This window comes from Bactrocera oleae, chromosome Y (genome assembly GCF_042242935.1).
Source record: "Bactrocera oleae isolate idBacOlea1 chromosome Y, idBacOlea1, whole genome shotgun sequence".
NCBI lineage: Eukaryota > Metazoa > Arthropoda > Insecta > Diptera > Tephritidae > Bactrocera > Bactrocera oleae.
This window is the reverse complement of record NC_091542.1, coordinates 4,340,149-4,579,228: the sequence shown is the minus strand read 5'-3', so window position 1 is coordinate 4,579,228 and position 239,080 is coordinate 4,340,149. Positions and strand designations below refer to the sequence as shown.

Sequence of the window (239,080 nt, the reverse complement as noted above, 5' to 3'; positions counted from 1 at the left end):
AGTAAAAATTGAGATATCGTAATGAAGCTCGGTACATATATTTCTTGGCAAGAAACTGAGGACGTGTTCGTAGATGGACGCAACCGATCCACTGCCCACAAATCGCCATTATTCGAAAATTTGTAAAATTCTATCACTGTAATTTGCTACAGGGGATTGCAGTAGCAAGCGGCACTTGTAATAAAACTCTAATAGGTTAAGATACTTCATAAGCCACTGTATGAACTTATACCACACATAAATATCGGACGATATTCTGGTTATTTTAATGAAATTTAGAAGGCAATTTTTTCTAATGACAGTATATTTTTGTGCCTTAATCGGATTAAATAAGCAGAAAACTTGCCTTAATTCCCATATAACTAATATCCAAGATTTTGAAACATCCAGCTGACTTTTCTCATTATATACGTATATTATATTTAAATATTTATAAAATTGCATCATCAAATCCGGGGATACATTGATTTAATAAGTATATAACTCAACACTGACCGACATATTGATTAAACCAAACCATGTCTCCCTAACAGTAAAGCATAGCGGGTCAATCATTGTTTGGGGTGTATCACCAAAACTGGTGTTAGGCGTCTTGTACGCATTGATAGAATCATGCGTAAGAGTAGTTCATTTTACAACGAAATTTGCCGACAGTCATCGAAGATTTGGGTCTTGCCGCTGAAAAAGTTATCTTTCAGCAAGACAATGACACGAAACACTTGACCCTCCTTGTAGAATATTAGATAAAACGTCAAAAATGTTTGACCCTTACATAGCGCCCTGGATCACCGTATATAAATCCAATCGAAAATTTGTAGAATCATGTTAAGACGCAGCTAGCGAAGTACCTTAATCCTCTAAAGGAGGTAAATTAGTTTTGTAGGCGGATTCAAGAAGTTTAGAATTCAATATCCTCCGATTTTGTATCGAAATATACAAAGAGTTAACCAGTGGAACGCTTAATTTCATGTTTTTAATAGTACTAGTTTAGTTTAAAGTTTAGCTTTGCAACTATTTTCTGTGTGTGCTTCTTTTAGATTAGCTTTGCATCCAACGTCGTGCCGAGATATTTATTCCGAGGTGGATACTCCAATATTTCGTGTACATAAGGGATTAAGTCTACTTTTGTTAGTGCAGTTTACGTGTGTTGACTTTATCTCGTTAAAGGTTACGCACCATCTCTCTGTTCATATCAATATTTGGTTGATTGAAGTTATAATTCTGTTAGATGATTCACTTCATTTTTGCCGGTCGTAGTAATGCAGGTATCATTGGCTATAGTGACAATTGTGCTGTTTGTCAGCGCAGGAATATCGCTAGGGAACAAGATATATGGGAGTGGTCCTAGGAGATTTCCTTGAGTTCAGTGGCGGATTTACAGATTTGGCGGCTGTAGGTTTTTTATTTTTGCCGCCCCTACTACCTCTAAAATTTGATAGCTTTGTTTAAGTTTTCATAAATTATACTTTCTATCTTTAAAAATATATATTCTATATTAAAAATATGTTTAAATTATAAAAGCATTACGATAACTTTCTGCGGGAGTTTGAATTCGCAAAATCATTGATTAGGTCGTAAAGTGTTTAGATTTTCTTGACTTAAGGTCGATCGTAGATAGTTCTTTACTCTCTTCAAGCAAGAAAAACATCTCTCACCAGAACAAATTTTTGCTGGTGTACATAAAGCAATACGAAGTGCTATATCCAAGTTTAGATAAATAAAGATGTTGTCGCATGAAAGAAGACAGACTTTTCAATGAACCTTATTAAAATTTTTTTCGAGGACAGGTAGGCTTGAAAGTGTACGCATTCCTGAACTAAGTCTGTTTTTAAATCATTAGGATACGTTTCTTCCAAAAAACTGGCTTTTTCTTGATGTCACTTGATGGTGACAACTCATACATTTAAGTAATAATGAAAATTTCCTGTTAAATCTGTTATAAGCCTCTAGCCGCTTTGCTAATTCGGATATGAGTCTATCTATGAGAACGAGAAACCCTGAAGTAATCTCTTGCAGCCATTCGAATATCTTATTCGGGAGTTTCATCAAATCTTTTTTTTCTTTTTGGTTGTCGTTTTCCCATCTCTTTTGTATGTTGTTTTGATACAATCGCTTCACGACAGCAACAACTCTCATCAGAACGTTTCTCCAGTAAGTTATTTCTTCATCAATCTGGACCTGCAATAAGTTATAAAGTCGGTTATCAATCTGATTTCTATCTTTCAAATTCAGAATACGAGATTTATGATGCGCAGAGTTTCATGCTGATCTACTCGATAATCTGCATTTTTCTAGTCATTGAAACCTCCAATCTTAAATTGAGTTCTACACTCCAATGGACCAAATGGACCATGTTTGGCACAATATACAGATCTATTACTTTCAGAATAAACTAACCAATTTCGATCTTTCACTTTATTACTTTTCATTTTTCTTTGGAAGATATTAGCAGAAAACGACGCTGATCAGTATATATTCTTTCACTTTTAGAAGACACAAGATTTGTTTTGATCAAGACCGTACCTTGCGATCATTTCCCTCAAGTTATTGTCAATTATCCATAGTGTGGGAACTTTATTTAGACTGTTGATTGTTTATACTATTTCGACATCGTTAGGACTCGACGTTTGATTCTGAGACGAATCTTCAATTGTTGGATTTACAGATGATTCCGCTTCTGCCACACTGTTACAAACAACAGAGTATGTATCGGTCTCATCTTCTTCAGATTGAATTGAATTAGGATTTACGTTTGCAGTTTCTGCACTCAAAATACTGCTTTTACTTTCATTTTTTAAAAAATGGTTAATTTTTACTGTTTGTCGGATTACTTCTTTCTGTTCTCCTTTTTTTAATTTCTGCCCTTTTTCTGTACTCGGTTCCACTAAGTCGCTTTCTCCCATCACTCATTCTGACAATTTCAATAACTGAAACAATTAAATAGTAAATTAAAAGTATCGTTTTCTGTACGAAATTACCAGTATTCTTTGTTCAGATTTCTAACTTTGAATACTTCATAATAAAATAAGTTAATTAAGTAAAATTTACTGTTTCGCTACGGGTGATTTATCGTAAACATGAGAATTATTTGATTTACTTACATTGAATTCCTATCGTACCAACCAGTGATGTCATTTTATAAAATTATTCACGAATCCACTGAAAAATTATATCGCAGTTAACAACTAGAATGATTAGCTTCTGGAATATTAATATCAATACGGAATATTAAAAACTGTAAGACACGTGTGAATAGTGTGTGGCCAATTCTTAGGCGAGTGAAGATGGCAGCTTGTGGGCGAGATATTTTCTTAGGATATACACTTTTGTCTTTGTAGGGTTGAAGGTTGAGTATCGATGGTCAAAATGTTTCCATTCCGTGTGTCTAATTTCGTGTACGTAGCGATCAAGCATATTACAGAGAAGGTTTCTGTCATGTGGCTCATTTAGAAAGGTTGCTGCTGATTCAGAGAACTAACCTGCATGGTGTGCATGTTCATTTCCCATAATACCAACACTTCTGGTACCCAGAGTACTGAAATAAGTGTAGTAGTGTTGTAGATGTTACAAACAGCATATAAGCAAGAAAAGCTGTCCGGAGAAATAACAAACTTGCCTTTGTTATGTATCGAATATTCTAGGCTTTGAAACGGCCACATACCGACAAGTAACACGAAAGAATCCCGCCTGTTATAAATTCTCCGTTTGGTTTTGTGAGAGTAAAAGCTGTGTTTGTCGCATTGGACCCGTCTGTATAAATTGCAATCCAATTGTTTTCTTCATAGGTTTTCATTAACTCTAAAAAAAATTTCTGAAATACTACCTTCCATTTGTGAATTTTTTATAAAGCCGTGAAGAGTCATGTTGATAGTTTTTTTTTTGAATAACCCTCCGGCTGTTTGTTGACCTCTTTGCACTTTTGGGGCGGATGTATGTTTAAGTCTTTTCCGTATTTGATACAGCGGCGTAAAGTGGATGTTAGCCTGAAATTCCGTTTATGTCGTGACGCGTAAGTTACCGTTTTCTGTAAGTTGGTATTTGGAGAGTATATCAGTTTTGGAATTAGTTGCAGGGTTGCTTCGTATACCCTTTCCTTTATTGTTGGTAGGCCACATTCCGCCAAGATACACTTAATAGATGACGTAGGAAAAGCGTTTATACTCTGACGGCTCGCTGCATGCTAAGGAGGTTTTAACAGCTTCAGGTTCGAATTTGCACACCATCCGAAAATGGGTAAGCTCTAGTCGATTTAAGTGAGTATTATGGCTCTTTTAGCATTCATTAGGGAGTTGAGATAAATAAAAGATCGCTTGCTAGTTAAATACTTAATTATGTGTAATCTTTTTGGTAACTTATATTTAAGTTAAGACATTGATACAGAAAATTAAACCTTTTATCAAAATATACTCCTAAAAATTTTAATTGGCTTACTGATTATATTACAATATTTTCAAAAATTAATTGTGGATATTCACATTTTCTTTTTTTTTTGCAAATATGTAATAATTTGTATTTTGGAATGGAAATTGTTGCACCAGATTTCATGCCCCATTTCTTAAATTTAGTTAGTATTTTTTTAAAAATATTGTTAGCAGTATGGGTATCTTTTATATTACAATAAATAATAACACCGTCTGCGTACATTGTTAATTTAATGTCTTTAATATTAAGGCATACTTGTATATCAGTTAGCTTATCAAAAACGATAATAAATAGCACCACCGATAGCAGTTAGCCCTGCGGTATACCATTTTTAAGAGGATACAAACTAGATAAAACATTGTTTATGCGAACGCAACGCACGGCACAGGGCACCACATATACCTATATATATAGAAAAATTAAACCCGTTTCCCGTTGTCACGCCATAACTTGAGACTTTTTAGCTAGTTTTCTAATACTCTGTAGAAAGTTCTTACGGAAAAAAATATTAAGAAAATGTATCAGAAAGACATTTAATTTTGCATATATTAAAAAAAGGGCGTAACGAATGTCATCGGCAATCACAGCCATAGTCTATATGGAAAGAGCATCTAGCATTTAGTAATCTGTGGTAATCTGACACACATAACCTTACATAGCGCTAACAATAATTTTATTAAGTTTTTGATAAAGTTTGTTTTGTTTTAAAGACAAAGAAATTTGCTGTTTCCTAATAAGTGTTTGTTAACCACAGTAAGTTCACAGCTTAATATCGATTTTTAGTAACTTTTGATGACTACACAATATTAAAATTTCGTATACCTAGTTAAACAGAAAATATATGGGAGTCATTTTTTTATTTTCAGGTGGATTTTCGTTTTTAAAAATGCCACCAAGCAGACGTACAAACTTACACCGCAGAAATCGAAGTACTGCAAGTCAAAGATATATAAGAGCAAATCAAACATATTTACTGTATTGAATAGTATGTAATTAATGTATACCTTAGCCACAGCAACGCGTGGACGGGGTCCTCTAGTAAATAAATAAATAAATAAAAACATTCGGTTAATACTTCTTATAGCCCTCATACACCTAATATAAAGATTTTTGAACTTTCGGGTGACTTTATACCGCATATATTTCCCAATATGTGAGTTATCTCAATAAAAATGAGAGAGCGTGGTTTACTCATAACAAGGTATTTTTGTGCTTAAAATGGATGAAATCGAGTGAAAATTTTACCTGGCCCTCATGTAACTTATATTTGGATTTTCGAACATTTGTCTGACTTTACTTCATATGATTAATGGTGGTATGTGAGGTACCTTACTGAAAAAGTGGAAGCATTTATTAGTCTGCGTCATGTTAGTTGTATTGGCAAAAATTGATAAAATCGGTTTAATACTACCCTATACTTCCATATACTACTTATAATACTTCTCGTATGTCGGTCAGTGAGTTTTAAAATTATCTTGTATATAAAAATTGTGAAATTTTTGTATGGTCATATAAGTTCTTATTACTCTAAAAACTTTTGGAACAATCTTCCAAACTGCTAATTGGCTTAGCACTGCATGGATTCCTACGCGATCAAAAGCTCTCTCAAAATCAGTGAGCAGGATAGTGGCTGATTTTTAGTGGAGAGAGCGTCAGATACATAGTGTTGGAGTTAAATAAGTGAATCCATTGTACTGTACTATTTGAAAGTCGCTTGGTTGTGATTTATAAAATTATTTTTTGAAGCATGAAAGTCGGCTTGCAATAATTTAGCAAGCAAGGAAATGGATCTATAAGAACTCAGAAGTCAGAATCATTGGTTTATTTGGTTTAATAATTGGGAAAATGGTAGCTATTCGCCAGTTATGTGGGTATGATCCTTGGTGGAAAATTGTGTTGTACAGTACATGTACATGTACAATATTTTATTAATTATTAAGCATTAGTTGTCGAAGCGCGCTGTACCGCTGAGAAGTCTAGTTATCGCGTAGGATCGCAATTATATAGGTATAAGAGAATGTTGATGTGACGCTCAGGCCCGTAGATAATATAGATAATAAGAGAATGAAGTGTGGGCGATGATCCCCTCCTTTTTGTTAGCTATACAGGTGTCGTGTTATGGTATGTTGTGTTGTCCTATGAGGTGGGATTTCATCGGGTGGTGAAAACCTGTGAATGGTGCGTCAGTTGTTACCGGAGGAAGTGGTGGTACTGAGGCTTAGCTCATTTAAACACTTTTTTTTAAACATATTGCTGAAGTTAAAGATGGTTCTTACGCAGAGAAAAATTTAAAAAAAATTAAAATATGCTTAAAAACAACACTTTTCTATACTCCCATACTCGTAATCATATACAAGTATATGTTTGTAAACGAGAGTCATGTTAATTACAATATTTAGATCTCAAGAACGGTTCAAACAATTTGACTGAAAAGTGACTGGGAGATTACTTATAACCAGGGGACGGATATAGGATACTTTCTATATCTTTATGTTAAAAGTCAATACACTTCTTAATACAAAAATTATATTTTAAATTATAAGCATGGGTTAAAAATTTATTTAAAGATTTTATTAGTTAAAAAAAGGAATAAGAATAACAACACATAGCTATTGCAAGCATACAATAGTTTTGTATACATATGTACTTGTATATAGATTATACTGATTATTGCTACTGAATATTGCGGTTTTTATTTAGGACGCACCATGTGGTACCGGTAATATATTTTTAATATTACATCAGAAACTTGGATAGATATTGCATCGTCAAGACAAAGCGACTAACGTGATATATTATGGGCGAACGACACACAGGCATACCTCACAAATATTCTCGAAGTATTATAAAAAACAATGCAATATTTAAACGGCAACGATGAAGTTAACGGTGGTGGTGGTGGTCTTACCATGTCAATGAGATTAACGAATGTTTAAGTAATCGTTCTTATGCAATTGCAAACTGATCCAAGCTCAGAAATAATACAATTTCTAGATATTGGGAATAGTAGAATAGCACTGCAACCGAATACGCAGTACATCACGAAAAAGATTACTTGAGAGTAATTCCTGAAAGTAATAATTAATTGTTTGGATCATAACTAGCTTAGTAATCGGTCTACACTAGTGGCCAAATCTATAAAAGTTGATGAAATTAGTTTCCAGTTACAACAGTTGTTACTAGGCTTTCAGATGTATTTTAAATCAGTCGCTACTATTGTTGTTGATGAAAAAGGAAGCGAAAATTATCTAGATATACTCAGAATGACATCACATAATTTTCGGTTGAAAATTGTTCAACTATATTATTCAGAGCAATTTCAATTCCCCTCAAGTATACAAAGGCAGACGTTTGGTAATCAAAAAGATTACAGGAAATATCATATTATTGTAGCAACAATTTTGACTGAAAAAGTTAATGGGTCCTATTGCCAAGTTTTTCAATGATACTGTCAGAATATAGGATAAAAATAGAGCTGAATTAAATTGAATTTTAAAAGGTTTATAATTAAAAACTGAAAAAATTTGTATTCATCATTTCTAAGTGATTTTACATTCGGAAATATCGCTTTTGTTTTTACTCAAAAGTACAATTTGGCTGTATTGAATAGTTTGAAATTAATGTATACCTTAGCGATACCAACGCGTGAACGAGGTCCACATATGTATATGTATAAATAATTAGGATGACGAAACGAATGGAGTTCCGGATTACTCCTTGTCAATCCGTCTGCCCGCGCAAGCTATTAGTTGGACACAACTTGATTGGTGTACGCCTTCCTTGGCATCCAAGGGAGGTTGATATTATAGGCGGGCGTAATCGGACCACTGCCGCGCCCACAAAACGCCATTTACCGAAAATATTTAAAGTGCCATACCTCAGCCGCAAATTAAAATATAAAGCTCAAATCTGGTACTGAAGATTGCAGTAGTCCGGGCGACCAGTGCGCTGAGACTTTTTAAAAGTGAGCATAGCCCCTCCCATAAATGGTTTAATGTATATATATTGCAACCCGCTTAAGATATATCAACCAAACTTGCTTTTATCGCTTCTTCAAACTTTGTGAAGATGGGTGAAATCGGATAATAACTTCGCCCACTTTCCATTTAACGGTTATGTTGAAAACTACTAAAAGTACGATAACTCACTCAATAAATAAGCCACAACAAGCATTATATTTCACAACCTGGATAGCAAAAAACCTATATATGGGCTGGTGTAAAAATTGTACAATGGGCCTGACACCGCCCAACTTTGGGTGAAACCCTATATCTCAAGAACTACTTGACTGATTTCAATTAAATTTGGTTATAAGATTACTCAAATTCTTATTATACACTGCAACACTGGGCAAAATCGGATAACAGCCAGGCCTTCCCATATAACACATGTTTAAATTCCCTCTGAATTTTTCACTATTAAGTATACAAATCAAACATCAATAAAGTTATCTGAACATAAGTTTGCACAACTAGTGCCTTCAAAGTATTTTAGGTTACGTTCAAAAACTATCGAAATCGAACGAAATTTTTTGGTAAAGATGGGTCAACATTGTCGTTAGCCCCCATATATTTTAAACATTTTCGAACTTCCGGTTCTCTTTATACCGCATCTGTCGGTATATATATAAGAAATCGTAATGAAATTCACAAAAAATCTCTTTCGGATATAGGTGTATCAACTTTTCTCAGTATGATATAAAGTTTCGCCAAACCCTGGGAGGGTTCCTCTGCCCCCGTAAGTTACAAGGGTATGAATTGTTTGGGTACACAGCACTTTAGCGCTTCCTTACTTGTTTTTATTTACTGTTGCTTATTAATATGTTATAAGCACAGTGGTAACAATTATAGAAATAAAACTTTATATTTTCTTGCTCAGTTTTACGATTATTTAAATCGGATTGTAACCACATAACGATTTTGCCAAAACTCTCTCTCTGACTTTCAAGAGGGTACCTCATAGATTAACAGATATTTTTGGATAAGCACCGACTTCAGGTATTCGGTATCTGGGAACTTAGCAAGTTATGATCCTACCAGCTTTGCACGTAAGATCGCAACTCTCAAATACACTGGTGTATGGGAAGTAGGCGTGGTTGTAGACCGACTTCGCTCATTTTCACAAGGTAACATAAGAGGTTATATCGCTTACAAAATTGGGATCAGTTAAGCAGTTTCTGAGGTATGGGATTTTACAACAGAAGGCCAGTGTCACGCTCATTATATAATTTTGACACCTCGCCTTTCGTAAAACCTCAAATTTTATTTAAGGTAAAGTAAAAAGTTCGTTCGGCTTTTTATTGATTTTTCAAAAGATGATAACTTTTTGTAAACTTGTTGCTAACGAGATGCCAACTTCATTATACCCCTCTCGTAGAAGACTGCGCCCCTATTGCCAAAAAACTCGTAGAGCCAATTTTCACAGGCCTCTCTTAAGGCCAACTTCTCACCATTAAGCGCGTTCGCCATGGACAGGAAAAGATTGTAATCACTTGGTGCCAGGTCCGAACTATAAGGTGGGTGTATTAGAACCTCCCATGCGAGCTCCAGGAGCTTCTGGCGAGCCACCAAAGACGTGTGTGGCCTGGCGTTGTCCTGATGGAACACTATTCGGCCTCTGTTGATCAAAGATGGCCTCTTCTGGATGAGTGCTGCCTTCAAGCGGTCCAATTGTTGGCAGTAGAGGGCCGAATTGAGCATTTGGCCATAGGGGAGCAGCTCGTAGTAGATGATTCCTTGCCAATCCCACCAAACACACAGCAAAACCCTCCTAGCCGTCAATCAGGTCTTGGCCCCCATCTGGGTCGCTTTCCCGAGCTTTGACCACGACCGTTTGCGCTCGATGTGGTCGTAAGTGACCCATTTTTTATCGCCAGACACAATCCGCTTCAGAAACGGGTCGATTTTGTTGCGATTCTGCAGCGATTTGCAGATGGAAATTCGATCCATCATGTTTTTTGCGTTAGTTCGTGTGACACCCAAACATCGAGCTCCTTTTTGAATCCAAGGTTATTCAAATGGTTCCAAACGATTTTCAGGCTTATTTTTAGTTCCTCAGCAATTAAATAAGTGCTCACGTGACGGTCTGTTTCCTCTATTTCCATGATTTTATCGTAATTTTCGACGACAGGCCTCCCGACGCGTGGTGCATATTTGACATTACATTACAATTACCGGAACGGAACCTAGTAAATCACTTTTGTGCTACACGTTCGTTTACCGTATCGGGCCCATAAACTAAGTTAATGTTTTCAGCCGCTTTTCTCTTTGTTGGTGTCCATCTTTGACGAGCGCTCACAACGAACTGAGTGAATCAATCGAAAAACCGTCAAAGACAAACTTTTAGCGCGAGTAAATACGTTCTGAGCGCCGTATAGTATGACATGATGCGACACGTAACACTAGTACTATGGACAATAACGCCATCTATTAGATAAAAACCGAACGAACTTTTTACTTGGCCTAATATTAACAACATATAATAGTTACTTTTTGTAATATTTAACAAAACCATTAAGAATTTTCAATTCACAGATTCGTCTTTCCACCATGATACCTCGTACCAAATAAACGTTTTGTATCTAATTTTGGAAGCTTATGATAGCCCTTGATATCTTTTAACTTAATGGTACTTTGTAGGCGGGACAAGGAATACGTGTACTAAGTTTCAGCAAGCTATCTTAATTTTTTCTCAAGTCCCCGCTTGCACGGGCAGACGGACGGACGACAGTCACTCGGAATTCAGCGCATCTTTTCAACCTGTACATTTATATATGTATATATTAAACTATATGTCTATATGGATTAGTGTAGGTGCTACAAACAACTGCTACAACAACAAAACTATAATACTTGCTACCGAGGATCTTGTAATAGTACAAATATTTCTGAATAATAATGGAAAAGGAAATTATTGTAATAAAATGAAAGAAAGAAGTGGTGACTCAATCCATTTTGCTAATTTGATGTGTTAAATGTTAACGTTTTTTGGTGTTGTAAAATGTTGAGTGTGCTGGTGTTGTGTGTGGCGCGTTCCGTGAGTATTCTCGGGTATGGCGTGTCATATTAACGTGTGCCAGTAATAATCAAGTTTTAGTGGTATATATGTACGAGGGGAAGTCTCAGTTCATTTAAAAATAAGAAATTGCTCTATATCTATGTCGATTAGCTTAAGTATTACAAACAACAACTAGAGTATAAAACATACTCTTAAATATGTAATTTCCACAATTATATCATTAAGATAATATTATATTATAACAATAGACTAAAGTAATGTCGAAAAATATAATTTTTAGCTGATATTCTACTTCCATATCTACATGTGTCGGTTCATTTCAGTGTTACAAATAACCATAAGAGTATAAAATCATCTTTTAATAAATAATTTCCTTAATTACCGCTCTGGCATTATATCAAATAATATTAAAAAGTATATATTTAATTTCTGTTTCAATTTGGTTCAAACAAGGACGGAGACAAGTCAAGAATGGAAACGAAAAAAGTTTTTACAAATTAAGATTTGTGCTTGCAAATGCAGATTCAAATTATTGAGACCAACAAATGACTTCTATATCTACATTAATTAGTTTAAGTGTTACTATCATATCGTAACATTAGTTTAACATAATACTAATAAATATAGAGTATTGTTTAAATGAGGTTAAACTCCCTCCTCCAAGTGCACCACTCTACTCGGGAAAAACTGACACACCCTAATGAAACACACTATACCTACGAACACTCAAGGAATTTCACCCCACACAACGACACCACCGCAATCTGCCTCTGAGAACAACATGCACGAAGATACCTAACAAAAAGGACGGGATCATTACTAAATTTACATTCGTTAGCACACTGCGCCGCGTAAACAACACATCAATACGAAATCGATCAAGTGCGCTATAATTCGCTTCGAACCTGTAACCGTCAACTGCCATCATTTCGGTCGATAAATAAATTACTTAAATATAAATATAAATATAATATAATGTATTAATTAATAAATTAATAATAAATTAATTAACTATCGTTAACAATAAATAAATTACCACTTATTTCGGATCAGAAAGAAATCTGCTTTTCATTTGTCACATTAACCGCTAGTGTAAGTGCCACATCAAGACTTTACAGTGGTATGCGCTTACCTTTTTAAACATGGTCCTTCGAGTCCTAGTGTAAGGCACTAGGTGCACTATGGGATTTTAACAAACCAACCAAAAAAACAAAAAGTTGACAGTACAAAAAAGTTCGGTATCTTAAATTATCATATAACCTATATAACGAAAGGACAAAGTGCAGTGACACCAAAAAAATATATAAATAAAACAAAAAAAAAGGTGCAGTGGCACATATTCACATATGAAAAAGGGGGATGACAGAGCAAACGGGTACAGTGACATAAAAATATATGCATATGTACACCCACATATACATACATGTGTACCAAAAAACATTTGAAACAAGCAAAATTGTTGAAAAAGCCAAAACCACAATTCGGATGCGAAATATTAATACACCTAATAACCAAACATACATAAATACCAACAACTTAAACGGGCGCGAATGTAAAACAAGAAATAATAAGCAAGAACAACACTCAGTAAAATCAGGCACAACTGGAAGCAGAGGAAAAGGAACACACACTCTTACATACATATATTTTCCCCTTAAGAAACCCTTGAGGGAGAATAAAGTGAGTCGTGTCGTTTCCTATTTTATTCCATCATGCATTTATATGTGTTAAAAGTTACAGTTGATTAGTAAAAATAAACTGTAAGAATAAAAAACACACAAAAAATTAAATAAATAAAAACCAAACTGTTTTAAGTTACGGTTTTATTTTACGGGAAAAGCCAAAAACAGTTTGGTAACATATATATGTATATAATTAATAAATAAACTTCTTGTCTGCTTACCTTTGTGTATTCTAACACACTAATTAAACAAATACAAAATCCTATGAAACTAAATTCAAGCAATTACTTGCACAGATTTCCGGCAATACCCCTTATGCTTAATAAAGCAGTAAGCAGAATTGCTATAAATAAGTAAGCAAAGGCAAAATTAAAATTATAACATAAACAAGCAAGGAAGGGCTAAGTTCGGATGTAACCGAACATTTTATACTCTCGCAAAGTCAAATGGTATACTCGTTTGAGATTTCTTTGTGGATTCGCTGATATTTTCGGTACAAGGGCAACCATAGACACTGGGGTCCACATATTTAGTACTTAGGGACTTGAACAGTTTTGGTTCGATTTAGACAATTTTTGGTCACAAGGTGGCAAACTTTAAACGTATTATTCACGCAAAATTTTACCCCGATATAATCTTTGTTGCGTGATATGCATAGTGGAAAGTGAAAGAATCAGATGGAATTTAAAATGGTGTTATATGGGAGTAGGCGTGGTTGAAGTCCGATTTCGCCCATTTTCGCACTATAACATAGAAATATGAAAATAATGTTACGCACCGAATTTGGTTAAAATCGGTTAAGCAGATCTCAAGATATGGGTTTTCACCTAAAAGATGGCTGTGCCACGCCCACTGTCTAATTTTGAACGCGGTTCCTATAAAGCCATCTCATACCATCCCAGAGATAAAATTTAATGTCTCTGGCGTGTTTAGTGCTTGATTTCTCGCGCTTTTAGTAGTTTTTAACAGTACCGTTATATGGGGAGTTGGCGGAGTTGCCACCCGATTTCAACTATTTTCACACTGTGGGTAGAGGTTCTAAAAAAATTTGCTTCCAGTGAATTTTGTTATTATAACATTAGCGGTTTAGGAGATATGCACATTAAACCTATTACAGGCGGGACCACACTTACTTTTTAAAAAAAAATTTAACTAAGATGCCCCTCCTTAATGTGATCCTGTGTATTAAATAACAGTCTTATATCTTATTGCGGAGCTTAGTTATGGTAGTTTATTTGTTTTTGATTAATGGCGTTTTGTGGGCGTGGCAGTGGTCCGATTACGCCCATCTGCAATACCAACCGTCTCACGGTACCCAGAAACATGTCTACCAAGTTTCATGAAGATATCTCAATTTTTACTCAAGTTACAGCTTGCACAGGCGGACAGACAGTCACCCGGATTTCAACTCGTCTCTTTATCCTGATAATATGTAAGTATAACTATATATCTAACTCGATTAGTTTTAGGTGATACAAACCACCGTTAGATAAACAAAACTATTATACTCTGTAGCAACAGGTTGCGAGAGTATAAAAACAAGAGAGAAAATAGCCAAAATAAAAACAAACCAAAAACATACATACATGCATATCCCCTTTGTTCTAATATATACATACAAGTATATGTCAATAATCCTGTAAACACATATTTACAAATGAAATATAATTGCCAAGCCCAAAACATATACATACATACATCATCAACAAATATTATATCGATATATGTATTCTTAATATACGTATACTTGTAGGTACATACATATTATATTTACAAAGTGCACAATAAGCATAAATATAAAACTAGCGTACAAACATACATTTATAATTAAAATAATTTCTAAAAGTATACACTTTAAATTCGCAAGTAATTTAACAGCGGTAAAGTTGAATTAAAACAATCAAAAACAAAATACACAAAAAATATAACCAAGAAGATAATTACATACATACATATGTATACATAAATTGGTATATACAATTTTATATAATACTTTCAAAGCCTTCAGAGGCAATTATCCGGCAATACCCCTTGTAACAAACAAGCAGGAGTGCGTACACAAAAAAAAAAAATAAAAGCACATTGATCTCTTCAACAAGCTCTCAATTGCATTAGAAAATAAACATACATACGCACAAACAAATCGTTCCTACTTATGTGCAAAGTGTATTGATCTCTTCAACGAGTTCTCAATTGCCCAAGCACATAAATATGATATATTCATACAAGTCCGTATATTAGGGTGTACCAAAATACCTCAACATAAGGACATAAAAAGTATTGTTCAATTAAATGTGCGGTTCTTAATAATTAAATTAAGAAATTATAATTTATCACTGGGATAAATAACAAAAATATACGCAAGTACATACAAAACTGTGTTACAAGTGTTAACACTAAATACACGTTTTTAAACTATAATCCAAAATCTCAAACTCTTATTCACTTCAAAGAGTATTCGGTAAAAATTATCATTTATCGCTTCATATATTGTACATAAATCAGTATACACTGGGAAAAATTTAAATCGTTTTGGCAAATATTTTAACGTAATAAAAAAATGATGAATGTGGATAAAAATCAAATTACACCTGCAGAAGCTACACGCGCAAAACAGGTTACCACAAAGCAAATAAAAGACAAAGATATTTGTGCCACCAAATCCATTTCTGAGAGTGACAGATTAACACGATACTGCACTCGATTTTCATCTTCACCGATTCAAGACTTCTCTGAATCGTTATTGGAAATAAAAAAACAAAATATTGACAATTTTTGGACTCGTCGGCACCCGGCTCATGACGCCATAGTAGATTATGATGATTCACATCTACCACACAATTTTAAATCATCGGCTTACGCAATATACGAAAACTGCTTCGACCAGTACGAAGAAACAAAAGCTATGATTTCTGATCAATTAAAGCAAATAAAAGCGATTGCACCTACTCCACATCCGAGAGTAGAGCTGCCATAAAATTCAAAGTCAAGAGGCAAGTTCAGGCGTCCATCTCGGGGTGCCCGCATGTGACACAGAAATATTTTTCGAGGTTATGAAGAATGGCCGTCCTTCCGGGACATGTTCACTGCCGTATATAGCAACCAGCCAAAATTATCAAAAGCACAAAAATTGTATCACTTCCGATACAAGACAAAAGGTCAAACATATGATGAATATTGGTCGATAAACAAGTAACGACACTAATAAACTTGCCTAAGATTCAAAAAGAAACCAGTGAAGAATTTAAAAGACTACAATCCACTGTTTCAACCTGTTTGTCGGTTTTATCGACACAAAATATTCCCACAGACAGCTGGGAGTCTATACTGGTAAACATATGCACCGCCGCAGTCGTTACTTTTTACTTTTTTTTTTTCTAACTACCCAGCACGAAATTGCTGAAAGGGTAGACAAAAAACTAATTAAAACAAAAATTGCACAACTAGACCTAAAAAGAAGCTTCAATGAACCCCTAGCTAGTAGCAAAAATAAATTAAACAGAAGCTTGTACAAAACGCAATCGTTCACATCCGAACAGAATAAACATACTATTAACAAGAGGGCATAAACTACAATCTTGTGAGAAATTCAAAAAATTAAAAATTAAAGATAGAAACTATTTTGTGAGATCAAAAAAATTATGTATAAATTGCTTGTCACATGCGCATACATATAAAAACTGCAAACGCAAATTCATTTGCTTATATTGTCACAAAAGACACCACTCAATGCTCCATTACAACAAATTTCCCAGCTCACCCCAAAAGAGCGCATATATTAGTATAAAGAGAACCACTGGTTTAGTTTCAACTACAAATCCCAAAAACCACAATACCGAAAATTGCCAAATGACACCATGTTGCTCAAAGGCACAAAATACTCAAACGCTACACAGCGAAATACAAAATAGGGCATTACTACCCACAGCAGTCATCTCCATCGAACATCGAGGAGAACCATAAAAACTTAGAGCCTTAATAGATCAAGGACACAACGATCCTTCATTGCGTCTAGTCCACAAAATAGGCTAAAACTGCCATCAAACCAATCCAATTTTAAAATTACGGCAATGGGCGGAAGAGTAGTCCAAAACTCAAATAAAATCTGCCCCATTACCCTAATTTCCCCAAAGCGGATAGGCGAATTGTAGCAGAAGCTATAGTCCTACCGCAACTTACTAACATGCTTCCAAGCTATCACATAAATAGCAAGCATTGGCAAAAGGTTTCAGATCTAAAGCTACCAGATCCCAACTGCACCGCCCCCGCTCAAATAGATATTCTAATAGGAAGCGATCTCATACCACACATAATACTCGAAGGTATTGAGAAAATTTCAAATACACTATTGGCACAAAATACCATTTTTGGTTGGATCCTAAGTGGACTAGTTATGGAAACAGTTACCACCATGAGCCCTCAAGTTGAGGAAATCTCAACCGAATACCTCAATTCACAATTAAAATAAATTTTGGGAGTTAGAAGAACTCCCTCCATTTCAATTACAACCCCAGAAGATTGTATTGTGAAGACTTTTACAAAGCCACAACAACTAGATCAGATAATGGTCGGTACATCGTACGACTACCACTAAAACAACAATTTCCCAACACAATCGCCTTAGGTCACTCTCGCACCTTTACAATACAGCAGTTTCAAAGTATGGAAAAAAACCCACTTAAAAAAGGCGAACTCAAACCAGAATATGATAGCGTGTTGGAAGAATACCTCCATTTGACCACATGGAGGAAATAAGCCCATGCGAAAAAATCATCAACGGCAAATACTACTCATTTTATTTGCCGCATCATGCTAAATTAAGCATTTAATGCATCAAGATCCACCAGCTCGGGGAATTCCCTAAATGATATCTTATTTACGGGACCCATGCTCCAACCAGATTTAATGCTCCTCATATTAAATTGGCGTTTATCCAAATACGTATTTAACGGTGGCGTCGAAAAAATTTATAGACAAATAGTCGTACATAAAGATGATCAAAAGGTTTTCAGCGAATTATTTTCCGGAAATCTCCCAGTAGTCCACTCCGCGACTATTAATTGAAAACAATTCCCTTTGGCATCAACTGTATAACATATTAAACCATTCGAACACTGCCCAAATTGGCTGAATATACCAAGTCAGAATTTCCTCTGGTAACCCAGGTGTTAAAAACACAAACATATGTAGACGACATCCTGTCTGGAAGTCACAGTCTTCCACAAGCATACGAATAACTACAGAGTCAATATCTGCATTATCCGCTATAACGAAGCGACAAATTCTATCCTCTGTGGCGAAACTTTTCGACCCCCCAGGATGGCTTTCGCCAGTTATGATACAAGCCAAAATCCTAATACAAGAGCTATGTCTAGATGGAACCGACTGGGACGAATAAGTAAAACCAATTTGTTTAGAAAAGTGGTCCCAGTTTGCGAAGAATCTAAACGATATCTCACAGATACAAATCCCTTTGGGGAAACCATGCCCCAGAGCACAAAGTCGAACAATACGGCTTTTGCGACGCCTCTGAAAAGGCATATTGCGCCACTTTTTACGTTCGCATACAAAACGACACTGCGACCACAAGCCCCTTTCTAGTAGCAAAAGCAACAGTGGCTCTCTTAAAAACAATAAGTGGAGCGCTATTACTAGCCAAACTAGTATCCATGGTGCGAATGCATTTAAACATGGCAAAATACAAATTATATCTGAGGTCCGATTCTGAAATCGTACTAGCCTGGTTAGAAAAACCACCACATGTATGGAAGACGTTTATTTCCAATCGAACGTCTCAAATCCTTGACCTACTAGGATCAGGCACCTGGCGACATGTAGCCAGTGCTGACAATCCAGCTGATCTAGGTACAAGAGGGTGCAAACCTCTGCACCTTGCCACCACCACCCTCTGGAGGAATGGCGTCCGGTGGTTGATAGAATCACCTATCACACAATATTGCAGGATAATGACATCCTCGAGCGATTTTTCTCGTTCCCCCGAGAACTCAGGGAAATCGCTTACATGCTCAAATTCATAGAGCGACTCAAAATTAAACTTAAGGGAGTAACCTCATTTTATGCTCAATGCCATACATTGACGCACCTAGACTTACAAAAAGCAAAACAAAATATCCCCTTGACACAATATCCCCGACAATTAATACTACAATAAAAATTTTTGATAACAAACTATCAGTTATAATAATGAATTAACAATTACTTACAAATGTAAGATTGAATTTATTAATAAAATTTTATTACAAGAGTTATCAATATAATTATGTGTCGCCATTTGGCGCAATTCAATAATAAAAATTTTAATTTATCAGAGTAACGAATACAAAATTAATTAACACATAAAAACATAATTCACAGATTAACCATTGTACAACAAAAACATTAATAAATACGTAAATGTATTATCAAGTAATAGAAATTAATCTTTAATAAATGTTTTTTTACAAAATTATCAACAAAAGTTTAATTTTTTAATAATTAGTATTACTATAAGAACGATTGAAATACTATGCATAATTAATCTATAACCCTGGTCGGTCCAACACCGGGGTGCTCATAATTTAATCGCGGCAAACTTCTTTCCGCACTGTGGGGATATTCTGCCGGGGATATTTTGTCCGAGGATCAAAACGCCTGATACCATTCATAGACACGAAAGGTCTGCTTCGTGTGAATGGTCGGCTTGCCACTACAAGCCTAACGTTTAACGAACGCCATAATTATATCAGAGAAGTTTCAACTTGCCACATTACTCCTAAGTTATATCCACATATTAATTCTTCATGCCGAACATCGATCGCCTTATGCAGCATATGCTCTCTTCAACAAGCTCTCAATTGCATTAGAAAATAAACATACATACGCACAAACAAATCGTTCCTACTTATGTGCAAAGTGTATTGATCTCTTCAACGAGTTCTCAATTGCCCAAGCACATAAATATGATATATTCATACAAGTCCGTATATTAGGGTGTACCAAAATACCTCAACATAAGGACATAAAAAGTATTGTTCAATTAAATGTGCGGTTCTTAATAATTAAATTAAGAAATTATAATTTATCACTGGGATAAATAACAAAAATATACGCAAGTACATACAAAACTGTGTTACAAGTGTTAACACTAAATACACGTTTTTAAACTATAATCCAAAATCTCAAACTCTTATTCACTTCAAAGAGTATTCGGTAAAAATTATCATTTATCGCTTCATATATTGTACATAAATCAGTATACACTGGGAAAAATTTAAATCGTTTTGGCAAATATTTTAACGTAATAAAAAAATGATGAATGTGGATAAAAATCAAATTACACCTGCAGAAGCTACACGCGCAAAACAGGTTACCACAAAGCAAATAAAAGACAAAGATATTTGTGCCACCAAATCCATTTCTGAGAGTGACAGATTAACACGATACTGCACTCGATTTTCATCTTCACCGATTCAAGACTTCTCTGAATCGTTATTGGAAATAAAAAAACAAAATATTGACAATTTTTGGACTCGTCGGCACCCGGCTCATGACGCCATAGTAGATTATGATGATTCACATCTACCACACAATTTTAAATCATCGGCTTACGCAATATACGAAAACTGCTTCGACCAGTACGAAGAAACAAAAGCTATGATTTCTGATCAATTAAAGCAAATAAAAGCGATTGCACCTACTCCACATCCGAGAGTAGAGCTGCCATAAAATTCAAAGTCAAGAGGCAAGTTCAGGCGTCCATCTCGGGGTGCCCGCATGTGACACAGAAATATTTTTCGAGGTTATGAAGAATGGCCGTCCTTCCGGGACATGTTCACTGCCGTATATAGCAACCAGCCAAAATTATCAAAAGCACAAAAATTGTATCACTTCCGATACAAGACAAAAGGTCAAACATATGATGAATATTGGTCGATAAACAAGTAACGACACTAATAAACTTGCCTAAGATTCAAAAAGAAACCAGTGAAGAATTTAAAAGACTACAATCCACTGTTTCAACCTGTTTGTCGGTTTTATCGACACAAAATATTCCCACAGACAGCTGGGAGTCTATACTGGTAAACATATGCACCGCCGCAGTCGTTACTTTTTACTTTTTTTTTTTCTAACTACCCAGTACGAAATTGCTGAAAGGGTAGACAAAAAACTAATTAAAACAAAAATTGCACAACTAGACCTAAAAAGAAGCTTCAATGAACCCCTAGCTAATAGCAAAAATAAATTAAACAGAAGCTTGTACAAAACGCAATCGTTCACATCCGAACAGAATAAACATACTATTAACAAGAGGGCATAAACTACAATCTTGTGAGAAATTCAAAAAATTAAAAATTAAAGATAGAAACTATTTTGTGAGATCAAAAAAATTATGTATAAATTGCTTGTCACATGCGCATACATATAAAAACTGCAAACGCAAATTCATTTGCTTATATTGTCACAAAAGACACCACTCAATGCTCCATTACAACAAATTTCCCAGCTCACCCCAAAAGAGCGCATATATTAGTATAAAGAGAACCACTGGTTTAGTTTCAACTACAAATCCCAAAAACCACAATACCGAAAATTGCCAAATGACACCATGTTGCTCAAAGGCACAAAATACTCAAACGCTACACAGCGAAATACAAAATAGGGCATTACTACCCACAGCAGTCATCTCCATCGAACATCGAGGAGAACCATAAAAACTTAGAGCCTTAATAGATCAAGGACACAACGATCCTTCATTGCGTCTAGTCCACAAAATAGGCTAAAACTGCCATCAAACCAATCCAATTTTAAAATTACGGCAATGGGCGGAAGAGTAGTCCAAAACTCAAATAAAATCTGCCCCATTACCCTAATTTCCCCAAAGCGGATAGGCGAATTGTAGCAGAAGCTATAGTCCTACCGCAACTTACTAACATGCTTCCAAGCTATCACATAAATAGCAAGCATTGGCAAAAGGTTTCAGATCTAAAGCTACCAGATCCCAACTGCACCGCCCCCGCTCAAATAGATATTCTAATAGGAAGCGATCTCATACCACACATAATACTCGAAGGTATTGAGAAAATTTCAAATACACTATTGGCACAAAATACCATTTTTGGTTGGATCCTAAGTGGACTAGTTATGGAAACAGTTACCACCATGAGCACTCAAGTTGAGGAAATCTCAACCGAATACCTCAATTCACAATTAAAATAAATTTTGGGAGTTAGAAGAACTCCCTCCATTTCAATTACAACCCCAGAAGATTGTATTGTGAAGACTTTTACAAAGCCACAACAACTAGATCAGATAATGGTCGGTACATCGTACGACTACCACTAAAACAACAATTTCCCAACACAATCGCCTTAGGTCACTCTCGCACCTTTACAATACAGCAGTTTCAAAGTATGGAAAAAAACCCACTTAAAAAAGGCGAACTCAAACCAGAATATGATAGCGTGTTGGAAGAATACCTCCATTTGACCACATGGAGGAAATAAGCCCATGCGAAAAAATCATCAACGGCAAATACTACTCATTTTATTTGCCGCATCATGCTAAATTAAGCATTTAATGCATCAAGATCCACCAGCTCGGGGAATTCCCTAAATGATATCTTATTTACGGGACCCATGCTCCAACCAGATTTAATGCTCCTCATATTAAATTGGCGTTTATCCAAATACGTATTTAACGGTGGCGTCGAAAAAATTTATAGACAAATAGTCGTACATAAAGATGATCAAAAGGTTTTCAGCGAATTATTTTCCGGAAATCTCCCAGTAGTCCACTCCGCGACTATTAATTGAAAACAATTCCCTTTGGCATCAACTGTATAACATATTAAACCATTCGAACACTGCCCAAATTGGCTGAATATACCAAGTCAGAATTTCCTCTGGTAACCCAGGTGTTAAAAACACAAACATATGTAGACGACATCCTGTCTGGAAGTCACAGTCTTCCACAAGCATACGAATAACTACAGAGTCAATATCTGCATTATCCGCTATAACGAAGCGACAAATTCTATCCTCTGTGGCGAAACTTTTCGACCCCCCAGGATGGCTTTCGCCAGTTATGATACAAGCCAAAATCCTAATACAAGAGCTATGTCTAGATGGAACCGACTGGGACGAATAAGTAAAACCAATTTGTTTAGAAAAGTGGTCCCAGTTTGCGAAGAATCTAAACGATATCTCACAGATACAAATCCCTTTGGGGAAACCATGCCCCAGAGCACAAAGTCGAACAATACGGCTTTTGCGACGCCTCTGAAAAGGCATATTGCGCCACTTTTTACGTTCGCATACAAAACGACACTGCGACCACAAGCCCCTTTCTAGTAGCAAAAGCAACAGTGGCTCTCTTAAAAACAATAAGTGGAGCGCTATTACTAGCCAAACTAGTATCCATGGTGCGAATGCATTTAAACATGGCAAAATACAAATTATATCTGAGGTCCGATTCTGAAATCGTACTAGCCTGGTTAGAAAAACCACCACATGTATGGAAGACGTTTATTTCCAATCGAACGTCTCAAATCCTTGACCTACTAGGATCAGGCACCTGGCGACATGTAGCCAGTGCTGACAATCCAGCTGATCTAGGTACAAGAGGGTGCAAACCTCTGCACCTTGCCACCACCACCCTCTGGAGGAATGGCGTCCGGTGGTTGATAGCATCACCTATCACACAATATTGCAGGATAATGACATCCTCGAGCGATTTTTCTCGTTCCCCCGAGAACTCAGGGAAATCGCTTACATGCTCAAGTTCATAGAGCGACTCAAAATTAAACTTAAGGGAGTAACCTCATTTTATGCTCAATGCCATACATTGACGCACCTAGACTTACAAAAAGCAAAGGTCGCTGTTATCGCATCTACTCAAGCGCGATACTTCAGCCGAGAAATATTATTACTAAGAGTATCGAAGCCGATTGATAAAAAGTGCTTACTCTCAGTACTGAATCTATTCATAGGGTTCCATGATTCTTGATCCCCGGACAAAATATCCCCTTGACACAATATCCCCGACAATTAATACTACAATAAAAATTTTTGATAACAAACTATCAGTTATAATAATGAATTAACAATTACTTACAAATGTAAGATTGAATTTATTAATAAAATTTTATTACAATAGTTATCAATATAATTATGTGTCGCCATTTGGCGCAATTCAATAATAAAAATTTTAATTTATCAGAGTAACGAATACAAAATTAATTAACACATAAAAACATAATTCACAGATTAAGCATTGTACAACAAAAACATTAATAAGTACGTAAATGTATTATCAAGTAATAGAAATTAATCTTTAATAAATGTTTTTTCACAAAATTATCAACAAAAGTTTAATTTTTTAATAATTAGTATTACTATAAGAACGATTGAAATACTATGCATAATTAATGTATAACCCTGGTCGGTCCAACACCGGGGTGCTCATAATTTAATCGCGGCAAACTTCTTTCCGCACTGTGGGGATATTCTGCCGGGGATATTTTGTCCGAGGATCAAAACGCCTGATACCATTCATAGACACGAAAGGTCTGCTTCGTGTGAATGGTCGGCTTGCCACTTCAAGCCTAACGTTTAACGAACGCCATAATTATATCAGAGAAGTTTCAACTTGCCACATTACTCCTAAGTTATATCCACATATTAATTCTTCATGCCGAACATCGATCGCCTCATGCAGCATAAATTCCGATTATGATTTATCAAACAAGTTTCACCTGAGACGCAAAAGTACGAGCCCCAAGGCATTAATTGACAATTTATCCACCCAAGCGCTCCTCATATGGATGGTTTATGGGAATCAGCTGAGAACAAAAGCTCAGAACCAATTTAATTATGAAGAATTTACAACATTACTAACTCGTATTGAAGCCGTTCTCAATTCACGGCCACTAACGATACTCTCGCAAGATCCCTCAGATTTGACAGCCCTAACTCGAGGGCATTTTCTCAAAGGAACACCCATTCTGGACATACCTGAGCCAGGCGTGGAGTCGCTAACCTTAATAAAGCAATGGTAAAGAAATTTTAAGAAATAATAAAATTATAAAAGAAATAACCGCAAATACAAGTATGGCAAGTACGAAAAGCAACAACAACCTCATATACCCGCAATAAAGTTGCTTACCTTAAATAACTTACATTCACATCGAAATGTGTACAAAATATATTCTTAAAACCAAAGCCGTTTATAAATAAAGTACTTAAATATATATATAAATATAATATATACATTTAATTAATAAATTAATTATTAATAAAAATTAATTAAATATCTTTAACAATAACTAAATTACCACCTTTTTCGGATCAGAAAGAAATCTGCTTTTCATTTGTCACATTAACCGCGAGTGTGAGTGCCACATCAAAACTTTACAGTGGTAGCGCTTACCTTTTAAAACAAGTATAACAGTTTTGTTCACCAACCCCGTTTTTTTTTAGCACTGTGGACCTCAGTTCGTATGACTGAGTTTGTGCCGAAAATATCCGTAGTCAATATATACCAAATATAATGATTTTCGAAGAACCACTTGGCTTTATGCCACATATGAATATCGGCCAATATGCTAGTTGATAAGGCTTATTTTTCTAATAATAGTGTACCTTTGTAGCTAAAATGGATTACATCGGAAGAAAACTTACCTTAGTACATATTGATTAAAAAATGTTCCCAAAGTGTAAAGCATGGTGGGAGGTTAACCATGGTTTGGTATGTATAGTACCTGACCATTTTACAAAAAAATTTGCTGAGAGACATCGAAGATTTGGGTCTTGCTGCTGAAAAAGTTACTTTTCAGCAAGACAATGACACGAAATACACCACTCCCTTTGTTCAATATTGGATAAAACGTCAAAAATCGAAAATTTGTGGAATCATGTTAAGGCGCATCTAGGGAAGTACCTTAACCCTCTGTAGGGGACAAATGAGTTTTGGAAGCCGATTAAAGAAGGTTGGAATGCAATATCCTCCGATTTCGTACAAAGAGTTTGCCTAACCAGTTGAATGCTAAAAGCTAAGGGGTTTGAACCAATTATTAATTTTATGTTGTTTTTTATAGTATTATGTTTTAGTATTACAATACATATACCTGTAATATCAAAACATGAGAGAATGTAATATTGAGTTTATTCTGCGGTATCACTTTTAATCATAATAAATTGTTATGGAATTATCTTGTTCATTTACATTAATAAGCGGAGTCTACAATTATCCACAATATTATTATGTTTACGGCGCCATTTTAGAATTGATCACTGCGGGGTGTTACAGTATTGCTCGTCACGTACATCGGAGCAGTGTATGTCCAAATTGGTCTTAAGGTTTGGTTATATATTAAGATTTTATTTTGTGTTGTTAAGGGTGATTTGTTCCCAATTAACCAATTTATTTTGTTGTATTTCAAGTTTAGCTTTGCAACGTTTTTCTGTGTGTGCCTTTCATCTTTGCCACCAACGTCGAGCCGAGATATTTTGCCAAGGTGGACACTTCAATGTTTCGTTTATATAAGAGATTATGTCTAACAGTTTTGTTAGTGTAGTTTACGTGTATTGCCTTTATCTCGTTTAATGCTATGCACCATCTCTGTGACAATTCCACTATTCGGTTAGTTGAAGTTAGCATTCTGTTAGCCGATTCTACTTAATTTTTTTTCGGTCGTAATTGTGCAGGTATCATCGCTAATGTGGCGATTGTGCTCTTTGTCGGCGTAGGAATATCGCTAGTTAACAAGATATATGGAAATGGTCCTAGCACGCTTTCTTGAGGTACACCTTCTTCTTTAATTGGTTGTGTAGTGGAATATTCTTGTCCCTACCGTGTGTTAGAGGCAAGTAGATCGGATAGATTCTGTTGATGGAGGAACCATAATCTATGTAATAATCCATGGTGCCGCACTCTATCGTACGTCCGCGATACCTCTAGATAAACTGCAGATGTTTTTATTTTTCTTGCAAATTCTATTATTATGCTTTATGCGATGTACTTGGTCGATTGCTACAGGAGATTGCAGTGGTCAGGGACACCTGTGTGCTAAAATCCGTTAGAAGTGGACATGGCCTTGCCCCTAAATGGTTTAATGTATATATCTTCCAACCCGCTTAAGATATAATAATCAAATAAGAAAAAATTTTAACACTTCTTCAAACCTTGTGAAAATGAGTAAAATCGGATAATAACTACCCCCACTTCCTATAAAGCGGTTATGTTGAAAACTATTAAAAATATTCTCACTGAATAAATGAGCCGCAAACACCCACCCAACTTTAGGTAAAATCCTACATCTCAGGAACTACTTGACTGATTTGAACCAAACTTGGTTGTGAGATTACTCCAATTCTTATTATACACTGCAACACTGGGCGAAATCGGACAACAACCAGGCCTTTCAATATAACACATGTTTAAATTCCGCCCGAATTTTTCACTATATAGTATACAACTCAAATGTTAACATTTTGTTTTATTTTATTTCTGAAAATAACTGAATAAATTGATACTAATTTGCACAATCCATCCACCACCTTCACTTTACACCTGCCTTTAACACTTATTTCCGAATTAAGCAAAGAAAATGTGATGAAAAAAGTTTACAAATTTAAAATTTATTAAGATCTTTTAACACTAATGATATCTGATTTGCATTGTACTCTATCGTGGTAGATTTTCAGCAGGTATAAGAACGACGTCACCACGCTTTACATTGGGTTCCGCTCTAGTCCATTTATATCGAGTTTGAAGAGTTTGTAGGTATTCGGATTGCCAGCGACGCCAAAAGTGCTCGAGCATTTTCAAGAGTTGTTGTCAATATCAAAGACGATTTTCTGAAGCTTCAGGTAATGAAGGATCTGGGCGACAATTAAGTGGACATCCGATCAGAAAGTACCCAGAGTTAGAGCTATCCACCTTCAGGATCATCATAGAGAGCTATTTAGTGGTCTCGAATTCAGACACGCCTCAATGCGAGTCAAGAGAGCGGACAACCCAGTGTAACGCAACGTCTGATTGCCCATGACCCGTAGCGGATGCTTTCTAGCCGAACGAACTGCCGCCTCTCATAGACCACCATGATGAGATGTGTAGGGTTTATGAACTTCCAACAGGTACCTTCAGCTGCCAAATATTGTTGAGGACCCAACTACCAAATTTCTTAAGTCTTCCTGCATTTGACATGAATGAAAATATCGTAAACATCTATAAATGCCTGTATACTCAAGTCCTCTGCCAGCTCAATATGTACAGCTCGTGAAGCCATACAAACAAATATGCCAGCATATGTTTTTGTAGTCGGGGTAGCGCGATGCATTCCTACACGGACATGGAATGGACCGCAGTAATCTAATCCGCTACGAGAGAATGGTGGTGCCACTAGTACTCGTTTTTTGGAATGCGATATCTGACCAGTTTTCATACACTACAGTGGCAATATCTGCATTATCCGCTATAACGAAGCGACAAATTCTATCCTCTGTGGCAAAACTTTTCGACCCCCGAGGATGGCTTTCGCCAGTTATGATACAAACCAAAATCCTAATACAAGAATTATGTCTAGATGGAACCGACTGGGACGAATAACCACTTCGTTTAGAAAAGTGGTCCCAGTTTGCGAACAATCTAAACGATATCTCACAGATACAAATCCCTTTGGGTAAACTATGCCCCAGAGCACAAAGTCGAACAATACGGCTTTTGTGACGCCTCTGAAAAGGCATATTGCGCCACTTTTTACGTTCGCATACAAAGCGACACTGCGATCACAAGCCACTTACTAGTAGCAAAAGCAAAAGTGGCTCCCTTAAAAACAATAAGTCTACCAAGACTTGAAATGTGTGGATCGCTATTACTAGCCAAACTAGTATCCATGGTGCGAATGCATTTAAACATGGCAAAATACAAATTATATCTGTGGGGCGATTCTGAAATCGTACTAGCCTGGTTAGAAAAACCACCACATGCATGGAAAACGTTTATTTCCAATCGAACGTCTCAAATACTTGACCTAATAGGATCAGCCACCTGGCGACATGTAGCCAGTGCTGACAATCCAGCTAATCTAGGTACAAGAGGGTGCAAACCCCTGCACCTTGCCAACACCACCCTCTGGTGGAATGGCCGCCGATGGTTGATAGAATCTCCCGATTCTTGGCCACAATCACCCATTCGTAACATAATTGCCCCAGAGAGTCGAAAAATTTACTCCTTTCAGACAACATTGCAGGATAATGACATCCTCGAGCGATTTTCCTCGTTCCCCCGAGAACTCAGGGAAATCGCTTACATGCTCAAGTTTATAGAGCGACTCAAAATTAAACTTAAGGGAGTAACCTCATTTTATTCTCAATGCGATACATTGACGCACCTAGACTTACAAAAAAGCAAAGGTCGCTGTCATCGCATCTACTCAAGCGCGTTACTTCAGCCTATTATTAGTAAGAGTATCGAAGCCGTTTGATAAAAGGAGCTTACTCTTGGTACTAAATCTATTCATAGGGTTCCATGATTCTTGATCCCCGGTCAAAATATGACACAATATCCCCGACAATTAATACTACAATAAAAATTTTTGATAACAAACTATCAGTTATAATAATGAATTAACAATTACTTACAAATGTAAGATTGAATTTATTAATAAAATTTTATTACAATAGTTATCAATATAATTATGTGTCGCCATTTGGCGCAATTAAGTAAAAAAATTTTAATTTATCAGCGTAACGAATACAAAATTAAATAACACATAAAAACATAATTCACAGATTAAGCATTGTACAACAAAAACATAAATAAACACGTAAATGTATTATCAAGTAATAGAAATTAATCTTTAATAAATGCTTTTTCACAAAATTATCAACAAAAGTTTAATTTTTTAATAATTAGTATTACTATAAGAACGATTGAAATACTATGCATAATTAATGTATAACCCTGGTCGGTCCAACACCGAGGTGCTCATAATTTAATCGCGTCAAACTTCTTTCCGCACTGTGTGTGTGGGACATTTTGTCAAGGGGATATTTTGTCGGGGATATTTTTTCCGAGGATCAAAACGCCTGATACCATTCATAGACACGAAAGGTCTGCTTCGGGTGAATGGTCGGCTTGCCAATTTAAGCCTAACGTTTAACGAACGCCATCCCATAATTATACCAGAGAAGTTTCAACTTGCCACATTACTCCTAATTTATATCCACATATTTATTCTTCATGCCGAACATCGATCGCCTCATGCAGCATATGGTCCGCCAGGAATTTTACATTCCCCGACTTAAGTCCCAAATAAAGAAGTGCATTTTCTTGTGCAAAATCTGTACCACGCATAAGCAAAAGATGCGAACACAGATTATGGCAGCACTTCCGCCGGAACGCCGCAACTTTGCTCTGCCTTTCTCCATCAGAGGTGTCGATTTTGTTGGGTCTTTCCAAATAAAGGCGTCCATGTTAAGGTCTCCCACTCTGACGAAAGGCTATGTGGCTGTCTTTGTCTGTTTTACGACAAAAGCAGTACACCTTGAGCTTTGTACTAATCTGACAAAGGAGGCTTTCCTTGCGGCATTTGCTCGCTTCGTCGGACGGCGCGGCTTTCCATCGAAGATAATGGGCGACAATGGTAAAACCTTTATCGGCGCTCAAAGAGCCACCGAAAAACAGTTTGTGGACTTTATCAAACAAGTCTCACCTGAGATTGTACAAAAGTACGAGCCCCAAGGCATTAAGTGACAATTTATCCACCCAAGCGCTCCTCATATGGGTGGTTTATGGGAATCAGCTGTAAAAAGCTTCAAATCCCACTTTAAAAAATTAGCTGGAAACTACAAATTTAATTATGAAGAATTTACAACATTACTAACTTGTATTGAAGCCGTTCTCAATTCACGGCCACTAACGATACTCTCGCAAGATCCCTCAGATTTGACAGCCCTAACTCCAGGGCATTTTCTCAAAGGAACACCCATTCTGGCCATACCTGAGCCAGGCGTGGAGTCGCTAACCTTAATAAAGCAATGGTAAAGAAATTTTAAAGAAATAATAAAATTATAAAAGAAATAACCGCAAATACAAGTATCGCAAGTACGAAAAGCAACAACAACCTGATATACCCGCAATAAAGTTGCTTACCTTAAATCACTTACATTCACATCAAAATGTGTACAAAATATGTTCTTAAAACCAAAGCCGTTTTATACGCACAGGATATGGATATACCACTACTTCATCACCGTGCCCTCAGCTACTCCATTAGCAGTACGCCGAAATACATTCCACAGCACATACGTGTAAATCTAGGCTAAATATTCGCCCTGGGGGCCCAGGATGTTTAAATGAGTTTAAACTCCCTCCTCCAAGTGCACCACTCTACTCGGAAAAAACTGAGACACCCTACTGAAACACACTAAACCTGCGAACACTCAAAGAATTTCACCCCACAAAACAACACTCTGCCTCTGAGAACAACATGCACGAAGACACCTAACAAACAGCACAGGATCATCGCTAAATCTACATTCGTTAGCACACTGCTCCGCGTAAACAACACATCAATACGAAATCGATCAAGTGCGCTATAATTCGCTTCGATCCTGTAACCGTCAACTGCCATCATTTCGTTCGATAAATAAAGTACTTAAATATATATATAAATATAATATATACATTTAATTAATAAATTAATTATTAATAAAAATTAATTAAATATCTTTAACAATAAATAAATTACCACTTATTTCGGATCAGAAAGAAATCTGCTTTTCATTTGTCACATTACCCGCGAGTGTGAGTGCCACATCAAAACTTTACAGTGGTAGCGCTTACCTTTTAAAACAAGTATAACAGTTTTGTTCACCAACCCCGTTTTTTTTTAGCACTGTGGACCTCAGTTCGTATGACTGAGTTTGTGCCGAAAATATCCGTAGTCAATATATACCAAATATAATGATTTTCGAAGAACCACTTGGCTTTATGCCACATATGAATATCGGCCAATATGCTAGTTGATAAGGCTTATTTTTCTAATAATAGTGTACCTTTGTAGCTAAAATGGATTACATCGGAAGAAAACTTACATTAGTACATATTGATTCAAAAATGTTCCCAAAGTGTAAAGCATGGTGGGAGGTTAACCATGGTTTGGTATGTATAGTACCTGACCATTTTACAAAAAAATTTGCTGAGAGACATCGAAGATTTGGGTCTTGCTGCTGAAAAAGTTACTTTTCAGCAAGACAATGACACGAAATACACCACTCCCTTTGTTCAATATTGGATAAAACGTCAAAAATCGAAAATTTGTGGAATCATGTTAAGGCGCATCTAGGGAAGTACCTTAACCCTCTGAAGGGGACAAATGAGTTTTGGAAGCCGATTAAAGAAGGTTGGAATGCAATATCCTCCGATTTTGTACAAAGAGTTTGCCTAACCAGTTGAATGCTAAAAGCTAAGGGGTTTGAACCAATTATTAATTTTATGTTGTTTTTTATAGTATTATGTTTTAGTATTACAATACATATACCTGTAATATCAAAACATGAGAGAATGTAATATTGAGTTTATTCTGCGGTATCACTTTTAATTATAATAAATTGTTATGGAATTACCTTGTTCAGTTACATTAATAAGCTGAGTCTACAATTATCCACATTATTATTATGTTTACGGCGCCATTTTAGAATTGATCTGCGGGGTGTTACAGTATTGCTCGTCACGTACATCGGAGCAGTGTATGTCCAAATTGGTCTTAAGGTTTGGTTATATATTAAGATTTTATTTTGTGTTGTTAAGGGTGATTTGTTCCCAATTAACCAATTTATTTTGTTGTATTTCAAGTTTAGCTTTGCAACGTTTTTCTGTGTGTGCCTTTCATCTTTGCCACCAACGTCGAGCCGAGATATTTTGCCGAGGGGGACACTCCAATGTTTCGTTTATATAAGAGATTATGTCTAACAGTTTTGTTAGTGCAGTTTACGTGTATTGCCTTCATCTCGTTTAATGCTATGCACCATCTCTGTGACAATTCCACTATTCGGTTAATTGAAGTTAGCATTCTGTTAGCCGATTCTACTTAATTTTTTTCGGTCGTAATTATGCAGGTATCATCGCTAATGTGGTTAACAAGATATATGGAAGTGGCCCTAGCACGCTTTCTTGAGGTACACCTTCTTCAGCGAAATACAAAATTGGGCATTACTACCCACAGCAGTCATCTCCATCGAACATCGAGGAGAACCATAAAAACTTAGAGCCTTAATAGATCAAGGACACAACGATCCTTCATTGCGTCTAGGGCACAAAAGAGGCTAAAACTGCCATCAAACCAATCCAATTTTAAAATTACGGCAATGGGCGGAAGAGTAGTCCAAAACTCAAATAAAATCTGCCCCATTACCCTAATTTCCCCAAAGCGGATAGGCGAATTGTAGCAGAAGCTATAGTCCTACCGCAACTTACTAACATGCTTCCAAGCTATCACATAAATAGCAAGCATTGGCAAAAGGTTTCACATCTAAAGCTACCAGATCCCAACTGCACCGCCCCCGCTCAAATAGATATTCTAATAGGAAGCGATCTCATACCACACATAATACTCGAAGGTATTGAGAAAATTTCAAATACACTATTGGCACAAAATACCATTTCTGGTTGGATCCTAAGTGGACTAGTTATGGAAACAGTTACCACCATGAGCACTCAAGTTGAGGAAATCTCAACCGAATACCTCAATTCACAATTAAAATAAATTTTGGGAGTTAGAAGAACTCCCTCCATTTCAATTACAACCCCAGAAGATGAGTATTGTGAAGACTTTTACAAAGCCACAACAACTAGATCAGATAATGGTCGGTACATCGTACGACTACCACTAAAACAACAATTTCCCAACACAATCGCCTTAGGTCACTCTCGCACCTTTACAATACAGCAGTTTCAAAGTATGGAAAAAAACCCACTTAAAAAAGGCGAACTCAAACCAGAATATGATAGCGTGTTGGAAGAATACCTCCATTTGACCACATGGAGGAAATAAGCCCATGCGAAAAAATCATCAACGGCAAATACTACTCATTTTATTTGCCGCATCATGCTAAATTAAGCATTTAATGCATCAAGATCCACCAGCTCGGGGAATTCCCTAAATGATATCTTATTTACGGGACCCATGCTCCAACCAGATTTAATGCTCCTCATATTAAATTGGCGTTTATCCAAATACGTATTTAACGGTGGCGTCGAAAAAATTTATAGACAAATAGTCGTACATAAAGATGATCAAAAGGTTTTCAGCGAATTATTTTCTGGAAATCTCCCAGTAGTCCACTCCGCGACTATTAATTGAAAACAATTCCCTTTGGCATCAACATATTAAACCATTCGAACACTGCCCAAATTGGCTGAATATACCAAGTCAGAATTTCCTCTGGTAACCCAGGTGTTAAAAACACAAACATATGTAGACGACATCCTGTCTGGAAGTCACAGTCTTCCACAAGCATACGAATAACTACAGAGTCAATATCTCCATTATCCGCTATAACGAAGCGACAAATTCTATCCTCTGTGGCGAAACTTTTCGACCCCCCAGGATGGCTTTCGCCAGTTATGATACAAGCCAAAATCCTAATACAAGAGCTATGTCTAGATGGAACCGACTGGGACGAATAAGTAAAACCACTTCGTTTAGAAAAGTGGTCCCAGTTTGCGAAGAATCTAAACGATATCTCACAGATACAAATCCCTTTGGGGAAACCATGCCCCAGAGCACAAGGTCGAACAATACGGCTTTTGTGACGCCTCTGAAAAGGCATATTGCGCCACTTTTTACGTTCGCATACAAAACAACACTGCGACCACCAGCCACTTACTAGTAGCAAAAGCAAAAAGTGGCTCTTTTAAAAACAATAAGTCTACCACGACTTGAAATGTGTGGAGCGCTATTACTAGCCAAACTAGTATCCATGGTGCGAATGCATTTAAACATGGCAAAATACAAATTATATCTGTGGGGCGATTCTGAAATCGTACTAGCCTGGTTAGAAAAACCACCACATGCATGGAAAACGTTTATTTCCAATCGAACGTCTCAAATACTTGACCTAATAGGATCAGCCACCTGGCGACATGTAGCCAGTGCTGACAATCCAGCTAATCTAGGTACAAGAGGGTGCAAACCCCTGCACCTTGCCAACACCACCCTCTGGTGGAATGGCGTCCGGTGGTTGATAGAATCAACTATCGCACAATATTGCAGGATAATGACATCCTCGAGCGATTTTTCTCGTTCCCCCGAGAACTCAGGGAAATCGCTTACATGCTCAAGTTCATAGAGCGACTCAAAATTAAACTTAAGGGAGTAACCTCATTTTATTCTCAATGCCATACATTGACGCACCTAGACTTACAAAAAGCAAAGGTCGCTGTTATCGCATCTACTCAAGCGCGATACTTCAGCCGAGAAATATTATTACTAAGAGTATCGAAGCCGATTGATAAAAAGAGCTTACTCTCAGTACTGAATCTATTCATAGGGTTCCATGATTCTTGATCCCCGGACAAAATATCCCCTTGACACAATATCCCCGACAATTAATACTACAATAAAAATTTTTGATAACAAACTATCAGTTATAATAATGAATTAACAATTACTTACAAATGTAAGATCGAATTTATTAATAAAATTTTATTACAATAGTTATCAATATAATTATGTGTCGCCATTTGGCGCAATTCAATAATAAAAATTTTAATTTATCAGAGTAACGAATACAAAATTAATTAACACATAAAAACATAATTCACAGATTAAGCATTGTACAACAAAAACATTAATAAATACGTAAATGTATTATCAAGTAATAGAAATTAATCTTTAATAAATGTTTTTTCACAAAATTATCAACAAAAGTTTAATTTTTTAATAATTAGTATTACTATAAAAACGATTGAAATACTATGCATAATTAATGTGTAACCCTGGTCGGTCCAACACCGAGGTGCTCATAATTTAATCGCGTCAAACTTCTTTCCGCACTGGCGGCCTTCGGCCCCGCTTCATAAAAATTACCCTGGTCGGTCCAACACCGGGGTGCTCATAATTCAATCGCGTCAAACTTCTTTCCGCACTATGTGTGTGGGACATTTTGTCAAGGGGATATTTTGTCGGGGATATACTGCCGGGGATATTTTGTCCGAGGATCAAAACGCCTGATACCATTCATAAACACTAAAGGTCTGCTTCGGGTGAATGGTCGGCTTGCCACTTCAAGCCTAACGTTTAACGAACGCCATAATTATATCAGAGAAGTTTCAACTTGTCACATTACTCCTAAGTTATATCCACATATTAATTCTTCATGCCGAACATCGATCGCCTCATGCAACATATGGTCCGCCAGGAATTTTACATTCCCCGACTTAAGTCCCAAATAAGGAAGTGCATTTTCTTGTACAAAATCTGTACCACGCATAAGCAAAAGATGCGAACACAGATTATGGCAGCACTTCCGCTGGAACGCTGCAACTTTGCTCTGCCTTTCTCCATCACAGGTGTCGATTTTGTTGGGCCTTTTCAAATAAAGGCGTCCATGTTAAGGTCTCCCACTCTGATGAAAGGCTATGTGGCTGTCTTTGTCTGTTTAACGACAAAAGCAGTACACCTTGAGCTTTGTACTAATCTGACAAAGGAGGCTTTCCTTGCGGCATTTGCTCGCTTCGTCGGACGACGCGGCTTTCCATCGAAGATAATGGGCGACAATGGTACAACCTTTATCGGCGCTCAAAGAGCCACCGAAAAACAGTTTGTGGACTTTATCAAACAAGTCTCACCTGAGACGCAAAAGTACGAGCCCCAAGGCATTAATTGACAATTTATCCACCCAAGCGCTCCTCATATGGATGGTTTATGGGAATCAGCTGAGAACAAAAGCTCAGAACCAATTTAATTATGAAGAATTTACAACATTACTAACTCGTATTGAAGCCGTTCTCAATTCACGGCCACTAACGATACTCTCGCAAGATCCCTCAGATTTGACAGCCCTAACTCCAGGGCATTTTCTCAAAGGAACACCCATTCTGGCCATACCTGAGCCAGGCGTGGAGTCGCTAACCTTAATAAAGCAATGGTAAAGAAATTTTAAGAAATAATAAAATTATAAAAAAAATAACCGCAAATACAAGTATCGCAAGTACGAAAAGCAACAACAACCTCATATACCCGCAATAAAGTTGCTTACCTTAAATCACTTACATTCACATCAAAATGTGTACAGAATATGTTCTTAAAACCAAAGCCGTTTTATACGCACAGGATATGGATATACCACTACTTCATCACCGTGCCCTCAGCTACTCCATCAGCAGTACGCCGAAATACATTCCACAGCACATACGTGTAATAGTAGGCTAAATATTCGCCCTGGGGGCCCACGATGTTTAAATGAGTTTAAACTCCCTCCTCCAAGTGCACCACTCTACTCGGGAAAAACTGACACACCCTACTGAAACACACCACACCTGCGAACACTCAAGGAATTTCTCCCCACACAACAACACTGAGAACAACATGCACGAAGACACCTAACAAAAAGGACAGGATCATCGCTAAATCTACATTCGTTAGCGCACTGTTCCGCGTAAACAACACATCAATACGAAATCGATCAAGTGCGCTATAATTCGCTTCGATCCTGTAACCGTCAACTGCCATCATTTCGTTCGATAAATAAAGTACTTAAATATATATATAAATATAATATATACATTTAATTAATAAATTAATTATTAATAAAAATTAATTAAATATCTTTAACAATAAATAAATTACCACTTATTTCGGATCAGAAAGAAATCTGCTTTTCATTTGTCACATTACCCGCGAGTGTGAGTGCTACATCAAAACTTTACAGTGGTAGCGCTTACCTTTTAAAACAAGTATAACAGTTTTGTTCACCAACCCCGTTTTTTTTTAGCACTGTGGACCTCAGTTCGTATGACTGAGTTTGTGCCGAAAATATCCGTAGTCAATATATACCAAATATAATGATTTTCGAAGAACCACTTGGCTTTATGCCACATATGAAAATCGGCCAATATGCTAGTTGATAAGGCTTATTTTTCTAATAATAGTGTACCTTTGTAGCTAAAATGGATTACATCGGAAGAAAACTTACCTTAGTACATATTGATTAAAAAATGTTTAAGCATTAAACCCAAACCATGTTTCCCAAAGTGTAAAGCATGGTAGGAGGTCAATCATGGTTTGGGGTGTATCACCAAAAATACTGTAGGACGCTTTGTACGCATTGATAAAATGATTCGTTAGAATAGTACCTGACCATTTTACAAAAAAATTTGCTGAGAGACATCGAAGATTTGGGTCTTGCTGCTGAAAAAGTTACTTTTCAGCAAGACAATGACACGAAATACACCACTCCCTAGTTCAATATTGGATAAAACGTCAAAAATCGAAAATTTGTGGAATCATGTTAAGGCGCATCTAGGGAAGTACCTTAACCCTCTGAAGGGGATAAATGAGTTTTGGAAGCCGATTAAAGAAGGTTGAAATGCAATATCCTACGTTTTTGTACAAAGAGTTTGCCTAACCAGTTGAATGCTAAAAGCTAAGGGGTTTGAACCAATTATTAATTTTATGTTGTTTTTTATAGTATTATGTTTTAGTATTACAATACATATACCTGTAATATCAAAACATTAGAGAATGTAACATTGAGTTTATTCTGCGGTATCACTTTTAATCATAATAAATTGTTATGGAATTACCTTGTTCAGTTACATTAATAAGCTGAGTCTACAATTATCCACAATATTATTATGTTTACGGCGCCATTTTAGAATTGATCACTGTGGGGTGTTACAGTATTGCTCGTCACGTACATCGGTACAGCGTATGTCCAAATTGGTTTTAAGGTTTGGTTATATATTAAGATTTTATTTTGTGTTGTTAAGGGTGATTTGTTCCCAATTAACCAATTTATTTTGTTGTATTTCAAGTTTAACTTTGCAACTTTTTTCTGTGTGTGCCTTTCATCTTTGCCACCAACGTCGAGCCGAGATATTTTGCCGAGGTGGACACTCCAATGTTTCGTTTATATAAGAGATTATGTCTAACAGTTTTGTTAGTGCCGTTTACGTGTATTGCCTTCATCTCGTTTAATGCTATGCACCATCTCTGTGACAATTCCACTATTCGGTTAATTGAAGTTAGCATTCTGTTAGCCGATTCTACTTAATTTTTTTCGGTCGTAATTATGCAGGTATCATCGCCAATGTGGTTAACAAAATATATGGAAGTGGTCCTAGCACGCTTTCTTGAGGTACACCTTCTTCTTTAATTGGTTGTGTAGTGGAATATTCTTGTCCCTACCGTGTGTTAGAGGCAAGTAGATCGGATAGATTTTGTTGATGGAGGAACCATAATTTATGTAATAATCCATGGTGCCACACTCTATCGTACGTCCGCGATACCTCTAGATAAACTGCAGATGTTTTTATTTTTCTTGCAAATTCTATTATGATTTTTATACGATGTACTTGGTCGATTGCTACAGGAGATTGCAGTGGTCAGGGACACCTGTGCGCTAAGATCCGTTAGAAGTGGACATGGCCTTGCCCCTAAATGGTTTAATTTATATATCTTTCAACCCGCTTAAGATATATTAATCAAAGAAGAAGAAATTTTAACACTTCTTCAAACTTTGTGAAAATGAGTAAAATCGGATAATAACTACCCCCCCTTCCTAAAAAGCGGTTATGTTGAAAACTATTAAAAATATTCTCACTGAATAAATGAGCCGCAAACATTAAATTACACAAGCTGGATACACCGCCCAACTTTAGGTAAAATCCTTCATCTCAGGAACTACTTGACCGATTTCAACCAAATTTGGTTGTGAGATTACTCCAATTCTTATTATACACTGCAACACTGGGCGAAATCGGATTACAACCAGGCCTTTCCATATAATACATGTTTAAATTCCACCCGAATTTTTCACTATAAAGTATACAAATCAAATGTTAAGAAAATATTCTAAAAACAACTGAATAAATTGATACTAATTTGCACAAAGCCATCCACCACCTTCACTTTACACCTGCCTTTAACACTTATTACCGAATTAAGCAAAGAAAATCTGATGAAAAAAGTTTAAAAATTTAAAATTTATTAAGATCTGACGATCTCTGGTTTGCATTGTACTCTATCGTGGTAGATTTTCAGCAGGTATAAGAACGACGTCGCCTCGCTGAACATTGAGTTCCACTCTAGTCCATTTATATCGAGTTTGAAGAGTTTGTAGGCATTCGGATTGCCAGCGACGCCAAAAATGCTCCAGCATTTTCTAGAGTTGTTGCCAATATCGAAGACGATTTTCTGGAGCTTCAGGTAATGAAGGATCTGGGCGACAATTAAGTGGACGTCCAATCAGAAAGTCCCCCGCAGTTAGAGCTATCCCACCTTCGGGATCATCATAGAGAGCTATTAGTGGTCTCGAATTCAGACACGCCTCAATGCGAGTCAAGAGAGTGCACAACCCAGTGTAACGCAACGTCTGATTGCCCATGACCCGTAGCAGATTGTTTTTAGCCGAACGAACTGCCGCCTCTCATAGACCACCATGATGAGATGTGAAGGGGTTATGAACTTCCAACAGGTACCTTCAGCTGCCAAATGTTGTTGAGGACCCAACTACCAAATTTCTTAAGTCTTCCTGCATTTGACATGAATGAAAATATCGTAAACATCTATAAATGTCTGTATACTCATGTCCTCTGCCAGCTCAATATGTACAGCTCGTGAAGCCATACAAACAAATATGCCAGCATATGTTTTTGTAGTTGGGGTAGCGCGATGCATTCCTACACGGACATGGAATGGACCGCAGTAATCTAATCCGCTACGAGAGAATGGTGGTGCCACTGGTACTCGTTTTTTGGAATGCGATATCTGACCAGTTTTCATGCACTACAGTGGCAATATCTGCATTATCCGCTATAACAAAGCGACAAATTCTATCCTCTGTGGCGAAACTTTTCGACCCCCCAGGATGGCTTTCGCCAGTTATGATACAAACCAAAATCCTAATACAAGAATTATGTCTAGATGGAACCGACTGGGACGAATAACCACTTCGTTTAGAAAAGTGGTCCCAGTTTGCGAACAATCTAAGCGATATCTCACAGATACAAATCCCTTTGGGTAAACTATGCCCCAGAGCACTAAGTCGAACAATACGGCTTTGGTGACGCCTCTGAAAAGGCATATTGCGCCACTTTTTACGTTCGCATACAAAGCGGCACTGCGACCACAAGCCACTTACTAGTAGCAAAAACAAAAGTGGCTCCCTGAAAAACATTAAGTCTACCACGACTTGAAATGTGTGGAGCGCTATTACTAGCCAAACTAGTACCCATGGTGCGAATGCATTTAAACATGGCAAAATACAAATTATATCTGTGGTCCGATTCTGAAATCGTACTAGCCTCGTTAGAAAAACCACCACATGCATGGAAACCGTTTATTTCCAATCGAACGTCTCAAATACTTGACCTAATAGGATCAGCCACCTGGCGAAATGTAGCCAGTGCTGACAATCCAGCTAATCTAGGTACAAGAGGGTGCAAACCCCTGCACCTTGCCAACACCACCCTCTGGTGGAATGGCCGCCGATGGTTGATAGAATCTCCCGATTCTTGGCCACAATCACCCATTCGTAACATAATTGCCCCAGAGAGTCGAAAAATTGACTCCTTTCAGACAACATTGCAGGATAATGACATCCTCGAGCGATTTTCCTCGTTCCCCCGAGAACTCAGGGAAATCGCTTACATGCTCAAGTTCATAGAGCGACTCAAAATTAAACTTAAGGGAGTAACCTCATTTTATTCTCAATGAGATACATTGACGCACCTAGACTAACAAAAAAGCAAAGGTCGCTGTTATCGCATCTACTCAAGCGCGTTACTTCAGCCGAGAAATATTATTAGTAAGAGTATCGAGGCCGATTGATAAAAGGAGCTTACTCTTAGTACTAAATCTGTTCATAGGGTTCCATGTTTCTTGATCCCCGGATAAAATATCCCCTTGACACAATATCCCCGACAATTAATACTACAATAAAAATTTTTGATAACAAACTATCAGTTATAATAATGAATTAACAATTACTTACAAATGTAAGATTGAATTTATTAATAAAATTTTATTACAATAGTTATCAATACATTTATATGTCGCCATTTGGCGCAATTCAATAATAAAAATTTTAATTTATTAGAGTAACGAATACAAAATTAATTAACACATAAAAACATAATTCACAGATTAAGCATTGTACAACAAAAACATAAATAAATACGTAAATGTATTATCAAGTAAGAGAAATTAATCTTTAATAAATGCTTGTTCACAAAATTATCAACAAAAGTTTAATTTTTTAATAATTAGTATTACTATAAGAACGATTGAAATACTATGCATAATTAATGTGTAACCCTGGTCGGTCCAACACCGAGGTGCTCATAATTTAATCGCGTCAAACTTCTTTCCGCACTGGCGGCCTTCGGCCCCGCTTCAAAAAAATAACCCTGGTCGGTCCAACACCGGGGTGCTCATAATTCAATTGCGTCAAACTTCTTTCCGCACTGTGTGTGTGTGACATTTTGTCAAGGGGATATTTTGTCGGGGATATTCTGTCGGGGATATTTTGTCCGATGATCAAAACGCCTGATACCATTCATAGATAGGAAAGGTCTGCTTCGGGTGAATGGTCGGCGTGCCAATTCAAGCCTAAAGTTTAACGAACGCCATCCCATAATTATAACAGAGAAGTTTCAACTTGCCACACTACTCCTAAGTTATATCCACATATTAATTCTACATACCGAACATCGATCGCCTCATGCAACATATGGTCCGCCAGGAATTTTACATTCCCCGACTTAAGTTCCAAATAAAGAAGTGCATTTTCTTGTGCAAAATCTGTACAACGCATAAGCAAAAGATGCGAACACAGATTATGGCAGCACTTCCGCCGGAACGCTGCAAATTTGCTCTGCCTTTCTCCATCACAGGTGTCGATTTTGTTGGGTCCTTTCAAATAAAGGCGTCCATGTTAAGGTCTCCCACTCTGATGAAAGGCTATGTGGCTGTCTTTGTCTGTTTTACGACAAAAGCAATACACTTTGAGTTTTGTACTAATCTGACAAAGAAGGCTTTTCTTGCGGCATTTGCTCGCTTCGTCGGACGACGCGGCTTTCCATCGAAGATAATGAGCGACAATGGTAAAACCTTTGTCGGCGCTCAAAGAGCCACCGAAAAACAGTTTGTGGACTTTATCAAACAAGTCTCACCTGAGATTGTACAAAAGTACGAGCCCCAAGGCATTAATTGACAACTTATCCACCCAAGCGCTTCTCATATGGGTGGTTTATGGGAATCAGCTGTAAAATGCTTCAAATCCCACTTTAAAAAATTAGCTGGAAACTACAAATTTAATTATGAAGAATTTACAACATTACTAACTTGTATTGAAGCCGTTCTCAATTCACGGCCACTAACGATACTCTCGCAAGATCCCTCAGATTTGACAGCCCTAACTCCAGGGCATTTTCTCAAAGGAACACCCATTCTGGCTATACCTGAGCCAGGCGTGGAGTCGCTAACCTTAATAAAGCAATGGTAAAGAAATTTTAAAGAAATAATAAAATTATAAAAGAAATAACCGCAAATACAAGTATCGCAAGTACGAAAAGCAACAACAACCTGATATACCCGCAATAAAGTTGCTTACCTTAAAGCACTTACATTCACATCAAAATGTGTACAAAATATGTTCTTAAAACCAAAGCCGTTTTATACGCACAGGATATGGATATACCACTACTTCATCACCGTGCCCTCAGCTACTCCATCAGCAGTACGCCGAAATACATTCCACAGCACATACGTGTAATACTAGGCTAAATATTCGCCCTGGGGGCCCAGGATGTTTAAATGAGTTTAAACTCCCTCCTCCAAGTGCACCACTCTACTCGGGAAAAACTGAGACACCCTACTGAAACACACCAAACCTGCGAACACTCAAGGAATTTCACCCCACAAAACAACACTCTGCCTTTGATAACAACAAGCACGAAGACACCTAACAAACAGCACAGGATCATCGCTAAATCTACATTCGTTAGCACACTGCTCCGCGTAAACAACACATCAATACGAAACCGATCAAGTGCGCTATAATTCGCTTCGATCCTGTAACCGTCAACTGCCATCATTTCGTTCGATAAATAAAGTACTTAAATATATATATAAATATAATATATACATTTAATTAATAAATTAATTATTAATAAAAATTAATTACATATCTTTAACAATAAATAAATTACCACTTATTTCGGATCAGAAAGAAATCTGCTTTTCATTTGTCACATTAACCGCGAGTGTGAGTGCCACATCAAAACTTTACAGTGGTAGCGCTTACCTTTTAAAACAAGTATAACAGTTTTGTTCACCAACCCCGTTTTTTTTAGCACTGTGGACCCCAGTTCGTATGACTGAGTTTGTGCCGAAAATATCGGTTAATGTCAGCGATATGTTATCGAAACTTCGGGAAAATATTTCTTTGATAATCACATACCCTTGTGTTAAAGAAAGAAGGGTCCCGTAGTCCCTATATACCAAATATAATGATTTTCGAACATCCACTTGGCTTTATGCCACATATGAATATCGGCCAATATGCTAATTGAGAAGGCTAATTTTTCTAATAATAGTGTACCTTTGTAGCTAAAATGGATTACATCGGAAGAAAACTTACCTTAGTACATATTGATTAAAAAATGTTCAAGCATTAAACCCAAACCATGTTTCCCAAAGTGTAAAGCATGGTGGCAGGTCAATCATGGTTTGGGGTGTATCGCCAAAAATACTGTAGGACGCTTTGAACGCATCGATAAAATGATTCGTAAGCATAGTACCTGATTTTTGCTGACACGAAATCCACCACTCCCCTTGTTCAATATTGGATAAAACGTCAAAAATCGAAAATTTGTGGAATCATGTTAAGGCGCATCTAGGGAAGTAGCTTAACCCTCTGAAGGGGATATATGAGTTTTAGGAGCCGATTAAAGAAGGTTGGAATGCAATATCCTCCGATTGTGTAGAAAGAGTTTGCCTAACCAGTTGAATGCTAAAAGCTAAGGGGTTTGAACCAATTATTAATTTTATGTTGTTTTTTATAGTATTATGTTTTAGTATTACAATACATATACCTGTAATATCAAAACATGAGAGAATGTAATATTGAGTTTATTCTGCGGTATCACTTTTAATCATAATAAATTGTTATGGAATTACCTTGTTCAGTTACATTAATAAGCGGAGTCTACAATTATCCACAATATTATTATGTTTACGGCGCCATTTTAGAATTGATCACTGCGGGGTGTTACAGTATTGCTCGTCACGTACATCGGAGCAGTGTATGTCCAAATTGGTTTTAAGGTTTGGTTATATATTAAGATTTTATTTTGTGTTGTTAAGGGTGATTTGTTCCCAATTAACCAATTTATTTTGTTGTATTTCAAGTTTAGCTTTGCAACGTTTTTCTGTGTGTGCCTTTCATCTTTGCCACCAACGTCGAGCCGAGATATTTTGCCGAGGTGGACACTTCAATGTTTCGTTTATATAAGAGATTACGTCTAACAGTTTTGTTAGTGCAGTTTACGTGTATTGCCTTTATCTCGTTTAATGCTATGCACCATCTCTGTGACAATTCCACTATTCGGTTAGTTGAAGTTAGCATTCTGTTAGCCGATTCTACTTAATTTTTTTCGGTCGTAATTATGCAGGTATCATCGCTAATATGGCGATTATGCTCTTTGTCGGCGTAGGAATATCGCTAGTTAACAAGATATATGGAAATGGTCCTAGCACGCTTTCCTGAGGTACACCTTCTTCTTCAATTGGTTGTGTAGTGGAATGGAAAAATATTCTTGTCCCTACCGTGTGTTAGAGGCAAGTAGATCGGATAGATTCTGTTGATGGAGGAACCATAATCTATGTAATAATCCATGGTGCCGCACTCTATCGTACGTCCGCGATACCTCTAGATAAACTGCAGATGTTTTTATTTTTCTTGCAAATTCTATTATGATTTTTATGCGATGTACTTGGTCGATTGCTACAGGAGATTGCAGTGGTCAGGGACACCTGTGTGCTAAAATCCGTTAGAAGTGGAAATGGCCTTGCCCCTAAATGGTTTAATGTATATATCTTCCAACCCGCTTAAGATATAATAATCAAATAAGAAGAAATTTTAACACTTCTTCAAACTTTGTGAAAATGAGTAAAATCGGATAATAACTACCCCCACTTCCTATAAGGCGGTTATGTTGAAAACTATTAAAAATATTCTCACTGAATAAATGAGCCGCAAACATTAAATTACACAAGCTGGATACACCACCCAACTTTAGGTAAAATCCTACATCTCAGGAACTACTTGACTGATTTCAACCAAATTTGGTTGTGAGATTACTCCAATTCTTATTATACACTGCAACACTGGGCGAAATCGGACAACAACCAGGCCTTTCCATATAACACATGTTTAAATTCCGCCCGAATTTTTCACTATATAGTATACAAATCAAATGTTAACATTTTGTTTTATTTTATTTCTGAAAATAACTGAATAAATTGATACAAATTTGCACAATCCATCCACCACCTTCACTTTACACCTGCCTTTAACACTTATTTCCGAATTAAGCAAAGAAAATGTTATGAAAAAAGTTTACAAAGTTAAAATTTATTAAGATCTTTTAACACTGATGATATCTGGTTTGCATTGTACTCTATCGTGGTAGATTTTCAGCAGGTATAAGAACGACGTCACCACGCTTAACATTGGGTTCCGCTCTAGTCCATTTATATCGAGTTTGATGAGTTTGTAGGTATTCGGATTGCCAGCGACGCCAAAAGTGCTCGAGCATTTTCTAGAGTTGTTGTCAATATCAAAGACGATTTTCTGGAGCTTCAGGTAATGAAGGATCTGGGCGACAATTAAGCGGACACCCGATCAGAAAGTACCCGGAGTTAGAGCTATCCCGCTTTCAGGATCACCATAGAGAGCTATTAGTGGTCTCGAATTCAGACACGCCTCAATGCGAGTCAAGAGAGTGCACAACCCAGTGTAACGCAACGTCTGATTTCCCATGACCCGTAGCAGATGCTTTTTAGCCGAACGAACTGCCGCCTCTCATAGACCACCATGATGAGTTGTGGGAGGGGTTATGAACTTCCAACAGGTACCTTCAGTTGCCAAATGTTGTTGAGGATGTGTAGCTACCAAATTTCTTAAGCCTTCCTGCATTTGACATGAATGAAAATATCGTAAACATCTATAAATGCCTGTATACTTAAGTCCTCTGCCAGCTTAATATGTACAGCTCGTGAAGCCATACAAACAAATATGCCAGCATATGTTTTTGTAGTCGGGGTAGCGCGATGCATTCCTACACGGACATGGAATGGGCCGCAGTAATCTAATCCGCTACGAGAGAATGGTGGTGCCACTAGTACTCGTTTTTTGGAATGCGATATCTGACCAGTTTTCATACACTACAGTGGCAATATCTGCATTATCCGCTATAACGAGGCGACAAATTCTATCCTCTGTGGTGAAACTTTTCGACCTCCAGGATGGCTTTCGCCAGTTATGATACAAGCCAAAATCCTAATACAAGAATTATGTCTAGATGGATCCGACTGGGGCGAATAACCACTTCATTTAGAAAAGTGGTCACAGTTTGCGAACAATCTAAACGATATCTCACAGATACAAATCCCTTTGGGTAAACTATGCCCCAGAGCACAAAGTCGAACAATACGGCTTTTGTGACGCCTCTGAAAAGCCACTTACTAGTAGCAAAAGCAAAAGTGGCACCCTTAAAAACAATAAGTCTATCACGACTTGAAATGTGTGGATCGCTATTACTAGCCAAATTAGCCTGGTTAAAAAAACCACCACATGCATGGAAAACGTTTATTTCCAATCGAACGTCTCATATACTTGAACTAATAGGATCAGCCACTTGGCGACATGTAGCCAGTGCTGACAATCCAGCTGATCTAGGTACAAGAGGGTGCAAACCCCTTCACCTTGCCACCGCCACCCTCTGGTGGAATGGCCCCTGATGGTTGATAGAATCTCCCGATTCTTGGCCACAATCGCCCATGCGTAAAATAATTGCTCCAGAGAGTCGAAAAATCGTCTGCTTACATGCTCAAGTTCATAGAGCGACTCAAAACTAAACTAAAGGGAGTAAACTCATTATATTTTCAATGCGATACAGTGACGCACCTAGACTTACAAAAAGCAAAGGTCGCTGTTATCGCACCTACTCAAGCGCGTTACTTCAGCTATATTATTACTAAGAGTATCAAAGCCGATTGATAAAAATAGCTTACTCTTAGTACTAAATCCATTCATAGACGCGAAAAGTTTGCTCATAATTCAATCGCGTCAAACTTTTTTCAGCACTGCCGACCTTCGGCTGCGCTTCCAAAAAATAAACCTGGTCGGTCCAAGACCGGGGTGCTCATAATGCAATCGCGTCAAACTTCTTTCCGCACTGTGGTGGGGGACATTTAGTCAAGGGAATATTTTGTCGGGGATATTCTGTCGGGGATATTTTGTCCGAGGATCAAAACGCCTGATACCATTCATAGACACTAAAGGTCTGCTTCGGGTGAATGGTCTGCGTGCCAATTCAAGCCTAAAGTTTAACGAACGCCATCCCATAATTATAACAGAGAAGTTTCAACTTGCCACACTACTCCTAAGTTATATCCACATATTAATTCTACATACCGAACATCGATCGCCTCATGCAACATATGGTCCGCCAGGAATTTTACATTCCCCGACTTAAGTTCCAAATAAAGAAGTGCATTTTCTTGTGCAAAATCTGTACAACGCATAAGCAAAAGATGCGAACACAGATTATGGCAGCACTTCCGCCGGAACGCTGCAAATTTGCTCTGCCTTTCTCCATCACAGGTGTCGATTTTGTTGGGCCTTTTTTAAATAAAGGCGCCCATGTTTAGGTCTCCCACTCTGATGAAAGGCTATGTGGCTGTCTTTGTCTGTTTTACGACAAAAGCAGTACACCTTGAGCTTTGTACTAATCTGACAAAGGAGGCTTTCCTTGCGGCATTTGCTCGCTTCGTCGGACGGCGCGGCTTTCCATCGAAGATAATGAGCGACAATGGTAAAACCTTTGTCGGCGCTCAAAGAGCCACCGAAAAACAGTTTGTGGACTTTATCAAACAAGTCTCACCTGAGATTGTACAAAAGTACGAGCCCCAAGGCATTAATTGACAATTTGTCCACCCAAGCGCTTCTCATATGGGTGGTTTATGGGAATCAGTTGAGAACAAAAGCTCAGAACCAATTTAATTATGAAGAATTTACAACACTACTAACTCGTATTGAAGCCGTTCTCAATTCACGGCCACTAACGATACTCTCGCAAGATCCCTCAGATTTGACAGCCCTAATTCCAGGGCATTTTCTCAAAGGAACACCCATTCTGGCCATACCTGAGCCAGGCGTGGAGTCGCTAACCTTAATAAAGCAATGGTAAAGAAATTTTAAGAAATAATAAAATTATAAAAAAAATAACCGCAAATACAAGTATCGCAAGTACGAAAAGCAACAACAACCTCATATACCCGCAATAAAGTTGCTTACCTTAAATCACTTACATTCACATCAAAATGTGTACAGAATATGTTCTTAAAACCAAAGCCGTTTTATACGCACAGGATATGGATATACCACTACTTCATCACCGTGCCCTCAGCTACTCCATCAGCAGTACGCCGAAATACATTCCACAGCACATACGTGTAATAGTAGGCTAAATATTCGCCCTGGGGGCCCACGATGTTTAAATGAGTTTAAACCCCCTCCTCCAAGTGCACCACTCTACTCGGGAAAAACTGACACACCCTACTGAAACACACCACACCTGCGAACACTCAAGGAATTTCTCCCCACACAACAACACTGAGAACAACATGCACGAAGACACCTAACAAAAAGGACAGGATCATCGCTAAATCTACATTCGTTAGCACACTGTTCCGCGTAAACAACACATCAATACGAAATCGATCAAGTGCGCTATAATTCGCTTCGATCCTGTAACCGTCAACTGCCATCATTTCGTTCGATAAATAAAGTACTTAAATATATATATAAATATAATATATACATTTAATTAATAAATTAATTATTAATAAAAATTAATTAAATATCTTTAACAATAAATAAATTACCACTTATTTCGGATCAGAAAGAAATCTGCTTTTCATTTGTCACATTAACCGCGAGTGTGAGTGCCACATCAAAACTTTACAGTGGTAGCGCTTACCTTTTAAAACAAGTATAACAGTTTTGTTCACCAACCCCATTTTTTTTAGCACTGTGGACCTCAGTTCGTATGACTGAGTTTGTGCCGAAAATATCCGTAGTCAATATATACCAAATATAATGATTTTCGAAGAACCACTTGGCTTTATGCCACATATGAAAATCGGCCAATATGCTAGTTGATAAGGCTTATTTTTCTAATAATAGTGTACCTTTGTAGCTAAAATGGATTACATCGGAAGAAAACTTACCTTAGTACATATTGATTAAAAAATGTTCAAGCATTAAACCCAAACCATGTTTCCCAAAGTGTAAAGCATGGTGGGAGGTCAATCATGGTTTGGGGTGTATCACCAAAAATACTGTAGGACGCTTTGTACGCATTGATAAAATGATTCGTAAGAATAGTACCTGACCATTTTACAAAAAAATTTGCTGAGAGACATCGAAGATTTGGGTCTTGCTGCTGAAAAAGTTACTTTTCAGCAAGACAATGACACGAAATACACCACTCCCTTGTTCAATATTGGATAAAACGTCAAAAATCGAAAATTTGTGGAATCATGTTAAGGCGCATCTAGGGAAGTACCTTAACCCTCTGAAGGGGATAAATGAGTTTTGGAAGCCGATTAAAGAAGGATGAAATGCAATATCCTACGTTTTTGTACAAAGAGTTTGCCTAACCAGTTGAATGCTAAAAGCTAAGGGGTTTGAACCAATTATTAATTTTATGTTGTTTTTTATAGTATTATGTTTTAGTATTACAATACATATACCTGTAATATCAAAACATTAGAGAATGTAACATTGAGTTTATTCTGCGGTATCACTTTTAATCATAATAAATTGTTATGGAATTACCTTGTTCAGTTACATTAATAAGCTGATTCTACAATTATCCACAATATTATTATGTTTACGGCGCCATTTTAGAATTGATCACTGTGGGGTGTTACAGTATTGCTCGTCACGTACATCGGTACAGCGTATGTCCAAATTGGTTTTAAGGTTTGGTTATATATTAAGATTTTATTTTGTGTTGTTAAGGGTGATTTGTTCCCAATTAACCAATTTATTTTGTTGTATTTCAAGTTTAACTTTGCAACTTTTTTCTGTGTGTGCCTTTCATCTTTGCCACCAACGTCGAGCCGAGATATTTTGCCGAGGTGGACACTCCAATGTTTCGTTTATATAAGAGATTATGTCTAACAGTTTTGTTAGTGCCGTTTACGTGTATTGCCTTCATCTCGTTTAATGCTATGCACCATCTCTGTGACAATTCCACTATTCGGTTAATTGAAGTTAGCATTCTGTTAGCCGATTCTACTTAATTTTTTTCGGTCGTAATTATGCAGGTATCATCGCCAATGTGGTTAACAAAATATATGGAAGTGGTCCTAGCACGCTTTCTTGAGGTACACCTTCTTCTTTAATTGGTTGTGTAGTGGAATATTCTTGTCCCTACCGTGTGTTAGAGGCAAGTAGATCGGATAGATTTTGTTGATGGAGGAACCATAATTTATGTAATAATCCATGGTGCCACACTCTATCGTACGTCCGCGATACCTCTAGATAAACTGCAGATGTTTTTATTTTTCTTGCAAATTCTATTATGATTTTTACACGATGTACTTGGTCGATTGCTACAGGAGATTGCAGTGGTCAGGGACACCTGTGTGCTAAAATCCGTTAGAAGTGGACATGGCCTTGCCCCTAAATGGTTTAATTTATATATCTTTCAACCCGCTTAAGATATATTAATCAAAGAAGAAGAAATTTTAACACTTCTTCAAACTTTGTGAAAATGAGTAAAATCGGATAATAACTACCCCCCTTCCTAAAAAGCGGTTATGTTGAAAACTATTAAAAATATTCTCATTGAATAAATGAGCCGCAAACATTAAATTACACAAGCTGGATACACCGCCCCACTTTAGGTAAAATCCTTCATCTCAGGAACTACTTGACCGATTTCAACCAAATTTGGTTGTGAGATTACTCCAATTCTTATTATACACTGCAACACTGGGCGAAATCGGATTACAACCAGGCCTTTCCATATAATACATGTTTAAATTCCACCCGAATTTTTCACTATAAAGTATACAAATCAAATGTTAAGAAAATAATCTAAAAATAACTGAATAAATTGATACTAATTTGCACAAAGCCATCCACCACCTTCACTTTACACCTGTCTTTAACACTTATTTCCGAATTAAGCAAAGAAAATATGATGAAAAAAGTTTACAAATTTAAAATTTATTAAGATCTGACGATCTCTGGTTTGCATTGTACTCTATCGTGGTAGATTTTCAGCAGGTATAAGAACGACGTCGCCTCGCTGAACATTGAGTTCCACTCTAGTCCATTTATATCGAGTTTGAAGAGTTTGTAGGCATTCGGATTGCCAGCGACGCCAAAAATGCTCCAGCATTTTCTAGAGTTGTTTCCAATATCGAAGACGATTTTCTGGAGCTTCAGGTAATGAAGGATCTGGGCGACAATTAAGTGGACGTCCAATCAGAAAGTCCCCCGCAGTTAGAGCTATCCCACCTTCAGGATCATCATAGAGAGCTATTAGTGGTCTCGAATTCAGACACGCCTCAATGCGAGTCAAGAGAGTGCACAACCCAGTGTAACGCAACGTCTGATTGCCCATGACCCGTAGCAGATGCTTTTTAGCCGAACGAACTGCCGCCTCTCATAGACCACCATGATGAGTTGTGGGAGGGGTTATGAACTTCCAACAGGTACCTTCAGCTGCCAAATGTTGTTGAGGACCCAACTACCAAATTTCTTAAGTCTTCCTGCATTTGACATGAATGAAAATATCGTAAACATCTATAAATGCCTGTATACTCATGTCCTCTGCCAGCTCAATATGTACAGCTCGTGAAGCCATACAAACAAATATGCCAGCATATGTTTTTGTAGTTGGGGTAGCGCGATGCATTCCTACACGGACATGGAATGGACCGCAGTAATCTAATCCGCTACGAGAGAATGGTGGTGCCACTGGTACTCGTTTTTTGGAATGCGATATCTGACCAGTTTTCATACACTACAGTGGCAATATCTGCATTATCCGCTATAACGAAGCGACAAATTCTATCCTCTGTGGCGAAACTTTTCGACCCCCCAGGATGGCTTTCGCCAGTTATGATACAAACCAAAATCCTAATACAAGAATTATATCTAGATGGAACCGACTGGGACGAATAACCACTTCGTTTAGAAAAGTGGTCCCAGTTTGCGAACAATCTAAACGATATCTCACAGATACAAATCCCTTTGGGTAAACTATGCCCCAGAGCACTAAGTCGACGCCTCTGAAAAGGCATATTGCGCCACTTTTTACGTTCGCATACAAAGCGGCACTGCGACCACAAGCCACTTACTAGTAGCAAAAACAAAAGTGGCTCCCTTAAAAACATTAAGTCTACCACGACTTGAAATGTGTGGAGCGCTATTACTAGCCAAACTAGTACCCATGGTGCGAATGCATTTAAACATGGCAAAATACAAATTATATCTGTGGTCCGATTCTGAAATCGTACTAGCCTCGTTAGAAAAACCACCACATGCATGGAAACCCTTTATTTCCAATCGAACGTCTCAAATACTTGACCTAATAGGATCAGCCACCTGGCGACATGTAGCCAGTGCTGACAATCCAGCTAATCTAGGTACAAGAGGGTGCAAACCCCTGCACCTTGCCAACACCACCCTCTGGTGGAATGGCCGCCGATGGTTGATAGAATCTCCCGATTCTTGGCCACAATCACCCATTCGTAACATAATTGCCCCAGAGAGTCGAAAAATTGACTCCTTTCAGACAACATTGCAGGATAATGACATCCTCGAGCGATTTTCCTCGTTCCCCCGAGAACTCAGGGAAATCGCTTACATGCTCAAGTTCATAGAGCGACTCAAAATTAAACTTAAGGGAGTAAATTCATTTTATTCTCAATGAGATACATTGACGCACCTAGACTTACAAAAAGCAAAGGTCGCTGTTATCGCACCTACTCAAGCGCGTTACTTCAGCTATATTATTACTAAGAGTATCAAAGCCGATTGATAAAAATAGCTTACTCTTAGTACTAAATCCATTCATAGACGCGCAAAGTTTGCTCATAATTCAATCGCGTCAAACTTTTTTCAGCACTGCCGACCTTCGGCTGCGCTTCCAAAAAATAAACCTGGTCGGTCCAACACCGGGGTGCTCATAATGCAATCGCGTCAAACTTCTTTCCGCACTGTGGTGGGGGACATTTAGTCAAGGGAATATTTTGTCGGGGATATTCTGTCGGGGATATTTTGTCCGAGGATCAAAACGCCTGATACCATTCATAGACACTAAAGGTCTGCTTCGGGTGAATGGTCGGCGTGCCAATTCAAGCCTAAAGTTTAACGAACGCCATCCCATAATTATAACAGAGAAGTTTCAACTTGCCACACTACTCCTAAGTTATATCCACATATTAATTCTACATACCGAACATCGATCGCCTCATGCAACATATGGTCCGCCAGGAATTTTACATTCCCCGACTTAAGTTCCAAATAAAGAAGTGCATTTTCTTGTGCAAAATCTGTACAACGCATAAGCAAAAGATGCGAACACAGATTATGGCAGCACTTCCGCCGGAACGCTGCAAATTTGCTCTGCCTTTCTCCATCACAGGTGTCGATTTTGTTGGGCCTTTTTTAAATAAAGGCGCCCATGTTTAGGTCTCCCACTATGATGAAAGGCTATGTGGCTGTCTTTGTCTGTTTTACGACAAAAGCAGTACACCTTGAGCTTTGTACTAATCTGACAAAGGAGGCTTTCCTTGCGGCATTTGCTCGCTTCGTCGGACGACGCGGCTTTCCATCAAAGATAATGAGCGACAATGGTAAAACCTTTGTCGGCGCTCAAAGAGCCACCGAAAAACAGTTTGTGGACTTTATCAAACAAGTCTCACCTGAGATTGTACAAAAGTACGAGCCCCAAGGCATTAATTGACAATTTGTCCACCCAAGCGCTTCTCATATGGGTGGTTTATGGGAATCAGCTGAGAACAAAAGCTCAGAACCAATTTAATTATGAAGAATTTACAACATTACTAACAAGTATTGAAGCCGTTCTCAATTCACGGCCACTAACGATACTCTCGCAAGATCCCTCAGATTTGACAGCCCTAACTCCAGGGCATTTTCTCAAAGGAACACCCATTCTGGCCATACCTGAGCCAGGCGTGGAGTCGCTAACCTTAATAAAGCAATGGTAAAGAAATTTTAAGAAATAATAAAATTATAAAAAAAATAACCGCAAATACAAGTATCGCAAGTACGAAAAGCAACAACAACCTCATATACCCGCAATAAAGTTGCTTACCTTAAATCACTTACATTCACATCAAAATGTGTACAGAATATGTTCTTAAAACCAAAGCCGTTTTATACGCACAGGATATGGATATACCACTACTTCATCACCGTGCCCTCAGCTACTCCATCAGCAGTACGCCGAAATACATTCCACAGCACATACGTGTAATAGTAGGCTAAATATTCGCCCTGGGGGCCCACGATGTTTAAATGAGTTTAAACTCCCTCCTCCAAGTGCACCACTCTAATCGGGAAAAACTGACACACCCTACTGAAACACACCACACCTGCGAACACTCAAGGAATTTCTCCCCACACAACAACACTGAGAACAACATGCACGAAGACACCTAACAAAAAGGACAGGATCATCGCTAAATCTACATTCGTTAGCACACTGTTCCGCGTAAACAACACATCAATACGAAATCGATCAAGTGCGCTATAATTCGCTTCGATCCTGTAACCGTCAACTGCCATCATTTCGTTCGATAAATAAAGTACTTAAATATATATATAAATATAATATATACATTTAATTAATAAATTAATTATTAATAAAAATTTATTAAATATCTTTAACAATAAATAAATTACCACTTATTTCGGATCAGAAAGAAATCTGCTTTTCATTTGTCACATTAACCGCGAGTGTGAGTGCCACATCAAAACTTTACAGTGGTAGCGCTTACCTTTTAAAACAAGTATAACAGTTTTGTTCACCAACCCCGTTTTTTTTAGCACTGTGGACCTCAGTTCGTATGACTGAGTTTGTGCCGAAAATATCCGTAGTCAATATATACCAAATATAATGATTTTCGAAGAACCACTTGGCTTTATGCCACATATGAAAATCGGCCAATATGCTAGTTGATAAGGCTTATTTTTCTAATAATAGTGTACCTTTGTAGCTAAAATGGATTACATCGGAAGAAAACTTACCTTAGTACATATTGATTAAAAAATGTTCAAGCATTAAACCCAAACCATGTTTCCCAAAGTGTAAAGCATGGTGGGAGGTCAATCATGGTTTGGGGTGTATCACCAAAAATACTGTAGGACGCTTTGTACGCATTGATAAAATGATTCGTAAGAATAGTACCTGACCATTTTACAAAAAAATTTGCTGAGAGACATCGAAGATTTGGGTCTTGCTGCTGAAAAAGTTACTTTTCAGCAAGACAATGACACGAAATACACCACTCCCTTGTTCAATATTGGATAAAACGTCAAAAATCGAAAATTTGTGGAATCATGTTAAGGCGCATCTAGGGAAGTACCTTAACCCTCTGAAGGGGATAAATGAGTTTTGGAAGCCGATTAAAGAAGGATGAAATGCAATATCCTACGTTTTTGTACAAAGAGTTTGCCTAACCAGTTGAATGCTAAAAGCTAAGGGGTTTGAACCAATTATTAATTTTATGTTGTTTTTTATAGTATTATGTTTTAGTATTACAATACATATACCTGTAATATCAAAACATTAGAGAATGTAACATTGAGTTTATTCTGCGGTATCACTTTTAATCATAATAAATTGTTATGGAATTACCTTGTTCAGTTACATTAATAAGCTGATTCTACAATTATCCACAATATTATTATGTTTACGGCGCCATTTTAGAATTGATCACTGTGGGGTGTTACAGTATTGCTCGTCACGTACATCGGTACAGCGTATGTCCAAATTGGTTTTAAGGTTTGGTTATATATTAAGATTTTATTTTGTGTTGTTAAGGGTGATTTGTTCCCAATTAACCAATTTATTTTGTTGTATTTCAAGTTTAACTTTGCAACTTTTTTCTGTGTGTGCCTTTCATCTTTGCCACCAACGTCGAGCCGAGATATTTTGCCGAGGTGGACACTCCAATGTTTCGTTTATATAAGAGATTATGTCTAACAGTTTTGTTAGTGCCGTTTACGTGTATTGCCTTCATCTCGTTTAATGCTATGCACCATCTCTGTGACAATTCCACTATTCGGTTAATTGAAGTTAGCATTCTGTTAGCCGATTCTACTTAATTTTTTTCGGTCGTAATTATGCAGGTATCATCGCCAATGTGGTTAACAAAATATATGGAAGTGGTCCTAGCACGCTTTCTTGAGGTACACCTTCTTCTTTAATTGGTTGTGTAGTGGAATATTCTTGTCCCTACCGTGTGTTAGAGGCAAGTAGATCGGATAGATTTTGTTGATGGAGGAACCATAATTTATGTAATAATCCATGGTGCCACACTCTATCGTACGTCCGCGATACCTCTAGATAAACTGCAGATGTTTTTATTTTTCTTGCAAATTCTATTATGATTTTTACACGATGTACTTGGTCGATTGCTACAGGAGATTGCAGTGGTCAGGGACACCTGTGTGCTAAAATCCGTTAGAAGTGGACATGGCCTTGCCCCTAAATGGTTTAATTTATATATCTTTCAACCCGCTTAAGATATATTAATCAAAGAAGAAGAAATTTTAACACTTCTTCAAACTTTGTGAAAATGAGTAAAATCGGATAATAACTACCCCCCCTTCCTAAAAAGCGGTTATGTTGAAAACTATTAAAAATATTCTCATTGAATAAATGAGCCGCAAACATTAAATTACACAAGCTGGATACACCGCCCCACTTTAGGTAAAATCCTTCATCTCAGGAACTACTTGACCGATTTCAACCAAATTTGGTTGTGAGATTACTCCAATTCTTATTATACACTGCAACACTGGGCGAAATCGGATTACAACCAGGCCTTTCCATATAATACATGTTTAAATTCCACCCGAATTTTTCACTATAAAGTATACAAATCAAATGTTAAGAAAATAATCTAAAAATAACTGAATAAATTGATACTAATTTGCACAAAGCCATCCACCACCTTCACTTTACACCTGTCTTTAACACTTATTTCCGAATTAAGCAAAGAAAATATGATGAAAAAAGTTTACAAATTTAAAATTTATTAAGATCTGACGATCTCTGGTTTGCATTGTACTCTATCGTGGTAGATTTTCAGCAGGTATAAGAACGACGTCGCCTCGCTGAACATTGAGTTCCACTCTAGTCCATTTATATCGAGTTTGAAGAGTTTGTAGGCATTCGGATTGCCAGCGACGCCAAAAATGCTCCAGCATTTTCTAGAGTTGTTTCCAATATCGAAGACGATTTTCTGGAGCTTCAGGTAATGAAGGATCTGGGCGACAATTAAGTGGACGTCTAATCAGAAAGTCCCCCGCAGTTAAAGCTATCCCACCTTCAGGATCATCATAGAGAGCTATTAGTGGTCTCGAATTCAGACACGCCTCAATGCGAGTCAAGAGAGTGCACAACCCAGTGTAACGCAACGTCTGATTGCCCATGACCCGTAGCAGATGCTTTTTAGCCGAACGAACTGCCGCCTCTCATAGACCACCATGATGAGATGTGAAGGGGTTATGAACTTCCAACAGGTACCTTCAGCTGCCAAATGTTGTTGAGGACCCAACTACCAAATTTCTTAAGTCTTCCTGCATTTGACATGAATGAAAATATCGTAAACATCTATAAATGCCTGTATACTCATGTCCTCTGCCAGCTCAATATGTACAGCTCGTGAAGCCATACAAACAAATATGCCAGCATATGTTTTTGTAGTTGGGGTAGCGCGATGCATTCCTACACGGACATGGAATGGACCGCAGTAATCTAATCCGCTACGAGAGAATGGTGGTGCCACTGGTACTCGTTTTTTGGAATGCGATATCTGACCAGTTTTCATACACTACAGTGGCAATATCTGCATTATCCGCTATAACGAAGCGACAAATTCTATCCTCTGTGGCGAAACTTTTCGACCCCCCAGGATGGCTTTCGCCAGTTATGATACAAACCAAAATCCTAATACAAGAATTATGTCTAGATGGAACCGACTGGGACGAATAACCACTTCGTTTAGAAAAGTGGTCCCAGTTTGCGAACAATCTAAGCGATATCTCACAGATACAAATCCCTTTGGGTAAACTATGCCCCAGAGCACTAAGTCGACGCCTCTGAAAAGGCATATTGCGCCACTTTTTACGTTCGCATACAAAGCGGCACTGCGACCACAAGCCACTTACTAGTAGCAAAAACAAAAGTGGCTCCCTTAAAAACATTAAGTCTACCACGACTTGAAATGTGTGGAGCGCTATTACTAGCCAAACTAGTACCCATGGTGCGAATGCATTTAAACATGGCAAAATACAAATTATATCTGTGGTCCGATTCTGAAATCGTACTAGCCTCGTTAGAAAAACCACCACATGCATGGAAACCCTTTATTTCCAATCGAACGTCTCAAATACTTGACCTAATAGGATCAGCCACCTGGCGACATGTAGCCAGTGCTGACAATCCAGCTAATCTAGGTACAAGAGGGTGCACACCCCTGCACCTTGCCAACACCACCCTCTGGTGGAATGGCCGCCGATGGTTGATAGAATCTCCCGATTCTTGGCCACAATCACCCATTCGTAACATAATTGCCCCAGAGAGTCGAAAAATTGACTCCTTTCAGACAACATTGCAGGATAATGACATCCTCGAGCGATTTTCCTCGTTCCCCCGAGAACTCAGGGAAATCGCTTACATGCTCAAGTTCATAGAGCGACTCAAAATTAAACTTAAGGGAGTAAATTCATTTTATTCTCAATGAGATACATTGACGCACCTAGACTAACAAAAAAGCAAAGGTCGCTGTTATCGCATCTACTCAAGCGCGTTACTTCAGCCGAGAAATATTATTAGTAAGAGTATCGAGGCCGATTGATAAAAAGAGCTTACTCTTAGTACTAAATCTATTCATAGGGTTCCATGATTCTTGATCCCCGGATAAAATATCCCCTTGACACAATATCCCCGACAATTAATACTACAATAAAAATTTTTGATAACAAACTATCAGTTATAATAATGAATTAACAATTACTCACAAATGTAAGATTGAATTTATTAATAAAATTTTATTACAATAGTTATCAATATAATTATATGTCGCCATTTGGCGCAATTCAATAATAAAAATTTTAATTTATCAGAGTAACGAATACAAAATTAATTAACACATAAAAACATAATTCACAGATTAAGCATTGTACAACAAAAACATAAATAAATACGTAAATGTATTATCAAGTAAGAGAAATTAATCTTTAATAAATGCTTGTTCACAAAATTATCAACAAAAGTTTAATTTTTTCATAATTAGTATTACTATAAGAACGATTGAAATACTATGCATAATTAATGTGTAACCCTGGTCGGTCCAACACCGAGGTGCTCATAATTTGATCGCGTCAAACTTCTTTCCGCACTGGCGGCCTTCGGCCCCGCTTCAAAAAAATAACCCTAGTCGGTCCAACACCGAGGTGCTCATAATTCAATTGCGTCAAACTTCTTTCCGCACTGTGTGTGTGTGACATTTTATCAAGGGGATATTTTGTCGGGGATATTCTGTCGGGGATATTTTGTCCGATGATCAAAACGCCTGATACCAACCATTCATAGACATGAAAGGTCTGCTTCGGGTGAATGGTCGGCTTGCCAATTCAAGCCTAACGTTTAACGAACGCCATCCCATAATTATACCAGAGAAGTTTCAACTTGCCACATTACTCCTAAGTTATATCCCCATATTTAATCTTCATGCCGAACAGCGATCGCCTCATGCAACATATGGTCCGCCAGGAATTTTACATTCCCCGACTTAAGTCCCAAATAAAGAAGTGCATTTTCTTGTGCAAAATCTGTACCACGCATAAGCAAAAGATGCGAATACAGATTATGGCAGCACTTCCGCCGGAACGCTGCAACTTTGCTCTGCCTTTCTCCATCAGAGGTGTCGATTTTGTTGGGTCCTTTCAAATAAAGGCGTCCATGTTAAGGTCTCCCACTCTGATGAAAGGCTATGTGGCTGTCTTTGTCTGTTTTACGACAAAAGCAATACACTTTGAGCTTTGTACTAATCTGACAAAGAAGGCTTTTCTTGCGGCATTTGCTCGCAATTATTAATAAAAATTAATTAAATATCTTTAACAATAAATAAATTACCACTTATTTCGGATCAGAAAGAAATCTGCTTTTCATTTGTCACATTAACCGCGAGTGTGAGTGCCACATCAAAACTTTACAGTGGTAGCGCTTACCTTTTAAAACAAGTATAACAGTTTTGTTCACCAACCCCGTTTTTTTTAGCACTGTGGACCTCAGTTCGTATGACTGAGTTTGTGCCGAAAATATCCGTAGTCAATATATACCAAATATAATGATTTTCGAAGAACCACTTGGCTTTATGCCACATATGAAAATCGGCCAATATGCTAGTTGATAAGGCTTATTTTTCTAATAATAGTGTACCTTTGTAGCTAAAATGGATTACATCGGAAGAAAACTTACCTTAGTACATATTGATTAAAAAATGTTCAAGCATTAAACCCAAACCATGTTTCCCAAAGTGTAAAGCATGGTGGGAGGTCAATCATGGTTTGGGGTGTATCACCAAAAATACTGTAGGACGCTTTGTACGCATTGATAAAATGATTCGTAAGAATAGTACCTGACCATTTTACAAAAAAATTTGCTGAGAGACATCGAAGATTTGGGTCTTGCTGCTGAAAAAGTTACTTTTCAGCAAGACAATGACACGAAATACACCACTCCCTTGTTCAATATTGGATAAAACGTCAAAAATCGAAAATTTGTGGAATCATGTTAAGGCGCATCTAGGGAAGTACCTTAACCCTCTGAAGGGGATAAATGAGTTTTGGAAGCCGATTAAAGAAGATTGAAATGCAATATCCTACGTTTTTGTACAAAGAGTTTGCCTAACCAGTTGAATGCTAAAAGCTAAGGGGTTTGAACCAATTATTAATTTTATGTTGTTTTTTATAGTATTATGTTTTAGTATTACAATACATATACCTGTAATATCAAAACATTAGAGAATGTAACATTGAGTTTATTCTGCGGTATCACTTTTAATCATAATAAATTGTTATGGAATTCCCTTGTTCAGTTACATTAATAAGCTGATTCTACAATTATCCACAATATTATTATGTTTACGGCGCCATTTTAGAATTGATCACTGTGGGGTGTTACAGTATTGCTCGTCACGTACATCGGTACAGCGTATGTCCAAATTGGTTTTAAGGTTTGGTTATATATTAAGATTTTATTTTGTGTTGTTAAGGGTGATTTGTTCCCAATTAACCAATTTATTTTGTTGTATTTCAAGTTTAACTTTGCAACTTTTTTCTGTGTGTGCCTTTCATCTTTGCCACCAACGTCGAGCCGAGATATTTTGCCGAGGTGGACACTCCAATGTTTCGTTTATATAAGAGATTATGTCTAACAGTTTTGTTAGTGCCGTTTACGTGTATTGCCTTCATCTCGTTTAATGCTATGCACCATCTCTGTGACAATTCCACTATTCGGTTAATTGAAGTTAGCATTCTGTTAGCCGATTCTACTTAATTTTTTTCGGTCGTAATTATGCAGGTATCATCGCCAATGTGGTTAAAAAAATATATGGAAGTGGTCCTAGCACGCTTTCTTGAGGTACACCTTCTTCTTTAATTGGTTGTGTAGTGGAATATTCTTGTCCCTACCGTGTGTTAGAGGCAAGTAGATCGGATAGATTTTGTTGATGGAGGAACCATAATTTATGTAATAATCCATGGTGCCACACTCTATCGTACGTCCGCGATACCTCTAGATAAACTGCAGATGTTTTTATTTTTCTTGCAAATTCTATTATGATTTTTATGCGATGTACTTGGTCGATTGCTACAGGAGATTGCAGTGGTCAGGGACACCTGTGTGCTAAAATCCGTTAGAAGTGGACATGGCCTTGCCCCTAAATGGTTTAATTTATATATCTTTCAACCCGCTTAAGATATATTAATCAAAGAAGAAGAAATTTTAACACTTCTTCAAACTTTGTGAAAATGAGTAAAATCGGATAATAACTACCCCCCCTTCCTAAAAAGCGCTTATGTTGAAAACTATTAAAAATATTCTCATTGAATAAATGAGCCGCAAACATTAAATTACACAAGCTGGATACACCGCCCAACTTTAGGTAAAATCCTTCATCTCAGGAACTACTTGACCGATTTCAACCAAATTTGGTTGTGAGATTACTCCAATTCTTATTATACACTGCAACACTGGGCGAAATCGGACAACAACCAGGCCTTTCCATATAACACATGTTTAAATTCCGCCCGAATTTTTCACTATATAGTATACAAATCAAATGTTAACATTTTGTTTTATTTTATTTCTGAAAATAACTGAATAAATTGATACAAATTTGCACAATCCATCCACCACCTTCACTTTACACCTGCCTTTAACACTTATTTCCGAATTAAGCAAAGAAAATGTTATGAAAAAAGTTTACAAAGTTAAAATTTATTAAGATCTTTTAACACTGATGATATCTGGTTTGCATTGTACTCTATCGTGGTAGATTTTCAGCAGGTATAAGAACGACGTCGCCTCGCTGAACATTGAGTTCCACTCTAGTCCATTTATATCGAGTTTGAAGAGTTTGTAGGCATTCGGATTGCCAGCGACGCCAAAAATGCTCCAGCATTTTCTAGAGTTGTTGTCAATATCAAAGACGATTTTCTGGAGCTTCAGGTAATGAAGGATCTGGGCGACAATTAAGCGGACACCCGATCAGAAAGTACCCGGAGTTAGAGCTATCCCGCCTTCAGGATCACCATAGAGAGCTATTAGTGGTCTCGAATTCAGACACGCCTCAATGCGAGTCAAGAGAGTGCACAACCCAGTGTAACGCAACGTCTGATTGCCCATGACCCGTAGCAGATGCTTTTTAGCCGAACGAACTGCCGCCTCTCATAGACCACCATGATGAGTTGTGGGAGGGGTTATGAACTTCCAACAGGTACCTTCAGTTGCCAAATGTTGTTGAGGCAACATGCATTTGACATGAATGAAAATATCGTAAACATCTATAAATGCCTGTATACTTAAGTCCTCTGCCAGCTCAATATGTACAGCTCGTGAAGCCATACAAACAAATATGCCAGCATATGTTTTTGTAGTCGGGGTAGCGCGATGCATTCCTACACGGACATGGAATGGACCGCAGTAATCTAATCCGCTACGAGAGAATGGTGGTGCCACTAGTACTCGTTTTTTGGAATGCGATATCTGACCAGTTTTCATACACTACAGTGGCAATATCTGCATTATCCGCTATAACGAGGCGACAAATTCTATCCTCTGTGGTGAAACTTTTCGACCTCCAGGATGGCTTTCGCCAGTTATGATACAAGCCAAAATCCTAATACAAGAATTATGTCTAGATGGATCCGACTGGGGCGAATAACCACTTCATTTAGAAAAGTGGTCACAGTTTGCGAACAATCTAAACGATATCTCACAGATACAAATCCCTTTGGGTAAACTATGCCCCAGAGCACAAAGTCGAACAATACGGCTTTTGTGACGCCTCTGAAAAGCCACTTACTAGTAGCAAAAGCAAAAGTGGCACCCTTAAAAACAATAAGTCTATCACGACTTGAAATGTGTGGATCGCTATTACTAGCCAAATTAGCCTGGTTAAAAAGCCACCACATGCATGGAAAACGTTTATTTCCAATCGAACGTCTCATATACTTGAACTAATAGGATCAGCCACTTGGCGACATGTAGCCAGTGCTGACAATCCAGCTGATCTAGGTACAAGAGGGTGCAAACCCCTTCACCTTGCCACCGCCACCCTCTGGTGGAATGGCCCCTGATGGTTGATAGAATCTCCCGATTCTTGGCCACAATCGCCCATGCGTAAAATAATTGCTCCAGAGAGTCGAAAAATCGTCTGCTTACATGCTCAAGTTCATAGAGCGACTCAAAACTAAACTAAAGGGAGTAAACTCATTATATTTTCAATGCGATACAGTGACGCACCTAGACTTACAAAAAGCAAAGGTCGCTGTTATCGCACCTACTCAAGCGCGTTACTTCAGCTATATTATTACTAAGAGTATCAAAGCCGATTGATAAAAATAGCTTACTCTTAGTACTAAATCCATTCATAGACGCGAAAAGTTTGCTCATAATTCAATCGCGTCAAACTTTTTTCAGCACTGCCGACCTTCGGCTGCGCTTCCAAAAAATAAACCTGGTCGGTCCAAGACCGGGGTGCTCATAATGCAATCGCGTCAAACTTCTTTCCGCACTGTGGTGGGGGACATTTAGTCAAGGGAATATTTTGTCGGGGATATTCTGTCGGGGATATTTTGTCCGAGGATCAAAACGCCTGATACCATTCATAGACACTAAAGGTCTGCTTCGGGTGAATGGTCGGCGTGCCAATTCAAGCCTAAAGTGTAAGGAACGCCATCCCATAATTATAACAGAGAAGTTTCAACTTGCCACACTACTCCTAAGTTATATCCACATATTAATTCTACATACCGAACATCGATCGCCTCATGCAACATATGGTCCGCCAGGAATTTTACATTCCCCGACTTAAGTTCCAAATAAAGAAGTGCATTTTCTTGTGCAAAATCTGTACAACGCATAAGCAAAAGATGCGAACACAGATTATGGCAGCACTTCCGCCGGAACGCTGCAAATTTGCTCTGCCTTTCTCCATCACAGGTGTCGATTTTGTTGGGCCTTTTTTAAATAAAGGCGTCCATGTTTAGGTCTCCCACTCTGATGAAAGGCTATGTGGCTGTCTTTGTCTGTTTTACGACAAAAGCAGTACACCTTGAGCTTTGTACTAATCTGACAAAGGAGGCTTTCCTTGCGGCATTTGCTCGCTTCGTCGGACGACGCGGCTTTCCATCGAAGATAATGAGCGACAATGGTAAAACCTTTGTCGGCGCTCAAAGAGCCACCGAAAAACAGTTTGTGGACTTTATCAAACAAGTCTCACCTGAGATTGTACAAAAGTACGAGCCCCAAGGCATTAATTGACAACTTATCCACCCAAGCGCTTCTCATATGGGTGGTTTATGGGAATCAACTGTAAAATGCTTCAAATCCCACTTTAAAAAATTAGCTGGAAACTACAAATTTAATTATGAAGAATTTACAACATTACTAACTTGTATTGAAGCCGTTCTCAATTCACGGCCACTAACGATACTTTCGCAAGATCCCCTCAGATTTGACAGCCCTAATTCCAGGGAATTTTCTCAAAGGAACACCCATTCTGGCCATACCTGAGCCAGGCGTGGAGTCGCTAACCTTAATAAAGCAATGGTAAAGAATTTTAAAGAAATAATAAAATTATAAAAGAAATAACCGCAAATACAAGTATCGCAAGTACGAAAAGCAACAACAACCTCATATACCCGCAATAAAGTTGCTTACCTTAAAGCACTTACATTCACATCAAAATGTGTACAAAATATGTTCTTAAAACCAAAGCCGTTTTATACGCACAGGATATGGATATATCACTACTTCATCACCATGCCCTCAGATACTCCATCAGCAGTACACCGAAATACATTACACAGCACATACGTGTAATACTAGGCTAAATATTCGCCCTGGTGGCCCACGATGTTTAAATGAGTTTAAACTCCCTCCTCCAAGTGCACCACTCTACTCAGGAAAAACTGGCACACCTTACTGAAACACACCACACCTGCGAACACTCAAGGAATTTCACCCCACACAGCGACACTCTGCCTCTCAGAGCAACATGCACGAAGGCACCTAACACAAAGGACAGGATCATCGCTAAATCTACATTCGTTAGCACACTGCGCCGCGTAAACAACACATCAATACGAAATCGATCAAGTGCGCTATAATTCGCTTCGATCCTGTAACCGTCAACTGCCCTCATTTCGTTCCATAAATAAATAACTTAAATATATATACAAATATAATATATACATTTAATTAATAAATTAATTATTAATAAATATTAATTAAATATCTTTAACAATAAATAAATTACCACTTATTTCGGATCAGAAAGAAATCTGCTTTTCATTTGTCACATTAACCGCGAGTGTGAGTGCCACATCAAAACTTTACAGTGGTATGCGCTTACCTTTTAAAACAAGTATAACAGTTTTATTCACCAACCCCGTTTTTTTTAGCACTGTGGCCCCCAGTTCGTATGACTGAGTTTGTGCCGAAAATATCGGTTAATGTCAGCGATATGTTATCGAAACTTCGGGAAAATATTTCTTTGATAATCATATACCCTTGTGTTAAAGAAAGAAGGGTCCCGTAGTCCCTATATACCAAATATAATGATTTTCGAACATCCACTTGGCTTTATGCCACATATGAATATCGGCCAATATGCTAATTGAGAAGGCTAATTTTTCTAATAATAGTGTACCTTTGTAGCTAAAATGGATTACATCGGAAGAAAACTTACCTTAGTACATATTGATTAAAAAATGTTCAAGCATTAAACCCAAACCATGTTTCCCACAGTGTAAAGCATGGTGGCAGGTCAATCATGGTTTGGGGTGTATCGCCAAAAATACTGTAGGACGCTTTGTACGCATTGATAAAATGATTCGTAAGAATAGTACCTGATTTTTGCTGACACGAAATCCACCACTCCCCTTGTTCAATATTGGATAAAACGTCAAAAATCGAAAATTTGTGGAATCATGTTAAGGCGCATCTAGGGAAGTAGCTTAACCCTCTGAAGGGGATAAATGAGTTTTAGGAGCCGATTAAAGAAGGTTGGAATGCAATATCCTCCGATTGTGTACAAAGAGTTTGCCTAACCAGTTGAATGCTAAAAGCTAAGGGGTTTGAACCAATTATTAATTTTATGTTGTTTTTTATAGTATTATGTTTTAGTATTACAATACATATACCTGTAATATCAAAACATGAGAGAATGTAATATTGAGTTTATTCTGCGGTATCACTTTTAATCATAATAAATTGTTATGGAATTACCTTGTTCAGTTACATTAATAAGCTGAGTCTACAATTATCCACAATATTATTATGTTTACGGCGCCATTTTAGAATTGATCACTGCGGGGTGTTACAGTATTGCTCGTCACGTACATCGGAGCAGTGTATGTCCAAATTGGTCTTAAGGTTTGGTTATATATTAAGATTTTATTTTGTGTTGTTAAGGGTGATTTGTTCCCAATTAACCAATTTATTTTGTTGTATTTCAAGTTTAGCTTTGCAACGTTTTTCTGTGTGTGCCTTTCATCTTTGCCACCAACGTCGAGCCGAGATATTTTGCCGAGGTGGACACTTCAATGTTTCGTTTATATAAGAGATTATGTCTAACAGTTTTGTTAGTGCAGTTTACGTGTATTGCCTTTATCTCGTTTAATGCTATGCACCATCTCTGTGACAATTCCACTATTCGGTTAGTTGAAGTTAGCATTCTGTTAGCCGATTCTACTTAATTTTTTTCGGTCGTAATTATGCAGGTATCATCGCTAATATGGCGATTATGCTCTTTGTCGGCGTAGGAATATCGCTAGTTAACAAGATATATGGAAATGGTCCTAGCACGCTTTCTTGAGGTACACCTTCTTCTTCAATTGGTTGTGTAGTGGAATGGAAAAATATTCTTGTCCCTACCGTGTATTAGAGGCAAGTAGATCGGATAGATTCTGTTGATGGAGGAACCATAATCTATGTAATAATCCATGGTGCCGCACTCTATCGTACGTCCGCGATACCTCTAGATAAACTGCAGATGTTTTTATTTTTCTTGCAAATTCTATTATGATTTTTATGCGATGTACTTGGTCGATTGCTACAGGAGATTGCAGTGGTCAGGGACACCTGTGTGCTAAAATCCGTTAGAAGTGGAAATGGCCTTGCCCCTAAATGGTTTAATGTATATATCTTCCAACCCGCTTAAGATATAATAATCAAATAAGAAGAAATTTTAACACTTCTTCAAACTTTGTGAAAATGAGTAAAATCGGATAATAACTACCCCCACTTCCTATAAGGCGGTTATGTTGAAAACTATTAAAAATATTCTCACTGAATAAATGAGCCGCAAACATTAAATTACACAAGCTGGATACACCACCCAACTTTAGGTAAAATCCTACATCTCAGGAACTACTTGACTGATTTCAACCAAATTTGGTTGTGAGATTACTCCAATTCTTATTATACACTGCAACACTGGGCGAAATCGGACAACAACCAGGCCTTTCCATATAACACATGTTTAAATTCCGCCCGAATTTTTCACTATATAGTATACAAATCAAATGTTAACATTTTGTTTTATTTTATTTCTGAAAATAACTGAATAAATTGATACAAATTTGCACAATCCATCCACCACCTTCACTTTACACCTGCCTTTAACACTTATTTCCGAATTAAGCAAAGAAAATGTTATGAAAAAAGTTTACAAAGTTAAAATTTATTAAGATCTTTTAACACTGATGATATCTGGTTTGCATTGTACTCTATCGTGGTAGATTTTCGGCATGTATAAGAACGACGTCACCACGCTTAACATTGGGTTCCGCTCTAGTCCATTTATATCGAGTTTGATGAGTTTGTAGGTATTCGGATTGCCAGCGACGCCAAAAGTGCTCGAGCATTTTCTAGAGTTGTTGTCAATATCAAAGACGATTTTCTGGAGCTTCAGGTAATGAAGGATCTGGGCGACAATTAAGCGGACACCCGATCAGAAAGTACCCGGGGTTAGAGCTATCCCGCCTTCAGGATCACCATAGAGAGCTATTAGTGGTCTCGAATTCAGACACGCCTCAATGCGAGTCAAGAGAGTGCACAACCCAGTGTAACGCAACGTCTGATTGCCCACGACCCGTAGCAGATGCTTTTTAGCCGAACGAACTGCCGCCTCTCATAGACCACCATGATGAGTTGTGGGAGAGGTTATGAACTTCCAACAGGTACCTTCAGTTGCCAAATGTTGTTGAGGATGTGTAGCTACCAAATTTCTTAAGCCTTCCTGCATTTGACATGAATGAAAATATCGTAAACATCTATAAATGCCTGTATACTTAAGTCCTCTGCCAGCTCAATATGTACAGCTCGTGAAGCCATACAAACAAATATGCCAGCATATGTTTTTGTAGTCGGGGTAGCACGATGCATTCCTACACGGACATGGAATGGACCGCAGTAATCTAATCCGCTACGAGAGAATGGTGGTGCCACTAGTACTCGTTTTTTGGAATGCGATATCTGACCAGTTTTCATACACTACAGTGGCAATATCTGCATTATCCGCTATAACGAGGCGACAAATTCTATCCTCTGTGGCGAAACTTTTCGACCTCCAGGATGGCTTTCGCCAGTTATGATACAAGCCAAAATCCTAATACAAGAATTATGTCTAGATGGATCCGACTGGGGCGAATAACCACTTCATTTAGAAAAGTGGTCACAGTTTGCGAACAATCTAAACGATATCTCACAGATACAAATCCCTTTGGGTAAACTATGCCCCAGAGCACAAAGTCGAACAATACGGCTTTTGTGACGCCTCTGAAAAGCCACTTACTAGTAGCAAAAGCAAAAGTGGCACCCTTAAAAACAATAAGTCTATCACGACTTGAAATGTGTGGATCGCTATTAAAAAAACCACCACGCTGGTTAACAAAACCACCACATGCATGGAAAACGTTTATTTCCAATCGAACGTCTCATATACTTGAACTAATAGGATCAGCCACTTGGCGACATGTAGCCAGTGCTGACAATCCAGCTGATCTAGGTACAAGAGGGTGCAAACCCCTTCACCTTGCCACCGCCACCCTCTGGTGGAATGGCCCCTGATGGTTGATAGAATCTCCCGATTCTTGGCCACAATCGCCCATGCGTAAAATTATTGCTCCAGAGAGTCGAAAAATCGTCTGCTTACACGCTCAAGTTCATAGAGCGACTCAAAACTAAACTAAAGGGAGTAAACTCATTATATTTTCAATGCGATACAGTGACGCACCTAGACTTACAAAAAGCAAAGGTCGCTGTTATCGCACCTACTCAAGCGCGTTACTTCAGCTATATTATTACTAAGAGTATCAAAGCCGATTGATAAAAATAGCTTACTCTTAGTACTAAATCCATTCATAGACGCGAAAAGTTTGCTCATAATTCAATCGCGTCAAACTTTTTTCAGCACTGCCGACCTTCGGCTGCGCTTCCAAAAAATAAACCTGGTCGGTCCAACACCGGGGTGCTCATAATGCAATCGCGTCAAACTTCTTTCCGCACTGTGGTGGGGGACATTTAGTCAAGGAAATATTTTGTCGGGGATATTCTGTCGGGGATATTTTGTCCGAGGATCAAAACGCCTCATACCATTCATAGACACTAAAGGTCTGCTTCGGGTGAATGGTCGGCGTGCCAATTCAAGCCTAAAGTTTAACGAACGCCATCCCATAATTATAACAGAGAAGTTTCAACTTGCCACACTACTCCTAAGTTATATCCACATATTAATTCTACATACCGAACATCGATCGCCTCATGCAACATATGGTCCGCCAGGAATTTTACATTCCCCGACTTAAGTTCCAAATAAAGAAGTGCATTTTCTTGTGCAAAATCTGTACAACGCATAAGCAAAAGATGCGAACACAGATTATGGCAGCACTTCCGCCGGAACGCTGCAAATTTGCTCTGCCTTTCTCCATCACAGGTGTCGATTTTGTTGGGCCTTTTTTAAATAAAGGCGTCCATGTTTAGGTCTCCCACTCTGATGAAAGGCTATGTGGCTGTCTTTGTCTGTTTTACGACAAAAGCAGTACACCTTGAGCTTTGTACTAATCTGACAAAGGAGGCTTTCCTTGCGGCATTTGCTCGCTTCGTCGGACGGCGCGGCTTTCCATCGAAGATAATGAGCGACAATGGTAAAACCTTTGTCGGCGCTCAAAGAGCCACCGAAAAACAGTTTGTGGACTTTATCAAACAAGTCTCACCTGAGATTGTACAAAAGTACGAGCCCCAAGGCATTAATTGACAATTTGTCCACCCAAGCGCTTCTCATATGGGTGGTTTATGGGAATCAGCTGTAAAAAGCTTCAAATCCAACTTTAAAAAATTAGCTGCAAACTACAAATTTAATTATGAAGAATTTACAACATTACTAACTCGTATTGAAGCCATTCTCAATTCAAGGCTCTCGCAAGATCCCTCACATTTGACAGCCCTAACCCCAGGGCATTTTCTCAAAGGAACACCCATTCTGGCCATACCTGAGCCAGGCGTGGAGTCGCTAACCTTAATAAAGCAATGGTAAAGAAATTTTAAAGAAATAATAAAATTATAAAAGAAATAACCGCAAATACAAGTATCGCAAGTACGAAAAGCTACGAACACTCAAGTAATTTCACCCCACACAACGATACTCTGCCTCTGAGAACAACATGCACGAAGTCACCTAACAAAAAGGACAGGATCATCGCTAAATCTACATTCGTTAGCACACTGCGCCGCGTAAACAACACATCAATACGAAATCGATCAAGTGCGCTATAATTCGCTTCGATCCTGTAACCGTCAACTGCCATCATTTCGGTCGATAAATAAATTACTTAAATATATATACAAATATAATATATACATTTAATTAATAAATTAATTATTAATAAAAATTAATTAAATATCGTTAACAGTAAATAAATTACCACTTTTTTCGGATCAGAAAGAAATCTGCTTTTCATTTGTTACATTAACTGCGAATGTGAGTGCCACATCAAAACATTAAAGTGGTATGCGCTTACCTTTTAAAACAAGTATAACAGTTTTATTCACCAACCCCGTTTTTTTTTAGCACTGTGGACCCCAGTTCGTATGACTGAGTTTGTGCCGAAAATGTCGGTTAATGTCAGAGATATGTTATCGAAACTTCGGGAAAATATTTCTTTGATAATCATATACCCTTGTGTTAAAGAAGGGTTGACTCGAGTCAATTCTTCCCGTAGTCCCTATATACCAAATATAATGATTTTCGAACATCCACTTGGCTTTATATCACATATGAATATCGGCCAATATGCTAATTTTTTAATGAAATTGAGAAGGCTTATTTTTCTAATAATATTGTACTTTTGTAGCTAAAATGGATTACATCGGAAGAAAAGTTACTTTAGTACATATTGATTAAAAAATGTTCAAGCATTAAAACCAAACCATGTTTCCCAAAGTGTAAAGCATGGTGGCAGGTCAATCATAGTTTGGGGTGTATCACCAAAAATACTGTAGGACGCTTTGAACGCATTGATAAAATGATTCGTAAGAATAGTACCATTTTACAAAAAAATTTGCTGAGAGACATCGAAGATTTGGGTCTTGCTGCTGAAAAAGTTACTTTTCAGCAAGACAATGACACGAAATACACCACTCTCCTTGTTCAATATTCGATAAAACGTCAAAAATCGAAAATTTGTGGAATCATGTTAAGGCGCATCTAGGGAAGTACTTTAACCCTCTGAAGGGGATAAATGAGTTTTGGGAGCCGATTAAAGAAGTTTGGAATGCACTATCCTCCGATTTTGAACAAAGAGTTTGCCTAACCAGTTGAATGCTAAAAGCTAAGGGGTTTGAACCAATTATTAATTTTATGTTGTTTTTTATAGTATTATGTTTTAGTATTACTATACATATACCTGTAATATCAAAACATGAGAGAATGTAACATGTGTTTATTCTGCGGTATCACTTTTAATCATAATAAATTGTTATGGAATTACCTTGTTCAGTTACATTAATAAGCTGAGTCTACAATTATCCACAATATTATTATGTTTACGGCGCCATTTTAGAATTGATCACTGTTGGGTGTTACAGTATTGCTCGTCACGTACATCGGTGCAGCGTATGTCCAAATTGGTTTTAAGGTTTGGTTATATATAAAGATTTTTTTTGTGTTGTTAAGGGTGATTTGTTCCCAATTAACCAATTTATTTTGTTGTATTTCAAGTTTAGCTTTGCAACTTTTTTCTGTGTTTGCCTTTCATCTTTGCCACCAACGTCGAGCCGAGATATTTTGCCCAGGTGGACACTCCAATGTTTCGTTTATATAAGAGATTATGTCTAACAGTTTTGTTAGTGCAGTTTACGTGTATTGCCTTTATCTCGTTTAATGCTATGCACTATCTCTGTGACAATTCCACTATTCGGTTAGTTGAAGTTAGCATTCTGTTAGCCGATTCTACTTAATTTTTTTCGGTCGTAATTATGCAGGTATCATCGCTAATGTGGCGATTGCGCTCTTTGTCGGCGTAGGAATATCGCTAGTTAACAAGATATATGGAAATGGTCCTAGCACGCTTTCTTGAGGTACACCTTCTTCTTTAATTGGTTGTGTAGTGGAATATTCTTGTCCCTACCGTGTGTTAGAGGCAAGTAGATCGGATAGATTCTGTTGATGGAGGAACCATAATTTATGTAATAATCCATGGTGCCACACTCTATCGTACGTCCGCGATACCTCTGGATAAACTACAGATGTTTTTATTTTTCTGGCAAATTCTATTATGATTTTTATGCGATGTACTTGGTCGATTGCTACAGGAGATTGCAGTGGTCAGGGACACCTGTGTGCTAAAATCCGTTAGAAGTGGACATTGCCTTGCCCCTAAATGGTTTAATGTATATATCTTCCAACCCGCTTAAGATATAATAATCAAAAAAGAAGAAATTTTAACACTTCTTCAAACTTTGTGAAAATGAGTAAAATCGGATAATAATTACCCCCACTTCCTATAAAGCGGTTATGTTGAAAACTATTAAAAATATTCTCACTGAATAAATGAGCCGCAAACATTAAATTACACAAGCTGATACACCGCCCAACTTTAGGTAAAATCCTACATCTCAGGAACTACTTGACTGATTTCAACATGTTGTGAGATTACTTCAATTCTTATTATACACTGCAACACTGGGCGAAATCGGATAACAACCAGGCCTTTCCATATAATACATGTTTAAATTCATTCGAATTTTTCACTATATAGTATACAAATCAAATGTTAACAAAATAATCTGGAAATAACTGAATAAATTGATACTAATTTGCACAAAGCCATCCACCACCTTCACTTTACACCTTTCTTTAACACTTATTTCCGAATTAAGCAAAGAAAATATGATGAAAAAAGTTTACAAATTTAAAATTTATTAACCTCTTTTAACACTGATAATAATAATAATAACCCAACGATTAACCTCATCCCGCCCAACCAACGCAAGGGCGCAATCCGCATACGTGCGGAATTAGCCGAGTCAGAAAAGGCAAGAGAGTTTTTTAAGTATTGAGATCTAAAACTGCTCAGCTACAGAAACAAAAATTTCAACAGCTAAGATCTAAAGTTACAATATAATAAATTGTTACATTTTCATTTATTAAGAGAAAACAATAAAGTCTATTCAATTTTGAAAAGTGAGTCAGATAAGTCAAATGTGCTGGAATGAGAATTAAAATCATGACATATACGGCAGAATGGCTCGTTTAGTTCAAAATTTTGATCTACAGAATTTTAGCAGTAAAGGTGTAAACTGCCTCGAAAGGCGAACCGGGATATTAAATTTAATTTCAGACAGGAGAAAAGAACTGCAAACAGTTCCATTCAAAAGTTTCACTAAGAATGTTATGCCAAGCATTTCCCTACGACCTACCTAGAAAGTGTAGGTATATTAATAAGTTTTAAAGGACTAGTGTATGGAGGTAGACTTACCCTAGCATCCCATCGGAAATGCGCTAAGGCGAAAAGTAAAAATTGTTTTTGAACCGACTCTAACTTGTCAGAATGGATTTGGTAGCTAGGGTTCCATACCACAGAGCCATATTCCAATATAGGTCTAACCAAAGTTTTATAAAGTGTTTTAGTAAAGACGGATCTCTAAATTCTTTAGACCAACGTTTAACAAAACTGAGGACAGCTTTTGCTTTCAAGACCATGGCATCAATATGAAGACTGAAATTAAGCTTAGGGTCCATATTAACTCCCAAATCAACATAGTTTAAAACTTGCTCTAGAATGATCTCTGGTTTGCATTGTACTCTATCGTGGTAGATTTTCAGCAGGTATAAGAACGACGTCACCACGCTGAACATTGAGTTCCTAGTCCATTTATATCGAGTTTGAAGAGTTTGTAGGCATTCGGATTGCCAGCGACGCCAAAAGGGCTCGAGCATTTTCTAGAGTTGTTGTCAATATCAAAGACGATTTTCTGGAGCTTCAGGTAATGAAGGATCTGGGCGACAATTAAGCGGACACCCGATCAGAAAGTACCCGGAGTTAGAGCTATCCCACCTTCAGGATCACCATAGAGAGCTATTAGTGGTCTCGAATTCAGACACGCCTCAATGCGAGTCAAGAGAGTGCACAACCCAGTGTAACGCAACGTCTGATTGCCCATGACCCGTAGCAGATGCTTTTTAGCCGAACGAACTGCCGCCTCTCATAGACCACCATGATGAGTTGTGGGAGGGGTTATGAACTTCCAACAGGTACCTTCAGTTGCCAAATGTTGTTGAGGATGTGTAGCTACCAAATTTCTTAAGCCTTCCTGCATTTGACATGAATGAAAATATCGTAAACATCTATAAATGCCTGTATACTTAAGTCCTCTGCCAGCTCAATATGTACAGCTCGTGAAGCCATACAAACAAATATGCCAGCATATGTTTTTGTAGTCGGGGTAGCGCGATGCATTCCTACACGGACATGGAATGGACCGCAGTAATCTAATCCGCTACGAGAGAATGGTGGTGCCACTAGTACTCGTTTTTTGGAATGCGATATCTGACCAGTTTTCATACACTACAGTGGCAACATCTGCATTATCCGCTATAACGAGGCGACAAATTCTATCCTCTGTGGCGAAACTTTTCGACCTCCAGGATGGCTTTCGCCAGTTATGATACAAGCCAAAATCCTAATACAAGAATTATGTCTAGATGGATCCGACTGGGGCGAATAACCACTTCATTTAGAAAAGTGGTCACAGTTTGCAAACAATCTAAACGATATCTCACAGATACAAATCCCTTTGGGTAAACTATGCCCCAGAGCACAAAGTCGAACAATACGGCTTTTGTGACGCCTCTGAAAAGCCACTTACTAGTAGCAAAAGCAAAAGTGGCACCCTTAAAAACAATAAGTCTATCACGACTTGAAATGTGTGGATCGCTATTACTAGCCAAATTAGCCTGGTTAAAAAAACCACCACATGCATGGAAAACGTTTATTTCCAATCGAACGTCTCAAATCCTTGACTTACTAGGATCAGGCACCTGGCGACATGTAGCCAGTGCTGACAATCCAGCTGATCTAGGTACAAGAGGGTGCAAACCCCTTCACCTTGCCACCGCCACCCTCAGGTGGAATGGCCCCTGATGGTTGATAGAATCTCCCGATTCTTGGCCACTATCGCCCATGCATAAAATAATTGCTCCAGAGAGTCGAAAAATCGTCTGCTTACATGCTCAAGTTCATAGAGCGACTCAAAACTAAACTAAAGGGAGTAAACTCATTATATTTTCAATGCGATACAGTGACGCACCTAGACTTACAAAAAGCAAAGGTCGCTGTTATCGCACCTACTCAAGCGCGTTACTTCAGCTATATTATTACTAAGAGTATCAAAGCCGATTGATAAAAATAGCTTACTCTTAGTACTAAATCCATTCATAGACGCGAAAAGTTTGCTCATAATTCAATCGCGTCAAACTTTTTTCAGCACTGCCGACCTTCGGCTGCGCTTCCAAAAAATAAACCTGGTCGGTCCAACACCGGGGTGCTCATAATGCAATCGCGTCAAACTTCTTTAGGCACTGTGGTGGGGGACATTTAGTCAAGGGAATATTTTGTCGGGGATATTCTGTCGGGGATATTTTGTCCGAGGATCAAAACGCCTGATACCATTCATAGACACTAAAGGTCTGCTTCGGGTGAATGGTCGGCGTGCCAATTCAAGCCTAAAGTTTAACGAACGCCATCCCATAATTATAACAGAGAAGTTTCAACTTGCCACACTACTCCTAAGTTATATCCACATATTAATTCTACATACCGAACATCGATCGCCTCATGCAACATATGGTCCGCCAGGAATTTTACATTCCCCGACTTAAGTTCCAAATAAAGAAGTGCATTTTCTTGTGCAAAATCTGTACAACGCATAAGCAAAAGATGCGAACACAGATTATGGCAGCACTTCCGCCGGAACGCTGCAAATTTGCTCTACCTTTCTCTATCACAGGTGTCGATTTTGTTGGGCATTTTTTAAATAAAGGCGTCCATGTTTAGGTCTCCCACTCTGATGAAAGGCTATGTGGCTGTCTTTGTCTGTTTTACGACAAAAGCAGTACACCTTGAGCTTACTACACCTACTAGCGTACTAATCTGACAAAGGAGGCTTTCCTTGCGGCATTTGCTCGCTTCGTCGGACGACGCGGCTTTCCATCGAAGATTATGAGCGACAATGGTAAAACCTTTGTCGGCGCTCAAAGAGCCACCGAAAAACAGTTTGTGGACTTTATCAAACAAGTCTCACCTGAGATTGTATAAAAGTACGAGCCCCAAGGCATTAATTGACAATTGGTCTACCCAAGCGCTTCTCATATGGGTGGTTTATGGGAATCAGCTGTAAAAGGCTTCAAATCCAACTTTAAAAAATTAGCTGCAAACTACAAATTTAATTATGAAGAATTTACAACATTACTAACTCGTATTGACGCCATTCTCAATTCACGGCTCTCGCAAGATCCCTCAGATTTGACAGCCCTAACTCCAGGGCATTTTGTCAAAGGAACACCCATTCTGGCCATACCTGAGCCAGGCGTGGAGTCGCTAACTTTAATAAAGCAATGGTAAAGAAATTTTAAAAAAATAATAAAATTATAAAAGAAATAACCGCAAATACAAGTATCGCAAGTACGAAAAGCTACGAACACTCAAGTAATTTCACCCCACACAACGATACTCTGCCTCTGAGAACAACATGCACGAAGTCACCTAACAAAAAGGACAGGATCATCGCTAAATCTACATTCGTTAGCACACTGCGCCGCGTAAACAACACATCAATACGAAATCGATCAAGTGCGCTATAATTCGCTTCGATCCTGTAACCGTCAACTGCCATCATTTCGGTCGATAAATAAATTACTTAAATATATATACAAATATAATATATACATTTAATTAATAAATTAATTATTAATAAAAATTAATTAAATATCGTTAACAGTAAATAAATTACCACTTATTTCGGATCAGAAAGAAATCTGCTTTTCATTTGTTACATTAACTGCGAATGTGAGTGCCACATCAAAACATTACAGTGGTATGCGCTTACCTTTTAAAACAAGTATAACAGTTTTATTCACCAACCCCGTTTTTTTTTAGCACTGTGGACCCCAGTTCGTATGACTGAGTTTGTGCCGAAAATGTCGGTTAATGTCAGAGATATGTTATCGAAACTTCGGGAAAATATTTCTTTGATAATCATATACCCTTGTGTTAAAGAAGGGTTGACTCGAGTCAATTCTTCCCGTAGTCCCTATATACCAAATATAATGATTTTCGAACATCCACTTGGCTTTATATCACATATGAATATCGGCCAATATGCTAATTTTTTAATGAAATTGAGAAGGCTTATTTTTCTAATAATATTGTACTTTTGTAGCTAAAATGGATTACATCGGAAGAAAAGTTACCTTAGTACATATTGATTAAAAAATGTTCAAGCATTAAAACCAAAGCATGTTTCCCAAAGTGTAAAGCATGGTGGCAGGTCAATCATAGTTTGGGGTGTATCACCAAAAATACTGTAGGACGCTTTGAACGCATTGATAAAATGATTCGTAAGAATAGTACCTGACCATTTTACAAAAAAATTTGCTGAGAGACATCGAAGATTTGGGTCTTGCTGCTGAAAAAGTTACTTTTCAGCAAGACAATGACACGAAATACACCACTCTCCTTGTTCAATATTCGATAAAACGTCAAAAATCGAAAATTTGTGGAATCATGTTAAGGCGCATCTAGGGAAGAACTTTAACCCTCTGAAGGGGATAAATGAGTTTTGGGAGCCGATTAAAGAAGTTTGGAATGCACTATCCTCCGATTTTGAACAAAGAGTTTGCCTAACCAGTTGAATGCTAAAAGCTAAGGGGTTTGAACCAATTATTAATTTTATGTTGTTTTTTATAGTATTATGTTTTAGTATTACAATACATATACCTGTAATATCAAAACATTAGAGAATGTAACATTGAGTTTATTCTGCGGTATCACTTTTAATCATAATAATTTGTTATGGAATTACCTTGTTCAGTTACATTAATAAGCTGAGTCTACAATTATCCACAATATTATTATGTTTACGGTGCCTTTTCAGAATTGATCACTGTGGGGTGTTACAGTATTGCTCGTCACGTACATCGGAGCAGCGTATGTCCAAATTGGTTTTAAGGTTTGGTTATATATTAAGATTCTATTTTGTGTTGTTAAGGGTGATTTGTTCCCAATTAACCAATTTATTTTGTTGTATTTCAAGTTTAGCTTTGCAACTTTTTTCTGTGTTTGCCTTTCATCTTTGCCACCAACGTCGAGCCGAGATATTTTGCCGAGGTGGACACTCCAATGTTTCGTTTATATAAGAGATTATGTCTAACAGTTTTGTTAGTGCAGTTTACGTGTATTGCCTTTATCTCGTTTAATGCTATGCACCATCTCTGTGACAATTCCGCTATTCGGTTAATTGAAGTTAGCATTCTGTTAGCCGATTCTACTTCATTTTTTTCGGTCGTAATTATGCAGGTATCATCGCTAATGTGGCGATTGCGCTCTTTGTCGGCGTAGGAATATCGCTAGTTAACAAGATATATGGAAATGGTCCTAGCACGCTTTCTTGAGGTACACCTTCTTCTTTAATTGGTTGTGTAGTGGAATATTCTTGTCCCTACCGTGTGTTAGAGGCAAGTAGATCGGATAGATTCTGTTGATGGAGGAACCATAATTTATGTAATAATCCATGGTGCCACACTCTATCGTACGTCCGCGATACCTCTGGATAAACTACAGATGTTTTTATTTTTCTGGCAAATTCTATTATGATTTTTATGCGATGTACTTGGTCGATTGCTACAGGAGATTGCAGTGGTCAGGGACACCTGTGTGCTAAAATCCGTTAGAAGTGGACATGGCCTTGCCCCTAAATGGTTTAATGTATATATCTTCCAACCCGCTTAAGATATAATAATCAAAAAAGAAGAAATTTTAACACTTCTTCAAACTTTGTGAAAATGAGTAAAATCGGATAATAATTACCCCCACTTCCTATAAAGCGGTTATGTTGAAAACTATTAAAAATATTCTCACTGAATAAATGAGCCGCAAACATTAAATTACACAAGCTGATACACCGCCCAACTTTAGGTAAAATCCTACATCTCAGGAACTACTTGACTGATTTCAACATGTTGTGAGATTACTTCAATTCTTATTATACACTGCAACACTGGGCGAAATCGGATAACAACCAGGCCTTTCCATATAATACATGTTTAAATTCATTCGAATTTTTCACTATATAGTATACAAATCAAATGTTAACAAAATAATCTGAAAATAACTGAATAAATTTATACTAATTTGCACAAAGCCATCCACCACCTTCACTTTACACCTGTCTTTAACACTTATTTCCGAATTAAGCAAAGAAAATATGATGCAAAAAGTTTACAAATTTAAAATTTATTAACCTTTTTTAACACTGATAATAATAATAATAACCCAACGATTAACCTTCTCCCGCCCAACCAACGCAACGGCGCAATCCGCATACGTGCGGAATTAGCCGAGTCAAAAAGGCAAGAGAGTTTTTTAAGTATTGAGATCTAAAATTGCTCAGCTGCAGAAACAAAAATTTCAACAGCTAAGATCTAAAGTTACAATATAATAAATTGTTACATTTTCATTTATTAAGAGAAAACAATAAAGTCTTTTCAATTTTGAAAAGTGAGTCAGATAAGTCAAATGTGCTGGAATGAGAATTAAAATCATGACATATACGGCAGAATGGCTCGTTTAGTTCAAAATTTGATCTACAGGATTTTAGCAGTAAAGGTGTAAACTGCCTCGAAAGGCGAACCGGGATATTAAATTTAATTTCAGACAGGAGAAAAGAACTGCAAACAGTTCCATTCAAAAGTTTCACTAAGAATGTTATGCCAAGCATTTCCCTACGACCTACCTAGAAAGTGTAGGTATATTAATAAGTTTTAAAGGACTAGTGTATGGAGGTAGAATTACCCTAGCATCCCATCGGAAATGCGCTAAGGCGAAAAGTAAAAATTGTTTTTGAACCGACTCTAACTTGTCAGAATGGATTTGGTAGCTAGGGTTCCATACCACAGAGCCATATTCCAATATAGGTCTAACCAAAGTTTTATAAAGTGTTTTAGTAAAGACGGATCTCTAAATTCTTTAGACCAACGTTTAACAAAACTGAGGACAGCTTTTGCTTTCAAGACCATGGCATCAATATGAAGACTGAAATTAAGCTTAGGGTCCATATTAACTCCCAAATCAACATAGTTTAAAACTTGCTCTAGAATGATCTCTGGTTTGCATTGTACTCTATCGTGGTAGATTTTCAGCAGGTATAAGAACGACGTCACCACGCTGAACATTGAGTTCCTAGTCCATTTATATCGAGTTTGAAGAGTTTGTAGGCATTCGGATTGCCAGCGACGCCAAAAATGCTCCAGCATTTTCTAGATTTGTTGCCAATATCGAAGACGATTTTCTGGAGCTTCAGGTAATGAAGGATCTGGGCGACAATTAAGTGGACGTCCAATCAGAAAGTCCCCCGCAGTTAGAGCTATCCCACCTTCAGGATCATCATAGAGAGCTATTAGTGGTCTCGAATTCAGACACGCCTCAATGCGAGTCAAGAGAGTGGACAACCCAGTGTAACGCAACGTCTGATTGCCCACGACGCGTAGCAGATGCTTTTTAGCCGAACGAACTGTCGCCTCTCATAGACCACCATGATGAGATGTGAAGGGGTTATGAACTTCCAACAGGTACCTTCAGCTGCCAAATGTTGTTGAGGACCCAACTACCAAATTTCTTAAGTCTTCCTGCATTTGACATGAATGAAAATATCGTAAACATCTATAAATGCCTGTATACTCAAGTCCTCTGCCAGCTCAATATGTACAGCTCGTGAAGCCATACAAACATATGTTTTTGTAGTCGGGGTAGCGCCATGCATTCCTACACGGACATGGAATGGACCGCAGTAATCTAATCCGCTACGAGAGAATGGTGGTGCCACTAGTACTCGTTTTTTGGAATGCGATATCTGACCAGTTTTCATACACTCCAGTGGAAATATCTGCATTATCCGCTATAACGAAGCGACAAATTCTATCCTCTGTGGCGAAACTTTTCGACCCCCCAGGATGGCTTTCGCCAGTTATGATACAAGAAATAATCCTAATACAAGAATTATGTCTAGATGGAACCGACTGGGACGAATAACCACTTCGTTTAGAAAAGTGGTCCCAGTTTGCGAACAATTTAAATGATATCTCACAGATACAAATCCCTTTGGGTAAACTATGCCCCAGAGCACAAAGTCGAACAATACGGCTTTTGTGACGCCTCTGAAAAGGCATATTGCGCCACTTTATACGTTCGCACATAAAGCGACACTGCGACCACAAGCCACTTACTAGTAGCAAAAGCAAAAGTGGCTCCCTTAAAAACAATAAGTCTACCAAGACTTGAAATGTGTGGATCGCTTTTACTAGCCAACCTAGTATCCATGGTGCGAATGCATTTAAACATGGCAAAATACAAATTATATCTGAGGTCCGATTCTGAAATCGTACTTGCCTGGTTAGAAAAACTACCACATGTATGGAAGACGTTTATTTCCAATCGAACGTCTCAAATCCTTGACTTACTAGGATCAGGCACCTGGCGACATGTAGCCAGTGCTGACAATCCAGCTGATCTAGGTACAAGAGGGTGCAATCCTCTGCACCTTGCCTCCACCTTCCTCTGGAGGAATGGCGTCCGGTGGTTGATAGAATCAACTATCGCACAATATTGCAGGATAATGACATCTTCGAGCGATTTTTCTCGTTCCCCCGAGAACTCAGGGAAATCGCTTACATGCTCAAGTTCATAGAGCGACTCAAAATTAAACTTGAGGGAATAACCTCATTTTATTCTCAATGCCATACATTGACGCACCTAGACTTACCAAAAAGCAAAGGTCGCTGTTATCGCATCTACTCAAGCGCGTTACTTCAGCCGAGAAATATTATTAGTAAGAGTATCGAAGCCGTTTGATAAAAAGAGCTTACTCTTGGTACTAAATCTATTCATAGGGTTCCATGATTCTTGATCCCCGAACAAAATATCCGCTTGACACAATATCCTAGACAATTAATACTACAATAAAAATTTTTGATAACAAACTATCAATTATAATAATGAATTAACAATTACTTACAAATGTAAGATTGAATTTATTAATAAAATTTTATTACAATAGTTATCAATATAATTATGTGTCGCCATTTGGCGGAATTAAATAATAAAAATTTTAATTTATCAGAGTAACGAATACAAAATTAATTAACACATAAAAACATAATTCACAGATTAAGCATTGTACAACAAAAACATAAATAAATACGTAAATGTATTATCAAGTAAGAGAAATTAATCTTTAATAAATGTTTTTTCACAAAATTATCAACAAAAGTTTAATTTTTTAATAATTAGTATTGCTATAAGAACGATTGAAATAATATACATAATTAATGTGTAAACCTGGTCGGTCCAACACCGAGGTGCTCATAATGCAATCGTGTCAAACTTCTTTCCGCACTGTGTGTGTGGGACATTTAGTCAAGGGAATATTTTGTCGGGAATATTCTGTCGGGGATATTTTGTCCGAGGATCAAAACGCCTGATACCATTCATAGACACGAAAGGTCTGCTTCGGGTGAATGGTCGGCTTGCCAATTCAAGCCTAACGATTAACGAACGCCATCCCATAATTATACCAGAGAAGTTTCAACTTGCCACATTACTCCTAAGTTATATCCACATATTAATTCTTCATGCCGAACATCGATCGCCTCATGCAACATATGGTCCGCCAGAAATTTTACATTCCCCGACTTAAGTCCCAAATAAAGAAGTGCATTTTCTTGTGCAAAATCTGTACCACGCATAAGCAAAAGATGCGAACACAGATTATGGCAGCACTTCCGCCGGAACGCTGCATCTTTGCTCTGCCTTTCTCCATCACAGGTGTCGATTTTGTTGGGCCTTTTCAAATAAAGGCGTCCATGTTAAGGTCTCCCACTCTGACGAGAGGCTATGTGGCTGTCTTTGTCTGTTCTACGACAAAAGCAGTACACCTTGAGCTTTGTACTAATCTGACAAAGGAGGCTTTCCTTGCGGCATTTGCTCGCTTCGTCGGACGACGCGGCTTTCCATCGAAGATAATGAGCGACAATGGTAAAACCTTTGTCGGCGCTCAAAGAGCCACCGAAAAACAGTTTGTGGACTTTATCAAACAAGTCTCACCTGAGATTGTACAAAAGTACGAGCCCCAAGGCATTAATTGACAATTTGTCTACCCAAGCGCTTCTCATATGGGTGGTTTATGGGAATCAGCTGTAAAAAGCTTCAAATCCAACTTTAAAAAATTAGCTGCAAACTACAAATTTAATTATGAAGAATTTACAACATTACTAACTCGTATTGAAGCCATTCTCAATTCACGGCCACTAACGATACTCTCGCAAGATCCCTCAGATTTGACAGCCCTAACTCCAGGGCATTTTCTCAAAGGAACACCCATTCTGGCCATACTTGAGCCAGGCGTGGAGTCGCTAACCTTAATAAAGCAATGGTGAAGAAATTTTAAACAAATAATAAAATTATAAAAGAAATAACCGCAAATACAAGTATCGCAAGTACGAAAAGCAACAACAACCTCATATACCCGCAATAAAGTTGCTTACCTTAAAGCACTTACATTCACATCAAAATATGTTCTTAAAACCAAAGCCGTTTTATACGCACAGGATATGGATATACCACTACTTCATCACCGTGCCCTCAGCTACTCCATCAGCAGTACGAAGAAATACATTCCACAGCACATACGTGTAATACTAGGCTAAACATTCGCCCTGAGGGCCCAGGACACTCTGCCTCTGAGAACAACATGCACGAAGACACCTAACAAACAGCACAGGATCATCGCTAAATCTACATTCGTTAGCACACTGCTCCGCGTAAACAACACATCAATACGAAATCGATCAAGTGCGCTATAATTCGCCTGTAACCGTCAACTGCCATCATTTCGGTCGATAAATAAATTACTTGAATATATATACAAATATAATATATACATTTAATTAATAAATTAATTATTAATAAAAATTAATTAAATATCGTTAACAGTAAATAAATTACCACTTATTTCGGATCAGAAAGAAATCCCTTTGGCCCTATATACCAAATATAATGATTTTCGAATATCCACTTGGCTTTATACCACATATGAATATCGGCCAATATGCTAATTTTTTAATGAAATTGAGAAGGCTTATTTTTCTAATAATAGTGTACCTTTGTAGCTAAAATGGATTGCATCGGAAGAAAACTTACCTTAGTACATATTGATAAAAAAATGTTCAAGCATTAAACCCAAACCATGTTTCCCAAAGTCTAAAGCATGGTGGCAGGTCAGTCATGGTTTGGGGTGTATCACCAAAAATAATGTAGGACGTTTTGTACGCATTGATAAAATGATTCGTAAGAATGGTACCTGACCATTTTACAAAAAAATTTGCAGAGAGACATCGAAGATTTGGGTCTTGCTGCTGAAAAAGTTACTTTTCAGCAAGACAATGACACGAAATACACCACTCGCCTTGTACAATATTGGATAAAACGTCAAAAATCGAAAATTCCCCTCTGAAGGGGATAAATGAGTTTTGGGAGCCGATTAAAGAAGTTTGGAATGCACTATCCTCCGATTTTGAACAAAGAGTTTGCCTGACCAGTTGAATGCTAAAAGCTAAGAGGTTTGAACCAATTATTAATTTTATGTTGTTTTTTATAGTATTATGTATTACATATACCTGTAATATAAAAACATGAGAGAATGTAACATTGAGTTTATTCTGCGGTATCACTTTTAATCATAATAAATTGTTATTGAATTACCTTGCTCAGTTACATTAATAAGCTGAGTCTACAATTATCCACAATATTATTATGTTTACGGCGCCATTTTAGAATTGATCACTGTGGGGTGTTACAGTACTGCACGTCACGTACATCGGTGCAGCGTATGTCCAAATTGGTTTTAAGGTTTGGTTATATATTAAGATTTTAGTTTGTGTTGTTAAGGGTGATATGTTCCCAATTAACCAATTTATTTTGGTGTATTTCAAGTTTAGCTTTGCAACGTTTTTCTGTGTGTGCCCTTCATCTTTGCCACCAACGTCAAGCCGAGATATTTTGCCGAGGTGGACACTCCAATGTTTCGTTTATATCTGTTGATGGAGGAAGCATAATTTATGTAATAACCCATGGTGCCACACTCTATCATACGTCCGTGATACCTCTAGATAAACTGCAGATGTTTTTATTTTTCTTGCAAATTTGATTATGATTTTTATGCGATGTACTTGGTCGATTGCTACAGGAGATTGCAGTGGTCAGGGACACTTGTGTGCTAAAATCCGTTAGAAGTGGACATGGCCTTGCCCCTAAATGGTTTAATGTATATATCTTCCAACCCGCTTAAGATATAATAATCAAAGAAGAAGATTGGATAATAACTACCCCCACTTCCTATAAAGCGGTTATGTTGAAAACTATTAAAAATATTCTCATTGAATAAATGAGCCGCAAACATAAAATTACACAACCTGGATACACCGCCCAACTTTAGGGGAAATCCTACATCTCAGGAACTACTTGACTGATTTCAACCAAACTTGGTTGTGGGATTACTCAAATTCTTATTATACACTGCAACACTGGGCGAAATCGGATAACAACCAGACCTTTCCATATAACATATGTTTATTTTCCGCCCGAATTTTTCACTATAAAGTATGCAAATCAAATGTTAACAAAATAATCTGAAATTAGCTGAATAAATTGATACTAATTTGCACAAAGCCATCCACCACCTTCACTTTACACCTGCCTTTAACACTTATTTCCGAATTAAGCAAAGAAAATGTGATGAAAAAAGTTTACAAATTTAAAATTTATTAAGATCTTTTAACACTGATGATCTCTGGTTTGCATTGTACTCTATCGTAACAGATTTTCAGCAGGTATAAGAACGACGTCACCACGCTAAACATTGAGTTCCACTCTAGTCCATTTATATCGAGTTTGAAGAGTTTGTAGGCATTCGGATTGCCAGCGACGCCAAAAATGCTCGAGCATTTTCTAGAGTTGTTGTCAATATCAAAGACGATTTTCTGGAGCTTCAGGTAATGAAGGATCTCAGTTATGATACAAGCCAAAATCCTAATACAAGAATTATGTCTAGATGGAACCGACTGGGACGAATAACCACTTCGTTTAGAAAAGTGGTCCCAGTTTGCGAACAATCTAAACGATATCTCACAGATACAAATCCCTTTGGGTAAACTATGCCCCAGAGCACAAAGTCGAACAATACGGCTTTTGTGACGCCTCTGAAAAGGCATATTGTGCCACTCTTTACGTTTGCATACAAAGCGACACTGCGACCACAAGCCACTTACTAGTAGCAAAAACAAAAGTGGCTCCCTTAAAAACATTAAGTCTACCACGACTTGAAATGTGTGGAGCGCTATTACTAGCCAAACTAGTATCCATGGTGCGAATGCATTTAAACATGGCAAAATACAAATTATATCTGTGGTTCGATTCTGAAATCGTACTAGCCTCGTTAGAAAACCCACCACATGCATGGAAAACGTTTATTTCCAATCGAACGTCTCAAATACTTGACCTAATAGGATCAGCCACCTGGCGACATGTAGCCAGTGCTGATAATCCAGCTGATCTAGGTACAAGAGGGTGCAAACCTCTTAGTACTAAATCCATTCATAGACACGAAAGGTTTGCTTCGGGTGAATGGTCGGCGTGCCAATTCAAGCCTAACGTTTAACGAACGCCATCCCATAATTATACCAGAGAAGTTTCAACTTGCCACACTACTCCTAAGTTATATCCACATATTAATTCTTCATGCCGAACATCGATCGGCTCATGCAACATATGGTCCGCCAGGAATTTTACATTCCCCGACTTAAGTCCCAAATAAAGAAGTGCATTTTCTTGTGCAAAATCTGTACCACGCATAAGCAAAAGATGCTAACACAGATTATGACAGCACTTCCGCCGGAACGCTGCAACTTTGCTCTGCCTTTCTCCATCACAGGTGTCGATTTTGTTGGGCCTTTTCAAATAAAGGCGTCCATGTTAAGGTCTCCCACTCTGACGAAAGGCTATGTGGCTGTCTTTGTCTGTTTTACGACAAAAGCAGTACACCTTGAGCTTTGTACTAATCTGACAAAGGAGGCTTTCCTTGCGGCATTTGCTCGCTTCGTCGGACGGCGCGGCTTTCCATCGAAGATAATGGGCGACAATGGTAAAACCTTTATCGGCGCTCAAAGAGCCACCGAAAAACAGTTTGTGGACTTTATCAAACAAGTCTCACCTGAGATTGTACAAAAGTACGAGCCCCAAGGCATTAATTGACAATTTATCCACCCAAGCGCTCCTCATATGAGTGGTTTATGGGAATCAGCTGTAAAAAGCTTCAAATCCCACTTTAAAAAATTAGCTGAAAAGTACAAATTTAATTATAAAGAATTTACAACATTACTAACTCGTATTGAAGCCGTTCTCAATTCACGGCCACTAACGATACTTTCGCAAGATCCCCTCAGATTTGACAGCCCTAAATCCAGGGAATTTTCTCAAAGGAACACCCATTCTGGCCATACCTGAGCCAGGCGTGGAGTCGCTAACCTTAGTAAAGCTATGGTTAAGAAATTTTAAAGAAATAATAAAATTATAAAAGAAATAACCGCAAATACAAGTATCGCAAGTACGAAAAGCAACAACAACCTCATATACCCGCAATAAAGTTGCTTACCTTAAAGCACTTACATTCACATCAAAATGTGTACAAAATATGTTCTTAAAACCAAAGCCGTTTTATACGCACAGGATATGGATATATCACTACTTCATCACCATGCCCTCAGATACTCCATCAGCAGTACGCCGAAATACATTCCACAGCACATACGTGTAATACTAGGCTAAATATTCGCCCTGGGGGCCCACGATGTTTAAATGAGTTTAAACTCCCTCCTCCAAGTGCACCACTCTACTCAGGAAAAACTGGCACACCTTACTGAAACACACCACACCTGCGAACACTCAAGGAATTTCACCCCACACAACAACACTCTGCCTCTGAGAACAACATGCACAAAGACACCTAACAAAAAGGACAGGATCATCGCTAAATCTACATTCGTTAGCACATTGCGCCGCGTAAACAACACATCAATACGAAATCGATCAAGTGCGCTATAATTCGCCTGTAACCGTCAACTGCCATCATTTCGTTCGATAAATAAATTACTTAAATATATATATAAATATAATATATACATTTAATTAATTATTAATAAAAATTAATTAAATATCTTTAACAATAAATAAATTACCACTTATTTCGGATCAAAAAGAAATCTGCTTTTCATTTACAGTGGTATGCGCTTACCTTTTTAAACAAGTATAACAGTTTTGTTCACCAGCCCCGTTTTTTTTAGCACTGTGGACCCCAGTTCGTATGACTGAGTTTGTGCCGAAAATATCGGTTAATATCAGAGATATGTTATCGAAACTTCGGGAAAATATTTCTTTGATAATCATATACCCCTGTGTCAAAGAAGGGCCGAGTCCATTCTTCCCGTAGCCCCTATATACCAAATATAATGATTTTCGAATATCCACTTGGCTTTATACCACATATGAATATCGGCCAATATGCTAATTTTTTAATGAAATTGAGAAGGCTTATTTTTCTAATAATAGTGTACCTTTGTAGCTAAAATGGATTGCATCGGAAGAAAACTTACCTTAGTACATATTGATTAAAAATGTTCAAGCATTAAACCAAAACCATGTTTCCCAAAGTGTAAAGCATGGTGGCAGGTCAATCATGGTTTGGGGTGTATCACCAAAAACACTGTAGGACGCTTTGTACGCATTGATAAAATTATTCGTAATAATAGTACCTGACCATTTTACAAAAAAATTTGCTGAGAGACATCGAAGATTTGGGTCTTGCTGCTGAAAAAGTTACTTTTCAGCAAGACAATGACACGAAATACACCACTTCCCTTGTTCAATATTGGATAAAACGTCAAAAATCGAAGTTTTGGGAGCCGATTAAAGAAGTTTGGAATGCAATATCCTCCGGTTTTGTACAAAGAGTCTGCCTAACCAGTTGAATGCTAAAAGCTAAGGGGTTTGAACCAATTATTAATTATATGTTGTTTTTTATAGTATTATGTTTTAGTATTACTATACATATACCTGTAATATCAAAACATGAGAGAATGTAACATGTGTTTATTCTGCGGTATCACTTTTAATCATAATAAATTGTTATGGAATTACCTTGTTCAGTTACATTAATAAGCTGAGTCTACAATTATCCACAATATTATTATGTTTACGGCGCCATTTTAGAATTGATCACTGTTGGGTGTTACAGTATTGCTCGTCACGTACATCGGTGCAGCGTATGTCCAAATTGGTTTTAAGGTTTGGTTATATATAAAGATTTTTTTTGTGTTGTTAAGGGTGATTTGTTCCCAATTAACCAATTTATTTCGTTGTATTTCAAGTTTAGCTTTGCTTTTTTTTTTGTGTGTGCCTTTCATCTTATATAAGAGATTATGTCTAACAGTTTTGTTAGTGCAGTCTACGTGCTTTTATCTCGTTTAATGCTATGCACCATCTCTGTGACATTTCCACTATACGGTTAATTGAAGTTAGCATTCTGTTAGCCGATTCTTCTTCATTTTTTCGGTCGTAATTATGCAGGTATCATCGCTAATGTGGCGATTGTGCTCTTTGTCGGCGTAGGAATATCGCTAGTTAACAAGATATATGGAAATGGTCCTAGCACGCTTTCTTGAGGTACACCTTCTTCTTTATTTGGTTGTGTAGTGGAATATTCTTGTCCCTACCGTGTGTTAGAGGCAAGTAGATCGGATAGATTCTGTTGATGGCGGAACCATAATCTATGTAATAATCCATGGTGCCGCACTCTATCGTACGTCCGCGATACCTCTAGATAAACTGCAGATGTTTTTAACTATCTTGCAAAGTCTATTATGATTTTTATGCGATGTACTTGGTCGATAGCTACAGGAGATTGCAGTGGTCAGGGACACCTGTGTGCTAAAATCCGTTAGAAGTGGACATGGCTTTGCCCCTAAATGGTTTAATGTATATATCTTCCAACCCGCTTAAGATATAATAATCAAAAAAGAAGAAATTTTAACACTTCTTCAAACTTTGTGAAAATGAGTAAAATCGGATAATAACCACCCCCACTTCCTATAAAGCGGTTATGTTGAAAACTATTAAAAATATTCTCACTGAATAAATGAGCCGCAAACATTAAATTACACAAGCTGGATACACCACCCAACTTTAGGTAAAATCCTACATCTCAGGAACTACTTGACTGATTTCAACCAAATTTGGTTGTGAGATTACTCCAATTCTTATTATACACTGCAACACTGGGCGAAATCGGACAACAACCAGGCCTTTCCATATAACACATGTTTAAATTCCGCCCGAATTTTTCACTATATAGTATACAAATCAAATGTTAACATTTAGTTTTATTTTATTTCTGAAAATAACTGAATAAATTGATACTAATTTGCACAATCCATCCACCACCTTCACTTTACACCTGCCTTTAACTCTTATTTCCGAATTAAGCAAAGAAAATGTGATGAAAAAAGTTTACAAATTTAAAATTTATTAAGATCTTTTAACACTAATGATATCTGATTTGCATTGTACTCTATCGTGGTAGATTCTCAGCAGGTATAAGAACGACGTCACCACGCTGAACACTGAGTTCCACTCTAGTCCATTTATATCGAGTTTGAAGAGTTTGTAGGCATTCGGATTGCCAGCGACGCCAAAAATGCTCCAGCATTTTCTAGAGTTGTTGATAATATCGAAGACGATTTTCTGGAGCTTCAGGTAATGAAGGATCTGGGCGACAATTAAGTGGACGTCCAATCAGAAAGTCCCCCGCAGTTAGAGCTATCCCACCTTCAGGATCATCATAGAGAGCTATTAGTGGTCTCGAATTCAGACACGCCTCAATGCGAGTCAAGAGAGTGCACAACCCAGTGTAACGCAACGTCTGATTGCCCATGACCCGTAGCAGATGCTTTTTAGCCGAACGAACTGCCGCCTCTCATAGACCACCATGATGAGATGTGAAGGGGTTATGAACTTCCAACAGGTACCTTCAGCTGCCAAATGTTGTTGAGGACCCAACTACCAAATTTCTTAAGTCTTCCTGCATTTGACATGAATGAAAATATCGTAAACATCTATAAATGCCTGTATACTCATGTCCTCTGCCAGCTCAATATGTACAGCTCGTGAAGCCATACAAACAAATATGCCAGCATATGTTTTTGTAGTTGGGGTAGCGCGATGCATTCCTACACGGACATGGAATGGACCGCAGTAATCTAATCCGCTACGAGAGAATGGTGGTGCCACTGGTACTCGTTTTTTGGAATGCGATATCTGACCAGTTTTCATACACTACAGTGGCAATATCTGCATTATCCGCTATAACGAAGCGACTAATTCTATCCTCTGTGGCGAAACTTTTCGACCCCCCAGGACGGCTTTCGCCAGTTATGATACAAGCCAAAATTCTAATACAAGAATTATGTCTAGATGGAACCGACTGGGACGAATAACCACTTCGTTTAGAAAAGTCGTCCCAGTTTGCGAACAATCTAAACGATATCTCACAGATACAAATCCTTTTGGGTAAACTATGAACAATACGGCTTTTGTGACGCCTCTGAAAAGGCATATTGCGCCACTTTTTACGTTCGCATACAAAGCGACACTGCGACCACAAGCCACTTACTAGTAGCAAAAACAAAAGTGGCTCCCTTAAAAACATTAAGTCTACCACGACTTGAAATGTGTGGAGCGCTATTACTAGCCAAACTAGTATCCATGGTGCGAATGCATTTAAACATGGCAAAATACAAATTATATCTGAGGTCCGATTCTGAAATCGTACTAGCCTGGTTAGAAAAACCACCACATGTATGGAAGACGTTTATTTCCAATCGAACGTCTCAAATCCTTGACCTACTAGGATCAGGCACCTGGCGACATGTAGCCAGTGCTGACAATCCAGCTGATCTAGGTACAAGAGGGTGTAAACCCCAGCACCTTGCCACCACCATGAGTAACATAATTGTTCCAGAGAGTCGAAAAATCGACTCCTTTCACATAACATTGCAGGATAATGACATCCTCGAGCGATTTTTCTCGTTCCCCCGAGAACTCAGGGAAATCGCTTACATGCTCAAGTTCATAGAACGACTCAAAATTAGACTTAATAGAGTAACCTCATTTTATTCTCAATGTGATACAGTGACGCACCTAGACTTACAAAAAGCAAAGGTCGCTGTTATCGCATCTATTAAAGCGCGTTACTTCAGCCGAGAAATATTATTACTAAGAGTATCGAAGCCGATTGATAAAAAGAGCTTACTCTTGGTACTAAAATATGACACAATATTCCCGACAATTAATACTACAATAAAATTTTTTGATAACAAACTATCAGTTATAATAATGAATTAACAATTACTTACAAATGTAAGATTGAATTTGTTAATAAAATTTTATTACAATAGTTATCAATATAATTATATGTCGCCATTTGGCGCAATTCAATAATAAAAATTTTAATTTATCAGAGTAACGAATACAAAATTAATTAACACATAAAAACATAATTCACAGATTAAGCATTGTACAACAAAAACATGAATAAATACGTAAATGTATTATCAAGTAAGAGGATTTAATCTTTAATAAATGTTTTTTCACAAAATTATCAACAAAAGTTTAATTTTTTAATACTTAGTATTACTATGAGAACGATTGAAATAATATACATAATTAATGTGTAACCCTGGTCGGTCCAACACCGGGGTGCTCATAATTTAATAGCGTCAAACTTCTTTCCGCACTGACAGCCTTCGGCCGCGTTTCAAAAAAATAACTCTGGTCGGTCCAACACCGGGGTGCTCATAATTCAATCGCGTCAAACTTCTTTCAGCACTGGAGACCTCCGGCCGCGCTTCAAAAAAATTACCCTGGTCGGTCCAACACCGGGGTGCTCATAATTCAATCGCGTCAAACTTCTTTCCGCACTGTGTGTGTGGGACATTTTGTCAAGGGGATATTTTGTCGGGGATATTCTGCCGGGGATATTTTGTCCGAGGATCAAAACGCCTGATACTATTTATAGACACGAAAGGTCTGCTTCGTGTGAATGGTCGGCTTGCCACTTCAAGCCTAACGTTTAACGAACGCCATAATTATATCAGAGAAGTTTCAACTTGCCACATTACTCCTAAGTTATATCCACATATTAATTCTTCATGCCGAACATCGCTCGCCTCATGCAGCATATGGTCCGCCAGGAATTTTACATTCCCCGACTTAAGTCCCAAATAAAGAAGTGCATTTTCTTGTACAAAATCTGTACCACGCATAAGCAAAAGACGCGAACACAGATTATGGCAGCACTTCCGCTGGAACGCTGCAATTTTGCTCTGCCTTTCTCCATCACAGGTGTCGATTTTGTTGGGCCTTTTCAAATAAAGGCGTCCATGTTAAGGTCTCCCACTCTGACGAAAGGCTATGTGGCTGTCTTTGTCTGTTTTACGACAAAAGCAGTACACCTTGAGCTTTGTACTAATCTGACAAAGGAGGCTTTCCTTGCGGCATTTGCTCGCTTCGTCGGACGGCGCGGCTTTCCATCGAAGATAATGGGCGACAATGGTAAAACCTTTATCGGCGCTCAAAGAGCCACCGAAAAACAGTTTGTGGACTTTATCAAACAAGTCTCACCTGAGATTGTACAAAAGTACGAGCCCCAAGGCATTAATTGGCAATTTATCCACCCAAGCGCTCCTCATATGAGTGGTTTATGGGTATCAGCTGAAAAAAGCTTCAAATCCCACTTTAAAAAATTAGCTGGAAACTACAAATTTAATTATGAAGAATTTACAACATTACTAATTCGTATTGAAGCCGGTCTCAATTCACGGCCACTAACGACACTCTCGCAAGATCCCTCAGATTTGACAGCCCTAACTCCAGGGCATTTTCTCAAAGGAACACTTATTCAGGCATACCTGAGCCAGGCGTGGAGTCGCTAACCTTAATAAGGCAATGGTAAAGAAATTTTAAACAAATAAAAAAATTATAAAAGAAACAACCGCAAATACAAGTATCGCAAGTACGAAAAGCAACAACAACCTCATGTACCCGCAATAAAGTTGCTTACCTTAAAGCACTTACATTCACATCAAAATGTGTACAAAATATGTTCTTAAAACCAAAGCCGTTTTATACGCACAGGATATGGATATACCACTACTTCATCACCGTGCCCTCAGCTACTCCATCAGCAGTACGCCGAAATACATTCCACAGCACATACGTGTAATACTAGGCTAAATATTCGCCCTGAGGCCGTGGATATTTAAATGAGTTTAAACTCCCTCCTCCAAGTGCACCACTCTACTCGGGAAAAACTGACACACCCTACTGAAACACACAACACCTGCGAACACTCAAGGAATTTCACCCCACATAACGACACTCTGCCTCTGAGAGCAACATGCACGAAGACACCTAACACAAAGGACAGGATCATCGCTAAATCTACATTCGTTAGCACACTGCGCCGCGTAAACAACACATCAATACGAAATCGATCAAGTGCGCTATAATTCGCTTCGATCCTGTAACCGTCAACTGCCATCATTTCGGTCGATAAATAAAGTACTTAAATATATATATAAATATAATATATACATTTAATTAATAAATTAATTATTAATAAAAATTAATTAAATATCTTTAAGAATAAATAAATTACCACTTATTTCGGATCAGAAAGAAATCTGCTTTTCATTTGTCACATTTACCGCGAGTGTGAGTGCCACATCAAAACTTTACAGTGGTATGCGCTTACCTTTTAAAACAAGTATAACAGTTTTGTTCACCAACCCAGTTTTTTTTTAGCACTGTGGACCCCAGTTCGTATGACTGAGTTTGTGCCGAAAATATCGGTTAATGTCAGAGATATGTTATCGAAACTTCGGGAAAATATTTCTTTGATAATCATATACCCTTGTGTCAAAGAAGGGTCGAGTAAATTATTCCCGTAGTCCCTATATACTAAATATAAGGTTGTCAAATATCTCCCTTCCGCTTTTTTGTCTTTTGAATTTCGCGGCTATGTACAAAGCGCTACAGAGCTCGTATCTGGCAACACTATACATAATTTGAAAGGTCTTGACATAACCTACAAAACAACGCTATGAATGATTAGTTTGTATATTGCGTTCAACAGTTATAGACGTGTAAACATGGAGTTCACTAACGCCGAATTTCGCGCTATTTTAAAGTTTTCCTTCGTTAAAGGCAAATCCGCTAGAGAAACGTTCCGTGAGATTAATGGTGTTTTGGGGGATGGTTCCTATCACTTCGAACCGCGGAGGAATGGTTTCTACGATTCAGAGCCGGTGAAAACGACATCATGGATAAGCCAGCCGGCGGAAGACCTGTGACGACAAATACCGATCACATCATGGAATACATCGAGTTAGACCAGCATATGGCATCTCGTGACATCGCCCAGGAGATGGGAGTTAGTTACCAAACCATTTTGAACCATCTGCAGAAGGCTGGATACAAAAAAAAGTTTGATGTTTGGGTGCCGCATAATTTGACGCAAAAAAACCTTCTGGACCGAATCAACGCCTGCGATATGCTGTTGAAACGGAACGAACTCGTCCCATTCTTGAAGCGGATGGTGACTGGCGACGAAAAATGGATCACATACGACAATATCATGCGAAAACGGTCGTGGTCGAAGGCCGGTGAATCGTCCCAAACAGTGGCCAAGCCGGGATTGACGGCCAGGAAGATTTTGCTGTATGTTTGGTGGGATTGGAAGGGAATCATCCACTATAAGCTGCTCCCATATGGCCAGACGCTTAATTCTACCATCTCCTGCGAATAACTGGACCACTTGAAGCAGGCGATCGACCATAAGCGTCTAGAATTGGCCAACAGGAAGGGTGTAGTGTTCCACCAGGACAACGCTAGACCACACACTTCGTTGATGACTCGTCAGAAGCTAAGGGAGCTCGGCTGGGAGGCTTTATCGCATCCACCATATAGCCCGGACGTAGCGCCAAGTGATTACCACCTGTTCCTGGCCATGGCGAATGCCCTTGGAGGTGTGAAGTTGAACTCAAAAGGGGCTGTCCGAATTCTTCTCAGATAAGGAAGGGGCTTCTACGAAACAGATCATCGAACAAAACGGCGCATATTTTAACTAAATCCGGTCACTGTAACACTTTTTATAAAGCATTGGATGAAGAGCAAAAAAGCGGAAGGGGGATATTTCACAACCTTATATAATGATTTTCGAACATCCACTTGGCTTTATACCACATATGAATATCGGCCAGTATGCTAATTTTTTAATGAAATTGAGAAGGCTTATTTTTCTAATAATAGTGTACCTTTGTAGCAAAAATGGATTACATCGGAAGAAAACTTACCTTAGTACATATTGATTAAAAAATTTTCAAGCATTAAACCCAAACCATGTTTCCCAAAGTGTAAAGCATGGTGGCAGGTCAATTATGGTTTGGGGAAATACTGTAGGACGTTTTGTACGCATTGATAAAATGATTCGTAAGAATAGTATCTGACCATTTTACAAAAAAATTTACTGAGAGACATGACACGAAATACAACACTCGCCTTGTACAATATTGGATAAAACGTCAAAAATCGAAAATTTGTGGAAGCATGTTAAGGCGCATCTAGGGAAGTACCTCAACCCTCTGAAGGGGATAAATGAGTTTTGGGAGCCGATTAAAGAAGTTTGGAATGCAATATCCTCCGGTTTTGTACAAAGAGTTTGCCTAACCAGTTGAAAGCTAAAAGCTAAGGGGTTTGAACCAATTATTAATTTTATGTTTTTTTTTTATAGTATTATGTTTTAGTATTACAATACATATACCTGTAATATCAAAACATGAGAGAATGTAACATTGAGTTTATTCTGCGGTATCACTTTTAATCATAATAAATTGTTATGGAATTACCTTGTTCAATTACATTAATAAGCTGAGTCTATCCACAATATTATTATGTTTACGGCGCCATTTTAGAATTGATCACTGTGGGGTGTTACAGTATTGCTCGTCACGTACATCGGTGTAGCGTATGTCCAAATTGGTCTTAAGGTTTAGTTATATATTAAGATTTTATTTTGTGTTATTAAGGGTGATTTGTTCCCAATTAACCAATTTATTTCGTTGTATTTCAAGTTTAGCTTTGCATTTTTTTTCTGTGTGTGCCTTTCATCTTTGCCACCAACGGCGAGCCGAGATATTTTGCCGAGATGGACACTCCAATGTTTCGTTTATATAAGAGATTATGTCTAACAGTTTTGTTAGTGCAGTTTACGTGTATTGCATTTATCTCGTTTAATACTATGCACCATCTCTGTGACAATTCCACTATACTGTTAATTGAAGTTAGCATTCTGTTAGCCGATTCTACTTAATTTTTTGCGGTCGTAATTATGCAGGTATCATCGCTAATGTGGCGAGTGTGCTCTTTGTCGGCGTAGGAATATCGCTAGTTAACAAGATATATGGAAGTGGTCCTAGCACGCTTTCTTGAGGTACACCTTCTTCTTTAATTGGTTGTGTAGTGGAATATTCTTGTCCCTACCGTGTGTTAGAGGCAAGTAGATCGGATAGATTCTGTTGATGGAGGAACCATAATTTATGTAATAATTCATGGTGCCACACTCTATCGTACGTCCGCGATACCTCTAGATAAACTGCAGATGTTTTTATTTTTGTGGCAAATTCTATTATGATTTTTATGCGATGTACTTGGTCGATAGCTACAGGCGATTGCAGTGGTCAGGGACACCTGTGTGCTAAAATCTGTTAGAAGTGGACATGGCCTTGCCCCTAAATGGTTTAATGTATATATCTTCCAACCCGCTTACGATATAATAATCAAATTTTAACACTTCTTCAAACTTTGTGAAAATGAGTAAAATCGGATAATAACTATCCCCACTTCCTATAAAGCGGTTATATTGAAAACTATTAAAAATATTCTCATTGAATAAATCAGCCGCAAACATTAAATTACAGAAGCTGGATACACCGCCCAACTTTTGGTGAAATCCTACATCTCAGGAACTACTTGACTGATTTCAACCAAATTTGGTTGTGAGATTACTCAAATTCTTATTATACACTGCAACACTGGGCGAAATCGGATAACAACCAGGCCTTTCCATATAACACATGTTTAAATTCCGCCCGAATTTTTAACTATAAAGTATACAAATCAAATGTTAACAAAATAATCTGAAAATAACTGAATAACTGCCTTTAACACTTATTTCCGAATTAAGCAAAGAAAATGTGATGAAAAACGTTTACAAATTTAAAATGTATTAAGATCTTTTAACACTGATGATATCTGGTTTGCATTGTACTCTATCGTGGTAGATTTTCAGCAGGTATAAGAACGACGTCACCACGCTTAACATTGGGTTCCGCTCTAGTCCATTTATATCGAGTTTGAAGAGTTTGTAGGTATTCGGATTGTCAGCGACGCCAAAAGTGCTCGAGCATTTTCTAGAGTTGTTGTCAATATCAAAGACGATTTTCTGGAGCTTCAGGTAATGGAGGCTCTGGGCGACAATTAAGTGGACATCCGATCAGAAAGTACCCGTAGTTAGAGCTATCCCACCTTCAGGATCATCATAGAGAGCTATTAGTGGTCTCGAATTCAGACACGCCTCAATGCGAGTCAAGAGAGTGCACAACCCAGTGTAACGCAACGTCTGATTGCCCATGACCCGTAGCAGATGCTTTTTAGCCGAACGAACTGCCGCCTCTCATAGACCACCATGATGAGATGTGAAGGGGTTATGAACTTCCAACAGGTACCTTCAGCTGCCAAATGTTGTTGAGGACCCAACTACCAAATTTCTTAAGTCTTCCTGCATTTGACATGAATGAAAATATCGTAAACATCTATAAATGCCTGTATACTCATGTCCTCTGCCAGCTCAATATGTACAGCTCGTGAAGCCATACAAACAAATATGCCAGCATATGTTTTTGTAGTTGGGGTAGCGCGATGCATTCCTACACGGACATGGAATGGACCGCAGTAATCTAATCCGCTACGAGAGAATGGTGGTGCTACAAGTACACGTTTTTTTGGAATGCGATATCTGACCAGTTTTCATACACTACAGAGTCAATATCTGCATTTTCCGCTATAACGAAGCGACAAATTCTATCCTCTTGCCACACTACTCCTAAGTTATATCCACATATTAATTCTTCATGCCGAACATCGATCGCCTCATGCAACATATGGTCCGCCAGTTACATTCTCCGATTTAAGTCCCAAATAAAGAAGTGCATTTTCTTGTGCAAAATCTGCACCACGCATAAGCAAAAGAGGCGAACACAGATTATGGCAGCACTTCCGCCGGAACGCTGCAACTTTGTTCTGCCTTTCTCCATCATAGGTGTCGATTTTGTTGGGCCTTTTCAAATAAAGGCGTCCATGTTAAGGTCTCCCACTCTGATGAAAGAATATGTGGGTGTCTTTGTCTGTTTTACGACAAAAGCAGTACACCTTGAGCTTTGTACTAATCTGACAAAGGAGGCTTTCCTTGCGGCATTTGCTCGCTTCGTCGGACGACGCGGCTTTCCATCGAAGATAATGAGCGACAATGGTAAAACCTTTATCGGCGCTCAAAGAGCCACCGAAAACAATTTGTGGACTTTATCACCTGAGATTGTACAAAAGTACGAGCCCCAAGGCATTAATTGGCAATTTATCCACCCAAGCGCTCCTCACATGGGAGGTTTATGGGAATAAGCTGTAAAAACCTTCAAATCCCACTTTAAAAAATTAGCTGGAAACTACAAATTTAATTATGAAGAATTTACAACATTACTAAGTCGTATTGAAGCCGTTCTCAATTCACGGCCACTAACGACACTCTCGCAAGATCCCTCAAATTTGACAGCCCTAACTCCAGGGCATTTTCTCAAAGGAACACCTGTTCAGGCATACCTGAGCCAGGCGTGGAGTCGCTAACCTTAATAAAGCAATGGTAAAGAAATTTTAAACAAATTATAAAAGAAACAACCGCAAATACAAGTATCGCAAGTACGAAAAGCAACAACATCCTCATGTACCCGCAATATAGTTGCTTACCTTAAAGTATTTACATACACATCAAAATGTGTACAAAATATGTTCTTAAAACCAAAGCCGTTTTATACGCACAGGATATGGATATACGTGCCCTCAGCTATTCCATCAGCAGTACGCCGAAATACATTCCACAGCACATACGTGTAATACTAGGCTAAATATTCGCCCAGGGAGCCCAGGATATATAAATAAGTTTAAACTCCCTCCTCCAAGTGCACCACTCTACTCGGGAAAAACTGACACACCCTACTGAAACACACAACACCTGCGAACACTCAAGGAATTTCACCCCACACAGCGACACTCTGCCTCTGAGAGCAACATGCACGAAGGCACCTAACACAAAGGACAGGATCATCGCTAAATCTACATTCGTTAGCACACTGCGCCGCGTAAACAACACATCAATACGAAATCGATCAAGTGCGCTATAATTCGCTTCGATCCTGTAACCGTCAACTGCCCTCATTTCGTTCCATAAATAAATAACTTAAATATATATACAAATATAATATATACATTTAATTAATAAATTAATTATTAATAAATATTAATTAAATATCTTTAACAATAAATAAATTACCACTTATTTCGGATCAGAAAGAAATCTGCTTTTCATTTGTCACATTAACCGCGAGTGTGAGTGCCACATCAAAACTTTACAGTGGTATGCGCTTACCTTTTAAAACAAGTATAACAGTTTTGTGCACCAACCCGGTTTTTTTCGCACTGTGGACCCCAGTTCGTATGACTGAGTTTGTGCCGAAAATATCGGTTAATGTCAGAGATATGTTATCGAAACTTCGGGAAAATATTTCTTTGATAATCATATACCCTTGTGTCAAAGAAGGGTCGAGTAAATTATTCCCGTAGTCCCTATATACCAAATATAATGATTTTCGAACATCCACTTGGCTTTATACCACATATGAATATCGGCCAATATGCTAGTTTTTTAATGAAATTGAGAAGGCTTATTTTTCTAATAATAGTGTACCTTTGTAGCTAAAATGGATTACATCGGAAGAAAACTTACCTTAGTACATATTGAATAAAAAATGTTCAAGCATTAAACCCAAACCATGTTTCCCAAAGTGTAAAGCATGGTGGCAGGTCAATTATGGTTTGGGGAAATACTGTAGGACGTTTTGTACGCATTGATAAAATTATTCGTATGAATAGTATCTGACCATTTTACAAAAAAATTTGCTGAGAGACATGACACGAAATACAACACTCGCCTTGTACAATATTGTATAAAACGTCAAAAATCGAAAATTTGTGGAAGCATGTTAAGGCGCATCTAGGGAAGTACCTTAACCCTCTGAAGGGGATAAATGAGTTTTGGGAGCCGATTAAAGAAGTTTGGAATGCAATATTCTCCGATTGTGTACAAAGAGTTTGCCTAACCAGTTGAAAGCTAAAAGCTAAGGGGTTTGAACCAATTATTAATTTTATGTTGTTTTTTATAGTATTATGTTTTAGTATTACAATACATATACCTGTACTATCAAAACATGAGAGAATGTAATATTGAGTTTATTCTGCGGTATCACTTTTAATCATAATAAATTGTTATGGAATTACCTTGTTCAGTTACATTAATAAGTTGAGTCTATCCACAATATTATTATGTTTACGGCGCCATTTTAGAATTGATCACTGTGGGGTGTTACAGTATTGCTCGTCACGTACATCGGTGCAACGTATGTCCAAATTGGTCTTAAGGTTTGGTTATATATTAAGATTTTATTTTGTGTTGTTAAGGGTGATTTGTTCCCAATTAACCAATTTATTGTGTTGTATTTCAAGTTTAGCTTTGCAACTTTTTTCTGTGTGTGCCCTTCATCTTTGCCACAAACGTCGAGCCGAGATATTTTGGCGAGGTGGACACTCCAATGTTTCGTTTATATAAGAGATTATGTCTAACAGTTTTGTTAGTGCAGTTTACGTGTATTGCCTTTATTTCGTTTAATGCTATGCACCATCTCTGTGACAATTCCACTATTCGGTTAATTGAAGTTAGCATTCTGTTAGCCGATTCTACTTAATTGTTTTCGGTCGTAATTATGCAGGTATCATCGCTAATGTGGCGATTGTGCTCTTTGTCGGCGTAGGAATATCGCTAGTTAACAAGTTACATGGAAGTGGTCCTAGCACGCTTTCTTGAAGTACACCTTCTTCTTTAATTGGTTGTGTAGTGGAATAATCTTGTCCCAACTTGATTCTAAAGTTCCGTGTGTTAGAGGCAAGTAGATCGGATAGATTCTGTTGATGGAGGAACCATAATCTATGTAATAATCCATGGTGCCGCACTCTATCGTACGTCCGCGATACCTCTAGATAAACTGCAGATGTTTTTATTTTTGTGGCAAATTCTATTATGATTTTTATGCGATGTGCTTGGTCGATTGCTACAGGAGATTGCAGTGGTCAGGGACACCTGTGTGCTAAAATCTGTTAGAAGTGGACATGGCCTTGCCCCTAAATGGTTTAATGTATATATCTTCCAACCCGCTTACGATATAATAATCAAATTTTAACACTTCTTCAAACTTTGTGAAAATGAGTAAAATCGGATAATATATGTTATGTTGAAAACTATTAAAAATATTCCCACTGAATAAATGAGCCGCAAACATTAAATTACACAAGCTGGATACACCGCCCAACTTTAGGTAAAATCCTACATCTCAGGAACTACTTGAGTGATTTCAACCAAATTTGGTTGTGAGATTACTCAAATTCTTATTATACACTGCAACACTGGGCGAAATCGGATAACAACCAGGCCTTTCCATATAACACATGTTTAAATTCCGCCCGAATTTTTCACTATATAGTATACAAATCAAATGTTAACAAAATAGTCTGAAAATAACTGAATAAATTGATACTAATTTGCACAATCCATTCACCACCTTCACTTTACACCTGCCTTTAACACTTTTTTCCGAATTAAACAAAGAAAATGTGATGAAAAAAGTTTACAAATTTAAAATTTATTAAGATCTTTTAACACTGATGATCTCTGGTTTGCATTGTACTCTATCGTGGTAGATTTTCAGCAGGTATAAGAACGACGTCACCACGCTGAACATTGAGTTCCACTCTAGATATCCATTTATATCGAGTTTGAAGAGTTTGTAGGCATTCGGATTGCCAGCGACGCCAAAAATGCTCCAGCATTTTCTAGAGTTGTTGCCAATATCGAAGACGATTTTCTGGAGCTTCAGGTAATGAAGGATCTGGGCGACAATTAAGTGGACGTCCAATCAGAAAGTCCCCCGCAGTTAGAGCTATCCCACCTTCAGGATCATCATAGAGAGCTATTAGTGGTCTCGAATTCAGACACGCCTCAATGCGAGTCAAGAGAGTGGACAACCCAGTGTAACGCAACGTCTGATTGCCCATGACCCGTAGCAGATGCTTTTTAGCCGAACGAACTGCCGCCTCTCATAGACCACCATGATGAGATGTGAAGGGGTTATGAACTTCCAACAGGTACCTTCAGCTGCCAAATATTGTTGAGGATGTGTCGCTACCAAATTTCTTAAGTCTTCCTGCATTTGACATGAATGAAAATATCGTAAACATCTATAAATGCCTGTATACTCAAGTCCTCTGCCAGCTCAATATGTACCGCTCGTGAAGCCATACAAACAAATATGCCAGCATATGTTTTTGTAGTCGGGGTAGCGCGATGCATTCCTACACGGACATGGAATGGACCGCAGTAATCTAATTCTCTACGAGAGAATGGTGGTGCCACTAGTACTCGTTTTTTGGAATGCGATATCTGACCAGTTTTCATACACTACAGTGGAAATATCTGCATTATCCGCTATAACGAAGCGACAAATTCTATCCTCTGTGGCGAAATTTTCGACCCCCCAGGATGGCTTTCGCCAGTTATGATACAAACCAAAATCCTAATACAAGAATTATGTCTAGATGGAACCGACTGGGACGAATAACCCCTTCGTTTAGAAAAGTGGTCCCAGTTTGCGAACAATCTAAGCGATATCTCACAGATACAAATCCCTTTGAGTTAACTATGCCCCAGAGCACAAAGTCGAACAATACGGCTTTTGTGACGCCTCTGAAATGGCATATTGCGCCACTATTTACGTTCGCATACAAAGTGACCCTGCGACCACAAGCCACTTACTAGTAGCAAAAACAAAAGTGGCTCCCTTAAAAACATTAAGTCTACCACGACTTGAAATGTGTGGAGCGCTATTACTAGCCAAACTAGTATCCATGGTGCGAATGCATTTAAACATGGCAAAATACAAATTATATCTGTGGTCCGATTCTGAAATCGTACTAGCCTGGTTAGAAAAACCTCCATATGCATGGAAAACGTTTAATTCCAATCGAACGTCTCAAATACTTGACCTAATAGGATCAGCCACCTGACGACATGTAGCCAGTGCTGATAATCCAGCTGATCTAGGTACAAGAGGGTGCAAACCCCTGCACGTTGCCACCACCATGAGTAACATAATTGTTCCAGAGAGTCGAAAAATCGACTCCTTTCACACAACATTGCAGGATAATGACATCCTCGAGCGATTTTCCTCGATGCCCCGAGAACTCAGGGAAATCGCTTACATGCTCAAATTCATAGAGCGACTCAAAATTAATCTTAAGGGAGTAACCGCATTTGATTCTCAATGCGATACATTGACGCACCTAGACTTACAAAAAGCAAAGGTCGCTGTTATCGCATCTACTCAAGCGCGTTACTTCAGCCGAGAAATATTATTACTAAGAGTATCGAAGCCCATTGATAAAACGAGCTTACTCTTGGTACTAAATCTATTAATACTGTTCCATGATTCTTGATCCCCGAACAAAATATCCGCTTGACACAATATCCCCGACAATTAATACTACAATAAAAAATTTTTGATAACAAACTATCAGTTATAATAATGAATTAACAATTACTTACAAATGTAAGATTGAATTTATTAATAAAATTTTATTACAATAGTTATCAATATAATTATGTGTCGCCATTTGGCGCAATTCAATAATACAAATTTTAATTTATCAGAATAACGAATACAAAATTAATTAACACATAAAAACATAATTCACAGATTAAGCATTGTACAACAAAAACATAAATAAATACGTAAATGTATTATCAAGTAAGAGAAATTAATCTTTAATAAATGTCTTTTCACAAAATTATCAACAAAAGTTTAATTTTTTAATAATTAGTATTACTATAAGAACGATTGAAATAATATGCATAATTAATGTGTAACCCTGGTCGGTCCAACACAGGGGTGCTCATAATTTAATCGCGTCAAACTTCTTTCCGCACTGGCGGCCTTCGGCCGCGCTTCAAAAAAATAACCCTGGTCGGTCCAACACCGGGGTGCTCATGGTAAAACCTTTGTCGGCGCTCAAAGAGCCACCGAAAAACAGTTTGTGGACTTTGTTTAAATGAGATAAGCCTCCCCTACACATACACGCCACTCTACTCGGCAAGAACTGTCGCACCCTAGTATAACCCACTACAATACACCACACTCATACATCACCACACGGGACAACTCAACACACCACAGCATCGCGCCCTTCAGCAAACAAATAGGATGGTCTCCGCAGCAGATACACCTCATTCAATACAAACGCGATCCAGCGCGTTACCTTTTCGTTATCTACATGCGATGAAACAACGATTTTTTCCGTGCCTACTCAATCGTCAGCTCCAAAAGTGATTTCGATGTACATACTTGGATCCTCGCCGCATTACTCGTCAACTTTACATTTGTTAATTTAATTACCAATGGACATATATCTTATATATCGTAATATAGTGCACGAATAAACATAAAATATAAACATTTCATTCAAACACTAATTGCGAGTTTTGGTGCGTTATAAATATTTTATTTACGGTTGAATGTATTCTCCAATAAATTGGGTTCCCAATTATTCATGGTCCTTCGAGCCATAGTGAGCGGCACTATGGATTAAAAAAAACAAAAAAAAAAAATATATATATATATATATTATATATATAATTATATATAACTATATATAACTTAAGTGAAAAAAGTGCTACGAAGTGACAAAAACGTTAATACTTGTATATACACACAAACGGAATAGAACAAAAAAATAAGGTGACAGTAAGTAACAATTGGGAACACACAAACCTACCATTATATGCAAACGCACATGTAAGGAGGAAAATAAGTGCGGTGAAAATAACAAATACATAAATATACAGTGCAAAATTTGCTAAACATTTTAAACAAATAAAAAACAACACAATCGGGCGCGAAACCAAAAGACAAAAGCAATAAACGGGCGCAAATTTATCCACAAAAATACAAACACGCATAAGGAGCTAGCCAGCTGGATGCCGAAGAGGACAGACACTGGGACAAACGCACAAGCACGTATACTTGTATATACAGATATACGCCCTCCAAAAGCCCCTTGAGGAAAACCAAAGTGAGCGTATTTATTTCACTTATTATTTTATATACTAATATAAAAAAAGATGACCAAACTGGTATAGATCACGGTAAAAATCAAAATACCGCTGACATTAAAACCAATTTGGTACAATATATATATCCAAATATATATTACGTAAATAATTATTGTATGCCTATAAGCTTACCTTTGTGTTTTCAAACACACATATTTCACAAACACAAAAAACAAAAACAGATTTCAAGTATTTACTTGCAAATATTTTCCGGCAATACCCCTTATTTTTAACAAAAACAGTAAGCAGGATTGCCTTAAATAAGTAAGCAAAGGCACAAACATATAACAAAAATTTAAAGACAAAAAAAGAGAAACAAAATAAATACAAACGACATATTTATATATTTTCAAAAACCAAGTACATATTTACATCCATATATGTGCATACGGAGAATACCTGCACATTATCAATTCCTTTTTCGTGCTCTCTTTCTATTGCAAAATATAGAAGCCCAGTTTATACATACATACGGCATACAATCTACCTATATTTTTATACGATACTCAACATTGGGTAATATTTAATTATTAAAATTTTAAACACTCACTAAAAAGTGATTTTCAAATTGCGAATGAATAAACAAAGTGAAATAAAATTTCCTTAACAAACAAAAAAAGCAAACAAAAAAAACAAACAAAATCTTAAAAAAAAATAACAAAAAAAAATATATATACATACCTATATATATAAATACATAAAATATTCTTTTAACAAGAAATAAATTAAAAGAGCGATTCTTAATAATTAAATTAAGAAAATTTAAATTACACTCACAACAAAATATTTAAAATAATTTACAAATTAAAAAATTTATTTCGCATTTAAATATTTATCTAGTCCGAAAAAAACTCGTATACAAGTATACGTAAAAGAGTATTCGGTATTAATTATCATTTATTGCTACGTTTAAATCAGTTAACACTGAGACAATTTTAATTAACTTTGACACATATAGTAATAAATAACATAACAAAAATGGTTAATGACGATAAAAATCAAATTACACCTGCAGAAGCTACACGCGCAAGACAGGTTACCACAAAGCAAATAAAAGGCAAAAATATGTGTGCCATCAAATTCATTTCTGAGAGTGACAGATTAACACGATACTGTACTCGATTTTCATCTTCATCGATTCAAGACATCTCTGAATCGTTATTGGAAAAAAAAAAAAAATTTTGACAATTTTTGGACTCGTCTCCAAACGGCTCATGATGCCATAGTAGATTATGACAATTAAGATCTACCACACGATTTTAAATCGTCGGCTTACGCACTATACGAAAACTGCTTAGACCAGTACGAAGAAACAAAAGCAATGATTTCTGATCAATTAAGGCTAATAAAAGCTATTGCACCTACTCCACATCCGAGAGTAGAGCTGCCACAAGTACAAAATCAAGAGGCAAATTCAGGCATCCATCTTGAGGTGCCCGCATGTGACACAGAAATATTTTATGGAGGTCATGAAGAATGGCCGTCCTTCCGGGACATGTTCACTGCCGTTTACATCAACCATCCAAAATTATCAAAAGCGCAAAAATTGTATCACCTCCGATACAAAACGCAAGGTCAAGCAGGCGTAATAGTCAAACAATTCGCACTTAATGACGACAATTTCTATTTGGCTTGGGAAGCTCTAAAAGCAATATATGAAAATGAAAGAATATTAGTCGATAACGAAGTAACGACACTAATAACCTTGCTTAAGATTCAAAAAGAAACCAGTGAAGAGTTTATAAGACTACAATCCACGGTTTCAAACTGTTTGTCGGTTTTATCGACACAAAATATTCCCACAGACAGCTGGGACCCTATACTGGTAAACATATGCTCTGCCGCATTACCAGAAAAATCATTACTTTTATGGGAGCAATCGCTTTCATAACGAAAGAAATGCCCCACGTGGCTACAAATGAAAGACTTTCTAACTACCCAGTACGAAATCACTGAAAGGGTAGACAAAAAGCTAATTAAATCAAAAAAAAATATACAACACGACCAAAAAAGAAGCTTCAATAAACCCCAAGCTAGTAGCAAAAATAAATTAAAAAGAAGCTTTTACAAATCTCAATCGTTCACATCCGAACAAAATAATCATACGTCATGCGAACTATGCACGAGAGGGCATAAACTACAATCTTGCGAGAAGTTTAAAAACTTAAAAGTTAACGAACGAAATAATTCGGTCAGATCAAAAAGACTTTGTAAAAATTGCTTGTCACATGCGCATAAGTATAAAAATTCCAAAAGCAAGTTCAATTGCTTATATTGTCACAAAAGACACCACTCAATGCTTCATTACAGCAAATTTCCCATATCACCCCAAAGAAGCGCTTATACAAAAAGAACCACAGGTTTAGTTGTAACAACAACTTCTAAAAACCAAAATCCCGAAAATTGCCAACAATCATCTCCATCGAACCCCGAGGAGAGCTATATAAACTTAGGGCCTTAATAGACCAAGGATCACAACGATCTTTCATAGCGTCTAGGGCACAAAATAGGTTACAACTGCCAACAAAACAAGCCAACTTTGAAATTACAGGAATGGGCGGAAGAGTAATCCAAAACTCAAATAAAATCTGCCCCCTTACCCTAATTCCCCCCAAGCGGATAAAAGAATTAAAGCAGAAGATATTGTCTTACCGCAACTAACAAATATGCTTCCAAGCTATCATATAAATAGCAAGCATTGGCAAAAGGTTTCACACCTAAAGCTAGCAGATCCCAACTGCAGTAACTCCGCTCAAATAGATATTCTATTAGGCAGCGATCTCATACCTCAGATAATACTCGAGGGTGTTGAGAAAATTTCAAGCACACTATTGGCACAAAATACTATTTTCGGTTGGATCCTAAGTGGTCTAGTTACGGAACCAATTACAACAATGACAACTCAAGTTGAGGAAATCTCAAACGAATACCTCAGTTCACAATTGAAAAAGTTTTGGGAGTTAGAAGAACTGCCCCCCATATCAATCACAACCCCTAAAGATCAGTATTGTAAAGACTTCTACAAAGCCACAACTATTCGATCAAATAATGGCCGGTACCACCAAAGCCACAAACTTCCAACACTCTACAAATTGGTACAAAAAACCATGTGAGAGTTTGTTCTGACAACCCCAGTGTTAAAAACACAAATATCTATAATTCAACCAAATTTATAATCTATAACTCATTGAGATTTATTACTAAGTATTCGAAAAGAAAATTTGTTGTGCACTAATTTCCTTAAATTTTTAAAAGGGCAGTACAACATAAAAATACAGGGGATCCAATGGAATGCGATATCTGATCAGCTTTCGTATCCTACTGAATCAATATCCGCATTATCCGCAATAACATTTTTGAACCCGCAGGATGGCTTTCGCCAATTATGATACAAGCGAAAATCCTAATTCTTCTTCACTTAGAAAAATGGTCACAATCCTCAAACAATCTTAACGATATCAGAATCTACCGATTCTTGGCCACACTTCCATACATAATATCCACCGCAACATACGAGTAATTGTCATAGAATGTCCAAAAATCGACACTTCTCTTACTATAGTGAATCACAGTTGCCTAAATTTTCATATTCAAATACAATTCAAAATTAAAGTTAAGGAATCACCATACTTGCAATGGGATACAGTGAAGCACCCAAAAAGCAAAGGTCGCACTTATCGCATCTATCTTAGCGCTCATCATACGGGTAGTTTATGGGAAACATTTGTAAAAGTTGTAAATCTCACTTCCAACAAATGAGCGAAAATCACAAATCTCACTCTCGCAAGATCCCTCTTCAAAAGTTTGAAAGGAGCACCCATTCTGGCCATATCTGAGTCAGGCGTGGAGTCGCTATCCTTACTAAGTCATAATAAATAAATGGTAAATAACCGCCAATAAAAATTATACAAACAAAAACTCATATACTTTTACATTAAGCGCCCTCGGCTACTCTACCAGCAGCACGCCGAAATACTTCCAATTACTACAGCCAATATGGGTAATACTAGGCAAAATATTCGCCTAGGGGGCCCAGGATGTTTAAATGAGATAAGCCTCCCCTACACATACACGCCACTCTACTCGGCAAGAACTGGCGCACCCTAGTATAACCCACTACAATACACCACACTCATACATCACCACACGGGACAACTCAACACACCACAGCATCGCGCCCTTCAGCAAACAAATAGGATGGTCTCCGCAGCAGATACACCTCATTCAATACAAACGTGATCCAGCGCGTTACCTTTTCTTTATCTACATGCGATGAAACAACGATTTTTCAATCGTCAGCTCCAAACGTGATTTCGATGTACATACTTGGATCCTCGCCGCATTACTCGTCAACTTTACATTTGTTAATTTAATTACCGATGGACATATATCTTATATATCGTAATATAGTGCAGGAATAAACATAAAATATAAACATTTCATTCAAACACTAATTGCGAGTTTTGGCGCGTTATAAATATTTTATTTACGGTGTTGAATGTATTCTCCAATAAATTGGGTTCCCAATTATTCAGACTTTATCAAACAAGTCTCACCTGAGATTGTATAAAAGTACGAGACAATTTATCCACCGAAGCGCTCCTCATATGGGTGGTTTATGGGAATCAGCTGTAAAAAGCTTCAAATCCAACTTTAAAAAATTAGCTTGAAACTACAAATTTAATTATGAAGAATTTACAACATTACTAACTCGTATTGAAGCCATTCTCAATTCACGGCCACTAACGATACTCTCGCAAGATCCCTCAGATTTGATAGCCCTAACTCCAGGGCATTTTCTCAAAGGAACACCCATTCTGGCCATACCTGAGCCAGGCGTGGAGTCGCTAACCTTAATAAAGCAATGGTAAAGAAATTTTAAAGATATAATAAAATTATAAAAGAAATAACCGCAAATACAAGTATCGCAAGTACGAAAAGCAACAACTACCTCATATACCCGCAATAAAGTTGCTTACCTTAAAGCACTTACATTCACATCAAAATGTATACAAAATATGTTCTTAAAACCAAAGCCGTTTTATACGCACAGGATATGGATATACCACTACTTCATCACCGTGCCCTCAGCTACTCCATCAGCAGTACGCCGAAATACATTCCACAGCACATACAGGACACACTGCGCCGCGTAAACAACACATCAATACGAAATCGATCAAGTGCGCTATAATACGCTTCGATCCTGTAACCATCAACTGCCATCATTTCGTTCGATAAATAAATTACTTAAATATATATATATAAATATAATATATACATTTAATTAATAAATTAATTATTAATAAAAATTAATTAAATATCTTTAAGAATAAATAAATTACCACTTATTTCGGATCAGAAAGAAATCTGCTTTTCATTTGTCACATTTACCGCGAGTGTGAGTGCCACATCAAAACTTTACAGTGGTATGCGCTTACCTTTTAAAACAAGTATAACAGTTTTATTCACCAACCCAGTTTTTTTTAGCACTGTGGACCCCAGTTCGTATTACTGAGTTTGTGCCGAAAATATTTGTGCCGAAAATATTGTGTCCAAATTGGTTTTAAGGTTTGGTTATATATTAAGATTCTATTTTGTGTTGTTAAGGGTGATTTGTTCCCAATTAACCAATTTATTTTGTTGTATTTCAAGTTTAGCTTTGCAACTTTTTTCTGTGTTTGCCTTTCATCTTTGCCACCAACGTCGAGCCGAGATATTTTGCCCAGGTGGACACTCCAATGTTTCGTTTATATAAGAGATTATGTCTAACAGTTTTGTTAGTGCAGTTTACGTGTATTGCCTTTATCTCGTTTAATGCTATGCACCATCTCTGTGACAATTCCGCTATTCGGTTAATTGAAGTTAGCATTCTGTTAGCCGATTCTACTTCATTTTTTTCGGTCGTAATTATGCAGGTATCATCGCTAATGTGGCGATTGCGCTCTTTGTCGGCGTAGGAATATCGCTAGTTAACAAGATATATGGAAATGGTCCTAGCACGCTTTCTTGAGGTACACCTTCTTCTTTAATTGGTTGTGTAGTGGAATAATCTTGTCCCAACTTGATTCTAAAGTTCCGTGTGTTAGAGGCAAGTAGATCGGATAGATTCTGTTGATGGAGGAACCATAATTTATGTAATAATCCTTGGTGCCACACTCTATCGTATGTCTGTGTTACCTCTAGATAAACTGCAGATGTTTTTATTTTTCTTGTAAATTCTATTATGATTTTTATGCGATGTAGTTGGTCGATTGCTACAGGAGATTGCAGTGGTCAGGGACACCTGTGTGCTAAAATCCGTTAGAAGTGGGCATGCCTTGCCCCTAAATGGTTTAATGTATATATCTTCCAACCCGCTTAAGATATATTAATCAAAGAAGAAGAAATTTTAACACTTCTTCAAACTTTGTGAAAATGACTAAAATCGGATAATAACTACCCTCACTTTCTATAAAGCGGTTATGTTGAAAACTATTAAAAATATTCTCATTGAATAAATGAGCCGCAAACATTAAATTACACAAGCTGGATACACCGCCCAACTTTAGGTGAAATCCTACATCTCAGCAACTACTTGACTGATTTCAACCAAATTTGGTTGTGAGATTACTCCAATTCTTATTCTACACTGCAACACTGGGCAAAATCGAATAACAACCAGACCTTTCCATCTAACACATGTTTAAATTCCGCCCGAATTTTTCACTATAAAGTATACAAATCAAATGTTAACAAAATAATCTGAAAATAACTGATTCAGCGATGCATTCCTACACGGACATGGAATGGACCGCAGTAATCGAAGCCGCTATGAGAGAATGGTGGTGCCACTAATACTAGTTTTTTTGGAAGCGAAGCCATTTGCTGGCGTTGTATAATTTGGAGACGCCTACGAAATGTAGCGCATGTCCAGATGAAAGACTTTACTTGAGCTCGTGCCCCTATAGGCCAGAAACGTTGTCTAAGAGACTGTAGCATTTGTTGTATACCACCATATAGGCAACGTGTATACGCATCAGAGACTAGCAAGTAAGCTAGGTCCCTAGGACTCAGTCGACTGGATTCGATTTCGAGCGAATGTGTTTCCAAGTATCTATATCTGGCTGGCTTGGATGTAAGCTGCACGATTTGACACGTATTGCTTGAACGTGGATGGGTTTTGTGGATCCAGCATAAAACAATAGTGGAATCGCTCCAATACGTACATGGCGTGTCCTGTAAATCTAGGGCTTTACTTCCGTTATTAAGCGCCTTGGTTAGAAGATGAGCACCTCACTGTTCGAGGCGCGGTATAGTCACATCCTTAATTGGTGCTATCTTCGTCTTCGCTGAAACAAGAACGTGTGTGACGTTCCGCTGTGTTGCTGCCGATTGATGAGATTCGCCAAGTGCAGGAGCACCCGGTCGAAATAAAATTTGCACCTGGTACCTGCCGCCATAAGTGCGGGTGACTGTGTCGTTGAAGATCTTCTCGCAGTCATCAACTTGGACTTCGGATATTAATGTGGGTTCTTCGAGTTCCCAGAAGTTCCTAAGTCCAGTCCGTCCAGTCGTTGTTCGTTGCCGCATTTTGCAGTTAGAGATGTGTGTGATGTAGTGTGAGCGGAACTTGTGACTGGTCCAAATACCACCAGTGCAAGGTTGCTCGGGAGATCCCGCAGAGAGTGCGACATGCGAATTGTATTCCGTTGTGGTCTGGATCGTAAGTACCTGCTTCTGTCAGTTATGCAATGCGCACATTACCGGCTTGCGTTGAAGTACGTAGATTCAGGCTTGCCATACTTGTAAATCTAACTTTGAATCAGGATCGAATAGTTCCTCACAGGTGGTACCAAAAAAGATGTATAAAAGTTATGTTAATTTCCACCAAATAAAAGAAGTCGTCTTGATCTTACAACAGTCTGTTACGGAATAGGTGGCTTCTTTATTGAATTCGTTCCTAAATATACATTTGGTCAACGGGATATAGCATCACGCCTTAAGATACATATGTACATACATATATGGATAGTTTGAATGTTTCAATTTCACATTTACATTCCCTACGCTAGAGTGGAATGCAAGCACTGCTGAAAGGAGGGCATAATTATGCTGATCATTCAGCAATCAGCTGACTGGTCTTGGTTTGGGTCCTCACTAATTATGCGCCGGGCTGCATTCTAATGTACTTAAATCTTGAAAAATATCATTAAGATAATATCATACCAATAGTCTAAAGTAAAGTTGAAAAATATATTTTTTATTTCAGTTTCAATTTGGCTCGAATAATTACAGAGACGGGTCAAGAATGGAATCGAAAAAAGTATGTACGAATTAAAATTTGTTTACAAATATACTTGATAGGTGATATTCTACTTCCATATATACATGTGTCCGTTCATTTCAGTGTTACAAATAAACATGAGAGTATAAAATCATCATTTAATAAATAATTTTTATAATTACCGCTCTAGCATAATATCATAACAATAGTTTCAAATAATATTAAAAAATATATAGACGGATACAAGTCATGAATGGAAACGAAAAAAGTTTGTGCAAATTAAGATTCGTGCTTGCAAATGTAGATTCAAATTATTGAGACCAACAAATAACTTCTATATCTACGTTAATTAGTTTAAGTGTTACTATCATATCGTAACATTAGTTTAAAATAATATAAATAAATATATTTATTCTCCTGCAACATATTACTATAGAGTATAACAGTTTTGTTCACCAACCCCATTTTTTTAGCACTGTGGACCCCAGTTCGTATGACTGAGTTTGTGCCGAAAATATGGGTTAATCTCAGAGATATGTTATCGAAACTTGGGGAAAATATTTCTTTGATAATCATATACCCTTGCGCCAAAGAACGGTTGGTTCGATTCAATTCTTTCCTTAGTCCCTATGTATTAAATATAATGATTTTCGAACTTCCACTTGGCTTTATACTACATATGATTATCAGCCAGGATGGTAGGTGTTTAATGAAATTGAGGAGGCTTATTTTTCTAATAACAGGGTACCTTTGTGGCTAAAACTGATTAAAATGGAAGAAAACTTTCCTTAGCTCCCATATAACTAATATCCAGGATTTTGAAACGTTCGGCTGACTTCACTCCATATACGTATATGTTTATATTTATGTCAATCATGGTTTGGGATGTATAACCAGAAATATTGTAGGTCATCTTGTACTTATTGATGGAATCTTCGGAAAGAGTAGTACCTGACCATTTTACAACGACATTTGATTGCAGTCATCGAAGGTTTGAGTCTTGCTGCACAAAACACATGACCTGCCTTGTACAAGATTGGATAATACGTCAAAAATTGTCGTCCCTTATATGGAACCCTCAGTCACCGAACCTGAGCAAGGTGCAGCTAGCGAAGTACCCTAATCCTCTAAAGGGGTCAACCGAGTTTTAAGAGCGGATTCGAGAAGTTTGAAATGCAATGTCCTCCGATTTTATATCGAGATATAAGAAGAGTATGCCTAACCGGTTTAACGCTTTGAAAACAAGCAAGAATGTTTGGACCAAGTATTAATTTTATGTTTTTTTTTATAGTATTATGTTTTAGTATCATACATATAATATAATATCAAAACTGTAACGTTGAGTTTTTTCTGCGTTATTACTTCTAACCATATTGAATTGTTGTCAGCTTCATCGCATCATACGATAAAATGAACATAGTGCGCGGTACGTATTCCGCACAGAACCATTATTTTCAAACTAAAATTGCACTATTTGCAAGCGTTGTTCAGGCGTGCGTCTATTCATGATGAATTGCTAAGCCAAACTGAAAGTAAATCACTTGACAGCTGATAGTTTGTAGTAATAATTGAAGTTATTATTCTTTTATCTGATTCACTTCATTTTTGCCTGTCGTAATTATGCAGGTATCATCGGCTAATGTGGCGATTGTGCTGTTTGGCGGCGCAGGAATATCGCTAGTGAACCAGATATATAGGAGTGGTCCTAGCCCACTTGATTGAGGTACACCTTCTGTTTTATTGGCTGTACAGTGGAATATGCTTGTCCCTGCTTGATTCTGAAAGCAATGGTTTAAGCTAGATTTAAGTAGATCGGTTAAATACTGCGATACGTCTAGAAAAGCTGCTGAGCGGATGTTCTTATTTTCTTTGCAAATTCTATTATGATTTTTATACTATGTACTTGGTCGATTTTAGAATATTGAGATATAGATCCAAATTGGTGAATTGGTTTGAGATCGTTTTCTTCGAAAATTTTTACAAATATTATATAATATTTAGATAGGTACAGCTTCAAGTAGCTTAAACAAAATAGGCAACAATGAGATTGGTTGATATGGCAGAGCTCACATGCGCTTTTTCCAGTTTTTTGTATCATAATGATTTTGTTTACTTTTCATGACATTGGGACATATCTGAGGTATAGGGAAATTTATAAACAATGTAAGCTTTGTTAGTGCTTTGCTAGAAAGATCTTTCACTACATCGGCAGTTATAAAGTCGAACACATTATACCCGTTTGGATTTTAATCTAGTTTTGATGAAATTGGCCACTTCTTTATTTGTTGTTGATTGAATTTCACTTTTTCTTCGTCGCTTGATTGGGACGGCTAATAAAATTGGTATTTTTACATCTGTCCAAGGAAAGTAGTCTGCACTTTTGTTTTGATTTGTTAGTTCCTTGATTGGAAAGCTTAGTACATGTGTTCAGTTCTGTTTTTCATTGCGAAAATCGTTAATTTTTGACGCAGCTTTCACTTTTTCTTTATGATATTTATAATTTGGTACAGGGTGGCTCACGAATTGTGCTACAATAACAAACCGTATTAACTTTTTTTAATCAATGCATTACATTTATTTTCTTATATTGTATAGGAAATATAATTTTATTTTATATATAGTTAATTACTTTTGAAAACAGGAAAAAACGTTAAATTCCAAATTTCGTGAAGATATCTCGTCAAATAAAAAAATCTTCCATAAAAAACGTGACTCCGATCGTTCAGTTTGTATGACAGCTATATGCTATGCCATTCCCACAAATTAGCATGTTCTCGGTGAGAAACGGTAATATTCTAAATTTAAGATTGATATCTCATAAACTGAGAGACTAGTTCGCGTATATACAAACAGACGGGTATATTAAGTTTGCCACGAAGTTTGTAACACCCAGAAGGAAACGTCGGAGACCCTATAAAATATATAGATAAATGATCATCATGATGAGCTGAGTGGATTTAGTCATGTTCGTCTCTCTGTCCGTCTGTCTGTATATATAAAAACTAATCCCTCAGTTTTTAAGCTATCGATCTAAAATTTTGCACCTGTTCTTTTCTTACAAAGAAACTGCTCATTTATTGGAACGGCCAATATCGGACCACTATAGCATATAAATGTTTGTATGGGAAACACTTTCATTTGACGAGGGATCTTCACGAAAATTGGCATGGATTATTTCTTGAGACAATAATCTATTCGCCAAAGAAATTGTATAGATCGGATGACTACAGCATATAGCTGTCATATTAACTGAACGATCGGAGTAAAGTGCTTGCATGGAAAATTTGTTTATTTGACGAGGTGTCTTCACGAAATTTGGCACGAGTTATCGCATAAGGCAACAAATTATTCTCCGCAGAAATTGTAAGGGGCCTTTGTGTTATATCTTTGGTGCAAGCGAAGTTAACGTTTTTTCTTGTTATTTTAGACAACAGCACGACAAATTAATTAACCTATTTAAAAAAGGGAGAGATGAGGTAGCAATCCCCAGAACTTCCACTGGTTCCAGAGGTTTAAGAGGGAAAGGAGGCTCAATATTATCGTGATTACAGAGCACGAAAGCGCACAGAGATAAAAAAAAGAATAATTACATACGGTAACTAATAACCTGTCTACAAGTTCTGAGCCTTCTACAAATGTTGATTCCTGTAGAAGTAACATTTGTGAATAAAAACTCCTTACTCAAGTGTAACTGATGTCACAGTATCAACATCAGCAAGAATTAGGGACTTATGTGCAATAAAATTCTAATAGCATTTAATTCACCAAATGCTTCAATGAGGGATATCAAAGTATTCATCGGAAAAACTTTGTTGTCATTATCGAATTTATGTTCAGAAGCTCTGGACGATGTTACTGGAGAACGCGTAGAATATTGTGAACAGCCTGTAACTCTTGCATGTGATTTTAATGTAAATTTTTTATTGCCAGAAGCTGCGCCATTAGATAAATTCTTTGTAGAAATGATTAACGGTATGAATAATTCAACGACAAAAGGGGGCAATTTTTGATAAAAGGGTGAATTAAATTGAAAAAGTTTGTTTGTCATAAAAAAATAAAAATTGGGGTTTGCCAAAAATATTGTGTTCTAATAACATTGATTTATATACTTTTCTGTTTTCAATTTTACTGCATGGACCATGTTTTAGTTGGCAGGTTATTATACAGATATTTTAACAGTGATTATTTCGGATACCGAAAAGAGGATTTGGATAGTACAACAGTACCATGCTTTGAATTCCGTCATTTCCGTCCAAAGGGAATCCAAACGGGATTTTAGCACCTACCCCAAGTAGATAGACCATTTTGAAAATCTGTTTGTCGAATCTGGAAGTATCGCAAGAAAACCGTACCATCGAGATCCGTATGTTGGTCTTCAAGCAACAATCGCGGCTATTGCATCGTCAATTCAAGTAAAGTTATTACGGTTTGTTTTTGTAGCACCGGTACCGGTACTACACGCATTGTATAATTTCTACACTAATTTTCGTGTAACCCTACAGCAAATCCCTAATCTTTATACAGTCACGGTTGTTTGTATCACCTAAAGCTAATCCAGATATTATGGATATCGAGTTGTATGGACATAAATGATTAGGATAAAAGACGAAATGAAACTCGGGTGACAGTTTGTCCTTCCGTCTGTCCGTGGAAGCGACACACGCCTTCCTTTGGCTCAAGGGAGCTCGGTATTGCAGACGAGCGTCATTAAACCATTGTCACGGCCACAAAATGCCGTTAGGGGAAAACTTATAAATTGCCATAACTAAGCACTACATTAAGATATTAAATCGTAATTTGGTCCAGGTGATCGCAGTAGCTAGGGACATTTGCGATAACTCAGTGTACAAATGCGCCACAAGCATTTAATTTCATGCTGAAATGAGATGGAAATTTGGACAATGAACGTGACACTGTCCACTTTTAATTAAAATGAGGTCACACAAACATTTCTATTATACTCTGTGAATATGGGTGAAATCGAACCATGCCATATCCCAAACTAACAAACTTTTTATTTCCGCTTGATTTTTTCACTTTACAGTGTACAAATCTAAGATCAATCAGTTATCAGAACAAATCTTTGCAAAAAGAATACCCCTGACGTGTTTCATCTCACGCCCAAAAATTGTCGAAATCGCTATAACTTATTTAAAAAATGGGTTAAATAGGGTTAATAACTCCGTTTAGGCGGTCGGATCATTTAGAACCCAGAAAAAAGGTAAAGAGTATATTTAAGTTTACATGTTGAAAAATTATACCGAAATCTATGAAAAATTATAAAATTATGTTCGTATAAGAATTACAAATTTCCCTGTGAAAATTGATGAAATCGGATTATATTCCTCCCACTTCCCATGTAACGGTATTGTTATACTCTGTTGCTACAGATCATAATAGTTTTATTCACCTAACGGTTGTTTGTGTGACCTAAAACTAATCGAGTTAGATATAGGGTTATATATATATAAATGATCAGGATGAAGAGACGAGTTGAAATCCGGGTGACTGTCTATCCGTCCGTCCGTCTGTCCGTCTGTCCGTCCGTGCTAGCTGTAACTTGAGTAAAAATTGAGATATCTTTATGAAACTTGGTAGACATGTTTCTGGGTACCGTGAGACGGTTGGTATTGCAGATGGGCGTAATCGCACTAAAAACAAATAAATTACCATAACTAAGCTCCGCAATAAGATATAAGACTGTTATTTAATACACATTAAGGAGGGGCATCTGCAGTTAATTTTTTTTTTTAAAGTAAGCGTGGTCCCTCCTCTAATAGGTTTAATGTGCATATCTCCTAAACCGCTAATGTTATAATAACAAAATTCACTGGAAGCAAATTTTTTTAGAACCTCTACCCACAGTGTGTAAATAGTTGAAATCGGGTGGCAACTCCGCCCACTCCCCATATAACGGTACTGTTAAAAACTACCAAAAGTTTCTCGCGCTTCAAGCACTAAACACGCCAGAGACATTAAATTTTATCTCTGGGATGGTATGAGATGACTTTATAGGAACCGCGTTCAAAATTAGACAGTGGACGTGGCACAGCCCACTTTTAGGTAAAAACCCATATCTTGAGATCTGCTTAACCGATTTCAACCAAATTTGGTACATGACATTATTTATATATTTCTATGTTATGGTGCGAAAATGGGCGAAATTACATTTTATTATACAATTCGCCTATCCGTTTTGGGGAAATTAGGGTAATGGGGCAGATTTTATTTGAGTTTTGGACCACTCTTCCGCCCATTGCCGTTATTTTAAAATTGGATTGGTTTGATGGCAGTTTATTTTGTGCCTTGGCAGCCTATTTTGTGCCCTAGACGCAGTGAAGGATCGTTGTGTCCTTGATCTATTAAGGCTCTAAGTTTTTAGGGTTCTCCTCGATGTTCGATGGAGATGATAGCTGTGGGTAGTAATGCCCTATTTTGTATTTCGCTGTGTAGCGTTTGAGTGTTTTGTGCCCTTGAGAAACATGGTGTCATTTGGCAATTTTCGGTATTGTGGTTTTTGGGATTTGTAGTTGAAACTAAACCCGTGGTTCTTTTTATACTAATATATGCGCTCTTTTGGGGTGAGCTGGGAAATTTGTTGTAATGAAGCATTGGTTGGTGTCTTTTGTGACAATATAAGCAATTGGATTTGCGTTTGCAGTTTTTATATTGAATAAATCTATACACAATTTGCGTAGAGCACACACCAGTGATCCAACACTAACACTCAATTCAATATAAAATAAACGCAAGTGGCTTGGTAAATCAATAATTTTAGTTTATTCCGCATTTACTGACAATATATTTTACACAAACGAAATTAAGTATATAATATAATAATTGATGGAATCGAACGCCGTGGGGGTCGTCTTGAATTGATGCGGTAGCGCGCAGGAACTGGTGTCCGAACGAATTATTTTAGCGAACTTATGTGTGGGGCTCAGGCCCGTAGACGATAAGCGAAAGATGATGTGAGGGCGATGATCCCGTCCCTTTTGTTAGATGTACAGGTGCCGTGTTATGGTGTGTTTTCATCGAGTGGTGAGAACCTGTGATTGTTCTCTAGTGTGGTGTGTTGCATTAGGGTGCGCCAGTTGTTACCGGAGAGAGTGGTGGTACTGAGGCTTAGCTCATTTAAACATATATGTATGCGCATGTGACAAGCAATTTATACATACTTTTTTTGATCTCACAAAATAGTTTCTATCTTTAATTTTTAATTTTTTGAATTTCTCACAAGATTGTAGTTTATGCCCTCTTGTTAATAGTATGTTTATTCTGTTCGGATGTGAACGATTGCGTTTTGTACAAGCTTCTGCTTAATTTATTTTTGCTACTAGCTAGGGGTTCATTGAAGCTTCTTTTTAGGTCTAGTTGTGCAATTTTTGTTTTAATTAGTTTTTTGTCTACCCTTTCAGCAATTTCGTACTGGGTAGTTAGAAAAAAAAAAGTAAAAAGTAACGACTGCGGCGGTGCATATGTTTACCAGTATAGACTCCCAGCTGTCTGTAGGAATATTTTGTGTCGATAAAACCGACAAACAGTTTGAAACAGTGAATTGTAGTCTTTTAAATTCTTTAGTGGTTTCTTTTTGAATCTTAGGCAAGTTTATTAGTGTCGTTACTTGTTTATCGACCAATATTCTTTCATTTTCATATGTTTGATCTTTTGTTTTGTATTGGAGGTGATACAAATTTTGTGCTTTTGATAATTTTGGCTGGTTGATATATACGGCAGTGAACATGTCCCGGAAGTACGGCCATTCTTCATAACCTCCATAAAATATTTCTGTGTCACATGCGGGCACCTCGAGATGGATGCCTGAGCTTGCCTCTTGACTTTGAATTTTATGGCAGCTCTACTCTCGGATGTGGAGTAGGTGCAATCGCTTTTATTTGCTTTAATTGATTAGAAATCATAGCTTTTGTTTTTTTGTACTGGTCTAAGCAGTTTTCGTATAGTGCGTAAGCCGATGATTTAAAACCGTGTGGTAGATCTGAATTGTCATAATCTACTATGGTGTCATGAGCTGTTTGGAGACGAGTCCAAAAATTATCAATATTTTTTTTTTATTTCCAATTACGATTCAGAGATGTCTCGAATCGGTGTAGATGAAAATCGAGTGCAGTATCGTGTTAACAGTCACTCTCAGAAATGGATTTGGTGGCACAAATATCTTTGTCTTTTATTTGCTTTGTGGTAACCTGTTTTGCGCGTGTAGCTTCTGCAGGTGTAATTTGACTTTTATCCACATTCATCAATTTTTTATTACGTTAAAATATTTGCCAAAACGAATTAAATTTTTCCCAGTGTATACTGATTTATGTACAATATATGAAGCGATAAATGATAATTTTTACCGAATACTCTTTTAAGTGAATAAGAGTTTGAGATTAATTGAACAATACTTTTTATGTCCTTATGTTGAGGTATTTTGGTACACCCTAATATACGGACTTGTATGAATATATCATATTTATGTGCTTGTGCAATTGAGAACTCGTTGAAGAGATCAATACACTTTGTACATAAGTAGGAACGATTTGTTTGTGCGTATGTATGTTTATTTTCTAATGCAATTGAGAGCTTGTTGAAGAGATAAATGTGCTTTTAGTTGTTTTTTTTTTTTGTGTACGCACTCCTGCTTGTTTTTTACAAGGGGTATTGCCGGATAATTGCCTCTGAAGGCTTTGAAAATATTATATAAAATTGTATATACCAATTTATGTATACATATGTATGTATGTAATTATCTTCTTGGTTATATTTTTTTTGTATTTTGTTTTTGATTGTTTTAATTCAACTTTACCGCTGTTAAATTACTTGCGAATTTAAAGTGTATACTTTTAGAAATTATTTTAATTATAAATGTATGTTTGTAAGCCAGTTTTATATTTATGCTTATTATGCACTTTGTAAATATAATATGTATGTACCTACAAGTATACGTATATTAAGAATACATATATCCATATAATATTTGCTGATGATGTATGTATGTATATGTTTTGGGCTTGGCAATTATATTTCATTTGTAAATATGTGTTTACAGGATTATTGACATATACTTGTATGTATATATTAGAACAAAGGGGATATGCATGTATGTATGTTTTTGGTTTGTTTTTATTTTGGCTATTTTCTCTCTTGTTTTTATACTCTCGCTACCTGTTGCTACAGAGTATAATAGTTTTGTTCATCTAACGGTTGTTTGTATCACCTAAAACTAATCGAGTTAGATATAGGGTTATACTTACATATGATCAGGATAAAGAGACGAGTTAAAATCCGGGTGACTGTCTGTCCGCCTGTGCAAGCTGTAACTTGAGTAAAAATTGAGATATCTTTATGAAACTTGGTAGACATGTTTCTGGGTACCGTGAGACGGTTGGTCTTGCAGATGGGCGTAATCGGACCACTGCCACGCCCACAAAACGCCATTAATCAAAAACAAATAAACTACCATAACTAAGCTCCGCAATAAGATATAAGACTGTTATTTAATACACAGGATCACATTAAGGAGGGGCATCTGCAGTTAGATTTTTTTTTAAAAAGTAAGTGTGGTCCCGCCTCTAATAGGTTTAATGTGCATATATCCTAAACCGCTAATGTTATAATAACAAAATTCCCTGGAAGCAAATTTTTTTAGAACCTCTACCCACAGTGTGAAAATAGTTGAAATCGGGTGGCAACTCCGCCCACTCCCCATATAACGGTACTGTTAAAAACTACTAAAAGCGCGAGAAATACTTTATAGGAACCGCGTTCAAAATTAGACAGTGGGCGTGACACAGCCCACTTTTAGGTGAAAACCCATATCTTGAGATCTGCTTAACCGATTTAAACCAAATTCGGTGCGTAACATTATTTTCATATTTCTATGTTATAGTGCGAAAATGGGCGAAATCGGACTACAACCACGCCTACTCCCATATAACACCATTTTAAATTCCATCTGATTCTTTCACTTTCCACTATGCATATCACGCAACAAAGATTATATCGGGGTAAAATTTTGCGTGAATAATACGTTTAAAGTATGCCACCTTGTGACCAAAAATTGTCTAAATCGAACCAAAACTGTTCAAGTCCCTAAGTACTAAATATGTGGACCCCAGTGTCTATGGTTGACCTTGTACCGAAAATATCAGCCAATCCACAAAGAAATCTCAAACGAGTATACCTTTTGACTTTGCGAGAGTATAAAATGTTCGGTTACATCCGAACTTAGCCCGTCCTTGCTTGTTTATGTTATAATTTTAATTTTGCCTTTGCTTACTTATTTATAGCAATTCTGCTTACTGCTTTATTAAGCATAAGGGGTATTGCCGGAAATCTGTGCAAGTAATTGCTTGAATTTAGTTTCATAGGATTTTGTATATGTTTAATTAGTGTGTTAGAATACACAAAGGTAAGCAGACAAGAAGTTTATTTATTAATTATATACATATATATGTTACCAAACTGTTTTTGGCTTTTCCCGTAAAATAAATAACTTAAAACAGTTTGGTTTTTATTTATTTAATTTTTTGTGTGTTTTTTATTCTTACAGTTTTATTTTTACTAATCAACTGTAACTTTTAACACATATAAATGCATGATGGAATAAAATAGGAAAAGACACGACTCACTTTATTCTCCCTCAAGGGTTTCTTAAAGGGAAAATATATGTATGTACGAGTGTGTGTTCCTTTTCCTCTGCTTCCAGTTGTGCCTGGTTTAACTGAGTGTTGTTCTTGTTTATTATTTCTTGTTTTACATTCGCGTTTAAGTTGTTGGTATTTATGTATGTTTGGTTATTAGGTGTATTAATATTTCGCATCCGAATTGTGGTTTTGGCTTTTTCAACAATTTTGCTTGTTTCAAATGTTTTTTGGTACACATGTATGTATATGTGGGTGTACATATGCATATATTTTTATGTCACTGTACCCGTTTGCTCTATCTCTTTTTTTTTGTTTTATTTATATATTTTTTTGGTGTCACTGCACTTTGTCCTTTCGTTATATAGGTTATATGATAATTTAAGATACCGAACTTTTTTGTACTGTCCACTTTTTGTTTTTTTTTGGTTGGTTTGTTAAAATCCCATAGTGCACCTAGTGCCTTGCACTAGGACTCGAAGGACCATGTTTAAAAAGGTAAGCGCATACCACTGTAAAGTCTTGATGTGGCACTTACACTAGCGGTTAATGTGACAAATGAAAAGCAAATTTCTTTCTGATCCGAAATAAGTGGTAATTTATTTATTGTTTAATTAATTTATTATTAATTTATTAATTAATACATTATATTATATATATATTTATATTTAAGTAATTTATTTATCGACCGAAATGATGGCAGTTGACGGTTACAGGTTCGAAGCGAATTATAGCGCACTTGATCGATTTCGTATTGATGTGTTGTTTACGCGGCGCAGTGTGCTAACGAATGTAAATTTAGTGATGATCCCGTCCTTTTTGTTAGGTATCTTCGTGCATGTTGTTCTCAGAGGCAGAGTGTGGTGGTGTCGTTGTGTGGGGTGAAATTCTTTGAGCGTTCTCAGATGTGGTGTGTTTCATTAGGGTGTGTCAGTTTTTCCCGAGTAGAGTGGTGCACTTGGAGGAGGGAGTTTAACCTCATTTAAGCAATACTCTATAGTAATATGTTGCAGGAGAATAAATATATTTATTAGTATTATGTTAAACTAATGTTACGATATGATAGTAACACTTAAACTAATTAATGTATATATAGAAGTTATTTGTTGGTCTCAATAATTTGAATCTACATTTGCAAGCACAAATCTTAATTTGTAAAAACTTTTTTCGTTTCCATTCTTGACTTGTCTCCGTCCTTATTTGAGCCAAACGGTTGTTTGTATCACCTAAAACTAATCGAGTTAGATATAGGGTTATATATATATAAATGATCAGGATGAAGAGACGAGTTGAAATCCGGTGACTGTCGTCCGTACAAGCCCGTCTGTCCGTACAAGCTTTAACTTGAGTAAAAATTTAGATATCTTTATGAAACTTGGTAGACATGTTTCTTGGTACCGTGATGACGGTTGGTATTGCAGATGGGCGTAATCATACCACTGCCACGGCCACAAAACGCCATTAATCAAAAACAAATAAATTGCAATAACTAAGCTCCGCAATAAGATACAAGGTTCTTATTTGGTACACAGGATCATATTATGGGGGGGCATCTGCAGTTAAAAATTTTTTTTAAGTGGTTTTAAATTCACTGAAAGCAAATGTTTTTAGAACCTCTATTGACGGTGTGAAAATGGATGAAATTGAGTGGCAAGCCCCCCCACTCCCCATATAACGGTACTGTTAAAAAATACTAAAACCGCGATAAACCAAGCACTAAACACTCCAGAGACATTAAATTTTATCTCTGGGATGGTATGAGATGACTTTATGGGAACAGCGCTCAAAATTAGTCAGTGGGCGTGGCACTGCCCACTTTTAGGTGAAAACCCATATCTTGGGATCTGCTTAACCGATTTCAACCAAATTCGGTGAATGACGTTCTTTTCATATTTCTATGTTATAATACGAAGACGAGTAAATCGGACTACAACCTCGCCTATTTCCCATATAACACCATTTCCATTCCATCTGATTCTTTCACTTTCCCCTATGCATATCAAGCAACAACGATTACATCGGGGTAAAACTTTGCGTGAATAATACGTTTAAAGTATGCCACCTTGTGACCAAAAATATAAAGTCTAAATCGAACCAAAGCTGTTCAAGCCCATAAGTACTAATATGTGGACCCCAGTACCTATAGTTGACCTTCTACCGAAGATATCAGTCAATCCACAAAGAAATCTCAAGCTAGTATACCATTTGACTTTGCGAGAGTATAAGATGTTCGGTTACATACGAACTTAGCCCTTCCTTACTTGTTAAAAACTACTAAAAGCGCGATAAATCAATAAATATATGCACCAGAGACATTAAATTCTACATACGCAATGGTACGAGAAAGATTCATAGAAGCCTCTGTAGAAATTATACGATGGGTGTGGCAGCACCGACATTTAGATTATAACCAACTTTTCTGGGCTCGACTGATTTCAACCAAATTCGGTAAGTAGTATTAATCTGCCACTCTTAAGCAGCAGTGTGACAATGGAGGATATCGGACCACACCTGCTTCTCATATAACACAATTTTAAAATCCATCTGATTCTTCACTTTCCAGTATACAAATAAAAAACGAATGAATGTATTGCGATTAAACTTTCCACGAATTCTGAATTTGAAGTGTACGTAATAGAAAAATTTCCCACCTTCGGTTGACTTTATACCGTAAATATCGGTCAATATATGAGTTGTCTTTCTTATAGTAAGGTATCTTTGTACATAAAATGATTAAAATCGTGTGAAAACTTGCCTTGGCCGTCATATAATTAATATCAGGATTTTAAGACATCCGGTTGACTTTATCCCGCATATATTGGTGGTGGTATATGAAGTACCTAATGAAACTCAGAGATTAAATATAAGATTTTCAAACTTCTGATTGACTTTACACCGTATATATCAATTAATGTGTAAAAGATCGTAACAAAATTAACTCAACGGATAATATTGACTATACTAGGTTAATCTTAATACTAATATTTCGGACATTCATGAGGGCCTATATATATGGATCATAATCTAATATATGTAAGTTAATAAAATACCAAATTTTATTGTAGTCCATTTCGTTTCTTCGAATAATGCATGTTCAATTGCTTAGCAATATTTTTTTGTATTTCCCTGCCTTTATTATTTTGAAATTGCGAGAGTAGAAAATGTTGGGTGGCACCAGAACTTAGCCCTTCTTTACTTGTAAACATTACTTTTGTAGTTAATTTTAAAAATAACATCCACAGGTTGCTCGCCCTTAAAGATCCATCCTTTTATTAGATTTTCTCATGTAACTTACCATTCATTTACTTACTGCCGTTTAACGTATATATACCGTAAACTGGCTAAATGACTCCTTCTAAAGTCACCACATCACTCATGAGTACCATCCAACATCAACAAAAGAGATCGTTGTCTTAACACATGCTTTATGTACAAGTATTTCGTTCAGCATTGTCCCTTTTGTCGATACTATTAGAAAAAATTAACTATGTATATAAAAACACAGTGCGATGACCACATTAAAAATATAAAACCTATATTCTCGAAACATTTATATGTAGAAAAAGTATGCAAGGAAATAAAAATATAGATATATGTGATACATAAAAGTTATCCGATTATGATTATTTTCCCTGTCTTTGTTAAGTATATATTTAAGGACTATTCTGAAAAATTAAAATATCTGAGCTTTTTAATTGAATTATTCCAGAATAAAATCAGAATAATTGGTTGTATGAATTATATGATATAGTTGTTTTCTTCACAATGCAATAATTTGAATCCAGAATAAAATCAGAATAATTGGTTGTATGAATTATATGATATAGTTGTTTTCTTCACAATGCAATAATTTGAAAACAGTTTTCCATTGATTTAAAGTTGGGCGTAACTCCGCCCCCTAAATGGTTTAATGTATATATCTTCCAAGGCGCTAAAGCTAACTCAACCAAATTTGCTGAGACGAAGATCTTTTGTCACTTTTTGATACGCTGTGAAAATGGGTAAACTCGAATAATAACCATGTTGCAAACTACTAAAAGTGTGATAACTCATGAAAAGAATGCGTCATAAGCATTAAATTTCACGAACAAGATGGCAGGGAAAAACTTTGTGGGAGGAGGTGTAAAAATTGTAAAATGGGCGTGGCATCACGAACCTTTAGATTAAATTCTATATGTCGGGAACGATCGAACTAATTTCATCCAAATTTGGTATGTGAGGTTACCCAGCCATTCCTATCACACAAAGTGAAAATGGGAGAAATCGTACAACGACTATAAAACTATGCAGCTAAAAGAAATCATAATACAAGCATGTACTATTCAAAAATGTCCCTAAAGCTATGCAGTTTAAAGAATCAGCGATCCATAAAAAACTTACTCAAAGGCATACTTATAGAAAGAGAAAAAACTCCATTTGCCTAAATAATAGGTATGGTTAACGATACAAAAAACAAGTTTTTAAAACTTTATTTATTGGAGAATTTCTGCAATATTACGAGCTTTTAGCTTTTTAATTAAAGGCAGCCAGCCGGAAAGTAAAATAACCGAATAATCGGTTGTATGGGAGATATGTGATATAGTTGTCCGATCTGGTTGATTTCGACAAATGATCCATATAATCTCATCTCTAATGCACCTATGCATTAAATTTCAACCGGATATCTCTAATAAGAAACAATCGCTGGCTCGAAACCGGTTTTAGACCCATATTCTCTTAGGAAAGATACCCAGAATGACTCGTAGAACACTTCCGACATACGTGATTTTTCCGTTATTTTTGTATTCTTATAGTCAACCTGTTTTAATATATATAGATGAATATATACATAACAAATGAGGAATGACTAAATTATTTATATACTTTCGCAACTTGCAAGAGTCAAAGCCAACTAAATACCTTCAGGCGTTGGATATATTAAAATATATAGCGAAAGAGTTCAAATTCATTGTTCGCCAAAATCGTGAAAGAATTAAATTTAGTATCACATAATATTAACTTGCTTTAAAGTTAGTTACTTTAAGGGTTAGTTACATTCTTGCAACATGCCGTTACAGAGTACAATTGTTTTGTTCACCTAACGTTTGTGGCGTAATCTACCTTTTCAAATGTTTCACAGAAGCCACCAATCCGACCTTCTCTATGCTTTCAGAATGCTCCGAACTGGAACGACTTTTCTAAACGCAGTTGTTTCACTTGTTCATCCCAGTCAGTTCTGAGGATATAAAGCATAATTATTGCCGAATACCACTGTTTTTAATTTGTTGTCAAGCGCAATTCACTGAGAATATTGCGATCGATCTCGCGTCATCGCATAGCATCATTTTAATCTGGCCCTGGTACCAGCCGGCATCTGTGCATGACGGTGGCGGACCTGGATTCCTAAGTAGCACTTTCAGCGCCACACTTGTCAGCGCAGCCTGCACCCATTTCCATTGGGCTCTGGGGATTCTTCCTACGGGGTCCCTCTCATCCAGAGCGCCAATGACAATTCGGTTCCGACTTCTGTAAATGATTTTGCGGGCGTCACGCTCTTTGTTTTCGGTTGTTTTGCTGACGGCTAAGCCTCTTCAGCTGACCTGTGTCGCTTTGCTGCCTATACTCGAGGTTCCATCTTAAAATTGGGTATGACTGCTCTCGCGCAGTCAATCGGTGCTTGGAGCTTCTTGGTTAACTTCTCTTTGGTTGGCGGTTGCACCTCCATTAACCTCAGTATGTATGCTGCGCGTCGTCTCTCCGCATACCTTGCCTTTGCCGGATCCTGAATGCTAAATGCATACCACTCTATGGAAGATGCACTTCCAGCAGCAGCCGCTTTGGCATCTCCCCCCTCCCTCTGCTTCTCATCCGTGTTTTGGCAGCAGGGTTTGAGTCTGGATGCCTCCGATGCTACTACTTTATTGGGGCCAGCTTTAGCTTCTGCCCCTTTACTTTTGCTTGCCTTATCATCTGGACCAAGCTTCGCCTACGGCTTTTTTTGTGGAGATCCGGGCTCTCTCCGATTTTTGTTTTTATTTTGGTTTGGTTTTCCTAAACTTTGGTTCATAAATGATCGTACGAGGTGGGGGGAAAGTGTATCCGCTTCCGCATAGCTCTTGCTACGGGCATCAGGTATCCGTAAGCTCCGTTTGAGACTGGGCTATTTAAGGGCCCCCAGCCAGATTGATCTTCGGCGCTTGTCACATGATACCTTGATCCAGCCCTTTATAGTACCCCTAGGCTCCTTATCTGTATGCTGTGTTATTGAGGAACATCGAACACACAGTCTGTTACCACTGTGTCAAGAAGGCCTTGCGACAGAATGGTTTCAAATTATCCTTCAAGTATGATCCGAAGTGTTTGGGCGAGTCATTTACTACTACTTGAGACGATTCAATGCACAAGATCGTCGATTAGGCAAATCACCACAATTGAAAGCACAATACGTCGAATTTATGAGCGACTCTCGGGGTTGGGTCATTACTATATACCACAACATTGTGTACAAAAACCAACAAGTGCAACAACAAAGCTTCGAGTTATATTTGACGCTTCCGGTGGAACCACATTCCAAAAATCATTAAACGATATTCAGATGGTTGGCCCTACAATTAAATGCGAACTTTTTCTTATTCTTCTTCGTTTTCGATTCCATTGGTTTGCACTTACTGCCGACATAGTCAAGATGTTTCGCCAATTATTAATGCATGAATATGATCGAAAGTTCCAGTACAAGCTGTGGAGGAGTTCACCGACTGAAGATGTTCACACGTATCAACTAAATAATGTAACGTATGGAATGAATGACGAATTACTCTGTGGTGCTGTTACTCTAACCGAACTTTTACAACAACTGCTTTTTTTTTTAATACAACTGTTAAAATTGTATTGGCAACACTTCAAGCTCTTAAGCTATAATTTTTTAGCTGTGTACATTTGTGCTTTTATTTTAAAAAATTCTTGAAGTTTAATTGATTTTTTTATCGTGTTAATACAAATTTTTAGTGATTAAACTCTCAGTTTCATGATAAGTATTAAATGTTCTTAAGTTTTGTGCGGTATTAAAAAGTTTAAACTTTCCAAATTTTGGTTCCGAGTCAGCCTTTTGTTTCATTTTTTTTTTTATTCTATTTTCATATTCACAGCTGTGTTGCGTTTAGCTTTTTATTTGTTACAGTGCTTCTAAAACTGCTCGCTATATTGCTTTTTCAAATTGTCTTGGTTTTAAACTTTGATAAAAAAAAAATTGTTCTTAATTGAATTTATTATTATTAATACTTTATTAACACACTAATTTATTATTTATCTATTAAATTTTGTTCTACTTACTCTTTTATTTGATCTTTATTCTTGTTATTTATTATGACTTGTAACTTCCCCAATTGTAACATTAAAGGCGAGTCAGAGCGCTACGTTTCATGCTGGCTTTGTGATGGGTTTGCCCATATTATATTTGCTGGACTGCCTGGTAGAATCTTAGATTCTATTCTCGGCTGTAAGGGATTGCGTTGGTCCTTTTTAAATTGTAGATCTATTGAAATCGATCTATTTAAAGTTTACAGGGAGACACGCAATGGCTTTAACGAGATCGGTCGTGATCTTGTAACCCTTACTGAAAAATTTAAGCACTATGAAAAATTGTTCAAATCTTTTTAGTGCCTGAATGATTCTCACGAATCCTCTAAACCTGCTGCTAAGCGTAAACGTCCTTCCAATGAAATAACACTTAGTTCTTCTGTACAGAAAAGAACGTCTCCTCCCAATGACCTAATAAATCTCTCTTCTCCTTGCCCTCAAGGTGATAAGCCGTCAACTTCCAAAGAGCTCAATTCCCCTAAAGCTCTATCTAATAGTAATAAGGGTCTCACAATTCCAGAGGCTCCCCCTAATAACATAGTAGCATCAGTTCATAATTTGATAGTTATTCCACCTAAAAAGTCTATATTTATTTCGAGGCTTGCCAAAGATACCTTGGTGGAGGACATTAAATCTTACATTTCGTCACGTTTAAAAATCGATGATATCAATATAGGTAAATTTAACTTCAATTATGATAGAAGTATATCATCGTTTAAAATAGACGTATCTCTTGAAACATTCAAAAAGATCTTAGATAGTTCATTCTGGCCACCTGGAACTTTTGTACGCGAATTTAAACCTAAACTTAGAAGTCAAACTGAGGAAAACATTGTTAAATTACCAAAAGCAACCACCGATATAAAAAACTGATTGGTAGAAATTCGCTAAGCATTTATTATCAAAATGTTAGAGGTCTTAATACAAAATTAACTGACTTGTATTTGAACAGTTCCAATTTTAATTTCCATATAATTGGATTAACAGAAACTTGGTTAAAACCTCACATTTTTGATAATGAGATTTTAAACAGCGAATTTAAAATTTTTAGATGTGATCGACTGAACAGAATCGGTGGAGGTGTTCTATTTGCCGTACATTCCTCTATCCCATCTGAAAATATTCTTGTTCCAGGGACCGACTCATTTGAATTTAAATGTATTAGAGTATACGTTAATAGTTGCTTTATTTATTTAACCCTATCTTATATACCACCCCATTCGGACTTATCTGTATACATGCAGCATGCTTCTTTAATAAATAGTGCTACCTCGATGGCAAATAATGCAGATTCAATAATTGTATTAAGTGATTTCAATTTACCGTGTGCTTCGTGGAAACCTTTCGATGACTATATCGTGCCGATTTGCAATCGGTCATGTTTTAATGAGTTTTTCGAAAAAATGTCCGAGTTGGGTCTGAACCAAATTAATTTGATTCCGAATAAATTTGGTAAATGCTTAGATTTAGTATACGTTGATACCTCTGCAAAGTGTTCCGTTATTCAGAGTAATCCTCTTGTTCTACCAGAGGACTCATATCATCCTGCTTTGGAAATATCTGTCGAAATCTCAGGCATTGTACGGTATAATAATCATCAAACCTCGTGCTTCTGTACTCGGTTTAACTTTGCAAAAGCTAATTTTAAAAAGTTAAATACAGAACTTTCTACAATAACATGGCCTAATTATAATGGTGACATTGAATTGAGTGTCTCTCATTTTAATAACATTATTATGAAATTATTTGAAAAGTATGTTCCATTAGTAATTGTTAATAAACGCAAAAGTATAAGTCCGTGATTTTCGAAAGAGTTATATAAATTGAAAAACAGAAAAACATTGCAGAATATTTCAAGTCAAACTACTGTAATAATTCTTCTAAAACTTTTTCTCATCAGCAAGTGCTGTGTTCGAATACTTTAATTAACGCTCCAATTATTTCTGAAGAAGACGTCCTATTTCTTTTTAAATAAGTTAAAACCATCTTTTAGTTATGGCCCAAACATGATACCCTCATGCTTCCTAAAAAATAGTGCCAAATATACTTACCTGCCTTTGACAAGGATATTTAATTCCTCTCTTAAACACGGTATATTTCCTGCAATATGGAAACAGTCATTTATAATCCCTTTGCATAAAAGTGGATTTAGATCCAACATTGAAAACTATAGAGGTATCGCAAAACTATCAGTTATACCTAAACTTTTTAAAGCTATCATCACTGACCATATAACCTTTTCGATTTCTCCGTTAATTTCCTCATCTCAGCATAGATTTCGTAAAGGGAATTCGACTATTACAAACTTACTTGAATTTTTAAACCATGTATCATTGGGTTTTAGGGAACATAAGCATACGGATGTTATATACACAGACTTTAGCAAAGCTTTCGATAAAGTAAATATCTCGATTCTCATACATAAACTTGATCTGCTGGGCTTTCAGCCAAGATTCCTTCAATGGGTATCTTCCTATCTTTATAATAGAACACAACGAGTGATATTTGAGGATACACCTTCAGATACAATTAATGTTTCTTCAGGTGTTCCGCAAGGTAGTCATCTTGGCCCGATTCTGTTCTTGTTGTTTATTAACGATATCTCTTCAGTAAAAATCATACACTTCAACTGAGGAAAGGTGTCTGTTGCAAACAGACTTAAACAATTTGGTTGTATGGTGTGATAGAAATGATTTGCCATTGAATCTCAATAAATGTAAGACGATGTGCTTTTCCCGTAGATCTGTGCACCCCTCTTCTTATGTAATAAAACACCATATTCTAGAGCAAGTTTTTAACTATGTTGATTTGGGAGTTAATATTGCTAAGCTTAATTTCAGTCTTCATATTGATACCATGGTCTTGAAAGCAAAAGCTGTCCTCAGTTTTGTTAAACGTTGGTCTAAAGAATTTAGAGATCCGTATATTACTAAAACACTTTATACAACTTTGGTTAGACCTATATTGGAATATGGCTCTGTGGTATGGAACCCTAGCTACCATACACTAGTAGTTTAAAACTTATTAATCTACCTACACTTTCTAGTCGTAGGGAAATGCTTGGCATAACATTCTTAGTGAGACTTTTGAATGGAACTGTTTGTAGTTCTTTTCTCCTGTCTGAAATTAAATTTAATATCCCGGTTCGCCTTTCGAGGCAGTTTAGACCTTTACTGCTAAAATCCTGTAGATCAAATTTTGAACTAAACGAGCCATTCCGCCGTATATGTCATGATTTTAATTCTCATTCCAGCACATTTGACTTATCTGACTCACTTTTCATAATTAAAAAGACTATTGTTTTCTCTTAATAAATGAAAATGTAACAATTTATTATATTGTAACTTTAGATCTTAGCTGTTGAAATTTTTGTTTCTGTAGCTGAGCAGTTTTAGATCTCAACACTTAAAAACTCTTTTGCCTTTTCTGACTCGGCTAATTCCGCACGTATGCGGATTGCGCCCCTCGCGTCGGTTGGGCGGGAGGAGGGTAATCTTTGGGTTATTATTAAAATTAGGACAGTTTAAATTTTCAAAGTGGCATTCCAATCATCATCAATTCGAAGAAGACGACTCTGTAAAGGAACGAAACGTAGGTATATTCATCACTACAATATTTACATCAAAATTTTTGTTGCAAGAAATACTTGTATAGCTACTGAAAAAATTTCTTAACTGCTTATCGGATCTTTCACTAATTAAAGTGCCGATGTCCTATTTTTCGACAGATGGGAAACCTCTTCAGATACATGGATTTCGTGACGCATCGATTCGTGCGCTGCGCAATATATACTCGCGTTATCAACATATATGGTACTACTACTACCATTTTCCTACTCACTGCGAAGTCGAGAGTGGTACCAACCAAGAAACAATCGTTATCTAAGTTAGAACTTTGCGGCGTTGTTATTTTACTCGTCTTTTAACAAAAATCAAACCAACAGTTTCTAACAAATCTTTTAACGTCTTTCTTTGGACAGACTCACAAATAGTATTACATTGGCAGAAGATGCATTCTGCAATACTTTCGACTTTTGTAGGTAATCGAATTTCAGAAATTCAAGATTTAACCAAAGGTGCCTATAAGGGAACAACGCATTGTAACCCTTGTTAAATGAATATGGTACACCGGACCAAAGTTTCTGTATGAAATTTAGAGAAATGGCCAAAGAAAAGCTGCGATGATATCGATATGGAAGTTGTCGATAGGGCGAAACGAAAATCAGCATTCAATACAATTGTTAGCACCAATAACATTTTGGAAATTTTAAACCACGAGAGTTACATCACGCCTTTCTTTGCATAATTTAGAATATTCAACATTTCGCTTCGCCAGATCGTGCTACATGTCGAGTGATTAACTCCATCTCGTCCTATTGCGCGGTGCGGTATTGATTTCTGCGGACCATTCAATATATTTTTGTGTATTTGAGACAAAAAACCGTATAAAGCGTACTATTTTTGCGATAACGCAACACATTTTGGGGGTACTTGCAACAAACTAGCTGAATTAAAGTAAATTTTATTTAAAACCGAAATCAAGGATGCAATTGTTAAATATTGTTCTAATGAATTTATGGATTTAAATTTTATTCCTCCCAGAGCACCTCATTTCGACGGCAGTGAAATCGACTAAGGGTCACCTCAACAGCACCATCAAAATGCAAGACAACAGCTGGGGAACTAACAACAGTCATGGTTGAGATAGAAGCTGTGTTAAATTCTCAGCCAATAACACCAATGTTGTCGATCAAAACGATTATGAAGTATTAACTCGGAGGCATTTTATTATCGGTAGCGCACTTACAGCACTCCCAGAACGGAGATTGTCAGCTAACATCAGCAACGTACAGCGATGTAATCAGGTCACAAGTATTAAACAGGTGTTTTGGAACAGATGGTCAAAAGAATACATCAAAACCAAACATCAACAACTACTCAATAGTTATCATCCATGAAGGAAAATTACCACCACAAAAATGGCACATTGGAAGAGTCATAAGCTGTATTCCAGCAAAAGACTCTAAAGTGCGTGTGGTGGACATTTGAACAATGAAGGTAATCATTCGGCGACCAATTAACAAGCTGGCACTTCTACATGTTTGAAATGCCTTTCAACGGGGCCGGGATGTTGGGTCACCGATTGGGAACCGCTGCATTCTACGGTCATATGTTTCAATATATTTTTGGCTATTTCTTGTTTTCTATTTATTTGCCTAATATTCAAGAACAAGCATTAAAAGTCATTCAACTCAATGGAGTTAATAATTATACTTGTATTGTGTACATACATATTTTCTTGCTTGCGCTCGCTTTGTACACTTATGCTACCACTATGTTTTCGTCCACGCAATTATATGAATATTTGTTTGTGCACATTAGCTAGTCACATTTAACATGTACTAAGTTTAATATGTAAGCCTCTTGTATTGCTGCGTTGTGTTTCATCAGGACAACGCCAGGCTGCACACGTCTTTGGTGACGCGCCAAAAGCTCCGGGAGGTCCGAATGCACCAACCTTATAGTCCGGACCTGGCACCAAGTGATTACCATCTTTTCCTGTCCATGGCGAACGCGCTTAATGGTGAGAAGTTGGCCTCAAAAGAGGCCTGTGAAAATTGGCCAGAACAGAATTCAATCAATTAATAACGACATTTTTCTCTTATATATGATTATGGAATCTGATATAAATCAACACGTATTTTGAACTCCTACAACAACGCTAGTTGTTAGTAATAGTGATAGTTTTAGTTTTTAATTCAAATAAAAACGTTTAGGTGGCTAAAAAATATACGTTTTATTATTGTAAAAGGTAAGACAAATTAATAATAATAATAAAAACAATAATAATCGATGTTAGGTTCTGCGCCTACCATAGTTGTAACGGGTAACGGTAAGTCAGGGTTCGATTACGGAGAGGGAACTGGAGCCACGGATACCACACAGGTGCAAAAATTACCAACTCTCTGCATTTCAAATTGATTTATTCATATTTTTTATGTACAGTCAACGATGCCAATAAGGCGCAAAAGGGCCATTTCCAGTCGTCGAAGAAAACTGGAACGAAGAAAAGCGGACAGTTTCATAATCAGTAGACGAGATTATACATCAGGAATATTCCTTCCACTAGCATTCCAGTACGAGTCTGATGTTGAATATTATGCTCATTCCAAAGTGATCATTGGTATTTTGGAGTAAAAATGGTCTGGATGTGTTGCTCATCAAAAAAGTACAATTAATCGAAACACCACCTGAAACATTAAACGGCTTACTTATCGGTACAGGTCCAGATTCTAGTATATTCCTAAAGTCAATTTGTGCACTCAATTCATGTTTACAAATGAGATCGTTCGGAGCAACAGAAATTGTTCCAAATATATTTATATATTTCTAATTTCAAAATCAATAACCAATTTTATCACAAAGTGGGTTCATTGGTTTCCTATGCCAAACGAATCTCCAAACGCGCGTAATCAATCTTTATAGAATACCAGCTGAAAAGAATAAACGTAGGTGGCTAAATGACCACTCAATCCCCCCGCACCGTAAGATACTGTCACACTACACCAATTCACATCCACATCACCACACCTACTTACCATACATTCCACACCTACATACCAACATTCCACATCACTACACCATGCACCAACACGCACATAAATACAACTTAACACCGATCACACCACCATGAAGACATCAACAGATATATAAGGGACTAAAAGAAGGATCCCGCTTCCCTTTTTCATCGACTCGCTAGCGATCAGTTCTTTGAGCACCCGCCTAAATCGACTCTCTTTCTTTTTTAATTATTATTTGCTAACGGTGAGTGAAGGTAAAATTAACTTATTATTTACTTAATTAGTAGGTTTAACGAACCTGTTATTGACAACGTTGTTGGAATCGTAGTTGGAGACCGTATCGCTACGGGACAAAACATGATTCGAAGAAGAAATAAGAATCTTAAGTTCATTACTGATACCCACAGTTCATATGACGTTCTTCAAGATTCGCTAATTTTCTGCAAGGAACCAGACGGTTATTGCATAAACATTAAACAACAAGATCTCGCAACAGGAAGTTCACTCATTATTGAGAACACAATTAATTTATTATTAAAAAATATATCGTCAATTCATTAAAATATATATTATTACAGTGGCCAAAATAAATAAGAACTTTAGCTCGAAAGATTCTTATGTGCATCGTTTGATGATTAGACGCGGTCAACAAAATATCATTTTAAAATGTCATGAGCATTGAATATAGGTATGTAGATTATTTTTTCGCTTTTTATGGTGAAGTGGTTTTAAAGCATGTTTTTTAGTTTTTTAAAAATATATTAATTTTTCACTTTTTAGTTTAATGTTCTTTAAATACTTGTTTTTTAATATTTCAAATCATACTTATTATTTAGCCACACGTAGTTTTTTCACTTTCTTTAAGGATTCGTTTGAGTAAATTTTTTATTCAAATGACAGCATGGATCGTTGATGCTTTTAGCTACATAGCTTTAGGGGCATTTTTGGATAGTACATGCTTGTATTTGGATAGTACCTGTCGTTGGCTGCATAGTTTTATAGTCGTTGAACGATTTCGTTCATATTCTCGTATACCAAATTTGGTTGACATTAGTTCCATAGTTTCTGAGATATAGGATTTCACCTAAAGGTTGGTGTTGCCAAGCCCCTTTTACAATTTTTACACCTCCGCCTATACACTTTTAGTATATTTTAACATAACTGTTATATGGTGAATGGGCGTGGTTATTATCTGATTTTGTCCATTTTCACAGCGTATGATAAAGGGCTGAAAGGACTTCCTCTCAGCAAATTTGGTTGAGTTAGCTTAAGCGGCTTGAAAGATATTTACATTAAACCATTTAGGGGGTGGGCTCACGCCCACCTTTAAAATAATGGGAAACTGTTAGGAAATTATTGCATTGTCATCGGTCCTTAACACGTCTGCAAAGTTTCAAGTTGATCATACTTCTGGAAACTGGTGAAAATTGAGCTCTAAGCTTACATTATATACATACAACTCAAGCTGTAAAAGCTTATTAAAAATAATCGTCCATGGCTACAGTGCCGAAACAGTATAAAGTCAATATTTGGGATGGATGCGTTGAATAGAATATTGAAAGATTTGAAAAGCAACGTCAAACTGTTTGGCGGCACTTGTTACTCTGTTCAGATGATTTCAGACCGACATTTTCCATTCCACATTCCACGTTCCACATACACTAATTAAATCAAAGCTTGCATAAGATCATCGCGGCTGTGGCGTAATGTTGAAAAAGTACAACTGACAGTGAACATGCGCGTTCATATGCCGAAACTTTCTCACTACAACTGATTACCGACGGATTTCTGCGCAATATTCAGCTCCTAAAATACTCTCGTCGACCTTATATTTCCCGATATACACATAAAGTATAAATAATGTGAGTGGCTGGCATAAAAGAGCGATTTTGGCAGCAAAAACTGTGAAAGTCAATCGAATAAATTCAAAGATCCAACAGTTGTTGAAAGGGGTTTGGAATCATGCAAATCTATCGATGTGATTTGCGATGACAACGAAGTTGTGAGCTATCTAATTGAGTGTGTAATTGCTGAAATTAGTAGTATAAAAAACAACTAATTGTACTTTAAAATATATTTGTAACTTTAAGCAATATGTAATCTTAATATATAATATATAAATCTCGGGTCACAATATTTGTCCTCAATGGACTCCTAAACCACTTAACCGATTATAATAAAATTCGCACACCATGTGCAGTTCGATCCAACTTCAGAGATAGGATAGTTTAAATCTCAAATTATAATCACAATTTTAATTTATTGCTAATTATTTGTCTGTTATTATTTGACAGTCACAATTATCTGTTAACTCCAAATGATTCTAACAGATGTCGATACCTTTCGACTGGGTTGAGTAAGTAATCAATAGATGGCGCTGCTATGGTAAATCTACGAACGTGTCATATAAGCTACATTTTAACAGCATAATTACCACGTGTTGTTGACGCTATACAATTAATTAAATTTATTTTGTAGCGAACGAAATACCGTATAATTCAATTATTTCCACTTTTTAAATTTTTGGTGTTAGCATAGCCGGCCACGTGTTACTTACTCTAAAGTGTAAATTGAATTCATAGTATAATGAAGATAATACAGTGAAATTAATCCTGTTTTTTACTTATTTGTCCTTCATTGATCGAAACTTCGATATCGTCAGCTGTTCCATCAATACATTGTTGATATGTATGCTATGGCCGAAAGCGAACGCTTGCGATTCCTTATATTCACTTACGAGATGCTGTTGCTGAAAACATCGATGAAAATTTAAATCCCAATGACATCGGTAATGCTTTCATTTTACCTTCAAGCTACATCGGCAGTCCACGGAACATGCAGGAAAACATACAAGATGCGATGACTTACGTACGTCATTACGGCCGACCGGACTTATTTATTACATTCACATGTAATCCGGGGAAGAGGATTGGGAAGAGATACAAACTTTACTATTGCCAGGACAACAAGCCATTCATCGTCATGATTTAACTGCACGTGTGTTTAAACAAAAATTGAAATCCTTAATTGATTTTATTGTTAAATATTCAATCTTTGGTATCACACGTTGTTGGCTGTATACGATAGAGTGGCAAAAGCGAGGTTTGTCTCATGCCCACATTTTGGTTTGGCTTAAAGATAGAATCCGTCCTAAAAAAATCGATCAAATAATTTCAGCCGAAATTCCAGACCCATTAATTGATCAAGAATTATTTGATATTGTCACCAAACACATGATCCATGGGCCATGCGGTGCTTTCAACATGACGTCACCGTGCATGGAAAATGGAAAATGTAAAAAAAACTTCCCAAAGCCGCATACGAATGACACGATCACGGATATTGATGGTTATCCAATGTATCGCCGCAGAAGTACTGAGGATGGGGGCCACACAATTACAATGCGACTGCCGAACTTTCCAATTCAAGTTGAGTTTGATAATCAGTGGGTGGTACCATACTCACAACTACTTTCAAAAACTTACAAAGCTCATATCAATGTTAAGCTTTGCAGTTCTGTTAAATCAATTAAGTATATTTGTAAATATGTAAACAAAGGCAGTCATTTGGTCATATTTGAAGTACAAAACATAAATAAAAATGACGAAATAGCACGATACCAAATGGGCAGATACATTAGCAGCAATGAAGCTATTTGGCATATTCTCAGCTTTCCCATCCATGAAAGAGATCCTGCTGTCCAACATCTGGCAATACATCTTGAAAACGGTCAACGTGTATACTTCACTGAAGAAAATGTTCTCCAAAGAGCGTTCGAAGCTCCGAAAACGACTCTAACTGAATTTTTTACATTGTGTCAAAAACCTATGGTGATGTTTCACGTTATTTCACATGGAACAAATCCAGTAAAAAATGGGAGCCACGGAAACAAGGAAAACCACATCCTTACATTACAGGCATATTTAAAGTTAAGACATTGGGGAAACTTTACACGGTACATCGAAAGCAACGTGAGTGCTTCTATTTACGTTTGTTATTGGTGAATGTTCCGGACCAACGTCTTTTGAATTTTTACGAACAGTTAATGGTCGAGTATTCAATACATACCAGGATGCATGTCGTGAACTGCAATTGCTAGAAGACGATAACCATTGGGACTTAACGCTTGCTGATGCTGCGTTGACATCAACACCGAATAACATTCGTCAATTGGTTGCAATTATTTTGACGACATGTTATCCCTCGCAAGCACAAACTTTGTAGGAAAATAAATTAGATTGTATGATAGAAGACATCTTGCACCGAATTAGACAAACAAATCAATGCCAAAACATAGATTATACACCAGAGATGTACAATGAAGCATTGGTCTTGATCAAGTATTTATGTGTTCTTATTTCAAATTTACCACTTAATCATTATGGTATGCCATCACCATCATCCAGCCACCGACTTAGTCAATACCGATTTACAACGAGAAAAGCATTATGACCATGGAAGTTTAGCTACAATTATCATGAACAGTGAACCATGATAGGATTATGCTGGCTGTTGCTGCTGAACAAGGCGTTTTTTTTTTCTTGGATCCACCCTTTGGAACCGGTAAGACATTTTTAATATCGTTGATTCTTGTCAAAATACGGTCGCAACAAAAAATCGCATTAGCAGTAGCATCGTCAGGCATTGCGGCTACTTTACTGGATGATGGGCGAACAGCACATTCAACATTCAAACTGCCATTGGACGTTCATAATAAACCAGATGCAATGTGTAACATCAAAAAGAATAGTGGAATAGCTGCAGTGTTGCGGAAGAGTTTTATAATAATTTGGGATGAGTGCACAATGGCACACAAATATTCACTTGAAGCATTAAACAGAACTATGCAAGATTTAAACAGCAATAATAAACTTTTCGGTGGTGCTATCTTACTTTTGTCTGGTGACTTCCGGCAGACCTTACCGGTTATACCTCGCTCTACTTTCCCGGATGAGATTAATGCATGTTTGAAACAATCATTTTTATGGCGAAGTGTTGAAACACTTCGATTGACCATAAATATGCGAGTACAATTGCAAAATGATCCATCAGCACAAGTTTAGCTATTTTCCGAACAACTACTGGATATTGGGAACGGTAAAATAGAACTGCAACCAAATACGCAATGCATTAAACTACCAGACAATTTTTGCACTGTTGTTCAGGATAAAAATTAATTGATTCAGAGTATTTTCCCAGATATACAGAATAATTATTTGAATCATGAATGGCTTAGTCAAGGGCGATTTTGGCAGCTAAAAACGTTGATGTTGACTAAATTAACTTCCAGATACTACAATTATTACCAGGCGATCTGATGTCTTTTAAATCAATCGATACTGTTGTTGATGAGAATGAAAGTGTAAATTTTCCGATTGAATTTTTAAATTCATTAGATATCCCCGGAATGCCACCACATAATCATCGATTAAAGATTGGTTCCCCTATTATTTTCCTCCGTAATTTGAATCCACCTCAATTATGTAACGATACGCGTTTGGTCATCAAAAAGATCCCCGGAAACATTCTTGAAGCATCCATTTTGGCTGGGAAGTTTAAAGGAAAAATGGTCCTGCTCTCACGTATCCCGATGATACCATCAGATTCTACCATACCCTTCAAAAGGCTACAGTTTCCAATTCGTTTAGCTTTCGCCATGTCTATAAATAAATCTCAAGGTCAAACAATGTCCATTTGTGGTTTAGATTTGGAAAATCCATGCTTTTCTCATGGGCAACTATATGTTGCGTGTTCACGTGTTGGGAAACCGTTGAATCTATTTGTGTTAGCTAAAGACAGGTTAACCAAAAACATTGTGCACCGATTGGTGTTAAATTAAATTGAAATTGAAAGTATTTATAATTCAAAAAAATAGATATTAATGTTTAAAAGTTTAAGACTGTCTGCCTTGCCTACCTCATTCATGAGTTTAAGCGCCACATGTTATTTACTGTATTATACTGTAATATACTTATTTGTTATTAAATTAAATGGAAATAATAAATCTGATAAATTTTTACTTTGTATGGATTTCTGCTTAATATCAAGTGTAAGAACATTTTAATTAATTGTGTTTAACGTACTTCCCCTTCAAATCTCAATCCAGTGAATTTGTATACCAACATCAACATTTTCGTCTTTGTTCGTAAATAATTTCATTGTACTAAAGGGTTATAGTAGTAGAAAGTCAAATAAGGAGATCACCATATTTTTTTACAAATACCATCTGTGTGAAAAAGCATAGTGGACTCCGTGACTGACGTTCTCTTATTGTTCTTCTTAGATTGTTTACTATAATGTAATATAACAAAAACACAGCAACGCGTGGCCGGGTCAGCTAGTTAGCTTATATAAAGCATGGTTAAATGGTACACATACACTTATACTTGTAATGTCAGCTAATTTGAAAAATAATAATTTATATTAATAGATAAATGTAAGGTCGAATGTCTCAATAACGAAAGCGTATTTCGTTTTTCTTAATATCGGGTTTTATTTAGTTGCGCAATTAATTTATGTTTTCTCCATATATTTTATTATTTACTGTTTTGTACTGAGCGCTTACGAAGAGAGGTTAATAACATTTGTAAATAAATGTGTACTTACGTGCATATGTTTATGCTTAAATGTTTTATTTGCAATTCTGCTTAGTTGTGATTTTACAAGAAAAAAGAGATGTGCCGATATGGTCTTTGGATATATGTACAAGTATGTTAGTAATAGTTGGTATCATTGAAAGAGCAAACCAAATACCATGTACAAGGTGCGTTCCAAAGTAAACAGGACTTAAAAAAAAAGCCAGAAGAAATGGCTTTATCGGCAAAATCAATTACTTTTCTTCAAAATAGTCTTCTTCTGCTTTAATACAGCTTTTTGCATGGTCCAAAAGCATGTCGAACGAGTGTTTTAGCTCGTTGCCCGGTATGGCCGCCAGTATGCCGATGCAAGCCTTTTGAATGGCCTCCACGTCTGCACAAAGCTTTCCTTTCATCGGCAAATACATTTTCCCGAAAAGGTAGAAGTCGCACGGTGCCATATCAGGTGAATACGGGGAGTGGTTGATTGTTAAAATGTGATTTTTCGTCAAATAATCGGCCACAAGCGTCGATCGATGAGACGGCGCATTATCGTGCAACAAACGCCAGCTTCCATCTTCGCGATATTTGGGCCGAACAAGAATACTTGCCGAAGGAAGAATACCGCATTAACGTTTTGCCTGGGTGGAACAAATTCTTTGTGGACCATACCCTTGGAATCATAAAAACAAATCAGAATTGTCTTCACTTTTGACTTCTCCAGTCGCGATTTTTTGGGTTTCGGCTCATTTCTCATTTATGTCCTCACGACCACTTTGAAAACGCTGAAACCACTCGTGCACTCTGCTACAGGATAGGTCATCGACGTTATAAACTTGTATCATCAATTGAAACTTTTTGGTAAAGGTATAACCAATTTTAAAACAAAATTTAATGTTGGGTCTTTGTTCGAAGCTCATTTTCGCACCGATGACAAAAATATTCTGACAGTTAAAACGCAATAACTTCACTTCAAATAGATGAAACGTCATGGAATTTTTACAGGACGTTGATAAAAAATAGCAGATTCTAACGCACTGGTCGACATAAAGATGGCGTACTAGAGTTTACTTTGTTACTTTTTTACTGTTTACTTTGGAACGCACCTGTACTTCGTTATCTAAAAAGCTCAACGGACGGTATATTGCCCTACATTTCCAATAATGATTATTTAGTTTGTTTTACAGATACCGATTGGGAGTCCGTTTCTACGAATCGAAAATCATATAACGGCTATGCAGTCCTCTGTGCTGGCAGACCGGTAGCGTGGGAGTCAAAGAAACAAACAGTAGTATCATTGAGTTCAATGGAAGCAGAATATGTATTCATGTGCCAAGGATAAAAATGAATTGATTCAGAGTATTTTCCCAGATATACAGAATAATTATTTGAATCATGAATGGCTTAGTGAAGGGCGATTTTGGCAGCCAAAAACGTTGATGTTGACGAAATTAACTTCCAGATACTACAGTTGTTACCAGGCGATCTGATGTCTTTTAAATCAATCGATACTGTTGTTGATGAGAATGAAAGTGTAAATTTTCCGATTGAATTTTTAAATTCATTAGATATCCCCGGAATGCCACCACATAATCATCGATTAAAGATTGGTTCCCCTATTACTCTCCTCCGTAATTTGATCCACCTCAATTATGTAACGATACGCGTTTGGTCATCAAAAAGATCCCCGGAAACATTCTTGAAGCATTCATTTTGGCTGGGAAGTTTAAAGGAAAAATGGTCCTGCTGCCACGTATCCCGATGATACCATCAGATTCTACCATACCCTTCAAAAGGCTACAGTTTCCAATTCGTTTAGCTTTCGCCATGTCTATAAATAAATCTCAAGGTCAAACAATGTCCATTTGGGGTTTAGATTTGGAAAATCCATGCTTTTCTCATGGGCAACTATATGTTGCGTGTTCACGTGTTGGGAAACCGTTGAATCTATTTGTGTTAGCTAAAGACAGGTTAACCAAAAACATTGTGCACCGATTGGTGTTAAATTAAATTGAAATTGAAAGTATTTATAATTCAAAAAAATAGATATTAATGTTTAAAAGTTTAAGACTGTCTGCCTTGCCTACCTCATTCATGAGTTTAAGCGCCACATGTTATTTACTGTATTATACTGTAATATACTTATTTGTTATTAAATTAAATGGAAATAATAAATCTGATAAATTTTTACTTTGTATGGATTTCTGCTTAATATCAAGTGTAAGAACATTTTAATTAATTGTGTTTAACGTACTTCCCCTTCAAATCTCAATCCAGTGAATTTGTATACCAACATCAACATTTTCGTCTTTGTTCGTAAATAATTTCATTGTACTAAAGGGTTGTAGTAGTAGAAAGTCAAATAAGGAGATCACCATATTTTTTTACAAATACCATCTGTGTGAAAAAGCATAGTGGACTCCGTGACTGACGTTCTCTTATTGTTCTTCTTAGATTGTTTACTATAATGTAATATAACAAAAACTTTAGCCACAGCAACGCGTGGCCGGATCAGCTAGTTAGCTTATATAAAGCATGGTTAAATGGTACACATACACTTATACTTGTAATGTCAGATAATTTGAAAAATAATAATTTATATTAATAGATATATATAAGGTCGAATGTCTCAATAACGAAAGCGTGTTTCGTTTTTCTTAATATCGGGTTTTATTTAGTTGCGCAATTAATTTATGTTTTCTCCATATATTTTATTATTTACTGTTTTGTACTGAGCGCTTGCGAAGAGATTTGTAAATAAGTGTGTACTTACGTGCATATGTATATGCTTAAATGTTTTATTTGCAATTCTGCTTAGTTGTGATTTTACAAGAAAAAAGAGATGTGCCGATATGGTCTTTGGATATATGTACAAGTATGTTAGTAATAGTTGGTATCATTGAAAGAGCAAACCAAATACCATGTACAAGGTGAGTTCCAAAGTAAACAGGACTTAAAAAAAAAAGCCAGAAGAAATGGCTTTATCGGCAAAATCAATTACTTTTCTTCAAAATAGTCTTCCTCTGCTTTAATACAGCATTTTGCATGGTCCAAAATCATGTCGAACGAGTGTTTTAGCTCGTTGCCCGGTATGGCCGCCAGTATGCCGGTGCAAGCCTTTTGAATGCGGGGAGTGGTTGATTCTTAAAATGTGATTTTTCGTCAAATAATCGGCCACAAGCGTCGATCGATGAGACGGCGCATTATCGTGCAACAAACGCCAGCTTCCATCTTCGCGATATTTGGGCCGAACAAGAATACTTGCCGAAGGAAGAATACCGCATTAACGTTTTGCCTGGGTGGAACAAACTCTTTGTGTACCATACCCTTGGAATCATAAAAACAAATCAGAATTGTCTTCACTTTTGACTTCTCCAGTCGCGATTTTTTGGGTTTCGGCTCATTTCTCATTTATGTCCTCACGACCACTTTGAAAACGTTGAAACCACTCGTGCACTCTGCTACAGGATAGGTCATCGACGTTATAAAATTGTTTCATCAATTGAAACTTTTTGGTAAAGGCATAACCAATTTTAAAACAAAATTTAATGTTGGGTCTTTGTTCGAAGCTCATTTTCGCACCGATGACAAAAATATTCTGACAGTTAAAACGCAATAACTTCACTTCAAATAGATGAAACGTCATGGAATTTTTACTGGACGTTGATAAAAAATAGCAGATTCTAACGCACTGGTCGACATAAAGATGGCGTACTAGAGTTTACTTTGTTACTTTTTTACTGTTTACTTTGAAACGCACCTGTACTTCGTTATCTAAAAAGCTCAACGGACGGTATATTGCCCTACATTTCCAATAATGATTATTTAGTTTGTTTTACAGATACCGATTGGGAGTCCGTTTCTACGAATCGAAAATCATATAACGGCTATGCAGTCCTCTGTGCTGGCAGACCGGTAGCGTGGGAGTCAAAGAAACAAACAGTAGTATCATTGAGTTCAATGGAAGCAGAATATGTATTCATGTGCCAAGGATCCAAGGAAGTTTCCTTCTTAAGGAGTCTATTAAAGAAAATTTTTCTGTGACTAAATTTTTCTCGGACAACCAAGGTGCGCAATTTGCAGTGAAAAATCCAATAGTCCCCAAAAGGAGCAAACATATGAATATCAAGTTCCACTATGTAGGAGAGATTCTTCATATTGAACGGACCACTTTGAATTAAATGTTCTAACAATGTACAGTTGTATGGGTACCAATATATATGAGCTTTTTGCAGCAAATTAAATATTTTTTTGGTAAACTGAATCTTCTTGTTTTTTTCGTATAAATTTATTGTTATTGGGTGTATGCATTATATCGTGCGGTTTTTTTCGAAAATAAAGATTTTATTGTGAAAAAATTGTTATACATTTAATGTTCAAAGTATTGCCCATCGGAAGCTACGATGTTTGCCCATCTTTCTGGGAGTTTGTGGATCCCATCCCAAAAGAACTTCTCCTTGGAGGCCAAGAAAGAATCGAGCCAATTGTTTAAATGAGATAAGCCTCCCCTACACATACACGCCACTCTACTCGGCAAGAACTGGCGCACCCCAGTATAACCCACTACAATACACCACACTCATACATCACCACACGGGACAACTCAACACACCACAGCATCGCGCCCTTCAGCAAACAAATAGGATGGTCTCTGCAGCAGATACACCTCATTCAATACAAACGCGATCCAGCGCGTTACCTTTTCGTTATCTACATGCGATGAAACAACGATTTTTTCCGTGCCTACTCAATCGTCAGCTCTACAAGTGATTTCGATGTACATACTTGGATCCTCGCCGCATTACTCGTCAACTTTACATTTGTTAATTTAATTACTGATGGACATGTAGGATATTCCTAGTTTAAATGAAACACGCTCTTCTTAGTATAGTGGCACGTCTGCCCTTTATTGCATACGACTTGAAACTGTACTGTATGTTCTCGTTTTTCAGTAATTGTCCCGTTTTCCCATCCCAAGCGTCGCGTCAGTTTCCAGTCTACAGGGTCGCATTTAGTAGGACTGTCCGGATCGTGTTGTCCGCAATTCTCCCACATTCGGCCGTCCTGACCTGCCGTTCGCCCCGAACGCTGGGTTCCACGCCTTCATGTATTCGGCCACCGTTGTAGTTCTACCCGGTCCCTCAACGTCACCTATTTTTTCGACAGTATATCTTCCATGTGGAAGTCGTTCCTTCACTGAATACGGCCCCAAAAATTTTGCCTTCAGTTTAAGCCCTGAGCCATACTGTGTCCTCTTTATCGCCACTAAATCATTAACATTGTATTCTTCTTCTGGCTTCCGTTTTGAATTAAAAGTTCGCCTATTCTCTTCCTGAATCTTGGATATATTCTCTGCAGCTTTCTTTCTAATACTTTCTCGTTCCCCATCTAGTTCCTTAAGTAGTGAATCTTCTAGCATATTCCGGAGGTCAATACTATCAGATGTGCGCATATCTAACCCAGTTAGAATTCGAAAAGGTGTGAACTTAGTACTTCTTGGAGGAGTATTGTTCAAAAGTTGTTGTATCCTCTCAACGTGTCTGTACCAATTGGCTGGATTATTGTGGCATAATTTCGTCAGCAATGGTAGTATGATACGATTGATACGCTCGACTTGCCCGTTTCCACGTGGCACGCCGGTTGCAATAAGAAAATGCTGAATGCCCTCCTTAGTGCAATATTCTTCAAAACTCTTAGCTGTGAATGCTGTTCCCCTATCTGTAATTATTCTTCTTGGATTGCCGAACACAGAAGCCTGTTTTTGTAATCTTTCTATTACCGAAGCCGAATCTGTACTCCTCGTTGGGTATAACCACACGAATTTACTAAACGCATCTATAACTACCAACAAATGATTATACTTTTTATGGGTCAATTCCATAGGCCCTAAATGATCAAGATGGTAAGTCAACAACGGTCTGTCCTCCTTGTCTATTGGACAGAGTAAGCCCTCCTTTTTCCCTGCTTTTGCTTCTCCTATAATGCATTCTACACAATTTCTAATAACGTTTGTCACTTTTGGTCCTATTTGGGATATATAAAACGATTTTTCCAAGTAATCTTGGGTCTTCTTTGCCGACCAGTGCCCTACACGGTGTGCCATCCGAATTATTTCCTCTTCCAGTTTTTGCGGTACTACCACCAGCTCTTTTACGGAATCTTTATACAGTATACCGTTTTTCAAATAAAAGTCTTCGTAAGTATTTTCCTCTAAAGCTTTGCATACCGCTTTTACCCAATCATCACTTTGTTGTGCTTCTCTTAACCGAAAATTTAACGAATCTTCAAGTAACATGGATTCCATTCGACTAAGAGCATCGACATGTTTCATTTTTGTAGCCGGTCTGTGCTCAATAACATAATCGAAATCTTGGAGAAACATAGCCCAACGAGCGACTCTAAGTGGTACATCTGTTTTCTTCATGGTTAGTGCGAACGCATTGCAATCGCTCACAATTTTGATCTTTTTCCCCATAACATAAATTCTCCACTTCTTTAAAGCCTGTATAATCGCAAGTACCTCTAATTCGTAAGAATGATACTTTTCTTCTCCAGGTCGAGTTTTGAGACTCATATAACTGACTGGGTGAAATTGTTGATCTTCTGGGTCTTTTTGAAGTAATACACCACCGTAACCGTGCATGCTAGCGTCCGTGTGTATCTCTGTTTCGGCACTAGGGTTATAAAGTTTTAAGACTGGGGCTTTAGCCAACGCCCCTTTGAGTTGCTGAAATGCTATAACTTGTTTTTCGTTAAATCTAAACTCAGTGTCTTTCCTCAGCAAATCGCTTAAAGGCCTAGCAATTAACGCATACCCTTCCACGAATCTTCTAAAATAAGAAGTAAGTCCTAAGAATCTTTGAAGAGATTTTTTATCCCGCGGGATTGGAAAATTGTGTACTGCCTTTATTTTTTCGTCCGATGGTTTTATACCTCCTTCTTCAATAATGTATCCTAAAAATTTTATTCTCCTCATCAAAAATTGGCACTTTTGCCACTTAATCTTCAGCCCAAAACTTTCGGCTCTCTTTAAAACGACTTTTAGTTTAAGTAACCCTTCATTACTGCTTGATGCTGGAATAATTATATCGTCCATATAAATGACGATTACTCCTTGCTGCACCAGATCTCGGAAAATAGCTGATATAAAACGGCAAAATACGGCAGGAGAATTACAAATTCCAAAAGGTACGAAATTAAATTCATACTGCCCACTATGGGTTACGAATGAGGTGTAACGTTTTGAGTTTGGTTCGACCGGCACATGGAAAAATCCATTGGCCAGATCGAGAGTAGAGAATATTTTGGCTCCCTGTAATCTTTCCAGAGCATCATCAATGAGTGTCATTGGAAAATTATCCCTCACTATCTTTTCATTTAACTTTCTGAAGTCGCAGCACAAACGTTTTGTGCCATCTTTCTTCGATACCAGTACCACTGTTGAAGCATACTCTGAGTTACTTGGCTGAATAATGCCATCTTTCAACCACTCAGTCACCTGCGTATCTATCACGTGTTGATCTGCATATGACATTCTTCGTGGAGTTTGGTAGATAGGTCGGTCATCACACAAAATGATTTTCATTTCAACTGGTGATTGGGATTGTTTTACCGGAGTGTATTGAGTGACCATATCAATTATAGGCGAGCGATAGTCTACAGACAAATGAGTTAAGTTCAAAAGTGGATAGTCCTCAACCCTTTCTAAATCATTCTCTAGGCAAAGAGAAGTAAATTCTGATAAGAGAGTGATGCATTTCGCCTCGGGTGTTTTGTTACTACCCTCTTTTTCACTACTTCGTTGTGTTTCTTCGGTTTCTATCCCAACTTCCCTGGTTTTGTTTTGAATCTTTTCTTTAAACTCTACAGTACCTTCTGAAAATATAACGTCTGCTAACTTTAAAATATCATTTGCGAGGATCGCTTCATATCTCAAGTCGTTAGCTGTGGTAACATGGAAAGTGACTGGTGCTGTAAGCCTGTCTAATTCAATATTTTCAGTAATACTGCCTATAGTGTTCAGCTCACTTTCTTTGATGCCGATTAATCGTCGTTTCTCGAAACTTGATAGAGGGCAATTGAATTTTTTGAAAATATCGTATCTAAGTAAGCTTAGATCAGACCCGGTGTCAACCATGGCATCAACATATAAGTCTCTCATCTTGATCTTTTTAAAAATTAATCCACTACATTTACTATAAGGACAATCAAGCATCGCATTAACTGTACCCCTCTCGTTTTTTTGACCCATTTGACCGCACTTAAAACATTTATATTGTTTGTTATTTTCCCCACAATCTTTCGCTAGATGCCAGATACTACCACACTTGTAACATTTCCTCATTGCTCCATTAGTTCCTTGCCCAGCAGAGACCTTTCGCGCATTTTGTTCATATTGAGTTCTGTTTGAGTGCTGTCGCGCCCCATGAACTCGTTCGTAAACTTTCAAACTTTCTTTTAAATCTTTAATCGTCTGTGCCTGGTACAGTATAGTTTTATTAGGCCTAGAGTCGGGAATACCTTCCACAAAATACCCTATCAAACTCATTTCATCTAGATTTATGGGCTTGGCTATATCCATCAAAACGTATAAATATTCCCTACAAGATTCGCTACTCTTTTTACGGCGATTTTGTAACATCTTATGAATCTCTAATGCAGATAATTTGGTGCCAAACTCATCAACAATAGCAGTTTTTAACGAAGACCAATTTTTTATGCCCACCTGACTACGCAAAAACAACTTAGCAGCTCCGTTAAGCAGTTGCTTCGCATACACATACTTTTGAAGCTCATTCCAACCCAAAGTAACAGCATTATCTTCGAACTCTTGTAACCACTCACTAACTTCAAGGGAATCAGTTCCACTGAATGAGGGTAAACTGCCTTCGATATCCTTTAAGGTAAAGTTGGATTTGACTACTACGGTGTCCATTGATGGATTAACTATATCTTCATAAGTACTTTCATTTTCACTCTCCTCATCGTCACTTTGTATGAGTTCGTAATGTCGCAAAAGTCTATCCCTCAGCTCACTCTTTCGTCCTGTCTGGGTTAGTCCAACTCGTCTTAATTCTTCTTTCAAAGCCGTTACCGTCATAGCTAAAATCGTCTGACTGTCCATGTCTCTTAATATTTAACAAATAATAGGTATAGTAAAATACAGTGTTTTGCAAATTATTGAAGTGATAACATATGTATGTGTACTTAAATATAAATATTTTGATCTTTACAAATATGACCAGCTGTACCTTTCTTTTGTTTTTCTAATATGATTTTGATTCGTTTCTCCGTTTTAATTTATTATTTCCTGCATGGTATTCTTCGCTTTTCTATCTTACTTAAACCTAATATGTGTACCTACTACTGCTGCTGTTTTTTCCTTCAATAAGTGCTGCGAATTCTGAATCGATTTCTAAATTCAAATTTATCCACTAAATCCTGCTGTGACGTTTGCGTCCTCCTTCAATAATTTGTTGTGCTACAAATTCTGCTCCCAATTTCAACTGCACCGATACTCGTTAAATGTTGCTATATGTCTTGTTTTCTTATCCGTAAGTTGCTGTGCTGCGAATTCTGAATCGACTTCAATTTTACATTAACTCGTTGATTTCTGCTGTCTCTTCTTTTACTCTGTATAATGCTGTGCTGCGAATCGTCAGTTTTAAATTTCAAATTAATTCGTTGATTTCGACTGTTTCTTTTCCACTCTACTCGGTATAATGCTGTGCGGCGAATTATACTTCAATTTTACATTAACTCGTCGATTTCTGCTGTCTCTTCTTTTACTCTGTATAATGCTGTGCGGCGAATCGTCAGTTTTAAATTTCAAATTAATTCGTTGATTTCTGCTGTCTCTTCTTCACTCTATTCAGTATAATGCTGTGCGGCGAATTATACTTCAATTTTACATTAACTTGTTGATTTCTGCTATCTCTTCTTTTACTCTGTATAATGCTGTGCGGCGAATTACACTTCAATTTTAAATTTCAACTCAATTCGTTGATTTTGACTGTTTCTCCTCCACTCTACTCGGTACACTCCTGTGCGGCGAATTGCACTTCAATTTTAAATTTCAATTTAACACGTTGATTTTGACTGTTTCTGAAATCCTTTAACATACGCGCTCACCGTCCTCAATATTTTAAAACTACGTATGTATGTAACCGTCACTTTACCAAATTTTTAAGTTCTAGGAAACTCTGTTTGTACACACATTATATGTTCAAATTTTGTGGTTTACAAGTTTCATTTGGTGCGAGTAAATTCTGTTGCTTGTACTCACACGCACCCAAACACAAGTTTTTTACATTATACTTTTTCACATGACTTTCTATTAATATCATTCGTTGCACTCAAAAAGACAATTGTACGCTCCAAATTCTTCAAATTTAAAAGTTCATTCCCGGACGAGCCCCCAAATTTGTAGGATATTCCTAGTTTAAATGAAACACGCTCTTCTTAGTATAGTGGCACGTCTGCCCTTTATTGCATACGACTTGAAACTGTACTGTATGTTCTCGTTTTTCAGTAATTGTCCCGTTTTCCCATCCCAAGCGTCGCGTCAGTTTCCAGTCTACAGGGTCGCATTTAGTAGGACTGTCCGGATCGTGTTGTCCGCAATTCTCCCACAGACATATCTCTTATGTATCGTAATATAGTGCACGAATAAACATAAAATATAAACATATCATTTAAACACTAATTGCGAGTTTTGGTGCGCTATAAATATTTTATTTACGGTGTTGAATGTATTCTCCAATAAATTGGGTTCCCAATTATTTACCAATTTATGATACCCTGTTCTGAAGTGAAGCGTACTCTGGTGAGGGCATTCTGAATTGATCTGAACAAGTGGTGGTCGGAAGGTGCTATGTCTGGGTTATAAGGCGGGTGAGGCACCACCCACGGTTTTCAAAATAGTTTTTAACTGGCCTTGCAACATGTGGCCGAGCGTTGTCACGATGAAAAATTATTGATTCGTGTCTGGTCGCATATTCTGGTCGTTTTTCCACGATGGCCTGTTTCAAACGAATCAATTTTTTGCGGTAGAGGTCCCCATAGATCGTCTGACCCGATTTCAATAGCTCATAATAGAGCACACCCTTGTGGTCCCACCAAATACATAGCATAACCTTGGCCCTATGGATATTCGGCTTTGCCGTGGATGTCGATGGTTGGCCGGGATTCACATACAATCTCTGCACTTTGGGTTATCATAATGAAGCCATTTTTCATCGCCAGTGACAATCCGATGCAAAAATTACTTCTTTTGGTGGCGTTGAAGCAACATTTCCGACATGCAGAATCGACGTTCGACGTCTCTTGGCTCTAATTCATAAGGCACACAATTTCCAAGCTTCTGGATGAATCCTAATGATTTTAATCGTCGTAGCACTTTTCTTCATGTTAAAATAATGAAGAAGAACTCCCCGCAAAAACACTTTATCTGGAACAAATTTCGACATTTTCAAATGAATGAAACAAATTGTTGTTCACGCTAAACATATAAAATTTTAGTAATTTATATTTACCGTACCGTTAACTTTTGCAAAATTTTTGATTTCTATTTGATAAATTTAAAGGGTTGATTATAATTTTTGATACTAATTTAATTATTATACCCTATGGACGCCCTTTAATAGGTTTAATGCTTATATCTTCCAGACCATTCAAGCTATATCACCCAAATTTGCATAGGACAAATATTTTTAACTCTTCTCACGATAGCGTAAAAATAGGTGATAGCGGATGATAACCATGCACACGCCCCATGAAACGTTTTTGTTGAAAATTACTAAGCCATACAGAGAATTTTTAATTCCATTTGATTCTTTCCCTTTACAGGTAGCAAATCAAACACCATTGAATGAAAATAGGATAAAACGAGTCAATACGCATATATCAGCCAATATGTGTATCTTTGGGCCTAAAATTTATAAAATTGGGTGAAAACTTGACCCAGCCTCTATATAGCTATTATTTAAATTTTCGAATATCCGGCGAAATTTTCTCCATACAGATTGCTGTTGGTTTGTGAGGCAGCTTAATGAAACCCAGGGAAAATTTTATTTGTGACTTGGTAATAGTATGTGGTATTGGTAAAAATATATATAATTAGATCTAACATCAAAAGAATTAAGGAAATCGTGCTCGAAAATCGTCACACAAATGTTAAAGAGTTAGCACGTTAGCTAAACATTGACCGTGAAGAGGCTCGTTTGATTTTGACCGATAATTTGGGCATGAGACAATTTCTAGAAACTTTATGGTTTTATTTCATTCTATTGTCTTTCGTTATTTATCTCATTTACATCTTTATTCACAGCTGTGTTGCGTTTAGCTTTTTATTTGTTACAGTGCTTCTAAAACTGCTCGCTATATTGCTTTTTCAAACTGCCTAACTGGTTTTAAACTTTGATAAAAAAAAATTCCTATTATTTTTGCGTTTATTCTTAATTGAATTTATTATTATTAATATTTTGTTAACACACTAATTTATTATATATCTATTAAATTTTATTCTACTTACTCTTTTATTTGATCTTTATTCTTGTTATTTATTATGACTTGTAACTTCCCCAATTGTAACATTAAAGGCGAGTCAGATCGCTACGTTTCATGCTGGCTTTGTGATGGGCTTGCCCATATTAAATGTGCTGGACTGACTGGTAGAATCTTAGATTCTATTCTCGACTGTAAGGGATTGCGTTGGTCCTGTTTAAATTGTAGATCTTTTGAAATCGATCTATTTAAAGTTTATAGGGAGACACACAATGGCTTTAACGAGATCGGTCGTGATCTTGTAACCCTCACTGAAAAATTTAAGCACTATGAAAAATTGTTCAAATCTTTTAAGTGCCTGAATGATTCTCACGAATCCTCTAAACCTGCTGCTAAGCGTAAACGTCCTTCCGATGAAATAACACTTAGTTCTTCTGTACAGAAAAGAACGTCTCCTCCCAATGACCTAATAAATCTCTCTTCTCCTTGCCCTCAAGGTGATAAGCCGTCAACTTCCAAAGAGCTCAATTCCCCTAAAGCTCTATCTAATAGTAATAAGGGTCTCACAATTCCAGAGGCTCCCCCTAATAACATAGTAGCATCAGTTCATAATTTGATAGTTATTCCACCTAAAAAGTCTATATTTATTTCGAGGCTTGCCAAAGATACCTTGGTGGAGGACATTAAATCTTACATTTCGTCACGTTTAAAAATCGATGATATCAATATCCGTAAATTTAACTTCAATTATGATAGAAGTATATCATCGTTTAAAATAGACGTATCTCTTGAAACATTCAAAAAGATCTTAGATAGCTCATTCTGGCTTTTGTACGCGAATTTAAACCTAAACTTAGAAGTCAAACTGAGGAAAACATTGTTAAATTACCAAAAGCAACCACCGATATAAAAAACTGATTGGTAGTAATTCGCTAAGCATTTATTATCAAAATGTTAGAGGTCTTAATACAAAATTAACCGACTTGTATTTGAACAGTTCCAATTTTAATTTCCATATAATTGGATTCACAGAGACTTGGGTAAAACCTCACATTTTTGATAATGAGATTTTAAACAGCGAATTTCAAATTTTTAGATGTGATCGACTGAACAGAATTGGTTAAGGTGTTCTATTTGCCGTGCATTCCTCTATCCCTATCTATTTGAAAATAATGTTCCATTAGTAATTGTTAATAAACGCAAAAGTATAAGTCCGTGGCTTTCGAAAGAGTTATATAAATTGAAAAACAGAAAAACTCGAGCCTTTAAACATTTTAAAAAAACCGGTTCACTTGTCGACTATTCTAAATATTCTCTATTGCGTCGACAATATTTTGACCTAAACAAAAAATGTTATAATAATTACTTAAATAAAGTAAAAAATATTGTAAGTAATCCAAAATCGTTTTATGATTTCGTCAACTCCAAACGCAGGGTTTCCAAATTTCCGTCCGCAATGAAATACAAATCTATCATTTCAAGTGACAATGATATTACAAAATTTTTCAAGTCAAACTACTGTAATAATTCTTCCAAAACTTTTTGTTATCAGCAAGTGCTGTGTTCGAATACTTTAATTAACGCTCCAATTATTTCTGAAGAATACGTCCTATTTAATTTAAATAAGTTAAACCATATTTTAGTTATGGCCCAGACATGGTACCCTCATGCTTCCTAAAAAATAGTGCCAAATATACTTACCTGCCTTTGACAAGGATATTTAATTCCTCTCTTAAACACGGTATATTTCCTGCAATATGGAAACAGTCATTTATAATCCCTTTGCATAAAAGTGGATTTAGATCCAACATTGAAAACTATAGAGGTATCGCAAAACTATCAGTTATACCTAAACTTTTTAAAGCTATCATCACTGACCATATAACCTTTTCGATTTCTCCGTTAATTTCCTCATCTCAGCATAGATTTCGTAAAGGGAATTCGACTATTACAAACTTACTTGAATTTTTAAACCATGTATCATTGGGTTTTAGGGAACATAAGCATACGGATGTTATATACACAGACTTTAGCAAAGCTTTCGATAAAGTAAATATCTCGATTCTCATACATAACCTTGATCTGCCGGGCCTTCAGCCAAGATTCCTTCAATGGGTATCTTCCTATCTTTATAATAGAACACAACGAGTGATATTTGAAGATACACCTTCAGATTCAATTAATGTTTCTTCAGGTGTTCCGCAAGGTAGTCATCTTGGCCCGATTCTGTTCTTGTTGTTTATTAACGATATCTCTTCAGTAATAGAATTCTCAAAAATTTTATTATACGCTGACGACGTAAAGCTTTTTAAATCATACACTTCAACTGAGGAAAGGTGTCTTTGCAAACACACTTAAACAATTTGGTTGCATGGTGTGATAGAAATGATTTTCCATTGAATCTCAATAAATGTAAGACGATGTGCTTTTCCCGTAGATCTGTGCACCCCTCTTCTTATGTAATAAAACACCATATTCTAGAGCAAGTTTTTAACTATGTTGATTTGGGAGTTAATATTGCTAAGCTTAATTTCAGTCTTCATATTGATACCATGGTCTTGAAAGCAAAAGCTGTCCTCAGTTTTGTTAAACGTTGGTCTAAAGAATTTAGAGATCCGTATATTACTAAAACACTTTATACAACTTTGGTTAGACCTATATTGGAATATGGCTCTGTGGTATGGAACCCTAGCTACCATACACTAGTCGTTTAAAACTTATTAATCTACCTACACTTTCTTGTCGTAGGGAAATGCTTGGCATAACATTCTTAGTGAAACTTTTGAATGGAACTGTTTGTAGTTCTTTTCTCCTGTCTGAAATTAAATTTAATATCCCGGTTCGCCTTTCGAGGCAGTTTAGACCTTTACTGCTAAAATCCTGTAGATCAAATTTTGAACTAAACGAGCCATTCCGCCGTATATGTCATGATTTTAATTCTCATTCCAGCACATTTGACTTATCTGACTCGCTTTTCAAAATTAAAAAGACTTTATTGTTTTCTCTTAATAAATGAAAATGTAACAATTTATTATATTGTAACTTTAGATCTTAGCTGTTGAAATTTTTGTTTCTGTAACTGAGCGGTTTTAGATCTCAACACTTAAAAAACTCTCTTGCCTTTTCTGACTCGGCTAATTCCGCACGTATGCGGATTGCGCCCCTCGCGTCGGTTGGGCGGGAGGAGGGTTATCGTTGGGTTATTATTATTATTATCTAATAAATAATCTTTTTCCAATAAGAGTATATTATTGCCTTAAATGGGTGAATTCACAGGATTAATATAAAGAACCGTGTTTTTAAACCGTGGAGGTGTTCCTCCGCCTTTGTTCCTTGCAAGTTACAAGAGTATGAAATGTTTGGTTCCACCCAAACTTAGCCCTTCCATACTTGTTTTAATATTCTATTTTACTTCTCATCAGCGAAAATTATACTCAAATCATTGCAAGCAGAGAAATGGAGTGCTGATTGTGAGTAATCGATTAATTTTTTTTTTACTGTTAAATTTTCTGATGTTAAATTTGTGAGTTATCAGAGTGGTTAACATTTAAATTTTCGAACACAAGACAAACATATCATTCATTTGAGTTGTTTACGCGGAACTCTTGTTCTTCGTTATTTTGTCGTACTATATTTGTTCTAGCTTTGCCATTTTACTCAAAAGTATAAATTTTATTTAACTTTGTTTTTATTGCTTTTATTATATACAATAATTAATATTATATATAATGTTTTTTATATTTAGGACAAATTTTGACGTTTAATCAACTGTAGGGTCACAATAAAACACTTCTTTTTACATATCGAAATTAAAACTTCTACGTTCTCGATTCTGACTCAATCACACTGCTGTGTGTCTTTCTCTCATGTCTAAAAGTATTTTTTAATGTTGTTCTTCAGTTTGGTTTTTCTCAAATTATTTATTAAATTTTTTGCTCCAGGAATGTCTCTTGAAAAAAATCTTCTCCTTTTGGGGGGCTTGTTAATTTATTTATGACGAATTAAAAGTTAATAATTTTGATTTCTTGAATATCTCACTTTTTTTTTAGTTTTTCTCTTAAATGTATTTTACTATTTTGACTTCTGAAACTGTTGTCAAATTTGTAAACATAATAAAACAAAAGTGATTGTTCCCACACACAATTAAATTAGATTTAGTGATATATTGGAAAATATCGTTCGCGTATGTTTTTGCGTGAATAGTCGTTTGGAAAAACGCCTTCGAAAAACCATGCATGGAAAGATAATTCCCTGCAGAGCGTAAAAAAGCAAAATAAATTTTTGTTAAATAAATAATTACACGTTTCGAAGTCCATAATCGTAAACTTCAACGATTACGATCAAGATACAATCACGAATCGGCTCACGCCCTATGTCTAATCATCTGGTAAAATTTAATTCAACATTCAGCGAATGTAGTTGCAAACTTGATGAGTAAAAAAAAAAACAAAAAAAAAATTCCGTCTGAATCTTTAATTTTCCAGTATCCAAATCAAGACCCAATCAATGCATGCGGATAAAACATTGCAGAATTAGTGCCTTTGAGGTGTGTCATCCGAAATTTGTCAAAATCGGGTTACAGCAGTTCAAGCCCCCAGCTACGGAATATATGAACTTTTTATCGAAAACATTGATCAAGCTGTGAGATATTTTATTTAAATCTGAAGCAAAACCTTTACTGTTAACAGTATGCATATACATATGTCAAAGATTGGTGGTCATACATACACCTTTTTCAAAGATTTCAAATTTGAGGCTACTTTATTCTGCATATATCGGCTCGGGAAAAGAAGAGAGCGTATTTTACTAATAAACTGTTGCAAGAGTATAAAAAATCTATATATATAAAAGAAAGTCGTGTTAGTTACTCCACTTATAACTCAAGAACGGCTGAACCGATTTAGCTGAAAATTGGCAGGGAGGTAGATTAGCCAGGAGAAGGACATAGGATACTTTTTATCCTGATCGCCAGCATTCCCGTGTGACTTGACATGAAACGTCAGTCACTATAAAACGTGGTATAACAAAAAGGAATCAGACTTGGAATAAGAAAACGCAAATGACAGCTATGTAATGATGTATGGATGACAATTTGATATTTGTAAGAAATCAATAATAAAACTATTTCTATTAAATAAATAATTAACAATTATAATGATAGTGCCCTTGCCCATTCGTATAAACAGTGAAGTGAACTATAAAACTCGGTATGGTTGAAAATTTGAGTTTGAGTTTGAGGGAAGTGAAGTTTAATTAATAATGCCGCGACCAAGACGATCGAATCTTTCCCGACAAAGCCGTGATGCAAGAAGAATACCAAATACTGCAAATGAAAGGACTGAAGAAGAACAAGAAATTGCACGTGAACAGCGCCGTGATAGTATGGCTCGACTTCGTGCTTCTCAATCACGAGAACAAAGTCAAGCAGCCCGTGAAACAGCTCGGTTGGCAATGCAGAATCGTCGAACAAACAACAGAGGTCAACAAATAGATAATTTGCGACGCAGAACAAGATATTTATTAAGTGCTGATTTGAATCGAGCAGCGTTTCAATACGATTGCAGCAATGATTACAGCTTGCATCCTAGCGTTTGCATTGGGCAAATGGACGTAGTTTGGGAGTATTATGGTGCATTAAAGTTTTTCGGAGAAACGCCTGGATTATGCTGCCTTAATGGTAAAGTGAAATTGCCATTCTTGACTCCGCCACCTGAGCCATTGTATTCATTGCTTTGTGGCGAAACACAAGAATCACGCCACTTTCTAGCAAATACTCAAAAATACAATGGTTGTTTCCAGATGACGTCATTTGGGACAGATATTATCGAAGAACGAGGATTTAATCCGAAATTTAGGTACTTATATAGAATGTAGTTAAATAATAACTTACTTTATCTATTGGTACCCTCGGCAAATATACTACTGCCGATTCTGAACTCTACTCTCCCATAGAAAAAAGTATTTATAACCCAGTTAATACTGTCTGGTTTTTATTAGAAAACGATAATCATTGGGATACGACAATCGCTGAAGCCATTATCTCTGCATCTCCAAGTCAGATACGCACATTATTCGCTATCATAATTTCGACATGTTTTCCATCAAACCCATGTAACCTGTGGCACAAATACAAGGATAATATGTCAGAAGATATTTTACATCAAATTTCTGTCAGTTCCAGAAATCACGATATTGAGATGAATGAGGAGATACATAATCGTTATTTATTAATCAGGTTAGGAATGCCAGCACTATATCGTGAAATGAATGACAAAGCGAGTTCACTCACCTGTTCAACCTATATCTTAGATTGATGTCTCTAATTAACGTGCACCTGTGCGGTTACATGAATCAAATAGTTGGCGCCATCTTAGCTCACCCTGTTTAGGCGCTAATGGCCGCAAAAGGGTGACACGTTAAATTCCAAAGTGTTTTTTGGTCAATTGTTTTAAAACGAAAACGACAACGGGAATAGGGCCGATTATATCGACAACGTACAAGGTGCAACAATCTAATGATATTATTCAGTGACGCAATGTACAATGAAGCATTGATTGTTATAGAGAATCATTGCATTGTCATCAGCAAGATGTAGGTGGAGAAGCTCATTCAGCATTTAAGCTACTATTAGACATTTAAAATAACAAATATGCAGTGTGAAATAAAAAAAAAACAATCGTCCATGGCCAGAATGTAAAATTATCATTTGTGATGAATGCACTAGGGCACACAAACTTTCGTTTGAGGCATTGGATAGAATTTTGAAAGATATAAAAAACAACGACAAACTATTTGGTGGAACTCTTTACTTCTTTCAGGTGATTTCAGACAGATGCTTCCCGTTATTCCACGTTCAACGTATGCAAATGAAATCAACGCTAGCTTAAAATCATCGCGACTATGGCGTAATATTGAAAAAGTGCATATGACAGTAAACATGCGCGTTCATATGCTTCAAGATTCATCTGCCGAAACTTCTTATAACAACTGTTAGATATTGTCAATGGAGGAATTGCTATGCGTTAAAATACAGGATGCATAAAATTACCGACGAATTTTTGCACATTCATTAACTCACAAAATATTCGCACTTAACTTTAGATATAGATTCGCAATGAGGATCAATAAGTCACAAGTCCAAACGTTGTCTGTTTGTGGCTAAGTTTTGGATACAATATGCTTTTTCCACGGACAAATCTTTGTGACATGTTCTCGAGTGGGCAAACCCTCCAGTTTGTTTCTATTAGCTAAGTACGGACTGAGCAAAAATATTGTTTACTCGATTTCGTTGGGAAATTAATCTTTGTTTATTTTTAATTAAGAATAATTTATTAACATAAATAAAGTAAACTTATTAACATAAATAAAGTAAACTTTAATCGTCTACAACTCTTCATTCCTTTTTCAATTATATTTACATCCCCAACACACAAATACTTTTAAAAAATAACGTATATGTCAGATCAACGTTTGCCGGGTCAGCTAGTATATTTATAAACATAAGCTTGTTTTCAAAATTCCAAAATAAAATAAAATGTTCAGTAAAATGTCAAATGGAAAATTCTTTATTTTTTTTCATTAACAAATATTTGTATAAATCATTTTCGAAATTAAACCTCAAGTACAATCCCTTGGATTTTTATACCGGCAATTACGTCTTCGCCTTTATTCGTAAATAATATTTTATTATAGTTATAAGAAAAAAATATCAATGTATATCATGGCCAAAGCATCGAAAACTTCAGTTTTTTTCTTCTTGGACGCACTATGTGTAACCGGTAAGGCTGCGAGTTTAATCCTTTGAATTCCTATACCTGCAATATCGTTTTGTCTTTATTTTTATATAATATTCCATAACTTAAGGACCAGTCGTGGCATAATAGCCTTCCAGACTAACCGATTAAATACATAAACTATGTTATTATAATAATATTTAGTGTATACTCAGGGCCGTAGAGAGAAAACCTGGGATCAGAGGGATGTAGGGTTATGGCCCCCTGATCCATCAATTTATTGTACACTTTATTTATTTTAGGAGAATATTATTTTAATTTTGATGATGAACGTTGAGAAGCTTAATTTTAAATTATAGCATTGCAGCCAAATATTCATATAAAATATTATTATATTAATTCATAATTGGAACAATTATGGTAAATTTTTGGAGAAAATAATTGTTATGAAGCACTGTACTGTCCTCAGAATTTTAATGTTTCAACTGTTATTAATTTTTTTGGGTCAACTGTTATTATTCAGCGTAATTTCAATCCAACTCAATTATGTAATCAAAAATATTCCCGGAAATATAATTGTAGCAACAATTTTGACTGGAAAATTTAATAAAGAAATGATTCGCTTGATACGTTTTCCAATGATACTGTCAGAATTTACGAATTTGAATCCAATTGAATTTGAAAATTTGTATAACTGTATATATTGAATATTACTTATTTGTTACAAACTTAAATATAAAGTTTATTTGTGTGTAACAACAAAACTAAGAAAATTTGTATCATTTGTAAATTTTAGATTAATGTTCAAATTTTAACACCGGAAATAACGTTTTCGTTTTATTCATAATTACAATTTTACTGTATTGAATAGTAGATGATTACTGTAGCATGTGTATACCTTAGGCAAAGAAACACGTGGCCGGGGTCCACTAGTTTCAAATATTTACTTAACCACATTTTATGATAAAATAAAAGCCAAAGCGAAAAAGAAGAGAAAAACAAGTAAGGAAGTGCTAAGTTCGGGTGTAACTGAACATTTTATACTCTCGCAAAGTGAAAAAGTATACCATACTCATATCAGAAGTAGGAAATGTCGCATCAGTTATTTACATTCACAGTGAAATGTAAATTAATTAGAACAATTTGTATACTAAATTCTCAAATTATGAAAAATCGTACTTGAGAGGTATATATATATATATATTCTACAGAGTATTAGAAAACTACAAAAAAAAAAACAGCCAAATCGGTCTAGCCGTTCTCAAGTCATGACGTGACAACATGAAACGGGTTTAATTTTTATATATACCTATAGATGTCTTATATTAAGAGGTAACAAATATAATTTTAGATTTCTTAATTAGAATATTTATGTTTTAATATATTTTATATAATAAAGAAAGAAAAGTTGCATTAAGTTTAAAACCTTTCCTTTGAAATGGAGACACAAATACTTTCATGCTAGTATGCACTGTCCCAAATGCTAGTATGCACATCAAAAAAGTTTTATAGATAATGACCGAAAGCTCAATTCACTAAGATTCAGTGATCATTTTCGTTTAACGGAGTTACGACCTAAAAACTTTTTAAGACAAATGGATGTACTATTCTTAATTTTCAATTATTCTCATTTCATAATTGTATAACAACTTTCAAATGGTATGCGCTCTTTTATCAAAACGGCAAATTTCAGAATGTACTATTTAACTGTATACCTCAGAGTACGTACGTTTCAGAACAAAACATATTGTATCAAATGAGAATACTTCGCCCTTCGCCTGATGCTATAACTAAATGGTTATAGTCTAAGTTTTCTACAGGAATATTTTCCAAAAGCGTCTCTTGGCCGTCTGTATTTAGCTTTGGAGGTACAGGTGCTATAGGAATATGATTACCTGAAAGGTAATTGTATTCCAAATGCCTTCTTAAGTGAATTTGTATCACATGAAGCTCATAAAACGACCTCGGTATTGCTACCAGAAATGGGTATATTAACCACAGCACCTTTGAATAAACTCTGACCTGACCTTGGGCTAAAAAGAAGGCGAATGCAGTATTCGGGTGGCATTGAGCAAAAGTTTTGAAATTTAATTTGCGTACTTGGTGTGAAAACCATATAGTTGAAAATAAATTTTTGGAAATCTATAAAATTGTTCCTATAATTAGGATTTTTGGATCTTTCCGCCTTGTCCTACGTTGAGCAGTATATATAATTCATTCAACGTATCTCACCTCGGGATTTTCACGTCGAGACCTATGTTCCCGAGAATTTCTCACTTGCTCTTCAGAGTGAATTTGGGATACTGCCACCTTGTTCTGAGTTGAACAGTATTTACAACTTAGTCAACACATCGTTTCTCGGGATTTTCACGCCGCGATCTATGTCCCCGAGTATTTCTAATTTGCTCTTCAGGGTGATAGTTGGCTCGGAAAGAAGTACTCCGGGATTTAATCAATAACTCTATACAATGACTTTGTCTAAAGAATTTGCATAAGTCGTCTAGTTTCTAAACGACTTAGTGCAATATATCTTCTACTTATTTTAATGATTTATATATACTTTTATGGATTCGTCCGCCCACTCTGCTTTCTGGATAATTGAATATCTGTTGTGATCTTGATATTGGTCTGTTTCCGGATAATGAAATCCTTATTATAGTTATGATGTTGCTACGCTATCTTAATAATTAAATAGTATTTATGATATTTAGATATACATTAATATTTAATCTCTACTAAAATTATAAATGCGAGAGTCCGTTTGTTTGTTACGCTTTAACGCAAAAACTACTTAACCGATCATCATGAAATTTTGTACACATACTCTTGGAGGTTTCAGAATGAACAAAGGTTACTTTTTATTTAATAAAAAATAATAACTGTCTAAATAAAATAAAGAATTTTTTTTATGAATATAACCTTTTAATCTGGCTACTTTAACACCATCTAGCATTCCTGTAATGAGGCTCAAGCCTGAATATTATAATACCATCACACTATATTACCGACAGCCACGTCAACATCCAACCCAATTTACTAAACTACGGAGGCTAAACACTATACTTCTATAGATTGTACCTGAATGCCGCATTATTATTTATTATTTAAGAATAATTGTTACTCTTATCTTCTTTAAAAATGACTCGAAAGCGAAAATCTGTGCTATCAAGGTTCTTCGTCGGTCCGTAAAGCTAAACTTGCACGAAACTAAGAATCTGAAATTCACGCAGAGTTGAGAAGACAGCAGCAAGCAGAGCGACAACGCGTTTTGAGAGCAGCTGAAACTTCTCTTCAGACACGAGTTCGTCCAGAAAGACAAGCTATGCAGCAGGCAGTTAGAAAAGCGTCGGAAACGCCAAAACAATTGCAGGCAAGAAGAATTCATGGTGCAGAAGTAAGGACCACGCGTCGTCGAAGTTTCGTGACTAAGGATTAGTCTGTATTGAATCGTAGTGGTTTTCAATATGATCCTTCAAAATGTCAGTATTGTGATGCTTTCTAATGGAAAGATGAAAGATGAAACTGCTGGAATGTGCTGCAGCACTGGTAAAGTTTCACTTCTATTACTTGGTGAACCAGAAGAACCTTTAAAAACTTTATTGTTTAGTGTCACAAATGAGTTAAAACGATTTCTAAGTAAAATAAGGAAGTATAACTCTTGCTAAAATGACATCCTTCGGAGTTGATAAGGTGATAAGAATGCCTGGATTTTTACCATCATTTACCGTTCAAGGACAAATATATCATCAAATTGGATCAATATTTCCAGAAAATAATGATCAGCATAAATTAGTGCAGGTGTATTTTATGCGTAATAGAGGTGAATCAGGATATCATTTCAATATTTCAGTTGTCAATCCGACAAGGAAGGAGCCAATTCCAAATAAAAAAGTTTCCTGTATGTACTTTTATGCGTATTACATGATGCATCGAGAGCATTTCAATCTTCTTCTGCGTGCAAGGCAACTCTTCAATCAATTTTAAATAGATATGTATATTAAAGTAGAGAGTGAATGCCTTCGTTACATTTCTCTAAATCAGATAAATTACGAGCTGAAAATTACATACATCACCAGATGCGATTAACGCAGATGACAATATTAGACCTGACGACATTGGTAAAATGGTTATTCTGCCGTCCACTTTTGTGAAGAGTCCCCGTTATCTGAGTAGAGAGCTAGATTATGATTTCATAGCACTGCAGACAAACTTACTTCCAGAACAAGCTCATGTTTTCCCTCCAGTTTTACGTAGAACAGGACACGGCAAAGGTGGAACCTTCTTTCTCGATGCACCATGAGGAACCGGAAAAACGGTTTTGCTCAACTTATTATTAATGTACATCAGAAAAAACAGACAAATAGCAGTTGCTGTAGCTTCTTCGAGTATTGCAGCATCGCTTTTAAATGGCGGCCGTACGGCACATTCCGCCGCAAACAAACGGACTCTCGCATTTATAATTTTAGTAGAGATTAAATATTAATGTATATCTAAATATCATAAATACTATTTAATTATTAAGATAGCGTAGCAACATCATAACTATAATAAGGATTTCATTATCCGGAAACAGACCAATATCAAGATCACAACAGATATTCAATTATCCAGAAAGCAGAGTGGGCGGACGAATCCATAAAAGTATATATAAATCATTAAAATAAGTAGAAGATATATTGCACTAAGTCTAGAAACTAGACGACTTATGCAAATTCTTTAGACAAAGTCATTGTATAGAGTTATTGATTAAATCCTGGAGTACTTCTTTCCGAGCCAACTATCACCCTGAAGAGCAAATTAGAAATACTCGGGGACATAGATCGCGGCGTGAAAATCCCGAGAAACGATGTGTTGACTAAGTTGTAAATACTGTTCAACACAGAACAAGGTGGCAGTATCCCAAATTCACTCTGAAGAGCAAGTGAGAAATTCTCGGGAACATAGGTCTCGACGTGAAAATCCCGAGGTGAGATACGTTGAATGAATTATATATACTGCTCAACGTAGGACAAGGCGGAAAGATCCAAAAATTCGCTCTAAAGAGACAATCCCGAGGTACGTTGTGAAAAGCAAAGTAAAAACACTAGGGAACATAGAGAGCTTCGCAAAAGAAATCCTGAGGATAGGAATTTAGAGCGTATACGTGATAAAATGCAAAGAGAACATGTACGAAGAAATTCTGAAATACTTGTAAGAAGAGATGAGCGTCTTAGAGACACACAAAGTCGACAGCTTATTAGGAAGATTACGAGAGAAGACACTAATCAGAGTTGTCTTAGACAAAGTTAAGTACGCCTTCGTAGAGATAACCTTAGCAATAGGTAAATTAAAAACGAAAGGTAATCCCAACGTATCCGATTAACAAGAGAAAATAATATTATAGAAACTAATTATAGGAACAATTTTATAGATTTCCAAAAATTTATTTTCAACTATATGGTTTTCACACCAAGTACGCAAATTAAATTTCAAAACTTTTGCTCAATGCCACCCGAATACTGCATTCGCCTTCTTTTTAGCCCAAGGTCAGGTCAGAGTTTATTCAAAGGTGCTGTGGTTAATATACCCATTTCTGGTAGCAATACCGAGGTCGTTTTATGAGCTTCATGTGATACAAATTCACTTAAGAAGGCATTTGGAATACAATTACCTTTCAGGTAATCATATTCCTATAGCACCTGTACCTCCAAAGCTAAATACAGACGGCCAAGAGACGCTTTTGGAAAATATTCCTGTAGAAAACTTAGACTATAACCATTTAGTTATAGCATCAGGCGACTCTGAGGTATACAGTTAAATAGTACATTCTGAAATTTGCCGTTTTGATAAAAGAGCGCATACCATTTGAAAGTTGTTATACAATTATGAAATGAGAATAATTGAAAATTAAGAATAGTACATCCATTTGTCTTAAAAAGTTTTTAGGTCGTAACTCCGTTAAACGAAAATGATCACTGAATCTTAGTGAATTGAGCTTTCGGTCATTATCTATAAAACTTTTTTGATGTGCATACTAGCATTTGGGACAGTGCATACTAGCATGAAAGTATTTGTGTCTCCATTTCAAAGTAAAGTTTTCAAACTTAATGCAACTTTTCTTTCTTTATTATATAAAATATATTAAAACATAAATATTCTAATTAAGAAATCTAAAATTATATTTGTTACCTGTTATTATAAGACATCTATAGGTATATATAAAAATTAAACCCGTTTCATGTTGTCACGTCATGACTTGAGAACGGCTAGACCGATTTGGCTGTTTTTTTTTTGTAGTTTTCTAATACTCTGTAGAATATATATATATATATATACCTCTCAAGTACGATTTTTCATAATTTGAGAATTTAGTATACAAATTGTTCTAATTAATTTACATTTCACTGTGAATGTAAATAACTGATGCGACATTTCCTACTTCTGATATGAGTATGGTATACTTTTTCACTTTGCGAGAGTATAAAATGTTCAGTTACACCCGAACTTAGCACTTCCTTACTTGTTTTTCTCTTCTTTTTCGCTTTGGCTTTTATTTTATCATAAAATGTGGTTAAGTAAAAATTTGAAACTAGTGGACCCCGGCCCTGTTTCTTTGCCTAAGGTATACACATGCTACAGTAATCATCTACTATTCAATACAGTAAAATTGTAATTATGAATAAAACGAAAACGTTATTTCCGGTGTTAAAATTTGAACATTAATCTAAAATTTACAAATGATACAAATTTTCTTAGTTTTGTTGTTACACACAAATAAACTTTATATTTAAGTTTGTAACAAATAAGTAATATTCAATATATACAGTTATACAAATTTTCAAATTCAATTGGATTCAAATTTGTAAATTCTGACAGTATCATTGGAAAACGTATCAAGCGAATCATTTCTTTATTAAATTTTCCAGTCAAAATTGTTGCTACAATTATATTTCCGGGAATATTTTTGATTACATAATTGAGTTGGATTGAAATTACGCTGAATAATAACAGTTGACCCAAAAAAATTAATAACAGTTGAAACATTAAAATTCTGAGGACAGTACAGTGCTTCATAACAATTATTTTCTCCAAAAATTTACCATAATTGTTCCAATTATGAATTAATATAATAATATTTTATATGAATATTTGGCTGCAATGCTATAATTTAAAATTAAGCTTCTCAACGTTCATCATCAAAATTAAAATAATATTCTCCTAAAATAAATAAAGTGTACAATAAATTGATGGATCAGGGGGCCATAACCCTACATCCCTCTGATCCCAGGTTTTCTCTCTACGGCCCTGAGTATACACTAAATATTATTATAATAACATAGTTTATGTATTTAATCGGTTAGTCTGGAAGGCTATTATGCCACGACTGGTCCTTAAGTTATGGAATATTATATAAAAATAAAGACAAAACGATATTGCAGGTATATGAATTCAAAGGATTAAACTCGCAGCCTTACCGGTTACACATAGTGCGTCCAAGAAGAAAAAAACTGAAGTTTTCGATGCTTTGGCCATGATATACATTGATATTTTTTTCTTATAACTATAATAAAATATTATTTACGAATAAAGGCGAAGACGTAATTGCCGGTATAAAAATCCGTACAATCCCTTGGATTTTTAATGGTTGAGGTTTAATTTCGAAAATGATTTATACAAATATTTGTTAATGAAAAAAAATAAAGAATTTTCCATTTGACATTTTACTGAACATTTTATTTTATTTTGGAATTTTGAAAACAAGCTTATGTTTATAAATATACTAGCTGACCCGGCAAACGTTGATCTGACATATACGTTATTTTTTAAAAGTATTTGTGTGTTGGGGATGTAAATATAATTGAAAAAGGAATGAAGAGTTGTAGACGATTAAAGTTTACTTTATTTATGTTAATAAGTTTACTTTATTTATGTTAATAAATTATTCTTAATTAAAAATAAACAAAGATTAATTTCCCAACGAAATCGAGTAAACAATATTTTTGCTCAGTCCGTACTTAGCTAATAGAAACAAACTGGAGGGTTTGCCCACTCGAGAACATGTCACAAAGATTTGTCCGTGGAAAAAGCATATTGTATCCAAAACTTAGCCACAAACAGACAACGTTTGGACTTGTGACTTATTGATCCTCATTGCGAATCTATATCTAAAGTTAAGTGCGAATATTTTGTGAGTTAATGAATGTGCAAAAATTCGTCGGTAATTTTATGCATCCTGTATTTTAACGCATAGCAATTCCTCCATTGACAATATCTAACAGTTGTTATAAGAAGTTTCGGCAGATGAATCTTGAAGCATATGAACGCGCATGTTTACTGTCATATGCACTTTTTCAATATTACGCCATAGTCGCGATGATTTTAAGCTAGCGTTGATTTCATTTGCATACGTTGAACGTGGAATAACGGGAAGCATCTGTCTGAAATCACCTGAAAGAAGTAAAGAGTTCCACCAAATAGTTTGTCGTTGTTTTTTATATCTTTCAAAATTCTATCCAATGCCTCAAACGAAAGTTTGTGTGCCCTAGTGCATTCATCACAAATGATAATTTTACATTCTGGCCATGGACGATTGTTTTTTTTTTATTTCACACTGCATATTTGTTATTTTAAATGTCTAATAGTAGCTTAAATGCTGAATGAGCTTCTCCACCTACATCTTGCTGATGACAATGCAATGATTCTCTATAACAATCAATGCTTCATTGTACATTGCGTCACTGAATAATATCATTAGATTGTTGCACCTTGTACGTTGTCGATATAATCGGCCCTATTCCCGTTGTCGTTTTCGTTTTAAAACAATTGACCAAAAAACACTTTGGAATTTAACGTGTCACCCTTTTGCGGCCATTAGCGCCTAAACAGGGTGAGCTAAGATGGCGCCAACTATTTGATTCATGTAACCGCACAGGTGCACGTTAATTAGAGACATCAATCTAAGATATAGGTTGAACAGGTGAGTGAACTCGCTTTGTCATTCATTTCACGATATAGTGCTGGCATTCCTAACCTGATTAATAAATAACGATTATGTATCTCCTCATTCATCTCAATATCGTGATTTCTGGAACTGACAGAAATTTGATGTAAAATATCTTCTGACATATTATCCTTGTATTTGTGCCACAGGTTACATGGGTTTGATGGAAAACATGTCGAAATTATGATAGCGAATAATGTGCGTATCTGACTTGGAGATGCAGAGATAATGGCTTCAGCGATTGTCGTATCCCAATGATTATCGTTTTCTAATAAAAACCAGACAGTATTAACTGGGTTATAAATACTTTTTTCTATGGGAGAGTAGAGTTCAGAATCGGCAGTAGTATATTTGCCGAGGGTACCAATAGATAAAGTAAGTTATTATTTAACTACATTCTATATAAGTACAAAAATTTCGGATTAAATCCTCGTTCTTCGATAATATCTGTCCCAAATGACTTCATCTGGAAACAACCATTGTATTTTTGAGTATTTGCCAGAAAGTGGCGTGATTCTTGTGTTTCGCCACAAAGCAATGAATACAATGGCTCAGGTGGCGGAGTCAAGAATGGCAATTTCACTTTACCATTAAGGCAGCATAATCCAGGCGTTTCTCCGGAAAACTTTAATGCACCATAATACTCCCAAACTACGTCCATTTGCCCAATGCAAACGCTAGGATGCAAGCTGTAATCATTGCTGCAATCGTATTGAAACGCTGCTCGATTCAAATCAGCACTTAATAAATATCTTGTTCTGCGTCGCAAATTATCTATTTGTTGACCTCTGTTGTTTGTTCGACGATTCTGCATTGCCAACCGAGCTGTTTCACGGGCTGCTTGACTTTGTTCTCGTGATTGAGAAGCACGAAGTCGAGCCATACTATCACGGCGCTGTTCACGTGCAATTTCTTGTTCTTCTTCAGTCCTTTCATTTGCAGTATTTCGTATTCTTCTTGCATCACGGCTTTGTCGGGAAAGATTCGATCGTCTTGGTCGCGGCATTATTAATTAAACTTCACTTCCCTCAAACTCAAACTCAAATTTTCAACCATACCGAGTTTTATAGTTCACTTCACTGTTTATACGAATGGGCAAGGGCAGCTTTTGCTTTCAAGACCATGGTATCAATATGAAGACTGAAATTAAGCTTAGGGTCCATATTAATTCCCAAATCAACATAGTTTAAAACTTGCTCTAGAATATGGTGTTTTATTACATAAGAAGAGGGGTGCACAGATCTACGGGAAAAGTACATCGTCTTACATTTATTGAGATTCAATGGCAAATCATTTCTATCACACCATGCAACCAAATTGTTTAAGTCTGTTTGAAACAGACACCTTTCCTCAGTTGAAGTGTATGATTTAAAAAGCTTTACATCGTCAGCGTATAATAACATTTTTGAGAATTCTATTACTCAAGAGATATCGTTAATAAACAACAAGAACAGAATCGGGCCAAGATGACTACCTTGCGGAACACCTGAAGAAACATTAATTGTATCTGAAGGTGTATCCTCAAATATCACTCGTTGTGTTCTATTATAAAGATAGGAAGATACCCATTGAAGGAAATTTACCGTGTTTAAGAGAGGAATTAAATATCCTTGCAGGTAAATATATTTGGCATTATTTTTTAGGAAGCATGAGGGTATCATGTCTGGGCCATAACTAAAAGATGGTTTTAACTTATTTAAAAAGAAATAGGACGTCTTCTTCAGAAATAATTGGAGCGTTAATTAAAGTATTCGAACACAGCACTTGCTGATGAGAAAAAGTTTTGGAAGAATTATTACAGTAGGTTGACTTGAAAAATTCTGCAAAGTTATTCTGTTTTTCAATTTATATAACTCTTTCGAAAATCACGGACTTATACTTTTGCGTTTATTAACAATTACTAATGGAACATACCTTTCAAATAATTTCATAATAATGTTATTAAAATGAGAGACACTGAATTCAATGTCACCATTATAATTAGGCCATGTTATTGAAGAAAGTTCTGTATTTAATTTTTTTAAATTAGCTTTTGCAAAATTAAACCGAGTACAGAAGCACGAAGTTTGATGATTATTATCCCGTACAATGCCTGAGATTTCGACAGATATTTCCAAAGCAGGATGGTATGAGTCCTCTGGTAGAACAAGAGGATTAGTCTGAATAACGGAACACTTTGCAGAGGTATCAACGTATACTAAATCTAAGCATTTACCAAATTTATTCGGAATCAAATTAATTTAGTTCAGACCCAACTCGGACATTTTTTCGAAAAACTCATTAAAACATGACCGATTGCAAATCGGCACGATATAGTCATCGAAAGGTTTCCACGAAGCACACGGTAAATTGAAATCACCTAATACAATTATTGAATCTGCATTATTTGCCATCGAGGTAGCACTATTTATTAAAGAAGCATGCTGCATGTATACAGATAAGTCCGAATGGGGTGGTATATAAGATAGGGTTAAATAAATAAAGCAACTATTAACGTATACTCTAATACATTTAAATTCAAATGAGTCGGTCCCTGGAACAAGAATATTTTCAGATGGGATAGAGGAATGCACGGCAAATAGAACACCTTAACCGCTTCTGTTCAGTCGATCACATCTAAAAATTTGAAATTCGCTGTTTAAAATCTCATTATCAAAAATGTGAGGTTTTAACCAAGTTTCTGTAAATCCAATTATATGGAAATTAAAATTGGAACTGTTCAAATACAAGTCAGTTAATTTTGTATTAAGACCTCTAACATTTTGATAATAAATGCTTAGCGAATTTCTACCAATCAGTTTTTTATATCGGTGGTTGCTTTTGGTAATTTAACAATGTTTTCCTCAGTTTGACTTCTAAGGTTAGGTTTAAATTCGCGTACAAAAGCCCCAGGTGGCCAGAATGAACTATCTAAGATCTTTTTGAATGTTTCAAGAGATACGTCTATTGTAAACGATGATATACTTCCATCATAATTGAAGTTAAATTTACGGATATTGATATCATCGATTTTTAAACGTGACGAAATTTAAGATTTAATGTCCTCCACCAAGGTATCTTTGGCAAACCTCGAAATATATATAGACTTTTTAGGTGGAATAATTTTCAAATTATTAACTGATGCTACTATGTTATTAGGGGGAGCCTCTGGAATTGTGAGACACTTATTACTATTAGATAGAGCCTTAGGGGAATTGAGCTCTTTGGAAGTTGACGGCTTATCACCTTGAGGGCAAGGAGAAGAGAGATTTATTAGGTCATTGGGAGGAGACGTTCTTTTCTGTACAGAAGAACTAAGTGTTACTTCATCGGAAGGACGTTTACGCTTAGCGGCATTTTTAGAGGATTCGTGAGAATCATTCAGGCATTTAAAAGATTTGAACAATTTTTCATAGTGCTTATATTTTTCAGTAAGGGTTACAAGATCACGACCGATCTCGTTAAAGCCATTGCGTGTCTCCCTATAAACTTTAAATAGATCGATTTCAATAGATCTACAATTTGAACAGGACCAACGCAATCCCTTACAGCCGAGAATAGAATCTAAGATTCTACCAGTCAGTCCAGCACATATAATATGGGCAAACCCACCACAAAGCCAGCATGAAACGTAGCGATCTGACTCGCCTTTAATGTTACAATTGGGGAAGTTACAAGTCATAATAAATAACAAGAATAAAGATCAAATAAAAGAGTAAGTAGAATAAAATTTAATAGATATATAATAAATTAGTGTGTTAACAAAATATTAATAATAATAAATTCAATTAAGAATAAACGCAAAAATAATAGCAATTTTTTTTTTTATAAAAGTTTAAAACCAGTTTGACAGTTTGAAAAAGCAATATAGCGAGCAGTTTTAGAAGCACTGTAACAAATAAAAAGCTAAACGCAACACAGCTGTGAATAAAGACGTAAATGAGATAAATAAAGATAGACAATAGAATGAAATAAAACAAAATGAAACAAAAGGCTGACTCGGGAAATTGGAAAGTTTAAACTTTTTAATACCGCACAAAACAGAACATTTAATACTTATCATGAAACTGAGAGTTTAATCACTAAAAATTTGTATTAACACGGTAATAAAAATCAATTAAACTTCACGAATTTTTTAAAATAAAAACACAAATGTACACAGCTAAAAAATTACAGCTTAAGAGCTTGAAGTGTTGCCAAATAGTTAGGAGGTCAATCCCAAGAAGAATCCCACTTGGACAGCTTAAGACGGCGGTCCGTTGTGATACCTAAAAAACTCCTATAATCTGGATCAAAAGACCTTACAAGTCGATGAAACGCTTTGTGCTTACAAAAAACATTTTAAGACGGCCAATATCCATTTCGGCTAAGTATTCAGATTCGCTAAAGTTGTGATTGCCGAGATATTTCAATCTCAGCCTAGCGAAAGCCGGACATTGGAGGAGAAAGTGCCGGGATATTTCCACCTCGCCTTCCTCCATGCAACTTTGGCAACTAGTATCGGGTAGTACTCTATGCCATACTGCATGACTGCCCATTGGACAGTGTCCAGTAAGAACTCCTACAATAGCGGCGAGATGCACCAGCGTCTGCTAGGTGCACGCGAGGTTCATTGATCTAAAGCTCGACGTTAAGGGAGCTCCAACTCGATCCCATTGCGATGTGAGCGGGGCATGGGTTTGACTAGCTTTGATTGTACGGAACACGGGCTCACAGCTAGTATTGCCGCCCTACAAATGAGGCTGCAGAATGCAGCAGAACTTCTACCGCCCCCTTGATAGCAGCCACTTCCACCTGAAAACCGCTACAGTGGTCCGGTAGCCTGAAGTAAGACTTCGTCCAGCCGACGAGCACACCATAAAACATTATTGACTTAACTACAGTGTCGTAGAACGCCACCTTAGGTGAGAGTCCCACCTGTTCGCTATAGCCGCTGTTCAGCAGTATAAGGTGACCGATGCCTTCTTAATTCTCTCCTCAATGTTTGGCCTCCTGGAAAGTTTTCTATCGAGGATAAGCATTAGGTATTTCACTTTATCAACAGGTTGAAGAAGTGAACCCCCGAAGGAGAGGAGAAGCACATTTGGGATCTTATACCACCTAGTATATAAAACCATTTCAATTTTACTTGGGTTGATGGCTAGGCCGTTTCTATTTGCCCAGCGGTATTCAGGAATTTTCCCTTAACCATAAGAACCACATCATCAGCACAGGCTGTCACCCGACAGCCTTGCGCCTCGAGTTCTATAAGTAGGTCGTTTACCACCAACATCCAGAGCAGTGGAGTGAGTACTCCTCCCTGCGGAGTTCCCTATCCACTTTTTTGATTGTCTTGGAAACACCCCAATCCGCTGCGACAGTTCTGTCGCAAAGAAGACTAAAAATGAAGTGCCTGAGGTTCGATTCCACCTCAAACTTTTCGAGGGCTGTAACCACTGCCTCTGGTCGAACGTTATTGAAGGCCCCCTCGATGTGGAGAAAGGTGCCCACAGCAAATTCCTTGTGCTTGAGAGCTATCTCCATGCAAAGCAGTGTCAACCGACCTGCCTTTGCTGTATGCATGCTGCGCCCGTAACAGTTTACCCTCGGTATTCTGCTCCTAATGTGCAGATCCATAAGTCTCTCTCTCTGTTTTCAAGTGAGAGCTTTTACCGGCCTTCGGAATGAAAGCTACCTTCGGGACATGGCCTAATCTCACACAGTTCGCGTAGATGGGGCCAGCCAACTGCATGACATCTTAATCGTTCGCTGTACTTAAAGGGTTTGAAGGATGTCAACACCCAGGTAAGGGGACGACCGTCCAGATGGTCTTAGAAGGCTGTACAGCCCTCCTGCAGCTCTCCCAGTGACACTTCTTCAGCAGAGGAAAATGAGCATCCAGGAGTAGTTTCAACGACTCCTCGCTGCTCGTTGTCCAACTACTATCTGCATTTTTTAGATACCCCACTGGAGTCGGATTTTTTGCAAGAATGCGCCTGAATCGTGAGGACTCATGACAGCCCTCTCTTGGCTTTCTTCAACTCGGACTTGTAGATGGCCAGTCCGGCGTGGTACAACGCCCAGTCGTCACTAGAGCCGCTTTTGCGGGCTTGGTTGAAAAGTCTAATCTCCGTTAGCTCCGAAGTCCACCAAGGGGTTTCAACAACAACAATCAAAAAGTGTATAAAATGTGTATAAAAATAGGCGGGAATCTTCACGCTGACGAGGTGTCTGCTTCGAATTTGATACGCAAAAAGAGGTCAGCCGCTTTCAGGGTTTTGGTTTTGTTGATGGGTGGTTGGGTGATCGGCTGGTGTGTTGGATATCCTGGGTGGTAGTGTCGTTGTGTGAGGTGTATGTAACGTGAGGTGAGGTATTGAATGTTATGAGAGGTGATGTGATGAATGTTGCTGATATGTGATGTAGATTGTGTTAGATGATGTGGGAGGTGTGTTGATGTGTACGTTTTCGGGACGATGTAGGCTCATTTAGCTATCCCGGCCCCCCTAGGCGAATATTAGTCGAGCAGACGCTGAAGTTGTTGCAGCGTGTAGACGACGCTGCTCAGCCCAGTGGCACGGCGGGGTGGTGACCGAAGCTGCCTACGTAATTGCTTCGTTGCGTGGGCGCCAGGAACGCGGCTCCGGAGGGGGGCCAATCGGCGAGATCGTGCTGATGAGTGTCTCGTGAGTCGCATGACTACGCCGCGAAGGAGTGCTCCTTGACTCACTTGCGGTTGTTGCATGGGTGTGCGCCAGACAGTTCAGGCAGTGGTCATGTGCCTGGGTGATTTGCTGTCGTTGGACTGGTGGCATACCTTTAAATATGCCGCAATTTTGCAACCGATGTGGGCGACAACATAGCGGGCCTCGGAGGCTGTGCTGCTCCGCGAACAGCGACGTTGACGGGGTTAGTGGCAGCGTGCTACTACGAGGAGCGATTGGAGGGGCTGTGGTAGTCGTAGTTCGGGGTACAAGATTTTATTTACGGCCGAACGTATTGCTAGCGTTGGTGTTGGTGCATTTCCGTCCAAATGATCTATATGGGAAAAAAGTTATTTAGATTATAAGTTTATCTCATGATTGAGTTGGAAATTTGGGCCACGTTAAGTGGCATAATGGGCCGTTAGTTCGCTCGACCTTTTACTGGATTTAGGTTTTTTTTGATTTATTAATTTTAGCGGTTTTTGGTTCTTATCGATTTATTATTTACGGTTGTTCGGTATTATCGGCTGTGGGTAAAAAGCATAGCTTTACGAGCGGTCTAGTTAGTGTTCCGGTTTGCGTACGGAGATCGACTACTCGGATGTGACCGTCGCAACCATGGTGAAGGTTTTCTATGCGGCCAAGCCGCCATTCGGTAGGTGTACTAGAACGCAATCTCCAAGCTTCGGCGCCTTTTCTGGAGCATTCCAGCGGTATGAAAGGGGAACACGGGCGGAAACTTGCGGACGTCTGATCGGGGCGATTCGCTGATGAGAAAGGGAGCCGTTTTGTCCTCTGTTAGCCCCTTTTGAAGGTTGAGTTGTGTAGAGTTGTGTGATGTGATGTGTATGTGTGGGTGTCTGTGGGGTGTGATGTCTGCGTGGTGTGATGGTGTGTGTTAGTGGGTGGAGTCTTCTTGTGGATCGTGTTGGTGTGGTGTGTTGGCGCTCAGTGGCGCGTATGGAGGGGGGAGGCGTAACTCATTTAGCCATCCCGGCCCCCCTAGGCGAATTTTAGCCTAGCAATCGCTGTAGTTGCTGCAGCGTAGCAACAACACTGCTGAGGCCAGTGGAGCGGCGGTATGTTGGCCTGGGCTGCCGACGCCGCGTTGATGCCTCCTGTCGCCTTGGTCTGGAGGGAGGTGGAGCCGCCTGTCTTCGGGGGCGATCCTGATGGCTGCTCTGCTGCGATCTACGGCTTGGGGCGAGTTGTCGCCCGACGGTCCGCTTTGGGGTGCGGTGCAGCATGGTGTGATGCTGTCTATTGCACAGTTGGCACAGCGTAAACGACGTACACTCCTGTGTCGTGTGGAGCGTAGCCAAACAGTTTAGGCAGTGCCCGTGCGCTTGGGCAACCTGCTGACGTTGTGGTGGCTGCATGCTTCGGAAAATGCTGCAGTGTTGCAGCCGGTGTGTGCGTCGACACAGTGGGCATCGGCTGCGTTGCGGCACCGTTGCCGGTGCTGATGAAGGTGGTAGTGGTCGCGCGCCATTACGGGGAGCGGTTGCAGGGACGATTGCCGCTGCGGTTCGTGGTGTTGGAGCTGCCCCAGGGCGCGGCACATTCATGGCGGACCTCACAGCTGTCGTCGGTGTTGCTGCCATATCTACTTCCATATTGATCTGTATGAAGAAGTTGGAATGATTATACATTTGTGGCATGTAAATGTATGGCGAATGTGCCACGGTATGTGGCAGGAATGGATCGTCAGTTTGATCGATCATTGCGGTTAGAATGGTTGGTTTATAACGGTTTTGTCGTTTGCGGGTTTATTGGTTAGTTATACGACTAATTCATTTGCGTCGCGGTAATATCAGCGGATTGTTTGTTATTTGCGGTTTTGTCATTAGATACAGTTGGCAGAAAACATAATTTCACGAGCGGTCTTGTCAGCGTTCCGCTTTGAGTACGGAGATCAACTACTCGTATATGACCGTCGGAACCGTAATATAGTTTTTCTATGCGGCCAAGCCGCCATTCTGTGGGGGGTAGACAATCATCGTGTATGAGAACACAGTCTCCAAGCTGTGGTGCCTTTTCTGGAGTTTTCCATCGGTACCTTTTATGAAGGTCCTTGATGTATTCTTCCTTCCATCGGCAGCTGAAATCATGATGGAGAATTTTGATTCTTTCCCATCGATTTAATAGGGATAGCGACCCCACGCCTGGCTCAGGTATGGCCAGAATGGGTGCTCCTTTGAGAAAATGCCCTGGAGTTAGGGCTGTGAAGTCGGAGGGATCTTGCGAGAGTGTTGTGAGTGGCCGTGAATTGAGAACGGCTTCAATTCGAGTTAATAAGGTAGTGAATTCTTCATAATTGAATTTATAATTTCCAGCTACTTTTTTGAAGTGGGATTTGAAGCTTTTTACAGCTGATTCCCATAAACCACCCATATGAGGAGCGCTTGGGGGGATAAACTGCCAATTAATGCCTTGGGGAGCATACTTCTGAACAATTTCAGGTGATACTTGTTTAATAAAATCCACAAACTGTTTTTCAGTGGCTCTTTGGGCTCCAATGAAGGTTTTGCCGTTATCGCTCATTAGTTTTGAGGGGAAGCCGCGTCGTCCGACAAAGCGAGCAAATGCCGCGAGAAAAGCCTCCTTAGTCAGATTTGTACATAGCTCGAGGTGCACTGCTTTTGTCGTGAAACAGACAAAGACAGCCACATAGCCTTTCATTATGGTGGGCGACCTTAGCATGGACGCCTTTATTTGAAAAGGCCCAGCAAAATCGACACCTGTGACTGTGAAAGGCAGAGTGAAGTTACAGCGTTCCGGAGGAAGTGCTGCCATAATCTGCGTTCGCAACTTCTGCTTATGCAGAGTGCAGATCTTGCACATGAAAATGCATTTTTTGATTTGGGGCTTAAGTCGGGGAATATAGAACTCTTGGCGGACTATATGTTGCATTAGGCGATGTTCTGCGTGGAGCATAAGTAGGTGGATATAATTGAGGAGTAAAGTGGCAAGTCGAGATTTCTCTGGTATGATTAGAGGGTGGCGTTCATTATACGTGAGGCTTGAATTGGCAAGCCGACCATTCGCACGAAGCAGACCTTTCGTGTCTAGGAATGGGTTAAGAACTAAGAGTGAACTCCTTTTGTCAATGGGTTTGATTCTCTTAATAGTGTTATATCGCGGCTGAAGTAGCGCGTTTGAGTTGATGCGGTTAGAGCGACCTTTGCCTTTTGCAATTCTAGGTGCGTCAATGTATCGCATTGGGGGTACTCTGAGGGAACTCCCTTAACTTTAATTTTAAGTCGCTCTATGAACTTTAACATATAGGCGATTACTCTGAGGGCTCGGGAGAACGATGAAAATCGCTCAAGGATGTCAGTATCCTCCACTGCTGTGTGAAAGGAGTCGATTTTTCGACTTTCTGGGGCTATTATATTGCGCATGGGCGATTGTGGCCAAGAATCGGGAGATTCTGTTAACCATCGGGGACCATTCCACCAGAGGGTGGTGGTGGTAAGGTGCAGCGGTTTGCACCCTCTTGTACCTAGATCGGCAGGATTGTCAGCACTGGCTACGTGTCGCCAAGTGGCTGATCCCACTAGGTCAAGTATTTGAGACGTTCGATTGGGAATATACGTCTTCCATGCATGTGGTGGTTTTTCTAACCAGGCTAGTACAATTTCAGAATCGGACCACAGATACAATTTGTATTTTGCCATATTTAAATGCATTTGCACCATGGATACTAGTTTGGCTAGTAGTAGCGCTCCGCACAGTTCAAGTCGTGGCAGACTTATTGTTTTTAACGGAGCTACTTTTGCTTTTGCTACTAGCAAGTGGCTTGTGGTCGCAAAGTCGCTTTGCGTGCGAACATATATAGTTGCGCAATATGCCTTTTCAGAAGCGTCACAGAAGCCGTGTAGTTCGACTTTGTGCTCTGGGGCATAATTTACCCATCGTGGGATTTGTATCTGTGAGATATCGTTTAGATTGTTTGCAAACTGGGACCACTTTTCTAAACGAAGTGGTTTTACTTGTTCGTCCCAGTCGGTTCCATCTAGCCATAATTCTTGTATTAGAATTTTTGCTTGTATCATAACTGGCGAAAGCCATCCTGCGGGGTCGAAAAGTTTCGCCACAGAGGATAGAATTTGTCTCTTCGTTATGGCGGATAATGCAGATATTGACTCTGTAGTGTATGAAAACTGGTCAGATATCGCATTCCATTGGATCCCCAGAGTTTTTGTTGTACTTTCCTTTTCGAATTTAAGGAAATTGGTATCCAACAGATTTTCTTTAGGTATGTCCTTTAAGATATTAGGGTGGTTCGCCGTTATCTTTTTCAACGGAAACCCTGCGGTTTTGAGGGCTTTTACCACTTTTGAGAGTGACTCGTATGCTTGTGGAAGACTGTGACTTCCAGACAAGATATCGTCTACATACGTTTGTGTTTTTAACACTTTGGTTGCCAGAGGAAATTCTGACCTTGTGTTTTCTGCCAGTTCGTGGAGTGTTCGAATGGCTAAATATGGAGCACAGTTGACGCCAAAGGTAACTGTTTTAAGTTTGTAGTCGCGTAGTGGACTATTGGGAGATTTTCGGAAAATAATTCGCTGAAAATCTTGATCCTCTTTATGTACGACTATTTGCCTATACATTTTTTCGACGTCTCCGTTAAATACGTATTTGAATATACGCCAATTTAAAATGAGTAGCATTAAATCTGGTTGGAGCGTGGGTCCCGTAAATAGAATATCATTTAGGGAATTCCCCGAGCTAGTAGATCTTGATGCATTAAAGACAACTCTTACTTTAGTTGTTTTTTTGTCTGGCTTTACTACTGCGTGATGAGGCAAGTAAAATGAGTAATATTTGCCATTTATGATTTTTTCGCATGGGCTTACTTCCTCCATGTGGTTTAAATGGAGGTATTCTTCCAACACGCCATCGTATTCTGGCTTAAGCTCACCTTTTTTAAGTAAGTTTTTTTCCATACTTAAAAACTGCTGTATAGCAGAGGTGCGAGAGTGACCTAAGTCGATTGTGTTAGGAAATTGTTGTTTTAGTGGTATTCGTACGACATACCGACCATTATCTGATCTAGTAGTTGTGGCTTTGTAAAAGTCTTCACAATACTGATCATTGATATGGGGGGGAGTTCTTCTAACTCCCAAAATTTTTTCAATTGTGAATTGAGGTATTCGTTTGAGATTTCCTCAACCTGAGTGGTCATGGTGGTAACTGGTTCCGAAACTAGTCCACTTAGGATCCACCCAAAAATAGTATTTTGTGCCAGAAGTGTATTTGATATTTTCTCAATACCTTCGAGTATAATCTGTGGTATGAGATCGCTTCCTAATAGAAGGTCTATTTGAGCGGGAGTGTTGCAGTTGGGATCTGCTAGCTTTAGGTGTGAAACCTTTTGCCAATGCTTGCTATGTATGTGATAGCTTGGAAGCATATTTGTAAGTTGCGGTAAGACTATAGCTTCTGCTTGTATGTGCTTATCCGCTTGGGGGGAAATTAAGGTAATGGGGCAGATTTTATTAGAGTTTTGAACTACTCTTCCGCCCATTCCTGTAATTTCAAAGTTGGCTTGTTTTGTTGGCAGTTGTAGCCTATTTTGAGCCCTAGACGCTATGAAAGATCGTTGTGATCCTTGGTCTATTAAGGCCCTAAGTTTAAACAGTTCTCCTCGGTGTTCGATGGAGACAACTGCTGTGGGTAGTAGTACTCTACTTTGATTTTCGCTGTGTAGCGTTTGGGTTTTTAATGCCTTTGAGCAGCATGGTGCTTCTTGGCAATTTTCGGGATTTCGCACTTCGGGATTTGCTGTTGCAACTAAACCCGTGGCTCTTTTCATATTTGCGCTGTTTGGGGATGAGCTGGTAAATGTGCTGTAATGCAGCATTGAATGATGTCGTTTATGACAATAAACGCTATTAAATTTGCTTTCGCACTCTTTAAGTGTATGTGCATGTGAAAGGCAATTTGTACAAAGCCTTTTTGTTCGTACATAATTGTTTCGATCGGTAATATTCATTTTTTTGAATTTCTCGCAAGATTTGAGCTTATGCCCCCCTGTACACAGTTCGCATGACGTTTGCTTGTACTGTTCGGATGTGAACGTTTGATTTTTGAAGAAGCTTCTATTTAAATTGTTGTTGCTACTGGCTTGGGGTCTGTGGAAGCTTCTATTTAGGTCATGTTGAACGGGTTTCGTTCTGACCATTTTTTTATCTACCCTTTCTGCGATTTCATACTGGGTAGTTAGGAAATCTTTCATTTGTTGGCACGTGGGGCATTTTCTTCGTGATGAGAGCGATTGTTCCCATAGAAATAATGATTTTTCTGGTAATGCGGCAGTGCATATGTTTACCAGTATTGGATCCCAGCTGTCTGTGGGAATATTTTGTGTCGATAAAACCGACAAACAATTTGAAACAGTGGATTGAAGTTTGATAAATTCCTCACTAGTTTCCCTTTGAATTTTTGGCAAGTTCATTAATATCGATATTTGTTTATCGACCAATATTCTTTCGTTTTCGAATCTTGATTTAAGAGCTTCCCAAGCCAAATTGAAATTATCGTCATTTAGTGCGAACTGTTTTACTATAACGCCTGCTTGACCTTTTGTTTTGTATCGGAGGTGATACAATTTTTGTGCATTTGTTAATTTTGGATGGTTTATGTAAACGGCAGTAAACATGTCCCGGAAGGACGGCCATTGTTCATAACCACCATGAAAGATTTCTGTATCACATGTGGGCACCCTGAGATGGATGCCTGAACTTGCTTCATGACTTTCGATTTGTGGCAGCTCTACTCTTGGCTGTGGAGTAGGTGCAATTGCTTTGATTAATTTTAATTGATCAGAAATCATTGCTTTTGTTTCTTCGAACTGGTCTAAGCAGTTTTCGTATTTGGCGTAAGCCGAGGATTTAAAACTTTCAGGTAGATCTGAGTCGTCAGATTCTACTATTGCGTCATATGCAGCTTGGAGACGTGTCCAGAAATTATCAAGATTTTCCTTTTTGATTTCTAATACCGATTCAGAATTATCCTGAATCGGCGAAGATGAAAATCGAGTGCAGTATCGTATTAGACTGTCACTCTCAGATATAAATTTGGTGTATGAAATATCTTTCACCCGTTTTTGTTTTGTAGCACCTTGCTTTGAGCGTGTAGCTTCTGCAGGTGTACATGGACTTTTTTCGTCAGAAATCATTTTAGGTACTTTTAGCAATTGAGATGTTTTTGATTCTTTTGAGTCTGAGCTCATTTAAAAGATGTACCGAAATAAAATAAAATATTTTCAATATAAGAAATATATGTATATTTGAAACCTCTTTTAAGAAAATAAGGGTTTTTTTTTTTTAACAAAATAATTATCCTTTTTAAACTCGTTTGAGTACCTAACTCTTTTATGATAGTAAGAGTTTTTATTTAATTGAATGAATATATTACGCGTATTTCGTGGTTTATCGTTTTTTTTTTCTTTAATATTATTTAATTGATTAATATTAAACGTAAATGTTTTGTATTATTACTTTTATTTGTAAGTATTATGTGTCCGTAATTCCTATAGGGTATACCTATAAGCGGATCAGCTGATACATATGTACTTGACGTTATGCGCAATTGAGAGCTCGTCTTAGAGATCAATGCACTTTGTACATATGTATTTATGTAATATAATATATTATGTTTAAATATTTTTGCGCAATCCTGCTTGTTTTTGTTGGTCAAAGAACAAGGGGTATTGCGAATATGTGCCAATGTGGACTTAGAATATTATATGTATGTATATATGCAATCCTACTTGTTTTTGTTTAACAAGAACAAGGGGTATTGCGGAATACTTGCCAATGTGGACTTTGAAGCGAAGTATTAACGTATTTTTGTATACCTGAGCGTGTATATATATACGCAGTGCGAAAGGACCGCGAAAAGGAAAAAAATATACCGCAGGTATTCTTGTAAATGTATGTATATCACGTAATATATTTGTGCGGAATATATGTACGCAGTGCGAAAAGACCGCGAAACGTAGAATAATTTACCGCAGTTATTCAAACGAAATTTATTTATATATGTATGTATATAAATTTTTAGTGATATATGTATGTATATATTTATATATGTTAAATATAATATGTATGTTAAAATTTATTTTGTACGTTTTGGCATTTGTTTGTGTTTTTTTTTCCTTTTGATTTGCCTTTGCTTATTTTACGCAATCCTGCTTATACTTGATTAAGTATAAGGGGTATTGCTGGAAATTGGTGCAAGTAAATACTTGAATTATTTAGTTTTAGAAATGTTTTTGTGTATTTGAACACAACGGTAAGCATTTAGGTAATCAAGAGTTCGTTGGATATATATTTTTTACCAAACTGTTTTATATCTTAGCGGTATTTTGGTTTTTACCGGAAAAGAAACCGAAATATAGAAACAGTTTGGTAACCGCTTTTTTTATTATTGCCTTTATTAAGACGGATTTTTGTGAAAAATAAACCGCAAAGGCATAAATTTCAACATACATATAATATTAAGAGGATATATACATATATTAAATGGAATCGATATACTCACTTTGGGGTTTCCGCCAAGGGGTTTTGGGGACAATGTTATATACATATACATAAGGTTGTGCTGTCCTTTCTGTGGCCCAGTCCTCTGCTGCTTGGCTGCGCTGACTATGGTGAGCTGGTGTGGTTGTTGTTGTAGAGTGGAAGGTTTTTTTTTTTTTTTATTTAATTCGCGCCCGTTTTTTTATGTATGTAATTTTGTTGTTTTTTTTTTTTGTTGAAACTCGCGCCCGTTCCTAATTTCTTATTATTTCGCGCACGTTGTTGGTTTTTTTTTTTTTTTTTGTTTTCTATGTGTGTATGTATTATATGTATGCCACTCTGCACCGCACTTCTTTATAGATATATATATATTTTTTTTTTTTATATATGTATATGTGTTTAGCCACTTCACAGCACTTTTTTTTTTTTTTTTTTATGGAATGTGTATATGTGTTTTTCCACTGCACTACACAGCACTTATGTCTTTTTTTTTTTTTTTTTTTTTTGTCGTGTGTATATATGTTTGTGTCACTGCACTGCACTGTGTTTGTTTCTTTTTTTGTTTTTTGTTTCTCACAGCACTTTTTTTCGTTTGGTTCACTTTTTGGCACCGCACTTTGTCACTGCACCTGTTTTTTTTTTTTTTTTTTTTTTTTTTGTTTTGTTTTGTTTAATTGCCCATAGTGCCGTCCACTAGGGCTCGAAGGACCAATATTTATTCGTTTCACTTATACACTCACCTTTTTTCACTTTAACTTAAAATGATACGGCGTATGAAAGGGGAACACGGGCGGAAACTTGCGGACGTCTGATCGGGGCGATTCGCTGATGAGAAAGGGAGCCGTTTTGTCCTCTGTTAGCCCCTTTTGAAGGTTGAGTTGTGTAGAGTTGTGTGATGTGATGTGTATGTGTGGGTGTCTGTGGGGTGTGATGTCTGCGTGGTGTGATGGTGTGTGTTAGTGGGTGGAGTCTTCTTGTGGATCGTGTTGGTGTGGTGTGTTGGCGCTCAGTGGCGCGTATGGAGGGGGGAGGCGTAACTCATTTAGCCACTACTAATAAATGGCTTGTGGTCGCAGTGTTGCTTTGTGTGCGAACATTTATAGTTGCTGACTTGGTTTTTTCCGCCAATTCGTGCAGTGTTTGAATGGCTAAATAGGGAGCACAGTTGACGCCAAAGGTAACTGTTTTCAATTTATAGCCGCGGAGTGGACTATTGGGAGATTTTCGGAAAATAATTCGCTGAAAATCTTGATCGTCTCTATGTACGACTATTTGTCTATACATTTTTTCGACGTCTCCGTTAAATAAGTATTTCAATTTACGCCAATTTAAAATTAGTAGCATTAAATTTAGTTGGGGCGTGGGTCCCGTAAATAGGATATCATTTAGAGAATTCCCCAAGCTGGTGGATCTTGATGCATTAAAGACAACTCTTACTTTAGTTGTTTTTTGTCTGGCTTTACCACTGCATGATGCGGCAAGTAAAATGAGTAGTATTTGCCGTTGATGATTTTTTCGCATGGGCTTACTTCCTCCATGTGGTCTAAATGGTGGTATTCTTCCAACACGCTATCATATTCTGGTTTGAGTTCGCCTTTTTTAAGTAGGGTTTTTCCATACTTTGAAACTGCTGCATTGCAGAGGTGCGAGAGTGACCTTAGGCGATTGTGTTGGGAAATTGTTGTTTTAGTGGTATTCGTACGACATACCGACCATTATCTAATCTAGTAGTTGTGGCTTTGTAAAAGTCTTCACAATACTGATATTCTGGGGTTGTAATTGAAATGGGCGGAAGTTCTTCTAACTCCCAAAATTTTTTCAATTGCGAATTGAGGTATTCATTTGAGATTTCCTCAACTTGAGTTGTCATAGTGGTAACTGGTTCTGTAACTAGTCCACTTAGGAAATGGTATTTTGTGCCAATAGGGTATTTGAAATTTTCTCAATACCTTCGAGTATTATCTGTGGTATGAGATCGCTGCCTAATAGAAGGTCTATTTGAGTGGGAGTGTTGCAGTTGGGATCTGCTAGCTTTAGGTGTGAAACCTTTTGCCAATGCTTGCTATTTATATGATAGCTTGGAAGCATATTTGTAATGGGACAGATTTTATTTGAGCTTTGGACTACTCTTCCGCCCATTCCCGTGATTTCAAAATTGGCTAGTTTTGTTGGCAGTTGTAGCCTATTTTGAGCCCTAGACACTATGAAAGATCGTGGTGATCCTTGATCCTTTCGCACTCTTTAAGTGTATGTGCATGTGATAGGCAATTTGTACAAAGTCTTTTTGTTTTTATAAAATTGTTTCGGTCGATAATATTCATCTGTTTGAATCTCTCGCAAGATTTGAGCTTATGCCCCCCCTGTACATAGTTCGCATGACGTTTGCTTGTACTGTTGGATGTGAACGTTTGATTTCTGATGAAGCTTCTGTTTAAATGGTTGTTGCTACTGGATTGGGGTTTGTGGAAGCTTCTATTTAGGTCGTGTTGAACGGTTTTCGTTCTGACCATTTTTTTATCTACCCTTTCTGCGATTTCGTATTGGGTTATTAAAAAGTCTTTCATCTGTTGCTACGTTGGGCATTTTTTCCGAGACGAGAGCGATTGCTCCCACAAAAGTAACGATTTTTCTGGTAATGCCGCGATGCATATATTTACCAGAATACTGTCCCAGCTGTCTGTGGGAATATTTTGTGTCGAAACAAAGGATTGTAGTCTAATAAATTCATCACTTGTTTCTTTCTGAATTTTAGGCAAGTTCATTAGTATCATTCAATGTCACAATTTCTTGAGGTATCTTGATAAAATTTACAACATATGTTCCCTGGCACCCAAGAGAAATGGGTATTGCAGATGCTACTGTGCCCAAAAAATCCCTTTAGAGGAAACCTATAAAGTCCTATAACAAAGCACTTAACTAAATACCAAATTATAATTTGGTATAGAAGATCGCGATAACAAGGGACACTTACTATTTGAATATTTTTTAGTAGTGGGTGTAGCCCCGCCCCTAAATGGTTTAATGTATATAAATTCAAAACCGCTGAAGCTAACTTAATCAAATTGGCTTGTATTACGTACTTTTAGCACTTTTTATACGTTGTTGTTGGCAAAAGCAGATAATAACCACGCTCACCACTTTAGGTGAAATCCTACATTTCAGGAACTATCAAACTAATTTCGAACAAATTTGGTACGTGAGGTTATCCAGCCATTCCTATTACACACTATGAAAATGGGTAAAATCTTACAACGACTATAATACTAGGAAGCTAAAATCATTAAGAATCCACGTTGTCATATGAATAACACCACATGTGACTAAATAATAAGTATGGTTTAAAATACTTGCTGCGTCAAGTGACATCACAAATGCTAAAATTAAAATAATTATTAAATTTATTTAAAGTACCAAACATGAATTGAAATTATAAAGTTTATAGTTTATGTAAAATAGGGTAAGTATTGTATATAGTTAAAATAATCATCTAAATTGCCATAATTTAACGAAATGAATTAAATTTACCCCTTTCTGTAAATAAATACAGACGTTACAAATATTTTACGCCGTTAGCTTAAGATTTAGGCTAAGTGATATACTGTAATAAAGAGTTCAATAGTATTAAAACCGGATTCACGATCGCACGCCTTTTGTTTTATGGGTCGCATAATTTTTCGCACAGGCAATTTTTAGATAAAGGACAAATGCGTGACTAAACTTTAAAAATATACGAACCAATTTTTCGCAAAATTAAGATTACATTGATTTACCTTTTCGATATCAATTGCCTGCGCGTTTCTCATTGCTCGGTTTTCGGTGAAATAAAAGTTAAAAAAGATGTTAAACAGAAAACAAATAGTACCAAACAAACGCCATAAATTATATCTAAAGAAAACAATGAAATAAAAGTACAAATAAAGTGATTTAAATAAATTAAAATGTTATCAAAATTAAGTAAACAATACACATATACAAAATTAAAAAGGATTCTAAAAAATAAAAAAGAAGACATCACGAAAAAGTTCTCCAGAGTTTTGAGAATAAAGAAATTTATATATATTTATATTTTTTTTTTAAACTGGAGGCCTTCCGAAAGATCTGAATATATTCATAGGAGCTAGTGAATGGTAATATGAGTTTTATCACGGAAATCGCTAATATCTGCTGAGGCCAGGTATACGCGGACGACATCTCTGGTGTGCACATGATTAAACCAATATCGATACAGTTCCCAGCGAAATACAGCTATGGAACTGTTACGAGGCGAATGTTATCATTAATCTTGAGTTAAGCTTCAACCGTCCACAAGATGCAAGATTGTACAGTTGATCATGCAAATTAGCTGCCCTACATAGGGAAGTATTAAAAAATATAGTTTATCCGCGAAAGTGCGGAAGAAATTAAAACATTTCTCTATGGTCGTTCTGTTTTGGTTACAATTATTAATATAAACAGACCGTAATATTAAAAGATTAGCTATAAAAGTGTGGTTTCTTTGAATTTTTTATACTATTATTTTTTTTTTAGTTCGATTTATCAATTAATTATTCGCGGACATGCGGTAGTATTGAAATAAATTTTGTTCCGTAAAATAAATGGATTGAAATTTATGTTCTGATTATTTTTTTGTAATTAAGAAGGCTTTTTTTAAATCACAGTTATCATATTATATATTATATTAATATTATATACAGTAATTTAGCATATATTGTACTCATTTGTATCTAAGCATGTATAAGGAATATATATGGTGACCAGATAACTAAACTTACCCGACAACAAACTACCTTTAATAGTTGTAACCAATGTGACGTTAAGTTGTCGACAATTTATAATTTGTAGAAAATCTACCACTGGAAATTGCATCGAAATTGACACTAACACTTGTGGTCAAATGTTGCGTACAATTTACCAACAATAACTTCCACACAACGTTTTGAAGGTGGTTGTCTTTAAATGGTAAGAAATTTACCGCCGACTTTCATACGACTTTGAACTCGACAACTTGACTACAATTCCCTACAGTTCTCCGTTGCGCTGTGCAGAGTGCCCAAGCGAAAGAGTAGCGCTATCTCTCTTACTCCTTTACAAAGGATCTATAAATTAATTTATTAACCCTGACAGTCCTAATAAGGATAATGGGAAACTGTTATAAAATTATTGCATTGTCATCGGTCCTTGACACGTGTGTAAAGTTTCAAGTTGATCCGGCTTCTGGAAAAAAATTGAGCTCTAAAATTAGACAACATACATACATACAACCCAAGCTAATAAAACCGTGTTAAAAAAAGAAAACATCACTCCTCTGCTGACATCTCGCTGCTGCTGCCATCTCGCCGCTGCATCATTACGTCGCTGCTGGTATCAAGCCACTGCTGCCATCACTTTGTTGCTGCCGTCAATCCCCTGCTGCCATCACTCCGGCGCAAAACAACAAAAGAAAAATAAAATTAACACAAATCAAACACCGTCAGTGTTGGCTCTCCCTTGTTCACATACAATTCTTATCTATATATTTTATATACAATACATATACACACATTATATTCATTATATACATAAACATACACATCATATACAATATACATACACATATCAGATACATACAGTTTTCCGCAGATTATCTCGGTTTTTCGCATATATAATTTTAGAACAAAATTGTTTCACTTTCAATTGTGCTATTGCTCATTTTGAGTTTATTTTTTTTGTTTGGCTTTTCGCGTAATTTGGAATTGATATCTATCTCTTCTCTTTGTTTTCGTCATTCGATTCCTAATATTTCCAGATTTATATCTGTTTTAAGTAAGGAGATTACAGAGGTAAAGCGTCAAAGAACGATGGCGAAAAGTAGCATTTTCCGCATTGAAAAGTTAATGAAATGCCACACTAAAATTTAAGAGATTGATGAAGACGACATGGCCCGAGGGGAGTTAGAGGACATAATTGTTGAAATGAAATCAATAATTAAAACTATTTTAACCAATAATATAACGTAAAATGCTGAAACATCTTTCGTAATGCCTCACAGCTCAATTAATTTGCCGAAATTAAAAGGGGAACATTCCGAATTTAAAAATTTCATGAGGTTGTTTGAGAGTTTGGTTCGTATCGATCCAAATATCCGAGATTTAAAATATTTTCTTTTGGTTAATTGTGAGTTTGGAGAGCATCTGGGAACAAGTAAAGCGTTTCAAATGTCGGATGAAAATTATCCAAAGGCATTGGCAAGTCTCAAAAAGGTTTACGATAATAAATGTTTTATATTTTTCAATACAATTTCGAAACTTTTTGAACTGTCAATTACCTTAAACCCATTACCATCTTCATTGTGCGCGATTGTAGATGAAGTGTCCGCTATTTATGACTCAATGCTATCATTGGGCGATAAGAAGCAAATAACAAACGCCATGATTATGCACATAGTCATGACAAAAGTTGACTCTGTCACCCGATCCAAGTGGGAACAACAAATTGGCTTCGGCAAGTTACCATTATGGAAGGTTCACAGTCCTTAGATCGAATATTTCAGCCGTTATCATCAGAAAAAGTTTCGTGATTGCAATCGAATCAAGTCAATCAAACCTTACTGCGCCACTATCCCATTTCTTTTGCTGCTACACCTTATCTATAACTAACAACAACTACACATCGGATCGGATATTGTTGGCAACAACAGTTGTTACGAACGATATGGCCGCATGATTGACGTAATCCTCGTAAGGCCTACCTGCTTACATATGTACTGATGTGGCGCGTTCTGTTTGGTCCAATAAGTATGGCGTAATTATCGTAAGTATTACCTGCTTAATTATGCCTTTAAAAATAATTCAGTAAATTGCAAAATATGCTCGCCTATTTTTAATATCTTTAAAAGTTAATCTACGTATAAACGCAAATTATAATGTTGCGCGCAAACAATTTACATTCATCTGTTGCACTTGCTAATTTCAGCAACCTCACTCCTTCAACCAGCTTTCCAATTGTATACAACTCAGAAGATAACAATGTTACTGTTCAGGCCCCGCCAATACGATGTATACGGTATCACTCCACCAAGTGCATCTTCAAGAAAGCCAACTCATAAGTTCTATTAAATCAGTAAATTTCATTGGTTCACTAGGGCTTCGTCTTCGCAAGCAAGATACAATGGGTTTCGATGACGACCTCGACGAAAGGCAATACTCAATGCTTACAATCTAAAATGGCTACCGCCACAATTTGTAGCAGTATATACTAAAACGGCTCCTGTTGTAAATGTTATCACTAATAGTGGGCCCTCACTACATAACAATATTCCAACCAGAATATTGACTGCTCTGCCGCAACCAGCACATAAAACTTTTCCGACAGCTGGACACGCTAACAGCTTGTCCTTTGTTGCTTCAGCATATAACCGATTGACTCGAAATCATTTTGTTTCTCATAGCAGCCCTGCTTAAAAATTGCCCAAATAAGATGGTATACCCAGCGAGTGCCCGTTCTTTATGCCGCTTATAATCAAACTACGGAGGTTTGCGGATTCTCCGACGAAGAGAATCTGTTAAGACTGCGACAGGCAAGAAAGTCCAGCGCGAGAAGCTGTTAAAAATTTGCTATTGCACTTCTTATTTGTCAATCAAATTATGGCCACAATTCATATGAGATTTGGTAGACCAGAATTAATCATCATTGGTTTCAAAATTGCCGAATGAATAAGCGGAGCTTGACAGTATGTAATTTACAAAACTTCAGTGACTGGCTTTTTCAGTTGGATCAAGGCCTTTTCATTTATCGTCGATGTCGATAGCTGAAAAATAGATGCAATTTGGTTAAACCTTGCAACGTTAAAAGATGCACACGCAGCCAATTCGGAATTCGGCCAAACTGTAGCAAATAAAACGTCAAACAATGTCAATATGGTATCCAAAGATCATTTTGCCAACATTAATACGCATACCACCAGTTGTTTTACATTCTGATCATGGTATTATCAACATACGCTTTCATAGATGGTGGGCCGTCACTAACACTCATTGACGAAGAGCTCTTAAAACAGATTAATGTAAGAGGTACACTGTCCATATTGGTAGTCGCTTCGAAACTAGTTTATTTTGGAAGTATCCGGACATTGAGATCCCCGATAGCCTGTCAATGTCCTTATTTCGGGCGAAATGTCTAAGAAAAAAGATGCAACGAAATCACGACTTGGCGGAAACTCTTCACAAAAAGATCCTTGATTATATTCAAAAGGGGTATATTAAACGTTTGAGACCCCTTGATTCTGCCCTTAAAATATAAAGGTATATGCCAATTTCTGTAGTAACAAATCCCAATAATCCAGGAAAGGTTAGATTAGTCTCGGGCGCAGCAGGTAAGCTAAATTGAGTGTTAGTTAAATTGAGTTAAACAGTGTACTGCTGAAAGATCAGACCTTACAATGCATCTACACTCAGTGCTCTTAAAGTTTCGGCAAAACCGAGTTGCTATAACAACCGATATAGCTAAATTGTTTCACCAAGTTCGTATACGACAAGAATACCAAAACTTCATACATTTTCTTTGGTATGAACCAAACGCCAATGAGCCAACTACATTCGCGATTACGGTGTTCACCATAACATATACTTAAAAAATAAGAATGCTAAAGGTTTTGAAAAGGAATTTCCTTGTGCTTCAAAATGCATAATCGAAAAACATTATGTAGACGATATAAGTTGATAAGTGTGGACACTGAAGAGGAAGCTATTAAATTAGCAGAAGACTTGCGTCATATTCATGCACTTGGAGGCTTTCATTTAAGAATTTTTTGTCCAAGTCGAGTCGGTGATTAGGCGCCTAGGAAAAGTTTTTAGGCATGTGGTGGATTATGTCCGCTGACGATTCCGCATTTCGTGTGTCTACATATTTTGATTGTTTATGACTATTTACGATCCTCCTAGACTCATCAGTTTTTACGTGATATGCGCTTAGGTTATTCTGGAAGAGATATGGAGAGCTGAATGCGACTGCGAAGTTCTAATCCCAGATGACTAATTTACGAAGTGGTTAATATGGCTCAAACTAATTCCGAAAATAGAGAGCCTAGAGAATTAAAAGAAGCTATATACTATGTTTGCCGGAGTTCCACAAATAGTATTACATACATTGTTGATGCAAGTGAAAGCAGCTACGTAGCAGTGCCTTACCTCCGAAACTCGGTTTGGCGATGCGATTTACTGCAGCACTTCTATGCGATCATCTCGCTTTAGCGTGACGGTATTAGCGTGGCTACGATCCTATTACCGCCGCTACAAACAGTTTAGAAATGAGTTAGTAAAATTGTAAAGATAACCGATGTCAAGGAATGGCACTGGGTTCCAACTAACGAAAACGTTGTCGATGAAGCCACGAAGTGGAATGGTGATAGAGGACTTCATTCTTGTAGCTTTTGCGTGACCAGTGACTTTTGTCTGACGAATTGCAATGTATTGCAACTGAAGAACTGAATCCACAGTTAACTGGTATTCATCACCGCACCTCTGAAAAACTTCAGGAAGTACTAGAACCATTAACATTTTCAACTTGGAACTTCGTGCAACAGCTAGGACAATATATTATGTTCGGATCTGGCTAAGCGTTATTCGAGATTATCAACTTGTTGGTGATGGCCCAACTACTAAAGAATTTCGTAAAGCGGAACGTTATCTGTAGAAAAATGCCCAACACGACAACTTCGGAGACTCAGTAGCATGTTTAGAATTGGAAATTCAGTTGATAAATCCAACAATATTTTCAAGCTATCACCTTATCTGGATAACTACAGCATTTTGTGAATAAATGGTCGAGTTAAGATAACAGGGCGACCAGATCAAGTATTATTACACTCAAAGCACCATGTGACGTACTTAATCATAAACCACTTCCATGTAAAATATCATCATGGCAATTTGGAAACAGTGGTCAACGAAATAAGGCAATACTATTGGATTATAAAACTACACACGTTGGCTAATAAGATTCGACGTACTTCAGTGATCCAAGTACAAAAGAGTAATGACATGAAAGTCCGAAACGCTACTCTGTAGACTACCTGTGACATCTTTGAGAGATCTGCAGCCAAAATAGCCTTTCTAGATGTGATTAATTCGGTACACCCTGATCAGCAGGATATATCGGGGGGAGTGTTAGGAACGATATAGCAGCATGATTGAGGTAATCCTCGTAGGTCCTACCAGCTTACGTATGAACTGACGTGACGCGTTCTGATTGATCCAATAAGCGAAAGGGCAGCAAATGGCTGTATGATTGACGTAATTCTCGTAAGTAATACCTGCATACGTATGTTAATTACAAAAAATTCTCGCATATTTTTAACAGCAGTTTTTTCGTAAGGAACAGCTGGGAAAATACTTGCCTGCGAGAGCCTTGCTGGACTCAGGCTCCTGGTCAACTTCATGACGGCGGACTTGCGTACAGAAGTTGCGGTTACGACGCCAACTCGCAACATTAAGCGTAACAGGAATCGGAAATTTCAGTATGAAAGTTGTTACGAAATTAAGTCCGTTTGTTAAATCACGGTTAAATACGGAACTCTGTATATATTGCGGTGTATTTCGACTAATCATCCAGTGTAAAGGCTGGACATTTCCGCACAATATTGGCGAATCCAGATTTTCGTAAAGCAAAAAAATTGATATTTTATGGTTGTGGCTGGCAATTATGGCAGAAATCTAAGTCCTCCTCCTTCTGTAACTAGAACGTTATGCTAAGCTGAAAAAGATAACGTTAATTAAGTCGGCAATCCAAAAATTTTAAGTTCTAAAAGAATTACCGTCAGAAACCAATGGTATCAAATTCACACCAGAGCAAAACGACAGTAAACATTGTTTCGTTAATACAAGTCAAGTACTGCCTTTAGGATGCCTTCAAGTTAGAACGTTCTTTACAGCTGATCGTAAACCAACCACACAACGAACAATAAGATCCCGACTGAGGGACACTACTTTATTCCACATCAATGCGTAATAAGGCCCGAGAGCACAATGACCAAATTACATTTATTCTTTAACACTTCGCATTGTACATCAATTCAAATAGCATTAATTGTACTCAACTCTTCGTACTTTTATAACTAAATATCCAAACGGATGCTACATATATTGTACATACGAAGTCAATTCAGTTTTACCTTGATAGAACTCAACAGATACTAAAATCATTTTGTATATTTTCCTCACTTTTACCCCCACCCTTTTTGCACTTTAGCACCTAAAATCACAAAATTCAATAAAGACACTAAAGCTTATTTTTGAATAAAATATAAAAAAGTTTCCAAAATATATAAAACGTCTATATGGCTCGAAATTCGAACGAAAAGGGAAGGGGCTGTGGTTCGGTGTTAGTCCCTTTTGAGTGTTGTTTTGTGTAGAGTTGTGGTGTGGTGTGATGTGATGTGTATGTGTGGTCTGCGTGGTGTGATGTCTGCAGGGGTGATGTGTGGTTGTATCTGTTAGTGGGTGCAATCTTCTTGTGGATTGTGAAGGGGGGAATCGCTGCAGTTGCTGCAGCGTAGCAACAACGATGCTGAGACTAGCGGAGCGGCTCCGCGTTGATGCCTTATGTCACCTTGGTCTGGATGGAGAAGGAGCTTTTGGCCTTCGGAATCGATCCGTCACGGCTTTTCTGCTGCGATCTGCTCACGTTAAGTTTACTGACAAGCACGCCGGAGTTGCATGTACCATGGCCAAACAATTGAGGCAGTGCCCATTAGCCTGGGCAACCTGCTGACGTTGCATGGGCTACATGCCTCGGAAAATGCTGCAGTGTTACAGCCGGTGTGTGCGTCGACCCAGTGGGCATCGACTGCGTTCAGGATCCATTGCTGGTGCTGAGGAGTTTGCTAGTGGTCGCGTACCACTACGAAGAACGGTTGCCACAGTTGTTCGTGGCGCTAGAGTTGACCCAGAACGCGGCACGTTAATGGCGGACCTCACAGCTGGCATTGGTGTTGCTGCCATATCCACACCTATATTTATCTGAATGAAGAGGTTATTAGGATAGATCGTGGGACTACAGTTACCCCAGGACGCGGTACGTTAACTGCGGATCTCACAGCTGGCGTTGGTGTTGCTGCCATATCCACATCCATATTTATCTGCATGAAGAAGTTAGAATGGTTATACATTTGTGGCATGTACATTTATTGCGATTGTGCCACTGTATATAGCAGGAATGGATAGTCAACTTGATCGATCATTGCGGTTAGCATTTTCAATGGTTTTGTCTTTTCCGAGTTTATCGATATGTTATACGATTAATTCATTTACGTTACGGATATTTATCGGCGGATTGTTCGTTATTTACGTATATCAACTACTCGTTTATGAGAGTACGGTACCTTTTATGAAGGTTCTTGATATATATACAATTCCTTCCACCGGCGGCTGCAGTCATGATAGAGAATTTTGATTCATTCCCATCGATTTAATAAGGGTAGCGACTCCACGCCTGGCTCAAGTATGGCCAGGATGGGTGTTCCTTTGAGAAAATGCCCTGGAGTTAGGGCTGTCAAATCTGAGGGATCTTGCGAGAGTATCGTTAGTGGCCGTGAATTGAGAACGGCTTCAATACGAGTTAGTAATGTTGTAAATTCTTCATAATTAAATTTGTAGTTTCCAGCTCCTTTTTTAAAGTGGAGTTTATACAGCTGATTCCCATAAACCACCCATACGAGGAGCGCTTGGGGGTATAAATTGCCAATTAATGCCGTACTATTGGACAATCTCAGGTGAGATATGTTTGATAAAGTCCACAAACTGTTTTTCGGTGGCTCTTTGAGCGCCGATAAAGGTTTTACCATTGTCGCTCATTTTTTAAAATGGAGTTTTTACAGCTGATTCCCATAAACCACCCATACGAGGAGCACTTGGGGGTATAAATTGCCAATTAATGCCGTACTATTGGACAATCTCAGGTGAGATATGTTTGATAAAGTCCACAAACTGTTTTTCGGTGGCTCTTTGAGCGCCGATAAAGGTTTTACCATTGTCGCTCATTATCTTCGATGGAAAGCCACCTTTGTCAGATTAGTACAAAGCTCAAGGTATACTGCTTTTGTCGTGAAATAGACAACGACAGCCACATAGCCTTTCATCAGAGTAGGAGACCTTAACATGGATGCCTTTATTTGGAATGGCCCAGCAAAATGGACACCTGTGATGGAGAAAGGCAGAGCAAAGTTGCAGCGTTCCGGGGGAACTGCTGACATAATCTGTTTTCGCATCTTTTGCTTATGCGTGGTGCAGATTTTGCACAAGAAAATGCACTTCTTTATTTGGGGCTTAAGTCGGGGAATGTAAAATTCCTGGCGGACCATATGTTGCATGAGGCGATCGATGTTCGGCATGAAGAATTAATATGTGGATATAACTTAGGAGTAATGTGACAAGTTGAAACTTCTCTGGTATAATTATGGGATGGCGTTCGTTAAACGTTAGGCTTAAATTGGCAAGCCGACCATTCACCCGAAGCAGACCTTTTGTGTCTATGTATGGATTTAGTACTAAGAGTAAGCTCTCTTTATCAATTGAAAGGAGTCGATTTTTTAACTCTCTGTGGCAATTATGTTACGCATGGGCGATTGTGGCCAAGATTCGGGAGATTTTATCAGCCATCTGGGACCATTCCACCAGAGGGTGGTAATGGCAAGGTGCAGGGGTTTGCACCCTCTTGTACCTAGATGAGTTGGATTTTCAGCACTGGCTAAGTGTCGCCAGGTAACTGATATTATAAGTTCAAGTAATTGAGACGTTCGATTGGAAATAAACGTCTTCCATGCATGTTTTTCTAACCAGGCTAGTACGATTTCAGAATCGGACCACAGATACAATTTGTATTTTGCCATGTTTAAATACATTCGCACCATGGATATTAGTTTGGCTAGTAATAGCGCTCTACACAGTTCAAGTCGTGGTAGACTTATTGTTTTTAAGGGAGCCACTTTTGCTTTTGCTACTAGTAAGTGGCATGTGGTCGCAGTGTCGTTATGTGTGCGAACGTATAAAGTTGCACAATATGCCTTTTCAGAAGCGTCACAGAAGCCGTGTAGTTCAACTTTGTGCTCTGGGGCATAATTTACCCAACGTGTTATTTGTATCTGTGAGATATCATTTAGATTGCTGGACTACTTTTCTAAACCAAGTGGTTTTACTTGTTCGTCCCAGTCGGTTCCATCTAGCCATAATTCGTGTATTAGGATATTGGCTTGTATCATAGAAGATAGAATTTGTCGGTCGTTATGGCGGATAATGCAGATATTGACTCTGTAGTGTATGAAAGCTGGTCAGGTATCACCGTTATCTTTTTCAACGGAAACACTGCGGCTTTGAGGGCTTTTACCACTTGTGATTGAGACTCGTATGCTTGTGGAAGACTCTGACTTCCAGACAGGATATAGTCTACATATGTTTGTATTTTTAATACCATATAGACTATTGGGAGATTTTCGGAAAATAATTCGCTGGAAATCTTGATCGTCTTGAAGTACGACTATTTGTCTTATGAGTAGCATTAAATCTGGTTGGATCATGGATCCCGTAAATAGGATATCATTTAGGAAATTCCCCGAGCTGGTGGATCTTGATGCATTAAAGACAACTCTTACTTTAGTTGTTTTTTTATTTGGCTTTACTACTGCATGATGCGGCATGTAAAATGATTAGTAATTGCCATTGCCGATATTTTAGCATGGGGTTAGTTCCTGCATGTGTTCCAAATGGAAGTATTTTTCCAACATACCATCATATTCTGCTTTGAGCTCGCCTTTTTAAGTAGGTTTTTTTCCATACCTTGAAACTGCTGTATTGCAGAGGTGCGAGAGTGACCTAAGGCGATTGTAATGGGAAATTGCTGTTTTAGTGGTAGTCATACGACGTACCGACCAATATCTGATCTAGTAGTTGTGGCTTTGTAAAAGTCCTCACAATACTGACCTTCTGGGCTTGTAATTGAAATGGGGGAAGTTCTTCTAACTTCCATAATTTTCTCAATTGTGTATTGAGGTATTCGTTTGAGATTTTCTCAACTTGAGTAGACTTGGTGGTAACTGTTTCCGTAACTAGTCGAGTTAGGATTCAACCAAATATAGTATTTGGTGCCAGAAGGGTATTTGAAATTTTCTCAATACCTTCGAGTATTATTTGCGGTATAAAGTCGCTGTCTACTATTATATCTATTTGAGCGGGGGTATTGAAGTTTTAGCCTATTTTGTGCCCTAGACGCTATGATGTGATCCCTGGTCTATGAAGGCCCTAAGCTAAACAGTTCTCCTCGGTGTTCCATGGAGACGACTGCTATATGTAGTAGAACTCTACTTTGATTTTCGCTGTGTAGTGTTGGGGTCTTTAATGTCTTTGAGCAGCATCGTGCAGTATTATATTAGTTATAGAGGGATATATATTTTTTCCTTTTGTTTAGGTGCTCTTGCCGCGGAGTTCCATCTCTCCGGAAAACGAAACATTAGCCTTTAATAGCCATGGGATCACTATTTGTAAATATATCCGACACCGTCTACTTAATGTGCCTACTTAGGGCATCGTTTGCAAACATTAGATCGATTATGGAGCCTTTGTTTCTTTTTTGAAAGGTATTTTGCGTTCGTTGAATTCTAGTAAGAAACGACCGCAATGGTTTTTGTGTGACCTCATGCAGTTGACCACGCATTGAAGTCGCCTGCGATTATGACTCGCGATTTGCGTCTGGTTTCTAGAGCAAGCTCCAGGAGGAAGGAGCATAGCAGCTAACAAAGTATATGCCCGGTAAATTTGCCTATATAAAACAATTATGATCTTTGGAACAAGATGTAAAAGGTTGACTTTTACATGACCATATTGCAGACTTCCAGATACTTCCTTTCCGAACGCTGGGGATATTGCTCGCTAAGTAAGGCGACGTCAATGTTTTTGCAAATAATGTTTTCTTGAGCAGATCTTGTGCTGCAGCGCAATGGTTTAAATTCAGTTGTAATAGCCTCATTTCCCTGACGACTTAAGGGGGTATTCTGGTCTAGAGGCATGATTTTTGGGTCCTTTTTAAAGTGCTGTATAAAATAGGCAATTAATATTTTTACGATACATTTTTTTATATATTATTTATTAACCTTTTAAAAGTACAGAAAAAAATTAAAATTTTTTTTTTTTCAAAATCCAAAATTTTAGCAGCTGATCAAGTGGGGGGTCTCGAAAAATGGGCAGGTGGCCATACCCATGATTTCATCCCTTCCAGTGATCTAAATTGAAAAAAATAAAAAGATTATTAATCTACATGAATGTCGCAAGGTCATGAACTAGGGACAAGTTAAAAAAAGTTTTTTTGATAAAATGGCGACTGTTTGAAAAAAAAACATAATTTTTGGACCATTTTTTTTAATTTCTCAAATTTTTAAAAATACTAAATTTTGGAAAATGGGGATGGGAATTTTTGGAATTTTGGAACTTGAGATATCATGGGTATCAGGTTGAAAAAGACAGTTTCGAGAAAAACGCGTTTAAAGTTTTCCCCGCCGTTCGTTTCGTTTGAATGTCGCGCCAGCAAAATGCCTATATCTCCGAAAATAATTCGAATTTTCAAAAATCCTCTCGTACACACATTCTCGAATAGTTAAACTTTGAAAATATGAAGAGAAAAAAATTGATTTTTTGAAATTTCTAGACCAGAATACCCCTTAACCATTTCCAGGTACTTGGAGCAAGCCATACTCAAAACTTTGTGTGCTCCTTTGTAAAGCATGCAACTTGGGTCGTTGGTGCATGACTTCGCCACATGGGCACCGGCTCTACAATGTGTGCATAGGGTCGACCTAAGGTTGCAGCATTTGCGCGCCATGTGCCCCAGGTGGAAGCACCTAAACCAACGAGGAATAGGGGATTATTCCCGGAGACGGCAGACGGACCACCCTACCTCAACTTTGCGCGCGCAGGCTTATGATAGCCATTTGGGTACCGCTTCACGTCTTTCGCATACTTTTAATATTAATTTTCCCCAAATTTTGTATACGGCACTCTTTTTGTAGTACTTCGCATATCTCTTCGGGTGTAGTTACCTTATCCAAATCTTTCACATATTCGTGACGTTGTGGGTTGTGGCCTGTATCACAGCTATTTCACTGACCACTCCCTCTAAGGTGCTTTGGAATGATTCTGCTCTCTTTTCTGCTTTACTTTTTATTTCTAACAGAATGTCTCATTTCAACGTTTTCCTTATGTATGTGACACTTGAGCTCAATTCTTCTAATTCGCTGTCACTTTTTATTTTTCGGAGAATTTCAGCGTACGTACACCAGCCTTTTTAGTAAGTCTGATGTCGTATGGCCTCGACATGATTTTCTTTTCGCTCGGTCTTCTCTTCTGAGACGTCCACCCATCTTTCGAATCAGCCACGTTTAATCGTGGTATCTCTAGGAATTAATTTCGCTGCCTCGTTGTTAGTGGGCTGTGACGCTTTAATTATATTTATCGGTTTTTTTGTGGGTGGTAAAAAACCTAAATCCTCACGAATCCTTTTCGTGGTATTTACATCTTTACCTATAGGGAATACCTGAGATGATTTTCATACCATAATTATTTTGGGTAGGTTTCCACCTTTCTCAGACTTGGCATGTGGTGTCACCATGCTACCAACTAGGTAGCGCATTGGTTGGTTTATATGCCTTTGGCCAGACATCATATTCTCCAGTTCTTTTAGTTTACTATCCATCTGAACATTTGGGTAGTTCCAGTACTAGTTGGTTCCTCAGAGAGTTTGCCTCTAATAATATGTTTAACTTTTTCGCATTTTTTTTTTTTGATCCAGCAGTGGGTGACACCTCATTTTTCCCATTAGAAGGAGTTCTCATGATTTTTGAATTCTTTCTAAATAAAAGTAGTGGGTACACTCCAGAGAATACGAGTGTACTGTTCTCAGAGACCATACCTGACTGATAGTTGAAAACTCCTGGCAGTATGTATGTATGTTCAGTCAGAGCCCATGAAACCTTGCTTATATATTTGGTAGTTGCCAATGCCAAAACCACAGGCCACAGAAATAATAGAAAAAAAAAGGCGAAAAGCTGAGTGATCAAAACAAAACGGTAGAACAAACTAAGAACACGTATAGTTTGGAAATTGTACTTATCTTTACGTATAATCCCCGATTAGATAGTTTCGGCTTCCGAAAACCACCGGAAAGAAATGGAGCTCATTTGGTGTAGAAAATTAGGAGTTTAAAGAAATACCCCAGGACCGCACCTAACTTTACTTGAATTTTCGCGTATTTTTGTGTGGGTGTACGTGTACGTGCGGGAGGCTTAGCTAATTTAACCACTATCGGAAACATGTTAAGAATGGAATCGAAAACAGTGTGTAAAAAATTAAATATGTGCATACAAAATGTAGATTCAAATTATCGACACCTACAGATAAATTGATAGCTGAAATATTAGTTCTATATACCCAAAAACAATTGTTTGTACATAATTTCCATACGGTTGCTTGTATCACCTAAAGCTAATCGAGATAGACAAAGAATTATATATATTTATATATAAATGATCAGGATGACGCGAGTTGAAGTCCGGATGTATGTCTGTTCATCCATCCGTCTAGCCAAACTGTAACTTAAGTACAAATTGAGATTCTTGATGAAACTTGGTACACACGTCTTGGTACCGAAGCACAGTTGGTATTGTAGACGAACGTAATTGGACCACTGCCACCCCCTCAAAGCACCATTAATCGAAAACCAATAAATTACCATAACTAAGCCCCATAATAAGTTACGAAACTGTTATTTCGTACAACGAATGGCATTTGGGTAATAACTTCGCCCAACCCCAATATAACGGGTTTGATTAAAACCACGAAAAGTGCGATAACAAATTAAATAACTAAAAATAAGCCCCTTGGTAGCGAATATATGAACCCTAGTAACTATAGTTGACTTTTTAATAAAAAATATCGGTCAAGGTCTGATATATATAATTGAAGTAATAGTTGGTACTACTTGTGGTATATCTGTATGTCAAATATGGGTTGAATCGGGTTGATACTTTCCTTAGCTCCCATATACCTAATATAAAGATTTTCGAACTTCCGGGTGCCTTTACACTGCATATGTCGACCATTATATGAGTTGTCTCAATTTTACTGAGGGAACGTGGTTTATATATAGTGGATCCCCGAACGAAATGAAATACTTTTCAGATATTTTTTGATATGTTTCACGAGTTTTACTATTTTCTTTAATTAAGTTCTGAATTTCTTCAGTTTTCCCCATTGTTCACCAAATATATTTATCTCCACAGAAGTTCACGTTATAAATGCAAATTTGTTAAAGCTGTAGCAAAATTCAGTTTTACCTTGAAGGAACTCAACAAAAACTAATATTATGCTTTTATTTGACGCGTTTGTTATTTTTGTTGATACAGATGTAAGGTGCTTATGTGATAACGTTATTTTCGAAATGTTAGTTTGTTTTCATGCTGATTATGTGCTGTGTGAAGTAAATAAGAAATGTGTTTCTTAACTTAAAACAAGAGAAAACGTTATCTTCGGCTGCGCCGAAGCTATAATACTCTTCACAGGTGCATTTCTTTTTGTAACTACTATATGTATGACTACATTTGAAAACGTGACTTGCCAACGGTTTGCATCCAACGGAAAGCATATTTAAAGTTCTTTCTTGCCAGGTTCTTTGCTATACACAATCTTCTATTCGAATTAAGGTTAGTTATTGAGGTAAATAGATCTTTCAAGCATTTACATAAATTTAATTTTTTTAAGCTGATTGATTATTCACATTAATTAATGGAAACCAAAACAAATTATAATATTTATAGAAATTAGAAAATATATAACAATAAATATATAAATATTTATTATTCTATAATACTTTTTTATATGATATATAAATTACAATAATTACATCTATGACTTACACTTTATATTATAACACAAACTTAAATTTAATAATATTGAATCTAACATATATCTATATTTATAATATATCTATTTTCTAAAGCTTAAAAATATTCCGTTATGATCACTATATGGTATTTCATATGTGATACATGAGGTCATTGCCAAATCATCAGTTGCTGTTAGCTGATATATGTTAAAGTCACCAAGGACTACTGACGGTCCATTATACTGTTCAGTTATCTGACGGATATAATTTTCCACTTGTTTTCTAAATTCCGGAAGTCTATAGCAGGGGTTCCTGTACACAAGTGATATGGAAACTGTTGAATTGTTTACGTTTAACGTAAACGTTTGTTGAACCGGTGTCGTTTCTTGAAAATGGTCCTTCATAGACCTGGGCACCTATCTTGCTTGTAGTATATTATAATGCCGTTGGCAGGGCGTCGTCGGGATGATCTTGTTTCTTCATCAAGGCGTGCAGTAACACTGTAGCCTTCTATTGGGAATTCTTCTTGAGGTAAGGCCCATGTCTCGGCAAAGCACAGAATATCAGCAGAACAAATCAGCTTGTCTGATCTGATATCTTCAATACGCCTGTATAGGCTCCTTACATTTTGATAATAAATATCTAGGCGTTGTTCCGATTTTTCAGTCAAAAATCTGTAGCATGTCGTCAATGCTCCTTCTGTCTTCAACCTATTAAGTTGAGTTTTAACTGGATCCTGCGGCCCAAATAGGTTCAGGGGAGAAAATGTCCCGATTATATACAATCCATTGACACTTGTGGCTCTGCTACATCCTACATATAAAGCTGATCTGCTTACTCTAACCTCTAGATGAACAGCAACTTGTTTGTATGTTCCACCTTGACTTTTATGTATGGTGATGGCTCCAGCTGGACCGGAAACTGTCTGCGTTCTATGGTTATTTGCTCATTTCTCTTGTATTTTTCCTGTTTGCTCTGGATCGGCTAGAGCTTTAAATTCGGGATCTAAAAATTGTGAGGCAGCTCGATCATCAGCTGTTTCTTTCGCTGTGACATGAAGGTTTTCCAAAATCCGTTCTAGTTCGTTCGATGAAAAGTTGTCATACTTGAGCTTATTCAGCTCAATTTGCTCCTTGTGTGAATTGCAAATACTCTCGACGTCATTATTTAATAAGTTTGTTTCCTCATTTCTCCATGGGTGAAACATCATGGCGGTTTCTTTGAAGAAATCGGCTCTTGAACTGTCAACGCTTGCTTCCTTTTCCTTAGAAATCCTGATCCATCCTTTAATGCGATTGGAAGTGCAGCTGTCGTGTCATCCTCGTTCTCTACTTCGTTGTATTCTTCGTCATTATCAGAAACATTTCTGCTTGTTTTGCAAAATCTGAACCATGCTGCAAAATCTGCTAAGCATAGTTCTTCCAATTGATCGGACCTTTGAGAGTAGTGCTCCAGCACACTCGGCACATATATGTCCGTAGAGTCCTCCTGTAAAGCATTTAATTCAAGTCGGGGCTTTATCATCCTTACTCGGTTGTTTGGATGTGATGTATTTATAAATATTTCCCCATTACTGGCTTCTGATAGATGCAGTCCCAAAATATTATAAGCTACTTCTTGAGTCGATATTTCCGTTCCATTTACAAATTTGTTTCCGATGTGCTGCAGTTTTCTTTTAATGGAGAAATTCCCTGCATTTATTTCCTCCATGGCTTGTCTCAATAATATTGGTACTCCTCTATTGGATTTATTTATATAATAAATGATATAGCTGCAGCAAGCGTATGCGTCGTATGAATTGAATATCCATATATGCTCTATGCAATTTAAGGATATTTTTATTATAGGCATTTAGAAGCCTCATGAAAATTTTCACTTTAGGAAAATGTGTGGCTTTTTTACAGATGAGCAGAGAGCAAGCTTGTATTCTTCATAGTCAGTGTTGATTCGCTCATCCGCCAAAAAATTTTCGAAGCAGTTCAACCGTATTATTTCTTCCTCTGGAAGATCCGTTAGAGTTAATAGTTCCTGTATTTTTTGGAATTGAGCTTTGTGTTACTCAATACCTTCCTCATGCTCCAGAGGGAGAAGTATTTCTGTCCGTGGCATCGGCGGTTATGGCCTGTTGAATCGGCACACCTGTTTTCCATGTAGGTCTCTTAGGCAAGCTCGACCATGTCTGCGTTTTTGATACTGAATGAATTCCAGTAAGTCTAAATCATCCCCATCGGTTGTGGTGTGTCGATCGATGAATGTTTCAACATCATTTGTGTTGGTGATTCCATCACTTTCCAATTGAGGTGCGTTACTTAGCCAGTACATGCCATGACAATGTGATGATCCCCTATGCTGAAATTCAATTCTGTAGTAGTAACGGACTACTAAATTCTCTCCAAATAGTCCGTTTTGTAATAATATCAGCATTTGGCGGAATCGATTGTCGAAATACCTGGAACATGTTACTGGATCTGTCCTTATCAGTCTCGCCTTTTCAGAGCTTGATAGAGCAGTAGCTTCCTCTTCCGAAATGTCTACTTTATCCACCAGTTTCTTCAATATGACTAACAACTCAGGCCATTTTGTTTCTGCAGCAGACATTGTGATAAAAAATGTTGGCAAACCAAACTGGTGGATCATGGCTAAAACTTTCTTCTTTTCAGCCTCCCAATGTGCAGGTGAGGATCGAAGTCCTTTAAGTACATGATAGCCTTCATCATGCTGGATAAGGTTGCTGACAAAATTTTCATCCCTCACATTTGCAGCAGTTATATTCCTCGATCCAGACTTTTTACACAGGCAAATAGAAATTGCATTTTTAATGCGCCTAACTCGTAGAAGTTCAGTCAACGCCGATCAAAGCGTCGAATTTCAGAACGTGCAATTTTACTATAAGTTGTTGTAGATGTCCTCTTTTTTCCGCAGTAAATCGTTGGATACGACAATTCCTGAGCATCGTCGTCGGTTGTAACGTCCCTTGGGCATCTACCTTGTCTTGGTACCATTGCAACCCGTTCAATGGTTCGATTTTGAACGGGTTCATTGCCCATTAAAGTCTCCTGACCACCTGGATTTAAATCCTCTTCCATTTCAAGCGATACATTTTCCAGACGGGCATTAAGAAGGTCTCTTACTTCTGCCTCATCTGGAGGATCCGCAATAAATGACACAGTTTCCTCGTTTCCAGGAGTTTAGTGCCTCCAATATTTTTGCTGGTCGCACTGTCTCCATCATAAAATTTTGTTCATATTCCAATCGACGTTTCAAGTGCACTTGAATAATATGTCTGTTATTAAATCTTCGTGGAAGCATGGTGACTGTCTCTACAACTGAAATGGGGATATTCACCACTGTTCCACGATATCATAAGCATAATGGGATTCTCGGTGATATCAGTCTTTCTTCCACACACGATAAATCCTGAAGGCATTCCGGAATATCAGGAAACTCCAATGCCTCCGATAGGCAGATATTTGGTATCTTGCCCTTCCTAACAATACGATAGCATGTATTGCAAAAGTTGTACTTTTGGTTCGAAGACGGAAATTTTGATGACAGATAAAACACTTTTCTAGCATCTTCTGAGCGCGCAAATTTTATTGAAGTCTGACATTTTTCTAGTTTTCTCACTTGATGAGGGATCCAAGTGCCACCGCAACACACACATATTTGAGTGGGTCCTTTCTTTATCAACAATGCGTACATATCAAAGATATTGGCAGCTCGACGTTGACATTCTTGTTCTTCTAGCTGTGCATCAGGAGAAAGTTCACGACGTCTTCTTATATTCCTCCTGGTTTGCCTCTCGCTTTCTAACTGACGATTTGCGGGATCCGATCTATGCAATTGTACTCTTTCCAACGTTGATTCCTGCTCGTTTGCTAGTTGTTGCCTGGTTTGCTGGCGGGCCACTCTTCTTTGAGAAGATTTAAAACTTGCTCACGACGTCTTCTTATTGAATCTTCTCGACGACTTCTCCTCAATGCTGCATCTCGTTGCCTCTCTTCTTCCCTTATTATTGCATTCTGACGCCGTATAGAACCCGATAGGTTCTCCTATTTAAATGTTCCGCGGTGTTGCGTTCCTGCTCTTCAGTTCTAATTCCGGTTCTAAGCGCCTGTTCGAACGACCTATTGTGTTCCGCTCCTGTTCCGCTGCTCTATATTCCGGATTGGTTCTCCTGTTTAAATTTTCCGCGATGTTGCGTTCCTGTTCTTCAGTCTCATATTCCGGATCCAAGCGCCTGTTCGAATGTCCTATTGGGTTGCGCTCCTGCTCCGCTGCTCTATATTCTGGATTCAAACGTCTGTTTGAATGACCTACTGTATTACGCTGCTGCTCTGTTAAGTAGGTTCTGTCGTCTAGTATAACGTGCAGAACTGTCACGAGTTCTCTCCTCATTGCGATACTCCAAATTTGAGCTGTTAATTAGGGTTTTAAAATTATTATTAATAAATATAATATATCTTGAATTATTAGGAATTTGTTTATTTTATGAGTATTAAAAATATTATTTCGCCTTTCTCTTATGTATATATTCTTAACATAATTGTCTACTTACCTCCATACCAAATTTTATTTAGATCGATCAGTTTGTATGGCAACTATATGATACAGTAATCAGATCTGAAAAATTTCTTGTGATATTTTATTGTTACCGTGGCCAATAATCCATGCCAAATTTCTTCAAGTAATTTTAGTGGAAATATTAAGACGTTAAATACAAAAGCGGCATTATCGATGTTTTTTTACCTAGGTTATGCTTTTGAGCTACGCTTCGAACAATGTTTATTTCCTACCTGTTATTCTACCAAGAGTGTTTTGGACCTACCCATCAGTTAATTAGGATTTTAAAACTGAATAATTATGTTTTCAAAGTTAGTGTTCTATTATTATTTATTATTATTTATTAATAAATAAATAATATTAATAAATAAATAATAATATATCTTGAATAATTAGGAATTTGTTTATTTTATTATTAATTAAATAATATTTTTGCTCCTTACTCATATGTATCCATTCTTAACACAATTTTCAACTTATTGTACCAATTAGCTACATGTCATACCTTACTTTTGGCACAAGCAAAACAGTTTTTGGCAGATATAGGAAAAATTTTATTGAAAGCTCAAATTGGACAGTATAAATTATTAATTAATCTGATTTGTTTATAATATATTTTTTGTAAAGTGGTTAAACCTGATTACAATGTAAATATATTGAAGAAAATTGATTATATATATATTACATATTATATAGGAAAAATTTAAGGGTTTAATTTTCTATTACAAACTATATTACATTTCGGAAAAAATGGGTTCTCTATTTAATGAAGAAAGTAAGTCATGCCACTCTTTGTGAAGATATTTTGTCATATAAAAAAATTTCCCATAAAAGATCTTGATTTTGATCGGTCAGTTTCTATGACAGCAGTATGCTATAGTGATCCGATCTTAACAATTCGTTCGAAGATTGAAGTCATATCTTAAGCAATAATCCATACTAAAAACTTCCATACAAAAATTTATTTTGATCGGTCCGTTTCTATGATAGCTGTGGTCTGATATGAACAATTCGTTCGAAGATTGTAGCGATATCTTGGATCGTCATCATCCATGCCATATTTCGTGAAGATAACTTGTCGTAAACAATTTGTTTCATATAAAAACTTAATTTAGATTGTCAGTTTGCCGGATTTCGTGAAGATATCTTATCTAATGAACAATTTTTCCATGCAAGCACTTGATTCCGATCGTTCAGTTTGTCTGGCAGATATATGCTATGGTGATCCGATCTGTAAAATTTTTTCGGATATTGCAAAACTTCTAGCAATAACCTATGCCAAATTTCGTGAAGATATCTCGTCAAATGAAAATGTTTTCCATACAAGTATTTAATTCCTATCGTTCAGTTTATATGGGAGCTATATGCTATAGTCATCCGATCTATACAATTTCTTTGGAAATTGCATAGCTTTATTTGACAAAAACCAATACTGAATTTCGTGAAGATAACTCGTCAGATGAAAGAGTTTTCCATACAAGCACTTGATTCCGATCGTTCAGGTTATATGGCAGCTATATGCTATGGTCATCCGATCTACACAATTTCTTTGTCGAATAGATTATTGCCTTAAATAATAATCTGTGCCAAATTACGTGTAGATACCTCGTCAAATGAAAGATTTTCCCATACAAGCACTTCATTCCGATTGTTCAGTTTGTATGGCAGCTATATGCTATAGTCATCCGCTCTAAATAATATCTTCGGAGATTACATTGTTGCCTTAAATAATAATCCGTGCGAAATTTTGTGAAGGTACCTCGTCAAATACAAGAGTTTTCCATACAAACACTTAATTCCGATTGTTCAGTTTGTATGACAGCTATATGCTATAGTGGTCCAATATCGGCCGTTCCGACAAATGAGCAGCTTCTTGGTAAGAAAAAGACTTGTTCAAAATTTCAGACCGATATCACGGTGATCATTTATATATATACTTTATATGGTCTCCGCCGTTTACTTTTGGATGTTAAACCCTGTTCAGGGTATAATGAAATATCCTCATTTCAAGGCGCTAGAAATATATAATTAAAGTTCAGGTTATGACTTTAAAAATGGAATAAAGGGCAAACTCGAAGGAATGTTTGGTATCATTTTTTGTATGTTGGTGAATTTGTAATCTGAGTCGGACGTTAGTTTTTTTAATATTATATTTCTAATTGCTCATATGTGTGTGTGAATGATTAATTTTTTATTTCTTGTTCATGATGTTCATGATTATGGTTTGTTATAAATTTTTGTAGAAATGCTCAATTGTATTTGTTTGGTCGTTTAAGTGGATATCCGTTCCACACATGTTCTCCATCTATAGTAATTTAACCGTGATCTAATATTAACAAAGGATTATTGTTTTCCTGAATAATGTTACATTTGGCTTTCTTATATTCTAGTAGAGGTATAGTACAATTATCTTCTGTCAGTTGTGTGCATATACATTCCCACTCAATGGACATTCGGCAATGTTTTTATAGATAACTAATTTTCCAAATTTATACATTAATGGTGTAATATTATATAGTCTACATTTCTTTATAATAAGTGGATATTTATGAATTGTTACTACTGAATTTTGATACATACCGATATGTATATCTGTATATTCTAATATATTTATTATAGGTGTGTCAATTTCTTCATTAATTATTATTTCTTTAACACCGTTTAAATTTAAAGTGATTAAATAAAAGTTTCCATTTTTTGCAAAATTATTTGTATTTTTTATGGTTATATGTTCTTGATATACCACATCTAATATTATATTTCTATTTATTGATTAGAGTATTATATATCTTTTCAAATTGTGAGTTAATTTTTCTCTGTTGGTTATTGTTTTGTATTCATTGGTTTAATACTGGTTTTATTTCTATTAGATCATCATGATCTGGTGTTCATGTTATAAACTTTAAAATTGAACCTAAGAAATTTAATGATCTCTTTACTTTATGTGAAAGGGTTATTAGTTGAGATTTTAAAGTTTCTATCCTATTTATTAATAATACGTATTCTTGATTTTCATTTACATTATACATGTTTCTTATTCTTTTTTCGTATGGTGTTGGATTGTAGTTAGGTTGGCTACATGATAGAGATGTGTTGAATTTTCAAATAAGAAAGCGGGATTCATTTTTGTTAATACGTATTTCTTGTTATTTAAATTTGTTGTCACAGCTCACAATTTTTATAAGTAAGAAAAATAGTATGTTGTTTGTTTCCTAGTACTATCTTTATGTATAATTTTCCCTTTATCTGTTAAGATTGTGTACCCACGATCTTCTTTTACTTTTTGTTTATTATTTTTTTTTGTTTTCACTTAAACTGTTTCACCTGTTTTATAAGTAATTGTTTGCCTCTTTTTGTTGTTTTATCGCAAAAGTTTATCTTGTTTTTCACTTGAAATATCTCTTATTTCATGATATTTTTCTCTATTAAAAAATAGTTCTTCGGGCTTGTATCCTGTAGATGAGTTAATGATTTGGTTATATTGGCATACAGCGTTGAATATTTCTTCACTAGCGTGTTTTTATCAGCAGCTAGAGTTTGACACAGTTATATTAAAGTGCCACTTCGACTTGAGCCTATGAGTGAATATTTGGGTTACTGCTAATCTTTCATATACTGATTTAGCTATGTTTCCGATAAAGATATTCTCATTATCTGTTATTAAATATTTAGCATTTGGGTACAATTGCGATAGTATTCCTTCAATGTATTTATGACATCTTACTTTATTTTCTAGTTTACATATGTAGAAATATTTGGAATATTTCTGTGTACTGCTAATGTATAAGTTAGCACCAAAAAAGCTATCCCTCCCTAATAACACTTAATTCTTAAGTTAAACATAAAGTGAAATATGTCAACCGTTTCTGATAAACAACAGCGGCAGCGCTGCTTTAGAAGTTAAGTTTAATGTTAAGTAAGCATAGAATTAAGTTTTAGTAAGGAGTTATGCTCGCCTAAAAAATATATTATATATATTCTGTCAAATAAATAAAAAAAACCTAACTGGGACCCGAGCAATATTTTAAGAGGATAACTTAAAAAAATAAGACGCGTAACCGAAAAGTGTACCATAAGTAGTGCAAAACCATACGTGCCCAAAAACACCAGCAATGTTTTAAGAGGATAACTTAAAAAAGTAAGACGCCTAACGGAAAAGTTTACCATAACGTGCAAAACCATACGCGTCTGAAAACTGACGCAAAAACATAACGGAAAAACCGATAGTTCCTAAAAAACCCGCAGGAATTAAAAGTACCGTAAGTAGTAGGGAAAAGAAGCAGCTGAGCGGACTTATTCACAAAAGAAGAGTGGCAGCAAGGGGTGAAAGAGTGTACCTTAGTACCGAAAGGAAAGAGGAAAGAGGAAAGAGGTACGTTCACCGGCCATTAAGCGGAAGCTTATTTTAATGTAAGACATACGCAAAGTTATAAAAAAGTAATAATTAAGAATATATAAAATATTAAATATTTTAGGAAAAAAGAAACAGAAGAAATTAATTAATAATTTAATAATATTAAAAAACAGAAAAAGTATTTCTGCGAAATTTGTAATAGAAATTAATATAAATTTTCTGAAAAAGAAATTCTAAAATATAAATATTCTTAAAAAAAATTTGTTTTGAGAAATGTGTTAAACAAATTAATTCTGTTTTTATAAACAAATGCATTTCTATACTATTGGAACAAAACACATTTATAACAAAAAAATAACTCTGCGATTCAGCAAAAACCGAACCCTAAACATATTATTAACAAATAAATAAAGAAAAAATATATACTCATAAACAAAGACGTTTACAGTCTATAATATTGAAAAAAAAAATTATTATAAATTAATTCAAAATGAATAACCCTACACCCATTAAACAACCACTCGTTACCCTGCTCCCCAATTATCACCCGAATTAAATAATTTAAGAAACAACATGTGACTAAAATTTTTCAGACAGACGCACATAATTCAATCCTTCTTTTCAGGGAGCGCTTCAGAATTCAGTTCCTGGTAAAAAAATCGTCAAACGTATCCTTAGGATATATCAACCTACGAAAGGAACGCCCCGATATTTTGGTATACTAAATGTTATTAGAAAAAAGTTAATAAGGGAAGCAGACATAGCCCTAGAAACACACCTCTAGAATGGATGGCAATATCTCGTTACCTAACAACCCACTATGCTGACAAACGCGACATAGGTGCATTAGAATACCAAATGACCTGTCTTGTACCATTATCGAATTCTACCATAAAGTATAAGTAAGGCATCTATCCTTAATTCTTAACAAGATAGGATGCACGGAGGTAGGAGAAGAAGCTGTACATCTACTGTCGGGGTACTCGACGTTGAGTTTGCCGGTGTGCCAAATAAAATAAAATGTTAATTTAATTTCGACAAAATGTAACTTTAATTACTTTTAGTATATAGGGTAAAAATATGATAATTTGTGTGGGTTAATTAAGTGTTATATGTACAATCCAATTTATGTATTATTTATAGATTAGATTTAAATAAGATAACTTAATTATATATTTAATTATAACCTGATAATCCCGCGTAGATTCCTAAGTGGTGCTGCTGTTGTTGTTGTTGTGTTGCTGGGGCGATCTTATTTTCGCGCCTTTTTGTGTCCGTCCGCTGGTATTTGCTCTTTTATCGGCTGATTAATTCCAATTGGAATTTATGAGCGATGTTGGTGCTGTTGAGCCTTTTGCATTGTCCTCTAATTCGTATTTATACGAGTTAGGAGAACAATGCAGGGATGTGTTCATTTGGTATGAACATCCCGGCCGCCTTGCAGGGTCTGCGAATAAAAAAGTTATTAGATCTATTTCGCTTTGGGTTAATGAATATTGTTTTAAGATGGGTTGAGTGGTTACTTAGGGTTTAAATCGCACAAGCACCGGTTAGAGTCCAACCGAGTGTGGTGTTTTGTGCGATCACGGTGCTGTTGTCTGGGTTGAATATTCCGGGTTTCATTATCCTTGGGTAGATGTCTGCTCCCAGTTCCATCATGATTTTGTCATCCTTGTGGAACATAGGGTCGGCTAGGACTAAGTGGTCGAATCTCTTAACGATTTCGCCACCTATATCACGATTGTAGGGTCGGGTCGGTAATTCCTGCGTCATAAGGCAGTTAACTTCGACATGCCAGTCGGGATCAGTTAGTGACCCTATGACGAGTTTACATATGCGGTGAGAGTCAAGGTACGTTTTTGGTAACCTCAATCTCTGAACTAGCTCCGAGGCTATAATTGTCACCTTTCGGGTCGGGTTAATTATGGCACGTATTTTATTCCATTTGCCATCGTGTTTTATTTTTATCATGGCAGTGGGTATAAGGGTCGGCTTGGCCAGTAGTGTTGGAATCTCTTGATCTTTGTGCAGTCGTTCGTCGCTCTTTGTTGGTTTGGTTTTCTCTTTGCAGAACAACCTGGGGTGTCCATGTAGAGTTGAATGGTGCTCCCCGTTACACATGTTGCATCGTTTTGAGCTTGTGCATCTTTGTGTTGAGTGCGATCTGGCCAAGCAGTTGACGCAGTACTTATACTTAGTTACTGCGTCAAACTTTTCGTGAATGTTCATTTTTGTAAATTTTGAACATGTCACTAATCGGTGATCCTTTTTACACAATCCACAGGCGACGTGTTTATGTATGCGTTTTGATGAATGGGTGATAGTTCGTCGGGCCGTGCGGTGGGTACTTCCTCTTTCTTCTCGAATGGGGGAGAGGGTCGCTTTAAAGCGATGTAAGCGTCTAGCCAGGGTCCCATTGTCGGAGAGTGGGGTGATGCTTCGGGTGACGCTGAGTGAACGTATGGTGAAGGCTGGGCTACTCTGTCGGCTGCAGATAGATTTGTTGCTATTTTGAGGAGCCATGTCACTATAAAGAAATGAGATTAGTTATTTGGTAAGGTGACTATTTTGGTTATTGGGCGGGTAATTGTTCCCTGAGAAGTACGTATGTCAACTACTCTGGTCTTATTGTTTGCACCGAGATAGGTTTTTTCGATGCGACCAAGTTTCCATTCATTTGGGGATAGAGTTTCTTGGCGTATAACTACCATATCATTGATCTCTATATTGCGTTGAGGGTATTTCCACTTATACCGTTTGTGGAGTTCTTTTAGATATTCTTCTTTCCATCGTTTGCAGAAGTGTTGATGGAGTATCTTTAACTTTTGCCATCTATGTGCGATGCTTAGTTGTGTATCTTCTAAGTTGGGTTCTGCTGGGGTTAATAAAGGGGTACCTATTAAGAAATGGCCTGGAGTTAAAGGTTCTATATTCCTGGGGTCTTCACTTAGTGGGCTTAAAGGTCGAGAATTCAAGCAGCTTTCGATTCGGGTTAGAAGGGTAGATAATTCTTCGAAAGTGAATTTTTGGATCTGAGACACCTTTTTTAAGTGGCTCTTTAAACTTTTCACTCCTGCTTCCCAGAGTCCACCCATGTGTGGAGCTCCTGGAGGATTAAAGTGCCAGTTGATGTTTTGGTGTGCTTCACTTGTTGTTACTTGTGTTTTTAGTAATTTTATGAATTCTCGTCGATCTTTGATTAAGAGTTTAGAGGCTCCCACGACGGCCATGAATGCTTGGGTGGTGAGATCGCTTGCTGCCTCCAGGTGTATTGCTTTGGTTGCAAAACAAACAAATACGCATACATAACCTTTTGTGATCAAGCACGCTCTGCCGGTGTAATTTTTTATGTCATAGGGACCGGCGAAGTCCATTCCTGTTGCTGCGAATGGGCGGGTTAGGGTGGTACGTTCCGCTGGAAGAGCTGCCATGATTTGAGTAGTTTCTCTCTTCTTGTGTAAGACGCAAGTTTTGCACTGATGGATAATGGACTTGATGAGCGTTTTAAGCTTCGGTATCCAAAATTCCGTACGCATGAGTCGTAAAACTAGCTGGTTGCCACCATGTAGTGTAATTGAGTGGGTAAATTGGGTGAGTAGTTTTGTTAATCGATTGCTATAGGGTAGTATAATCGGATGACGCTCGTTATATGATAGTGCGGCTGAATTGCTCAATCGGCCATTGACTCGCATTATTCCTTTGGGATGGATTAAAGGGTTTAGGGTCAAAATTGTACTATTTCTGTGTATGCTGGTTTTTTGAGTTAAAGCTTCATACTCCTCCTGGAAGTGCTTTCTTTGGATTAAAATAATTAACTTCGTACGGGTAGTTTTGAACTCGTCTGGAGTTATTTCCAACGTTGTGTATGGCTGTTGTGATCTGTTGGGTGACGCATTCGAGCAGAATCTGAATAAATATGCTATGACTCGAATGGATTTGGGTAGTGATGAAAATCTATCCAGTATATCCTCTTGTGTTGTGTTGACGAAAGTCTTGATTGGCCGCAGTTCCAGTGTTGTATCGATTGATTTTCGGGTAATTGGCCAATGTTTCGGGACGAGTTTTAACCATTGGGGTCCGTGCCACCAGAGGTCATTGTTAACCATCTCCAGAGGTATGCATCCGCGACTACCCAGATCTGCTGGATTGTCCTGGCTTTCGATGTGACGCCAGTTTTCGGTTCCAACTTTTTCTGCAATTGTGGCAACTCGATGGGATACAAAGGTTGTCCATGAGCATGGGGGTTTGCTTAACCAAGAAAGGACAATTGTAGAATCCGTCCAAAGGTGAGTGCGGTACTGAGTAATGTTTAATTGGGGTAGGGTCGCATCCACTAGATTTGCCAGAAGAACCGCTCCGCAAAGTTCTAGCCTTGGTAAAGATATACTTTTTATTGGGGATACACGAGTCTTGGATATCAAAAGAGTTGTCCAGGTGTTTGTATTTGTAGAAACACTGATGTATAGATTTGCTGCGTAAGCTTTTTCTGATGCGTCAGAGAATCCGTGGAAATTGATGATCGCGGATGTTGAAAAGTGGGTCCACCGAGGAATTTCAATCAGATTTAGGGTTTCGTAATCCTTTATGAAGGTTTTCCAGCGATGGAGAGTTAAGGGTTTTAAACTTTCATCCCAATCGGATTTATCGAGCCATATTTGTTGCATTATTATTTTGGCTGTGACTACAACGGGACTGAGCCAACCAGCTGGGTCGAACAATTTTGCTATAATCGATAATACTTCTCTTTTAGTAAACGATGTCTTATCGTGAATAGGGTTGATGAGAAAAAAGAATGTATCTTTTTTTGCATTCCATCTGATCCCCAGTGTTTTTGTGCTATTGGATTCCGGTAAACTGAGTAAATTGGTATCCAACAGGTGTTCTTGTGAGATTCCAGATAAGACTTTTGGGTCATTTGAGGTCCATTTGCGTAGAGCAAATCCTGCGGACTCCAAAGATGAAGTAAGTTCATCTCGTGCCATCTTCGCAGTTGCTACGTCATGTGCTCCTGCAAGTACATCATCGACGTACATTCCGTTGCGAAGTATCTCTGCTGCCAGTGGGTGGGTTCCTTGTACATCATCCGCTAATTTGAGGAGGGTACGGATAGCTAAATATGGGGCACAGTTAATACCAAACGTAACAGTTTGTAGTTCAAAATCTTCTATGGGGTCGTTAGGCGATCTTCTAAATAAGATTCTTTGAAATGGAGTGTGTTTGCTTTCAACAAGTATTTGACGATAAATTTTTTGAATATCTGCATTGAATACGATTCGAAACATACGCCATTTTACCACTAGGATTACCAGGTCTGCTTGCAGAATAGGTCCAGTGTGTAATACATCGTTGAGGCTGTTTCTATTTGAGGTGGGGCATGATGCGTTGAATACCACTCGTAGTTGGGTCGTTAAGCGATCGGGTTTGATGACTGCGTGATGTGGTAGATAATATGTTTTCGTATTCTCTGCGGGGTCATATTCTATTTTTGTCATATGACCGAGTTCCAGGTACTCGTTGATGGCCTTGTCGTATTCTGTTTTTATTTCAGGTTTTCTAGATAGGGATTTTTCATATCTTAGAAACTGAGCTAAAGCTATATGTCTTGAGTTGCCCAAGTCTATTTGATTCTGGGGTTTTAAAGGGTAATGTTACCACGTAGCGCCCAGTTGAGTGTCTTCGGGTTGTTTTTTGATAATGTTGCTCACACAGTATATCCGAAGTTGAGGGTAGAGGCTTTTTCGGAACTTCTTCGACTTCCCAAAATTGTGTGAGCAACTTGTCTGGGGTCGTCTTATTGAAAAATGACAATATTGAGGGTGAGATGGGTTTTTCAGGTGTGGGTCCGGAAAGAATCCAACCGAATTCTGTTTCTTGGGCTAGTAATGACCCGAGTACATTTCTCTGTACGCCACTGAGAATTATTTGTGGGTACAGATCACTTCCGATAAGGATGTCGACAGGTCTGGGTTTATAGAAGTGAGGGTCAGCTAAACTAAAACCGAATTATTTATTAGAAATTATTCTATCAAGTGAGTGAGTGGGTAAGTTATCGGTTAAAGTTTTTAAGATAAACGCGTGGGTTGTTATCTTAAATTCCCTTTTTGTTGGTGAACGAAGGGTGAGTTCGCAAGTTTTGGTAGCTGTTGCGGAGACTGTGTTGTTCAATCCGGTCACTTGTGCGTTTTTCTTGAATGTGGGTATGTCCAATTTTCTGTGGAACTTCTCGGAAATGAACGTAGCTTCTGACCCAGAGTCGATTAGTGCTCGAGCTGTATATAATTGCCCTTTGTAAGAAACTTGCACTATGGCAGTACCTAGCAAAACCTGCTTCCTACTTGAGTTGTGTGGGTCTTGAGTTTTATTTTCAGTGGACTGTAAGAGGGTTGTGTAGGCTTGCGGATTTGTATTGGGATTATGGGTTTGGGAAATACTACTATTGGTAGAGTCAAGAGGCGGGTTCGAGGCTCTTGATCCTTGCGGGAGGGTTTGGGAGCGATATGGGGCATCCCTATGCAGAAGAATGTTATGTTTCTTTCTACATATTCTGCATGAGTATTTGCTCTTGCAATCCTTGAAACTATGCGATAATGCAAGGCAATTAAAACAGTAACCATTATTTTTTATTACGTTTATTCGGGTCTCAACATTCATTTGTAAAAACTTTGGGCATTCTCGAATGGAATGTTGGGTTCTACATAACTTACAACTCTCAATGTCTTGGGGTTTTCTTGAGATGATGCTGTTTCTTACAAGGTTTTCACTAGCGTGTGGAAAACTCAATTTCGAAGTTCCAGAGACGTTCGCGTGAAAGGTATTAAATTTCCTGTCTTTTCCTTTTCTATAAGGCCCACTGTCGGGTTGGGTAACTGGAACGGGGTCAGTTAGATTTCCTACTGCTTCCAAAGATTTGTATCTATGGGTGAGAAATGCGTCGAAAGTTTTCCATGATGGTATTTCGGAGTTGTCTTCTAGGGTATCCTCAAATTGATGAAGTAAAGTTTTAGGCAATTTCAATCCACATAAGAAGATTAAGATTGGGTACCAACTAGTCGTGTCTATGTATACATTATGAAGATTTGTAAGACAATTGTTGACGGTCCTCTGAAGGTGTTCAATAGCGCTTCCACTTTCCTGGTTTGCTTGGGGTAAATTAAACAAAATTTTTAATTGCGCGTTGACTTGAACTCGTTTGTTTTCGTATTGCGATACCAGGTCCCTCCATGCCATCAAGAAACCATCATTTGTTAATGGTGCGTTTTTCACTATTGATCTTGCTTCTCCTCGGGTTTTTTGAATTAGTAAAAAACAGTCTCTCCACGTTACTAATTTTGTGATTATTTACATATATGGCCGTAAACATGTCTCTGAATAAGGGCCAGGTTACGAAGTCGCCATAAAATATGTCCGTGTCACAAGGGGGTAGATGAATTGAAGATCTTATATCCCGCGATGTGTTTTCATTTGAAGCTCGTTCCTTTATTGTGGGGGTTGGGGGCTTAAGATCATCTATAGCTTGGTTAATGGTCCCAAACATTTCAAATATAATTGATGACCTGTTTTAAATTTTTCTTTAACTTTTGAGAAGTCAATAGTTTCACCGGGTTTTTGTGGGGTTCTACGAAAGGCATCGTATGACTTGTTTGCCTTGTCGTAAATAGCGTTGAGTTCAACTCTTTTTATTTCCAGAGTATAAACGGATTCATCTTCGGGGTGGGTTTCATAATGTTCTTCGATATATTCGAGTAAATCCGAAATACAGAACTTAAATTCTTCCATTTTCGATAGAAACTTTATTTATTTGTTTATTATATAGAAATCGCAACAATTTATAAAATTTAAATGAAACAAATAATAAATTTCAAATAATTTTTCTTTATTTAAATATCAACAAGCAAATTCCCGAATGCTAGCGAATTTCCAAAAAAAAATTTTTTTTTTTTTTTTGTGTGTGTGTCTTATATATGCACAATTTTTAAAATTCCGATGAACGAAAAATTTCCTACTGGGTTATTTGAATTTTTTCCTACAGGGTTTTTTGCTTGCTCGCAATGCACCAGCTATGAATATTTAAGAGAGCGGGTAATGCAATTTGAATATATATATACGTGTATGTACGAATAGATACCAAGAGTAACGCTGCTTGGCTCTCAAAAATTGTATATTATATTGTAAGTACGTACTTATGAGAAATTTGAATATATATTATATATGTTAAGTGTATATACGAATTGGTACCAAGAGTAACGCTACTTGGCTCTCAAAAAATATTTATTATATATTGTAAGTACGTACTTATGTATGTATTATGAGTAATGTGCTAAACGGAATATGGCAATAATAAATTCGCAAATACTTTGCACTTAATATTTGTTAAGCACAAGATTTATTTTATTATATATTTGTTTTCACTTTGCACTTTTATTCCGTATTGCACTGATATATTATATATTTTAAAAATTTGGGTTTATGTACTCACAATTTTTTCCACGTATGTAATCCTTGTTGCTGATCTGATTCAAGTTTATGGTTGATTGGGTGGGCGAATATATTATTTTTGATGATCCAAACGGTGGTTGATTGGGTGGGTGAATGTATAATATATAAGCGCTGATTAATTGGGTGGGTTTTATTTTATCGGGAACGGATCCGGCTCGAAGGACCAAAATGTCGGGGTACTCGACGTTGAGTTTGCCGGTGTGCCAAATAAAATAAAATGTTAATTTAATTTCGACAAAATGTAACTTTAATTACTTTTAGTATATAGGGTAAAAATATGATAACTTGTGTGGGTTAATTAAGTGTTATATGTACAATCCAATTTATGTATTATTTATAGATTAGATTTAAATAAGATAACTTAATTATATATTTAATTATAACCTGATAATCCCGCGTAGATTCCTAAGTGGTGCTGCTGTTGTTGTTGTTGTGTTGCTGGGGCGATCTTATTTTCGCGCCTTTTTGTGTCCGTCCGCTGGTATTTGCTCTTTTATCGGCTGATTAATTCCAATTGGAATTTATGAGCGATGTTGGTGCTGTTGAGCCTTTTGCATTGTCCTCTAATTCGTATTTATACGAGTTAGGAGAACAATGCAGGGATGTGTTCATTTGGTATGAACATCTACTGACAGAAAACTATCATGCTAAAGCACTAGATACTTTTATTAGAGCACTCTCAGAAGATCTCTCCAGACTTCAGAGAACCAAAAAGTCTTCCTCAAGCCCTACATATTTGTTTAAAACTCGAAAATCAGAGTATCAAAACACAATATGCCAATAACCAAAAATCCAATTTACCACCACCTTTTTGATAACAACAATTCGTTTAATCAAAATATTTCCAAACACAATATACCCAAATAACAAACCAAAAATTCCTCCATAATAAATTCCATCTCGAACTAGCTCATATTTCACCACCAAATCAAAATTTCAATCCTTACAACCATGTTCAAAAAACAATTTATTCAATCAACACCACCAAAGATCCCCTCCTCCAAGACCCGCAAAATCCTCCACAGCAAATGGATGTAGATTTTAGTTTAAGAACGAACGCTATAAACTATACAAACCGACCACGACCTCAAGATTTGGGCAAAAGACCGTATCAGACATCTAAAATTAACCACCCACAAACGAAAATTCAAAGAAACTTCCATGTAATCTCAGAAATCGAGACGCTTCGTAGGATTACGCGAAGTTAGCAAAACCACTCACAACCCTACTTCCTGGCGAGGAAGGTAGAATGTCAAGAAATATTTCCAAAAAATTCAATAACATAAAATCCACATTGACTTGAAGCAACGTCATCTTATAATATCCTGATTATAAAAAAGAGTTCGATTTAACAACATACGTTTCCAAATACGCCATAGGCGCTGCCCTGGAACAAAACGGAAAACCCATAACCTTTATATCTAGAATATTAGTTAAACTAAAGAAAACTATGCAGTCAATGAAAATATATTGCCATTATTTGGGCATTAAACACATTTAGGAACTATATCTATGGAACTGCGAAAGTAACAATCCATACAGATCACCAACCTCTAACCAGTAGAAGCACCAATAAATATTTTTAAAAACCAAATTCCTATTACTATGACAAGAAAGTAGAAGCACTAATAAATATTTTTAAAAACCAAATTCCTATTAATATGACAAGAAAAAAGCTATCAATTTAAATTACCCTTCCTAACTTACCATAGCCACATAATAATCAAACCAAATTACTCAACCGAAGACTTATTAGCAATTTTAAAAGGACGACTTAACCCTTCAGACTTAATCCTTCAGGAGAAATAATGGGCAGAATTCAGGAAATTTACCCGATAGATTTTAGTAATTACAAAGTAAGACACACAAAAACAAAAGTTAAACCAAAAGTTAAAACCAAATATGAATAGAACATATAAGAGCTCTCTGAAATGCAATAGAAATTAATAAACAAATTATAGAAAAATTGTTTTTTCCAAAAATGTTACAAAGAATCAAAGTAATATTTAAACAATGCAGCATTTGCGCAGTAAACAAATACGATAGACAACCTAATAGTCCAGAAATTCTAACAACCCCAATGCCAAAATATCTAGGACAAATAGTGCGTATAGATATACCAATTTCAATTTTAAAGTACCGCAGAATATTATAATAGACAAAGAAAAATATTTAAGCGTCAACTCAATAATTTTTATGTCAAAAGATCAATTTAGGATTAATATACATAGAATATCTCCACACACCAGCACAGCTAATGGACAAGTTGAACGTTTCCAATCCACTTTATCAGAAATAAGAAGATGTTTAAAATCAGAGAATATAGAAAGATCTTTCCAGAACTTATAGATAGAGCAGTTTAGGAATACAATTATTCCATACATTCAGTGATTGAGACAGAAACAAACTCATGTGGTAATTTTCCATCTCCTTTTAACAAATGGATATTCGGAATTAATTTACTATATATCTATACTTCACTGCCTTTTGAAAAATCGTAAACAGATGCAATAATTTTACTGTTCATCTGACTGTCAGTGATAAAAGTACTAAAGAATGCAGCTATTTAATTCTAACATAAAACTATATAAATCGTAGGGGTCTATTTATAACAATAACAGTGTCGGTCACTTACCGGGTAAATTATTCGTGAGTACTAACATAACAAATCTGAGTGTATTGGTGAACCCATAAGCAGTTTCTTATAGGGTTATTACGTTCTTATATACATACATATTCCATATTTCATATACAATGCACATATACAATATATGGTAGCAAATCAATGTTATGGAGAGTACGAATATTGCATACATTGATGTAAATTACAATTACAACATTAAAATTACATTATCAACAAAAAAGTTTAAATTTACATATATAAAATCATGCGTAATTGCGTTTGGGAAATACCTGCATATATCCAATTTCGTTTCGCGCTCTCTTCGTATTGCGAACATCTGGCAAATATTCAGCAATTTCCCTTGCTCTTTGGCAAACAAAAAGAAGCACGATTGCATACAAAATATAAAACATACATTTACATACATACATATGCATACAAAACATATAACAACTAAATACGAAACTGTTTTAATTAACGTTTTTACAAATATAATGTAAATAACAAACTGTAAAAGAGTATTTGGTTGGTAGGGCTGAGTCCAGACTTTTACCGGAGTCACAGCTGGCGGATAGTGGACGGCCTACATTAAGCAGGTTAGCTGCGAATAGTAATACACAGCCGCATGCACGTTACCTTTAATTTGGCCGTACTGGTTTTGTTCAGACGAACTCCTGATTCGTGCTCTTACCTGGCTCTGAACACAGGCTCCCATAAAGACTTGTGTCAATCCTTGCGTGGCCTCCCTGCTTGCATTTATAACTACGGAGTTCATACAGGGCAACTGTTACAATGTGTGGAGATAGTGGCTTAAAGCGGAGATCCATTAGCAGAAAATGAATACAAGAAAACAAATGAACAACTAAAACCCCAAGAGAAAAAACACGCGGAAAACATAACAAAACAAAGACAACCACGATGAGGATCACGCCATAGCTTTCCGCAAGAGTAACAGGATACTAAGATCCCCTATACTAACGGACACACCAAAACAACCGGACAAAGCTGAAGGTAAGACAAACAGAAAAACCCCGTCTACACGAGTAGCAACCGCAAAGCAAATAGAAGCGGAGAGCACTCCACTTGCCATCCAAGTAGAACCTCGGGCCATTGAAAACTCACCGAAGGAAGAAAGACGGAGACGGACAGAAGAGCGTATCGTACAAAAAAATAAAGGTGGTGGTGGCAAAACAAAAGAATAACAGATAAAGAACCACGACGGGGGCATCTAAGCAGACATATCACAAATCTAGGGTCAACTGCGCGCGACAATCCCTGTGGAACCCCGCAAAACAGTGCGGCCACGAAGCGAAAAGGGCGCCCAGTGGGAAAAGGTTCTGCCTAAAAAAAGAAGTCCCAGACCGATGAAGGTACAATAAGACCACAACGGAAGAACAAAGCTGAAAATCTGAAAACAAATAATAGCATCAAGCGACAATCAGAGGTCGTGATCATTAAGCCAACAGAAAGCAATAGCTACGCCAAGGTCCTAAAGAATATCCGAGCAAATTGAATCTAAAAGAAGCAGATGTTAGGATCAAGAACTCAAGTTGACGAAAAATTAAAAGAAAACCTTAACCCACAATTAAGAAAATCAGCATTGTGAAGACTTCTACAAAGCCACAACTACACGATCAGATAACGGCAAAAGTTAGAGTTTCATCTGCCACCAATATTCAAAACACCAATATATGTAATCCAAACATATCACCCAAATATATTAGTACATATTCCAAAGAACTTTTGTGTATTAATTTTCTTAAATTTTAAAAGGATAGTACAACAAAAACACCTAGAATCCAAACAAAACACCAAAAAATCCAAACAAAAACACCAAATTTTAAAAAACTACGATCCCGCAGGACAGCTTTCACCACTAATGATAAAAGTTTTGATTAAAGAATTATGGTTAGACGAAACTAAGTAAGATGAACAAGCGAAACATATTCGCTTAACAAACTAACTATCTATTATATATTCTAAACTTTAAAAAACCAAACAGCCTAGAAAGCTAGGCTATAGAAGTGAAACTTCATGGATCTCGATGGGTATTTGAAATAAAAATACCCACCCTAACCAAAAAGTTTTATGAGATAGAAATATTTCCCCGACAACAGAAGCCATTATTCACTATTCTGGAATTTTTAAGGGTTTCAAGAAAAGATACAATTGGTTTGTGGTATGAAAAATATGAAATGAGAACTCGTGATTGCAAATTATTTAAATATCTTGAGAAAATTGCATCTATCGTCGTGCCTGATCTGGTTGTTAAGTCTTTGTTTTTATTATTCATTTTTAAATTAAATTAACTTTCTAAAAATTGTTCAAGTGGTTGAGCTTCTTTCAAGGCATTACATTATTACATTGACATTAAAATCACCGCTTAAAATCATTGGCATAGTGTGCAAATCTTCTCCTAATTCTGCTGCACTGGAAGGAGTATATGCCAATAATCCTCTATATATGAATTTTATTATATCGTTAATTCTCTAATTCTCTGGTTCGGAGTGATGTAGAAAACAATCAATGCCAAACTCTGTCCGCTTTCTACTACAGCAGCATTCACATCCAACCACTTATTCAGTTATTGTTGAGTGGCAATATTTATTTTGTTAGTGAAGTTATGGTTAACAGCTATCCCACCAGCTCTTACATTGCGACGTTTGCAATGGACGACACAATCGAAGTTCGGCACATTCACAGCTTCTTCATTCCATGTTTTTGACAATAATAAAATATTCGCTAGTTGGACTACTGAGTCCGTCGAGTCTACTGCGTGAGTACGTAAACCTTAAACTACAATAACACCCATATCTTGGTGAAAACCCATATCTTGGAATCTGCTTAACCGATTTCTACCAAATTCGGTGCATAACGTACTTTTAATATTTCTATGTTACAGCTCGAAAATGGGTGAAATCGGACTACAACCACGCCTATTTCCCATATAACACCATTTTCAACTCCATCTGATTCTTTCACTTTCCACTATGCATATCAAGCAACAATGATTATATCGGGGTAATAGAGTAACCGTAAATATCACAAATATTACTTTCGAAGTATCCCTCTTCAAAGGTTTCAAAGAAGGATCCATTCTGGCCATATCTAAGCTTTCATATTAGACGATAATAAAGAAATAATAAATAACCGCAAATAAAGTGAATAAACATAAAATATATAATCTAATAATAAGTCGTCAGAACCACCAATCGAATAAACGCAAAACCACTGCTTGTCTAATGCAGCAGCTCACAAATCAAAATACATAATAATAACCATATAAAATCAAAATTGATTCCTACACGTACAGGTAAATATGGATATATCACTACTGATACCGACATACCTGGAACGTTTACTGCAAACATGTGCAATAATAGGCCCATATTCGCCTAGGGGGCTTAGGATGCTTAAAAGAGCAAAGTCTCAGTAAATAAACGCACCACTCTACTTGGCAAAAACCTGCTCACCCTAATACTGCCTACAAACAATCACCAATACACCACAAACTAAATTAAAAGTGCAGTATTTTTCTTATTATAACATATATGTATGTATATAACTCCATATCTATCTCTATTAACATTAGGTGATACAATCAATCGTTTGGTAAACAAAACTATTATACTCTGTAGCAGCATGTTGAAATAGTATAGAAATTTTTACATAACCATAAGTACCAATTGGTTCCCCACTATGAAGTTTTGATATCAGCTCTTTATATTGTGGTTTATTTCTATTTATTGTTGTCTTCGTTTGCTTTAAAAAGAGTTTGGTTTAAAATGAATGTGAATTATATTTTATATTTGTAATTAATTGTTGTTATATTTAATTATAATTTAACTAAATTCGTCACTTACCTAGATGCTTTAAAAACTGTTCTCCAACTAGCAGATTCAATGGTGGAAGTTTTTGATAGAAACATTGTCTATATGTGCATCTATTTCCTATACATTCAACTATCAAGTTTCATAGATGTTGCTACTATTACAACATAACTTTTTTTTATCGAGAAAGAGTTAAATATAGATATGAGTTAGTAAGAGTGGAGAAAAAATACTCCTTCTTGTATAGTATGTACGTGCGGGAGGTTTAGCTCATTTAACCAATAACGGAAACGTTTATATTTTTTGACTTCTATATCTATTATAATAGTTTAAATTATCTCGATTATGATAGTTTAAGTGTTAGAAACAATATAAAATTTCCACAATTAATTCATTGGTATAATATCATAACAATAGTATAAAATATTAATACATATATTTTTAATTTCAGTTTGGCTCAAATAATGACGGAGACAAGTCTATAATGGAATCGAAAAAAGTAGGTACAAATTAATATTTGTGCATGCAAATATAGATACAAATTAAATTACTAAGGGTGACAAATAACTTCATAGACGACCTTTCAAGTATCTATACAAATGGTGGAGCCTGAAGTATACCTTCTAACATACAAGTATGCTGTACTATATGAATAATTTATAGTTATGTATACCGTATGTTGGCAAATATTGAATACTAGAAGACCCCGGCCACGCCTTGCTGTGGCTAAGGTATAATTAAATTACATTGAGTAAGCAGTTTAATTTAGTAAAATGCTATTATCAAAATAAATCTCAGCATTTTTTTCTGTCTATATAGCTCGATTTAAATAATTATTTTGTGCGACTGGGAAAATAGGGCAATTAATTAATTTTGTCGTGTACAATAGTGCTGAAATTGGCTGGAAGTTTAGGGCATTTCGTATTTGTTTGCAGTTAGTATATGAAATCACTTCGATTCTAAAATCTAACTCATAGTATAAATATTTTTATTATTAAATACTTACATTAAAATAAAGTCATCACTGGTATTATTAATATAACCGTCAAAGTCGGTACATTTAATTATGGCGTGTAATTTTCAGAAATTAGTAAATTAGTGATAGAATTTAATTAAGTAACAACATTTCCGAACAAGCGATGATCTTTCAATATAGGCAATGGCTGTGAATGACGATGTCATTCGTTACGTGCGTTTTTTTAAAATATGCAAAATTAAATGTATTTTTTCAATACCGTAAGAACGTTCTACATAGTATTAGAA

The 239,080-nt window shown here is 37.0% G+C and overlaps 1 protein-coding gene and 1 long non-coding RNA gene across 4 annotated transcripts; one reads left to right on the top strand and one right to left on the bottom strand.

Moving 5' to 3' along the window:
* Positions 1 to 118,495: 118,495 nt before the first annotated feature.
* Positions 118,496 to 238,631, top strand: LOC138858250 (uncharacterized). Its single transcript, XR_011397437.1, has 2 exons — positions 118,496 to 118,545; positions 238,269 to 238,631. It is a non-coding gene; the product is annotated as an uncharacterized lncRNA (long non-coding RNA).
* LOC138858294 (uncharacterized) lies at positions 223,847 to 231,981 on the bottom strand. 3 transcript variants are annotated; one of them, XM_070112792.1, is made up of 4 exons: positions 231,749 to 231,981; positions 231,345 to 231,543; positions 224,392 to 225,395; positions 223,847 to 224,315 (listed from the first exon to the last, which is right to left on the bottom strand). In XM_070112792.1, exon 3 carries the CDS (start codon positions 225,389 to 225,391, stop codon positions 224,399 to 224,401), a length of 993 nt encoding a protein of 330 aa, XP_069968893.1. In that variant the 5' UTR covers positions 225,392 to 225,395; positions 231,345 to 231,543; positions 231,749 to 231,981; the 3' UTR covers positions 223,847 to 224,315; positions 224,392 to 224,398. The 3 variants fall into 3 exon arrangements, with proteins under 3 accessions (XP_069968893.1, XP_069968892.1, XP_069968894.1); XM_070112791.1 differs by having other exon boundaries at positions 223,847 to 225,395; XM_070112793.1 differs by lacking the exons at positions 231,345 to 231,543; positions 231,749 to 231,981 and having other exon boundaries at positions 223,847 to 226,057.
* Positions 238,632 to 239,080: the final 449 nt, after the last annotated feature.

Excerpts from the sequence above, each read along its gene's own strand:
- LOC138858294 (XM_070112791.1), bottom strand. The coding sequence starts at position 225,391 with ATGGCTCCTCAAAATAGCAACAAATCTATCTGCAGCCGACAGAGTAGC.